The sequence below is a fragment of the Ylistrum balloti genome, unplaced genomic scaffold (genome assembly GCF_031769215.1).
Source record: "Ylistrum balloti isolate Yb309-2 unplaced genomic scaffold, AGI_CSIRO_Ybal_v1 Utg369570, whole genome shotgun sequence".
Taxonomy (NCBI): Eukaryota; Metazoa; Mollusca; class Bivalvia; order Pectinida; family Pectinidae; genus Ylistrum; species Ylistrum balloti.
The window spans coordinates 191,424-466,957 of NW_026781866.1; the positions used below are offsets into that span (position 1 = coordinate 191,424).

General features: G+C 36.3%; 11 protein-coding genes, 1 long non-coding RNA gene and 2 pseudogenes across 12 annotated transcripts; 9 read left to right on the forward strand and 5 right to left on the reverse strand.

The window, feature by feature from the left end:
• The first annotated feature begins 6,025 nt into the window (after window positions 1-6,025).
• Window positions 6,026-7,024, forward strand: LOC132562914 (alpha-(1,3)-fucosyltransferase C-like). The gene has a single exon (XM_060227725.1). The coding sequence runs from the start codon at window positions 6,026-6,028 to the stop codon at window positions 7,022-7,024; it is 999 nt and encodes a 332-aa protein (XP_060083708.1).
• A 7,878-nt stretch (window positions 7,025-14,902) lies between these two features.
• Window positions 14,903-15,901, forward strand: LOC132563026 (alpha-(1,3)-fucosyltransferase C-like). The gene has a single exon (XM_060227821.1). The coding sequence runs from the start codon at window positions 14,903-14,905 to the stop codon at window positions 15,899-15,901; it is 999 nt and encodes a 332-aa protein (XP_060083804.1).
• A 14,500-nt stretch (window positions 15,902-30,401) lies between these two features.
• LOC132563328 (uncharacterized) lies at window positions 30,402-31,087 on the forward strand (annotated as a pseudogene).
• A 1,105-nt stretch (window positions 31,088-32,192) lies between these two features.
• LOC132563422 (alpha-(1,3)-fucosyltransferase C-like) lies at window positions 32,193-37,204 on the forward strand. Its single transcript, XM_060228212.1, has 2 exons — window positions 32,193-32,206; window positions 36,037-37,204. Exons 1-2 carry the CDS (start codon window positions 32,193-32,195, stop codon window positions 37,202-37,204), a joined length of 1,182 nt encoding a protein of 393 aa, XP_060084195.1.
• A 1,479-nt stretch (window positions 37,205-38,683) lies between these two features.
• On the reverse strand, window positions 38,684-39,968 carry LOC132563528 (zinc finger protein 862-like; annotated as a pseudogene).
• A 14,695-nt stretch (window positions 39,969-54,663) lies between these two features.
• Window positions 54,664-78,061, forward strand: LOC132565014 (sodium- and chloride-dependent GABA transporter 1-like). Its single transcript, XM_060229622.1, has 13 exons — window positions 54,664-54,781; window positions 58,268-58,399; window positions 60,172-60,466; window positions 62,030-62,162; window positions 62,481-62,615; window positions 62,957-63,060; window positions 65,999-66,123; window positions 73,687-73,799; window positions 74,041-74,172; window positions 74,594-74,693; window positions 75,241-75,341; window positions 76,599-76,766; window positions 77,966-78,061. Exons 1-13 carry the CDS (start codon window positions 54,664-54,666, stop codon window positions 78,059-78,061), a joined length of 1,752 nt encoding a protein of 583 aa, XP_060085605.1.
• A 16,653-nt stretch (window positions 78,062-94,714) lies between these two features.
• Window positions 94,715-99,316, reverse strand: LOC132565055 (myo-inositol 2-dehydrogenase-like). The gene is made up of 7 exons (XM_060229664.1): window positions 99,102-99,316; window positions 97,977-98,047; window positions 97,663-97,771; window positions 95,997-96,213; window positions 95,493-95,611; window positions 95,171-95,337; window positions 94,715-94,824 (listed from the first exon to the last, which is right to left on the reverse strand). Exons 1-7 carry the CDS (start codon window positions 99,314-99,316, stop codon window positions 94,715-94,717), a joined length of 1,008 nt encoding a protein of 335 aa, XP_060085647.1.
• A 9,613-nt stretch (window positions 99,317-108,929) lies between these two features.
• Window positions 108,930-114,181, reverse strand: LOC132564159 (myo-inositol 2-dehydrogenase-like). The gene is made up of 7 exons (XM_060228868.1): window positions 113,967-114,181; window positions 112,998-113,068; window positions 111,893-112,001; window positions 111,106-111,322; window positions 110,496-110,614; window positions 110,149-110,315; window positions 108,930-109,039 (listed from the first exon to the last, which is right to left on the reverse strand). The coding sequence occupies exons 1-7, from the start codon at window positions 114,179-114,181 to the stop codon at window positions 108,930-108,932; spliced, it is 1,008 nt and encodes a 335-aa protein (XP_060084851.1).
• A 9,733-nt stretch (window positions 114,182-123,914) lies between these two features.
• LOC132564995 (xyloside xylosyltransferase 1-like) lies at window positions 123,915-125,751 on the reverse strand. The gene is made up of 2 exons (XM_060229606.1): window positions 125,350-125,751; window positions 123,915-124,685 (listed from the first exon to the last, which is right to left on the reverse strand). The coding sequence occupies exons 1-2, from the start codon at window positions 125,749-125,751 to the stop codon at window positions 123,990-123,992; spliced, it is 1,098 nt and encodes a 365-aa protein (XP_060085589.1). The 3' UTR covers window positions 123,915-123,989.
• Window positions 125,752-126,120: 369 nt separating this feature from the next.
• On the forward strand, window positions 126,121-146,026 carry LOC132564947 (uncharacterized). The gene is made up of 8 exons (XM_060229582.1): window positions 126,121-126,199; window positions 127,828-128,703; window positions 129,304-129,509; window positions 130,422-130,492; window positions 133,147-133,282; window positions 134,133-134,229; window positions 135,040-135,144; window positions 144,407-146,026. Exons 2-8 carry the CDS (start codon window positions 127,846-127,848, stop codon window positions 144,701-144,703), a joined length of 1,770 nt encoding a protein of 589 aa, XP_060085565.1. The 5' UTR covers window positions 126,121-126,199; window positions 127,828-127,845; the 3' UTR covers window positions 144,704-146,026.
• Window positions 146,027-146,981: 955 nt separating this feature from the next.
• Window positions 146,982-167,070, reverse strand: LOC132564466 (exosome component 10-like). The gene is made up of 22 exons (XM_060229154.1): window positions 166,987-167,070; window positions 164,556-164,692; window positions 164,122-164,248; window positions 163,423-163,527; window positions 162,453-162,612; window positions 161,891-161,948; window positions 161,475-161,550; window positions 161,108-161,218; window positions 160,710-160,853; window positions 159,797-159,987; window positions 159,253-159,409; window positions 158,669-158,817; window positions 157,919-158,081; window positions 156,089-156,224; window positions 154,641-154,747; window positions 154,277-154,351; window positions 153,030-153,107; window positions 152,372-152,453; window positions 151,215-151,291; window positions 150,841-151,012; window positions 150,238-150,308; window positions 146,982-149,032 (listed from the first exon to the last, which is right to left on the reverse strand). Exons 1-22 carry the CDS (start codon window positions 167,068-167,070, stop codon window positions 148,952-148,954), a joined length of 2,541 nt encoding a protein of 846 aa, XP_060085137.1. The 3' UTR covers window positions 146,982-148,951.
• Window positions 167,071-173,139: 6,069 nt separating this feature from the next.
• Window positions 173,140-178,739, forward strand: LOC132564573 (uncharacterized). The gene is made up of 3 exons (XM_060229256.1): window positions 173,140-173,328; window positions 177,295-177,504; window positions 177,948-178,739. Exons 2-3 carry the CDS (start codon window positions 177,322-177,324, stop codon window positions 178,341-178,343), a joined length of 579 nt encoding a protein of 192 aa, XP_060085239.1. The 5' UTR covers window positions 173,140-173,328; window positions 177,295-177,321; the 3' UTR covers window positions 178,344-178,739.
• A 5,580-nt stretch (window positions 178,740-184,319) lies between these two features.
• LOC132564984 (sushi, nidogen and EGF-like domain-containing protein 1) lies at window positions 184,320-188,586 on the forward strand. The gene is made up of 4 exons (XM_060229594.1): window positions 184,320-184,838; window positions 186,548-186,841; window positions 187,181-187,291; window positions 187,786-188,586. Exons 1-4 carry the CDS (start codon window positions 184,665-184,667, stop codon window positions 187,993-187,995), a joined length of 789 nt encoding a protein of 262 aa, XP_060085577.1. The 5' UTR covers window positions 184,320-184,664; the 3' UTR covers window positions 187,996-188,586.
• Window positions 188,587-189,391: 805 nt separating this feature from the next.
• Window positions 189,392-192,393, forward strand: LOC132565006 (uncharacterized). The gene is made up of 3 exons (XR_009554915.1): window positions 189,392-189,651; window positions 190,416-190,472; window positions 190,946-192,393. It is a non-coding gene; the product is annotated as an uncharacterized LOC132565006 (long non-coding RNA).
• Window positions 192,394-275,534: the final 83,141 nt, after the last annotated feature.

The following is a 275,534-nucleotide window of genomic DNA, read 5'->3' on the forward strand; positions in this document are numbered from 1 at the left end:
GAAATATTGATAATTACGTGCCAGCTGAAATGCTTATACCCACTAACTCTAGTTAATAACAATAAATCTTATTCATTTATTGCAAGACGATATCGATTTCATACATTCTGCTATTGCTTAATATTTTCCATTACAATTATTCACAAAGTTTTACATCGTGATAAATTTTATTCCTTGCTACCTATCACACACTAGCATTCAAAATTAGGATCATAGCACTGTGTTCAAATAATTGTATAGTCTATGTCTTGTATTGTGTTACAATCTGTATTACTAAAATGTACAATGATGTTGTATAAAAATATGAAAAGAACCTGACACCCGGCTAACCACCTGTATCTGTGGTAACATCTATGATATGAAGAATACTCCGACACTCCGAGTGAACACGCCTTCCTCAGACAGCGCCTCGCTTCACTTGATGCGCATAATACAAGGTTTCTTCACAAACAAACATTCAGATACCGAAAAGGTAAACAACAACTGGCCGACTCTACCAGTTGTAGGTTTTAATACAGAGATGGCGGTATCTCGTTACTTAAGGTAAGGCTTGCTTTTTTTTAAAATATGGCAATATATATCGGAGACGGATAATATATTCTAAGCAATAATGACAACCATTTAGGAGTTCTTGGGTCTAGAAACTTTATGTATTGATCTGACAGTATTTCATCATTAAGGTCGACAACCCAACAGTACATTTCCAGTTTTTGTTGCAATCTAAATAAATATGACACTCGTCCAAGGATGTAGTATCAAAGGACTTTCACGGAAAATGACAGCCTCTTGGCTAATTAACTAGGATTAGTACATGAATGAAACTTGATATTGATTGTAATTAAATATTTCCAACGAGATTGATCTAATGTCATAAAGGACGCATCACGTCCTGTTAAAATCCTGTTTAGAAAATTTGTTACATGAAGTGATGGAATCAGATTTCAGGTGTAGGTTTTAAAGGATGTAGTGACCACCAGCAAGTTAAAAGGGTGGTGTACTGGCAGGTTAGACATCATAACAGCAGATTCCTCTGTGTGTCTGATCAATTATCAACAGTCACTGTGTCCACCAATCTGCATTTATACACGTTCTATATATTATCCATTACTCATGAACGAAATGATTGTCGTAACATACTTTCCTGAAAACAAACTTCACATGTATAAATACGTACAAGTGGTGACGTTTTAATGCTAATGAAAGAATCAATCATTGATTTGGTTTTAATGATCTTACTGATATGACATTTCCTCATTATCGATTATTGCTGTCGACGTTTTACAAACTGTCTTTACTCAAATCAATGTGCATATGTGCACGTTATATTAATTACCCATTCCTTTCATGAAAAAAATAGTAACATATTTACCTGTAAACTTACACGACGTCACATGTTCATAGAGCTAATGACGTTCATTTATTTTGAATAATCGCAATGAAGTTAAGTTTTTCATTATCCAATATAATTGACCTCGTTTATTAACTGTCACTGTCTATATCAACGTGCATTTGTACACGTTCTATACATTACACAAAAAATAACAGTATTTGTCATTGATTTATTTTTAGTAATTTCAATGATATGGCATTTTTCCTATCGACTATTGCTTTCATTATTTTCCGTAATCTTTGATACATGGGCAGCTACGTTTCGGATGTGTATATATGTAAGATGGTGCTTGTATATAGTGCATGCTGATGTTTTTGGACAACTGATGATGTGTTTATCTTGAATGTAGCTAGTAGTAAATAAATGTGTGCATTCGCTACCGGCACTTGTGTAGCCGAGTGCAATAGTTTTTGAAGGGTGAGTGCATTATATGGGATTTGTTTGTGTATGGTGTATGGTGGATTCTATTTGTGTTTGGGATTTAATTTAACAATACAGTTTGTAGTTTATAAACATGGTTGTATGTTGTGTAAATAGCAGGCCAAATTTACTAGCATTTCCCATCAAAAGCAAATTATTCCCCTGGGTTATATAAAATTTTCAATATCAGTTTGAAAATTTTGTTTCATTTCATGTTTTTGTAACATGGTGACTCATGACACTTCCTAAGTATATTGGTAAAGTAATTGTACTACTAAACCCTGTCTACTTCCTAACTTAGTACTTTCAACACGTGGACCTCGTCTCTTGCAAACTGATTATGTTTGGACGCGAAAATATGCTTAGTATGCATATCGTATTACATAAGGCTTGTTAGATTTACTTATTGTATCAGCAACCAGTTTATTTGTGGTTTATAAAATCAATGCAATTCCTATCATGGTATTTCTTTATATCCTTATAAAAGATAAACCTCCTTTAAACTTGTGTAATGTAAATAAGTCGGATGAATATTCTGATACTCTACATGCAAATTCTATTTTAAAGAATACTTTATCCTTTGTCATAGCTACTCCATCTATCGTTCTGGGCCGTACCCAAACTTGAACTTTGTAAGTGTTATTGGCAGTTGGTCGACTGGTATGGCTATTGTATATCTAATAACTTTTCAACATTCCGAGTCCTGGTAGTTTATCCGTTTCTAATTTAGAAGCAATTCTTAACCAAGTCTTTTTATCAATATTGCAATACAATGTTCATAGCTTATTCCCTTAAATGGTCTTAAGTTTAAGTGAACTACAATATCAACTATCAAAATGATATTTTATCATTTACTGAAACTTGGTTATCACCTATTACAGAAAAGTCAGGCAAACATTTTCTTTCTAAATTTCATGGCCAATTTGTAAAAAAAATCTCGGTCAGATAGGATTGATGGGGGTATTACCGTGTATATTAATAAAAATATTACTACCATCCGCCGTTCGGAATTTGAAATAAATAATCTGGAATGCCTTTGGGTAGAACTGCGGCTTCACAATACCATTATTATGTTAGGTACGTTTTATAGACCTCCAAACTCTGGAATTTTGCATTTAATTGATCTTTCTGTCGACGTGGTTGCTAAACCATAAATCGGATAGTATATTGATAACTGGTGACTTCAATGAAAATCAATTAGCTACTAACTCTCATCATATTATTGATTTAATGAATCCATATAATTTTATTCAATTTTTTTTTGTTGACGAACCCACTCATTTTACAGAGAACTCCTCGCGTTTTAGATATATTTATGACAAATAAGATAAGGGTTATTAAGGAAGTTGTTGTGGGGGAATCTTTTTTTACCTGCTGAGACTAGATATTACTGTCCTATTTATATATTATTAGATGCTGGTGGTAATATTTTTAATATGAGTATTCAAAGGCATATATGGTTATATACAAACGGTGACTATAACATTTTTATGGTATATTGAATATTGACTGGATTAGTCCATTTAAAAATTTACCAATTGATGAAATTGATTTTTTTTTTAATTCCACAAATTTAAACACTGCTAAAATATAAATTCCTAATAAAACCATAATATAAGGAATACTGAACGACTACAGATGCATATTGAGGCGAGAAAATTAATAATAGATCGACAAAATTACATTGAAAATTTAGACGGGCAAGAAATAAATGCATTGTTGCCATTTGAAAAGCAAAAACGAATATATCCTTAAGTTAACTGGTAAGATAAAATTAATGTCTCCATCGACACAAGACTGATTGAAGATGATTAATACTTTTACAAATGTTTCAAACAAAACATCTCATACTATGGTGATAAAATAAACAAAACGCAGATCTTTTCAATAATTATTTTATTTGTCAGTCTACTATCGACGACTTTAATGTAACACTTCCACCTAATGTAACTACTCTCAATAATAAACTCGAAAATATTTATGTTGCTGAACCAGTTGTTGAAGATACAATAAATATGTTGGATATATCTAAAGTTTCAGGTTCAGATAATTTGAGTCCAAGAATTATTAAGGAATCAAAGACATGGTATGTTATTTCAATCCTTTCTAAATTGTTAATTAAATCTATTGACTGTGGTATATATTCTACAATATGGAAAGTCGCTAATGTTACCCCATTTAATTTCAGTAATAATTACCATAACTGCAGTATGAAAATTATGTTACCTACACCAATCTTTGTATCCCAAAAACAAAAGATTCAGAATCCCTGCCTTTTCTACGATCTATGAGCCATCACGGCAGAAATATAGAGTGATCTCCCTTCCTCTTTTCTTTATTGCTGCCGACGAGTGTGGACGGTTCTAAGCTGAGTGCTTTCACTTCCTTCTCGTTGTACTTCCATTTATTATTTGAGTATTATTGCTACTCATTTAGAAGTGTTTAACCCATCTCCCAATCTATTTTGTCGTTTTAAGACTTGTCAAGCCCCCCCCCCTTCCCCCTGCCTGTCGGCGAAATTCCAACCGGAAGAGGGGTTCTTCATCTTCTTCCGGTAGGCCTTGTAGGTCCTCGGCCTCCGGTTCTGCCGGGAATGCTCTCGTTCCTCCGAGCTAATCCCTCGAGCAGGGGAGAGCAGTCTGACCCTGACTCGGCGCAGTCCAGGGTCGAATTGACCGGGAGCTTCCGTTTGCCGGCGGTTTTACCGTCGGGTAGGGACTTCCGGCCGCCGGTCACTGATTTGTTCTTTTGGCTCTGAAGTCCTTCCGGGGGATCCTGCAGTGCAGTGATTTGTGTGGCTACAGACACTTCTATAGTTGTCGCGTATCCAAACAGACAGCGGGGCGCCAGGTCTCACGTCCTGTGTGCTCTCGTCATCCGCATTTTTCTTCTCTGCCAGGAGATGCAGTTGACCATCGCGGTCAAGCACCTTCCTGGCAGGCTGAACGTGTTGTCGTACTGGGACGGGATGTATGCATATGCATCCCCACTCCTTCAACCTGGTGGGCAGGGTGCTACAGAAGTTCACTGCATCACTGCTTCCTACATCTGAAAGCCCATCTGTGTCCGAGGCAACCTTGATAGCTTTTGATAGGGTTTGGCACACAAAAAGAAAAATTCCGGCATTTCAGGCAAATATTTTGGTGCAAAAATCATTTAACTTACAGAGGTCAAAGGGATGTTATACATGGACTTTTTCTGAGACTTAAAATATCAAAGTACGTGTAACTCAAGGTTCAACATTAAATGCTCTCTTCTTTTTAGTATATATTGATGTCAAACCTAATTCCAAGTATAAGGTATCCATAGGCATATTACTAGAAATTCAAATCACTTTCTGTTTATTAATTACATGCCTCAGTTTTATGAAACATCATTTTTAAATTCTTCAGTATATTTATGAAAATCGTTACCAATCAATATTCGCGAAAATCCGTCTGACAGGAAATTTAAAGGCTTTTTACATAAAGGCAATGTAATGATTCCTCAATATTTTAATATTGGAAGTAGAAACTTTTTACATACAAGATTGAGACTCAAATGTAGTAATCTTAACAACATTTATACTTAAAGAATCTGGAGGAAAGTCCATTATGTTCATGCGTGTTAAATATGTTCATGCGGGTTAGTAGAAAGTATCCACTATTTTTTATTGTCTTTTGTTTCCCAAAACACTTTGCGCAGATGTCTTTTTGGTGTGTGTGTGTGGGTGTGCGTGCGTGTGTTCGTACATGCGTTCGTGTGTGTGTGTGTGTGTGTGTGTGTATGTGACAGATAGAGAGTCAGGTAGAGACAGACATACAGAGAGGTATTTCTTTGAAACAGCTATGAGATTTTCATATGTAATTTCATATAAGGAGTCACCCAGGTCACAGTACACTATAGTCTCTTTTACCAGACTGAATGCGTGTATAAATTTAACTGTTCAGTTGACTTTAGAATAACACCCATACCAAAACTCAGCATTATGTTAGTGTGACAAACGTCAACCCCATGTAAAAACCGTATTAAACAGGTACAACATGCATGAGTTTAAGGGATATAACGGTACAATAAAAATTCCACAAGAAAAATAAAGTTCTGTTATATTTATTTGAGAATTCTTTTTTTCTTTCCGACAGGTCTCGATCAAAGTTGGTGATGACAGTATTTGTTCTGATAATCATCTTCATATTCATAAATCGATTCTACCAAGATCGTCACGAAATTAGCGTAATGCAGCCAATGACAAAGGTCGTGATGCAGCCGAAACAAGAAATTTCACAACACCAAGAGAACATAGAAGTTCATTATTATAATAAACCCCCGTCAGTTTCTCTACAGGCATTCAGTAGGTGTCCGGATCGCTGTAGCATGACTTCCGGCGAGAAGGAGTATATCAATAAGAAAATAGTAATTTTTCATGGACCAGATTTGCGTGGAAAACCACCAATGAAATATCGAGGACAACTTTGGATCATGCAATCTATGGAGCCACCAACAATTTATGCAGACTATTTAAAGCAATGGCATCGAGTATTTAATTGGACTCTCGTACACAGAAGAGATTCAGATATATTCTCACCCTACGGATCGTTCGCACCAAACCGTTCAGTTCCTGTCAATGATATCCAACCAATTGCCTGGACTAAAAAAGATAAGACAGCAGCTTGGTTTGTATCCAACTGTAAAGCACAAAGCAGAAGACTAGAGTACGTCCAATACCTACAACGGTACGTCGACATTCATATTTATGGGAAATGTGGCAATATGAGTTGTCCCCGTTCTATGCACAACAACTGTCTGACTAAACTACAGGATCAGTACAAATTTTATTTGGCTTTTGAAAACAGTCTGTGCGCAGATTACATTACGGAGAAAACAACTCGACTTTTCCAAGAAGGCCTTGACGTCATACCGATCGTCAGGGGAACAGGTGAATTGTACAGGATGCACCTTCCTCCGAACTCTTTTATCAATGCACATGACTTTACCGTTAAAGAATTGGCACAAAAAATGAAATCCATCTCCAATAACAAAGCCGAATTCATGAAATATTTTTCCTGGAGAAAAAATTACTACGCTGAAGAAATAGATTTGTTCTATTGCGATCTTTGTAAGAAATTACACAACGCTGACAAATACAAGCGTTTGTATGAATCGGTCTCACATTGGATTAATGACCATCCAGACCATAGGAATTGCCAGGAACCCACAGATGTACATGACAGTTGAAATATAAAGTGAACCATATTGAAGTATACAGCATCGCGCGGGTTGCCTTCCGCCCCAAGAGAATGTTTTACTATATATTATTCAGCAGTATTTAAGCAAAAAACACATTATTATCATTGCAATCTTTACGGCCCGTCAACACAGAAAAGGTCAATTACCATCATCAACCGGTGAAAGGCTCAACGATCTGAAAGGAAATAACATGCAGATATGATTTAAGTACGATATCATCTTTTATACAGAAATCAATCTGAGTAAATATCAGCAAAAATACACTCGAAAGTTTTGTTGTTGATCATCTCACATCTGTAAACGAATGTACAAAATACACATAAGTGCATATCATTTGAATAGAAGTTTAAGGAAGAATCAGGCGATTTTTTTCAATAATTTGATATTTAAACGGCAAATTATTCTTGGTGTCTACATATTTCCCTCAACAAAACAATGGTATTACTTACAGTAGATTTTCTTTGGTTTATTCTTTCAACAGCAGCATGACCTCCGGATGTATGCGGATTAATGTATCTGTGTGTGCATGTGTTTTTGGCGTGGTACACGAAAAGACGAAACCCTACCAAAGCGAAATAATGAAATGACGCCAAACCTAGGTAAAAAGACGCCAAAGAGTAGAGTTAAAATGGCGTATTTTTACATCAGCTAGGCGTCGTCTCGTTTATCCAATTTAGCTGGTTTTCGTCTTTTTTCGCCTGTCGTCTTTCCACGGGCAGCGCAACTAATAGCCGAAATGTTTCAGCTACCATACCATGTTTATTCAAGGGGACAGAACGAGGAAACCTTTCCTCACAGGTGTGAACGGTTCTGCTTTTATGGAGGCAAAAAGTGTATAATTGTCAAGGGAGATATTATGGAAATTATCAAATTAGAAAAGATAGAAAATCAGACTTTTTTAATATCATCCGATCTTTTCCTAAAACGAATCCTAACAAGGACAGTTTTCCATCTCTTGTGCATTTTCCGTTTCTGAATCCTGCATCCCCTGTCCTATGGTGTTTGCTGCTTATAACCTCGTGATGTTTGTTTTACATGTCAGAAACTGACAAACAGTGCAAGGATTTAAGAACTACTGGCTGTTTGGCATAAAACATCTGGTAGGTATGTCTTGAGATTACATTGTTTAGGAAATCTGTCATTACTTACTTTCATTGGTGTCGTAGATGAAGAGAAGACACTTATCCTTTCATGATACGTTTTGTTCCCTCACTGTGCTAAGGAAGATGAAATCGACAAAAGCAAAATTTCATGTTTATATTTCAATTAAGACGGTTTGTATTCAATATTTGGAACAAATCCAAAGTCTGCAGTCTCTGGAACTTGTGCAAGTCTAATGGATTACGTTAAAAATATAGTCCAATATATAAATCAGATGATGAAACAGTACTACTCCATATTACGATTATGCGACACACTAAGGTTTTAACAAAGTTTACCCCTTCGATCTTGAATATTGGTCAGGGTAATATCTTTTTGAAAACGTTAGCAGGATACCTTTAAGGAACCACCAAGTCGACTGTTTGACGTTTGGTCATTTGTTTGTAGCGAAGTTTTTTAAAGTTGATAACGGACTGACGACGGAACGTCAATAACAGTACACCTAGCATCAGCAGGACAATTCGTTTAGCCACCACTTCTTTCTGATCTAAATCATATTACGGAAGAGAAATATTGATAATTACGTGCCAGCTGAAATGCTAATACCTACTAACTCTAGGGCGGATACTTGTGAATAAGAAGAAAGCTGTTAAGAGAAATATTGATAATTACGTGCCAGCTGAAATGCTTATACCCACTAACTCTAGTTAATAACAATAAATCTTATTCATTTATTGCAAGACGATATCGATTTCATACATTCTGCTATTGCTTAATATTTTCCATTACAATTATTCACAAAGTTTTACATCGTGATAAATTTTATTCCTTGCTACCTATCACACACTAGCATTCAAAATTAGGATCATAGCACTGTGTTCAAATAATTGTATAGTCTATGTCTTGTATTGTGTTACAATCTGTATTACTAAAATGTACAATGATGTTGTATAAAAATATGAAAAGAACCTGACACCCGGCTAACCACCTGTATCTGTGGTAACATCTATGATATGAAGAATACTCCGACACTCCGAGTGAACACGCCTTCCTCAGACAGCGCCTCGCTTCACTTGATGCGCATAATACAAGGTTTCTTCACAAACAAACATTCAGATACCGAAAAGGTAAACAACAGCTGACCGACTCTACCAGTTGTAGGTTTTAATACAGAGATGGCGGTATCTCGTTACTTAAGGTAAGGCTTGCTTTTTTTTAAAATATGGCAATATATATCGGAGACGGATAATATATTCTAAGCAATAATGACAACCATTTAGGAGTTCTTGGGTCTAGAAACTTTATGTATTGATCTGACAGTATTTCATCATTAAGGTCGACAACCCAACAGTACATTTCCAGTTTTTGTTGCAATCTAAATAAATATGACACTCGTCCAAGGATGTAGTATCAAAGGACTTTCACGGAAAATGACAGCCTCTTGGCTAATTAACTAGGATTAGTACATGAATGAAACTTGATATTGATTGTAATTAAATATTTCCAACGAGATTGATCTAATGTCATAAAGGACGCATCACGTCCTGTTAAAATCCTGTTTAGAAAATTTGTTACATGAAGTGATGGAATCAGATTTCAGGTGTAGGTTTTAAAGGATGTAGTGACCACCAGCAAGTTAAAAGGGTGGTGTACTGGCAGGTTAGACATCATAACAGCAGATTCCTCTGTGTGTCTGATCAATTATCAACAGTCACTGTGTCCACCAATCTGCATTTATACACGTTCTATATATTATCCATTACTCATGAACGAAATGATTGTCGTAACATACTTTCCTGAAAACAAACTTCACATGTATAAATACGTACAAGTGGTGACGTTTTAATGCTAATGAAAGAATCAATCATTGATTTGGTTTTAATGATCTTACTGATATGACATTTCCTCATTATCGATTATTGCTGTCGACGTTTTACAAACTGTCTTTACTCAAATCAATGTGCATATGTGCACGTTATATTAATTACCCATTCCTTTCATGAAAAAAATAGTAACATATTTACCTGTAAACTTACACGACGTCACATGTTCATAGAGCTAATGACGTTCATTTATTTTGAATAATCGCAATGAAGTTAAGTTTTTCATTATCCAATATAATTGACCTCGTTTATTAACTGTCACTGTCTATATCAACGTGCATTTGTACACGTTCTATACATTACACAAAAAATAACAGTATTTGTCATTGATTTATTTTTAGTAATTTCAATGATATGGCATTTTTCCTATCGACTATTGCTTTCATTATTTTCCGTAATCTTTGATACATGGGCAGCTACGTTTCGGATGTGTATATATGTAAGATGGTGCTTGTATATAGTGCATGCTGATGTTTTTGGACAACTGATGATGTGTTTATCTTGAATGTAGCTAGTAGTAAATAAATGTGTGCATTCGCTACGGGCACTTGTGTAGCCGAGTACAATAGTTTTTGAGGGGTGAGTGCATTATATGGGATTTGTTTGTGTATGGTGGATTCTATTTGTGTTTGGGATTTAATTTAACAATACAGTTTGTAGTTTATAAACATGGTTGTATGTTGTGTAAATAGCAGGCCAAATTTACTAGCATTTCCCATCAAAAGCAAATTACTTCCCTGGGTTATATAAAATTTTCCATTTTAGTTTTAAAATTTTGTTTCATTTCATGTTTTTGTAACATGGTGACTCATGACACTTCCTAAGTATATTGGTAAAGTAATTGTACTACTAAACCCTGTCTACTTCCTAACTTAGTACTTTCAACACGTGGACCTCGTCTCTTGCAAACTGATTATGTTTGGACGCGGAAATATGCTTAGTATGCATATCGTAAGGCTTGTTAGATTTACTTATTGTATCAGCAACCAGTTTATTTGTGGTTTATAAAATCAATGCAATTTCTATCATGGTATTTCTTTATATCCATATAAAAGATAAACCTCCTTTAAACTTGTGTAATGTAAATAAGTCGGATGAATATTCTGATACTCTACACGCAAATTCTATTTTAAAGAATACTTTATGCTATGTGTTATTCCTTTGTCATAGCTACTCCATCTATCGTTCTGGGCCGTACCCAAACTTGAACTTTGTAAGTGTTATTGGCAGTTGGTCGACTGGTATGGCTATTGTATATCTAATAACTTTTCAACATTCCGAGTCCTGGTAGTTTATCCGTTTCTAATTTATCAATTCTTAACCAAGTCTTTTTATCAATATTGCAATACAATGTTCATAGCTTATTCCCTTAAATGGTCTTAAGTTTAAGTGAACTACAATATCAACTATCAAAATGATATTTTATCATTTACTGAAACTTGGTTATCACCTATTACAGAAAAGTCAGGCAAACATTTTCTTTCTAAATTTCATGGCCAATTTGTAAAAAAAATCTCGGTCAGATAGGATTGATGGGGGTATTACCGTGTATATTAATAAAAATATTACTACCATCCGCCGTTCGGAATTTGAAATAAATAATCTGGAATGCCTTTGGGTAGAACTGCGGCTTCACAATACCATTATTATGTTAGGTACGTTTTATAGACCTCCAAACTCTGGAATTTTGCATTTAATTGATCTTTCTGTCGACGTGGTTGCTAAACCATAAATCGGATAGTATATTGATAACTGGTGACTTCAATGAAAATCAATTAGCTACTAACTCTCATCATATTATTGATTTAATGAATCCATATAATTTTATTCAATTTTTTTTGTTGACGAACCCACTCATTTTACAGAGAACTCCTCGCGTTTTAGATATATTTATGACAAATAAGATAAGGGTTATTAAGGAAGTTGTTGTGGGGGAATCTTTTTTTACCTGCTGAGACTAGATATTACTGTCCTATTTATATATTATTAGATGCTGGTGGTAATATTTTTAATATGAGTATTCAAAGGCATATATGGTTATATACAAACGGTGACTATAACATTTTTATGGTATATTGAATATTGACTGGATTAGTCCATTTAAAAATTTACCAATTGATGAAATTGATATTTTTTTTTAATTCCACAAATTTAAACACTGCTAAAATATAAATTCCTAATAAAACCATAATATAAGGAATACTGAACGACTACAGATGCATATTGAGGCGAGAAAATTAATAATAGATCGACAAAATTACATCGAAAATTTAGACGGGCAAGAAATAAATGCATTGTTGCCATTTGAAAAGCAAAAACGAATATATCCTTAAGTTAACTGGTAAGATAAAATTAATGTCTCCATCGACACAAGACTGATTGAAGATGATTAATACTTTTACAAATGTTTCAAACAAAACATCTCATACTATGGTGATAAAATAAACAAAACGCAGATCTTTTCAATAATTATTTTATTTGTCAGTCTACTATCGACGACTTTAATGTAACACTTCCACCTAATGTAACTACTCTCAATAATAAACTCGAAAATATTTATGTTGCTGAACCAGTTGTTGAAGATACAATAAATATGTTGGATATATCTAAAGTTTCAGGTTCAGATAATTTGAGTCCAAGAATTATTAAGGAATCAAAGACATGGTATGTTATTTCAATCCTTTCTAAATTGTTAATTAAATCTATTGACTGTGGTATATATTCTACAATATGGAAAGTCGCTAATGTTACCCCATTTAATTTCAGTAATAATTACCATAACTGCAGTATGAAAATTATGTTACCTACACCAATCTTTGTATCCCAAAAACAAAAGATTCAGAATTCCTGCCTTTTCTACGATCTATGAGCCATCACGGCAGAAATATAGAGTGATCTCCCTTCCTCTTTTCTTTATTGCTGCCGACGAGTGTGGACGGTTCTAAGCTGAGTGCTTTCACTTCCTTCTCGTTGTACTTCCATTTATTATTTGAGTATTATTGCTACTCATTTAGAAGTGTTTAACCCATCTCCCAATCTATTTTGTCGTTTTAAGACTTGTCAAGCCCCCCCCCCCCCTTCCCCCTGCCTGTCGGCGAAATTCCAACCGGAAGAGGGGTTCTTCATCTTCTTCCGGTAGGCCTTGTAGGTCCTCGGCCTCCGGTTCTGCCGGGAATGCTCTCGTTCCTCCGAGCTAATCCCTCGAGCAGGGGAGAGCAGTCTGACCCTGACTCGGCGCAGTCCAGGGTCGAATTGACCGGGAGCTTCCGTTTGCCGGCGGTTTTACCGTCGGGTAGGGACTTCCGGCCGCCGGTCACTGATTTGTTCTTTTGGCTCTGAAGTCCTTCCGGGGGATCCTGCAGTGCAGTGATTTGTGTGGCTACAGACACTTCTATAGTTGTCGCGTATCCAAACAGACAGCGGGGCGCCAGGTCTCACGTCCTGTGTGCTCTCGTCATCCGCATTTTTCTTCTCTGCCAGGAGATGCAGTTGACCATCACGGTCAAGCACCTTCCTGGCAGGCTGAACGTGTTGTCGTACTGGGACGGGATGTATGCATATGCATCCCCACTCCTTCAACCTGGTGGGCAGGGTGCTACAGAAGTTCACTGCATCACTGCTTCCTACAACTGAAAGCCCATCTGTGTCCGAGGCAACCTTGATAGCTTTTGATAGGGTTTGGCACACAAAAAGAAAAATTCCGGCATTTCAGGCAAATATTTTGGTGCAAAAATCATTTAACTTACAGAGGTCAAAGGGATGTTATACATGGACTTTTTCTGAGACTTAAAATATCAAAGTACGTGTAACTCAAGGTTCAACATTAAATGCTCTCTTCTTTTTAGTATATATTGATGTCAAACCTAATTCCAAGTATAAGGTATCCATAGGCATATTACTAGAAATTCAAATCACTTTCTTTTAATTAATTACATGCCTCAGTTTTATGAAACATCATTTTTAAATTCTTCAGTATATTTATGAAAATCGTTACCAATCAATATTCGCGAAAATCCGTCTGACAGGGAATTTAAAGGCTTTTTACATAAAGGCAATGTAATGATTCCTCAATATTTTAATATTGGAAGTAGAAACTTTTTACATACAAGATTGAGACTCAAATGTAGTAATCTTAACAACATTTATACTTAAAGAATCTGGAGGAAAGTCCATTATGTTCATGCGTTTTAAATATGTTCATGCGGGTTAGTAGAAAGTATCCACTATTTTTCATTGTCTTTTGTTTCCCAAAACACTTTGCGCAGATGTCTTTTTGGTGTGTGTGTGTGTGTGCGTGCGTGTGTTCGTACATGCGTTCGTGTGTGTGTGTGTGTGTGTGTGTATGTGACAGATAGAGAGTCAGGTAGAGACAGACATACAGAGAGGTATTTCTTTGAAGCAGCTATGAGATTTTCATATGTAATTTCATATAAGGAGTCACCCAGGTCACAGTACACTATAGTCTCTTTTACCAGACTGAATGCGTGTTTAAATTTAACTGTTCAGTTATCAACAACAAACTGATACATGTACATGTAGGCCTATGATTTACATGGTTAATATTAGGAGACCAAGAGGTATCGCACCGCTAGACCGTTGACTTTAGAATAACACCCATACCAAAACTCAGCATTATGTTAGTGTGACAAACGTCAACCCCATGTAAAAACCGTATTAAACAGGTACAACATGCATGAGTTTAAGGAATATAACGGTACAATAAAAATTCCACAAGAAAAATAAAGTTCTGTTATATTTATTTGAGAATTCTTTTTTTCTTTCCGACAGGTCTCGATCAAAGTTGGTGATGACAGTATTTGTTCTGATAATCATCTTCATATTCATAAATCGATTCTACCAAGATCGTCACGAAATTGGCGTAATGCAGCCAATGACAAAGGTCGTGATGCAGCCGAAACAAGAAATTTCACAACACCAAGAGAACATAGAAGTTCATTATTATAATAAACCCCCGTCAGTTTCTCTACAGGCATTCAGTAGGTGTCCGGATCGCTGTAGCATGACTTCCGGCGAGAAGGAGTATATCAATAAGAAAATAGTAATTTTTCATGGACCAGATTTGCGTGGAAAACCACCAATGAAATATCGAGGACAACTTTGGATCATGCAATCTATGGAGCCACCAACAATTTATGCAGACTATTTAAAGCAATGGCATCGAGTATTTAATTGGACTCTCGTACACAGAAGAGATTCAGATATATTCTCACCCTACGGATCGTTCGCACCAAACCGTTCAGTTCCTGTCAATGATATCCAACCAATTGCCTGGACTAAAAAAGATAAGACAGCAGCTTGGTTTGTATCCAACTGTAAAGCACAAAGCAGAAGACTAGAGTACGTCCAATACCTACAACGGTACGTCGACATTCATATTTATGGGAAATGTGGCAATATGAGTTGTCCCCGTTCTATGCACAACAACTGTCTGACTAAACTACAGGATCAGTACAAATTTTATTTGGCTTTTGAAAACAGTCTGTGCGCAGATTACATTACGGAGAAAACAACTCGACTTTTCCAAGAAGGCCTTGACGTCATACCGATCGTCAGGGGAACAGGTGAATTGTACAGGATGCACCTTCCTCCGAACTCTTTTATCAATGCACATGACTTTACCGTTAAAGAATTGGCACAAAAAATGAAATCCATCTCCAATAACAAAGCCGAATTCATGAAATATTTTTCCTGGAGAAAAAATTACTACGCTGAAGAAATAGATTTGTTCTATTGCGATCTTTGTAAGAAATTACACAACGCTGACAAATACAAGCGTTTGTATGAATCGGTCTCACATTGGATTAATGACCATCCAGACCATAGGAATTGCCAGGAACCCACAGATGTACATGACAGTTGAAATATAAAGTGAACCATATTGAAGTATACAGCATCGCGCGGGTTGCCTTCCGCCCCAAGAGAATGTTTTACTATATATTATTCAGCAGTATTTAAGCAAAAAACACATTATTATCATTGCAATCTTTACGGCCCGTCAACACAGAAAAGGTCAATTATCATCATCAACCGGTGAAAGGCTCAACGATCTGAAAGGAAATAACATGCAGATATGATTTAAGTACGATATCATCTTTTATACAGAAATCAATCTGAGTAAATATCAGCAAAAATACACTCGAAAGTTTTGTTGTTGATCATCTCACATCTGTAAACGAATGTACAAAATACACATAAGTGCATATCATTTGAATAGAAGTTTAAGGAAGAATCAGGCGATTTTTTTCAATAATTTGATATTTAAATGGCAAATTATTCTTGGTGTCTACATATTTCCCTCAACAAAACAATGGTATTACTTACAGTAGGTTTTCTTTGGTTTATTCTTTCAACAGCAGCATGACCTCCGGATGTATGCGGATTAATGTATCTGTGTGTGCATGTGTTTTTGGCGTGGTACACGAAAAGACGAAACCCCACCAAAGCGAAATAATGAAATGACGCCAAACCTAGGTAAAAAGACGCCAAAGAGTAGAGTTAAAATGGCGTATTTTTACATCAGCTAGGCGTCGTCTCGTTTATCCAATTTAGCTGGTTTTCGTCTTTTTTCGCCTGTCGTCTTTCCACGGGCAGCGCAACTAATAGCCGAAATGTTTCAGCTACCATACCATGTTTATTCAAGGGGACAGAACGAGGAAACCTTTCCTCACAGGTGTGAACGGTTCTGCTTTTATGGAGGCAAAAAGTGTATAATTTTCAAGGGAGATATTATGGAAATTATCAAATTAGAAAAGAAAGAAAATCAGACTTTTTTAATATCATCCGATCTTTTCCTAAAACGAATCCTAACAAGGACAGTTTTCCATCTATTGTGCATTTTCCATTTCTGAATCCTGCATCCCCTGTCCTATGGTGTTTGCTGCTTATAACCTCGTGATGTTTGTTTTACATGTCAGAAACTGACAAACAGTGCAAGGATTTAAGAACTACTGGCTGTTTGGCATAAAACATCTGGTAGGTATGTCTTGAGATTACATTGTTTAGGAAATCTGTCATTACTTACTTTCATTGGTGTCGTAGATGAAGAGAAGACACTTATCCTTTCATGATACGTTTTGTTCCCTCACTGTGCTAAGGAAGATGATTCGAGATATACTACCTTACTATCAATGACTTATTGCAAATAACAATAACAAAAACCAGACAGTGCATTTTCCTATGACATTAAAAATAGAGCAGGTCATACTAATAAAGACGGATATTTCCCTTTTAATTAAAAATGAAACGGTAAAACTATTGTTATCTGCACGAATTAACCACTACAGCCTTTTATGGTGAAATGTGTATTTTAATGATACTGTTTGTAGTCTTTGTTTTTAAGATTCCTAAACACGGTCAGTAAGTATCATTTCATCAGACACGCTGCTCACAATTACTAGTGTCACTGATATTATAAACAACATGGTCGAATGTAGTCATTCCTTTTCCAAACGACTCTGAAATTCACAACATTTCCTAGATATTTTAATGCCTAACAAGTGCGTGAAGTTTTGAAGACAATCCTTATAAAGTCACTAGAGCATGGGTGAATTGTTAAAAATACTGAACCCCCCCCCCCCATCGAAGCCAAGAGTTTTTCAACATGATGTAAGTAATTTTGATTGTTTTTTGTAATCTTTTCTTTGATTTTCGAAACAGTTTTTAATAGACTGCTTTCATAGTACTTTCCACAGTGTTTTTTTAGTTAAAAAAACTTGTCACTTTTTTTTGTTCCTTTTCTTTTCCGACCTCATCACAAGCTGTCAGTTTTTTTTTTCAGTTTGTCAGCCTTTCTCTTTCTGATTTCTAGTATTGCAGTTTTCACTTTTTCTTCCTGCTTGATTCTTTTCTATTCTTTTTTCTGTTTTAAAAAAGTAATTGTAGAAAGTGTAAGCGTTGATACACGATCTCTTCATTTTTTCGCTCACTGGTAAAGATAATGCAGTGTGGTTTCTCCGTTTCAGTCCAGTCTTTACAATGGCTACTGCTTCATAATTTTCAACAGTCATTCTACTACGGTCTTTCCCTACAATATCATCCATAATATTACATGTAGCTTCTATTAAGGGGCCACTGAAAACACTGAGCAAAGCACACACAAGTTTTCTCATAACTGCATAGCGCAATCCATCTCTTGATTTCAATTGAAAGATTTTAGACCAAAAGTCAACATCAATCCTTTTCTCTGTTTCTGGTTTATTATCATATTCGTGAGAAAGTGTCAAAACATCCGAGTCCACCTGGTACCTTATCACTTCTGTTGACAAGGCTCCTGTTTCTTCCTCCGAGACCACATTTGGCAACACCGTGTGTGTTACATAATCACAAACAATTCCAAATGACGACTCACTCACATGTTTATTCATGATCACGTAGATGCTTAACAATACAAGGAAAACAAACGTTCAGCTGACTAAGACTACATAACATCCTTCCCTTCATATAAAATTGAAAATACAGATATTTATGTATTACGACTTTTCTGTATGAATGTAGATTATTGTATGTATAATGCAATTATGGTATTACTTAAAATTATCACCATTATCGTTATTATATTAAAACACTTGTGATCAATCATTGGCTGAGTTTCAACTTTTTATATTAACAAACAAACCCTAGTAATAACTCATGCATGTTATTACGTGAAGTTAAATCAAAATCATAGTAAAAACTCTTCTAGTAAATTTATGACTACACAGTTATTTGACTAGAAATCAAATCTCTATAAATGTATTTACCATATAATCAATTTGACTAGAAATCATATAGCAATATACTTCATATCAGGATTGTCTTTCATTTTGACAGTCATTATTCAAAATTAAACACATTAACTATTTTCATTTAACACTGTTCCACAAAATGTTTCTATATACAGTTTCTGAAGCACAATTCACATTTACATGTCTGGTCTCTTTGGAGGTTTCACAGTTCTACCAGATTTGGTAACCAGTGGTGTCGGATTGGTCACCACAGTCTTATCGCGATTGGGTGGAACCACATGTGGTTCCACTTCCGGTCTTTCATTTTCACTAAGACACATTTCGTGGGGTGGCGGTAACTGGATCAAAGGTTCGTCACAAGCAAACTGTTGCTCATTACCGTTGAATTTTGCGCGAGTTGGTCTGAGATGTCTGCGGTTCCTCCGGTATGTCTTACCGTTGGGGGTAACCACAATGTATGATCTCGGATTCGCGTGTAGATTCTGAATTTGACCTGGAACCCACTTGGAATCTGTCTCCATGAGAACGGATTGTCCGCGACGAAGAGGTTCCAACTCAGAACCTGCCGTGCGATCGTAGTAATGTTTAGCACGAGCTTGTCTATTGCGTAATCGATACTTCAGTTCTTTCGAATTGGATCAGATGGTTGTAACAACGGTGCCGTAACTGGTACGCTTGTTTTCAGCCGTCGCTGTAGAAACATCTGAGCTGGGAATTCTCCCAAATCATCCATGACGGTATTACGATAGTCTAATAGCGCCCTGTATGGGTCACTGGCTTTCTTTAACAAGTTTTTTACCGTCTGAACTGTTCGTTCGGCTTGTCCATTTGCCTGGGGGAATCACACGTAAGCTAGAGTACCATAAGCGTTCAAAGAATAACATTTTGACCAACCAACCCTCCGACTTTCACGTAGGGGATTAAGACGTGATGATATCTGGGTAAAAATCTGCACGTACCACATTATGTGAAAATGTTCAGAAAACTATTATTATTTATGACATTCTTAATGGCCCTTCAGCACAGAAAATGTCATTAGGGCCATCAACCGGTGAAAAACACAGCGATTCTAAAGGAAATAACGATAAAAAAAATTATCGGGAAGACAGGTCTATGCATTTCAATAAAAATGTTTAACGGTGAATAGCTTATTACATGCTCTGGACTGATCTTTATAAAAGTATACCTTTCTGTGGTAATATATGGATAACAATATACGCATGTCCTATGCAAAACAAATATTCAGAATTAATTGAAATATATATCCCAACAAGATAAAAATGTTGAAAAAGGTAAGGCCAATAACCCCTTTAAAATATCAAGATGACAATATAATTAAGGTTTAAGGCAATTTCCTGTAATGGCGAGTGAGCCTACACAGTTTGAAGGAAACAGGTTGAAAACTAAGAGAAATCTCAAGACAAGAAAAACATATTGAAATAACAAGGAACAGTAAATCTTCCCAGGACAAGGGGAAGTTACTCCTCCAAATACAGTCAAATGAAAACAGGAAAACATTTCATGCCATGTTGTTTCAGCTTAGCAAGTTTGAAAAATATCAATTGAAAATTATGGGAGATGTCCGGATGACTAAATGTTTGACTGACTGACGGATGGATTCTAAAAGCCCCGCTATAATACATTCCGTCAATGTTTTAATAGCTTGCTTCTGCGTCGCCGAGTTGATCGCTCAGCATGGTGCGGGAGACATCTTACAAAAATAACCTATTTAAGTTACAGCAATTGCGAGACAAGTTATCAGCTTGTATTGATCACTTTTGTTGGCCCGAATCGAAGCGCGAAAGGTTTCTTACTTACGAAAATCGAAGTACCAGGAGTAGCTAAATGTTCGAACAAATGAGCCTTTACTTTTATATGTCAGCTAAGGAAATCAAACTCCGGACTTCTAGTTGAAAAACAATAGCATTACCACTGATCTACCAGACGTTTTCTAAACCCCTCGGAATTTGCGTGCTATGATGTGATGCTATGCATGTGATTTCGTAAAGCGTTTAGGATAGTGGATATTTGGGCGCACATTCCCGTCGTACATTGTCCAGTCAACACTTTATATCAGCAGCTGTCATGTTTTATCCACACACTGCACCATGTTTTATCGTTAGATATGGAAACACATGTTTCAAGACTCATCACTGAAATGCACACTTGTATCGTCAGCTGTCAACAGCATTTGATACGAGTCACATATCAAATAATTGTTTGCGAAGCAATCACACTCACAAAACAGGACTTGGCTCGTGTTGTGAGATTTGACTATATTCTTTGCGTTTTTCTATGGTTTGCTTACAACAAGAGGTCCCTGATAGCGTCGAGGCAGTCTATAAGGTATCAGAATTATCAGCTGCACACAACAGCTCCTCATATAATACACACACATTTAGTACGTTTTATACATACCTAAGGACTAGTTTTTGATTATGTATCAATATGTTATATTAAATTATATCAAGTATACAAATGGTAAAGCACTTTTTATTTTTCACTTATTTTCCACATCAACTTTTAGAGTCTATCTATTATCTTCACACGTTTAACACGTTTTTCAGCAAATGTTTATGAACCTCATCTAGGCAACAATAGCAACATTGTTAAATCATTGTGTCTGTCATGTGTTGTCAGAGTTCTGTTACGTCGCCGCCATGTTTGTTTACTAGTGATATTCCAGTTTGGGGATTCCCTTGCACTTTTATTATTTAGACGGCTCTGATTGGTTAATATTTTAGGCACTTATCACTACACCTGTACATTACTATACCTACTCAGGTGACAGGTCTCACGTGTAATTCGTGGCATATTATTAAATTTAGCTATATAGCAGAGTGTTCGGGTGGTAATAGTCTGGCAGTAGCTTTTATGTAGCTGGTCAGCTCTCTTTCTCCCTAGAAAGGTATGTAGGACTCTTTCGGCCTTAGACCTCTAAATTACTCTGGGTTGGGTGGTATTTTCCCCTAGCAGGCAGTTTTTAGTGGTTTATAACACTATGTATGATTTTTGACAGTATTTTATACCTCGGGTTGGATGGTATTTTCCCTTAGCAGGCAGTTGCTTAAAGTTATTATTATGTTCTGTTAGGGTTTTCGGCAATGTTACATATCCCAGGGTTGGGCAACTGCAAGGGGTCCAACCTAAACCGTAGGTCACGGCCTAACTATCCCCGGTCACAACCAAAACGGCGGCGACCATCCGCTTCACGACACAGCGGTGAGTAAAATAAGTGTTTTGTCTGCTTACTGAGAACGTTCCTTATCACATCAATATTGCGTTTCGGATCTAGAGGAATTTATCTTTATATTCGTGCAACGAATTCACAATATAACCCAGTCCTGTAAAAATAAACGTGAAAACCTCAGTGTTTTGACAGTCAAAACTGGTATCGAGGTCGGTTTTCCTACTTATTTGACCAATATATTACATATCAAACATTTGTATGGTGTAACGATAACAGCATAGACAATGCTGCCGGTCTCATATTCCTAGTTTTAATTTTTCTGATGTAGCTAGTACAGATACCAGTAAAATAAAACATAGGAAACAAAAAGAATCCCAGACTTTTTATGGTACCACAGATTTCAAGGAATACACCATTAACTTTGAGCAAGTAGCTGAATGGAATAATTGGTCTTCTGAGGAAAAAGCTCAACAATTAATAATGTCCTTAAGGAGGTCAGCTCAAAGGGTATTATCCGATTTAACACTTGGACACTCTAAAGACTATGAAAAAGTGAAATCTTTTCTCAGTGGGAGATTTGATCCCCCGGGTAGAGAAATTGCCTATAGGTGTCAATTAAAGTGTAGGAGTCGGAGAGATACTGAATCGCTGGTAGACTATGGACAGGAACTTCGCAGGCTAGCAGCTTTAGCTTTTCCTGATTTGGTTGGTAGTGCCAGAGAAATTACTGTTATTAAATTAGGAAACCTCCAAGGGCTAAACCTATAGTGGTGCATGTAGATCACCTTAAACCGTATCAGGGTAATGTCACACCGGAAGCCCGGGTAGAGCTAGAGAATCCCCCAGGAACAGACTCTGGTAGCTTATCTGGTGAGGAATACCCCTCAGTTACCCCTCCCTTACAACCAAGCAGTAGTCCAGGGGAGATAACTCCTAAATTCACAAGGACGGGTAGAAGGATAGTGCCCCCAAGGATATATAGCCCTTAGCTTGGGAAGGTATGATGTTGGAGGTGAAAAAAAAAGTGTCACATTTTTCTTTTTCTGGTTTGGTCGCAAGCATTTTACAATGCTTCGTAATCAGACAGATACAGCCACTATGTCAGACTTTCTGGACATCGGGGTAGAGGAGGCAGAGATGGCCATTTTGGGAAGGTATGATGTTGGAGGTGAAAAAAAAAACTGATTTGGTTGGTAGTGCCAGAGAAATTACTGTTATTGACCAATTCATTATGGGACTAGGCAGTTTTGAGCTAAGGAAACGTACAATTTAAACACCCTACAACTTTTGAAGCGGCAATCACAGCAGCTATTGAATTTGAAGCCTTTGAAAATGAACAAGTTACCATACGCAAACCTAAGACATATAGAAACAGAGCAGGCCCATGTACATGCATTTAGGGATAGTGAGCCCCAGGGTTCCCATGAGCATGAAAGAGATTTAGCCTCTCTGTTGCTGGAGGGATTTGAAAAGCTAGGCAAACAAGTAGCTGAAACAAGGGGAGGTAACCCAAGATACAAAAGGTGTTACAAATGTGGAGAGATAGGACACATAAAGAGAAATTGTCAAAAAGAGGTAGAGCCTAACTCAACTGTTCCAAAAAACATGTAGAGGTCAAGCGTGGGCGCGACCGTTTGACAGATTGTACGGGAATCAATGACGAGTCAGAACATAATTTCCATAAAGGGCCTAAAACTAAGATTAGCATAAATTCTATTGTCTCCGGTTGCCTTTTTCTAGATGGTTCTGTAATGGGTAGAAATTCCAGATATTTAATAGATTCTGGGTCTTCAGTTACAATCTTTGCTACTGAAATGTATTTTTCACTTCCTGAAGACAGACGGCCAAAATCAAATCCTGTTAATATCATGTTGTTCTCTGCTTCTGGTAATGAGCTACAAGTACAGGGTAAAGCAGTGTTTAAAATCAAAATCGGTCGTTTAGTTTATGAGCAGGCGGCCATTGTAGCTAAGTTGGATAAATTAAATGGCATCCTTGGTATATATTTCCTCTCTAAGCATGGTGGTGAGATTAATTTCTTAGACAAAACCATTAAATTGGCGGGACAGAAAGTGGATTTAGCCACTGACGGTTATACTGGTTGTGCTCGCATAAGAGTTAAAGATTCAGTAAAAATACCCCCAAATTCTGAGTTCCTACTCAAGGCCTATGTAGATGGAGTTCTACAGGATTCAGGTGTAAGAGAAACCCAGGGTTTGGTAGAGCCCACAGCTTACGTAATCAACCAGGGATTGTTAATGGCTAAGACCCTTTTGGACCCTTGTAACCAAGAGATAACTCTCTTTGTACTCAACTTGGGTCAAAAAGGGGTTGGTCTCAGTGAAAACACAATTGTAGGAAAATTAAACTCCGTAGGTGCAGTTCATACCATTGGCAGTAGGGCAGACACTAATCAGCAGCTCCCAGAACACTTGGTCAACTTGGTAGAAAATGTTTCACCTAAACTCTCTATATACCAAAAACAAAATGTCAGAAATTTAGTTTCAGAATACCAGGACATTTTTATGAGCCCCGATGGGAAGTTAGGTCAGACAAGTGTAGTTGAACATGAAATAGACACAGGTGGTCAAATACCTATCAAACTACCAGCTAGGCGCTTGTCTCCCGCACAAAAAGAAACTGTTGAGATAGAGTTAGACAAAATGTTAAAAGATAACATAATACAACCTAGCTCTAGTCCATTGGCAGCTCCAGTTGTACTTGTCACAAGAAAAGATGGGACAGTGAGATTTTGCATAGATTACCGGAAATTAAATTCTGTCACTAAGAAGGATGCATATCCCCTTCCAAGAATGGATGATGCACTAGACACCTTATCAGGGGCCCAATGGTTTTCAACACTTGACTAAGCTAGTGGGTATTGGCAGTGTAAAATGTCAGATAAAGACAGGGAGAAAACAGCATTCTGTACACATAAGAGACTCTATGAGTTCAATGTCATGCCCTTCGGTCTATGTAATGCCCCAGCAACATTCTCAAGGTTTGTGCAGTTGACATTAGGTCAGCTTAATTGGGTCAAATGCCTCTGCTATATAGATGACGTCATTGTTTATGGGGACACATTTGAAGTAGCTCTAAACAACCTTAGGGAGGTATTCCAGTGCTTTAGAGAAGCAAACCTTAAACTAAAACCTAAGAAATGTTCCTTATTTCAAACTGAAGTTTCCTACTTAGGCCATGTTGTCTCGGACACCGGAATAACCGGTGACCCCAACAAGGTCAAGGCTGTATGTGAATGGCCTCGACCTTGCAACATCACTGAGGTCAGAAGTTTCCCAGGCATAGCGGGTAATTACCGTAGGTTCATACCCAACTTCTCCTCTATAGCATCTCCATTGACAAAGTTAACAAGGAAAAACAAGTATTTTGTGTGGGATGGTGAGTGTGAGCAATCATTTGCTGAGCTCAAAAGGCTACTCACAACTGCCCCTGTTCTGAGTTACCCTGATAGTACTGGTCATTTTATTCTAGACACAGATGCCAGTTTGACTGGATTAGGAGCCGTTCTATCTCAAGTTCTGGGTGGGCAGGAAAAAGTTATAGCCTATGCTAGTAGGACCCTAAGCCGTTCCCAGCAAAATTATTGTGCAACATATAGAGAATTGCTAGCTGTTGTGACTTTTGTCAATTTTTTCAAGCACTTTCTCTGGGGTAGACCTTTCATAGTACGAACAGATCATCCATCACTAGTCTGGTTGAGAAATTTCAAAGAAATAGAGGGAATGTTAGCCCGCTGGCTTAGTGTCCTTGATATGTTTGATATGAAGATAGAACATAGGCCTGGTAGTCAACACATGAATGCAGACAGTCTATCCAGAATTTCTCAACACAAATGTAAACACGAGACATGTCCGTCCTGTTATCCTAGGCAGCAGAATCCTCACCAAGACTTAGGCAAGTCTGCAGAGGTCAAAGTTCATAGCAAGGTTGAAGTTCACCAAGTCTATCAAGAGACTGCTGAGGATTCTCTTAACACCTGGTTGGATACATGGGGTAACAAAACCCTTGTAGAATGGCAGCAAAATGATCCAGCTATAGGGCCGATAGTGAAGCTTAAATCAGAGTTTTCTCAAAAACCCCCTAAATCTGAGATACCTATATTTCCACCTGAGGTTGTCTCCCTTTACCATATGTGGGAATTTCTTAGTATTGGAGAAGATGGTGTCCTATACAGAATCAAACCCTCATCACATCCAGGGAAAGGGAACAAACAAATCGTGGCACCAGCTTGTGTTAGAAATGAAATTTTGCAACATTTACACAACACAATAGTGTCAGGTCACCTAGGAAGGGACAAAACTCTTGATGCTGTTCAGAGGCGCTTTTATTGGCCTGGCCTTACAGATGATGTCATCAACTGGTGTAGGACATGTGACTTGTGCGCAGAAAGAAAGTCAAATCCCCATTTAGGTAGAGTATCTTTACATCCTCCAGAGGCAGTGTCTGGTCCCTTAAACAGAATAGCAATAGATATCTTGGGTGGGCTACCCACTACAGCAAACGGCAATAACTATATCATAGTTGTTAGTGATTATTGTTCAAAATGGACTGAAGCATATCCAGTGCCTAATCATACAGCTTTGACAGTTGCTGACAAGTTAGTTACTGAGTTCATTTGTCGGTTTGGAACCCCTCAGATAATACATACAGACCAGGCTAAAGAATTTGACTCTGATTTGTTTCAAGCCATTTGTGATAAACTTGGTGTAAGGAAAACGAGGACCACTCCGTATAGACCACAATCAGACGGCCAAGTAGAAAGATTCAATAGGACCCTGATTCAGATGCTGGCTTCCTTTGCAAACAAACAAATGGATGATTGGGATGACCACTTACCCTTTGTTATGATGGCCTACAGGTCCAGTACAAATAGCAGTACAGAGTGCACCCCTAATTTAATCATGCTAGGCAGAGAGACTTCTTGTCCCTTAGATATGATGGTTGGGTTACCCCCAGGTTCTGAAGAAATATGTACAATTCAGTATGTAGACTGGGTACAGGAAGCTATGAGAGCAGCTCATAAGTTTGTATTTGGGAAACTGGGAGAAGCCGCCAAACGTCAGAAAACCTATTATGATAGGGATGTATGGGACAGACAGTTTTGTCTGGAGATGGTATCCACCCGCTATCCAAAATAAATTAGGGCAGGGATGGACAGGACCTTATAAGGTGATTAGGAAGTTGTCAGATGTCAACTATGAAATTAAGAAAACTCCAAGGGCTAAACCTATAGTGGTGCATGTAGATAACCTTAAACCGTATCAGGGTAATGTCACACCTGAAGCTTGGGTAGAGATAGAGAATCCCCCAGGAACAGACTCTGGTAGCTTATCTGGTGAGGAATACCCCTCAGTTACCCCTCCCTTACAACCAAGCAGTAGTCCAGGGGAGATAACTCCTAAATTCACAAGGACGGGTAGAAGGATAGTTCCCCCAAGGATATATAGCCCTTAGCTTGGGAAGGTATGATATTGGAGGTGAGAAAAAAAAAAAAAAAAAAGAAAAAAGTGTCACATTTTTCTTTATCTTCTGGTTTGGTCGCAAGCATTTTACAATGCTGGCCATGGTAAAAGCAAGAATTTCAAAGCAGTCTGGGGGAAAAAAAAGCATCATGGGCATGCTGACACTATACGTTTCGTAATCAGACAGATACAACCACTATGTCAGACTTTCTGGACATCGGGGTTGAGGAGGCAGAGATGGCCATTTTGGATGGTGATCTCGAGGTCAGACCTGTGTGGGCCAATGAGGGGATGGGGTGCCCTGTTGCCGCATGTGGGGATAGAATTTATCATCGCTATAACCAGCTAGCGAGACACTGGGCCTTAACCCATCTGAGGCACACCGACCTTTTCCACTGCCCCTTGTGCTCCTTCACGAACACAAAGAGGAATCAGATCAGGAGGCATCTGATCAATAGGCACCACAGGACACCTGCAGAGGCCATGTCTCTGTTTGGCCAGCACCAGGCGGGAGTGACCCAGGAGAACTCCCGGTATGTCAGCCCTGGTTCCCAGCGTATGCCACGTCGGGGAGTCACTTCTACCCAGGAAGATAGGAGGAGGGCAGCACAGGAAGCCAGGGAGGCATTAGTCAGTGCCACCGCTCCGTCCGAGTGCCCTGGAGCCAGGCACATCACGGTAGCCAGGGATCAGGAGGTGACGGAGGGAGGAATTCTACGTGACAGCCATCGTTGGCACAGGAACAGAAGTGCCGGAAATCCTTACCGGCCAGGACCAGACGTGGATTTTTCTATTTTTGAGGAGGATTAGAGACAGTGCTGTGTTGTTCAAATGAACCTTTTTTTTCAATTATACTTTGGTTTAGAGGGGGGTGGACTTATTATCACTTCTTAATTGTATATATTCATTGTAAATTTTTCCATGTACATGTATTTTTGTTTTTTTTCCCATTTATATTGATTTAAGGAGTCCATGTCTGTGCATGTCATCGATTACAGATTGTATTCTTGAGCTGGGGAGTGCTGAATATTTTGTTCGGAATCAGGTGATTTCGGATAGGTGTTGTTTCTCATGAGGTGTTACTTTAGTGTAAGCAGCCTAATACTTAAGTATTTGGGGCTGAACACAGTTCACCTGCTGTGTTTAACATCACATGTGATTCAATGTCAGGGTAGATCCGATGAGTATTCCTTTAAATGTTCACATATAGGTTTTTAGGCCTAGGGTATTGTGGGGCATTCTGGTTCCTGGATACAGATCTGAAAATGATAACATAACATTGCATTGGTTTTGCTATAATTTTGAAATTTGAGGTTTATTTCAGGTTGAATTGTAACCTTTTATTGGTTTGTAACTGTTTTTTTGTTTTTCTAATTGTTGGTTTGTAACCATTGCATATCATAAGATGATTGGTAATTGTCCTTTTTAACACCTAGTCATCTTGTTGGGGTTGTTATTAAATACTTTTGAATATAGATGTAAAGGCCTTGGTTTATCATGGACGCATGGTTTAAAACTTTGTCACCTTTTCGATTTGTGTTCTTATTCATTACACCATTGTTCAATCTCGATGTTTGTTTTAGTCCAAATGAGGACATTTGTCTTTTTAAGGGAGAGCGAGTGTAAAAGTAGTGAGTTCATTGTACTTAAGTCCTGTTAAATCATTGTGTCTGTCATGTGTTGTCAGAGTTCTGTTACGTCGCCGCCATGTTTGTTTACTAGGGATATTCCAGTTTGGGTTAATTGGTTAATATTTTAGGCACTTGTCACCACACCTGTACATTACTATACCTACTCAGGTGACAGGTCTCACGTGTAATTCGTGGCATATTATTAAATTTAGCTATATAGCAGAGTGTTCGGGTGGTATTAGTCAGTCTGGCAGTAGCTTTCATGTAGCTGGTCAGCTCTCTTTCTCCCTAGAAAGGTATGTACTCTTTCGGCCTTAGACCTCTAAATTACTCTGGGTTGGGTGGTATTTTCCCCTAGTAGGCAGTTTTTAGTGGTTTATAACACTATGTATGATATATGACAGTATTTTATACCTCGGGTTGGATGGTATTTTCCCTTAGCAGGCAGTTGCTAAAAGTTATTATTATGTTCTGTTAGGGTTTACGGTAGTGTTACATATGCCAGGGTTGGGCAACTGGGTGGCAGTTGTTTTATGATAGTAAGAATTTACTGGTAGTGTAACCAAGTAAAGTCATAGCCGTCGTCGGAGCCGGTGTATCTTGTTCATCATTGTAAATATCTCCATGTTTATTTGTCTGTTGTAACTAATAAACTCGGTTAACTTTTATTCCTGTCTTGAGTTATTGGTCTGTAGCCATGGAATAATAAGACAGAACCACAGAGAAGATGAACTAGAAAATATTCCACTATACGATCACTCTGTCAGAAGTACCTGTGTACTGTGACGAATTTAATACTTTTACACTTGCAATAAACGTATTCAATCTGCTGGTATAACTAGCTTTACATTTCAATATCTTATGTAAGGAATCCGACGGATTCTTTCCTATGACATGTGGTCAGTATTTTTTCAGGGAAGTTCGTGGTTACTAGAAATAAGCGGCATAAGGCTGGTAATGCTCACAACTGTCATCCAACATAATTATCTGGCACTCATGTTTTTACATGGCGTGTGTTAACATCGCTCCTGTAAAATTCTTATATTTTACCATTGTCTGTGATACCCTATAAGCTGTATTTGACATGTGTAGTTAGGAAGGTATTGCTATTCACATACCTACATTATTTGTGCCACCTATACTGGGAAAAGTGACTTTGGAGCGTTTCTGATATGACCATAGAGTAGCACTACAGGTAGTGACCACCACTCACGACCACATTTGATTGTACACCTATAGCTATACACTTGGGACACTTCGCCAGTGTTTTATATCGACACACGGAGAATTTGTATACCTATTCATATTCTTTCACTATTAGACTTTTGACAATATGGGGCCCAAGAAGTCTGCGCCGATGTCCATATCTGACAAACTGGAAGAATTGTCACAGAAACTGGAGAACTCTGTTACGAAGGAGTATATTGATATGGTCGTCGGGAAGTTGAAAGAAGATTTGCAGATCGAGATTTGCAAAGAAAACGAAGAGCTTGTGAATTCCCTAAAGTGAAGGATAAGCACTTTAGAGTCTGAGAATGAAGTATTGATGACGAAGGTCAGTGTATTAGAACAAAGAGAGACCGACTCTTAAGCTTTGATAAACGACCTTGAGAACCAGCTCAATGACCTTGAGCAGCATGGCTGGAAGAATTCTGTAAGGATAACCGGTCTGCCTGACCCGTCAGTGAAGGAATCAGTGGAAGAATGTGTTAAGAAAGTGGTTGACTTTTCTAACACACAGTTGAAAGTTCCCCTACGGACGGAGGACATGGACATCGCCCACCGATTGGGAAGATTCGACAACGCCAGGAAAAGAACTGTTATTGTCGGGAAAAACACGACATCATCAGGGTTCGGAAGATACTGAAAGGATCAGGTCTCACAGTTTCGGAGGACTTGACGAAGGCCAACTAACAGAGACTGTCGGAAGCCCAAGATGTAATAAACATAGATGAGTTAAAAGTTTGCCAAAAGGATTTAGAAGCTATAAGAAAGCATAATCTTAAAGGAATATTTTAAGGTCAAAAACCCACAAGATATTTTTTTTCAATCTGGAAAACAGGAACTTTGTTACTAAAATCATACCAGTTATAGAAAAAGATAATATAGAAATATTTAGAAATCTAGGGAAAATCTTAAATGAAGTAAAACAATTTTTTGAAAAAACTGTATTCAGAAGACTATGAATTACATAACATTAACTGGAATGACAATCTTAGTAACAGTAATATAGAAAAGTTTAATTTTATAGAAAAAAAAATCTGACACTCATTTCCCCAACAACTTTATTTTTTAGCATATTTACAACGGCCGCCGTTGTGTAGATGTCTCTAGACCGCGGCTGGTAATCTATCATTGTTGCCAATAAGAGACAAGTGGGTAATTTTTGTAATTTACATATTGATGAATTACCGACGAATGCATTTCTTTTTTCCAATGCACCGTATCTATCTTACTAGAAGGCGCGTCGTCACAAAAGAAAAATCCATAGTAAAACAGGTAACAAATCTATGTTTCTAATAATTAGAAACCATTCCTCTACTTGAATACCTTCGTCATAAAACATTTTTTGAAAGTCAGCTTTGATAGGTGTAAACACGTTCCGTATATTGACAAAAACGCACGCCTAAAGCAAATAATTCACTTAATACGAGAACGCACTCGCGATTCATATATTGTTGTATGGATCACTGAATTGTAAACGATAAAATGACCCCTTGAAAGGAAATCCAATCCCGACCGACTTAGATGTGGATATTCGATAGCGATGTGTCGTTGTAATTTACTGACTTATTAATGAGACCACCGTAAACAATCAATAAATTGATGTTTTCTGACATTCTTTTATGTTATTACATGGCATACAAATCGTGTTCTTTATTTAACCTTTTCAGTATAGTTCCATGATTCTCTCTACCTGTAAATGCATTGCTTGTGATTGATCTATATATTAATCCTTATCAATGTACCAGTTTGTTGCCCCAGTAGGTTAATATATAGAACCGGTTCCCAACAACAACGTTAAAAATAGACTGAGGGTCGACAACCATGTTTTAAAGTATTGAACAGTGAGATGTAGTCGGAACAACGGCAGTGTACCTATCCAGATATTAAAGTAGACGTGATGAGGAAATTCAGGTAAGATCTTTTTTTATTTTTTAAAAATAAGTTTTCCTCTTTGAAACATATTTTAAACAATCGTTGTGAAGACCGTGTCTTTATTGAGGAACAATGAATCCCTTCCTGTTGGAATGACAAGGAGTTAGAGAGCAAATGACGATCATCGATCGTTACTTGTGTTGTCATCTTAGTAAAGATATAATGAAGGCGTGTCCTCTATATTTGACAACTTCATATTGACACATAGAAACACACATTGAGTCCCTACATATCGACATGGAATATAACGCAACCTCGATACATAATCACATCGTATTAGTGCATTCAACGTTTCATGGTCGTCAAAGCGTTCGAACAGAATTATTATTATGACATTCGTATCTGCTCGTCAACACATACCAGGTCAAGGCCATCAAACGTTGAAACACACAGCGATCCAATAAATAGTGGACAGGTCAATGTAGTACAATAACAATGTTTAACGGTGAATGGTTTATCACACCGACGATTATATTCGCCTTTCAACATATACGAATGCGTAAGGTATGTATGGCCCATCCGAAGACGGGCAAGAACATCGACTCGGTGGTTGACTCTTTAGCATGGAGACCATTCATCGAAGAAAGGTTTTACGGAGTGCAATTAATTTTTGATTCTATCTGAGCTGTTAAAATTGTTTGATAAATGGTTTAAAATCAGTCAAATTGATTTTATAAAACAACAGGTGTAAGCAGTTAAGTATGATATGTTCAGTATTAGTTTTATTTCAAACCAGCGAATAAGTTAAAGTCAAAATGTTTTAGTCGCTATTTTATATCCTCACAATAGCACATCAGAAAGGATACTTTGTCTACATGTTAAACTAGCAATTTCAATTTGTACTCGCGTTACACAGAATCGGGAAAAGATATCTGTTACAGTGTTGTTGGAAATATATGTTCTGTAATAAGTTTAATTTCAAACATGCCTCCTATAGGTTTCTGTCAAAATGACTTTTTTGATTGCTATCATATATCCTCACAATATTACATCAGAAATGATACTTTGAACATATGTACACGGAATCGGGAAAATTAATGTGTTAAAGTGTAGTTTGAAATATGGAGGATGCAAAATAATTTGAAATTTATGATTTGATAAACAATACACGTTCACATTGATGAATAACTAAAATCATCAATGATTAGAAGGAAATGATTTTGGATAAAAGTGACTTATTGCGATCGTTCATGCGTTAACATTGTTCTTGTGAACACAGTAACTTGAATAAATATGCACGGATTTTAAGGAAACTTGATATGCAGTCTTTTTCAATTAGATCTCGAATAAGCTTAATAATGGGACTGATTTGATTGATACATACAACGAAATATCCCTTTGCAGTGTTGTTGCCATTGTCCTTGTGAACATGATAAAATAAAAAAAAATATCAATAGAAAGTACGGTAACTAGCTATTCAGCCTTATATCATTAAGATCTCTGATAAGTTTGACAATGAAATAGACACAATTATAACGTACAGAGTTATGACCTTTGCAGGTTTTCTACCATTGAACGTTGTGAAACAAAAACAAAAAATCGGTAAATATGAACAGATTGTGATGAAACTTGGTATGTAGCCTAATATAATTTAGATATATGGTTCGGTAGAGAATACGACCAATACGATTGTAGCTTACTGAGTTATGACCCTTTTCGGTTTTGTGTTTTTGTTTGTTTTCATTTTTTGTTTTTATGGACAAGCTAACGTGAGAGAATATGAATGGACTTTAAACTGGTAAACAGCCTATATCGATCAGAGCTCAGAAGAGTTGAAAACGGAACTGATTCAAGTGCAACGTACACAGATATGTTACGTTGCACTTTGTATTACTATTGAACCTTTGAACACGATAACTTAAATAAATATTAACAAATTTGAATGAAACTTGGTGTGCAGTCTTATGTCATTTAGATTTCAAAGGAGGTAAATATTGCGACCAATTGATCGTCTGCAGCCTTATATAACTTTCAGACATCAGTTTGACATGTTACAAAGTTATAGCATTGGAAATTGTAAACACACATTAGCAAATTGAAATGTATTTTTCTGCAACTTTAGTAAATATGACAGGTTTTTGATGATACGATATCAGGAGATTTCGACAATAGGACCGATGAAATTGTAACTAACAGCTATGACAGGGTTATTACAATTTGACCTTGTGAACAGGATCATTTGAGTTAACATGAACTGATTCTGATAAAACATTATTACATTCTTAACGGCCCGTCAACACATAAAAGGTCATTAGGGCCATCAAACAGTAAAACACACAGCGATTCAAAAGGAAATAACATTAAACAAATGGTAAAAGACAAATGTTAAAAATCTTAAATGGGTATGTTAACACAAAAGATTTAAATAGTACGTTATAGTCTTTTACATAGACCAATATCTCTCAGGCAATGTAGAATTTTACGAATGTCTACAGTTTCAAAAAGGGATTTTAGACGTAATGTTACGATAAAAACATTCTCGGGTAGACAGAAGGTCACTGCAGTCCAATCAAAAATGCTTAACGGTGAATGGCTCATCACATCCTATGCACCAAGGGTTGTCTTCGCCTTTCAACATATATGAATGTGTAAGGTATTATGACCCATCCAAAGACGGGCAAGGAAAACTTCGTCGCGGTGGTTGTCTTTATAGTCTGGAGACCATTCACCGATAACAAGTTATCTTTGAGATTGGTCAGGTGACTGTTTAGACATATTGGCCCCCTGTTATATCAATTAAACGATAGTATTTTCCCAATATGATTTAAAATTCATTCTGATATCAATTTTTTTGACAGTGATGCTAAAGAAATGAAGTTTGTAGGTATCATATGTTTCGGCATGCACAAATGTTCTCTCTACGTCATAGTCAGCACTCTAAAAACAAGTATCTTGACAAAATTTCAAGACGCTTGATACATGGATTATTAAACGTGGCAAAGTTTCTAACAGTGTAGCGTTTTGAAACTGACGTTCTCTTATTTATAGAGTCAATTTCACCTAAATTACTTTTATTAGTTTATTTCTCAGCGGAATTTTACGAAACGTCATACAAGAGTTAACTGTTGCAATGTCTCAGACAACTTCTCTTATTTCCAAACTTATTGATCATATTTTATTTCACTCGACAGAATATCACATAATTTCATATCAGAGCTTACCGTTGCAATATCGAGGTCAAGTTTGCGTTTCATGGCCTGTTAACTCCCATATTATCAGAGTTGTTATCTTAAGTTAATTTCACTCATTTTTATGTCAGTGCTTTCATAAGGATTTTTCTTTACTGAATTTCGTTCATGAATACTTTTTCATTTTCTAACATTCATTTTCAGCTCTCTCAAGAATGCATTTCTCGATGGAAATCTCAAATCTTCAAAAAAGGATTAATCATTGCAATATCCCTGACGATATAGTGTTTTGTAACCCGCGGTCTTTGCTTATAATAGTTTATTTCACTCATATGTGTGGGGCTGGACCAGTTGGTCTCGCCTTTCTTTTCGGCGATTTTGAGTTCTATTAATATAATTAGGGGTTTATTTACGACAATATTACTCTGTCACCAACAGTTGGTATTACAACATATACATACATGCCATTTATGACGCTAAATAGCTTTGTAATTTCGAAATGTCTTATCTGTTTATTATCCGGTTTCTTCGGTGGTCTCTAGTCATTTTTCTGTAATATTCATTCCTGTTTGCATCGGGTTTGAGTCTATTGATTGACATTCGGTTAACTTTTTGAGGATGTATTTTGAAAAATGTCGGTATCTTTATACTGAATCTTATGCGAAATTTTCGTTTTGACAGGTTGATCCGAAAGAAAGCTCTAACAGTATTAGTGTTCTCGACCATATGTTTGTCTGCCTACATTTTGAAAGGTCGAAACTATAAGGGTCATGACCCGACCGTGGTGATTTGGGATAAGCCGAAGATTTCACAAGACCAAGAGAACATAGAAGTTCATTACTATAATAAACCCCCGTCAGTTTCTCTACAGGCATTCAGTAGGTGTCCGGATCGCTGTAGCATGACTTTCGGCGAGAAGGAGTATATCAATAAGAAAATAGTAATTTTTCATGGACCAGATTTGCGTGGAAAACCACCAATGAAATATCGAGGACAACTTTGGATCATGCAATCTATGGAGCCACCAACACTTTATAAAGACAATTTAAAGCAATGGCATCGAGTATTTAATTGGACTCTCGTACACAGAAGAGATTCAGATATATTCTCACCCTACGGATCGTTCGCACCAATCCGATCAGTTCCAGTCAATGATATCCAACCAATTGCCTGGACTAAAAAAGATAAGACAGCAGCTTGGTTTGTATCCAACTGTAAAGCACAAAGCAGAAGACTAGATTACGTCCAATACCTACAACGATACGTCGACATTCATATTTATGGGAAATGTGGCAATATGAGTTGTCCCCGTTCTATACACAACAACTGTCTGACTAAACTACAGGATCAGTTCAAATTTTATTTGGCTTTTGAAAACAGTCTGTGCGCAGATTACATTACGGAGAAAACAACTCGAATTTTACAAGAAGGCCTTGACGTCATACCGATCGTCAGGGGAACAGGTGAATTGTACAGGATGCACCTTCCTCCGAACTCTTTTATCAATGCACATGACTATACCGTTAAAGGATTGGCACAAAAAATGAAATCCATCTCCAATAGCAAACAAGAATTCATGAAATATTTTGCCTGGAGGAAACATTATTACGCTGAAGAAATAGATTTATTCTATTGTGAACTTTGCAAGAAATTACACAACGCTGACAAATACAAGCGCTTGTATCGATCAATTAGTGATTGGGTAAATGACCATCCAGATCATCCCAACTGCCGAGAACCTATCGATGTTCCTGGCAAATTTGTATCCACTTCAAATGAAAAGGGACATACTTCATTAGAAGTGGTTGTTGTTGGCCTCATTTTGTGCAATCTCTTCCGTCCAATATGACTTTTGTACAATGCTGTTTAGTAAAGAAGTTTGGGGGAACATAAAACATTATTATTATTACATTCTTAACAGCAAATCAACTTATAAAACGTCATTAGAGCCATCAAACGGTAAAACACACAGCGATCAAAATAGAAATAACATTAAACAAACCAAAAGGAAAAAGACAAATATCAAAAATCTTAAATTGGTATGTTAACACAAAAGATTAAAATGGTACGTCATAGTCTATTATATAGACCAACATCTTTCAAGTAATATAAAATTTTACAAATGTCGACAGTTTCAAAAATTTTAGACATGAAATGTTACGATAAATACATTCTCGAGTAGACAGAAGGTCACTACAGTCCAATAAAAAATGTTTAACGATGAATGGCTCATCACATCCTATGCACAAAGATTATTTTCGCCTTTCAACATATATGAATGTGTAAGGTATGTATGTCCCATCCGAAGACGGGCAAGAACAACTTCGTCTTGGTGGTTGTCTCTATAGCCTGGAGACCATTCACCGATAACAGGTTTAACAGAGTGCAATTTGTTATTGGTATATGTATTCCATGCCTCCTGCCACTGAGCTTTTAAAAATCAGAGGTTGACATTAACATTTTGAAGGCAGTAGCCGGAAGGGCTACCAATTACTTGAAAAGAGGAGTAACAGCACAGACTTTTTTTTATTGAAACACCTGATGCCACTGTATTTGAACATATAATTAAATAATTTCATAATTCCATCTAATGACTATGATACTGCAAGTATAATACTATTCAAATGAATAAATGTTAGAAAAGAACAAATTAGTAATATTAGTAATTCACCAATGTTATTTTTTTAAAATCAGTATCTTCCTTTTTACTAAATCAGTTTGACCAACTTTTTAAAAAAAAATATTTCTAATCTTGTGTCTTCTTCAAATCACCAAGAATAACAAGAATTGTACCTTCAGTTCATCTTTATAGAAAGGTCTTCGTGCTCGCTGCCCACACGAAAACCAGTGCTGGATAACTGCACGGGGATCGAAGCTTCTAACTTCAGGTGTTTTAAGGGTCACAATAGTCAAGTCACTTAGGTTTTCCTCCCCCAACCTAGACCTCCAGTCATTCTTGACAATTTTCATGCTGTAATGGAACATGATCATTAATCTAAAAAAAGTTGATTTAATCAAATTTCTGACATACGATAGATGAATAGAATTGATTGAATAAGGAATATGATTACTTCATTTTTAATCAGTTATTTCTAGATGCATTGCAGCTTCACATTTAATTTGAATTTGCCGATGTAAGAGGCAAAATATTATGATTACTAATTATTATATATAATTATTGTAGAATTTTTTATCAAAGTTTAGATAATGATTCATGGAGTGTATGATATGCCATAACAGGTCTGAAAGCTATTAACATGTATATATACAACTGCAGCACACAATCATATCAACGTGTATCATTTCTAAAAATGATTCTTTTCACAAGTTACCTTGTTTTGTATTTATCAATAATGATTATTTTATGGTATACATCTGATATTGTACTGTCTTTTTGCTGGATTGCCTGTGACAAATAGCTAAAGGTTTGAACCACATTATCAGGTGGAACCAGAAGATAATGGTTTCATCCTTCAACAGTTTAAGAAAGTTCCGTGTCTTGTTGCTAGATTCCTTGGATTGATTCTGTTGCATTTGCAATGTACATACTAATTACAACTGTTACCAGGTCACGATCTTCTCATGTATCTTACAGGAACTGATACAACCATATGCACTAGTACTCTAGTGTATATATTTTTAAATATTGTTGATATTAACCTGCTCAAGATGAAGGATTATGCTTCCTAACCCCTCCTTCAGGTTCATCAGGGCTCGTTTTGTGTGGGGTAACCATCTGGTTCCTACTGTGCGTGATGGTACAAAGACTTTTTCCCAATTGTATCCGCTGCCAATTTTAAATTAGCTCTGTTAAATGGGCTGTACCTGCAGTAAAAAGTATAACATGTCAGAATGGGCAATTTTCAAACTGGACATACGATTAAGAGTATTTACAAAATGTACATGTAGCTTAAAGTTCAATTGTGAACTACTACATGGTATTGTTCAACGCTAATCAGTAATATTTTGGATACTGGATACCTTGATTGAGTGGAGTTTTACTTCTGAGAAACAATTGTAGAATAAAGTGAGAAATGAAATGAATGATTTATTTGTTAGATTATTAGCCTATGCTTATCTAGATGATTTGGATATTTTCACTGCATGACGTGTATTTGGAATTTGTCTTTATCTTACACTAACACTACAGTGTAACTGTTACATCAATTACAAACATGTACTTAAAAATTGAATTACTTACTTGTAGAATAAATACATATTTGTTAGCAGCAGTTCTCACTTCTAGTGTATAGGTATGCTTTTAGTTGCATCTTGTAGGCAAGTTCCAACCTGAAATTATAAAAATTGAAAAAAATAATTCATGCATTGGCACATCATGTTACAGAGATCAATTTCATTATATATAGTATAGGTCACAATATTCATTATTTCCTCCTACATGATGTATAAGTATTACTTAGTGAATATCCACATCACTTACATTGATTGACGCTTTCATGCATGGTACCTGTGTGCAGAGCAGTGAATGGCCTTCATAAAAGGCGTATTGGTTTCCTCTGCCATTTTTTTTTATCAACCCCGCTCTTCTTGCAAAGCATTACGGATGCTCCATGTTTCCATGGCAATAACTTTTCCCCTCCAACTATGGCCATGGTTATGTGTGATGCATCAACTTTCCCGACATGTTTAAGACCAACAAGCAAAGTTGAGACCTTTGGAAGACAGATGATATCATTTATTCAGAAAAAATACTCTACAAATAGGTTAACATGAAATTGAGATTTAAAAATAAAATCAGATATCCATTTATTGTACATGCTGAACAATAAAAATAGGTCTATATTTTATTTGATCAAAACATTTGCATTGAGAACTGAAGTGTCTGTGGTAGGAATTTTAAAGCAGTATTATGCAATGTTATGAAAGTTTCACAGTGACACTGGCAAGTTTAAAGTTACAATTCTTTATTTGAATGAGGAAAAAAAAGAAATTATTTTTCTGTGTTTGAGCATTCGATTAAGACATCTGAGCAGTTTCTTCGGGTTAAATTTTGAGCATACCTTGCACTTCAGGGATAACCATATATACACTATTTCAGTGTCCTTGGAAGCAGTATCAGTGGAACCATCCGAGATAATGCTAAGAAATGGCGATGATTATATGTTTTTTTGGGGTTTTTTTTGCACTTTACATGCATCAGCTATTGTAGCAATGGATATATGGTCAAGCGAAGGAGAGCGGTGTTTCTCGTTTTTACAATATCTGCATTTATAGGACATATTTTGCTTAAAGTATCGGTGTCGTTCATTTACAAGGGCCCAAGAAATACGAACTTCATTTACATTCTTGATTATTTTCGTGTTTTGTGGCAAAATCAGACATTTTGCATATGAGTGTTGTTACATTGTGTGTATACCTGTATTCTAGATATAGCCTGCCCAACCGCTACGTACATACTGTACATACTATGGCCTCTCACTCAGGTACGTGCAAGGTTAACTCTATCGATACTTCATCTATAACTTCCCAAGAAGCTATGTTTTTCAGCAACCCGTTAAGGACATCAGCTGACACTTTAAATTCCAAGAGACTTTTAGCAGTCTAATCTCTCCCACCGATCAGTCAGGAAATAAAAGACCCCCCCACGTCCGTAACCACACCTGATCATACAAACTTTTATCAACCCGATACAACCACGTCTATTATTTTCTCGCCTGATTTTCTCAACAAATTCGCAGAAACCCTTTTCCCCTACCCTCGCGACAATGGTTTCAAACCTCTTAATTGACTCGATGAAGCCAGCCATTGACACCGCGGTCGCTCAGGCCCTTTCTGACAGTTCTGTTCTCAATGCAGCAGTAAAAAGTAAAGTTGACGAGGCTTTGATTTCTCTACGTAATGTCATTCACAAACAAGACTCTCAAATTCGGTATCTGACTGAAACTGCTGATAAACTATTGGTCGAATGTGACGTTCAGCAGCAATGTTCAAGGTGGACTATTCTGAGATTCCACAATGTCCCCATATCAGGTCCTATTCGGGAGTTCGACACTAACCGGGCTATTCTCGATACATGTAAGGACATTGGGGTGTTTTTATCAGAGAGGGACCTTTCCAGAAGCCATACCCTCGGTAAGGTTAGAAACAACAAAGTTACTATACATGTTCGCTTCTTGAGGTGTACTGACAGCCAGAGGTTTATAAGGCCAAGTCGAATCTGAAGAAAAATAGGAGTTGAATATTCATAACGGAGAGCCTTACTCAGTACCGCCAGAGTATAGTCAATAGACTTAGTGAGCTATGGAAAGGCAAGTCTATACACTCCCACTGGACATTAGATGGCCAGTCTAGAGCGGAGTCACCTAAACATCTTATAACGTCTCATGCCTGTGTAGATCGTCTTTGTGACTCCATTACGCAATCTCAGTGACCCAATCCGTCTGGTCCGTCACCAAAGTCGCCCTCCCAGGCACCCAGACCACTAGAGTCCTTCAATTCCTCGAAGCACCGATTCGTCGCAAGCATCCCAACGTTCTGTATCATTCGTGCCATCTCAGCCTCTGGACCAGTCCCATGGAACATTGTCCCAGTGTGTAGGCCCGAGCCAATCGAGTAACGGTTACGCGATCGCGAGTGTATCAGCCAGCACACACATGTAGTGAGTGACCTTTAGGTCCACATGTGTTGCCACTTGTGTTGACATTTAATCCTGTTTTGACATTTAAGCAAAATCACACACTAACACTTTGATTTTTTTTTCAAACTATCAGTTACGCTTAATGTTATACATGATGTACCGGTTTGTATTTGTAAATCATCAATTGATAACGTACCGATGTTTGTTCAAATGTATGATACAATACATGTACGTTCGAGTGATAAGTTGGATAACAAAACACCCAACAACCGCTTTCATTTGCTTCAAATATGTATGTCATCTGGTTATTTTTACTTTTTTGTACCATATTAATATATATTTAAGTCATGTACAGTTGTATAACAATGTACAATGACAACATCAATATGCTTGCTATGTATATGGTTCATAAGTGTTTCTTTGCGTACTAATTTTCTTCTCCTACTGATAATTTATACATTCCGTACCATTATATGCAGGAGTTCTATGAGAAATCTTATGTTACCCGTGCCATTTTGTGTATGGGGTACGGGTGGATTCGATCTTCATTTCAGTTCCCACCACTTATACTACGAAAATATGTCTGTGAGAGTCGCTTATACATTTTAACACTCCCACCCCCCACCATTTCTAACCCCTGATCTTTTTTTTTCATAATTGTAATGTACCAATCAGGATTACGTGTACATTTTGTATATACAAATATTAAATGACCGAATGTAACTAACATGTAATGAATTCAGATATGAAAGCATCGCCTGATTTCTACATGTATTATATACACAAATTTATCTTTTTGTATACATATTTATTAAATTTTTTTTGTAAATAAATCCAGAACTACTTATTGTCGTACATTCAATGGGTGTGAGGTGTTGAAATACAGGTTAACTTATGGACATGCAAGTATTCTTATTCACATTTAGTACATTATGTGTATCTATGTATACACAATTTTTGAGGATGTGTGTGTGAGGGAATAAGGTGTGTGGTGTGCAACTGACGGTAAGGGTGTGTGTGTGTGAGATGGAGTGAGGGTATGCGAGGGGGTGTGTATGCATGCGTGTGCTGGTATGTGAGCGCGGATATGTGATAGTTTAAGGGTGTGTATGTATGCGTGTACATTTATATATGTAAATTGTATGTGTTGTATATAGTGTGTATGTAGGACGTGTGTTTATGTATTTTAATATGGACATACAAATTCGTGTATGTTGTCTGTGTCAAGTCTACTTACCAAACTTTGTATGCATCATGTTTGTATTATTTTGTCAGTTTTGTTTTCATTATAATGGTAAATAATAGGTATATGTGCTAGGGTTCCCCAACCTAAATGGCAAGGTGACCAGTCTTTCATGAATGATATTGGACAGCCAGGAGAACGACTACCAAGGCACGGGAGTGATATGAACATTTGATCAGTTGATGGATTATGAGTGCGTGTATCGTATTTCTACCTATGCCTTCCGGGTTGGGGAACACTAGTTTTAACGGTGACATCGAGATATAAGTATATCTACCTTTTTTCATTCTTCCTACAACTTAAGTATGTTATGTACTGTATATAATTTATGAATCAATAGTATCAGTGATCTAATATAATGTCGTGAATGAAATATGAATCATGTATAATAAGTATCATCCATTGAACGCCTTATAATCCATATTTATCATAATTTATGTCGAATCTATTTATAGTCATCACACGACCAATACTGTGACAATATGTTACCGTTTTCATTCATGTTGATCTCGTTAACAATTCACGTGATCTCGCTCTTTTCAGTCTTTTTCGACAGTACAATCTTTTTTGTGTACAAGACATGTCCTGTTTGTTCGCTGAATTATGTCGTGATAAGTTTAGTCAATTTCTATTGCTGGTTTGCACATTGTAATTTATTTATGATATTAGTGGTACCGATTCGCTGTTCTACATCTTGTCTGTGTTACATACTTGACAATTCTTTTATGTGTCATAGAATAGCGATCGGTATTTTTTATTCTAAGGTCTACGGAAGATGTTTGATGAAATCATTTATCACTTTCTGTTTTGGTGTAAGTTATTGGTTAAAATTACTCCATCGTTTGTACAGTTACCTTTGGTGGTTAATTATTCAGTTAAATATTGTATTAAATATTTCCGAAACTTCCGAGTTTTCGGTGGTTTTGTTGATGCTCCTACTACAGTATATGGACATTGAGTCCAATCCTGGTACGAGACTTGGCGAGCTTTCTATTTTTCATTTAAACGTTAGGTGTTAGACATAAATTAGAGTACATTGAGGACATAGTTAACGAATATGATGTTGTGTGTTTAACAGAAACTCATTTAGATGATCAGGTTACTACTACTGATTTATGTATTGAAGGGTTTCATTCTCCATTTCGTTATGACAAATTTTGCAGGTGGTGGTATTTTAGTTTATATAAATAATCTCGTGAAAGTTTATCGTTTACCGGAATTAGAATATCCTGGTGATGAGATACTATGGTGTAAAATTAGCTTACCCAACTCGACTTATATTATAGGAACGGCTTATAGACCAGAAAACTCTACAATACCGTCTTGGGAAAATTTAAGGTTATCTATAAATAACGCTCTGGATATGTCTCCTAATGTTATTGTTACTGGGGATTTAAATGTTGACTTCTATTAACAAATTTGAATTTCAGCGAAACAAAGTAAATGATATGAAAAAAACATGCACGTGCTACTTTTTATGAAAATGTTTTTGATATCATTGACGGGTTCTCTTCTTCAGATCCAAAATCTTATTGGAAATTGATTAAAAGGTTAATCAAAACGTCTGATACTTCACAACCTATTCCTTCCTTAATTGATCCTGTTAATAATGATACAGTTACTAGTGACGAAGACAAGGCTGAATTATTAAATAAATATTTTTGTAGTATTACCAGAGTTGAAGACAACAACACTGACGTTCCTATTATTGAGCCTGCAACAGACAAACGCTTTAGTTCAATTAGATTAAATTTAACTGAAATACGTGATGTTCTACAGATATTGAAGCTCGGCAAGGCCTCGGGTGGGGATGGAATCAGTCACCATACGCTTAAAAATACAGCTCTCACGGTTTGTGTTCCGCTCGAAATATTATTTAATATGTCCTTATCAATAGGGGTCTACCCAAATAAATGTAAATTAGCTAATATTTTGCCATTGTTAAAAAAAGGTGACAGACATTCTCCTTCTTATTATAGACCAATTTCCCTTCTGTCTACTGTTGGTAAAGTTTTTGAAAGAGCGGTTTTTAAACATTTGCACAACTACTTTATAGATAACTCATTGTTTTACAAGTTTCAGTCTGGTTTTATGCATGGACATTCCACTGTGTATCAACTTATTGATATTTATCACCAAATTTGTATTGCCCTTGAAGAAAAAAAACATACATGTATTGTATTCTGTGACATATCGAAAGCTTTTGATAGGGTTTGACACAGGGGTCTGGTGGAGAAGTTAAAAACGTATGAAATTTCAGGTGAATTACTTATATGGCGAAAAAAATAATTATCAGGTAGATATCAGACGGTATTTCTTAACAGCACATATTCTTCTCAGGGTCTTATTGAGGCAGGGGTTCCACAAGGCTCCATTTTTGGGCCGCTCTTATTTCTTACTTTTATTAATGATGTAGCAGATGTTTTCGAATCGACGTCCCGTCTCTTTGCGGATGATACAGCCTTGCTCAAGTCATCTTCTTCTTGTCAAGAAATTCAAGTAACTCTAAATAGAGACTTGGAGATTTTAAATACTTGGTCGAAAACTTGGTTGGTTAATTTTAATCCTGATAAAACAGATGTTTTATTTATTTCAAATTCCACTGATATCGAAGAGGACAGATTTAGAATTTGATGGGAAGGTTTTAAATCTTACAGATTGTCAAACATTTAGGGGTAACATTTAATTCTAATGCAAAGTGGGGGGATCATGGTAATGGAATTTACTCTTCGGTCATGAAAAAAAATAATGTATTACGAAAACTGAAACATTTGTTAAGTAGGGATGTTCTTTCAAAAATGTATAAGACTTTTATCTTACCTATTTTGGAATATGCTTGTGAGTTGTGGGATGGTTGCAATGTTATTGAATCGGAAAAATTAGAAAAGGCCCAACGTGAGGCCATCCGTATTATTTTAGGGCTGCCTTCTTATACACCTATTAATTCCTTATACTTTGAATCTGGTCTTGAAACTTTATCTTCTCGCAGGAAAAGAAAAAAAACTTCAGCTATTGTATAAGATGCATAATAACTTAACTCCTGAATTCCTAAATAATCTTCTTTCACCGTTACTTGGTGAAAATAATCGTTATAATTTACGTAACAATAACAACTATAGGATTCTTCTTTTCAGACTCTCTCTTATTAACTCTTCTTTTCTTCCTTCTACTCTCAACTGTTGGAACAACTTAGAAAATACTGTTCGATCCCCACCCTCGCTTAATTCATTCAAATCATGTTTAAAATCTAATACTCAGTCTAGTCCTCCAACCTACTTTAAGATTGGAAATCGTAAACTTAATATTTTGCATACTAAGCTCCGACACAAGTGTAGTTCCCTTAACTATGACCTATTTAGAGTTAATGTAGTTGATAATGCATCCTGTAATTTTGGTCATCCTTTTGAGAATGTCTATCACTATTTTATTGAATGTCCCCTGTTCTCAATTGAAAGGCGTATTTTGGTACATAATCTAAATATTTTGAATGTTCCGTTTGATATTGAACATCTTTTATATTGTAATTGTAATTTTTCTGTGGACCTTAATTCAACCATTTTTAGACATGTGAAAAATTTTATTAAAACCAGCAACAGATTTTGAGTTAATATAATATCAATACTTGTATTATCAGCATTGTATTGTACTGTCAGTATTGTACTATATTGTCATATTGCTTTGTATTGTCATATGTAATGTATGTTTGGAGAAGGCGTTGATAAGTTGTAATAACTTGTGCCTAATCCACTGTCTGTATTTGACAATAAATATGTTTAAACCTAAATGGTCAGCTTATTAACTGATGCTTTACTCATCAGCAGTGTTTTGAACCAGGTGTTGACTGACTTGCCTTGTCCCTTAAAATGAACTTCCTATGAGTTTTTGAAATTTCATGCTTTCTTATTGGGTCTTGTCTAAACTTAATTGAACCCTTGATGAATGTCCCCTCACCACCACTATCATACTGCCTGAAATTTCACAGTGCATTTCTTCATTCTCAAAACATAGCCACGAGAATGATTTCAGCCAACTGCTTTGGAACTTCCGTTCGCATCTATTGTGCTCATATTCCTTCTGCGCAGCCTTTTTTCTGTTGTTTTCAGCTTTTACGAGGAGGGACTGGCTTGTCCAGTCACTTCAATAACATCGACATTTTGATTTAAATTACGCTTGAATTGTTCATGTACCTTTCGTAATGGATTTCAAACGCACCAAAGACGTAATCTTTATAACGCTTGATTAATAGGGAATGACATTACACAACAAACGTTCAAGTGATTGTGCAACCGGAAATGAAAATTCGACCAATATTGTCTTGTTTACGACAGTTGAATTACGTAAAACGGAATGAACTTCAGATTACAATCGCAAAATATTGAAGTAGCCAGACGGACTACTGATTTTGAAACTATTCAGTAGCCACGGGCTACCGTTAGTGTCGATCCCTGAATGGTTTCAAATCGGTAAAATGAAGAACCAACAGGTGGTATCGATAAAGCTTCCACGATCACCTTTTTAATTGCCTGGTATTCTCATGTGCCCAGGAACCCAGCAAAAAGCAAGTAAAAGAAAGTAAAAGGTAAGTTCATGATATAGTATTAAGGTATTACGAATAAAAATATTTTCGATATTGCTATTGCTAAGACTTTGTAGAACAGAAAGAGAGTCTGAATGGATAACAGCTCCCATTACTTTATTTCTTTGAATATATTCAAGGGTGAGGTAGTTAGCTTGCGCTTCTGCCGAGAATATTGAGGCGTTGTCCGGAAGCCGGCATCCATAGGTTTCATCTTGTGTAACCATGGCCGCAGAAACCTTATCATAATCTTTAGAACCATCAGTATATAAATGTAGAAATGTTTCATATTTAACTGCAGTTTCGAGAAGAATGAACGAAATGTGTAACTCTCTGTGTCTGATTTAACCATTTCATGAAGTGAAAAGCCAACTTTAGGTGAAATCATGAGACAGGATGGAATTTATATCGTTCCAAATGACTGAATTTGGTTAACATCAATATTTGTGTTTTGTAAAAGAGCAGAAATTCGAATACCAAATGATGGAATAGTTTTCTTTTTTTTTTGGTTTGCCTGAAACAAGGTTTTATATTTTGGATCAAATACAGGAGAAAAAGCAGGATTTGAAGGATTTGACCTTAGTTGAATGGTGTATTGCAAAGCCAATTTATTTCGACGACTATATAGTGATGGTTCATTAGCCTCTACGTAGAGACTTGCTGTAGGTCTTAAAAGCTCCGAGAGCGAGCCTGAAACCTTGTTCAGAACAGTGTCTAATAATTGTAAATATGAAGGTCTAGAAGATCCATACACGATGGAACCGTAGTCCAATTTTGATCTAATAATGGCTCTATAGAGTCTTCGCAAATTTTTTCTATCAGCTCCCAAATCAGTGTGGGACACAACCTTCAGAATATTCAGTGCCTAAAGGCATTTAGCTTTAAGGCATTTTATATGTGGAAGGAACGACAAATTCCTGTTGAATATTACACCTAAGACATTCGTTTGTTCAACAACCGGAATGGATGCACCACAGAGAGACAGATTTGGATTGTCGTGTTATTTCCGAATTTGACAAAAATGCATACAAACTGTTTTTGATTGTGAAAATTTAAAACCATTTTCATCTGCCCAAATTTGTAGTCGATTCAAACATTGTTGAAGTTGTATTTCGATGGTATTCATATGCTTATGATAGCATATGATGTTGTCATCGACATAAAGAGCGCCCTCCATTGAAGGGGGATTATGTTTTGACAAAACTTAATTTTAAGCCGAAAAAGTGTAACCGAAAGAATGCTACCTTGTGGTACACCCATTTCCTGCCGATGGACATGGGAAAGGGTCGTTCCATTCCGGACTTGAAATACTTTATCTGATAGAAAATTTGAAATAAAAATTGGTAGATTACCTTTAATACATATATCGTGCAGATCTTTCCACGTTGTGTCGTAAGCCTTTTCCAAATGGAAGAAAACAACCACCAAGTGTTCCTTCTTTAGAAAAGCCTCACGCACAAAGGTTTCAAGTCTGACCAAATAATCGTTGGTACCACGCTTACATCTAAAAACGCTTTGTAGGGGTGATACTATGCGATTGGATTCCAGATATGAAATTAATCTTGAATTTATCATCCGCTCTAGAGTTTTACAAACGCAGCTCGTCAGTGATATTGGTCGGTAACTATTGAATCTTTACCCTGTGTGGGGATAGGAATCACAGTTGCCATTTTCCATGACTTTGGGACATTTCCCGATCTAAAAATATAGCTAAAGATATCTAGAAGTTTTTTCTAATGGAGACTCTGGTAAATGTTTTTAGGAACTGATAGTGAGTATCCTGTTGCAGTTCTAACATTGAGAAAGGTTGATTGTAAGTTTCATTGTTTTCGGAAGAGAATTTCAATTTAGTTTTTTCACGCATGGTCTTAAATTTTTGAAATTTTTTGGAATGATTATTTGCAGACGATTTTATGGAAAAAGCAGATCCTAAAGCATTTGCAATATCAAATTTCGATGTGGCTAATTTTCCATTAGTTTTCAGATGTCCCATTGTTTTGAATTATGTTTACCACTGATCCGTTTAATCATATCCCAGACCTTTCTAGTGGATGTATCAGAATTTAATTTGGACACATAAGATCTCCAAGACAGTATTTTGTGTAAGCGTACAGCACGACGGGCTTTCGACCGAATAATTTTGTAGTTGTTTAAGCTATCGCTTGTGGGGTTGTTTTTGAATTGCCTCAAAGCGGTTTTCCTATTACGAATAGCTTTATCACAATCTTCATTAATCAAAGTTTTTTTTATTTTCTTTTGGACTTTGGTATACATTCTTCGGTTATCTCAAGAAGTTCGGTAGTAAAGGATTATATTGGGTCTTCTAAAATGGTATTCAGATGTTCAAATTTACTCCGATCTGCTTTATATAATTTCCTATGGGGTACATGATCGCTCTTGGTGGTCCACCATTCCTTAGAAATATTGGGAAGTGGTCGCTGCCACAGAGATCGTCATGAAACGTACATTCGAAATCGAGTAACAAAGATGGCTGACATAAAGTGAAAACCAAGGTGCGAGAATGTTCCGGAAGAGGGATGCCAATAAGTTGGAGATTTATTATTGTAAAGACAAAGGTTATTTTCCAATATGAATTTTTCAATTTTGTTTCCTCGATCATTAGTGTCGGGTGAACCCAAAAGGTTGTTATGATCATAAATGTCAAACAGAAAGCTTGTCGCACGCCATGTCAGTCTGTGTAGCTGCATAACATGTCTGTGTAACAGCATCACGGGTCTCCACGGTCGTAATACAAACCTTTGCACGACTGACATAGGATGGACCCGACACAGGTATTTCGACAATCTTTCTTACTTCGGGGAAAGTAATGCTTGTGTACTTGACGCGAAGGATCTCTTTTTCCTTGCGCCAAGCAGGACAATCTCTTGAATATGCTGGATGCCTTCCACCAAAGTTCTCAGTGAACTCGACCATCACAAGCACCATCTGCCGACCCATCTTCTTGGCCTACAACTCCACACTTTGCACAATCTTTCTGTTTCTTGCAGTTATCGGAATGATGACCAAATTTCTGGCAACCAAAGCATCGCAGTGGAGTTGGGATGTAAACATCAACACCAACACTTTCGGAGCCAACCTTTACACGTTTTGGTAAAATTCGGGTGTTTAAAGTAACAACGAAAGTGTTGGTGTGTCATGGATGCTGCCATCTCGCTTCACCCTGATCCGTTTAACATGGTTGATTTCTGTTGTTTTTCCTTGAAATAACTGAGGATGTTCTCCTCGCTCTCTCCCTGAAGAGATGGACAGCGTATAACGCCTTTTGATGTGTTCAGGGAGGAATGAGGGACAACCTGCACAACTATCTCAAAAAACTTTGTCATTCCCAAGAGGTTCTTAGCCTGTTGCTGGCGACTTCTTGAAGGAGTTCGCCAGATCGCAGTTTTTTGACACTCTTTGGAGTACCACATGTTGACAGGATAGTCTTTTCTATTACGAATGGTGAAACGGATGACATTGGTTTATCCTTTTCCAACGATCGTATTACGATGAATTGGTTGAAATCTTGGTCATCTTCTGAGTCTGATGATGAAAGACAAGGTCATTTATTTAGATTTTTTTGTTCCCATAGTTAGGTGTATAGATTTTCATAACCCGTGCTCCTCACCCACCTCGGAGGCATACAAGGGGACACTACTAACGGTACGGATCCCCGGTACATGAGTGCCAAGGTTGCACAGGTAGTATATTCGAAAGAATAGAACGCTCTCGATTGATCATTAAGCCACTGCCTTCTGGGATACAACTGTAAAATAAAAGCTACAAAAATCGATGGGTATACGTTTGAGTGAAATAAAAAGAAAAAAGGAAACATAACCAGCCGATTGATTATTGAGGACCACAATTATCACCCGTCTTGCTGAGATAGAGGCCAAAGTGATGTATTGGGGGAAGGCAATGCGAGATTGCTTGAGAATGAAGCGCAAACCACATAACTGCCCCTCAACCACCAGGATCCTTTTTCCCAATACTAACCGGACGCAACCCAGACAAACAGGTTGCCCCTTTTAGTGGACTTTTACCACAAGCAGTAGGACACAGCGGATATATTCTAAGCCCTATCCGCAGTGAAGACATAAAACATAATTTCGTCATCAACAGGACACCGGAAATAGGTCACCGTGATAATCGACTAAAAGGTCAACACTCACATTGATTATTATGTACATAATGACTGCAAATACTGTGTAATGTAGGACTGGCCATATATTTTAACATGACCGAATGTCATTTATATCAGTGTTTGTTTTTTTTTTTGCACTATTGTTGTAACTGTTTAATTTTCAATAAGCCCATGTGAGGAAAGCTATGAGTGCTGTCCCCTGGCCAAGACATAACAACCTTTATTACGGTACCAACTACCTTCATAATACAACATTGTGGTGTCCCTGTTGTCAGTATGATGTAACCGTATTTGGTGTCTTGTCGAGTTATTTTTGAAGTATAGTATAAGTCAATGTATAGCACTATAAAGTGGTCAACATCTCAGCACCATCAAAAGGCTACTGGTACGAATATATCTCAACCTCTCACTAACACACACTGAACACATGTAATAACCTTGCAAACCTATGGATGTCATTCTCAAATGATCAATGAAACATCTCCAAACTGAAACAGTCATTTACCCAGCAACAAATAGCGATGCAAATGTTCTTTTTCGGAGGTCCAAAGTAGCCGCCTATCAGCTATTATTTATTGCTTTCAATATTGAGGGCATAACACTACGTATTTTAATAGGATCAACCACTTTTTAATCAATCTAAAACAGTAGTCACAGACAAAGTAGGTAATTTGGCACAATGTACAGACGATATAATTTCATGGAGCACAAAAACATAACAGAGATGATAGTTGCAACATCAGGAACACTAAACATAATTGAAATTCGAGTGTACTAGTGTGGTTTTAAAATCTCGAAAAGTAGTTCCGTTAATATCCTCTAGAATGAGTTTGGACCCTACAAACTCCTGGAAGCCACATACTGGACATGAAGCAGAAATATGCAAAATATCAATAACCTCACTAACGTATCGGGCAACAATCACTGATTGGCCAACAATATAGCACTTACGATACCGGCTGTCGACTATTTTTAACACTAATCGGTCTCAAAATGCAGTTTGGGAAATTGTATATTTGTGATCAAGATGTCCGACAGCATATCTGGTGTAGTATTGAAAGAGTGTGATGATGTGTTGTGTGAACCATTTTCGACATTGAACGATATCTTTCCATGTACTCTCAAAAGGAGCAAATCTAATACTATCTGTTACTATTTGCGTCCTACTTTAAAGTCTTTTGAAAAGTTTGTAAATTCATTTATATGCGATAAGCAACACGGGTTTTATTCTAAAATGTCTTTTCAAACCTTGCATACTTCACCGATCGGTTTTTCAAAACATTTCACGATTTATACTGATTTTCGAAGCTTTGTGACAAATTAAACCACCGATTATTATTGCACAAGTTAAAATAGTACGGTATAGAAGGTAGCATGTTAGATTGAATTACTACTTACTTGACAGACCGCTTCCAGCGTGTTACTCTTACCTGGGCAACATCGAGTTGGTGTAAGGTAATTTCCCGTGTGCCCCAAGGCTCGATACCTGAGCCTAAATTTTCCGTTGTCTTTTTATCAATGATCTGCCATCGGTCGTAAATTCCTATGTCTGCCCCCGACAGAATTTTTTAAGTGCATGAAGACTGTCAGAATGTGAGCCGCTCCAACGCCACATAAATAAAAATGAAAGTGAATCTAAATAGGTGTTATCAGATGATTTTTAACGAACAAGAAGACATGTTTCGAGTTTAGTCACAGTATGAATGGCTAGAACCTGAAGAATGAAACGTGTGTGAAAGACCTTCATGTCTGGCTGACCACAACAAAGCATGTACAAGTTTTACACAAACTTTTGTAAAGGTATTTTCACAAAAGTCTTGTCTTGTAAGGCGTCAGTTAGAATACTGTTGTCAGATCAGGTCTCCAAACCAAATATCCTTAATTCGCTAAGTGGAAATTGTCTAGTAAAAATTATGGAGATTTTTATGTTTAAAGGCACACATCTATTTAAGTTCCATGTCTTACGCTGACACTTTCAGACATTTTCCTTTTTCCTAGCCCCGATCTCAGGCGGGCATTTAAGACTATGTATTTCTTTTCAAATGTTTAAATAGTGCTTTTCACTGCCTATATATAATCAATCAAATGTGGTTTTAGTCCCTGGTCGTAATCTGCGGTCAATTAATTTAAATCGGTTTTACTGCCAGAAAAGACGAACTGACGTTAGAAAGTTCAATGGTTTAAACAGAATTCAATCCAATTTGATTTTGCACTAGACTGGGAAGATTTTTTTAATCTCTGCCAGAGAACAAGGTACACGTAAAGAGTATTTTTCATCACTAGTTCTATTTGCATTACTCAAGTGTATCTTTAGTCTGTTTTTATCTATTCTGTAAGTGGACCCTTGGGTCTGTAGAATTGGGAGTAAATAAATTCGTTGCGTTACGGATCAGTGTGTGTGTATCCTATGATGGTCTTTGCTTCTTATCTCAGTAACATGTATGATAAAACTTATCATAGAAAAGTGATGAGCAAATATTGCTACCCTATATAACCTACGTCGGTTGGTTTCCACCGAAAGATATCATAATAATATACAAAAGTAATAACGCGTGAAGTGGAAGGTCGTGGGGAAAGGGGTAGAAATAGTAATACAGATATGTCACATCGTCACATTTGTCTAGAGAAGCGTGAGGAGCAGAGTAATCCTACCGCATCATCAATATCATAGGGCTTGAGGACAAGTAACATCGGTGTTTCTCTTTTAACTACATCTGTAAAATAAATCGATAGAAGTAGCTACCATCATGAAGGACAGAGAGACATGGAAGAATGGTCTGGAGTTTTTGTTTTCCTGTATTGGTGTGAGTGTCGGGCTAGGAAACATCTGGAGATTTCCCTACATATGTTACAAGAATGGTGGAGGCAAGTACAACTTTAAGAAATCAACATTATATCAATTTCAGTATAACACGTTACATAATTAGATATTCCTGGATTCCTAGAGTTGCATACTGACTTGACTGATTTGAGTCGCAAAGTTTGACCACGAAACATAATAGAAATTATATGAAAATACCTAGCGGAGCGTAAACTAATCACAACAGGCTATATCTAGACTGGAATGGATCTACACGTAAACTGCTAGTACATTAGCGTTCAGACAAGTTTGTGAGAAATCCCCGATGTGACCAGAATAGGAACTGTAAGCACCTGATTATTTAAAATTTTTAACAATATTCTTATGGTAAGATATTTTTCCAAAGATCAGGCGATGGGATTACCTTTACATAAATTTGTGATAAAAGTCATGTTTACAATTATAGAGGTATTAATGCTATTAGGTATGTAGCAAGCTTCTCTTTTGAATAAGCGATTATTGTTGTTTTGTTGAAAATGCTTTAATAACTAAATCTTAACAACGTGTGTCGATCATCGAAAGGTATTTGGTAGCATCTCGCATAAAAAGCTATGGCTTAAATCATAGAAAGTAAGGGGTCGTTTGTTGGATGTCATCAAATTTATATATGATAATGTTAAACCTTGTGTTAAATGAAATGGTAAGTTATCTGCAATGTACGTCATCCATGTCGGTTTTTTCAATAGGACTATTTGTCCCCAATGTTACTTTCTTCAGTTTTTAACTACAATGGCAAATTCACTGATGATTTAAATATCTTTGTTGCTCAAGGCAGGGAACTTTGCTTCCTGCTAAACGGGAAATAAACATGTTAAACTGCGAAGTTAATTTGTCACAATTTGTAACATTTGTTAGTTGTATAATTGTATGTGTAAAGTTTAGGGAATTAGTCCTGCAACTCACTTAGAGGGGTATTTTTGTTGTTTTTAAAAATGTGCTTGGAGTTAGAAAGTCGATGAATTCGTCTATGATCTACTCTGAGCTGGGTAGCTTTCCTTTACTATTTAGACGTCCGATTGCCATTATAAAATATTGTCTTATATTGTTGGAAACTGATAATTGCATTTTTAAATCGTGTTATAATGAACTTGTAGAGCTGAGTGTAAACAAACCTAGTTGCAAGATATGTTTTATATATAGTCAAACAGGAGCTAAGTAGTTAAGGGTGTTAAGATGCGTGGTCGTCTAAGTATATCCCTAACGAAAAATATTTTGTCTTTATATACTAAACGGATACATGTTTCATCCACGAGATGAGAAACAGTTTTGAAAACTCGTAAAAAAGTGTATGCTATATAAACACATTGTTGATATATTTATACTGCAGTCTTTGACTACTAATTTAAGTGTCGCGACTGGTAGATACCAAGGTGTACCTATGCCCTGCCTACTCAGATATAAGCTTATATGTATTAATTAAGCCATGCCGGCGCCTCTCTGTATACAAGTTGAATGAATTATTTGCAAATGAAAATGTAAAAACTTTAAGAAATTTTAGTAAAAGAATATCGCTACTAAATGTTTGAAATTATATCACTTATTAGTGTCTTGATCAAAATAAATGTATCAGTATGCATCAGAATTGCTGCGGTTGTGTTACTCGCCTTCTTGTCGATATACATGTTATCATATTGCTATTTATCTTTTTAATCTTATATGCTATGCAGCATTTTGAATTGAATTGAATATTCAATGGTAACCAGGTGTTGCAGTCCACGGAAGATTAGCTGGTTATCCCTGTACAGATGTAGAGACATCGTACTTGTTGGGACAGCTGTTCTATTTACTAATCTATCGCAGAAATGTTTTAAAAACATTATTTAAAATGTGGGAAATTAGTTATGTATAGCTGGGCATGCATGTTTTTATATTGCTATTCCCAGTAAAGTGAAACCTTATGTTTCATTATAATTAGACGTGCATTGGTATAATTTTCTTTTATTGTCAGCCTATGGATGATATTGTATGCTCTTTATTCCTTACATATCCCTTGACAGTTGTCTCAAATACAGTGGCTGACTTATTACCCATTGCCTTCAAGAAAAGATTGGAGCATTCTAAAACCAAGAAAGTACTAACATGTCAAAATAACCAATGACATACGTGTATGTACATCACACATTTAGATCACTTTTTTAATTTCCAAGGCTAACAGTTGTGTGAATTTGAAAACGGACGGACTTCCTAATTATAAAGGTTTAATATATTTGGTAACAAGCTATGAGTAAGCTGGACATAACAAAACAAAATGTATTTCATGTTCGATGTCATTTCTATTACAAACAACACATCGCCGTTTTACCTTTTTTTCTATACTTAGCGTTGGAACTTTATTAACCTATATTTAATGAGGATGTTTTGGTGACTAACCACAACCCCTACGTATTTGTTGTGGTCAGTATACATTGGGCTATTCAGGTGTAGAACCATGACCACTTCATTCAGGCCATTATTAATTTTACCTGTAGCAGTTCCCCTAGGTTATATATTGTAGTGGTCTAGGTTTAAGTTACTAACAGAAACATTAGCTTAAACATTAAATATCAACTTTACATTACTTCAAAGCCGACATATCTAAATTTTCAAATCTTTGAATTGATTACTTGTGCTATGATTTCATACAAATGTTTATAACAACAATACACATCTTATTTCAGATTTCTGTCATTCATTAATGTTTTAATTTGAATATTTCAAATATTTAGATATATTCTTACAGTTTTAATGTATAACATACAATACATGATACAGTTAAGTAGACAGATCAGTAGAAATAAGTTTCAATGTCCATGACATGTTTGAGAAGTTTAATTTACGATGCAATATGTTATGATCTTGTATCAAACCAAACGAATAACTTTTTACTTTAATTAATTTCCTTAACAATGTGCGATAGCTTCATTTCATATAGGACTTTCATAGAATTTCACTAGGTATATCCATAAAGTACATTGATCACCTTCTATGTAAACATTTTAATTAATTGTCCGTAGACTATATACGTAAAATAGTGTTTCACCAATCTGTACAATGCATTATCTTATGAATGACATCATACATCAGACAATTAGTCGGTCGGGAAATTCAAAACCACAGAAAGAAAACAGTGCAAATCCAAATTCACAAGTTAAGTACTGCCTACATTCATGATTCTCACAATGTTATTTGTATAAATGATTTGTGTGACGATAAACGACAGATATCAGTTCATTCTGGGAAATCTTTACATTGTATACATGGTATATACTCAGATCAGTTGCTGTGCTTGATCACTGAAAAATAGGATTTTTATCTAAATACTTATCTAATTTAACTATTTATTTGAATATGTGCACTTTAATAATGGAACAAAATCCCAGATTTTTAATCCATTTCACTAATGTACCTGTTTAAATTGTGTATTTGGAATATAATGATGTTTTATAAATGAAACAATTGTGTTAATCGCTTTGTTCTAAACATTTAAATAATTGTAATTGTTTTCCTTTTAGGTGCCTTCCTTGTGCCCTATTTCCTCTTTCTAACCATGATAGGAATTCCTCAGCTCCTTCTACAATTTTCCTATCCCCAGTACTCCAGTAGCGGACCAGCTGCGGCTTGGGCGTGTTGTCCGCTCTTCAAAGGTAAAGGGCCATAGTGTATACCTAGAACTTATATTTATAACTAATAGAATTATAAACCACAATACACGGACTTGAATTAATCATCCATTACGTATCTAAAATGAGGGACATAATTCTGATGACGATCTGGAGATGTTTTAAAAAGTTTAGACTATGATAACTTGTTCATGTAAAAACGAAAGTGTACTTAATCCACTACTGAATAAAATCGGGTTCACTTGCCATTATCAATGTGTAAGAAAAGTAACTGCTTATAATGAAACAAAGGTGGCTGTAGGTATCGGATAATTGCATTCGCCGTCCTTGGAAAATTAAAGGAATATGGTGCACCGATCACAGCGCTAGTTAGAGCATATATGATCTATACTTCCTGCTTTCCTGACATCTCGTTTATGCCTCACGTGTTCCTATTTTTGCTTTTGCTGCGTGTGTGGTCCAGTGACCGATACAAACTCTTTAGAACCCAAAATGTTACTTACTGTTTAATCATTAGTTTTAAATGCAAAAGCGATACTTTTGTGACACCAGTTGCAATTTTTTTATGGAACAACATCCCTAATCCCTAAAAATAATATGACTAACCGTGTCAATAATTGAGTCAAGTATTCAAAATGTATAATATGTAAATATAACACCTCACTGACAACACTCGTCACATAAAATATAATAAAGGGCCAAGCGGACATACCTGACTTTACACATCACATTAAATATTCAAGCTACATCTAAGGCACACAAGGTCGTCATTGTGTAGCACAAAGAACCGTGACAGTACTCCTGTTTGTAACCGTCACATATATAACGTGTAACCTACATCCCCGACCGTACCTGTCAGATTAAACATTAAGTGATCTAAATACATGTCTGTTTCCATCCTATTAAACATGTCAAGGTCCTAGATAATTACCTGATGATCTTGTCATCTTTTGAAATGATTCTTAGGCAGACGCTTGCTTGAATAAACACTATAGCTTTGCAGGTAGGGGGTAAAAATTGTACGTGCTCTGCCTGTATCACATGAACGTAAGAGGCGACTAAATTCTCTCTTCTCTTAAGATCTTTCCTCCGAATGTCTCACGTTCGCTATGCGAGGAAAGCATTGGGTACTGTCTCCTGACCGAAAAGCTACTTACCATTCGTAACGTTCTGCATGCCTTTGTCAATACATTGTGACCGTGTGGGTGTGCTGGTAGTGCAACATGCACAGTTGTCGGCACATCTCTCGTCCGTCACAAGTATACTCCGGGATATGCTATGCACAAAAGTGGTAGCGGATATGAACAGAACACTAATCCGTAACATAAACAATGGAGTTGAAGTATTTTCAGTCCTAATCCAAACGTTTCCACCTGTGAAATCGCTATATTATCACAGTTTTATATTCGCTTATCTCCAAAATTGGCTGTTCGGAAGCCACTATTTCACCTGGACGCCTAATATCTACAAATAATATCACACTCCTTTCCCTTGTGCAAATCTTAAATATTAAATCTGCCGCTTCTTGCGAAATTCATAATAATACTACAAGATTTTGTTGAATGCAAGTGCGTTTTTTTTTTCAGGCACTTTATGATTTCAGTCTATAACCCAGCTTGTTAGTATCCGATCATTGTTAAAGTATTGCGTTTAGCTATCATAATCAAACCTGAAATATACTTTCATTTACTAGCATGCCTATCCAAAACCCAGCTGTTGCGGGGACATTGAACCGCGTAACAGGAAAACAATTGTAAGATGGCTATGTGATGCAAGGCTATTTTTTAATTGAGCAGGTATTGGATACGCAATGATCGTGACCAATTCGGTTATTTCCCTTTATTATAACGTTATCATCGCTTGGACCTTGTACTACCTTGTCAACAGTTTTTCAATACATTTACCCTGGACTACATGTAACAACACATGGAACACCGGGAATTGCTACACTCGGACATATGAATTGGAAGCAATGACTAGAAACACGAGTAATTTGTTGTACAACATGTCCGTCTCTGAAGAATGGAAGCTTGAGACGAAAGTAACGGAGATGTCGGGAGACAGAAAAACTGCCACCGAAGAATTCTGGGCGTAAGCATACATTTACTGTTTTTATATTCCCTTAAATACCCAAAAAATACCTTTTACCTTCTCTTTGTTTGGAAAAATGCAGGAAACAGTTCATTTGCATTTTTTCTGAAATTATTGGCCATGTACGAGATATACAGATATAACGGATTGGTTATGAAAGATATAGACTACACAAACATATATATATATATTTATAAACTACATTACAATTACATTAATAGTAGAGAACTTAACATTTCCTCCGATTTCTGACATATAATTGCCATGGTTACCAACTTCAAAAATCATGAACATGCAAAATAAAAAAAATGCTAATATTTAACCTAACACTACAACTTTATAGAAGAAATTTGTTTCTGAACATCTGTTTTGAAATCAATAACATTTTTGTCATAATATAAAACTTTCACCTTCAAAACATGACGACGTCTAAACACTATGAAAATTTCACATCCTATGTAACTGGGTTTTGGTGTGAAGACATTCGAGACTGCCCGAATAGTAAACTCTACCAACATGCAAATATATTGTGGAAAGTGTGAAGCCTCACATTGTCCACTTAAATATAACAAGATCAATTTAAGCAAGGATCTACTTTGTTTAAATTTAATTATAACCTTTATAATGGGTGATATTGTGAACAATAATATCAACTGTGCTGCTCCCTTATACAGCCCAATATGCATATATCTGAATTTCATTTTAATCCCTCTGAGTGCCAATAAATTGAAAAGACGAACAAATCGATGTATTGCAATACTGTGTATCTCCAATAGCCATCGAGTAATATAGATTTTCCCGTATGGTGTATTTTTACCAATTCTGCTGCTCTCAAATTGGGAATAAATGGAGGTAATTTGAAAAAAAAATACTCTTGAATAAAGTTGCAATTGAAACTGAATAGAATATTTTGTGCTTCCGTGAGTGTAAAGAACAGAAACCTATTGATACTACGAATGTATGGTCTTAGTCATGACATCATATTTACTGTCAACAGCAATATGACATCAATTGCTATTGATGACGTCACCAATGCAATGTGATATTACTATGAAAGCTAGAAGTCCCACAAAAATTGCAAATTAGCATCTGAAACAATTCTCAGAAGTTATGAACAGTGATATGACATCACAAACGCCTGTGCTTACTGATCCTATCCTCCTTCAACTATGATCATCATACCGGATTCGTATCTTGCTTAAAGAATATTTTACTGCTGCAACTATGTAAATGTCATTCATTGACTAGACTGGCATGGTTGTATGCTCAATCTATGAGAAAAACATTCGTATTACTTCTGAGAGGAAGCTCAACATATTGTGGTTAACCTACTGCTTAGTATAATGAATCCGGTTATAGTGTCCTGCTAGATGCCTTCCGACAATATTTTCCAATTTTGAAGTACTGTTATCCCTGCATCAGTTCCGTACTATCGTTCAAACTTATCGTAATTTGTAAAGCACGCACTTTAACCTCGCATACATACGCGTCCAAAAATGTCCAATAGAGTTGTTCATTGGTGTTAATTATGCGTACAGCGTGATAAACCTGTTTTTTTTTTAGGTACAATGTACTCGAGTTAAGTGATGGTGTAGAGACAATGGGGCAAATTCGCTGGCAGTTGCTTCTTTGTAACTTTTCAGTATGCTTGCTGCTTTACCTCTGTGTCTTCAAAGGAATTAAATTATCAGGGAAGGTAAGTAGGAATTATGCAAAGGAAGTAAATGCATTACGATTAGTGATATAATCGGCACTTTAAACATAAAATTAAAGATGTAGACATTGTTACTGTTTGTCCCATAGCGAACATATTTTCACGGTTATTTCATTTATGTATTGACTAAATTGAAGGCAGAAGTTTCTGCTCAGACGTATTCATGATGTTTGTCATTATGCGTGTTTAACACCGCAAATGAAAGCGTAGTTGATCAAATCATAAAAAAAACAGATGTTGGTCTACTGATTAAAAGCGAAAGGTAAAAAACAGTTATCGGTTATGTTATATATTTTTCAGATAATGTATGTGGCCGCTACAGTACCTTACATATTTTTGACTGTTCTGTTGGTGCGTGGTCTTATGTTAAATGGAGCATGGCTTGGTCTTAAGTATTATTTTGTTCCAAGATGGGAAGAGTTGCTGCGTCCTTCGGTAAATTCATGATTTTAAGACGACTTGAATTTCGATTCAATCCTATATATGGACATGCTGTAATATGATGTGACATTTAGTGCTATGCGTCAGCTTTGCACAATAGCCAGTTGTTGATATGTGGGATGACACAATAAAATGATTCTGTAGTAGAACATTCATATTTTGATACCGCCTTTAAATATCTGACTGTTATGGCGACATAAACCACATCCGCTTTCCATTATAGAGAACGTAAATGTATTTGCAAGAATCTTTGATCTCATGGAGGAATAATGTTTACATTTATGAAATATAAATTGTGTTATTTGTGTAAAACGTCTTTATCCGACTTTTGGCAGGTTTGGTTCGATGCTGCTGCACAAGTGATATTCTCGCTGGGTTTTGGCACTGCTGATCATATAATACTGGCCAGTCACAACAAGTTTCATCATAATATATACAGGTAGACGCATATTTGTCCTATTAAATAATAGTATTAATTTCGAAATATTGCATGTTCTGCTCTCGGTATAAATACAATTTTTTGTATAGTTTACCACCATACTATGAAACCGCCATTAACATTTTGTGGAAACGAAACCACACGTCAAGGGATTGAAGGCGTTCTTTCAGTCTAGCATTGGGTATGGTAGTTTACAGAGCTGGAAAATCGCATATTCTTGAAGAAATATATTTAGAAAAAGGTGAAGATTGGTCATAAGCTCTTTGGAGTTTTTAAAATCCACCAATTAATTTTACTTCTTGAGCAACAGTATCACAATAAGGTTGTAACCCGGATTTCATAGTTCTAAGAATGTGACAAAAGTTTTGTTTAACAGCTAGACTGAGCTAAAGACCATTACACAAATACCAGTGAATAATGGCCTGGTTACGATGGCAACCTAAATTACTTTTATGAAAAATCTGCAAATTTTATGTGTTTACATCGTTTATACAATGTAACAAATAAACACATATTTGTTTCTTCTGATATGGAATATGCCTCCTGGAATACATTCAGAAATATATTAGAACAGGCATCCATAGAAAGCCTAAATATATTGAAAGAAGGGTCAGAATATAAATATAAGGAATAACTGAATGGTGATCAAACTGCACAAGAACGAAAACGTTCCCAAGAAAAACCACAGTATTTAACCATGAAATAAAATAGAAAATTAAAATGAAGATAAAGACAATCTAGGAAGAAATCCAGTCCAACAGGTTTTTTGTAATGACAGTTTTTGTGGTTTTTTTGTGTTTTTCGTTCAGATAAAAACAAGATTTAAGATATATTGTTCTATATTTAACGTCCAATCAGCTGCTATGCTCATCTAGAAAATGGCTTCCTTATCTGAGTGAGCCAAGTGATAGTGGTTGGAGGCTTATTGATGTGATCGTACGGAATTGAAACAGACTTTACAGTGCTACCATACTGAAGTACACAGCCGATGGCCTCTCCATCTGTTAATACTATACTAATAACGAGAGAACCAATTGTTACACTTTTGTTAGGCTTATAGTAGGAAGCAGTAACTACCATTTGCATAGACTCTGGTGTGTCTCGGCCAAGGAACAGAATCTAAAACGTTGAAGCTCAACTGAATTATCCAGGGAGACATTGGGAAAATTGTTGGCCTAAATGCAGGGTTAAAGCACGTTTTAATTAAATATCTAACAAAACCAAGACAGCTAATAACGTGATAGTTTGTCTTTGGAAATGTTCTTATTGACATTTAACCTAAATAGATACCATCAATTGCATTTAGTATTTCTAAATGGCAAGTTTAGTGTATGCCAGTTTGCTTGACATATCTAGTTCTTAGACAGGAATGGTTGAGAATTTGACAGTTCATTGTCGTTGTTTCCATCATGCTCTTGAGGGGTACTTTCTTTACGTTAAAGTACTATGAAATTATATGTCTTTGATCTTTTTTCATACCACGTAAATTTGTTATAAATTTGGATCTCATTTGAGGCCATACTAAGATAACGTTAATTGACTAAGATTTACATATAAAGATGTAATAAGAATTAATACTTTATGAAGTATGTCGTATTTTATCATTGCATAGTGTATGTAAAATATATAACAATTTGTCAAAATAGTTCGTTCACAAATTTATTCGTTAGCGACTTCTCTTTACAACAAGATTGGACTTTATAATGAACAAGCATGTAACACATGAATCGATATTAATTAAGTAAGCTGAGTAGAGTCATATGCATAATAACCTGATTGTCAAATTTATCGGCTCTCCTGTGAAACCTGTTAAATAAATCAATAGTCATTTTTATAGATTGGAATGTTGTTACTTCTGATCTTTACAAAGACGGATGTTTGTTTGTTTAATGAAAAAATGCATGATCGACAGCTGAACCTTGCTGGTTTATAATTACAACACAAAATACCATACAGCGCTCGCTGAGCTCGCGAATAAAAGGTGGTCCCACTAGTCGATGTTACACAAACTTCGGAAACCCCTTACACAAAAAAAATGTTAATAACACACATTAAGTAGGCTTGTTTACATGTACATATATTGCATTATCTCAAGTGCTACATGTTTTTTCTGACGTCATATCAAAGGAAGAATGAGGTGTATAATCATTCGAGAATTTGCTGTGAAGTCTGAATATGACATACTTTATATTGTAAATGTGTCATCTCACTGGAACGTCTACAGGATTTTCCGACTTTCATTCGGCAACGACCGTTACTGGAGACGAATATATAACCGCGTTATCAATATATGTGCACGATGTACTTGCATAAGATATTGGATATTAAATATGAACATATATAAGGAATGCAAACCGAAGATATTTAAGTCCGCCATGCACACGGCGTCATTAATCCAAGGTGTTCGGAAAAATGTTGCCTTGTATTTTCAACTCGCAAAAAGCGTAAGAAGTATTTAGCAAATCAAAATTTACTACGTCAAAAGTTGTTCAGCATTTTCTCCAAATTTATGAAAGATAATCAGTAGATAAATGCCTCCACAAATAATGAAGATATGACAGTTTTCCCAACACTGACGTCACAATGTGTAAAAATGCATATATTGATAACGCGGTTATATTTTCGTCTCCAGTAACGGTCGTTGCCGATGTTGAGTGGTTAAATGAACCTGGCTGTTGATTGACGGTTTAACAATCTAAACCAGACCAATGTATAAAACGTACAATTGCATTATTAAAATTTCCTAATTTTTTTATAAGTACGTCAATGCAGATTATATTATATAAAATGTATACGCAGATCTAATGCTTGATCAAATCAGACTGAGCCGAATCACCACATAAACTATAACGGCAAAGCTTTCGCATCAAGCCTCATTAATATTTTATATATTGTAAATATTTTAATAATGCTTTTAATAATTTTCTTGTTTATTCAGAGACGCCATGATAGTTCCCATTGTTGACGCTGTCACGAGCCTCTTCTCTGGGTGTGTCATTTTCGTTACTCTTGGATATATGTCGTCAACTTTTAATTTGGATATACAAAAGGTGGTATCTGATGGTATGTATTCCTATTACACCATATTTACACTTAATTTAATCAAATGCCATTAGATTCTGTACCTCTCTCCTGAGGTTTGCCATTAGGCTTCGTATCATGTCTAAATTCGAAGAAATAGCGCACTAATTCAGAATACATGTAAAGGTGTGTGAGAGACTGCTGTGTTAATAAATCTTCATGATGCTTAATAAATTGCCTAGATAAAATGTCAATGACGTAATAAGAAAAGTGATTATGTAACGTCATAATTGAACGGGAGATCATAACGTAGTTGATATGATTCGTAAACAATACTGTTTAGTTTAAAAGTTCTAATAAAAATAATTTCCTTTTCTCTTCTTTCAATGGGATTATCCGAATAAAGTTTGTAAAAAGGAAAAGTTTTAAATGTTTTCTTTCCGCAAATGTCTAAATGATCACTTAGTTTAGTTTTTCTGTATTCTGGAGATTTGATGTGCTGTTTGTGGACTCGCACGCGTGCCTGTAGTTCCTCCGATATCATATTCGTCGCAACCGGGGCTTGCAGTATATTAGGTTTTTAGATGAGCATGATATATTCGCATTCGCTGAGAATTTTATTCCTCTGAAATGGTGTGTCTCAAGTACCGCACCGTTGGTCTCCACATTTTGTTACACAATACCCGATCTGTTTATAGTTTGAACAAAACTTGGATTTTTTAAGTCTTTTGCTGTTGATAAATTTGGTTTCTTCAAAAACTTCTTTCATTGTTTCATCCTGTTTTAATAGTTCCTGCATTTGATACCTGTAGTTGAAATGTCTTTTTTTCCTGATATTATGAGTTGTGACGAAGGTTATTATAGTTTCATTGATATCTTCCTTTTCATGTATTTCTACGTGTTGTTTTAAGTTATTCTAATATATATTGTAATGCCGAGTGTAAAAAAAATAATGTAAGACGTGGTAGCGTCAATTGAGGTATTTAATACATGTAATATTAATTATGAACAATTAAAACATAGGCTTCAGCTGCACACAACTCATCACAGTATCACTTCTTACAAAAACAACATAAGCTGGAGTACCTGTGTACGTGTACGTCCGTCTAGTTCTCGGGTCCCAGCTAGAGAGGGAGAGAGTCCCTACCAATCACCTGTACACGTGTTCTCTCGTCACGCCCTAGCACACACGGCTAAGTCTAACCGCCACTGAGTGGGACATGTACCGCCTACTAAATCAGTTAATGAGCTAATGTTTAAAGCATTGCACTATTCCCCCCTCTTAAAAGAATTCGTCCCGAATTTTCTCTTAAAAAATAACTTAACATTTAACAAGAAATGAAGGAAGTTGAAACGTTCTTATAATTTAATTTCTGGATTAAACTGCCAGGTATCCACTGTCTTTGATTTGATCGTCCTTCCATCTCTCCTATACGTTGCGTGTTCCCTCGTCAAGGATATTCGGAACTTAGACACATCAATAGGGATGATAGGGCCCGCGAGTGTATATGGTATCTGGGGATTCACCGGCTTTCCATCTTTTCGTCGCGACCAATTCGCTCCTTAGACCCTGGACGAACAGACAGCCTATCCGGGGCAGGAACCATATCTCGTTACCGTTCGCTTTCCGCCGAAGATTTATCCTTGGGCGGCGAGGAACTTTTCCCGTGCTCCCTGCCGATATGCCGCAGGAGATCGTCGGAACGAGAAAAGCTCTTGTCTTGTTCCTAGACCCCTCTTTCTGGTCTTTGGTCCGCTCGTGCCGTTTGAGGTTGGACATCGTAGAGAACCCTTCACCACATTCTCTGCACCTTACCCTATCCAAACTCCTCCTCTTCACTAGCTTCACAGGGGACCTTGATCGAGACCTACCCATCCTGCAAGCAAGATGTGCCGGTCTTTGACGAGGACGGCCTTTCCTGCCCGCATCCAACAGAGATTCAAATGTTTTCGCCGAAACGTTAACACTATCATTGACATCGACATGGTCATGATTGTTCGCGTCGGTCACCAGGACCCCATTCCGATCAGGGAGACGATCTGAATTTCGGCTGGATGTGTGCTGACAGGCTTCGGGAGGGAAAGGCTTAAGCCGATTGAAATGGACGACTTTGGGCTTTCCAGGACCTGGATCTGCCCTCACGCGATAAGTGACTTCAGACAAACGATTCAAGACAACATGGGGTTTCCAAAACTTCTGAAACTTTGGGCATATGCCTTTTTTCTTATTCGGAGTGAAAAGATAAACACGATCCCCGGGTTGGAATGGTTTATTTATTGTGTTTTGATCATGGTGTCTCTTCTGGATGGAAGATGATCTACGAAGAAACTCCCTTGCAAACTCGAACGCTTCGTTGAACCTTGATTGGATTCTCCTAGCAAATTCGGTCGTTGTCTGAGCCTTAGAGGGAGGCGGAAACATTACGTCGACAGACAGGTAAATTTCCCTTCCCTAGGTGAGAAAATTGGTGTAAAACCATAACTTTCCTGAACGCTTGACCTGTACGCCATCAACACATAGGGTAAGTATTCATCCCAAGCATCTTGATTGTGGTTCTCAATATACGCACTCAGCATCTGCACCAGAGTCCTATTAAACCTCTCCTCGAGACCATCTGACTCGGGGTGAAAAGGCGTCGTCCTCGTCTTTGCGATACCCAAAACACCGCAAACCTCCTTCATGACATTAGTCGAAGTTTCTTTCCTGGTCAGAATGAAACTCGAGCGGCAAACCAAAACGACAAAAGAACTTCTCCACCAAAACACTGGCTACTGTATTTCCTTCCTGATTTTGGATGGGGAACGCTTCAACCCACTTCGTGAAACAATCCGTGACTACCAGTATGTATCGACTTCCTGTTGCTGTAAACGGCAATGGGCCCAGAATATCTGCTGCGACTCTTTCCATCGGTCCTTCGCTCAGGTAGATATGCATAGGGGCTTTCCTCTTGGGAATAGGGTTTTTTCTTGGAAGTGCAAACAGGGCATGATGCAATCTACTTTGCGACGTAGGAGGCGAGGCCTCTCCAGAAGAATCGATCCCTCACTTTACGGACGGTCTTCTTGTAACCCAGATGTCCCGCGGTTTTCGCGTCATGCAGTTCCTGGAGAACTGTTCGCAAGAGTGTACTAGGGACCAAATAAAGATCTTAATAATCGGAACCGGATTCATTCTCCCATCTCCTGCAAAGTACCCCGTCTATCACGCGCAGTTGCTCCCACTGGGCAATATAGCTTTTCAGGTACGTGGACGCCGCTGGGAAATCTTCAGATGATGGTTTCCTATCGTTTGTTTTGTGTTCCAGGAGAAAACTTAGCTCATGATCTTCTGATTGAGCTTTCCTGATATCGCCTTCTATGATGTTATTCAACACTGCTCTACAATCTGGCTCTGACGTCATATCGCTCCCCAAAACTTCGTTGTAGTTGCTTTTCTCCAGCCCGCACTGCTTGCATGGACGTCCTGACAACGCATCTGCATTAGCGTGCCTCTTTCCAGGTCTATGTTCTATTGAAAACTGATATGTGTCCAAAGTCTCAATCCAACGGGCTATTTGGCCCTCAGGTTCACGAGTCGAGAGCAGCCATCTAAGAGCGGCATGGTCAACGCGAAGCTTGAACTTTCGTCCATAGAAATAATGGCGAAAATGCTTTATGAAAAAAACCACCACAAGCATCTCTCTTCTCGTCACGCAATATCTTTCAGTTTTAGTGAGTGTTCTACTGGCGTACGCTAAAGGGCGTTCGACGGGAGCGCCATCTTGAATCTGGACTTGTGACAGAACGGCTCCAATTCCGGTATTACTCGCGTCGGTATCCAAAATAAATGTGCGCTCCGGATCTGGATAACCAAGAACCTCTGAATCTGTCAGTTTTTGTTTCAATGTCAAAAAGGCCTCATCGTGTTCATCCCTCCATATGAACGATCGATTTTTCTCTGTCAGTTCGAACAGTGGTCGGGCCATAGTCGAAAACCCCTTGACAAACCGCCGATAGTACGAACAGAACCCGAGGAAACTGCGCAGTTCTTTGACCGTTGTTGGCGTAGGCCATTCCGATATCGCTTTTGTCTTGTCGAGATCAGTGCTAACGCCGGCTTCGGACACCACGTGACCTAAATAATTGACGGAATTCGACAGCAGGTTGCATTTTTTCGGTTTCAATTTAAGATTTGCTCCTCGGAGTCAATTGAATACCTGCCGGAGCCGGTGGATGTGGTCCTAAAATGTTTTACCGAAAATGATAACATCATCCAAATACACTAGGCATATTTCCCAGTGTAAACCTGCGAGTACTCTTTCCATTAGTCTCTCAAAGGTGCTACCGCTATTGGACAAACCGAACGGCATCACGTTAAAATGAAAAAGGCCCTTTCTGGTTACAAAAGTGGTTTTATTTTTATCTGCTTCCTCCATCTGCACCTGCCAATATCCGCTTGTAAGGTCGAGAGTTGAAAACCATTTAGCTGCGGAGAGGCTATCCAGAATTTGATCAATTCTTGGCAATGGGTATGCGTCTTTAATAGTAGCGGCATTTAGCTTTATCGGATTCTGGTTACCAGTTTCAATACGATGTTTGACAACCCCGGTCTTACCTATATCTGTGTTAGATTTCGAGAACACGTCGTCGTACTCACTCAAGAATTTCTTAACCTCTGTTAACTGGTCTGCGGACAGCTTATTTCTGCAACCTTTTATCATTGGTTCTAAGTGCGGGGATATCGGAATACCAGCCGAAGTACTAGCTACCGATGCTACCAAATCCGGTTCGCGTTTCAGCTTCGCGGTCTCGGCGTTCCAAACATCTACGATAGGTTCTGCTTCGGCCCCAACAGTCCCTTTCCGAATCAGTTTGGACTCGGAGCCAAGATTCATAACTCTCAGCGGACTTCGTTCCGACGTTCCGTCAATGATAACCTTACAAACCATAAGATTATGTTTCTGGACGAAATTGTTTATCGGTTCAACAATCATTGATTGCCTCGACGGCTCCTCAGGCTGAACAGGTAGTATCATCTCGTGACCTGGTTGAACCAGAAGGTCTTCAATGACCCTGACTTTGACCTTTCGGGTTTCCATATCTATCCTTGTCTCCGGGTAATTGGGATCCTCCCTACACCTATTGGATTCAGGTAGTAGACGCAAAACGGAAGAATGAACATCAACAGTGCATCTATGGGATTTGAGGAAATTAAAGCCCAGCAATCCGTCGTAATTGATCTTAGCAACTAAGAATGGATGTGTATAGCTGTTTCCGCCCATGGTGATTTCTAGATTGACGATTCCTTCCGTTCTAAGTTTATGCCCCATGACTCCCTTCGTATTCCACGTAACACTCCCCGGATTGGGAATCTTATGACGGATCCGCTCGTAAATCTTTTAGACAAGATATACACACTAGCTCCCGTGTCCACTAAGAAATCCACTCCCATACCGTGAACCGTACATGGAATAAACATCCGTCGTAATACCCTTCACACAAATTGGGTCCTAAATAAGGTGCGATTGGTTGACCCTTCCCGATCACACCTAGAAGTTTTCCGATTCTTTCTTCTGTTTACGTTCCCTTCGTTCTTCCTTACAATCTCTGCTGATATGCCCTCTTTTATTACAATCAAAGCATCTCCTCCCGGCAAACTTAGGCTTGTCCTCAAGTCGCTCCCTTAACAACGTCTTTAGTTCCTGGAATTGAGTCCGAAGCTCTTAAACTTCTTCCTCTAAACGCGGATCTACGTGACCTCCTTGCGGCCCGGTTCTCGACTCAACATCCAAATCTGCAGGTCGAATTACTCTATCAGTCTTTGAAGAACTTCGCTGGGTTTCTGCCTTTTTGATAGAATCAAATTGTATTGCTCTTTGAGTGACATCGTCTAGACTCTTGCAATCAGCTTGCAAAACGTAAAGGCGAATGCTAGGATCCGTTAGCGCGTCAATGAAATGATCTCTTGCTAGGACGTCGCGAATGTTGTGATCTATTCCCGGATAAGCCTCTAATGCCAATCTCTTTATGGACTGACTCAGCTCCATTACCGATTTTCCCTCTGTCTGTCTTCTCGCCTTGAGCTGAGCTCTGTATAACTCACTCCTTTTCTGCGGATGAAATCTCCTGTTCAGTGCTGCGACGACTTTCTCATAGTTTTGCATCTCCTCTGCAGACAAGATTCCAATTGTCTGTTGCGCTTGTCCTCGGAGACTGACGCACAAATATTCCGCCTTCTGTAAATTGCTCCATTCGTTAATACGAGAACACATCTAAAAATATTTCCGTAGTGTAAAATCCGTTAATACAATCGTCGGCGGATTCGTGATTGACGTCCTCACCTTCCTCAACCATTCCACTTCCGCCCTGATCCGTAAGTTGATCTGTTATCCAGCTGTGCATATCCGGATTGTGCCGGCGTAAATCCTCGTGCGCCCTTTGTGTTTCCGTGGCTAGCTCTTCCCGGAGTTTACGGATCTCCTCGCTTATACGGCTTTGGACACCAGTCATTGATTCTGATAACGACATGTTCAAAACGGTACGTCGTTCCTGGGCCAGTGTAGGTCCCACACGTTGCCCCTCTGTAGATTTAAACTATCGGTCATTATCTGGGTACGAGTGTAGTTTTTTTTTTCCGCTGTGTTACGTTTGCATCATCCATTACACAGCGTGATATATAAGAAAATACAACGAGCGTACCGATATAGATTGATATAAGTCAAAATACCGCTGCCACCAATGTAATGCCGAGTGTAGTGTAAAAAAAATAATATAAGACGTGGTAGCGTCAATTGAGGTATTTAATACATGTAATACTAATTATGAACAATTAAAGCATAGGCTTCCGATGCACACAACTCCTTACAGTATCACTTATTACAAAACAAACAACATAAGCTGGAGTACCTGTGTACGTATACGTCCGTCTAGTTCTCGGGTCCCAGCTTGAGAGAGTCCCTACCAATCACCTGTACACATGTTCTCTCGTCACGCCCTAGCACACACGGCTAAGTCTAACCGCTACTGAGTGGGACATGTACCGCCTACTAAATCAGTTAATGAGCTAATGTTCCAAGCATTACAATATATATTAACATAGTTAGTTTTTTATAAGACAAACCTATGGACATATAGATTAAGGCAATTTGTGACCTGCAATTAATTCAATTTGGAGAACAGCATTTGCCTTACTCAATACACCACTAAGTAATCGTTCACAATATTCATATTCGAAATTTAGGTGAATTATTTGCAGTTTCTTTCTTTACACCCGACGTCCGTGGTCGATCGTGCGTCGGTATAAAAACAATGCGTGTCAAACTTCTTACGTAAGTACCCCTGAGGACCTAGTGGTGCCCATGCAAATTTTGGGTAAAGCCAAGAAAACAAATCGGTCGACAGGAGTCGTTCTTGGATTTTGACAGATGAAGTTTGTCATCGCTATTTCTTGGGAAGGACTGATTTCGAGAGGAGTCTTTAAGTAAATCCAATAACAATCATTCAATGACGAGCACCAATATCCCAATGGAATATTTGTTTTGCAAGATATTTCATTTAAAGAAGATAAAATCGTCTAAATTAATTATAAGTTTTTACAATGTACGGAATATTTCGTATGTTTTGCAGGTCCTGGTATTGCATTTATGGTTTTTCCTGAAGCACTTTCAACACTTCCCTTGCCTCAAATATGGTCGGTTCTTTTCTTTCTCACTTTGCTCCTAGTTGGAATGGATAGTCGGGTATGTTTCTATTTATAATCCAGAAATGTTTATACTTTAAATGAGTAACTATTTTATTTTTTCCCTCGAAATTTTATTTCATTGGCGCATGCCATACAAAAAGCCCCGAAGTAAAATCTGAATGAAGCGTCATTGTAGAATCGAGGGATTTGGTCTTAATGGTCATACAATGCGAAAAAATCATCTTTTGACATAGAGGTAAACGTGAAAACAGTCATCAGAGAAATCTTTCTGTAGATAGGTAGTCATGGTTCAAGTGCTGACAGGATCACTAGCCGACCTTAAGCCGGAACTTTTCCGCTCCAGAGTTTCATTGACGTCTGCTGTTGTTTGCCTGTTGACGTTTGTGTTTGGCATACCTTTTATACATCAGGTTTGTCTTGGAATACGAATTTTTTTATACTTATTTATCATATCTTATTCGATGAATTGTTCTTGATATATAAAGAGGTTGGCTTTAGGGGGGTGCCTCAGGGCATAATCATCATGTTTATTTGGTTAACGCAAGATCTCCCTCAGATTTTAACATATTATCAGAGCCGATAGTATAATTTTCCTCTTGACAATTTTTGGGAGGATTGCTGCCTTTTGCTTGCTCTTCCAAATTTCAAATCAATATTCAAATTTAATCAATTCGATTATGATGACGTGAATTGGCTATTGTCATTCTTCAATACAGTACATGTATATGTTTTTATATTGTTCCATTTCGCGGTACCCTTGTCTGTTAAAATATAACCAATCATGATGAAAAAATATCAATTGACAAGTAAGCACCGTCGATTTGTTTGCAGGGCGGAATGTACGTGTTGCAGCTGGTGGACTGGTACATTGCTAGCGTGGCATTGCTACTTATAGTCTTTCTTGAGTCGTCTGTCCTCTCCTGGATATATGGTAAGAATTCAAAATAGACAGTCAAAATTTTATTGCAGCTGAAGACGCTGTGTAAAATGCAACGTTCTTTGATATGATCTTATGGTGGCCGTTTGTATAAGGTCAAAGAGAGAGTTCCGAATATCTCTTTAAATGTCAGTACCTGCATGTATACCAACATCTACCAAAAAATATAAAAAACATTATATATTGACTTGAACGGAAATGTCCTGCATAACTTTTGATGGTTAAACCCCTGGCTATGCTATGTTTTCATTCAGCTGTCTGACTCGTGGTGGGTCAGGCTGTATCTGTAGCCAGTTTGTCCTGTGGGATGTCATAACAAATCACGTGATTTTCTAGTTTCATCATTCTAGATATTTAGAAAACTGATAATTGCTTTTAAAGTTTGAATAAGTGATTATGTAATTATTTACCTCTTACTGAGCTATTAATATTCAGAATTATAACAGTATATGTGACATTTGCTTGAACGTTCTGATGAATAAAAATATAATGTTTCAAGTAATGATATTCATTTCTGGAATTTTATTTGGCTATTGAATAGGATCCCAGAGATTACATGAGGATATAGCTGTAATGATCGGATATCATATACCGAAGTTATGGCAAGTTTTCTGGAAATTTGTTACACCAATCTGCATTCTGGTATGTATAGTAAAATGTGTTCACTTGTTCTGTATAACCTAACCGAAATGAGATATGTTGAATGAGATTTCTTCAGACTGTAGTTCGCCCTGTTCGGTGAGATACGAGCTACAAACTGGAAGTCGTATTGCAAAAGCAGCTGAATCTTAATGGGCCTTTTAAATAATGTTTGTAACTGTATTAGATTGTACAAAAGAGAAACTTTTTTCTTCAAATTCAGAAACAGTCAAACAGTGCTTTAAACATCATACGGCTGTATCGCCCTTCTAGGGAAAGGTATGGGATATGATTAAACTATTCAGCGGTAAAACATCATTCAAAACAATGGGACATCTCAAAACAAATGGAAATTAGCAACATCGAAATTTGATCTTGCAAATGCTTTAGGATGTTCGTTTTACACAAATTCGTCTGCAATTATTTTAGACCAGACCACCACCGAGACGAAGTTGTCCTTGCCCGTCTTCGGATGGGCCATACATACCTTACGCTTTCATGTATGTTCAAAGGCGAAGATAAGCATTGGTGCATAGGATGTGATAAACCTTTCACCACCAAACATTTTTTTTATTGAACTGCATTGACCTTCTGTCTAATCGTGATTTTTTATCGTAATATTAATATTAGTACTAAAGACTCTTTTTGAAACTGTTGACTTTAATAAAATTCTGTGTTATCTGAAATATGTTTGTCTGTATTATAGACTATGACTTATAATCTTTTGTTTAATATCATTATTTCAACTTTTAAGCAATTGTATTTTACCTTTTAGTTTGTTTGATGTTATGTCATTGTTTGTTTTACCGGTTAATGTCCCTAATGACCTTTTGTTGAAGGGCCGTTAAGAATGTCATAAGAATATTCTTTGAGGCTTAACTTCAGAGACCTAATTTCTTGTTTCTCGTGGGGCAGCAATTAAAGAGATAAAAAGTGAATGTTGCCTTCATTGCAACAGATATTTTCTGTTCGTTTTTTTATATATTGGTGTCCTGCATCCCCGTCTATCCGGATGTTGTGATGATCTGATATCAAATAGATCTCGTACAAAAAACATCCACAAAATTTTAGGTCAAACTAAGCATGTAAGAGAGATTCCGTCATCACAATCCATCTTTCTATTTAATTACAGTCAGTAAATAAAAAATGCATCACTGAAAAGAATCAAGTTAATTCCAATTCTCTTTTGTTAACGGTTTTTTATTCTTGGGCTTTCCATTAATAGACTAATTGGATGCTTTGTCTATATTATACATTTAGATTATATGGATAATGAGCCTTGTCAAACATCGTCCTGTTACGTATGGTGGCAAGACATATCCCTCCTGGTCTATTGGTGTAGGATGGGTTATCGCCCTTGTGCCATTGCTACCATTAGTTGGGAATATCATATTTATTCCTCTTCAACATGAAGGAAACCTGAAACAGGTAACTGATTTTATCCAAAATGTTTTTATTTAGCTAGGAACATTTTGGTAGTCCTATTGTTCAATTCACTCGTCATTATTACATGTATATATATTACTGTTTTGCGAGTAGGTTTTTTAACGACGAAAAGAATTATACTAATATACAGATCTTTCGTGATTTTTCATGTGAAGGTCGTTTTTGTTTTATTTTGAGACTCTCTAAAATATTAGATTACCATCGAGAATTTTGAAAGGTAAATATTTTTTCTAGATAAAATGGAAAAGACTACCCTGAAATTTCTGGGCGAATTACATTTCCTTCAGTTTAAGAATAACAAAACAAAACAAAATAGCTGGAATATGGCTTTTGACATCTAAAATTTGATTTTGTTACTTGGCCCTGAGTTGTGCCTGTTTTCATAATAAAAGATAACCAACATGCCACAATAATCATAGTCCAAGCTCTTATTTGATTAAACAATACCAGAAAATACCAGTGTTTCATCGACGACATCCTCTTTGTAAGCATTGATCAATTCAAGTAAGAAATATCACGTTCTCAAATGAGAACAACATATACAACGGAACCAGCATCAAACGAGCATCACTTAAGTCAAGCTAAATATCGCATAAAGAAAAAGAAATATTTCTGAATGAGAACACTATGACGACTTTAAAACCTCCCCATAATTTTCATCAATCTTCTTTATTTGAAATCTTGTGTTACGAGTTTATTCGTCAGTTGACGTAACTCATGATAATTGGAGCAAATAACTAGTGCGTTTTATATGATAGAAGGTACCAAGATACAAAGAAAAGATGTGGATAAATTTATTATATCTATATATAGGGGTAATTTAGAAATACGTTTTGCATCAGTTATATATGTTAAGAATAGTATATTACATACGTCGAAATTTCCCATTGTTCTGATTATATAAGACATTGTCTCGTCAGATCCACAAATCTTGTTGAGTTCATATTTCCAAATTTTGAACGGCCAATGCATATAGACCCAGAATATGACATACGTGTCTTTGAGGATGCTTTGCGATATTCGAAATCTATTTTTTTACAAAAATAAACACTCTTAAACCACCGGTACATATGCATTATACAGTAATAAGGACATTTGGTTCGGTCCATATATGTCCACAATATATGTAAATTAATATTTTCTGTTTCACTTACCACTTTACATAATTGTTGTTGTTTCAGAGACTGCAGAAATCGGTTAAACCCTTACCTGAATGGAGAAAGAATGACCGGTTACATCTAAGTTCAAGTCAAAATGGCGACATTTTATTGAATTAGACCAGTCTTTATTTCTTGAAGTTACAATGTAATGTATATCATATATATTTAGTGGTGGCGTTGTAGTTGTTTTGAGATGTTTTTTCTCTAAACTGAAAGGTTTCCTTGTATGTCCTCGGTGGACTTTTAAAAGTAGGTTTATGGATCTGCTAGACCTTCATATCTCAAGTTATAAGAGACTGTTCATCACCAAGGTCTCAGACTAGCTCTCGGAGCTTTTAAGACCGCACCAACAGTAAAACCTCTATGTAGAGGCTGATGAACCATCGTTATATAGCCGTCGAAATAAATTGGCTTTGCAATATACCATTCAGCTAAAGTCAAATCCTTCAAATCCTGTTTTTTCATTTGTACTTGATCCAAAATACAAAATCTTGTTTCAAAACAAACCGAACACCATTCCACTATTCGGTATTCGAATATTCGCTCTTTAACAAAACACAAATAATAATATTTACCGAATTTCGTCATTTGGAACGATCGAAATACCATCCTGGCTCATGAATTCACCGGAAGATGACTGTTCATTTCATGAAATGGTTAAATCAGACACTGACAGTTACACCTTTTGTTCATCTTTCTCAAAAGTGCATTAAGAAATATAAAAACTTTCTACATTTATATACTGATGGTTTAAAAGGTTGCCGCGGATATGATTACACAAGATGAAGCCTATGGAGCTGGCTACCCAACAACGCCTCAATATTATCGCGCGCTTTTGAACATATTCAAACAAAGTAATGAGAGCTGTTTTCTATTCAGAGTCTCTTTCTGTACTACGAAGTCATAGCACTAGAAACATCGAAAATATTTCTTAATACATTAATAACATATCAGGAACGTGCCTTTAACTTCCGTACTGCTTTTTGCTGTGTTCCCGGGCACATGAGAGTACCAGGCAATGAAAAAGCATATCGTGCCTCAGAGGAAGCTTTATCGCTACCACCTGTTTTTTTTTAAACTTCACTTCACTGATTTTAAATTATTTATCAAAACATTTTTAACAGCCCAGTGGCAGAAGGAATAAATCAATATACTAACAAAAAAATGCACTCCGCTTTTGAGACAAACTCCGAGACGAAGTTGTCCTCACCTGTCTTCGGAAGGGCCATACATGCCATACCTTACACATTCATATATGTCGAAAAGCGAAGATAACCCTCGGTGCATAGGCTATGATGAGCTATTCACCGTTAAACATTTTTTATTGGATTGCAGTGTCTACTCGAGAATGATTTTATTGTAACATTACATGTCTTAAATCTCTTTTTGAAACGGTCGAGATTTGTTAAATTCTACATTACCTGAAAGATGTTGGTCTATATGATGGACTATGATGAGCCATTCACCGTTAAACATTTATCGGACTGCATTGACATGTCTATTCGAGTTTTTTTTTATCGTAACGTTACAAGTCTAAAGACCCTTTCTGAAACTGTTGAGATAATACAATGCAAAGTTATCTGAAAGTGTTCGTCTATATTATAGACTGTGACTGGCCATTTTTATCTTTCGTGGTAATATAACCATTTAAGATTTTTAACTTTTTGTTTGTTTCATGTTATATCCTTTTTGGATTTTTCGCTTTGTGTTTTAGCAGTTGATGGCCCTAAAGTATTGATGTGTTGGCAGGCCGTTAAAATGTAATGATAATAATAAGAATATTCTAGTAAGTCGTGGTAATAATTGGGCCACTAAGTGTCACTATGTTATAGTGAAGAAGTTAAATACTGCTTTCATTGATGTCTGCTTGAAGGTGAATTGAAGTGGGTACAAAGTGACAGCGTCAGTTAGGCGGTGTCGTTTAGGATATTACTTCATTGCGGTTATTACGGAAAAACGGTTTTCATTTTTAATCAAATGAATACACTCGGAAAAAAATATATAGAGTAAATTGCAGTCAATTAACTAACATAGTAACAAATATTCAATAAAACTACAAACCAATGAAATATCTACCAGTTATGGACAACGAAAGATAGATACGCCGGTCGTTGCAAAATTACAAACTTAAAACACAGGGTATTCATGAAGGAAAAACATCCTCCGCTTCACTAAGGACACCAATTATGTATACCTTGGTAAATTCCGGTAGCTAATATCACGTTCGTAAATTGAGTACCATCAAGAATAACAAGAAGAATAGAACACATCTAACATCATATAAACACATCAGTGGAATTGACTGCATCGAGACTGGAATTTAGTCCTGATCACAATCATGATTAATCTGGGTGGCATAAATTATTTTTTAAATGTTCTTGAAAAGCACATTTTTAATTTCTTTATAGCTGAAACGTTTTTAATCAGCTGCAACTTGGTTTGATTTGTTTTGGAAATAATGTCCACAAAATTTTGCCTTTAGGAGTGGCGATGCGATTAATGTGGTGGCTGGAACTGTGATATTGTAACAGCCAAGTGGTATAACTCAACCACTAATCCTCGTAGCGCAGTTGACTGCTACGAAGAAGTTTGAATAATCATTCTGATTGATACCAGTTCCTTAAATAAAACTCTTTGACTTTGTTAAATAAATGTTACTCTATAAATGAATGTGTCTTTCTTCATCTTGGATCCTTTCTTCATCCGTCTAGAGTCCGCAACATTGACTTATGCTTGTATTTCTGATAATGACCTTTGCCGAGAACTCAGTTCCATACAACTGAGGGATAATTCATACCCAGAACTGAACTCCAAAGAGTTGTCTGCCCTTTGACCATTAATAATAATAATATATACTGGACGCAGGCTTATTAAGCCTATATATTCAGACCAGAATTAAAAAGAATTAGCATCCCGGATATGGATCAGTGTGTTATTGTCCAGTTCATGATTATAAATACATTCAGTTTGCCCCCAATGTTTATCCAATCGGGATTCGAAAGTTTCGATTGTTGGTGACGTTACAACGGCATTAGGAAGTGAATTCCAGTGGTTCTCAGTAAGAATACTTCCTCAGATTAAGTCTTTTTAATAGTTGAAGACTGTGCCCTCTTGTTATCTTGTTATTGTTTTGAACCAGGAAATCCTCCGCGACAGCCCCATCATATTCTCCATGTGTTAGTTTTTATAGTTGAATCATATCTCCTCTCAATCTTCTGTGCCTCAGTGTCGGTAATTTAAGAATCCTTAGCCTGCTCTCATAGCTTAGATCTTTCATTCCCGGAATTTGTTTCGTTGCTCTTCTCTGTACATTTTCCATTTCATTTATGTCTTTTTGCAGATAGGGATTCAACACGCAGGCCCCATATTCCATGTGCGGACGTACAAGAGCTTTATATAAAAGAAAGAACGACTTTTTGTCTAAGTACGTGTTTGTTCTTCGGATGGTTCCCTGTATTCTATTGGCTTTATTGACTGCATCATGAATATGTTCGTTGAAATTTAGGTTGTTGTCTGTTATAATTCCAAGGTCCTTTTCTTTTGTTGCCTGATCTAATGTAACCTCGACTCTTCCATTTTCCTCGTCTCCATATAAGTGTAACGGTGTATTATCGGTTATCTTTCCTATGTGCATAACTTTGCATTTGTTCGGGTGAAATTTCAAGAGCCATGTATCAGACCGTTGTTGAAGCATATCTAAATCGTTTTGGAGATTCAAGTTATCGGTATGACTGTAAATATTTGTATCATCTGCAAATAAATATGTACTTGCATTAATAGTTTTCGGAAGATCATTGATGTAAACTATAAAAAGGGATGGACCTAAAACGCTTCCTTGTAGGATCGCACTTGTTACCGCCCTCCAGTCTGACATTTCTCCATTAACTGATACGTGCTGTTTTTGCCAGTTAAGAAACTTTGAACCCATTTGATAATTTCTGGTGATAATCCGTATGCCTTTAGTTTGCCTCGGAGCCGTTGATGTGGGAAGCTGTCGAATGCTTTCATAAAGTCTAAATAAACTGCTCTGATTGATCCCCCCTAATCGATAACCTTTGTCCAATGATCAATAACTTTTAACATCTGTAAAACAGTTGACCTTCCGTTGACGAATCCAAATTGGCGATTACTTAGGAGATTGTTATTTGATCCCCTAGACATACGCGTTTCACACCTCACCTCTTCATCCTGTCACACTACTCCCCCCTTAAAATACGTTCATGTCCCTATGAATAATATACACTGGTATACTTTTCAATATAACATATTTGAATATAAATTATATGAAGAGGTTCATAATAAAGTTGTTGTTTTAACAACGATGAATTTATAAGATGCTGAATAAGAATGTAACTGTCACTTGGAATATTAAATGTAATTCATGGGAACCAAGTCAATGATTAGCACACATTTTCCTTAAGGGTTCTTCTCTTCTTGGAAGTTGGCTGGAATAACAAGAGGTCCAATTTCTCAATTCTTTTCTGTCCTTGTTTCAGGTTGTTAACCACCCTGGATATTTCAATGAGAAGTTTGGTAATGTTTTCCTCAATGTTTGTCCTTTGCTCTAAAATTTCTATTACAGATTCAATCCCAGAAATCTTGGTAGATGGTGAAAGTACTGGAGATGGCGATGCTTGATTAATAACATTCTTTTGGTCTTCTGATGTCTCTGGAAGGTCGAAGAGAGCGAGATCAATGTCCTCCTGAGTAGGCATTGGTAGCTCACATGACGGTTCTAATAAAGCCTCAGGAAGTTCTGTCAGGGCATTAGCTTCCTGTGCAGCATCTGTTGGTTTTCTGTTCTTCCAAATTGATTCACTCTCTAGTTTAGACATTCTCTTGAGATGAACATCCTCTTTTAGAAAGACTGGTGAACTGGATTGCTTGAGGCAATCCAGTCCTTCTAATGGGGCCTCTTGCCGGAGTTCCAATTTCACGTTATGGTCTGGGTAACTAGAGACATGGCGATCCAGATCGTGCTTCCTGGTGGCCCGGAATAAACAAAGTGTACAATAAAACGGTGATGACTCCAAGGCTAAATGGTGCTTATAAATTTGGCTGACGACACGCCTCCTTTCGTCCTTAAACTCACATGACATGCAGGAATATACACGGCCTCGTTTATTAGTATTGGAGTCCATGATGTCTGGAAGTACAAGGGAAGTAGTCAACGGATGTTTGGTGGTACCAAAATAATCCCAAGATTTGCCCAGACTGGATGTTCTGGATCTAGAGTCTATGGTTTTCTATATCTAGTAGACCTCATTACAAATCTTCCATCATAAATGAGTGTATAGTATTAAAATAACAACAGCAATTTAAGATTATTTAAGTACAGACTTCATGCAATCAGGATTGTCTCCTAGATACATCTTAAGTTTATCATGGTGCAGGATTCTTGTTTTTTTTTTTTTTTTTTTTATTATTATCATTTTTTATTTTCTGTGAGCTTCTCTGTAATAATACCAGGTCCATTGTAAGCGACTTGTAGTTTTGGAGATACACCAATCTTACGTTTTTCGTTTAAACACCATACAGGGTCTCTTACATTATACAAGATGTGGCTCAGATTTTTGTCATAAATATCTTTCCTGCGCTGGAAATTGGACCTGAGGTGGTTCCTAGCTACCTCATGAGCTAATTGCATTCTGGATTTCAGTTGTTCTACATATTCTCCGTAAATTGTGACATTTTGGTTAGAAAAAGTCCTACTACCAAATACTAGTTCTACCGGAAGTCGTACTCCTCTGCCCATCATCAGTAGATTAGGACTAAGCCCAGTTGATTCGTGAGGAGTTGCACGATATACCGCTGCAAGGCAACCTAAATTCTTATCCCAGTCGGTTTGCTGTCCTATAAGATACGCTTTAATCATGCAGACTAATGTACGGTTAAAACCTTCTACTTGGCCATTACGTTGTGGGTGTCAGGCTGAGGTTCTTGTCTTTTTAATTTCTAATAATTGGCATAACTCTCTAAATATGGAACTCTCATAGTTACGGCCTTGGTCGGAGTGTATTGACAATTGAGTACCAAATCGACTGACAACTTCATCAAGTATTTTCTCTGCACATGTTGTTGCTGTTTTGTGTGGGACAGGTAAGATGGAGAAGTAATCTGTGACCAGTAAAATGTATCTATTTCCTCGAGGTGTAAGTGGAAGAGGTCCAAGGATATCAGTTGCCATCCTTTCAAGTGGTACTCCTATAGACATATCACCCAAATGAACCTTTGGTTTCGTCATCGGTGGTTTTGTTTGTCCACATGTAACGCATTTCATTATCCATAATTTGATGTCTCCTCTAATGTCATACCAGTAGAACCGTTGAAGTGTATTCTCCTGAGTCTTCTTTTTTACCAAGGTGACCACCCAACTTGTTGTTCTGCAGGTGAGTCATGACTTCATCTCTCATTGTAGCAGGGACTAGTAGTTGTAGATAATGACCTGTACCATCACGGCGGTTAAAATTTCTGCAAGCTATGCTATTCCTTCATCTGGAATAACCATAATAATGCCCTGTGGTCTGTACGAACCAGGAACTTACGTCCTAGTAGAAGATACTGTCTGTAATAATGTACGAAATACTTCACTGCTAACAGTTCCTTGTCAGTCACGCTGTAGTTCCTTTCTGTTCTGTTGAGTGTTCGACTACCATAGGAGATAACCTTGGCATCACCATCAGAACGCTGAGTACCGCACCAATATCATACTTGCTGGCGTCGGTGTTCAGGATATATTACTCCATCATCCTTTGGGTCAGCCATGATTTCAGGACTCATTAGCCTGGATTTGAGGGTTTGGAACCATCTGTCCATAGAAATTTCTTGTCTTTCCTTTGTAAGTTGAATAAGTGGTCTGGCAAGATCAAAAAAGTTTTTGATGAAGCGTCTGTAGTAACTGGCCATACCAAGAAATTGACGAACTTCCTTCACAGTTGTAGGAGTGTGCCATTCTTGTATTTTCTTAACATTATCTGGGTTTGGGCACATACCTCCTTCTGATACCACATGGCCCAGAAAAGTAACTTCGTGTTGTAATAATGAACACTTTTATGGTTTAAGCTTCATACCGTCAGTATGTAGTCTATCAATTACTTCTTCCACTCTTCTGATATGTTCATCAAATGTAGAGCTGAATATGATTATGTCATCAAGGTAGACTGAGCATGTGAGTCATTGTAGTCCACTAAAAGCGATTTCTATGAAGCGCTGAAAAGTTGCCGGAGAGTTACACAAACCAAAAGGCATGGTTTTAAACTCAAACAAACCATATTTGGTGATGAAAGCTGTCTTTAGTATATCCTCCTCCTTAACTGGTATCTGGTGATATCTTGAAGTCAGATCAAAAGTAGAAAAGTATTTTGCGCCTTCTATAGAGTCTAGACAGTCTTGTTTTCTCGGTAGAGGAAATGCATCTTTTATTGTGACCTTGTTGACTTTCCTGTAATCGACACAAGGTCGTACTTTCCCGTTTTTCTTCCGAATTAGTACAATCGGAGAGCTCCATGGTAAAGATGATTTATGAATGACATCCTGTTTCTTCAATTGGTCAATTGCCTTCTTGTCTTCCCCCGCAAATGCTAAAGGTACTTTTCTTGCACGTTACATTATAGGTCTAGAATCGCCTGTATTTATTTCATGTTGCACCAGATGTGTTACTCCCAAGTCTTTATCATCTCTGGAGAAAGAATCTGAGTACTTTGTTTCGTTGATTTTTGTCAAGTTGTTGGGGTATCCCCTCATATATAACTCTTCAAATGTGGTGGAACAATGTTGCTTATGTCATTTTCCACAGTAGATGTAGTATTGCCATCATCTGTAAAGTCATTATTTGTCTTTATTCTACGTATGGAGCTATAATTAGAAGTTTCAGTTACATCCTCACTTCTTGCAAGTGGAATAACATGTTCATATTGCTCTGCAGTACCCAATACTGTATCTTGATTGATGGAAACATCAGTTGGAAGTGGATTCATGACTCTGACTTTGGCAGTTGTTGATTAGCTAATATCAACAATGCATGGTGCTAGTAGCAGGGAGTACTTCGATATCATGATGTCTGTAGGTTTAATGATGAAAAGATTTAGGTCATTTGTTTTTCCAATGTAAGTATCAATAAGGCATTCAGAAAGGGCTGATACGACATAATGGTCTGCAGCGGTGACTTTCCGTTTTATTTTCCTTCCAACTTGGGTACAGAAAATAGTGTGTCCTCCTAAGGTAATAATACCTTTACTAAGTAATATGTCTGCATAGCCTAAAGGACTGTTCTGTAGAATATCAATCCCTAAGAGAGCGTCATCGGAGATATCTGCAACTATTACTTCATGCTGTATCTTCAAGGCTCCTAGTTGGATTTCGAATTCAGCTTTACCGTACTCTTCAAGAGGTGTATCATTGGCACTTCGAAGCGGGATTGCTGGCATAAGATTAGGTCGGTTTGGTTTTGGTAATTTCTCAAATAGTCTTTTGGAGAGAATTGTTCTGGTAGCACCGTTATCGGTTGTGAATACGGTCTTGATTCCTTGTACTGTTTCCCTCAATGTACAAACCATTAGCTATAACAGTTTTACGTCTTATTGGTAGATTTGTTTCTGATGTAGATTCATCTTTTCACGACCATTTGTTACAGGTACTTTGGCGTCATTCCGGTCACTAGAATTAGCCTCTAACAGTTTAAGCATTGCTATAGTTGTCATTGATGTACCGTTGCATGTTGCCAGACTGAGTTGTCGCTTCGATAACCATTACCCTGATACTGTGAAGCAGGTTGATATTGACTTTGGTGAACTTGACCTTTTGCGTCATAGTGATTGTTGCCTTGTTTTTATTGCTAGCGTTGTGGACATGTATGGGATATGTGACCAGGCTGGCAATAAGTAAAACAAATGATATTCTTGTGTTGGTTACTGCTGTGACGTGATCTTAAGTTTGCGATGGTATTATTAATGTCCTCTGTTGACTTCTCTAGGGAGTGTAAGACATCGTCGGTATTACTAGTAGAGGATGGTTTGTTTGTGGCTTTGTTTACCCTTTTTGGTTTACTTCTGACGGCTTCTACATTTCCTACGTAATTGGTTTCCTCATCTGCCTCGTCGTCTTGTATCAGTAGTAGTTGTAGCAGCTTTAGTTAGCCTGAGAGAACCTTCCTTGTCAGTCTTTTGTGACCTCTTTGTTTCCACATAGCTGACAACAAAATAGACAGCCTCATCTACATCTTTCGGGGGTTTATGATTTTCCACTTCAAAACTTGCTTTTTGATTCTGTAGACCATCAAAGAACTTGCGAAGAACATCTTCTGATCTTTTATTTGTGTCTCTCTCTTTGTGTGCTTTGTCATATAACCTCTCAAGTTCTGCTGCATTCTCTTCTACCGTTTCTCCAGGTTTTTGCTGCCTTTTGCTGAACTAGGCTGAAAATGTCTTTGAAGTCTCTACTACTCTGTATCTGTTGTGTAATTCTTTGATCAGGGCTTTGTAGTTGTTTCGAACTTTCCTTGTCAGTTGTACAAATACGAATTCTTCAGCCTTGCCTTGCAGTCTAGGTAATAACTGATCCAGTCGTTGACCATTATCCCAGTTGTTCCTGTCGGCGACGGTCTCAAATCTGTTAAACCAAGTTTCTTTGTCTGTAAAAGGAGGAAGCTTTGTTGTTAGGCTCTGTGATTTATAAGCGACGCCTACAGAGGCAGCTGTAATGTTATCATCACTGTCTCCTTCTTCAGACATGTGTTCCGAACTGGAGTCTGTATTATCAAATTGATGAGACCAACGGTTGGCTGGTCCAAAATTCATGCATACCGGTCCAGCGTTGTCACTGGTGTCTCTGGTGGAGTTTAAATGTCTGTTGTGAGATAAAATGGATTGAAAAGCTGTCTGCATCATCTCTATGATGTTGGCTATCTTGTCCATTCTGTTTGTAACATCATCAAGTTGTTTTTTTCATATGATCCCCTTGATTGTTTTTCCAAGTGACCTTCAGAAGTAGATTCTTGACCTTCACCCTCAGATGTCGGTTGTGACCTCAAAACATCAAAAGTGTTACTTGTCTTCTTTCCACCCTTCCTACTTTTGGTCTGGTCCCTTTGAATAGGTTGGTTCATAATTAATTTAACATTAGAATCTTGATCTGGATCTACTTGGCATCTTCTTAAGCTCTTTCTACTGGCCATCTTCTGGACAAGTTTATTTAAGGTTGCAGGATTTACTGGAATTGTTTGTTAGCCAGCTTTACTGATCTCTCTACCGTGTAGTAGCGTATTTACTTAGACCCTTACAGGAAACCCTGAATTTGTCTGGAATGATTGGAGCCACTTAACAGCGGAACAGCACACTGTATGGTGGAATAGTATGGGCCATAGTATGGAGAACACTAGACATATACGAAAACGAAAAAGAAACGCAGTGTAACCTAAAAAGATTCTTTTAAATGATGTAATTTAATGTTACATTATTTCATTCATTTTTGTATACAATTTCATCTGTTTGGAACCATTTGTTGAAGGTTCTATTGATTATCAATGCTAATTATGCCAAAAATATCCCCCTTTTAACGATGACCCTACCTGTATTGCGCAACACGGCCGGACATTTCAGTATCTTGTGTGTTCTCCATGCGCAGCTGTCGCAGCCCTGTTTCTTCTATGCATGGAATTCATCAGGGTGTTAACCCTTGCAATGGGAATGTTATTCCATTCTTTATGCAAGGCACGTGTGAGCTGGACCAGATTAGTGGGGGCATTTGGACGTCTCCTAACTCTCCTATCCAATTCGTCCCACAAATGCTCAACTGGAGACAAATCTAGACTGAATGCTGGCCAATCGATTGGGATTACGTTATTGTTGGCAAGAAATTGCTGACAAACTCTAGCGACATGGGGCCGGGCATTGTCTTGCTGGAATATCAGGTTCCGTGCTTGCACGCATGGCACGGCAACTGGGCGAAGGATTTCGTCTCTATACCTTACGTCGGTTAAATTACCGTCAATCACGATCAGGGGTGATTTAAACCCATAGGAGATACAGCCCCAAACACATACTGAACCACCGCCAAACCTATCCCGCTCAGAGACGCACGCGTCGGTGTAACGTTCCCCTCGACGTCGATATACACGACGTCGCCCGTCCGAACGGTAGAGAGTGAACCGGGATTCGTCTCCGTTGCCTCATAGGAAAATTTCTGGGCGAGTGTGCTTGTAACCAAGCCAATCGGCGTTGGCGACGCGCAGGAGTAAGGTGCAGACCAACATAGGGACGTCGGGCTCTTAGGCCATTAACGCGAAATCGGTTTCGAACCGTATCAGGATGAATATGGCGGTTATGACTGCCTAAAGTGTTATTTGCAGTTTCGGTAGCTGTGAGATGGCGATTACGTAAGTGAGAAAGTCTTATAAACCGATCCTGATGTGGCGTCGTGACGCACACGTTGGACAAGACGTTGAATTGTCTGAATATGCACACCAAAATGTGCAGCAACCTGAAGTTGGCCCTGACCCTGCAAAAGCATTCCTATAGCCTGTCCCCGCTGGACTTTCGTCAATCGTGGCATGGATGTTAAATGCTTAATTCGAATCAAACTTTGAAAAATCAATCCGAATACTTGAACAGTATCAAACAGACTGACAATTTTCATTGGCGAACTCAATGACCTTCCCTTGCACGGGATTCTTGTATTTTAGCACGTGCCTCGCACGGAGCGCGAAGGTCAGGTATTGTGTGATTTTAAACACGTGTACCTAGTGACCGCGAACAACACATCAACCTGACCGAGTGTCATTATTCTAGGCCAAGCAGTAAATCATTTGTAGTATATTTAGTGTACCCGGCGTTTCTTTTTCGTGTTAATATATATCGGAACACCGGATTGTTATCTGGATAGTTACATACACTAGGATGATCCAAATTCCCCAAAAGTTCCAATCGACCAGCGTTAGGCATGTTACATGAAAAATTAAAAAGGGCCTGGTTTCTTGAATTTCAGTAATCAGTCAAGTAAGGGAAGATTGAAAATCCTCTAAAATGTAAATATACAAGTTTTGCCATCTATGTTCAGTATTATTTTTAGGAACAACATTTACTGTAATATTAGGTAAAATAAAAAGTAACACTGCTTAAGACCCACATCTGGATCATCACATAATAGTTTCACCATCTTAGTCCAATCATACAATTTTCCCACAAAATATTCAACACAATAACTGTACACCTACAGTATATTAGACAATAAAAAACCCTTGACTACCACCAGGTCTTGTTCAACATATACCTGTATATGATTTCCCAAAGTTCCACATTGAGTCCACTCAATGAGTCCAAGTACAACCATAACATAATTCCGTTAATTCTATAGCTAAAAAAACTATCCCCCATACGCATCCATGTATGTCTCACTAAGGGAAAAAAACAATATCACCACAGTGATATTCCACAAAGTCACCAATTCCGTTAGGTGCCCTGAAAAACAGTTCCGTTAGGCGTCCAGGTTACTACCTCTCCATACCCTGGTTAACCTTCTATAAAGATATGTCTCACACGAAAAGTAGCTACCTACAAGACTTTACCCACTGGTGGTAGTTCACATAACTAGACAACAACTCAGTACACAGAATCCGTGAGTTGTGTCCCCTTATAGTATTAAGCCTGATCAACTATGTGTTACAAAAAACAATGAAGTCTGCATCAAAATAATCTATCAAGAACCTAACCTCATCGGCTCTCTCTAGCTACTTGAACATATTAGCTTGTGGTGAATTCAGTATGTGGGCCTCAATAACATACCAGAATCATATTATTTAGTGTTCCATCAAAATAGATTATTCGACAAAGTGTGATCACTACACTTTCAAAAATATAGGTACCTCAAATCTATACATGAGAAATAATTGCCCATATAAACAACTGTCTTATCACAAAACACTAGCATACACACTAGTTACACAACATTTTCCAAAATATCGGTTCCTCAAGTCTATACATGAAAAATAATTGTCCATATAAACACACGTCTTCAACACACTAGCACACACACTGGTTACACACACAGAAGATTAATAAAAATTATGTGCATTATACAATATATATAGAAAAAAAATCATCTGATAACCAAGTTTCCGCTGCCACCAAAACTATGTAACAGCCAAGTGGTATAACTCAACCACTAATCTTGGTAGCGCAGCTGACTGCTGCAAAGAAGTTTGAATAATTACTCTGATTTATACCAGTTTCTTACATAAAACTCTTTGACTTTGTTATATAAATGTTACTCTATAATTGAATGGGTCTTTCTTCATCTTGGATCCTTTCTTCATCCGTCTAGAGTCCACAACATTGACTTATACTTAAGGATTGTTTCTTATATTTACACTTGGTCACTTCGAAATTAAAAAAAAAATAATTTAAAAATCACCTAATACACATTGTTCGAACAGCCGCCTGCTTTATAGAACAGCCAAGTAAATCCGAAAACACTAGGTGCCGTTGACAAGTACAGTAAACAAAACAGTTCTCAAAGATAAGAGTACAATCAACATGTTTTATAATATTTATTAAAGTATTTAGACATTCTTTTATTTTTAAGAATCAATATTTCATCATTTACACAATATTCCTCTATCATAGTACACAAATTCATTATTTAACACCGCGCAGCTATATATCTATAAATACGTGATGAGGACGCCCGATCAGTTGATCGAAAGAGCGGGAAAACGATGAACATGACACGCCATTTTCTCCACGTTGATAATGCTAGTGCGTGTTGTTGAATGTGAACGTGCATCCATGGAAGGATGACTTAGATAGAAACCCTGATGACATGTTTGACTGAAAGGCTGTAGCAGAATAATTCGTACTGAGGTTAGGTTGTGTTTTTTCTGAGGGCATCGGTACATCCTGGCGACATTCGGTTGGGACATTACAAATAGCACGTGTTTCAGCCACAGGTTTTTTCAACATTTATACCGGCTGCGATCACGGAGAGTGAGATGGACATACTTTTCTGTTGTGTATCTGAACAGGATCGATTGTAAGATTGCAACGACATTTCATTTCTGTGTCCAGACAGAAACGTTATGGATCTGGATTCATATCCGAGATATTCAATACAGGTAGCCCGTAGGCAGTGAGCAGTGTATTTTTTAGGAAGGCCTGCAGCCTTGCACAAGTCCGCCATCATATTAGCGTAAGTGCGATTCGCCAAAGTGTTGTTTGTGTACCATATAGGTGATGACGATGGAACGTCGCGAATGTAATGGTTAAACATCATTTCTGCGCTGGTTGAGTTTTGCTTAGAAACAATTTAAGAAGTTTACCGGGGCAAAAATCTGCACCAATGCTGTACATTCTCTTGCCCGAAGGTGCTTCAAATTGTGTTAACATCCCCCCCTCCCCTGGAATTTTTTCTGTTGTGTTTCGTGATTGATAACAACGAATTCAACGCCATTCTTGTCAGTGGAGAAATCGAAAGAGTTTATACGTAATTGTTTATTGAATTCCAGTCCCCGGCTTACGTAGTGGATCGCCAGATTATACCACACAGTCTGTCTCAAAATTACATGAGAGGATTTATATCCATGCTCAAGGTAAGAACTTATTTTACTAAGGTCACCTTTTGTGATTATTTCCTTGTGTGCTGTAGGTCTACATAACCCCGTCCTCATTCGATCTTTTAAAAGACCATTTAATATTCTATTAACTTTCTTAAAACTACTATCCCTGACAATGTAAACGTTTCTTCCAATATACTGCAAATGTCTATTTATAGCAGCGCGCATGTTTTTCAAAGTGTTCTTCTGGTACTCCTGCAATGCTGGTGCCCCGGCTCTCTGGTCAGTTGGTTTAGGGCGAGCCTCGCAATAATATTTGGCCATTGTTTTTGCCAGGCTTTCAGAGTTCACTGCATTGAAGTCCATTGTGATGTTATACACTTCCTGGTGCCAATCTAAAACGTGATAATTGAGGAGGCTTAGCTGTGTCGAACACTAAGTGTATTACTTTGTGCAATATTAAAATGGATCTGAATATTGTTTACAAGTAAACTGCAATGACCGATTTATATTGATTTGCATTTTATCAACGCATACTATTGCACAATGTTTCAATCATCACGACCTAAACATGTCTAACCTTGAAAGGTTCTAATTACCCAGGCGGTGTTTTCTTTGGTATATCAGACTTGCGCTGATTGGCCTCCTCGTACTGTTTGATCTTTTCGGCAGTTACATTGTTGAACCTTTTCCCTGTGTCAGGTTTGATCTCTAGCTCTTTGCTAGCTTCGGTTACACCATTGTCAACATGGATGTGGGTGACATCTGACAGTTGTGTCCCCACTGTGGTAATCTCAGTAACGTTTGTGTCGGACAAATGTGACGTTTCTAGGCTCTTTTCTTTTACAGTATTAGAATTTATATCTGTACATGTTTTTCCCTCTCCTCCGAGTTCACTAGCAAGATTTAGTAACTCTGCCAAGTTGTTGTCGGGGCAAAATGTTGTCATAGTCGGAGTCTCCGGAGGTGGTAGGCCCAAGCCTAAGTCATCCGACTCTAAAATGGCCTTTTCTATATTTTGCCACTCTAGCAAGCTTAGTTCTGTTGAAGCTTGAATAGTTCCGGAGTTTCCGGTAATATAGTCCAAGTTTTTGGGTAACTTGAGTTCAAAAAGCCCACAATCCATCGCCCCTCGTCATCGGACATAGCGCCACCTTCAGTCATGATGACGGTGTGTTGCAGACGACAAAATTCCTATCTCGAGCGCTTAATTCAAACAAGATCGATTTAGGTTTACTGATTGATTTTATTTCTTATTAATGCCATATATTTTAAAGTTATTTTTGTAAGGATTGACATTTTTCTTTACTTTTCCGAACGACATAAACTATAAACTCATTAGAGTTCGTAGAGTTCGCAACTTGGACAAGTAGTTCTTACATTTTATTAGATATATATGCGCAAGCCTAAGCACCGTACGTAAATATCGAAAATTATTAACACTGGGTTAGGCTTACTTCATCTACAGAGAATGCAACGCAAGCGTAAATAGTTGTATTTCTGATAATGACCTTTGCCGAGAACTCAGTTTCATACAACTGAGGTATAATTCATACCCAGAACTGAACTCAAAAGAGTTGTCTGCCCTTTGTCCATTAATAATGACTTGAGACCAGAATGGCATTTAACAAGTATTTAGATAATCAAAGCCACAATCACTATCCCCGGGACAGCGATTCTACTCAAATACAACCAAGAGTAATATAGAGTTCAATAATTTAATTAGGGATTCTTATTTCATATGACAATGACAATAAATTATACCTAACCTAGCACTCTCAGGGTACCTATTTTTTATAGTAAATTTGTAACTTAATCCCACTGTTGAAACTTGAGAAATTTGAAATAAGTGTTGCACATGAAAACCATTATTACGCAAGCATGTTACAAAATGGCCTGCCTGGCTGCCGTGTCAAAGTTTTGAAAAGGTCGAAAATTAAGATTTTGTTGGCTACATTTTTTTAACATTCCCACCAATTTTAGCTCAAGGATGCCAGTGGAACTTGAGACGTTTAAAGTATGTTTTTCAAGATGGCAGACATTTTGTATTTTAGACCGACCTGAAAAATAGCACCACTTGGTCAGGCTATCTCAGGATCGACAACGGACGAAGCGCAATGACTATCGGTTCATGAAAAAATAGACGTGAGATTCATTTAATAGGTATCGTCATGTTATGAGCTGTTGTTTTGCAGATGCCACGTTCTTTCTCTGTGTTAAACATATGTTCATTTCTTCAATGTGATCACTTGTCCAGTTTTGTACGACTCTTTTACAGCGTCTATAACTTTAGCAGCCCTCTCAGGAAAAACACGCGTCACCTCGAGTTCCGCCTTCCCTGTACACAGAAACATAAGTTATTTCATAAATTAGCACCGCATATCGTCGCATTATATGATAGATAATACTACAATGTATTTGATTTACAGATGTATTGATAAGCAACAGGAAATAAAATAATTGATAGAATTCAATATATAAATCAAATGACAAAATTATGTAACGTAGACCATGATATGAGGACAGATGTGCAAAGTATCGCAATGGGGTCAACAGATCAGTGATGGTCTATTCTACGTCCTGATGCCAAGGAACAAGAACGAAAACGATATTGTAGTATGCTCACTTAAGCCGAGGCATATAATCATACTGTAGATTATTCGAAATATGCTATCATTACAAACCTTGTATGACATCAAGAAAATGTTCTTGTTCAGATGTGTAAGCTTGAAGGAACCTGTCCGGGAACGAAGCATAAATCTGACCTGTACTTTGGCCACTTTGTGTGTAAGTCTTTACTAATGAAACTGGTTTGGCATTAGTTATCTCCATTCCTTCTGAACCTGACACTCTGCGATTGACGAAAATATTACATTTAAAAAACGAAATTCCAATACGTCATACCGTAGCTAATAAATTGACAAGCGGCTAGGAATTCAAGCTTTTAACTTTAAACTGAGTAACATTGATATTTTACATAACCTTCTTAGTAACGATGGGTCTTACTCTAATCTGACGTCATATCCGTAAGGAGAATATTTACAGAAATCCAGAATACCAAGCATTCCACATGGGAACCTCATCAAAATTCCAACCGTGTCAACGTCACATTTTCCTGCAACTTCCTGCGTGAGATAGATATGTTTTGTTCTAATGGCTATGATATTAATTAAATAGATCTTTAAAGTCAATATAACAGAATAATGACAATAATGATAACAATTACGAGTTTTCGTACCTTAAAATCATTGGAAAGCAACTAGCAACACATCAATTAATATCTGAGAAAATTAAATGTACACGAAATTGATTCAAAATATTGGATCCCGAAAGACCCTTGTAAACCAGGAGAATTATAAAACATATAATAACTGCGAATTGGCACTGAAGGGAAAAAATATTTCAGTTTTTAATCGACCCTACTTCATAGCAGTACATACACATACTCCAGTCGCTGGACATGACAGTCTCATTTGAGTGATTACATGAGTGTAAACAATTACTACTCGCCTTAATATTAGCAGTAGCTTGTACTACGACAGTGTCAGGAAGAGCACCAGCGAACCAGCAAAGCAGGTCTACGTCGTGACTGAGAAAAGTCTGAGAAAGGGATGGATCCCCCATCCACAATGGAGTGTCACGAAATGTTGTTTTGACCATGTAAATCTTCCCTAGGCCGCCCGATCGGGCTTTCTCGTACATACTCCGGATTCCAAAGTCAAAATGTCTTTGTTGAAGACAAAAGCATAAAAATTATAAAAAAGGTTGTCAATAAGAATGTCATATCAAGTCAAAGCTGCAAATCCAGATATTAATAAAAATAACAAGAAAATGCTAGCATGTAAAAAAATAACCCATCATAATCCAAACTCAAGTTCAATTAAACCATGGCAAGTAACAAAGCCAAATTTTTGCGGCGCCTCTTGAAAAAGTACAAGGAGAATAAGATTAGATGTTCCATAAGACTAAGCCTGTTCTGCTTCATTGACGACACCTGCCATGTAAACCTCGGTCAATAAAAGAAGGTGTTGTCAAGGACTACAACAATTCTGAATTTTAGAACACAGCAGGGATTGCCGTACATGTGTCAAAGCATGGAAACATGTTATAAATTATCAACATTAATATGGGTTCTCATTTAAATAATTCAATAAGTATCGGTGATCACTTCATAGAAAAACTGAGAAGTTCATCAAACATCAAAAGTATTATCATAATTATGATTACATGTCCCGTCAACACACAAAAGGTCATTAGAGCCATCAACTGGTGAAACACAAAGATTGAAATGGTACGTCATAGTCTATAAAACAGGTTAACATCTTTCAGATAACATATAATTTTATTTATCTCAACAGTTTCAAGAACATGTCTTTAACGTTGCGATAAAAATATTTTTATGTTAACAGAACGTCACTGCAGTTCAATAAAAAAACCTGTGAATGGCTCATCACATCCTATGCACCAAGGATTATCTTTGCCTTTCAACGTATATGAATGTGTAAGGTAAGTATGGTCCATCTGAAGACTGGCAAGGACAACTTCGTCTCGGTGGTTGTCTCTATAGCATGGAGTCTATTCACCGATAATAGAAACAGTTTTTGCTAGCGCAGTAGTAGGGGAAGAATAAAATCAGTAAAAAGTGAATTTTAAAGACAACAGGTGGTAGCGATAAAGATTCCCTTGCGGCTGTGCTGACATATCTCTGGTAACAACACTGAACTGATCTTAACCAATTTAATGATACAAGCGATCTTAAACACCCCTATGTTGTATCATTTACGTCCCTTAAGCCTATGACGTGTGAACTTGCCATCCGTGATTTGGCGCGCCATATTCGAACTGTTAATCAGCCAAGCATTCAAATATCGTCAGCATTATAATTGAATAATCGATTGAATGAATATCCATATCATTACTAACTATTAATGACATTTATTGTCATTGTATTTCAAATACGCATACTACATTGCCTAGATAGAGTTATTCCTCTGGTGTTCTGACAAGATAACAGACAAGTCAGCTTCTATTCCTTGCAAAATATTTGCTTATGCATATTTATAACAACTATCGGGTGATAATGGCGAGAGCTTTATGGTGTATATGGGGACACTGATTTGATTTCAGAGGCAGAAGGATCGACAAAAGACAGAAGCGTATTTAGATACAATATTACCTGTTAAATGCACAGAACAACATTCCCGCATACTTTTCTGCGTCGTTATAACATGCTTCAATATCTGCTAATTCCTCTGACAGTGGTTTTTCGCAGAAAACAGCTTTCCCTTTTTGAAACAAAAGAAATATTGTTCCATTTTAGACAGATCTGTATCTTGCAATGATTTTTTTAAAACTTTTATCGGGAATTTGATTCCAGTTTTCTTTCAGGTTTCCTCAATGGATTTTACCAGCAATAAAACAAAACATGCTTATTCAGATGATACGGGTGAATTTTACAGGAAACAGAGCCAAATATCCATTAGTACTCACGTGCGGCCAGAGCTTTCCTAACGAGAATCGTATGTGTGTCCGTTGGTGTACATATGAAGATTCCTTGCACTCTGCCATTAATCATGCAACACCATAATTAAACATTATAATGGTGTTTTCAATTTAGAAAATAGAAAAATGTCTCTGAAGAGGAAGCATACCATCCAGCAGAATTGGTATTTACATGCACGAAATATGTTTTAATGAATACTTTGGAATAAAACTAATAAATAACAAAGAGTTATATGTTAATGTTGTATGTTAATTTGCTTAATTAGCATCATCCAGTCTTTCTTTTTGAACATTAATCTTAAGCCAAAAAATTACATAAAACAACATATACCATTGATGAAATAGGTGCCATAGAAGTACTGGGTTCTATCTTCTTAATCACATCACCAACATAATAACTTAATCATAATCCAGACTTGAATTCAATAGAACCAGGGCAAAATATGAACAAACGAAAGATTTACACAGAGCTCCTAAAAATGTTCAGGGACACTACGATCAGATGTGCCAAAAGAGTAAGCGTCTTCTGCTTCTTCAACGACTTCCACCATGTAAGCTACGTCCTCTAATGATTTGTTTATAACAATGATTTAGTGATCAAAATTTCAAAATGACAGTTTCGCCTTTCATTTAATAAATATGGTTAACTGTGAAAAAATCAGAAAACATGCTTCGAAAAATAAACTTTGGTCGTCAAATAGGAGAATACTGCCTGATAGCAAAACAAAACAACGTTTAGCCAAGATCAATCCGAACTGACCCCGAAAAAGTGATAAAAATACTGTGTGACCCTATTATCTACAGACCGCCTTCATGCCGATTTCGCTGTTGCTAGATTATGCAATCAGTTTTGATCAACCATTGCATATCGGTAAACAAGATGGTCGTAGCAGCTGTCGTCTTAACTGAAGATGGACAAAAATACAGACCACGGGAAATTTCCAGGTATTTGTGGAATGTCAGTTAGATTTTGATACAGCTTTCTGATTATGATTTATTACACACTTTCAAATTAAGGGTAAATGCAATGAAGGAAGTACACAAAAACATAAGGCAGATTTGGGGAAGTGATGAATGTGGACTGATATGATAAAAGCATAACGATATACTTACGAGGGGTCAAGTAAAATGTCATCAAACTGGTCACTTGACGCTACTCTTATCTTTCCCAACATTTTATGCTTCTTCATTACCATCTCGGCAATTTTTGTATTCTCCTCCATCACCCACAACAAGTTGGTGCGTTCGCTTGAAAGAATGATCTTCAGATGTACCTGCCCAATCCGTCCAAGACCTAATAAAGCCAGCCCGACTTTGGTAGATGTCATTGTTATGCTGTCTGAGTAGCCTTAACCTTAAAATGAGGCCACTGAAACATATGCGTTTATTGTCACTGATAAGCCAATTTATTCTGTTTTATATAGTTCGTCACTAATTGTTGGAACTGGTCAACTGTTGTTATATCCTTACACTAATACGTTCATCTTGTTTGTTACTAATAGATGTCTTTCGTAACTGATTGACGTTGTGGTCACAGGGTAATTTATCTCGTCAAATATTACAACGCATGCTCTATTTTGTAGACCTAATGGTTATAATATAAGTCGACAACTATTAGAACGTGATATTACGAAAACATCATGAGATTGGTAGGTTTTAGAAAATTATTATGAACGTGTCAAAAACAGGTTTTTTAAGTTAAAATAACGGTTCACGGAAAATAAACTTTAAGTGTGTAATGTTGTTTTGATAAAGGAACCGATAGCTGCATGTTTTCTCTGTTACATTATCGTAACCATACATCAGCATAGAAAGAACATGTACATCACCCTAGAAACAATGGGAATGGTCAGTCTATGTAGCAGCTAACGAACCATCACTATATAGCCGTCGAAATAAATTGGCTTTGCAATATACCATTCAGCTAAAGTCAAATCCTTCAAATCCTGCTTTTTCCCTTGTATTTGATCCAAAATATAAAATCTTGTTTTAAAACAAAACCAATCCAACATTTGGTATTCGAATTTCCTCTCTTTTAACAAACAAAAATATTGATATTGTCCAAATTCAGTCATTTGGAGCGATAGAAATTCCACCCTTGCTCTTGAATTTGTCTGAAGTTGACTTTTCACTTCATGAAATGGTTAAAACAGATACCTTTCGTCCACCCTTCTCAAAATTACAGTCAAAATATAAACCATTTCTACATTTATATATTAATGGTTCAAAAGATAATGATAAGGATGCCGGCTACCGCACAACGCCTCAATATTCTCGGCAGGAGCACGAGCTATCTACCACGCCTTTGAGTATATTCAAAGAAACAAAGTAATGAGAGCTGTTATCCATTCAGACTCTCTTTCTGTTCTACAAAGTCTTAGCAATAGAAATATCGAAAATATTTTCATTCTTAATACCTTAATACTATATCATAAAACTTGCTTGTAACTTTCATATTGCTTTTTGCTGGGTTCCTGGGCACATGGGAATACCAGGCAATGAAAAAGCAGATCGTGCCGCAATGGAAGCTTTATTGCTACCACCTGTTGTTTTTAAGCTTCCTTTTACCGATTTTAAACAATTTATTAAACAAATTTTAAAAGCTCAGTGCATGAGTAATGGAATATATATACCAACAAATTGCACTCCGTTAAACCTGTTATCGGTGAGAGGTCTCCAGACTATAGAGACAACCACCGTCTTCGGATGGGTCATACATACCATACACATTCATATCTGTTGAAAAGCGAAGATAACTCTTGGTGCAAAGGTTGTGATGAGCCATTCACTGTTAAACTTTTTTTTTGGACTGCATTGACCTTCTGTCTACTCGACAATGTTTTTATCGTAACATTACATGTCTAAAATCCCTTTTTGAAACTGTTGAGATTTGTAAAATTCTACATTACCTGAAAGATGTTGGTCTATATAATAGACTGTTGCGTAGCATTTTAATCTTTTGTGTTAACATACCCATTTAAGATTTTTAATATTTGTCGTTTACCTTTTGATTTGTTTAATGTTATTTCTCTTTGGATCGCTGTGTGTTTTACCGTTTGTTGGCCCTAATGACCTTTTATGTGTTGACGGACCGTTACGAATGTAATAATGATAATTGAAACAACAGTTGCATAACCAGAGAATACAGGTACATTACCCTAAAGACATCTTTATAGACACAATATGTATATAACCCTAAAATACCTTGTGTATCACCCTTAAAAGCAGGTATGTCATTACAGAGGAGATAGATAATCTTTCTTAGCAATAGCAACAACATCACTCTAGAAACAGTTGCTGCACTACCCTTGAGACATCACCTACATCATGATAATGATGGCACCCCAAAAAGTAAATTACCATTGAAATAACATCTACGTCACTATTGAAATAATAGATTCATCAATGCAGCGACAACAGATAGAACATCGTAGAAAAACAGGTACAACACCTTACAAAAAGGCACATCGAAGAACGGGTACCCAAGCAACAACATCTATACATCTAAACTTTGATAGGGTAAAGGACGGTTATTGTATATAGTTTACATGTATGATTTATCTAAATCCATGCAAAAAATCAACTCTACGACATCTATATCGAAACTTTTAACAAGTCTTCATCATAATTAGCCATCAATCTGTTTTTCCTATATAAACTCTAGTAAAAAATTTCCCCTCCCCACGGGAAAATGTGAGATCTAGGGGCCATGAATTTCATAACTTTGGTAAAACACCTCAATATGCTTCCATTTATGGAGAACGTTTAATTCTACCATATCTGGCAATTGAAAGATTTTTTTTTAATCCTGAGTCAATTTCACCCTTTTGGCCCTGCACCTTATGCTCCTATGGGATGCGTACCAAATAATTATTTGTTTTGGTCCATCTTAGGCCAGGAAAGGTCTCTGAAAAAAAATCATTGAAATCGGTTCAGGGTTTTTAAGAAGTCTAACATGTTAAATTGTTTAAGGCCACACGAAGCCGGACAAAGGTGATGGCAATAGGTCGCCATGAGAATTTGTCTCAGGTGACCTGAAAACAGGTACATCGCCCTACTTCACCCCGGAAAAACAGGTACATTAGCCATGAGACAACAGGTAATCATCATAAAAACACCACTCTTGAGACAAGGTGCACCCGCTACTTTATATTGCTACCAGCAAACTCATATCACCATAGATACAACCAGTAAATCACCATCAACATTAAAATAACCCCAGAAACAACAGGAACCTAATTATGAATGCAACTTGACCATCAACCTAGAAACAACAGGTACACCTCCTTAGAAAAAAGTAAGCACCCTAGAATCTGTTACAAAACTACCATGCTCACAATTTAACTCGAGTCAAACTGGATATTAACTCAGTACCATATTATCTACCATACAAATATATACTCAATGGATGAAAAAACGTAATATAACATACTGTAATATCTTGCGAACGTGTTGTTCAGAAACAATGAAAATCGGTCAAGCAACTCTGTAGGTTACAATGCACATGATCCCCTATCGAATACTGCATTATTGTATTGCATGACGGTGTCTTCCGGGGAAACAGGAAATTTTTTGTGCACAGCAGTGTTGTGACATTGAGTTACACTGCTCGTCATACTATAAGGTTGTCTTCATAGAGACATATTTTGATTAATTTCCAACAGCATTAAACCACGGCTGATGGAAGTTCAGAGTGTCAAGGTATGACAGTTCTTTTATATAGTTATATACCGGTTTATTTAAAGTGTGATATATTTCTTAAAAGTACAAACATATATAGTAATGTATTGTTAACGGCGTTTGAATTGTGCCGCTTGTTATGCGGTCCTGTTGTACAAAGTGGGTATCAGTAGCTGGGGGGTATACTAGTACGACGCCGGATGGGAATTTTAGCCCATCAGAATTAAGATTTCCGAGCAGACAGAAACATTTACCTGGGCGGTAGATGGGTTTTAATGCTACTTCTGGCTGGTTTTTGGCCATAGTCCGTACCAATTGTATTTTGCTTCCATTATTCTGAACAATAAAGTGTTTCTGAGTGTCCTTAGCGAGTGAAGCGAAGCCTGGACTAGTCGCTTGAGCACATGTACTATATAAAGTATTAGGCAATTTCACAGAATTGTACAGTAGTGCTATTACGTTAAAGGTTTCATTAAATGTTTATAAAGGAAAGATAGTTGATAATAATCCGCTGTCATTGGGTTATTTCGTAATATTTGGCATTTTTCCTATGTGAAATGCAACTTGTGAGGTCAAGTTTGTAACTTTTACTTCCGGCACTAACCGGAAACCTTTCGGAAATATAAACAAATATGCGACTAGATGGTAAACAAATAGTTTCGGTCTGGCAGGCTCCGTCGTGATTGTGTGATGGGGTAGACAACAGAATGGGGACCTGACGAGGACGTCTGGGCATGACTGCTGCAGCCCTCACACCAGTTCAACGTACAGAACATGGGCGAACGACCTGAACTTTATCAGTCACCTGAGTGTATGTCTATTAGCCCTCTACAGCTCAAGCGGCACATCAACGTAGATGGCGATACATCCGAGGTTTACGTACCGGGACTGTCTCATTTGGGAATGGTGGTAAAGATTCAGATTCCAATATGTGGCAATCGTGGTATTTGAACTGTGAACTGTTATGGAACATTCAGCGTTATTATAGCCTGTATAATGAAATACTCACAGTGAATATGATAGAATAGTAGGGAGGCATTTAGTAATACTTATCCTATCTTTGTTGAATAGATGCGATGTAACGGAGGTAATGAAACAGTTATGTTAGATATCTTATGAAAGTTATCCTTCTAGTCATATTTCAGTTGTTGAGTAACATCCGTTGCCAGTATTGTTATTTTTAAGCTGACTTGACGCGAGATGGGATCTTAGAACAAAGATTGAATACTCTGTAAAACTATATATTTTTTTCTTGTTGTATATTTGTATATAAATTTGCTATTCACAATTTATATTCTGGTTTGCGTGTTCCTTTCACTTAGCACCAGTCCTTCGGATTAACTCTACAAAGAGGGGTCAGGCCATTGGGATGATTTTGCAGTCAAAGGCAAATACTGCCAGACATCTCCATGTCCATATTTGCAGTATAGAATTTTTTTAGACGTCTCAGGGAAACTGGGCAGGTAGCTGACAGACCTAGATCTGGGCGTCCGTGCGTGTCGTCACGTCAGGACATTTGTATTCGTTCCGCGCATTTGCGCAATCGGCACCTTACTGCCACTAAATCTGCCCTTCATACCATACCCTTCTACACACGTTTGTAGGTCTTCCCCTTACCGCTACTTGTTGTATGGCTTGGTTAGCACATGCTCCAAGATTATTCCCATCGAGGCAGTGGAGGCGGATCATGCTTACTGATGAGCCCCGGTTCATCCTGTTTCGAGCCGTGTATACCAACGTGTTGGAAACCGTTTTGTTGACTGCTGCGTAGTAGAGACGGAAAGGTTTGGGGTGGATCGGTTATGGTGTTGGGAGTATTCTCAAATGGGGGTTAATCACCACTGGTTGTGAAAGCGAGTAATTAACTGCCACTAGGTATACAGATGAGATCCTCTGACCTCATGTTGTCCCATAGTTGCAGGAAAACAACCTCTCATTCCAGCGGGAAAATGCTCGGCCCCACGTAGTGAGGATTTGTCTCGACTTTCTCACTAACAACAATATCCGTTGATTTCGCAGTGTATTCTGTATGGATTAATCGTCATTCTTACTTAAAATATTGAAAGTTATGCTCGATGTCTTGCCTAGAATCATCTTCAAAGTTTACTCTGCGTTTCTGTATCTATATATAAAAACCTTTTCAGTTGTCAGAATATTAGAGTGCACCAATTATTAGTGATGGCAAGTGTCCTAAAATAGCCGTATAAGTCAGATACACATCACCTTGATTAATCAGAGTATCTTACCTTGAGGGCAGGGATAAATAGAGTTGATGCAGTCCCAATATGTCAGCTGTCCCATTAAATATTATGTATGTATATAGAGTGAGATTCCAGACTTCGATGTCACTTAAAGTGAACACTTGTAAGACGAAACTTCAAGGTGAAATAACTACCAGGTACAGGTGATATCTGTTTGACGCTAGGAATTACATTTTTTCTTTGAAGAATACAATATATTTAGTACTATGGCGTATTCAAACACGTAAAAACACTTTCCTGTATATATATATAATACATATATATAATTCAGGAAAAATCCCAGATTGAGACCACCGGGCCTTCCAAAAGCTTGATGCAAGTGAAAGCTTGTATATTGTTCACTGTTGATGATATTATAGTGAAAACCGGTGGGTGTCACCACTAACGCAAGGAGACTTGGGCATCGCGAGATCTCATTTAGCTCCTGTAACAGTTTGACGCGAACCCGACGACTAATAGAATATTTCACCCCCTTTGGGGTGAGACAGGGGGATCTCAACCCGAGGGGGGAATTATTAAGTTGTCAAACACGAGGCCGAGTGTTTGACAGCTTAATAATCCCTCGAGGGTTGAGATTCCCCTGTCTCACCCCAAAGGATGTGAATGATTATTTTTCTCTTACCCCGTTTTTACCGTCAGGTGTATATTATACTATATACATTTATAAACAAATACACGCGGACGGCGTATGAATATAGTGTCAAGGGCGTCTGAGCCGCATTACGCAAATCAATGCACATGTAATAGTTCCCATATATAGGACAGTTAAACATCACATAACATGTTATTCGTGAATTACAATTATCTTTAATTTTCAGGATAGAAACAAAATATGTTTAATGATATAATATAAACAAGATATCAACAAATGTTACAAAAAAAATGTTACGTCACATAGATGTCAATTCTACATTCCACACATGTGTGCACCACGAGGTAAAAAGACTTAGTCGCTATCAGTATCACTGTCGGAAACAATGACACGCGGATGGGACGTTTTACATCTTTTTTCTTTGTGTAGCTGTATTTTAATGTTAAATGAGCCTCCCAGAATGTTGCATTCTCTGAATATTGTGGGTAGCAATGCATTTGTGTCACACAAGGAGCAATTGTGTTTTGTTTTTTGACGATTCTGTTACAAGGTGAGTGCTGAACTTTGCGAGAGCGTGGCAGTCGTAGTAAAGGTTGTAAGTTTGTGGTTATAAGCCAAAATTGCCGACATGTTTTGTTTTTTAATGTTGCTTAGAATTCGGTAGTTGTTTAGAGACTGTGAGTTTTTGTGCCCGGTGATATGTACAGCCCGAGTGTCAGGAACCCCTGTTTCCATTAGCTTCTGACAAAGGTGCTTTCTCACACTGGTGTTTGTCAGTCGCTTTGTTCTAAGCCAGACAGTTTTGCTTTAGATGCCATGTTCTTTAACAGGTGAGCGAGTTTATTCTTTCCAATAGAACCTCTCAGGAACCACTGATCATTTTCTCATGGGTTTGTAGTTTATTTGAAAACACTTTGTAGGCACGTATCGAGCATCTTTCAGGATCATTAGGTGTGGCGTACACTGTTGGTTTGTTGTCACGTATGTTAGTAACGTCAATTCCAGTTCTGGTTTTTGTTGGTCTTTCATTGTACGAAAGGTATTCCATGTTGAGTTCATTGTCGAATCTCAATTCGATATCGCCCCAACACAAGGCCCTGTGCTCTCTCCCCCTTTGTCTGACACAAACAACAAATTTTGACAACATTTTATCTAACTCATTTTCAGGAATTTTATGGATTTCTCGACGTTCGCCTAGGACATTCAGAAATTTTCTTAATAAATTGATGTGAGACAACGTTTCACGCAAAGTGTTTTTGTTCTTATTTTCTGTGATGAAAACTATCATGTCATCGTCATTCATAGAAAGCAACCTTTTCTCATTAGCACTAGGCATAGTAATAGTTGTACTGGTACAAGTGGTCGGTGTACAGGTAGATGCACATGACGCGACTTCTGCACATGTGTTATTGTTTACATTGCCAGCGGCATTCATCACACACGAGTTCACTGACATAACATTGTTTTAATGTTGTCAGGAAGGGGTTGCAATGGGGGAGGAGCTAGACTAGATGACCCACACTCCATATTTGAACTAAATAAGAATTCAAAGTCAAACTGGTCATCCGCCAAACCCTGTACAAGTTGATGTTTACTTGCGCTAACAGCTTCTCCTGTTTCAAATAACGAACTTTAAACAAAATGTAAGTTTCGATTGGTTTAAAAGTACTCTGGATTACTCCCTGCTTTCCATTTGACCCAACGGTAACCATGTCTCCTATCTTGAACATATTTAAACGCATTTGGAAATATTTAGATGTATCTGCATATAACGATAGGCTAGCAGACGAACGTGTGTGACACAGATAGTAAAACTAGTTCTATTACATCCAGGTCATGACGTCATGCCACGAGCGGAGATCGAGAGCGCGTGTAGCTTGCCTCAACCCTAGGGTGAGATAGAAAAATCTCACACCGGTAAAACTGTGGATATCCCTGTCCGGGGTAAGAGAAAACGTTCTCTTGACACTTGACTACTAAAGCAAACAGACGTGTGAATAAACCTCGCTGTATAACTTGTTAGTAAGGAACTGGGAACAACCCTAGAAGGTTGTGTGAACATTTCTGGATAGCAATAAACCTGCATCTCCAATCTGTGGTATTTTCATGTCACAGTCGATATTTAAGGGCCTGCAATCTTGACATGTGTGATGGTCATTAGTTTGCCTGTTGGTTCCGGGTTGTAAACCCTGTTTTCATATGTGGACATGACATTATGTATTTGGATTTACCTAGCGGGTGTCGTCGAATAAGCAGAAGACGTCTTCGTAGAATCTTTCTTTTGTTCATATTTTGTCCTAGTTTTTAGAGTTTGGTTTATGATTATACTGCCATGTTGGTATTTTCTTGGTGTTTTTTTTTACCAAGTCGATCGAAAATCCTCTATGAACGAATGAGAGTCATTTGAGATTCAAAATGTTGGCTTGATGTTAGACGTTTGACGCGTCTTCAACCGGTGTTTGCCCAGGCCTATCGACTTATACCAATTGAATTCAAAAGGTAAACATGTGCCTTGCCACTATTTCATAAGATAAACAGTCTGCCATGACTTTTATGAAAATATACATATCGGATAACAACTTACTTGACGTAAGTAAAGGCTGACACTGGAAAATGTGTAAATAAAGGCTGACACTGTAAAATATGCAGCTGAGTCAAACATGCTTAGTCCGTCGTGGGTTACTATATTAAACGAGCAGTAACAGTAACAAAACTTCTCTTAGACTCCAAACCAATAAAACCGGGGCCTAATAGGGACAAACGGAAAATCGATGACCGTGCTAAAGTACAAACTTTATACATGTATTACCGAGTGTTCCGGAAAGAAAAAGATACTTTATCAACGGCACACATTTTAACTTGGTTCACTTCAGGTAAAAGCACATTCTTAAATGAGAACCAGTTTACCAAACCGAAACCATGAGATATGATGAGAGTCAACACATCTAACGTCATATCAAACACCGGATTAGGATCTTCTCGCGTACCATTAGCTGGATTAACTGCACTATAAATGGAATGATACTTTTTCGGCTTAAACGGTGATATTCAGTTGTTTGGGAAATAATATCGTTAAAGTTTTTTGTACTTCTGCGTGGTAATGTGATCGATGCAGATGCTATAACGAAGATTTTGTAACACGCTTGAGAAAATTATGGTTTTCGTACACAATACATTTTCACATAAAACAGCAAATTTGAAGTTGTCTCTGGTGGTATTCGTAACGTTATTTACTGTTTAACAATAATGAAAATATGAATAAATCACATGCAACAACTCATATTCAAAAATAGAAATCTGATTTATTCGATTGGTAGCACAGATATAAATTATATGTAATTTGCGTAAAGTGGCTAAAATTAGGGGATAGTGTGTAATGAAGATGGCACTTTCTCTGTGTTAAAATGTTCATTTCTTCAGTGTAATCACCTGTCCAGTTTTGTACGACTCTTTTATAGCGTCTATTACTTTAGCAGCTCTCTCAGAAAAAACACGCTTCACCTCTAGTTCCGCCTTTCCTGTGCACAGAAACAAGTTTCATCAATTAGCACCGCATTATATGATAATACTACCATATTTTTTATATACATAGGTATTGATCAGCAACAGGAAATAAAATGACTGAGATTCATGACTGAGACTTTAAATTTTAAAACAAATGACAAAATTACTTAATGAAGACCAATGGAGGTAAATTTGTCTATCAGTGATTTTCACACAATTTTAAAAAAATGGACAGTTTATGCAATATCAAACTAACATCTTGAATACCAGTCGCATGAATATGAAATTACTTGATGAATTATTTCAGTATCTGCTGTATGGATAAGAGATAACTCAATCTATTGCTGTTACGAGTACAAAGTGTTTGATGTACAATTAAGGAAAGTGGACAGTCCTTCCAATATTAAATGGGTGATGGGAAGAGGTGTGGAAAATTACCTTAAGAGTGTAAAATAAAGCGGTGACAGGAAGGAAAATCGATATCAAGACCTCAAAAGCTACCTAATAAAACCAACCATAATCCATACTCAAATTCAAAAGTACCAGTTCAACAAGTCCAGAGTGAATGTACTCTGCTTCACCGACGAAACCTGCCATGTAAATGCAAATAAGTAATGCAACGTTCTCAAATAAGAACATGGTATACAGCTATGGAACCAACTGACAAACTAACCATCATCAAACACGTCCAGATTCATATAAAAATAAAAACACTTTACATCAGCCTACATCGCTTGAAACCATGTGTTATATATTTGACTGTCTATTGGTGACCTCTTGCATGAAAAACATAATATTGGAATTAGGCCCTTGAATATCGAATCTACTGCGACATATAAACACCATAAGTTGGAGATGCCGGGATGCTGCTATCCAGAAATAAAACCTCACAACAGCAAAGTTGAAATCACGCTTATACAGCTTAGTGGTGAAAAGCTGTCCATGTTGGTTTCGTTGCAAGAAAGGATCAAACGTAATCATTGAAGCGGGTTTGTTTCTCCTCAACGTTTCATTGGTAAAAGACACGCAAGAAAACTCCAGTTATCCAGAGTGTCCACTAAACTCGCCTCGTGCGATCATGCAGTGCATTACAACAGACATGATTCGAAATATAAGTACAAACCTTGTATAACATCAAGGAAATGCTCTTGTTCGGATGTGTAAGCTTGGTGGAACCTTTCCGGGAACGTTGCATGTATTTGCGCCGCACCCTGGTAACTTGGCGTGTAAGTCTTTACTAACGAAAGTGGTTTTGCATCAGTTACTTCCATTCCTGCAGAACCTGACACCCTGCAATTTGTTATATTTCAAATGGGGAAAATTATATTACATTTAACAAACGACTTTCTAACAAGTTTAACGTAGCCATTAGAGAAAAAGACGTTAACAAATCGGTTAAAAATATTTTTGTTACTTTAAATGAAGTCATTTTTAAATATTCATTAAATGCCATGTAACAATTGGTCTTACTCTAGTCTGACATCATAACCGTAAGGAGAATATCTACAGAAATCCAGAATACCAAGCATTCCACATGGGAACCTCATCAAAATTCCAACCGTATCAACGTCACATTTTTCTGCAGCTTCCTGTATAAGAATGATATGTCTTATGAAGATGACAGAAAACAACTTGGTATTTTAGTGTGCACATCTTAGAAAAACATGGGAAAGCACTACTATATAAGGATTTATGACACAAGGAACCAAACGTACAAGAAACTGATATTAATGTTGAACCCTGAAAAAAGGAAGCAAAGAATGGAATAATCCAGATAAATATCACATACTGAAGGAAATGAAAATTTGATGATAGATTTTCCATTCATGTTTATAACATTAGCAAAAAAAATGCATTAACTATTTTATCCGTGTACATATTTTGACCATAATGATATTAGACTATTATGTTTGTGTTGTTGACTTATTTAATGTAAATAAATCGTTATTCATTGCATCAAATCTCGGTTTTATTCTGGATTATTTTGATTTATTCATTTTTGCAGGTAGAATTACGCAGTGAGAATAAATTTGAAAATTTCAAATGAATGACTTCCAGAGTGTAAACAAATGATACTCACTTTAATGTTAGCAGTAGCTTGTACTACAACAGTGTCAGGAAGAGCATCAGCGAACCAGCAAAGCAGGTCTACGTCGTGTATGAGAAAAGTCTGAGAAAGTGATGGAGCCCCCATCCACAATGGAGTGTCATGGAATGTTGTTTTGACCATGTAAATCTTTCCTAGGCCGCCCGATCGGGCCTTCTCGTACATACTCCGGATTCCAAAGTCAAAATGTCTTTGTTGCATAAAAATGTATAACAAGAATGAATTGGTTTGTCAATTTGCCAATAGAAATATCATATTAAAAATCAAAGCTGAAAAGCAAATTATTAATGCATTATAGAACACTTTAGGGATAGCAGTACCATGTTTCAGAGCAAAGAAACATGGTGTCTATATATGACCATTAATGAGTCGGTAACAGTTATGAATATTCGTATATATAAGTAACTATTATATTCATGTCTATAGTTTTATATCAATACTTTTCGATGGTATGCATATCGCATCGAAATACATATATTTAGTTTTTAAAAACTGCGTATTCGAGTTGTCCAAGAAGCATCATCATTGACATCAACGGTGTATCCCATGTTCTTCTATGTGCAGAGGTTTAAAAAAAAGGGGTATATTTTCAACGTCGAGGCGAACGTCGTTACAGTTGTGGGCTAAACAAAGTAGGTTTTGTAATAGTTTTTAAAGTCCATGATAACAGTAACTATAGCTTAATGATTTACATGAGAGCCATTAGTTAGTCTGACGGTTCGAATGAGGGCAGATTAGGAATAACATAACACACAATTACCTGTTGAATGCACAAAACAATGTAGCTCCATACTTTTCTGCATCGTCATAACATGCTTGAATATCTGCTAATTCCTCTGACAGCGGCTTTTCACAGAAAACAGCTTTCCCTTTATGAAACAAATGATATTCCCTATATTTTACATATCAGTAGTAACTACTTTGCCATAAAAGTAAACCGAGTATTCAAATGATTTCTATGAAACGAAAAATGTGAAATATCGCGTCCCGCTGTTTTCATCTTTGTAAAATTTAGCAAAGGAAGATTTATCGCTACCACCTGTTGCTTTTAAACTTCATTTTACCGATTTTCAACACATTTTAGAAGCTCAGTGGCAGGAGGATTGGAATACCTATACCAATAAAAAAAATTGCACTCTGTTAAACCTGTTATCGGTGAATGGTCTCCAGGCTATAGAGACAACCACCGAGACGAAGTTGTCCTTGCCCGTCTTCGGATGGGTCATATATACTTTACACATCCATATATGTTGAAAGGCGAAGATAATCCTTGATGCATAGGATGTGATGAGGCATTCACCGTTAAACATTTGGAATGCATTGACCATCTGCCTACTCGAGAATGTTAAAATTCTACATTACCTGAAATATATTGGCCTATATAATAGACTATGACGTACCATTTTAATTTGTTGTGTTAACATACCCATTTAAGATTTTTAACATTTATCTTTTACCTTTTGGTTTGTTTAATCTTATTTCCTTTCGGATCGCTATGTGTTTTACCATTTGATGGTCCTAATGACCTTCTGTCTACTCGAGAACGTTTTTATCGTAACATTACATGTCTAAAAACCCTTTTTGAAACTGTTAAGATTTGTAAAATTCTACATTACCTGAAAGATGTTGGTCTATATAATAGACTATGACATGCTATTTTATTCTTTTGTGTTAATATACCCATTTAAGATTTTTAGCATTTGTCTTTTACCTTTTGCTTTGTTTAATGGTATTTCTGTATTGATCGCTATGTGTTTTACCGTTTGATGGCCCTAATGACTTTTTATGTGTTGACGGCCTTTAAAAATAATAATTATAAAAAGTTGTAACGGAGCTGAATATGTGATTGAAAGATGTATACTCACGTGCGGTCAACGCCTTCCTAACAAGAGCTGTATGCGTGTCCGTCGGTGTACATACGAATATTCCTTGCACTCTGCCAAAACACAGAACGTATAACGTAATAATTAAAAATACATTTACTATTTATCGTATAGTAAGTATATGTAAAGGTGCAGCATGCATGAAAGATTCTTTTCGTATGTTATTTTTCAGAAAACAAAAATAGATCTCGTTTAAATACCAACAACCATTGTGATCGTTTCCGTGTATTTTTAAAACTTTAGTCAATACAGATTAAAATACACACGAAACATATACACTGTTAAAGAAATTCTTGCTAGCGTATTTTTTTTATTTTATCTACGTAATATAAATTCTGTCCGTTATTACGATGTTGTAAAATTCCAAAGTGCTGCAGTTGACAGTGACAGGTTATAAGACTAAGGTAGAAATACGAACATAAAAATCATTTTTACAAATTTTACATTCTCAAACATTGACTAGGTTGGTCAGATTCACGAAATCTACATAATTATCATTTTCTATAATGAAACATTAATCAAGCTTACGGCCGATGTCAATCAAGAAGACATCCGCCAAAAAACTGTTTCTCAGATAGTGATAAAACTACACGTTGCTTCATTGCGTAAACACTATAAAAAGCACCATTGATTGATTTACTCATCTGCAGACACCGTCTTTGTATGCATTATCGATAAATTTAATGTTGTTAACAATGTTGCGCTCTTGGTATGATACTCTTCTTTAAATCAGTTTTCTAAATTGAAGATGGGCGCAAATGCGGATTGATGGAAACCTACATGTGAATTTCGGTATTATTTGTGATACAAACTTTTAGATCTGACGTATCAATTAAGCACTTTTAAATTATGATAACACCAAATGAAGGAATGACACAGAATCAAAAGGTCGATTTGAGCAGTTGATTAATATGGACAGAGTTTTAAAAACTCGACATTATTTATACTTACGAGGTGTCAAGTAAAATGTCATCAAACTGGTCACTTGACGCTACTCTTATCTTTCCCAGCATTTTATGCTCCTTCATTACCATCTCGGCAATTTTTATATTCTCCTCCATCACCCACAACAAGTTGGCTTGCTCGCTTGAAAGAATGATCTTCAGATGTACCTGACCAATCCGTCCAAGACCTAATAAAGCCAACCCGACTTTGTTCGACGTCATTGTTATGCTGAGTAACTCTAACCTTAGAATGACGTCACTGAAGTATAAATGTATCTCTGATTGATATGTTTACTCTCTGAGTTATGTATTTTATCCCCAAGCGGTGAATCTCGTTTCCGATTGTAAATTCTTGCACTAGTTTATCTTGCTCATCACTAATTGCTGTATTTGGTAATTGATTTACGTTCTGGTCACAGGGAAAGTGATTTCTTCATCCCTGAAAATTATATAGGAAATCATTTGTTAGGCGTGTGGGATACATCAGAGTTTTTAACTAGGTTACGTGTAACTTTATGGTTAATTATTACTAGTTTTCCATCCTGGCTCATGAATTCACCCGAAGTTGACTTTTCATTGCATGAAATGGTTAAATCAGACACAGACAGTTACACCTTTCATTCATCCTTCTCGAAATATTGCAGTTAACATATAAACCATTTCTACATTTATATACGGATGATTCAAAAGATAACGATAATGTTGCTGCGGTCATGGTTACACAAGATGAAACATATGGATGCCGGCTACCGAACAACGCCTCAATATTCTAGGCGGAAGCACGAGCTATCTACCTCGCCCTTGAATATATTCAAATGAGAGCTGATATCCATTCAGACTCTTTCTGTTCTACAGAGTCTTAGCAATAGAAATATCGAAAATATTTTCATTCGTAATACATTAATACTATATCATGAACTTGCCTTTAACTTTCATTTGCTTTTTGCTGGGTTTCTGGGCACATGGGAATACCAGGCAATGAAAAAGCAGATCGTGCCCCAAGGAATCTTTATCATAGCTTTAACATTTTTATTGGACTACATTGACCTGTCTACTCATTATTTTTTATCGCAACGTTACAAGTCTAAAGACCCTTTCTGAAACTGTTGAGATTTATAAAACAAATTAGCTTAACTGAAAGATGTTGGTCTATTTTAAAGATTATGACTTACCATTTTAATTATTTGTGATAATTTAACCATTTGAGATTTTCAGCATTTGTCTTTTACCTTTTAGTTTGTATGATGTTGTTTCCTTTTGGATCATTGTGTCTTTCACCGGTTGATGGTCCTAATGACCATTTATGTGTTTACGGGCCGTTAAGATAGTACTACTAATTATTATTATCTTCATATTTTCAAATGAAATGTCTGCGTAAATTCTCTATCATTGATGCACAAACTAAAATATAACTATTTTCTGTCACCGCGGAATACAGCAAAATAATGTATCCCGACAACAGCAGCGCAATTGCAGGACCAATAGAGAATACATGGTTAGTTCCTAAAATATAAGCTGTGTGTTGGCGAGTTTGAAGAGCCACTTTTATCTTTCTGTCCAGCGTCCATAACGGACGCCAGAGTTCTTGTTCTGCGTGGAAATATGGTAACAAACTCCAAACTTTATGGCTTTTTTGAAGATCTACATGTTAATTACAACATGTAAAATCGCTTATTTCAACAACTATTTAGATTTCTAAACGTAATATGCTAAGTAAATTCAGAGAGTAATTCTGTCGAATTACCGAACGTGTTAAAATACCGATGTTTCCGTCACTAAATATAATGATATAAATATACATACCTTCAAGTGTCAGCTGTGTACATTGTTAATGACTTTGGTGTTATGGATTTAACTTTTTTGTACCCTGGGTTGTCCTCGGTGTAGTATCGTCCTTTGTCAAAAGCTACTAAGTAGGTCTCTACCATCACCTACCTGATAACATCTTCATATACGCTTTCTTATTACGAAACCAGGGCAGTAGGTTACATCAGATATCTTCATGTTAACAATTGATACCCTCGAATTTATCTGTACTGAAGAAAGACGTGCATGAGTAATACATGAATGTAAGAGATCAAACTCCGAACTGCAAGCATTGCTAAATTGCAGAAGAACAATTGGGTCGTATGAAATTGGAGAATATTTTCAATTTCTCGTTATAACGAGTTTTGAAAGCGGGCATTATGATAAAATTGTATTTAATAAAGTTTTCAAAGTCGTTCTTATGAAAACAAGTCGCTCTTACGAGAAATTATGTATATTATAATCTAAGAATAATACGAGTTTTAAAACGAGAAAATGATGCTTTTGATTTAGTTTATATTGTTTAACGTCCTTTCAACACCCAAGGTCATTTAAGGACGGACTCCAGTTGTATGTAATTTACTTAATCAACATCCTGTAATGGTAACATTGATTGGTTTGTTGGAAAGGTACAGTATTCCATTCCCCACCAGTGTCATTCCGACCACCTAATTAATATCTGTATCAATGCTCTTTTCATATAAGTCATCCCAATCAGAAAGTATCATTCCTAATGTGTATTCATACTTTACGACGATAAACACATGAACAACATCATATATACTGTTAATTTTATAAGGCCAGAGAGGGTAAAGGCTTTGCCAGTACCTAGATCTATATTGTTTCAATATCTGTGAAATAAAATATCATAAATGAAAAAGCAGTAAACAATTGAATGTAATACATTGAATGTGTATTCTAACAGTAAGTCTACCGTGTCCACCTGTCTAATATGTACAGGTCTCGCGAAGTAAAGTAATCGCAGAATACAATATGCTAGCATAACTAGATGGATAGGCTATGTATAGGGAATAAGTGGTAAGTGTTTTAAAACAAAAGCTGAATTTTGTCGAGGACAAAGAAAGAAAGAAAAAAGTGGCGAGCCACTAATGTCTTTCTGTCTCGAGAATAAATGTATTCTATGTATTTTGTTTACTTGTCCTGCAATACTTACTCCAAATTCATACTATCGAAACTTCAACAGTTTGTTAGGTTTGTTTACCTTTTTATTGGACTGCACTGACCTTCTGTCAACTCGATACTTTTTAATGTAACGTTGCAAGTCTAAAGAACTTTCTTGAAACTGTGGAGAGGATTAAATTCTATGTTATCTGAAAGAAGTTGGCCTGTATTATAGGCAATGACTTACCACTTTATCATTTTTTTGTGATGAGATAATTATTCAAGATTTCTAGCATTTGTCTTTTATTACCTTTTAATTTGATGTAATTTCCTTTCGGATCGTTGCCCTTCACCAGTTGATGCCCCCCTCCCCCTGCGGATAGGAGTTAGAATATATCCGCTGTATCCTAGTATCCAACTGCATGTGGTAAAAGTCCACTAAAAGGGGCAACCTGTCTGCCGTGGGTTACGTCCCGTTAGTACTGGGAGAAAGGATCCTGGTGGTTGAGGGGCGGTGATGCGGTTTGCGCTGTATTCTCAAGTAATCTCGCATGACTTTCCCCCAATACATCACTTTGGCCTCTATCCCAGTAAGATGGGTGGTCATTGTGGTCCTCATTGATCAATCGGCTGGTCATGCTAAGCCCTGGGTCGACTTTATGTCCTACGTGTCAAGTTTTTTTTTTTTTTTTTTTTCCTTTTTATTTCACTCAACCGTACACCCATCTATTTCTGTAGCCTTTATTTTACAGTTGTATCCCAGAAGGCGGTGGCTTAAGAGTCAATCGAGAGAGTTCTATTCTTTCGAGTATACTACCTGTGTATCCTTGGCACTCGTGTACCGGAGATCCGTACTGTTAGCAGTGTCTCCTTCTTGGGCTCCGAGGTGGGTGAGGTGCACGGGTAATGTAAACCTTAACACCTAACTATCGGCACGAAAAACCAAAATAAACGACCTTGTCCTTCATCATCAGTCTCAGAAGATGACCATGATTTCAACCAATTCATCGTAATACGATCGTTGGAAAAGGATAAACCAATGTCATCCGTTTCATCTTTTGTTATAGAAGAAACAATTCTATCAACATGCGGTACTCCAAAGAATGTTTAAAAAAAACTGCGGTCTGGCGAACTCCTTGTGGAAGAGAGACAAAGTTCAAAGAGAAACAACAAGAAGGTCAACCATGTTAAACGGATTAGGGTGAAGCGATATGGCAGCATCCGTGACACCAATACTTTCGTTCTTACTTTTAACACCCCAATCTTACCAAAACGTGTAAAGGTTGCCTTCGAAAGTGTTGGTGTGGATGTTTACATCCCCAACCACTGCGATGCTTTGGTTGCCAGAAATTTGGTCATCATTCTGATAACTGTAAAAAACAGAAAGTTGTGCTAAATGTGGAGTTGTGGGCCACGAAGATGGGTCGGCAGATGGTGCTTGTGATGGTCGAGCTCATTGCGTGAAATGTGGTGGAAGGCAGCCAGTATATTCAAAAGATTGCTCTGCTTGGGACAGGGAAAAAACCCTTCGCGTTAAGTATACAAACAATATTACTTTCTAGATATTAAATAGGGAAATGTCCCAAAGTCATGGAAAATGGCAACTGTGATTTCTATCCCTAAACAGGGTAAAGATACAACAGATCCCTCCAGTTACCGCCCAATATCACTTACGAGTTGCGTTTTTAAAACTATAGCACGGATGATAAATTCAAGATTAATTTGGTATCTGGAATCCAATCGCATGATATCACTCCTACAAAGCGGTTTCAGATCTAAGCGAGGTACCCGGAATGGAACGACCCTTTCAGATGTTCATCACCAGGAAATGGGTGTACTAAAAGGCAGCATTCTTTCGGTTACACTTTTTGGACTTAGAATTAACAGTATTGTCAAAAACATTATCCCCTTCAGTGGTGGGCGCTCTTTATGTCGATGACTTCATCATATGCTATCGATCTAACCATATGAATACCATCGAAAGACAACTTCAACAATGTTTGAATCGACCACAAATTTGGGCAGATGAAAATAGTTTTAAATGTTAACAATCAAAAACAGTTTGTATGCATTTTTGTCAAATTCGGAAACGAACCAAATCTGTCTCTCTGTGGTGTACCCATTCCAATTGTCGAGCAAACGAAATTCTTAGGTGTAAAATTCGACAGGAAATTGTTCCTTCCACATATAAAATACCTTAAAGTCAAATGTCTTTAGGCACTGAATATTCTAAAGGTTGTGTCCCACACAGATTGGAGTTAGCTTAGACTCTATAGAACCATTATTAGATCAAAATTGGACTATGATTCCATCGTGTATGGATCTGATAAACTTTCATATCTCAAATTATTAGAATCTGTTCATCACCAAGGTCTCGGACTCGCTCTCGGAGCTTTTAAGACCGCACCTACTATGTAGAGGCTAACAAACCATCACTATATAATCATCAAAATAAATTGGCTTTGCAATACACCATTCAGCTAAAGTCAATTCCTTCAAATCCTGCTTTTCACTTGTATTTGATCCAAAATATAAAACCTTGTTTCAAAACGAATCCAAAACCATTCCATCAGTCAGCATTCGAATTTCCGCCCTTTTACACAACACAAATATTGATATTGACAAAATTCAGTCATTTGAAACAATAGAAATTTCACCCTGGCTCTTGAATTCACCTGAAGTTGACTTTTCACTTCATGGAATGATTTAATCCGACACAGACAGTTACACATTTCGTTCATCCTTCTCGAAATCACAGTTAAAACATATAAAATATTTCTACATTTATATCCCGATGGTTCGAAAGATGATAAGGTTGACGCAGCCATGCTTTCACAAGATGAAACCTATGGATGTCGGATACCGAACAACGCCTAATATTCTCGGCGGAAGCGCGAGCTATCTACCTCGCCTTAAATATATTCAAAGCAACAAAGTTATGAGAGCTGTTATCCTATCAGACTCTCCTTCTGTTCTACAAAGTCGATAGTATGCCCTGTAACTTTACCACACTTACTACACCACTGATAGTATGCCATTGTTACTTTACCACACTTACTACACCACTGATAGTATGCCACTGTTACTTTACCACAGTTACTACACCACAGACAGTATGCCACTGTTACTTTACCACACTTACTACACCACTGATAGTATGCCACTGATACTACACCACTGATAGTATGCCACTGTTACTTTACCACACTTACTAAACCACTGATAGTATGCCACTGTTACTTTACCACACTTACTAAACCACTGATAGTATGCCACTGTTACTTTACAACACTTACAACACCACTGATATTATGTCACTGTTACTTTATCTCACTTACTACAACACTGACAGTATACCACTGTTACTTTACCACTGATAGTATGCCACTGTTACTACACCAATGATAGTATGCCACTGTTACTTTACCACACTTACTACACCACTGATAGTATACCACTGTTACTTTACAACACTTACAACACCACTGATAGAATACCACTGTCACTTTACCACATCTACTACACCACTGATGGTATGCCACTGTTACTTTACCACACTTAGTACATCACTGTAAAAATACCAGTTCCTATATCATGGTTTTCTGTTCCACTGTTGCTATAGAAATTTTACTACATGTATGCCGTTGTATGTGTACAATTTGTAACTTTACCTCTGTTATCATACCTTTGTTGGTATACCACATTTACTATAAAACTGTTGTTATACCACTGTTATTGTCTCACAATTAATGTAAGTTATGCTGCTGTACCACAGTTACTATAAAACTGTTATTGATGTGTCCTTTACTAAATAGACATGTATTTCACAAAACTAGGTTAGCTCATATCATGGACTGCTGGTAACTGCCCCATCAAGATACAATAAAGCACCTTTACAAACATTCACAATTTGATGTAAACATCTCTTTCATAGTACTGTATGTCTTTCTTTATTTTTTACTATCATTATGTCAATATTTTCAGCTACAACAATTATATTCTTCTATCGATACATCTACCAACTAGTACCACTCACAGAATGTTGGACTCCTTCACCTCTTTTTATTTTCCAACATGCAGTTTTATTAAGATGTACTAAGAACTTTTTTCTCTTTATTGATAATCCACCATCAACATCTATTGTTTAGTTAGGAATTACAAATATGACTATGATCTCTTTCAGATGGTGTTGATTTGTACGTACACTGTATTTAAACAATATGGAGCTGACAATTCAAAATATAAAATAAAATTATACAAAATGTACTGAAATCAACACCATAATCAGACATATGCACATGAAAATCACTAAAAAAAGACAGACACACATGTAACATTTTCACTCCACCACGGGAGCTCTTCAGAATGTTTATTTGGACCTTATAGAGATGTCATAGGGATGATGATGTAAGAGAACAACGAATGACACCTCAGCATATCAGTAACAATTATGAAATTTAAAGGTGCACAGATGGAAATGGTAACAAAAACTAGCATTCTACACTATTCAAATGGGGTTATAATTGGCTAATAAATTCTTATTGTTTTGTCTCCAGGTCATGTGATCTGAAGCATTCATATTTTATGAAGGAAAAACTCTGAGGTAATCACGTCTACAATCATAAATGTGTCAATTACGATTTCAGGGTCTAGACTACGAGATCAAATTTGCTGGTGATGAACCATCCTTCTAGTTCTCAATATTTTACCAGTATGGCCAACATATAATTCATAACAATAGTAACAGCATTTATAATGCTGCAGATCTTAAAATCGGTGGTTCTCTTAATGATGAAAGTAACATCATATCTAAAATTGAAGGCACTTTTGTATTATGTAAATTTAGGATGTCAGAATGGAACAAGATACAGTTCATATGTTGTAGAAAATTATTTGTAAATGTTAATCAATACTTCTATGCCTTTCTCATCAAGACGTTAGATCAAATTTGAGCGTAACACAAAATCTTACTGAGATCAATACCAAAGCACAGCATCTAAATATAACCATGCAAGGTCTTTAAAGTTGAAATATAGGTCACCTTTACCTTTATGTTATCAAATCTATCACCATAAGGTCCAGTTTAATGAATGCTACACTTTCAGAAATCAGAAAATAAATGGTAGAAGTTACATATCAACACACAGTCAGAAGACATATCTTCAGGGGAAACTGAAAACATTATCTCAATATTCTTTGTGGCGAAAATATAAACAAGAGATCCCAGAGGGATCTTGGCACCAACCATTGTTTGATCTTTATATGCTCTTTGAAAGTTGGATCTTTTCCTTTCTTTTCTCTACTCTTCTTTGTTTTTGCTCTTAATTATAAGACTAATAACATTCCTTTGCAGTGATAGCAATGATAATCTTTACCTGCCAAATACAAAATAGCCGTCTAAAAGACATTTTGTTTCTTCTGATAAGTCCCAAAATCAAAGAAGAACAAGGAGAGAACAAAGGGTACATATGTGTGAAATATGAGAGGCATCCATGCAGTATTTCTTAAGAAACAGCAATAACAATCTTTAATAGGCAAAATCCAAGATGGCTGCCTGTCAGCCATTTCGTTTTTCTTATCTGTCTAAAACTCAAACAGGCACAACTAGGGACCTAAAGGAACCTATACATGAAATTTGAGAAAGAGCTATAGAGTAGTTCTCAAGAAATAGTGAGAACAAACTTTCAATGTCAAAATTCAAGATGTCTGCCTTTTCATCAGTTTGTTTTTATGATCAGACCCAAAAAATCAAATGGGCACAACTTGGGACAAAGAGGAACCTACATAAGATATCTAAGAAAGATCCATCAACTACTTCAAGAGAGAGCAATAATAAATTTGAAAGGCAAAATCCAAGATGGCCACCTGTTGGCCATCTTGTTATTCTAATCAGACCCAAAATCAAATGGGCATAGCTAGGGATCTAAGGGGATCCTAAATATGCGATTTCAGAAAGATCCATCCTGTTCTTCTTAATAAATACTGATAACAAACTTGCAAAGTCAAAATCCAAGATGGCCACCTTTCAGCCATTTTTCTTTCTGATCAGTCTCAAAATTACATGGGCACAACTAGAGACCAAAGGAAACCTACAATTGAAATTTGAGAGATCCATTTATTCCTTTTCAAGAAATAGTGATAGCAAATTTCATTGAAAAATTCCAAGATGGATGCCTGTCAAAATTTCTGTTTTATTTATCAGTCCCAAAATTAAACAGGCACAACCAGGGACCAAGGGGAACCTACATATGCAATTTGAGAAAGATCCATCCAGTACTTCTCAAAAAATAGCCATAATAAAAATTGTTGACGGACAGACGACGAATGGACCACGGACGCAGGGTGATTTGAAGAGCCCACCATCTGATGATGGTGGGCCAGAAATATTGTTAAATGAGGTTTTTGTTTTGTTTGGCCGGTTAGTTGACTGGTTACAAGTCAGTGTTCTGTGGATGTGTGGATATTTTGCAACAAGTACAAGTATATTAACATGTAATATACAATGATATAGAAATTCTTGTTAAAAATTGTATAAATCATAAATCTGTGGTCCCTCACTGCATAACAAACAATAAACTAAAATCTTTCTATTGTAAGTATAAAAATATTCGATAAAGATCAATAAAGACTTATAATATATCTTAATCTTGTATCACACAATATTTTGGTTAGAACACGTACCTGAATTTAGACACACAATTTTGGTGAAAATAAACAAAGGGCTGCAACTCTTACCATACAGGTAGCAGCCGCACAAGGCCCTTTGTCTTTTTCACTAAGTGCAGTTTACAACAGTTCTAACAATGAGAGATTGAAAATGATAATAAAATTTTTTATATGAATTAACTGCTTTCCTATAATGATATTTAGAGCAGATCGCTTTAAACATGATGAACTGATTCATGAAGTGAGTCTGAACCAATATCTTGGAAACCACAGGGACTTGACACAAATTCCAAACCCACAGTCAATATATATGTCACTATGTAACATACATATGGACTATGGGATAGGAATTTGTGCCAAGTCCCTGTGTTGAGAAACACTAGTGTAATGGAATTTAGTATGATATATTTGTATCTGTCCACTATAATTACACGTACTATGTCACCTTTTCCCAGTCTAATACAGGGATAGCTGTATTACAGTTCCCATGAAATATATTGATTTTACCTTCACATTTGAAATAAAGATCAAACACATCCTGGTAACCTTTGTCTCTCCACCACTCACACAACTGTCTATTCCATGTACATGGTAAAATGTAAAACAAGTTCTCATGTTCCATGGAAACCAGGGAGAAAAAATCCTGATCACCCAGGTGACCTTGGAATGAGAATTTAGTGGTTAGAGACTTCACTGAAGCTGCAGTCAGTAGGGAGTTATACTGCTCTGAATTTCTCATCTTCTCCAGGTCTAGTAGCAGCACGCCACTATTGAAGCCTGTCAGACCACTTGGGGGTGGGTCTCCAATACGAGTACCAGGGTGTTTTGATCTATATAGTGAAAAAGTGTGGCGATATACTGGCTGGTTCTCACGGGCAATGCCCATAACATTGGCATCTGAAAATTTGTAAAACTCTTCATACAGTTCTGCTATATCAGCATTGAATTTAAGGTCTGCATCCAACATGATAACATTGGTAACTGTCAGTGGTAAGACTTTATGAAGTGCCATAGAGAGGAAGAAAAGGGCATCGCTATAGTAGGCACCTGGTTTGTAACTGAAATAAGGCTGCATCTCCTTCACAATCTCATGTAACTCCTTTGCTAAGTGCTCCACGTCCAAAGATACCATCTGCAAAAATACAGCAATTCTGTACAGTACATTGAGTTAATCATTTTTCTTCTTATACACAATACATACCTTGAAGGTATAGATATAAATTTCATCATGAGAGTATTAGGATGTCAGCTGAGTAACATATGAATAGAGAATGCATGATCAGTGTCTTAAAATGTAAGTTGTATATTGGCAAGGGTGAAGAAAGGAAAAGTGGTGAGCCACTTTTATCTTCCCGTCAAGAGTAAAAATGCAGTTTATTTTAAGACAGTGACTGTGTATTCTATTTATTCTGCAACACTAATTGAAAATCAGTCCATAAAAACTTCCACAGCTTTGTTGTTCAATCTTTGTTTCCCTGATGTATATATGTAAGTAATGTGTAGCATATTTATAATATAAGCTACAGGTCTGTATATATTATATCTAATATTTATTTTGTATTCATATTACATAACAAGTATAAACTGCCAGTAACAGGATGTCACTGTAAATATATATGTGTATAAGGTGAGTTTTATTTATCATGTATTGTAATAAGTCATTCTATTCTTTCAGGGATCTTCACTGTTAAATATGATGAAATGACTTCCACTAGTTGATTGTTGATTGGATGCCCAAACCCTTGCTGTGTAACAGTAAGGTAGATATAAGAGATGATTTCACATTTCCGTATTACCGTATACTTTGCGTTGTATTTACTTGCTGCTTCTTCTATGATGCGATCAGCAAGACCTTTGCTCTCATCATCTCCAATGATATATAGTGATAGAGGTACAGTGGCCCATTTGAATATGGAGGATACCGTTACTTCAAAATTTCGTTGTAGTCCTCTATTATCTTTAGCCTTGCTAAAGGTTATAATGACATCAATGTTGTAAAGTTTCTTCCGCACAACGTCCCGCTTTGTTGTAGTCTTCGGCCTATCTTTTGTGGTCTTCTCCTTGTCATTGTGTCTGTAGTAAACCCGATTGTTCGTCGTAAAAGTTGTTGATGACCACGGCCAAAAGTTAAAAAGAATGTATACGAAGATGCATCCAACAATTAATATTAGAATCTGAGATTTCTTAAAGTAGATCATCTCTATAATTCCGAAGCCTACATATCTACGCCCAAGTTCAAGACAACGTGCAGTTCCCTAGACAAACATTTCAATGACATTGATCTACTTTCATTTTCACTGTTATTTACGATGGAATATACATGTTACTGTACAAATTTTCCTGATTACTGTCGACGATTTTTATCTAGCACTGTACATTTTAAAAGACGGGAATGTCGATAAATACCACATTTTACCAATTACCCAAATTATCAACATATATGGATATTTATGCATTGTTGTCGAACACACCGAAAAAATATCCATCGAATGCGCTGATAATTTGACCAATGATAGTAGGGGAAAAAATCATGTGACCTGTTTCAATCTACGCGGCCAAAATGGAGGACATGTCTGTAATTGTCTTTTGATGCATAGTCGAAATTGTAATAATTGCAGTATTTGAAAAGGAGAGCTAACATTTCAGGTATTATTTCCACATGGATGGTATTTATGCACCATTTTACAATGAAAATTCTTTACTCCATCAGTTATTTTTTACGTTACTAATAACGCTTACTTAATGAAACTTGTGTGTGCATGTTCAGCCGAGTCGAGATTCAGATTAGAGACCTTTAGGCCTATTGTAGTGTTCTGATGCATCAAGTGCACGGCATGGACACTTTAGGGAATTTGAATGTGTGTAACTGATTAATTGTGATCGGGAACGATAGAAAATTCATTTAGTGATATTAACAATCTGGCAGGCAGGACGGACAGACAAGTTACGAATAAAATAAAGTGAAATATTGTTTTGATACAAGGTAAGTTTAAAGCTAAACGACAGTGAACATGGAATAAGATTCCAACTGAAAATGACGTTCATGCATACATGTCTCAGTCGTTATGTAACGTCTGTGTGAAGCAAACCGAAATGGAACCTTTTTTTTTTGGCATTATTGATGCTGTTATTGCAGTTTCAATTTTCCAATACAAGTGTGTAGTGACTATTTCAAATTGATAATAGAACATGTGCTAGTCCATGGTAATGCATATTATTGTATCAATGTCATAAAGAAATGTACTCCAACAATGTTAGCAGTTCGACACAGCGAGAAACTTATGACGGGCACCTTGTAACGGAATCTGTCAATGCAATCAGGTAGACTTTTACCTCTTATATGTAAAGGACAAATAGTAGCATAGGTATCAATGTAAAAAGTTCATTGACACACTCAAGTCTACAAATTTATAAAGATGTTAGTATTTGACATTGATTCATCAGAGATTTATGTGTATACCTAAGCCTGGTGTACTCCTGATACATGCCTACAGGATTATGTAGTTATAATTCAAGCCACCATTGATATGGTTTCTAGAATCTGTCATTGTTTTACTATTTCACTGAACACCTAATTAAGGATTTCAGTTTTTATGCTCTTCAAGAATTTTTGGTATATTTAACATGTATTTTGATACAATTTTGTGTCTCGAGCAAAATTTAAAATTGCTTGTATTTTAACTAGGATAATGAAACATGGATGATACATTGATCATACTAAGAAAATGTGAACTCTACCAAATTCAGGGTCCCTTTACCCTAGAGTTATTGCCCTTTGTTAAAAAATTCTTGTTCACAGCATAACTTTGCCTGCAGTTAAGGTAGGATAATGAATCTCTGTGTATACATGGATTAAACAAAGACAATGTGCAGTGTACCAATATTAGGGCCATCAACCCCATTAATTACAGAATTATTGCCCTTTGTCAAAATTTTGTGTCTGAAGGAATAGTACTTTGCCTGCTTTTAAACTAGGATTTTGAAAGGTGATGTATTCATCAGTCATACAAAAGCAAGATGCAGTGTAGCAAACCACTCAGAGTTATTGTTCTTGTTAAATGGTTGTGCCATGAAAATAGCTTTATTTGCATTAAGACTAGGATGATGAAACTTGGTGCATACATTAGTCATATTAAGAGAATTTGCTAATACCAAATTCATTGCTGTCGACCCCTTAATTATAGAACTATTGTCCTTTGGTAAAATATTGTGTTTTATAAAGTCATTTTTTGTGTGGAGTTTCATAGATCCACCAATATTCTTGTATTATTCAGGTGTAGGCAGCCAAAGAGATGGATATTGATGAACAGCTACGAGCTCAGAGCAAAGTGCTTTTGCAGCGTTTGAAGGCAAGACAAGGCAAACTTCAGAATGTAGTCAACTACCAATCTGATGAAGACACTAATTTAAAGGGAAAAATCACACATAAAAATATCAAAAACATCAATACAGAAAAGTCTGGAGGAAAGAAATGTTCCTCGAGGGAAGCAGAGTTAGATGTCTCCACAATTGTAGAAAAGAGAACAATTAATGAACAACCTCGAGCTCGACAGCAGCTCGCTAGAGCCAGGCAAAATAGCAGAAAAAAGTCAAATGGGGAAAAAACAAACAAATTATGTAATGGTGTGCTTACAGACTCAAATAATCTCAATACCCAAAACCGAAAACAAGATGTTGGTGACAAAGAATTAGATCTTAAAGAGAGTGAAAACAGTCTCACTGCTCCAAAAGTAGTTGATGCTGATGACAGGCTATGTAAACAGTTGTCAAATTTGAGATCAGAGGTTGACAGGTCGTGTGATGCTGACAGAGATACAGAAGTGAAGATACGCAGGAAAATAATCGACAAAAATGTAAAAGTTGATTCAAAGTTTAATGACAGTGAGTTATGTAGGGAGGATGATGAATCAAGATTAAATTTTAGTTACTCCAAATTTGATGAAAGTGATATCAACTACCTGAGATCAAAGTTTGGTGACCACCCAGAAGATACTGATATAGGTAAAGTAGAGTCTAACAACAATGCTGCTGACCATGAAAGGATGTTACAGTCAGCTGGGAATGACAGGAAGGTGGCCAACTTCATCAGAGACACCATGAGCAAACCAAAATCAATTCTCCTGACAACTGGACCAAAGGATCTGAAAAGGGTATGAAAGAGTTAAAACCAAACAACAAACCACATTGATATTTCAGTAACCCCATGCTTGGTAATAAGACACTGATATGACACATTTACTGTAGTATCATATGATGTAATCTTTGATTTAGAGGTAATGTTTTGGTTCCCGATATATTTTGAGATATGCTGATAATAAATTATGAAATGCACTGTACATGTCTCTCAGCCATTTCAGTTTTCAAATTTAAAATTGATTACATGAATTAAATGTCAGTAAATGTAATTAAAGTGCCAATTTGAATAATATGAAATACTTACATATCGTAATTCTAATATGTTCTACAATTTATTGCAAGATGCTTGTGTAATGATATATTCTAGGTACATTGTAGAGAAATTCTGTTATTAAACTACAAAATGTCGGTCATATAGATTGAATGCAGAACATAATTCAAGGAGCTAACAAAAATGGCTTAGTCTTTATAAGTAGTGACATAAAATTTCATTAGTGAATGAAACTAAAGAATGTTGATATGATCTACAAGATAGTTAGTAATTAATAAATATTGTTTAATATATTATTTAAATCTTGAATCAAATAGCATTTATCATTTTTTTTCTTCTTTAGTCCCTCAATAAAGTGAGCTTTCTTTCATCACGGGATGGAAGTGTGAGCGTGCCTGATATGGATCGCCATCTTCTTGGTTATGACTGGATTGCAGCTTTGCTTGACAATGACCGTGGAGCGATGGACCATTCCGAAGACTACTTTGAGGAACTGAGAGAGTTCCGACGTATAAACAGGGATGAATGTGTTAACAACTTTTACATGGAGTGAGTGACTGCTTTTCAACACACATTTTCTTTCTTTCGTTTTTCTTAAAGTCATTCAGTTCCTTTAAAATCTCTAAATGTTTATCAAGAAATAAGTCATCCTCCTGCAGAAATACCAGAGGGGACTACTGTTGGTTAAAATTACCAAATTAACATGTCATTATATATATTGAATATTGAGAACAGTTCATATGTTTGATATTATATTTAACATACATAAACTGAAGATGATTAATAACACAAGATCTGTTAGTTCACACAAAAAATTATTTTCACTAATACAGTATCAGTTAACACTTTTATTAGGCAAGTGTTTTATCTCTTATTCTTTCTTTTATCTGAGTATTGACCTTGAATTAATTCTATGTGCAAATAAGAAATTTTGCCTGGACTTCAACATTCATTTGGGAAGCATGGTTTGTCATTTAATTGATTTGACTTTTTACTCTTCCAGTTTTTGACTGATTTCTTTGAAATTAGATAGGCTTTATTATCATCACACATGTTTTCTTGACAAGAAAAATTAGTATTTTCTTATTGAATTGCAAAGCTGTTTGTAACGCAAATATAATGTGTTTATAGAGATAGAAGTTAAATACTGTGAAATTAAAGTTCAAAATTTATCTTTGTTGTTTAATTTGTTTTCTTATAACTGATTTTGTTTTGATTGATAACATTGTAATATAAGCAGTTAGAAATATTTGTTTGAAACTGGTTTTAATTTCAAATTCAGGTACATTTTATACACAAAACAGGGTATTGATATTATTTTTCTAATGTCAAACAATGATTTACAATATAAGAAAACATTAAACAAGAAAATTTTAAAAAATCACAAATTGAATTGACCACATGTTTTGATGTGCATGTTTTGATTACTGTCTCTACAGCAAAAAACATTTCTTTTTTCAGTGGTGTTGATGATCTATTAGCCAGCAGAGACCGTGAACCATCTCCTGTAGCTGAGGCCTTGGAGGAAACGAGTAAGTGTGATGCAGTGACATATTTGTATTTAGACATATGTACATGTAGTTGAAACTCTTTCCTCCTAATGTTGGTATTAGTTTTTGCTTTATTTTAAATTGATGGAATTGCTGTGTATGTACCACTATAAAGTATCTTACATGAGTTTCCGTCTCATTTGTTCCATCTTGTATGAAATAAATGTGAGTAATTTTCCTTTTTGACAACATTTTAAAAGTTAAATTGCAAAAATTTTGACAAAGTTCATGAATTGCATACCATGATCAATTATTTTTGGGAAATTTTCATTTTGATTTAAGCAGAAAAACATTTATTTTTGAAAATTTTGATTTTTTGCTGAAAAATGCTCTTCTACCATGTCAAACATAAGTCAGTGTGAATCTATAGTAATATTATATCGATGATACATTGTATTTATGGTCTCATTTGTGACACGCAATATAATCTGCCAGTGTTTGATATCATTTAGTTTTATTTATTCAATATGGGTTCATACACAGAAATATAACATGGGTATATTTATGGAACAATATAGCAATCATATGATAAATATATGTTATTTATTCATCTATTTATTTAATGGGCTTAACATGTGTTATCTTACAACAGATGAGAAATGTATATATTATATGCTGTGTAGATACAGTTTCCTGCTTATTTGACACTTATGATATATAAATCAGTTTACAAAACAAACTTTTTCGGGGAATGCTAGAAAACTGAATTGATATCACTTAGTTTTCTGATATAAAAGTAAAACTAGCATTATTACTTTTCAGAAAGATTTCAAACTATCAGCCATGTCTTCATACCTATCATTCTGTTTACATCTTAATTGAGGCTTTTATTTGAATTTTATATTTGTTTATTTTTTTTAAAAGAAGTGTCGTTTTGTTTGTACTGATCCTTTACTCTTTGTGTAAACATCTAGACTTCAACTGTATTGTTGTGTTACAAGGGTCCACCATTTCAAATAAACATGGCTCTACCTTGAATTTTTCTCTGATATAAAGGAATGTTTGTATTTGTTTCTTAGGAGAAAGGCGCAGAACTGGTCCTAGTAAGTGGATACATTAAAAAAATAATGTTATCTCATAACTACTTTGCATTTTTATTGCAACTGTCCAAATTCTTTTGAGTTCAGGTGTCCTTAAAGTTTTATTATATGGGTCTCAAGTTCAGTTATTTATCAATGCCAGATTGATATAAGGAAAGTTGGTCTAGAATTACCAGGTCAAGGAGTGTCGGATCATTTATCAGTGTTGTTACCCATATTTGATTAGAACTCCTGAAAACAATTCCATCGGTCAACATTATCATTATGATTCCACAAGACAAGACGTGATATCATAGTTAACAACTCATATGCCGTGATAAAAATCTGGTATCATGTCTTTCCAACGAAATACAAAATTTCTCTGTTAATTGAATATTACATGAGTTAAGGGTTTTCCAGTAACAATAAGGCTGTTTATTTAGTTTATCTGCATTAAACTTAAAATGAAAGAAGTTCAAACGATGAGTCTTTTATCTTTTAAAATTAAGATTGATTTTATCGAGATAAGAGTTTGATAATCACGTTAACTACACCTCCTTGGGGTACTTAGATTTACTGACAATAATGTTAGTATTTGCATGCTTTATAAAGCTACTTACATGTTCATGTTTGAGGTTTAGACTGCTGGTGTTGATAGTAGTCTATGAACAAATGATACACTGTTGGATTTCATTAAGTATTGTCGTTTTTGATTATTGTTTGTTGAACAATTCACTGTTAATAATGACTTTATGATATCAATTTCAGATTGCAAGGATTTTTTGTATTGTCATTTTTCTGAATATTCATGAAGTTACATCTTTCTGGCATGGTTTCCAGTATCTACAATAACATATAACTATTGAAAAAGATTATTGTTTTAGAGACATAAAAATTGCTGTCCAGTCCACACAATCTCTTTTTCATTTGAAATGGCCAAGTCACATGCATGCCAGAAATGTTAGTTAAAGTGCTTACATAATGTTATATAATCAACATGAACAAATATAGCCAAACAAATAAACCATCAATATGTTTCTAACAGTCAGGTCTTCACAGAAAATAAATATTTAACTGTGATAATGATTATTGATTAAATATATACTTATTCATAATTTCTTACTTTCTCACAATATCTGTTTTATTTATTAATCTCTGACAATTTCTTACATGTACCTACAGAAACTTTTGGTGGCTACAAAATGTTGTGACATATACATACAGAAACTTTCAGTTTTGCCAGCAGTATGATGTACATGTAGATTGGAATCCAAATACAAAACTTATCAGTATCTGTTAGGAATACACTACTGTTATTGGAGAAGTGGATAGTTAAAAGATGTTACATTCTACCTGTAGGTAATTGAAGATCAAATGAAATGTTACAGTAGATATTAATTGATTTTCTGGATGGATGAAGGTAATTCGAAACAGATTGAATTATGCATGGTAGAAATGTCAGTTATGTGTTTGATATACACAATTATCAATGAATGTTAGGAATCATTTTGGATTGAAGTTTGTAAAAAATAAAATATTGTTTCTTTTATTTCAATAAAAAAAACCCATGTTGTACATGAGTATAATGCTAACACAAGGTAACCATGTATTTTTCAGAGGTGAAGCCATACACTGTTAACGACCGACTGTTTACTGAGCCACTGAAGCAGGGGGTATTCAACTACTCAGACAGCGAGGATAAAGAAACGAAGAAAAGTAAACCCCCTACATTTGAGGAGCCCAGATTTGTCAGGTACTAGGGTACATTATACTGTTTTGTTGTAGAACTGTCATCTTATTATGGCCTCTTCTAATCTAACCTGAAGACCTGTTTTGAAATTGTTGAGATTGATAAAATTCTAGGTTATCTGAAAGATGTCTATATTATAGATTATTACTTAACATTTCAATCTTTTTTGATAATATAACCATTTAAGACTTTTAGCATATGTCTTTTACCTTTTAGTTTGTTTGATGTTATTTCCGTTTTGGATCACTGTGTGGTTTACATGTTGATGGCCCTAATGACCTTTCATGTGTTGACTGGTCGTTAAGATTGTAATAACAATCATAATAGTATGTTGAAAAGAATTCAACTATGATGTATGTTATGTCATTTGTTTTTCTTTCAGAATTATACTTTAAAAAACTTGACATCTTTGTTAATAAATATGTAAAATAAAATTGATCAAACTTGATTAATTTGATGTGTAACTTGCTAAACTTATTTTCTGTGAAACTCATAAGGGAGTGTTTGATAAATTCAATTATTTCTTCAAACTTTACTTGTGGTATATAGGTTTGATAAAAAAAAGTGAAATTATTTTTGGAAAAAAATGTGATGCCAAGACGATGAGACACAATGAATTCTAGGTCATACAGGTGTTGTCTGTACCTTACTTATTTATACCTATATTATTGTATGGTATACTTGTACAGACAGTAGGATAAGGAACCTTTAAAGGCGATACCCTGGTAGCTGTAACAAATATTGACAGACCTTCACACTGTCAATAGGTTTTGATTTATATTTCATGTATGCTGTAGACAGAAATAAATAATAAATCATAGAAAATTGTTGATCAGTATACAATGATTTACAGGGTGAGCATTCCAAGGTCTACCTTGTTGTCTCCTCACCGGGTTAAACCGCATCGCAGAAAGAGTATTGATGACACAGATTCATTTTCTTTATCGAGGGTAAGTACTGTTACTGCACTGTAGGAAAATAATTAGCAAAACACTTTTGAAGGCTGTTAAAATGTAGTGAACTGTAGTCTTTTATAATGAATGGAGGTTGTTAAAATCTTTCCTTGGTTATATCCAGACTGATTTTAAAGACCATACATACATTGTCGTCAATGAACTGAATTTTTTTTCATTTAATGTCTTGATGAAAAAAGCAGATGTACTTGACAAGAATTCCACAAATAATGTTCATATCAAATAAATTCAATTTCATTCTGATTTAGAAAAAACATGAAATATGAATGGTCAATGAAAACAATTCACAGCAATACATGTACAATTGTATTGTGCCGTCGCATATTTCTCATTTGTATGTTTAGCCTGGAGAAAATGATCATCAGTAATGACTAAATGACCTAAACACTTTGTTAAAGTGATATCAGGAACAATTGTTGGACAATGTTCGACAAAAAGTTAAAATGTTATTTCTTTTGACTGTGAATATTACTGGCCCCAAGAAACCTGAACCAATTAACTCTGAACTCAGATTTCTGAAATTTTATTTTCAAATTTAAATGACACAATATTTTGAGCATTCTATATCATGGTTATACTGTGACTTGCAAATTAAGGTTTACTGCCAATTTATAGCTGACTGTATTCCTAGCTTATTGCTATGTAGCTGATCCTGAAAGCTATCAGATTGATAAACAATGTGACTACAGACAGTTAGAAGATGGGTAAGTGCTGATGGTGCTTTACCACTTGATTCTGAAACTAGTACAATTACAACATAAATTCTCTTTCCTTGATTGTTTACAGCATTGTGTGAAAGGCTATGAGAATGCTGTGCCATCCATGGTGCCGGCTGCCTCCAATGTAGGCCTGCGAGATGCTACGCATGGTACTAAATCCATGATACAAACGGTGAGAACTGGGATAGCCACTTTGTTTTTGTAATTGGTTAAGTCCTGTATACTGAGAGATCAGCTTCTGTATGATTTATCCTGATCTTAATGTCTCATTTTCTTGACATATGAGAAAATAGGAAAAGAATTTGGATTGTGAAACTGCTGTAAATTTTCAATACTTAGTGACACGTCTTTTCTAAGATTATATGAAGTTTGTTTTCCTCCTTTTGATTAGAAACATGTTAAAAACTTTCTAGGAATTTGGATGAATTAGAGGTACTCCGTGATATTAGATGCAGAATGTGATCTTGACTCCCTAATTGTAAGACTAGCAAATTGTCCCATGTTCTCGTTATAGACAGTTTGATAAATGATGGTATTAATTACTGTGATCTTTTCATAACTTTAGAAGTTGTAACGTGATTTAGGGTAAAATAAATCTGATGAACATAGGACACCATTATTGGAATATTTAGATCACATTACAAATTACTTTCATGGAAGTCAACACACAATAGATTGAAGTTTTTTCAACATTCAGTATTCAATGTGGCAAGATTGGTCCAACATTTTTTACTGTAAAATAACACCAGGTGTGAAATAAACGTGATCAGGAGTAAAGTGAACTTGATGGATGGAGTAAATTGTGATAAAATCTCGGAAATAATAGATTATATACTATCTTTTATCTTTTGTTTATTGAGACAGTGGATGAAGTAATATTTCTTTATATTTATTAGCCTGTTATCACGATTAACAATAAAACATGGAAAAAAGCACAACATAGATGAGAAAGTGGCATGTTTAGATAAGTTACCACCTAGAGTTTGTCCTGATTCTGTGTACCTGGTAATTACTGCAGCAGTGTAAAGAAAAAGACAAAATATTACAGATTGATTTGTTGTGCTTTTAAATCAAATTGCTAGACTGAATGTATTTGTTACCATAGATACATTTATTGTCTGGTTTGTAGTGGAACAGAACTGGTTCATCAAGATCAGCTGATAGAATTAACCAGTGGACAAGCAGACAGGTCAATTTGATACAAAACAATCAGTATAATTTAATTTGGTGAAAGGCAGACTGCTTTTACTTATATGACATTGTATATTATATTGCTGTGATTGGTTCTCAAAGGGACTAACCTTAATATCTTAGGCAGCAACAGGTTTATAGTAAAGTGTAAAAGGATTAGGTGGGTGTGGCTTGTACATAGTGTTAAATACAGGCTCTGTTACTCAGCAGATCAAGCAGGCCTCTTTAGCTTAGTTTGTAGAGCCATTTGATTACCATGCTGAAGACTCTAGTTCTGTTCCTGGCTGAGGCCCTCAACAGGAATGTGTATTTTATCTATTCTTTCACACAAGTAAACAATTTTCTGTTTGCTTACTTGTAGAAACTTTCTCGTAATAAAGTAAACTTAATTTTACATTCTAACCACTTAGGAGATTGGTTTTGATTTTTTTGTGTTTTATCAAAGTTATGAATATTTTTTAAATGGTATATTTAGAGGGTATTTAAGGATATAAGTATTTTTGTCGGGAATTAAAGATGGTAAGCCTGCTGTAAATTTATATAAATGTAGAGGCAATTGAGATGGGAGCTTGTGAGAGGCAACTAATGTGGGAGCTTGTCAGAGGCTACTAATATCTGAGCTTGTGAGAGGTGACTTATGAGGGAAACCTTTCAGAATTTGAGATTTGCTTTCTTTCTTAATGTGTGGGTACAGGGAAGACATGATTTAAGTTTCCAAACTCCTCTTTTGGCATTTGTGTATGATTCTCTCCATCATTGGGTTTAGAGTCTGCACAAGTGAGGAAATTTATTGATTCTGTCCCAAAACTGAGACAAACTCAAGTCATTTAAATTGGAATTAATTGGTAAATTACTGTTTTCATTTAGATGTTCAGCTTTAATGAGTCAGCAAGCGGGTCAGATAAGCCAGATCAGTGGTTAAACATAGTCTGATTAGACAGAGTGTCATAGTATTATATCTAGGCTATGACAAACAAAACTTATCAGTGTGATATGTGCTTCATCACTCATAGACACCATATTTATCTGTAGTAGGCAAGTGAAACCATTGACTAACAAAAAGATGGAGTCAGCCATTCTTCTCTGTCCATTTCTTGTTTATTGAATTGTGTGTGCCAGAAACAGTATCAAGGGGTATGTCAATTTTTACACTCACTTCTACAAATCTTTGGATTCATTTACATCAGGCTGTGTGGCCTAGTTGTTTGTTGTTTGGAATTTCAATTGTAGAATATTTCCTGTTGCCTACAGTGGCGCCGGGGGATATCGCAGCAATGTTATGTGTGGGATAATGCTACAATGTTGTGTGGGGGATAATGCTACAATGTTGTGTGGGGGATAATGCTACAATGTTGTGTGTGGGATAATGTTACAATGTTGTGTGGGGGATAATGCTACAATGTTGTGTGGGGGATAATGTTACAATGTTGTGTGGGGGATAATGCTACAATGTTGTGTGGGGTATAATGCTACAATGTTGTGTGGGGGATAATGCTACAATGTTGTATGGGGGATAATGCTACGATGTTGTGTGAGGGATAATGCTACAATGTTGTGTGAGGGATAATGCTACAATGTTGTGTGGGGGGATAATGCTACAATGTTGTGTGGGGGATAATGCTACAATGTTGTGTGGGGGATAATGTTACAATGTTGTGTGGGGGATAATGCTACAATGTTGTGTGTGGGATAATGTTACAATGTTGTGTGGGGGATAATGTTACAATGTTGTGTGGGGGATAATGCTACAATGTTGTGTGGGGGATAATGTTACAATGTTGTGTGGGGGATAATGTTACAATGTTGTGTGGGGGATAATGCTACAATGTTGTATGGGGGATAATGTTACAATGTTGTGTGGGGGATAATGCTACAATGTTGTGTGGGGGATAATACTACAATGTTGTGTGGGGGATAATACTACAATGTTGTGTGGGGGATAATGCTACAATGTTGTGTGGGGGATAATGCTACAATGTTGTGTGTGGGATAATGTTACAATGTTGTGTGGGGGATAATGTTACAATGTTGTGTGGGGGGATAATACTACAATGTTGTGTGGGGGATAATGCTACAATGTTGTGTGAGGGATAATGCTAGAGTGTTGTGTGAGGGATAATACTACAATGTTGTGTGGGGGATAATGCTACAATGATGTGTGGGGGATAATACTACAATGTTGTGTGTGGGATAATGCTACAGTGTTGTGTGGGGGATAATGCTAGAGTGTTGTGTGGGGGATAATACTATGATGTTGTGTGAGGGATAATATGTGTGTGGGATAATGCTACAATGTTGTGTGGGGGATAATGCTACAATGTTGTGTGGGGGATAATGCTACAATGTTGTGTGGGGGATAATGCTACAATGTTGTGTGTGGGATAATGCTACAATGTTGTGTGGGGGATAATGCTACAATGTTGTGTGGGGGATAATGTTACAATGTTGTGTGTGGGATAATACTACAATGTTGTGTTGGGGATAATGCTACAATGTTGTGTGGGGGATAATGCGACAATGTTGTGTGTGGGATAATGCTACAATGTTGTGTGTGGGATAATGCTACAGTGTTGTGTGTGGGATAATGCTACAATGTGTGGGGGATAATGCTACAATGTTGTGTGGGGGATAATGCTACAATGTTGTGTGTGGGATAATGCTACAATGTTGTGTGGGGGATAATGCTACAATGTTGTGTGGGGGATAATGCTACAATGTTGTGTGGGGGATAATGCTACAATGTTGTGTGGGGGATAATGTTACAATGTTGTGTGTGGGATAATGCTACAATGTTGTGTTGGGGATAATGCTACAATGTTGTGTGGGGGATAATGCGACAATGTTGTGTGTGGGATAATGCTACAATGTTGTGTGTGGGATAATGCTACAGTGTTGTGTGTGGGATAATGCTACAATGTTGTGTGGGGGATAATGCTACAATGTTGAGTGGGGGATAATGTTACAATGTTGTGTGTGGGATAATACTACAATGTTGTGTTGGGGATAATGCTACAATGTTGTGTGTGGGATAATGCTACAATGTTGTGTGGGGGATAATGTTACAATGTTGTGTGGGGGATAATGCTACAATGTTGTGTGGGGGATAATGTTACAATGTTGTGTGGGGGATAATGCTACAATGTTGTGTGTGGGATAATGCTACAATGTTGTGTGGGGGATAATGCTACAATGTTGTGTGGGGGATAATGTTACAATCTTGTGTGTGGGATAATACTACAATGTTGTGTTGGGGATAATGTTACAATGTTGTGTGGGGGATAATGCTACAATGTTGTGTGGGGGATAATGCTACAATGTTGTGTGTGGGATAATGCTACAATGTTGTATGGGGGATAATGTTACAATGTTGTGTGTGGGATAATGCTACAATGTTGTGTGTGGGATAATGTTACAATGTTGTGTGGGGGATAATGCTACAATGTTGTGTGGGGGATAATGTTACAATGTTGTGTGGGGGATAATGTTACAATGTTGTGTGTGGGATAATGCTACAATGTTGTGTGGGGGATAATGCTACAATGTTGTGTGTGGGATAATGTTACAATGTTGTGTGGGGGATAATGCTACAATGTTGTGTGTGGGATAATGCTACAATGTTGTGTGTGGGATAATGTTACAATGTTGTGTGGGGGATAATGCTACAATGTTGTGTGGGGGATAATGCTACAATGTTGTGTGTGGGATAATGTTACAATGTTGTGTGGGGGATAATGCTACAATGTTGTGGGGGGGGGATAATGCTACAATGTTGTGTGTGGGATAATGCTACAATGTTGTGTGGGGGATAATGCTACAATGTTGTGTGGGGGATAATGTTACAATGTTGTGTGGGGGATAATGCTACAGTGTTGTGTGTGGGATAATGCTACAGTGTTGTGTGTGGGATAATGCTACAATGTTGTGTGGGGGATAATGCTACAATGTTGAGTGGGGGATAATGTTACAATGTTGTGTGTGGGATAATACTACAATGTTGTGTTGGGGATAATGCTACAATGTTGTGTGTGGGATAATGCTACAATGTTGTGTGGGGGATAATGTTACAATGTTGTGTGGGGGATAATGCTACAATGTTGTGTGGGGGATAATGTTACAATGTTGTGTGGGGGATAATGCTACAATGTTGTGTGTGGGATAATGCTACAATGTTGTGTGGGGGATAATGCTACAATGTTGTGTGGGGGATAATGTTACAATCTTGTGTGTGGGATAATACTACAATGTTGTGTTGGGGATAATGTTACAATGTTGTGTGGGGGATAATGCTACAATGTTGTGTGGGGGATAATGCTACAATGTTGTGTGTGGGATAATGCTACAATGTTGTATGGGGGATAATGTTACAATGTTGTGTGTGGGATAATGCTACAATGTTGTGTGTGGGATAATGTTACAATGTTGTGTGGGGGATAATGCTACAATGTTGTGTGGGGGATAATGTTACAATGTTGTGTGGGGGATAATGTTACAATGTTGTGTGTGGGATAATGCTACAATGTTGTGTGGGGGATAATGCTACAATGTTGTGTGTGGGATAATGTTACAATGTTGTGTGGGGGATAATGCTACAATGTTGTGTGTGGGATAATGCTACAATGTTGTGTGTGGGATAATGTTACAATGTTGTGTGGGGGATAATGCTACAATGTTGTGTGGGGGATAATGCTACAATGTTGTGTGTGGGATAATGTTACAATGTTGTGTGGGGGATAATGCTACAATGTTGTGGGGGGGGGGGGATAATGCTACAATGTTGTGTGGGGGATAATGCTACAATGTTGTGTGGGGGATAATGTTACAATGTTGTGTGGGGGATAATGCTACAATGTTGTATGGGGGATAATGTTACAATGTTGTGTGAGGGATAATGCTACAATGTTGTATGGGGGATAATGCGACAATGTTGTATGGGGGATAATGCTACGATGTTGTGTGTGGGATAATGTTAAAATGTTGTGTGGGGGATAATGCTACAATGTTGTGTGGGGGATAATGTTACAATGTTGTGTGGGGGATAATGTTACAATGTTGTGTGTGGGATAATGCTACAATGTTGTGTGTGGGATAATGCTACAATGTTGTGTGGGGGATAATGTTACAATGTTGTGTGGGGGATAATGCTACAATGTTGTGTGGGGGATAATGCTACAATGTTGTGTGGGGGATAATGCTACAATGTTGTGTGTGGGATAATGCTACAATGTTGTGTGGGGGATAATGCTACAATGTTGTGTGTGGGATAATGCTACAATGTTGTGGGGGGATAATGCGACAATGTTGTGTGGGGGATAATGCTACAATGTTGTGTGGGGGATAATGTTACAGTGTTGTGTGGGGGATAATGCTACAATGTTGTGTGGGGGATAATGCTACAATGTTGTGTGTGGGGATAATGTTGTGTGGGGGATAATGCTACAATGTTGTGTGGGGGATAATGTTACAATGTTGTGTGGGGGATAATGTTACAATGTTGTGTGTGGGATAATGCTACAATGTTGTGTGTGGGATAATGCTACAATGTTGTGTGGGGGATAATGTTACAATGTTGTGTGGGGGATAATGCTACAATGTTGTGTGGGGGATAATGCTACAATGTTGTGTGTGGGATAATGCTACAATGTTGTGTGGGGGATAATGCTACAATGTTGTGTGTGGGATAATGCTACAATGTTGTGTGGGGGATAATGCTACAATGTTGTGTGTGGGATAATGCTACAATGTTGTGGGGGGATAATGCGACAATGTTGTGTGGGGGATAATGCTACAATGTTGTGTGGGGGATAATGTTACAGTGTTGTGTGGGGGATAATGCTACAATGTTGTGTGGGGGATAATGTTGTGTGGGGGATAATGTTACAATGTTGTGTGGGGGATAATGCTACAATGTTGTGTGTGGGATAATGCTACAATGTTGTGTGGGGGATAATGCTACAATGTTGTGTGGGGGATAATGTTACAATGTTGTGTGTGGGATAATACTACAATGATGTGTTGGGGATAATGCTACAATGTTGTGTGGGGGATAATGCGACAATGTTGTGTGTGGGATAATGCTACAATGTTGTGTGTGGGATAATGCTACAGTGTTGTGTGTGGGATAATGCTACAATGTTGTGTGGGGGATAATGTTACAATGTTGTGTGTGGGATAATACTACAATGTTGTGTTGGGGATAATGCTACAATGTTGTGTGTGGGATAATGCTACAATGTTGTGTGTGGGATAATGTTACAATGTTGTGTGGGGGATAATGCTACAATGTTGTGTGGGGGATAATGTTACAATGTTGTGTGGGGGATAATGTTACAATGTTGTGTGTGGGATAATGCTACAATGTTGTGTGGGGGATAATGCTACAATGTTGTGTGGGGGATAATGTTACAATGTTGTGTGGGGGATAATGCTACAATGTTGTGTGGGGGATAATGCTACAATGTTGTGTGGGGGATAATGCTACAATGTTGTGTGTGGGATAATGCTACAATGTTGTGTGGGGGATAATGCGACAATGTTGTGTGGGGGATAATGCTACAATGTTGTGTGTGGGATAATGTTACAATGTTGTGTGGGGGATAATGCTACAATGTTGTATGGGGGATAATGTTACAATGTTGTGTGGGGGATAATGTTACAATGTTGTGTGTGGGATAATGCTACAATGTTGTGTGGGGGATAATGCTACAATGTTGTGTGGGGGATAATGTTACAATGTTGTGTGGGGGATAATGCTACAATGTTGTGTGGGGGATAATGCTACAATGTTGTGTGGGGGATAATGCTACAATGTTGTGTGTGGGATAATGCTACAATGTTGTGTGTGGGATAATGCTACAATGTTGTGTGGGGGATAATGCTACAATGTTGTGTGTGGGATAATGCTACAATGTTGTGTGGGGGATAATGCGACAATGTTGTGTGGGGGATAATGCTACAATGTTGTGTGTGGGATAATGCTACAATGTTGTGTGGGGGATAATGTTACAGTGTTATGTGGGGGATAATGCTACAATGTTGTGTGGGGGATAATGCTACAATGTTGTGTGTGGGGATAATGCTACAATGTTGTGTGGGGGATAATGCTACAATGTTGTGTGGGGGATAATGCTACAATGTTGTGTGGGGGATAATGCTACAATGTTGTGTGTGGGATGATGTTACAATGTTGTGTGGGGGATAATGCTACAATGTTGTGGGGGGGATAATGCTACAATGTTGTGTGGGGGATAATACTACAATGTTGTGTGGGGGATAATGCTACAATGTTGTGTGGGGGATAATACTACAATGTTGTGTGTGGGATAATGCTACAATGTTGTATGGGGGATAATGCGACAATGTTGTATGGGGGATAATGCTACAATGTTGTGTGTGGGATAATACTACAATGTTGTGTGGGGGATAATGCTAGAGTGTTGTGTGGGGGATAATACTACGATGTTGTGTGGGGGATAATACTACGATGAATTCATTGCCTTTGTTGTGTTTTGTTACTTTTACAACTAACATGAGAGAAGACTTGATGAAGTTTTTTCTTTGTTTTTTTTTTCATTTCAGTATTTATCCCATTTGTTACATTGTCAATATCATTATATCCATGTGATATCTATGAATTTATATATTTTGTACCTAGCTCCTGACTGTATGTTATCTGGTCTCACAACTGACTGACACGCTTCAATTTTTTCCACACCAAGAGTTTGTTGTAATTGAATATTAATTAGTTCCAGGATTTTTTCCCATTTGAACAGGAATACATTTCAAAAATCAAACAAGATACCAGTTTAAAACTATAACTAGTTAACAGTTTCAGATCTTCTAGTGGTTCTAGACGTCATGCTAGGGACTACACTGTAACAATACATAATGAATTGCTTAGCTTTTAAGAATAATCCTGGTTGTAATATACTCTGGTCAGTAGGAAAAATTAATGCACAAAATTTTACAAAATATCAGTTTGACAGCAGTTGAGTGTGGTGCTTCTGGTATGCTTTTCTTTTGATCATTGTACATTCACAATTCATTTTATTTATATTCAAATATCAATAATTTATGTGAGCTTGTGCTTGAAAAATAGTGTGTAATGTCATAATGAATTTTCTGTTAAACTGAAAAACAGATGAGAAGAAAGAAAATTCTGAATATTTTACCAAATGCATTTTGCTTGTTCTCCTTTGGTGAAATAACTTCTGTCCACTCATCTGTATGTGTATTTTATATTCCAGACATTGGCTGATGCTGAGAAAGTTGCAGCTAGTTTTCCATATCCTTGGACATCGTCTGCCCCGGATAGAATCCGCCAGCCTCGTTCTGACCATGCTGACCTATATAAGTCTTACCAGGATATGACCTTGCCCTCACGTCTTCAGGCCAGCACAGCAGGAGCAGGGGAGGAATCAGTGGCTCTTAAGCAGGCAACAGAAGACTTGCTTAACTCAACCTACTCACTTATGTTTGAGATGGAAAAGATCAAGAAACAGCGAGACATACACAGCACACGCCACATAGGAAATGTGGCATAGTAGTCCCTATTGTGTAGAGCTGCGTCTGATTTCTGGTGGTTTTACTGTGATATGTCAAGGACAGTGGACTTCCTCTAAACTTCAAACTCCTAAAATTATCGGCCGTGAAAGATATGACAAAAGTAATACCTTTTCACTCTTTGGGACTATTGGAGCCAGTATTGAGAGTTGCACTTGGTGTTTCATACATGGAGTCCTTCTATACAGCTTGAATAGAAACCCTGACAATTTCTCTGGTCTCTTTGAATTTCTGTTTCAAAAGGTTATAAAGATGACTTCAATACTAACTGATTAATATTGAATCTCATTTCATAGTCAGTGATATTCAGTAAATACAGTGATAATTTCTATGTTTTGCTAGATTGATTTTTTGAAAATGATTTAATATAAAAGGATGAAAATTGAAATTTTGATTTACGTAATACTTACAGAAGAAAATAAAATGTTAAAAACTGAACAAAATGCTACTCAAAGTGCACTGTATTACAGCCAATGCCGAATTCAAGATTATAACTTTGTACTGTTCATAACAATTTGCGAAAAAGAGAAAACTTTTGATAACATATTATTCATGCAGCCAGTTTATGATCAAGATGTGCATTATTACAAAACTGCATCTAGTGTACAAGACAAGAGTAATCACAATCCTTCTGCTTAGTTGAGACTTCACATTTCCTATTGATTTTTCTCTCAACGTCTACCTTGTCCTCAAAATTGTGTTGCATTTTAAACTCTCCAGAAGTTTTTGTAAGATCAACGTTCTAAGTTGTTTGTATATTGTTAACTTAATAACAAAACCATTTTCAGTTGGTAATGGTAAACTTGTCTTTGATATGGTGTCTGTGATAAAAATGTGCGTAGTAATTTAATGTTTACATATTATGTACAGTCAATTTGATAATTTATTAATTTTTTAAACCATAATGTATTTTGAAATTAATATATTGGGGTTTTTGTATAAAATATAGTAATGCCACTTGAACATGCCAGGTAGATTCTATATACCGAGCAAGTAAGATGCACATACATACATATGTATTTTATATTTTAAATATTAGGAAAAGGTCATGTCCTACAAAATACCTACCAGTTTAAAACATTCCATTGATAGTATTGGCCTATACGTTTATATACAGTGTATCACGATTGTGAAAATCAGTAGAATAAAGAACACGGTTATCTTAAGTATGCCTCATAGTGTAGAGATTGTTATTTAATTTTGAAATAAAATATAAAATGAATACTGCATGTATAGTGGGTTTTTTTAATCCCTTAGGTACATTTATAGTATATTAAAAGCTTATCATTCAGCAAAAGCCAAGTCTAATTTTAGTATAATTGTGTACAATGTTCTGATGAATAAATTGGCATCATGTATAATTGAAATAATTTTGTTGATTTGTCTATTAAATTGTAAATATTTCCCAGCAACTGATCAATGATAAACATAAAAAATATCTGATTGGAGAGCTCTTTTGGTGAGAAGATAAACATAACTGTTATACAGCCTCAGTGTAGATATATATTACATGTATTTTGAACAAGGTCCTACTTTTGTTTTATTTGGTTGTAAATGTATATGTGCAACTATCAAGTTTAAAGAGAGAAGCACAAAATCTGCTTGAATATATGCCTTCCTGTACCATGCCCTTCCAAGTCCAAAGATTACTCAGCATTACTGGTGTACATACAAAATGTGTGACATCATTATACCCTGACAGAGTCTCATTGCAAAATTGATGGCTCACTGCTTGCTGAAGGTGGGGAGGGGAGGGGGTGGCAACATTTTGCTTGAAAAGGTTAAAATAACTTATACATTGTACTGTAGTTCATATGACCTAAATCAAAACCTGAAGAGATGATACTGACTTAGCCAATCCAACTTAAATATATCAAACAGATCCCAGAGGGCTTGGCTCCAACCATTGTATGTTCTTTATTTTTTCATTATCAGTTAGATCTTTCCTATTCTCTTTCAAATTGATCCCAGCATCAAATACATTGTATTCAGTACATAAGCCAAAGTTGAACTAGCTTTATTGGCAAAAAATTGAATTATTGATATCTAATGAATACAAATTCCAGGAAGTGTAATGTATATCCAAAACATGCATGTCTTTGTTGATCTTTGGATCAAAGCAGTTTTCTATAGAAGAACGGATATGCGAGTTGTCCTTAAATAATTCTTATGCATATTTGACAAGGTGCAGGAATGAATGGGTGACTGCTAGGAACATGTTACATGCTCATATCATAAAACTTAAGAACTAACACATAGTTTTATCACTGTCTTTTAATTTCAATATACATGTAATATACGTTAACAAGTCTCTCTCCTTCACCTGAAATCTCAACCTTAATACTTCCATCCATCTGTCACTCATTTGACTAAAACTCCCAAATTAAAACTTCTGAATTCCAAAATTAAAGATGTGTTACGCTGTAAGGACCTTATAGATTGATTGTTACATCAAGTTATAATACTTTGGTCCCTGATCAGGAATCTAATCACATACATGATTGTATTTTTAATGTCTTATCCAAGTAGATTGGCAGTAGATTAAAAGTTCTCAGAACACAACTAGTAGATGATTTGAGTGTGATATTTCGATGACTATAAGGTCACCTTCATCAGACAAATAATCAGTGTTGCACATACTAGCACTGATATATGTTGTGTACAAGATGGTAAGGAATGGACCAACTTTTTCCGCTGCACTATAATCTTATGTACACCAAGGTTAACGATAGCCTGACAAGATGGTACACTTCATATGTCAGTGCTAGTACATTCTAAACTAATCTGTTGTCTGATGAAAGTGACAGTGTAGTCATCGAAACGTCACACTCTAATCATCTACTGGTTGTTTAATAAGAACTTTTGGTCTACTGACATAACTGACCTGAAGTAAACGTTCAGAAATAGACATTAATGGTTCATTTTCTACTAGCTGAGAACTACATGTACATGTATATACTGACCATATTTGCATTGTGTACTACAAGTAATATCAGAATACTGAAATGGAACATTCCAAAGTCACTTAAACAATATGAACTGATCCAGCATTACTGATATGTACATTGTATATACCTAACAGCTTGATATGCCATTATCTGATATATGATGTATCAATATTAAGTATCCTATTCAATTTCTTTGATGAATAGCTTTTCAAAGGGAGGTAACTTTTCAAGGTTGAAAAAGCATTTATTTTGATGAAGCTTTAATTTATAGATCAAATTCCTCGTGAGAATTTAAAAAAAATGGATTTTTCTTGAAAAATAGGCATTAGCACCATGTAATACATGTAGTAAAAATCAGCATGGGAGAAACTAAGGGCGCTTTGCAGAAGCAGTTGAAACGGTTAGAGCGGTTGAAACTGCCAGAAAAACGCCATGTACAGATCGGGACTGTAGCTGGACTGTGGAATATTTGGCACGTGCAGTTTGAGGGGTCCAGTCGTACATGTCCAAAACTAATTTGCTGACTATCATTAGTTTTCAGAATTTCAGCATAAAAATTAAGGTTGGTGCACTCACATATTTCTGGCAACATTGTGATTTAAAGTATGAATGAAGGGTATCTTAAGTTAATTGATTTCTGCTTGACAGGAAAGTTCGAAACTGCTTTTTTTTACTTTAAATATGTCTGGTTCAATAGCGTTCACATATAGGGGAATGATTCCAGACCACCTGAACCGTTTCAACTGGGTTACACAAATGCAGCTTAAATCACTATTGGGTAAGTGAATGCCCCACTTTGTGCCCAGGTACAGGACAGTAAATCACAGGTCAATGTTACAAATATTTTACCTCCTTTGACCTCCAGAATTTATTAAACCCTAAATTGCCATCGTGGGGTACATCCTTATTGTATCAAAATTCCAGATATTTTCATTCTTGATTCTAAGAAATCTGTCTGAATGGACTGACACTATATTTATCATAGTGCACCTGCAGATACAAAGTTCTAACTAACTTACAGCCAAAATACCAATCACATCCATACGTTTCCATCAACAGAATTACATACTAGACTGTTTCCAAAGCAGTATCTGTTGAACTGAAAACATCTGCTGTACAAAAGTATGGCAATAGAGGGATGTGAAAGTGCTGATGAAAACCCATTGACCAACCAGAAACTATGGATTGTTAGAGCCACTTGTAGGTCAAAATCTGGTGTAAAATCCTGTTTTACTAAACAAGGATCATGTGAATTTGTATATCTTGTAGTAGATATGATGATCACTTCTTGTGCCGTGGTTTCTTGTCCTTATAGCTGTAACTTTTGTTGGATTTGAATGTGGACAGCTTGGGTTTTGGTGCCTGGTCAAAAAAGAGTAATAGTAAAACTTTAGTAGTAATATGATATTTGCTGTTAAAATCTTGCTATGATATTGTTCTTCACCTTATAAGCTGTAGGAATCAAATTAGCAATTTCCTATCTATAATGCTGCATTATATAATGCTCTATGTGAATCCATATACTGTTCTGTTCTAAATATACAAAATGTAACTATTGTCCTTCTCAAAATGAAAACAGCGCATTTCTCATTCAATTAAATGGCTTTTGTTAAAAGACCTGGGAATATTTATCAATGGAATTATTGGTAAGACACTGTCAGTGACACATTTCTCACTGGGAGCGCTAATGTTCTTCAATCTTCTTTTTACAGCAACAATAATAAGTCTACTCTGGATGCTAAGATACCAACATAAATGTTTGATTAAAAAACTGAAATCAGAAACAGATTAGAAACTTGTTTTTATAAACACAACAGAAATTGTTTCTTTTTAGTTAAGAACATAGTGATCTAACTAACAGAAAATGATATTCATTATTCAAACAGCATTTGAAATTGTTAACCAGTTATATTGTAAGAGAATGAATATTGGCCTGAACTTTGACATATGACCTTTCTCTCTGATCAACTTTGCTTCATACTGTCTTAGAAAAATGTATTCACCATTGAAATATTTAATATCTGGCAATGAACTCTGACCTAGCCAGTGACCCTTACTTTTGACCCAATGACCCTGGCTTTTGGCTCCATGACTTTGAATTTCAGTCAAGTGATCTTATCCAATACTGATCAACTATGCTTCGTAACATTAAAATATATACCAGCAAAGGATTTATCATTTGAACTTGACCTCTGTCTTGGTGAACTTGACCTTTAGTCAGGTGACTTACAAATGGATTTCAGTTAATTCTGCCTTATAATGTCAATGAAAATATTCATAAAATTTCTATCTAAGGAATAGAAACTGTTAGGTAAAAGTAACACTGACCTACTTTCTGGGCAAAGATCTGCAAGTATCATACATATTTGTATATCAAGTTTCTGCATGTTGTTATCTCAGCTGGGTAAAAGATAACAATGGAAAAATATTGAAACGACAATAGTCTTCTTATCTGACATTTGACCTTGACATTGGTAATAACAGTGCTAAATTCCTACAGGGTTAAGATTTATACTAAAAATGTTTTGATAAAACATCATTGCTCTATTTGTTCACTTCAAACTTACCTTGTTACCTTTGTCCTTTGACCCATAGTATCTGTTGGGGTTATATGCGTCTGATTTACTAGTAGTACCACCTAAAAAATAATTGATTCCCTTACTTAATATGAATTGCAAATCATTTTCATGTTGTTCAGCATTTTGTTACCAAACTTATCAACATGAATAAGTACCATACATAAAATTATTATTTTAGATGAATTAAAATTTTTGCTATTTTTGTGAATAGAATAAAACACAAATTAATAAAGAGAGCCATAATCAGTCTCATGAAAAGTAGATTACAAGTGTAAAACTGTTAAAATCTGTACAATAGAAATAAACAAATTTTACACAATACAATAAACTTCCATCTGCATTTACAATACAACCCTGCTAAACCAAACTCCATGGGATCACGTTAATAGTTTGAGAAACACAAGATTGAGTTATCAGTGGCTGATCAAAGACTGTAAGGTACATGCAGCGATCACTCAAGCAGTGCGGGTTCAACGAAGAAGGGTTTTACTGCATTTTAATTGTACCTGTTTAAAAGACAAGAAATAAAACACTACATTACATGGACATCCACACACACAGATCTGACAGTAACATCCTAACAAAAATTACCCTGAAACATGCTGCTGTCTGCCTTGCTGTAGTCGTAAGGTTGGAAACTGTCCTCGAGGTCAGCCATACTTTTAGTTTTTTTCTTCTTTTTCTTCTCGTCTGCTTCAGTCAAGTCCTTGGTAACACCAATCTTTTCGACCTTCTGCAACTTACTGTACTTTGCCTTCAATATCTGTAATGATATATTAATATGGTTTCAGAAACAAATGAGACTTATCCTAGAAAAATCAAACTCAAAATCTCTAACATTTAGAAAGCAACTGAATTCAATACTAGAGTTTCAGGAATGTCACAAATTTATGAAACGGCTACAAAATGAACAGACCTTGAGATGACATCAGTAATTTGATTTTGGATCTGAAAACATAACTGACCTGAGACAAAGTTTTGCGAGGAGTTTGTTCTTCCTCCTCGTCATTTTCTTCCTTCTTCTGACGCTTGGTAGGAGGATCTACCAAGGGAAAATGTAATCCTTAAATCAATGTTAAAAAATGAAAACATCTTAAGGGAGTATCTCACTTTATGGGGACAAGCACCTTTTGTTGTAGAGAGTTCCATAATGAGCACGTTCGAAAAGTACTTGAAGCTGATGGTAAATTTTACAGGTACACATAAAATGGTGACAAATTTGACAGATGACAGAAATCTTTTTTTTTTCTAAGGCTTTTTACAGCACTAAAAACTGATGTAACAAGAGTACCTTGTACAATAAATGAAGCAAAGATTAATGGTAATTATGAGTCAGAAATTTAAGAGGAAAACAGTATTATATATTCTAAATGATAAAGAGATGGGGTTGAGGGGACTGACAGAAATCTCTGGATAAGATTAAAACGCTGAAAAAAACAAAGGGCAAAACCTATTGAAATGTAGTCTAATCAACTGGCTGTTTTTGAGAAAACATAATCTCATATAACAGTTTTAAAACCTACCAAATCTCAAAGAAATCATTTAAAAACTGAGAAGGACGATACTAGTCAAGATTAACATTATGAATGATGACATATTGATGCCTTATGAAACTGATAATATGATGGTATTGATGATGATGGGATGTTTGTGGCTAGCTTATGATGAATGAATGAATAAATGAATGAATGAATGAAGTGCATACAAATGTACTTGTAAAGGATGATGATGATGATGATGATGATGATGATGACCTAAGATAAGGTGATATGACAAGGGGAAGTAACTCTTCTATGAAAATACAGAAGGGCATTACATTTTCAAATACAGACAATTCAAACTGCCATTCAGAAAAACACAATTTCATGTCTAGTAGATTTTATTTTAAGTCTCATCGAAATTTTTGACAGGTGTATAAGACTAGAAAGAAAAGACAGAATCAAACAATAATTTTCTACTGACTATTTGGTATTCTAAAGCATTTCCTCAGAAAATTAAAAAACATTATCATCCTAATTTCAATATACTCTTATAAAATGAAAATTCACATTTTTCTATTTTACACAGAATGAATTCTTGATAAACAAATTTTGATGTCTTGATGAACTTCATTTCTTCCTACCTGGAGCTGGAGACGATGAGGCTGTTTCTTCTGGTATTTTTCTTTTAACTGTATTCTTCACTAATTTCCAGTTCACATCAATCTATAAAATAATAACTTTAAATGTAACTCTTTTGTTAAATCAAGCACATGACACAGTATAGTATACATGTACAAACATTGTATTTCTGATTTATTCATAGACAAGTAATAATATTGATGCTTTCTGAGATTCCAGTTTTCATGGGTTAACTGAAAGTAAAAAGCTCTTATCTTTTCTTATATGTTATGGCATGGACAACAATTCCTCTTCATATGTGTCGATTAATTGTACCTTATTTTATTTTATTCCAGAAAAGAACAAATAAATATGAAAGTAGATTTTTTGTGACCACCTTCCCAACATTCACTGTTGTCAAGTTCCCATAACAACATTGTTTGTTATTTATTGTGGAATATAACAATGTTGTAGTCAGTTATCAGTTGTCATGATAAATTGGACCTTATCAAAGAAGGTTAACAACAGAAATAAGCAGTAGTGAGCAATTATAGGTAATTATATTATAATTATAATTATATAATTAAAATCAAATTGCTGTGTTCAAACTTAAAGTCTGATTGGATAGGAAAATCAATGTATATTTTTTTCACTTATAGTGGATAGGAATATACCCCTCACCAGCTGTATGCCCTCAGACGATTTTGAATTCATGTTGGATGTTTTCTTCACTGGTGACATCTCTGTGACTGGTAAATACTGCAAATAAACAGGTATGTATATTGCAATATCCTGTGATACAGGGAAGTACATTGTAATTTATACACTAAAGGGATATACATCTTTATATATTGTGATCAGTATCAATATCAAATCTTTCTTACATAATGAATCTGACATCAACCAAAAATTATAGAAGGTATGAAGTTATAACTTTCCTTATTCTTTTTGAGAAGACAAAAACACAGTACTTTCAATGCAATATGCCTAACCCCTAAACCCTGCCATCCAAGAGAAGTTGTTGATTCTACAATGAGCCTAATAGAGAAAATGTCATTTTCAGCCAGTCTGATCACTTTTCCCCCACTCTTATGGGCTCTGTGATACAGGCATTTTTTTAAAAGTACAACTTTGCTTATATTTGACCCTGGATGGTTCTTGCAAAAGTTTACAAAAAAATTGTAAGTTTTAAGGTATAAAATTTCAATTGTAGACAAAAGTTAGAAAGTGTTTACAGTATGCTAGGAAATGTTCTGGTGTTAAATAGCATTCCTTATTCCATGACACTATTATATGGTATCAATGGTATCATTTGGATACTCCTATGTAGGCCAAATCAAACTTTCACAAGTCTATCAATTTGAGACATATTCTAATGATAACTTATTTCTTTAAGCAGACGTTAGAAACATTGTCTTTCCAGACTATTGATTGTGGACAAATAAACATTCCATTACCATTAATAAGAAGAATATCCTTGAAATTAAACTGAGTAAATTTATGTTTTGCATAAATGCCTGTGGTATTCATCTGATATAAATCATAGTGCCCAATAGTAAAATCATAATTTATTTGTCTTTATATGGAAAACATTGGGTCATTTCAAAGCATTTCTAACTTTAGTGCTCAGTTCAAATAAGTATATGTTCGTAATGATCAAGTTGTTGGCAGAACTAAACATTTGGTCCCTTTCATTGTTTTGATATTTTAGAGATAAACATTATTTCCCCAGTTTTATCTTATACAAAAAACAAAAAAAAAGGTTTTTGAATATCAGGAATTTTTTTTCTTTTCTAGATTTTTTGTTAATAACTTGTATGATTGATAAGGAAAATGCTGCTTACAAATGATAATATAAAACACTCTACAAAGGGTATTGATGGTATACTCTATCAATGTGATGGTACACAACACTTAATAATAATTACCTTTTCAAATGGACTAACAAAAAGGTCTCGTATCTTAGCAGCAACCATCATCGCTCGAGATTCTTCTGTTGGGTTCTGAAGTAAAGACAAACTTTATACAAATTCAAAACAGATGTCAGGTATTTCAAAATTATGTTAGAAAGGGACAATACAAAGACGTTTAACACTTAAGACTATGAACCTTATTTTGTCTGCACAATTCTACAAGCCAAGATATGAAGATAAAAGACGTCTGGCTCCGTTAAATTCTCATATGGATAATAATAGTGTACTATTACAATAATTCAAAATGGTTTGTACAACATTTAGATACAGTCAGTACAAATCTGATTTGTTATCATGTTGATATATCCTGCCTACTCACTTGACGAGAACCAAAGGCACTAAGATTTGGAATGGTCTTCAGCGTGATGCTTGGGTGAAGATCACAGGAGCGTGACAAGGAGCAGCTTTCTGTCAGGTTCCTTGGGTCTGGTTAAATAATACACACTGGTATAGCACATCATTTTATACTTCACAATCCACAATTAAGGATTAAACTAGATATATTTAACAATTATAGACACTTGACACTGGTGAATTTGGATGGAAAATTTGTGATACCTCTAAGTTTATCTTATTCTCATTAATGTATTTTCATTACCACAGAGAAAAAAATACATTTACCAGAAAGAAGATTTAATCACCTAATCAAAACTACCTAAAACCATGGACGACAGTATGACACATTCTTCACAGGTGCATACATTACAATGATGTGTAAGCAGCATTTGTTCCGAAACATCCACACACAACTGGTATATGTAAGCATGGCTAAAGTGAATTATGTGACCTGGTCAAGCATGACTGTAGTGATTTTGTGACCTTGTCAAGCATGGCTATTGAGATTCTGTGACCTGGTCAAGCATGGCTATTGTGATTTCTGTGACCCTGTCTCCTCAATCATGACTGTAGTGATTTCTGTGACCTTGTCAAGCAAGACTGTAGGGATATTGTGACCTTGTCAAGCATGACTGTAGTGATATTGTGACCTTGTCTTGTCAAGCATGACTGTAATGATATTGTGACATTGTCTTGTCAAGCATGACTGTAGTGATTTTGTGATCTTGTCAAGCATGACTGTAGTGATTTCTGTGACCTTGTCAAGCACGACTATAGTAATTTCTGTGATCTTGTCAAGCATGACTGTAGTGATTTCTGTGACCTTGTCAAGCATGGCTGTAGTGATTTTGTGACCTTGTCAAGCATGGCTATTGTGATTTCTGTGAAGTTGTCTTGTCAAGCATGACTGTAGTGATTACTGTGACCTTGTCAAGCATGACTGTAGTGATTTCTGTGACCTTGTCAAGCATGACTATAGTAATTTCTGTGATCTTGTCAAGCATGACTATAGTAATTTCTGTGATCTTGTCAAGCATGACTGTAGTGATTTCTGTGAAGTTGTCTTGTCAAGCATGACTGTAGTGATTACTGTGACCTTGTCTTGTCAAGCATGACGGTAGTGATTTCTGTGACCTTGTCAAGCATGACTGTAGCGATTTCTGTGACCTTGTCTTGTCAAGCATGACTAGTAATTTCTGTGACCTTGTCAAGCATGACTGTAGTGATTACTGTGACCTTGTCTTGTCAAGCATGACTCTAGTGATTTCTGTGACCTTGTCAAACATGACTGTAGCGATTTCTGTGACCTTGTCTTGTCAAGCATGACTAGTGATTTCTGTGACCTTGTCAAGCATGACTGTAGTGATTACTGTGACCTTGACTTGTCAAGCATGACTCTAGTGATTTCTGTGACCCTGTTATTGTGATTACCTGGTAACAACACCGACTCCTCTCTTGGTTTCTGTGACAACTGATGTGACAGATCATGTGGACACAATAACAAACTCTCACCATCATACTTTGGATGCTGCTGGTAAGATGGTCTGTTCACCTTTCTCTTTTTTACCTGTCAACATCAATAACTATTTAAATATATTATCTATTTTGAAACTGAATACTTATACAATTGATCAAATATGATATATATATTTCTCTCATTTCCACCTGTGTCAGATAGGCCTGTCCAGGGCAATAAACATGGTCATGATAGACGTTTATTACACAGGCGCCTGTGTAATAAAGCCTCGCGCGCGGAGTAATTCATAGTTTTTTCCCGCGCACTCATCGACTATGTCCTCGTCATCCGCTTCATCCACAAACACGCATAGTCGATTGGAGTCATTGTTTGCAGGCTCGTATTAACAAAACTGTTTTATAAATATCAACATCACCAACCCTGGGACTCGGCCTTTCCGCCGTCGTCCACCTGTGATTGAAAGTGACAATGACTAACTTTCCTCCTGTCGGTGTGGCGCGAAATGTGTGACGTAAGTGACGTCATCTCACAAGCAAAGCAAGAATTCCATTCATAAATGTGTAAGATTTGTAAGATTACTATTGACAGTGAAGTAGTATTAATAACTTGACCAACATGTTCAAAGATGTAAAAAGTGTTTATGATATATTATACATTGAGCAATAGTAAATATTAAAAAGAAAAGTGTTGTTTTATTGCGTGTTTTAAGGCACTATATTTGAACGCGTACGCATGTCTCTGGGTGATGTATTTGACAGGGTATTTGACCCAGCCCGCTTGAAGAAAAAACAGTTAAACACTGACGTTGGATGTTTACATTCAAAGTCCATATTATGTTTTCGACCGCAAACATAGTTTGCAAAATTCGGGGATGGAGAATCTATTTCAGCATATTTTTTATGTATATGGCCCAAGGAAAAAAATAGAAATCTGAAAAATGGCGGCGTCCAGTGATGGCTACCGCGAGGTGAGTGCAAATATTTGATAATATGAGATTAGAAATGAGAGAAAAAAACTCTTTTCTATATGGGTATGTAGGATAGGGATATTCCACCTTCGGGATCACAAAATATGGTAAAAACCCTCGGCAAGCCTCGGGTTTTACCACATTTTGTGACCCCTCGGGTGGAATATCCCTATCCTACATACCCATATAGAAAAGAGTCTTATATTCTTCTATCCTTTCTACATCTATATCTCTGAGTCTAAACTTCTTTTGTAACTACAAAACTGATCGAGGATCTCAAAATATAAGATAATTATACTCAGAGGCTGTAAAACGATAATACTACATGTGGCCCTATGGTACATATACTTGATGTAGGCAGCTCAGTTACTTGTCTTAATCTAGCAAACGCCTGACCTATACACAATTAGCAATGATCTAATAAGAATTGATTAGAGATTTACTTCTCATGTTCAGCTATGAAAAAATCTTTGATCACTTGTCCTCTGATCAAGAAAAATAAGAATATAAATAAAAACAATGAAATAATGAGACACTTGTGTACTAGATACCTTTTTACATCCAGGAGATTGTGAAATTTTAATCAGTTAAGATATAACACGAGTGTTTGAAATGGTAATGGAGAAAATTTTGGACCTTAAAAATAAAAGCATTGCTTGTCACATTCCCACATAAATGCATAAAATTACATATCATCATTTTTGCAAAATGTTAATTTCTTATGTGCTGTAGGATAACCAGCTGTTTACTTAAATCTGCAATCACAAATTTGTCCAAATAATGATGACAGATATGAATACAGACATAAGATACTGACCTTTTCCAGGGGTTTCTCCCTGGCCTCTGTGATAATGCTGTGAACTTCTGGGAGGTACTGCCTCACCAGTGGTGGGATTGGATTACAGCAGGCCAGCACTCCCTGTCTTTCTCGGGGCAGGATCTCTACAACCTGGAGCAGCATGTGGTTTGGCAACACATACCTATGTTAAAGTATAAAGACCTGCTGTGAAAATATGTATCAATGCTTTTTAAAAATTATTTTGTATTCCTGCAATAAATCACAATTCTAAAGAGAGATTCCTTTTTTGACACACATTTCTTGTTACACAATGCAGCCATAGAAGAATGACATGTAAAACTGTAAGATGCTGTGCAGAATTTTGTTTTTTGGTGTAGGGCATTTACGCACAGCAATTTTAAATATCCATAAGGCATATAGTTGTTTGTTTTCTATGCTTGTTAGTTGGGTTAACAGTCAGGGTCATTTTGAGGTGGAATCTCTATGTGGTAATTGATGATGTTTTCTATGCTTGTTAGTTGGGTTAACAGTTACGGTCATTTTGAGGTGGAATCTCTGTGTGGTAACTAATGGTGTTTTCTATGCTTGTGTGACCTTAACATTTATATTACATTGGCAGATCATATGACAGTCTCCCTCAACACTTACTAATCCAAAATAGTAATTCTGTATGCTGACCCAAGACTCTCATCCTCATCATTAAATACATATCATATGACAGTCTCCCTCAACACTCACTAATCCAAAATAGTTATTCCGTATACTGACCCAAGACTCTCATCCTCCCTTCGTCCGGTTTGGTCCCTCCACATATATAGATTCTTGAGTGCATGGAGTTGCTGTGAATTGAACACTTTTTTGCTTTTATGGTACAGTTCTAGATAGTCATCTTCCTTAAATATGTACTTCCTATATACCTGGAAAATGTAAAACAGTTATTAGTGAAGGTAATTTTTCTGGGTTTCTTTATGTCCTTAAATTTGACACTTTCACCTCTTTGCTTATCTACACCTAAATTGGTGTTAACTGACCCATGATATTGCGTCAGAGAAGAATTCCTGTAATGTTGTATAGGACATAGTATTCAATATAGGTCTATTTGACAAACAGACCCAATATAATATTTACAAGTAATAAACAGAATCTTACATTTATTTCTTTTTTATATCAGCTTCATGAAATTTGTCACGAAGTTCTCATTTTACCTGATCACAGACTTAACAAAACGAGAAATTTTAACACTTGTTTTAGTAAATCTCATTTGGATGGAAATTCATGTACAATACTCCTTCCCATATATATATAACTCAGACTTGAGAAAATTGTTGAAACATCAAACAATTCAGTGATACCTTAGAACAAATTTCCTTGCTCCTGTTGAAGACAGAGATGAGTAAGTTGTTCTGTTCATTGCCTCGCTCTATCAGCTCATTTTTCAGCCTGTCATAAACATACAGCAAGTGATGTGTGTCTTCCCGGGCATATGCTATCAGTTCTTTTGGTAAGGGACTGAAATACACAAAGAAAATACCATTAATTCTTTACAAACGTTTGCATGTCAGGCTATCAAAATTATAACATGTATTTTGTTAAGACTGTAAAATGCACAAAACATTTTTCAATTTGCAGTTTTTCATAAATCTTTTATGAACAGCAACTTTTTTATCTCTGCAATCAACGAGCAGCTTCTCTGTAATTTTTAATTTTGATTTTATGAAGAATATCTCAAAATACATTTTGGTAATACAGATCAATGCCTTTGTGGTGTTCAGCATTTCCACCTATACACTGACTTAAATTCACTAGGTGTAGGGCAAAATTTCTTATAGTGTGTATCATTCTGATGAACAGCAATTAGTCTCTGACCCACACATTGTAGCATGATTTAATTTTTACCGAATTCTCCAGTCAGCTAGTTGGTACTGTTTGTCTGCTTCCACCCCACAATACTGTTTGAGAACATGGGCTAGAGAAAACCTTGCCAAGTTGAGTACCCTGGCAGCTTGGCCTGTGTCAAACATATTCACTAGGTATAGACTAAGATCCCTCTGAAGCCAGTCCACATCAGAGTCTGCACCATGGAGTACCTAAAACATAATGTCAGGTCCTGTAATTACTGCTGTAGTATTTACAAGGGTGTTGGTCCTCTAGTAATAACAAGAGTTCCTCGGAACTGTATGTGTCGCCTGCATAAAGTGTCATGGTAACCCAGAAATCGAACTGGATGTGCAACGTTCAACCATAAAGTTGTCATACCAAATTTCATTTCTATAACTCAAAGCAAAAGGGAAAACTGCGCAAAGCAATATTCCTGAGAAATTTTCTAAGTTCAAAGGGACATATCACTGCCAAGAAGGGTTACAGACTGCCAAGAATCAAAACCAATCTGTACCCTTCCAACAAGAAGCCATATACCAAAATTCATTTCTATAACTCAAAGCATAATCAAAGAAAGTCCAGAAAACAATATTCCTAGAGAACTTTCTAAGTTCAAAGGGGCATAATTCTGCCAAGAAGGGTTACAGACAGCCAGGAATCAAACTTAATATGTACCCTTCCAACAAGAAGCCATAGATTAAATTTCATTTCAATAACTCAAACGTTAACCCAAAAAAGCGCAGAAAACTTTCGTATGGATGCAGCCGACGCGTGACAACGGACAAAGACATCCCTAAGTGTTCGCCAGCTCTGCAGGCGACACAATAACAGTCTACCACTCCAGTTGTATTTATAAAATATACCACTTCAGCAGTATCTACAATGCATACCACTCCATTAGTACCTACAAGGTATATCAGACTTGACCCACCTTGACAATCGCAGGGTCTGTAAACACACTATTGAGCATATGCAGGTCACTACGAAGTTCCAATGTGTCTACAATAAAGTCCTCGTCTCTAGTTGATATCTGCATGAGACATGTGATTCCCTGGAACGTTCGGTATGAGTGGTGCTGGAAAAAATAGGGAAGACTTTTATCTGATATAGATTATAACAACACTGATTAATTCATCATTTGTACAGGTCATTTTGATTTTCTGTATCATGTTTAATGTAACATCAATTATGATGTTTGAGAATAAACCTGAAAAGAAATTTGAAGGCAAAAGTTGATACATGAAATCAATTATTATTTTCCTTGTATTTCCTACATTTTACAAACCCATGTGGAATTATTGTATGTTTTTTCCATGTGCAGACTTATACCTCAAGGTCCACTGCCACAGCCTTGCATGACTTAAGCTTGTCACACAATGCCACTAGCTCCGACACTTTGGTTACCATGGTGAGAGGGGTATCATCTATTGGTCTTGGGGCCTGGAAAATAATTCAAAACCATATGCTGACATTTAAGTTGCTATTTTCATGTTTATCATATACATACACACTTGCTGCTGAATAATCATAGAAGGGCTCACTGAAGCGAAGTTACTATAGTTTTGTTAACTAGACACATTAATAAAGAACATTTGTTGTTTTATGAAAAGATTAAAGATATTCAATTGGTCATTTAGTTAGTATTTACTCAGTCATAACAAGGAAAGATTGAACAGTATCATTACATTTCACTTACTATTGGTTCTACCGAGGTCAGCGTATTTGGGTCTGGTTTCCAACGGTCCAATTCATACTGGTATGGGTGTGGGTATCTGTTAATAAATGTCAAACCTTGTCTTACCAACATTTTACTCATTATCATTATAATTATATAAAAAAACAGTTTAAGTAAAAAAAAGTTTTCTCTCTAAATCAATATTCCACATAAACATTTTGACATTAAACAGTTGACAAGTTAATTGCCTTTGGATATAATACCAGTACATGTAGTTTGCTGGTTATGCCTAGCATATCTGTAAATTTTAATGAAGTCGTAAAAATGACATATACATTTGGGGAACAGGGTCTGACAAAAATGGATTGATTAAGCTCAGTTCTTCAGTATTTTATGTAAAGAAATGCTTCATGATAATTTCAAAGAATAAGACTTACAAAAATTCTGGACTTTCTGCAATATCTGCTGTTATATCCTCCGGTAATCGCATACTGTCTATGAATGAAAGATATCAATTATTATACTCACAATGTCACACAACAGCATACTGAACATGGTTCAGGATAGTATAATTTATCAGAGGATGAAGGCAGTCAAAATTAGAGGAATGCATTACATGATTTTGTGTTTTAAAAATATTTTACAAACATTATCCGTCAGATGTTAATGTCTGTAGCGGGGTATGCTTCCCATACCTCAGCTTTTAGTTCCAGATACTTGTCCACACTAACACCAAGTACAATATATTTGTGTTCCAGAAATATGAATATCTTTTCTTCCAAATATAGAGAATAAAGCCAACACATGAGATTTATGTAGAGAAGACAAAGTTCTGTTTCAAAATTTTGACGTTGACATAAGATTCACTGCCTGAAATTTTTTCAAGGTCATCATTTGAAGTTTTTGTTAAAAGAAAAAAAAAAGAGGCCATAATAAAACAGATGATATATCAAGATACAAGCTGCAAATAATTCAATGTTATAAAGTGAGTACAAATACCTTCTAGTGACTTTAAGGCGTTTGGTTTCTCTTTCAGCTGTGGAACAAATGGTTGGTTTCCATTGTTCACTTTGTCTTTGAAGCGTAATTGTGGACGTAAGATATTTTTAGCAGACATGAGATGGTAGCTGATGGCAGTCTTTGTAGCAGAGGTGCTTTTCTACAATATATACAGAAATAACGTTGATTTCTTAACCGATATCTGTCAACAACTACTGAATAAAGCCAAATGTTTGATCTGATGCAGATAGCTCATAACACTTCCTTTATCCGTTGCCATTACTCTGGATGTATTGCTTGTTGGAAAAGCAAGCTACAGGCCCAATATCAAGACCCTTGGCCCTTTGGTTATTAAAAAGAAGCATTTTAACACATTTGAAACCTGTGACCTTGAAATTGGGTTAATGTCATTCATATTTACAAAGTTGGTAGTCCTCATGCTAAAAGACTAATATCATCATCCTGGGACTTTCGGTTATTGAGAGGAAGTTGCTTAAGCATTTCAACACACTTGATCCCTGTAATCTTTCAAGTGGATCAAGGCAATGAACTAAGGGTTGAATCAACCTTCTGAATTTAAGAAATGATTCCCCATTCTCAATGGTGTTTTAGACTTAATTTGGTTGAAACCCATTCAAATATTAAGAAAAAGTAGCATTTTGAAGCAAAATCTTGTCTAACTTCCCCTTTTGGGGCCCCGCCAAATGATGCATCAGACTAAATCTGGCTGAAATTCATCAAGGTATGTAAGAGGAGTAGGGTTTTAAAATTCAAGTTTAAGCACGATGCACATCGCACGATGATGGACTAAGCACGATGACTAAAGGTCATCTGACCTGAAAGATCAAGATGACCTAAAACAAGTATGCAACAATTCCATTCAATAAATTACGAAATTTCTTAATTGATAAATATGAATTGTTTGTATTATGTAGTTGAATGATATATGATCAACCTTCAACAGACCGACCTTTTTGTTCCAGCTTGTGGAAGCCTGCTGTTTGGGTGTGGCTGTTGCAATAACAAGAGTGTTATCTTTCTTTTTGATTCCTGATGCTTCATCCAACCAGCTTCCCTGGGAGAAATGATAGGTAACAAATCTACACTGTAACTACCACTGGGAAGGAGATAACAACATCAACTACAGATACATAATTATGATAATAACTATTAATGATACATCTTAATTTTCACTTAAAACTCTTTAAATACCATATACATTACAAAATATCTATATATTTTATTATGAAATATACAATCATAAAGAATATAATTTATTCCAGCTTTGAAAGAAAATAACAAAAAAATCTGTCAAATATAGGTCAGAAACAGTATTGTAATTTTTGTTCCATAATGACATCACACTTTTCAGAAGCATTTTGAATTTGATGTTACAAGTTAGCATCACAGTGTGTAGTGTTTAAAACATTGATTTAAACAAACTTTGCAGTGTGCAAAGATCTGACACAGAAATGACTTGATCGATCTTTCCTTCATTAGCATATGTATGTACACATACAGTATAAGTTTAATAAAAAGGAGCCGTTGGAACAATAGCATGGCCTGGATATTGAACAAGGAGTTCAATGCATCAAATAAAAGCACCTTTCTGATTGGTCAATACTATAATAGTTATATCATCAGACCATATATATTTCAATATACTTACCACTCTCTCAAGTATTTGGTCATTTGCATCAGTCAAGACATCAAATTTGTCTTCCAGGTCAAGGACATCAGAACTACCGTGGGAGAGCTTTCCACGGACATTCTGATGCTGCATCACATTCTGTACACTACAACACAAGACAAGACGTGTCAGGACTACTATACACAACACTGTTCAATAGATATAGAAGTGAAGAACATCATTTGATGCATATTCAAACAAAGAATTAAACTGAAGTTATCTTTAGCTGAATAAATCTGATGTGAATATTCAAGTTTCATAGGAAAAAAATCAATAGCCAAGAATTTCTATCCATCCAACATGTTCACATTTCTGAATTCAGAAAAATCTTGAGTCTCTCTCTCTAAAATAAAGAGCCCAGGCAGGTATATACACTCTAGTTAATGTACAATGTAATATTTAAATCTATATACATGTGAAGTATTCTTTTCCCTTCTACGTCAAGTATGTCCCTGAAGCCTTGGAAACTAGAGTAATAATCAAAATCATCCCCTGCAGCTGGCAGATCATTTGAAGATTTTGTAGCTTGTAGTACAGCACGCAGGGTTTTCTGAAACATACAAATTACAACAAACAAAATGAAAATATCTGCCACAATGAAAACTAATTAGACAATGAAAACCAACAAGAGTTCCAATGTAAGCCTGCTTCATACCAAAGCAATATTCATAATTTATTGCATGAGAAAAGAATGCAATTTTGACATTAGTAGTAATGATTCAAAATGTCAAGAGAAAAAAACATGTTATATGTTTTAATGACAAATTGAAGCATATCGTTTTATACATAGAAAGAAATCTCAAGATTTAAATACTGCAAAGAACAAAGAGCAATATATTTTTTTAAACATTGTTGAATCAAAATGCTGCTCGATCACTAGAACACAATTTCATAAATGGTAAAGCCTACAAAGTCTATAAGAAATTGAAATTGGTTGGAAACATGACAGACAATATTACATGTTACATTAGAAAACAATAAGGGGCAGTAACTCTTCCAAATACAGTCAAATCAAACTGCTGAATAAAAGACATAATAGCATATCATAGTTATTAAACCTACAAAATCTGAAAGAAAATGATGAAAACTGAGAGATATTTGCAGACAAGATGAACATTATGAAAACAACAAAGGACAGCAATTTTTTCAAATACATTAAAATCAAATGTGTCCAAAAAACACAATTTCATGTCATGGTTATTTTAGCTTATAATTACCAAGTTTGAAAGAGATCAGTTCAAAACTGGGAGGAGATCTCTGGACAAATGAAATTTACATCAGAGAGATGGACAAAACCATTACTTAATAATTACATCCTGTTCAATTTTTATGCCCCTGTAGAAAAAGATTGGAGGTGTATTGTTTTTGTGCTGATGGTTTGTCTGTTGTCAATATTAACTTAGCCAAAAACTATTGCATTGAATGAGTTAGGACTGTCATATCTATAATGTGTGTTTCTTGTGACAAGACCTTTCTAGTGGTACAAAAATGTTTTGACCGTGTGATCTTTACCATGACCTTTGACTTACATTTGAAAGTAAAAAAAAATCATCACCACAATGAACACGTAAGTGTTTCACAAAGTGTATGTAATTAACACATGCCTTAAACAGTACAGTTTTGATATCTCATTTATTTTGTTGCAATCAGGGTAAAGTGTTTCATAAAACACATCTTGTTTGGCATTCAATGTTCCCATCCCATCTGCTTTGTTGACATCCTATTCCATAAAGAGTATTTGACTATGTGGATGTTGGATCTGACTGGAAGAAAAATGTATGTAAGTCTAGAGATGTCAGTTTATTGATGTGTATGAGATTGTTTCTGTTTCTTACGAAATAATTTAGTATAAGATCAAAAGACAGTTTGTTGTGATGACTAAATTTACAGTAAATTTTACATGTTCTCGGACAAAGGTTACAAAGAGAGGCCCCTACTGGTCAAATTATGATACTGATGCATTATCAGATGCGAAATAGGAATGGCAGATCAGAAGAAACATGTTCTTTCTCTTCCTGGATGACAAGTCCCAGGACATGATATGTCTGTGAAAAATTCTTCTCTGAATGAAAGGCATGAAGCGTAGGTGTTCTGCTCTTTTCCTGTAGTTAATGTTAACCAAAAAAATGTTGACAGCAAATTTCTTTTATTTGTTTGGTTTAATTTTAATTTTTACAAAACATTAAAGATGATTGTAATGAAATTGGAATGGATAAAAATTTGTCCATGAACATGACGTATTAAGCCAACCAATAACATAAACTCACAACATATACACAAGTACACAAAACATCAATGTAACATTAATTTCACGATCAATCACTGGCTGCAGTGAGCCAAATGTTCTTTATTTCTTGAAGCACTACCTGTTAACCAAAATTTATCGATGTTTTTCCCTGATACTTTCAACTGAGAGTCATTGCGTCATGTAACTTTGTTCTTTCCAGGCACTGCCTGACTCATCTTAGTCATCTCACTGTTTGAAATACAACAGTTTTAAGATGCAATTTCTGTTTGATTCGGGTTTCAGAAAAAACAATTCTGTACACTTCAGAATTTCAAAACAAAACATAGTTTATCTACTTCATCAGAGATAGATGCAGGTATGTGTTACATACGTCTCTGACTCCATAAATAATAGTTCCTTGCATAATCATAAATGTCACACACACCAGTATACAATCAACTGCATCAGTGCACGGCGATCATACTCGCGATCAGCTACCAAATATGACACGTGCACGTGCGCGACTGAGCAGCAGTAAAAGAAAACAATATATCGACTTTGATCTTGTCAATATTACAAAACTTGAACAATGGACACACTTATTAAGATGACTGTACCTGTGTGAACTCTGTAACATCCTTTATTCCTGGTAGAAATTCCTCTGATGTTTTGTTCGCAGATGACTCCATGGGCGTCGCCATCTTGGATGGTTGACGTAAAGCTAGTTCTAGATTGTATGTCTAGTTTCGATTTTTTCTAGGCGGGTAATTTAAAAATCTATATCGTTGATACTGTTTATTAAAGTAGACAACTACACCGCGTTATGCTTCGTAAAAGTTTACTTTTTGGCAAAAAACATTTCGATTCACAGCTTTAGAGTTATAAAACGGACATTTTTTATATAACTTGTTTTCTATCTATAAAAATCATTTTCCGTCGACGTACAATAATATCAGAGCATACTTCCAATCAAAACATAACAAGATCATGAGAATGATCACAAAGAATTACGAACACTCTCTCCAAATAGAATCACTTAAGATTTGGATATGAAGCAACATCCTCACCCCTCGCTCACCGTTCTTAACTTATATCTGGTTTAACCTATTTCATCAACCCTCTCGCAGTTTATTAGCTGCAACTTAAATCTAAATCTGCGTCACTTTCGCTCGATTGTTTGAGTGTCAGAGATCAAGGGTTCGAATCCTAGGCCACATCGGAACAATAACCCCTACTACAATGACACTAGCACAAGGACATAATACGTATATATTGGTAACTGTGCATTTTATCTGTCTTATTAATAGCTTGATAGAGATTCACATGATGTTTTATATATATACATGTATGTATCAATTTACCAAATGCTCTTGGTTAAATCGATTTTCAGTTTATCGTAAGTCAGAAGATATGGCTGGGTTTTGATTTTTTTTTTTTTTTTTTTACTTTACTCTATCCATTTTATTACAGTTATTTTTGTTCGTATGTGTGTAAAGTATATGTATTTTATGTATAAATATGTGACACTTTAATGATGTATCTGAATGTGAATCTGGTAATGTTTCGCTATAAACGTATATGAACAATTTACCAAAGTGCCACAATGTCCTCAATGTCCTTAGCGAATTTAAACATGAATTAGCCTCTCAGACTGGAACGCATCTAATTTGTGTTGCTGTTCCATACATCTATACTTATCTTCATACAAAAAAAATACAAATTTTCCTATTATGGACAATATGTTTATGCTATAGTTCTGAGTGATGAATCTCACGTATTAGCATAATAACAGACCCTGAATCCTTAATCAAAGATAAAAATCACATGTTCCGTTAAATATTCTTAAAATTGGCCTACTAATATCATACCTAAAATGAAAACTAATCTTGGACTATCAACAATTCATTGTAGGAAGTCTTGTCTCCATGCCATCTTGAAGTAGAGATAACAATATTTAGCTAATGTCACACATGCTGCCATCTTGAATGCAGCACAGGTCAGATGTTTGTTTAGGACTTTCCGCAATACGTGAATCATTATTGAAGATCCTGGCTCAGTAAGTTACATTGTGATCCAATCTGGAGAAGAAAGGATTTTAAAGATGATGGTAAAAGTGAATAAAGCAAAGATCTAAACAGGTTGTTTTTTCTTAAGGTTGGTAATGTCAAATACAAAAATCTTATTACACAACCAGTAGAAGATTTGATTGTGACGTTTCGGTGACTATACAGTCATGGTCATGGCGAAAGAACACCAATCTCCGTATCCAAGACATCGTGGATTTACTAGAATTTGTGCTTACAACAGCGTACGTTGCCATCCAAGATACATCTATCATCAACGATTTGGCACAGCATTATACAGTTCATTGTCTCTGACTGTGGCCGACTTATTCCTGGAACACTTGGAGGAAGAGGCTATAGTTACGATCCCCGTAGAATGTAAGTCCAGTTCATGGAAGTGGTATGTTGATGGCATATTGGAAATAGTAAAAAAAAAGTCACAGAAGGATTTGACTGAGCATATCAATACCATAAATATCACAAATAACCTCAAATTCACACTTGAAAGAAAGAAATCGACGACACTATGACTCACTGCTAAAAAGAAAGATGACGATACTGTATTGTTCAATAGGAAAAAGACCTGCACAGACCAATACCTCATCTTCCGATCGCACTATCACGTACACAAGGAGTTGGGCGTAATCCGAACATTGCTTCTCAATAGATGTGAAACGATTGTTAACGAAGAACAAGACAAGATGCAAGACCGAAACCTCATCCATAGCGCCATGAAAACATTATTAGGCAATCCCGAAAGTTAACAACGAATTCGATGTAAGCAAAAAGGGTCGGAACACCAAGGAAAAGAACAAATTGAAAGAAATTTTAGTAATCCCTTACATCAAAATCCTGTCAAACACCATACACTGGATTTACAATGGTCATGCTATTGTAACAGGTATAAAACCTCGCAAGACCTTACGGAATGTCCTACCCCATCCCAAGGAAACACCCAAAGAGAACGTCGCAGAATTTGTATGCAAAAAACGGATACAAGGACTATGGCACAAAGTATATCAGAGGAACGGACGAGAGACTCTGGATCTGACTTTATAAACATCAGAAAGACGCAGAATCCCATGAAGGCAAAACATTCACAAGAGCAGAGTGAAATCATTCTCAGCCCAAGATAAATAAATCGGTTCCTACAGATCATTCCTTTTCAGCAAAATCACAACACTGACTTGGATAATTCAAAATAGTCGACAGGAAAAACAACTTTTTTCATGCGGCAGACCAAGGAGGAGAACTTCATACGCCACAGCGGGCCAATACTAAACAGGGACGAGGGGGCCACAGAATATCGCTCATCTAAATGTTAAACAAGGTGTGGCCGAATCGACGACCTTGCAATGTTTCCTCTTGAACATGTTTTTATATATCAGTTTACCATCTCGTCTCACTATTTTCGACTTTTGTGCATACGGTTTTAGAACAGCTGGATAAGTAGGGCAATTCTTTGTCGTCTCACACACTATGTATGCCAGTACTAGTACACTACACACTGGTCATTTATCTCACGAAGATGACCATTTAGTCATCAACACGTCATACAATTTTATATCTGGTTGTGTTATAAGAACTTTTGTTTCAAAGATCTTAACAATAGGTAGACCATGCTCAACTCATCTTACTAGATACATCTTTCCGTTCAAGGAGATAAAAAGAATTCAAGATGATTAAAAACATCTAATTAGAACCATATATTGCCCGTACACAATTCATTAGTTGAAGTCCGTCTCTATCTGTTTAGGAAAGCGACGGCTAGATCTTCAGATGACGGCCATGGTTTCCTATATGGATACGAATTACATACTTAGTACCGTCTGTGGATTATATACAAATCATCAGTATAAGTACTGTCTCAATACAACGTTTTTCCAGGAGCAGCAACGATTACAATTTTTTTTTCAGCACGACTGCTAGAACGATCATCCTGGCAATGGCGCAAGATTGACTTTCATTAACGACCATCTGTGAACCACAAGCCACTCCGCATTAGAGGTCCCGTGTAGCATATCGACACTTTAACAGCATCTTAATTCAATCCAAAACTCTATGAAACAAGAACAAAATATGACCAAAAGAAAGATTTATACGGAGAACAATGAAAAGTACAGGACAAAGTGTACAGAATATTCTGCTTCATCGACGACACCAGCCTGTAAATTTTTCCTAATCCAAGGAAGTGATGTCAGATTCCCGAATGAGATCGGTATGGCGACCATAAAACTTCGTCATAGTCTTCGTCACCCTGCGTCTAACGAAACACTGTCTTATAACTTTTACTGTCAGCTGTCAATATCTTTATCGAAACTGTGATATTAAGAACAAGACATTGAATATCGAATTAACGGCGACATTTGTACATGATAGTTTGGGAAAGCAGTGCTGTTACTATGTACAAGTTGAAAATTCACATAAGGGACATTTAAATCATATTATGATAAAGGTTGGTGGAAAAGTATCCCTGTTGATATCGTTGTATGAACAAATCGTGGTAAGCGGCGGATTGAGAATGGCTTGTAGTATTTCGTCCTTGATTTTCGATTCCAATGGATACTTAAAGACAAGACGTTATAAACATTGTCTAAACGGGAATCGGGAGACCAGGTAAGGTTTTATGATCGGCTTTAATAAGCCCTGTGATAAATTCTTATTCCAAAAAACACAATAGAAGGTAGCAAAGACAGTGACAGAGTTTGATCCAATGACTAAATCAACTGTCAGGTTGGAGATATTACCACCGAATTCACAGATATCTCCACCCAGTAGGTTGATAGATTCTCACGACATCAATCTCGATATCAGAAAACGCTCCACTATACCTGTAGTCCACAACATATACTGTATTTCTACCGCTGTTCACTTTTTTAAAACAAGAAAATAATAGGCCACTCGTTCAAAGTTGTCCAAAAATCCCCATTAATTTCACTTCTCGAATTAACAGTACCACAATCGGACCGAATCCCTGATTAGACGTACTTAGAATGGTACAAAATAAGGTTTGGTGGAGATAGAAATGAAAGGTTATTTCTATGAACTTTTGTGAGTTCAAGAATCCAATGCAAACAAGGAAGGTCCTCACCCTTATCTGAATGATCGTAATACTGAAGCAAGATTAAATAGAGTTTCATCATTGAAAAGATTGGGTACTGTGTCTGTGGTATTTCCTTTGTTTATCGAGCAAGTTTAGTTTTCTTTCTAGCAGGAGATGTAAAACTATATTCAGAGAAGGTTCGACTTAAGAAATGCCGTATCTGCAGATAATATCACATATTTGTCGTTTTTCGCGACATCGTCACATTATTACTCAAAATAATGTGATAATACTGCCACTGTCAAGGAATGTATTATCTATATGTCTTTATGCTGCGACTTTCATTGTTTCTCGGACAGAAGTATTTTGAAAAAAATAATGATCATAACTGAGATATAGTTACTGATGTGAATTCAAACGTTCTCTTTGGTAACTACATACAGAAGAATATTCTACAATAAATGATATACTGGATCCATTTTCTGGAATCATGATTTCAACTACGTCTCCAAATCCATGACTTTTAGAACGCCAACACACAACACAATAAGGAACAGATTCATCTATTTAAATTCGAATTTGGTGGTTGTAAGTAAAGCAGCGCTCGTCGGAATCTACAACAACTATACACCATAGAGTTGTTAAATGATCTTATTGTTCTGATCAGTGAAATGCCCAGCTCTCTCTCTCTCTCGCCCGTCTCTCGCCCGTCTCTCGCTCTCTCTCTCTCTCTCTCTCTCTCTCTCTCTCTCTCTCTCTCTCGTCTCTCTCTCTCTCTCTCTCTCTCTCTCTCTCTCTCTCTCTCTCTCTCTCTCTCTCTCTCTCTCTCTCTCTCTGTGTGTGTGTGAACAGCGAAGAAGCAGTACACGTTGAATGCCAGGCACGCTTACAAACTTCCACGCCCTCTAAGTGATTTTATCATTTTTAGTGACTACATGATATACATTAACATGTATGTACAGTTGAACCTCGTTATTTTTTAATTGTTTTACGGCCAATCTATTACACGGGTCATTGAGGACCAAACAACCCCAGAACGGGTGCACTCATACCAATGTATATATGGAAATTTCCGAAGACACCAAGTCTGTTAATGGTCATGCTGTTTATATATAAAGTGTATTCATAATGTTTTTGTTGTAAATTTAGTACATCTCAAGGGTATTCATAAACAGCTGGGGAGCCAGATTAATAAAGTCATGTCATAAGGCCAATCATCTGACATATTTAACTTGTATACTTTGTAAATATAATTTATTTTACATTGTCTACAATACGCCAATTAACTCGAGAATCGTCAGTGTCCTGTCTATCACTACTGCTGGACGTTCACACTTGAGTTTCCCTCATTTCATACAGATGGTATTGGTTACCTTCCACCGAGGAATGACTTTACGATATAATGTATTCAACTGTAAATACTAAATTAAAAGTTCTATGAGACTCTCCATCATTTAGAATTAACTGAATATCTATTAATAAGCTAATCAATGTCTGTGTTTACATTACTGTCAAAGAAGAATTAACATGCACACCCGATCCTGTATTCAGTGTCATATTACATAATGGTCACATCTGAAACCGCATAAATGAAAGGTACGCGAAAACAGTCGCGGTTGCAGTATATACTTTCATCAAGACGTAATAAACACTGCATGCAAGTACTGATTAAAGATTTGATACACAAACATACCAAGTATCAAAAGACATTGTATGTGGATTGTAACAGGAAGTTTGTACTTCGGTGAGGGAAGTAGTGAGTTTAATGTACAGTGGCTTGCCTGTGGTGATCGTGGACACGCTCGCTTATAACCGTCTGTTAGAAAATAGAAATGGAGAACAACAGCTCTAAGGTAAGACTGCATGCACGGGACGACGGGCGGAGCTGGGGATTCTTTCTGGGCGATGTGAGCGCACGTGCGTAGTAGCTTGATATCGAGGATTCCGATATATGGTTGTAGAGAATCGATACAGGTTGATGGAGATAAAATCATGTGGATTGTATATATATATAGATGAATGCTGTTGATGATTACAACAGTATTGTTAAGTTTCATGTATCAGAACTCTGTCAACTTAAATGACAAGTCCTAACAGACGATCAGACGGATCAATCTTGTGGTGGGAATGTGAATGGTTCAGTAATGAAAAGCGATGACAAACCGTAGATTGAAGATAAGAAATTGACATTCAGATAGATGAACCGAGATGAAAGGTTGGTCTCAGCATATGCATTTCGACGGAAATGTTGTGGGTTTTTTTGTTTGCCCGCCATGGAAGTAGTACACGCACCTCAACATATATTGTATATATGTACAGTCTGACTTGGACGGTGTAACTGTTTATACAGCTTATGTAAACCAAACCTAGGGGTACAATGTAAGCTGTGCTATTCATCACTGTCGTACACACTTCCTATTAAACTGATGCTGTAGACGATCGTTATACAGTTTCCTCTGCACAAGGAAGAGATTACGAAATTATTTTGACAGAGCGCACCCAGAATATCGAGTGTGGAGGGACAGACAACTGCAGATCGACAAAGATACCACAGTCACATACAGTTTTAATATTTAATTTAATTAGGTCAAGATTATAACATGTATAAAACATTTCCTACAAAAGCTAACAATGCTAGCACAACAGCCCCATGTATCCCCACCCCACTAGCAGTTGATATAACATATTGTTTACATCATAACAGACACAGTATGTACATGTGGTCGCGTCGCTCTAGTTCTTACTCTCCAGTGTCATTAACTCGTGTTTATTGCACATGTATACATTGACGGACATTTTGTTTCTGTTTTTCCAGAATTACTCAGGAAGTATTTAATTTTCTATGTATACGCGACACCAGATAAAAGTAAGGCAACATTTCAAATTCAAATATGACATAACAGTCACGGTAGATAACCATGCTTTTCAGAAGACTCTAAATGACAGAAATAGACAACCAGAACAAAACATACGTCTTGTATATTGCCCGTGCACCGTACATTGCACGTGTGTTCTTTATAGTAGAGCTGATAGATGAAACTTTCACAATTGTGTATTAAAATGACATGTTTCCGCCATATTATGGTATACCTTCATTATCGTCTCTCGTACAATCGTTAATGTATCCGAGATATACACGGTCTAGCCATACATGTTTTTTATACACTTAGAGACTGCAGGTAGTCAATTTACACAATGCTGTCACGTTAATGTAATGTAGATCTTCACAATATAGGACAAAAAGCTATAGTATAGAGAATGGCGTAACTTTTATATGTAATTTATAATCTTAATCATGTCATATTTCGTTGATGATATAGCTGTTTTGTGTAAAGAAAACAGGTGGTACGACAGACAAAATATTACCCAATCTTAATCTGTCGTTTATATATGTAAATACTAGGCGTCTACGTGTTTTGTTCTGTCTGTGTACGCTTGATATGGCGTACTACGGGGAATGTTGTTGTGCAAACCTGTCGTTACATGGATCATATTTGTCGGATCCCTGTGAACTGTGCGTCAATTAATATGAAATACTATGCAGGAAGCTTTGAGGGATGGTACTCATATCCACTTTCTGGCTTTTGTGTCGTCAATGCCCATAAAGAAATCTTATCTTTATCCGTTAGCGTGCCAGCTCGTCAACAAAACTATCCAATTACTAAAATGTAACGAATTATGGCAATGTCTTTTATTATGGATATTTGTAGTAAACAGTCAAAATCGGTTATACATGAAATTTAAACATCGTCTCAAATAATAATAATAATAATAATATACAACATTTATATAGCGCACTATCTATTTTGAATAAAATACTCTTAATGCGCTTCACAATTACATCATAATCTTACTACATAATTTATAGAACATGTATAACACAGTAATCAACATATGTAAGACAGTAACCAAATCAAGTAAGTAGTGGTGATAGTATGTATATACAGGACGTCTGCGTGAGAGTCTAAAATGCAGACGTAAACAGGTGGGTTTTGATATCCTCTTGAATTTGGCCAGGGATTTTGACTTTCTGGTAGAAGATGGTAAGCTATTCCACAAAGTGGCCGCTACCTTTCCAAAGCACCGGTTACCATAAGTCACAGTCCGAGAGTTTGGAAAGCACAACAATGATTCTGTCTCCGATCGTAGTGATCGTGACGGCTGATAAACGGTGACAAGCTCCTGCAAATATTCAGGAGCTGTTCCATTTATTGCCTTGTGTGTATGCATCAAAATCTTGTACTGTGACCGGAATCGCACGGGCAGCCAATGCAATAAGTAAAGGACTCGTGTGATGTGGTCCCTCTTTCGAGTACGGGTAACTAGGCGTGCTGCGGTGTTCTGTACCCGATCATGATCATGATCACTTGCTCTACCGCTACACACTTTAAAATCACAAATCTCACAGATGTACACTCCAGTGGGATGGCATTGTATGACAGTTAGTCCAGTGACAGTGGCGACATGATTTGAATAAATATGGAAAAGATATATTGAGTATAGTCTACGTTATATTACATCTGTGTTATTAACTACAAGAAAAAGACATCAAGTAAACACCAACGTATCAACATTATCATATACTCAGATTCCATAGAACTAGGGCAAAATACAAACAAATGAAAGATTTACACAGAGAATCTTGAAACAGTGCAAGATTTAATACCATTTGTCAAACAAACACAATTTAAAAATAATTATCATGATACTAGTTCACACTACAATATGCGTGTGCCATCATTTGGACATCTGGCTTATTTTTTTGGAACGATTGAACGTACATAAAGAAGACACGGTCAGTGTCTGAAAATGCAAGCTGTACTTTGGCGACGGTGAAGAAAGACAAAAGTGGCGAGCCTCTATTTAAAAACACTGACCATGTATTCAAGTTATTCTACAACATTGATTGAAAATCAGATTATTGAAACTAAACCAGTTTTGTTGTTCAATCTGTTTACCTGATGTTGCCTTACGCTGAATTTTGCCTGTAGGCGGACGCCAAAATAACTGCTCCGCACGGTATATAGTCCCAAATTGCATCGGAGATACCAGCGGTTTTATTAATTTCATTGATCAACATGCTCATCACAACATGTAAAAACTATTTATATTTCTAAACGTAATATTTAAGTAAATTCAGAGAGCAATTCTGTCGAATTACCGCACGTGCTGAAAGACAGCTGTTTTCCGTCAGCGCCAAATACAGATAGAATATATGTGATAGGTGTATTACGACATCGGCAGTGCCAGTTGCAAGATAAGATAAAATATTATGCGTTAAATGTGGGAGGATAAATTTTATTGAGATATAAGTGTTGATTAAGACTGTTTTCGTTATACATACCTGTAAATTGTTGTCGGTTTTGTTACCCTAGTTATACAAGGTAATACTGTCGTAAGCAACTCGACTTTCGGAACAGACGGGCTTACTTGTAATGCTGATGTATATTTAAGAGGGGTTGGTGTTATTTTTTATCATCTTGCTTTCCGTCACCGAATTTTAGAAAGAAAATGAATTTCGTATTTCCCTTTATCAGTATGATGGTGTGTGACAGTATTACAATAAGTAAAACTTAAACTGAAGTGATTCAATTTAAAATCATCACTCTGTGCCATCAAACTCCAACACTACAGATGAAACAACAAACAGCGTGTGTTTTGTTTTTGACAAATATATTGTATGTTAAAATGGGTAAGATATCATCGGTCAGATACCTGTTTAATAGACGAATGTAACATGGATGCGATTGTCTTATTTTTCGCTAATACAAGAAATTTCATAGCTTATTTTTTAATCTATTGATTTGGTTTTATATAAGATTTTTGGAGCCTGAGGACATTCTGGTATGGATTCATTAGAAGAGGCGACGTTGAGTATGGCTGCAAATGCTGTCTTGTCTCGTCGCCACAACAGCAGCCACCGGAAGCGTGCCATGGGACGTCATGTAACAGTAGATAATACTGGTACTGACTTCATCACAGACCGACACTGGTCCTCGCCTTTGATGGTAGACAAGTCAACTCAAGTGGTAATATTTAAATCAGTGTTGACATTTTACAAAAATAAAATCTAGAAAAATGGAGCCACATTTTGTCTGTAACGAAATTGGTTTGACTTCTGAGGTCACGATTAAGGACAGCTTGTGGCATGAAGAAGCCTTTTGGCACGTATAGAAACGATTTGGTTCATTTTTGTTGTTTTGCCCTTGACCTTCAGTTTTATGAGATAATCCTCTGTTGTTGATATGAAACAAGTAATACAGTCAAGATATGTGTACAAAAATGCACAGCAGTAGAACAATATAACTTTTCCACACAACATATTTTTAAAAATTTTATTATGAACACATTGTGATACCTAAATCTGCTTAACTAGTATCAAACCTTGTATTCTTTTTTATAATCTGATCATTCTATTCTTAAAAAGTACCAGTGTATTGTGTATTACAGCACAGTCATTATATAATTACAGGATTCCCGACGACAGGAGGTCGAAGCGGAATACACTAAGAAGAAAACAATTTTACAGGGTCTTCTCCTCTTGGTGCTACTGGTGCATACTACCACCAATCTTCGCATGTTACAAGCGACTGTGACCCCGCCCCCTTTCTATAACCTCATCCTGGTCATCACCGTTCTGGCATTGGTCTGCCAAATCGTCTCGGGGGGACTCATGCTAGTAATAGCATTCATGGAAAGAAAGGAAAAACATGATTTGGAGATAATTAAGAAGATTAATGACTTCACTATTAATTTAGTTTTTGTCGTATTGTTATTATGTGTGTTTTTATCGTCTTTGGTTCCAAATGTAAAGAAAGATACAAATACTCATATATATGACCCTAAACCTGGAATAGTGATCGAGTAACCCAATAGAACTGCCAATATATCGTCGTAGGTTCGGATACTTAAGTTGTGTAGATACAACCATACCCTCGCTGTTCTTGTGATGTAATCTTCTTACTGCCATCTAGTATAGTGCAGACACTACATTACAGTTTTTTCTGCAAGTCCGCCCAACATCAAAAATGTTCTTCAGGCTGTATACTTGCATCTCGGGCATCTGGACTCTTTCATACAGTGTAATGCAAATGTAGACAAATGAAAGAAACACTGAAGTCCGTTAGTCACCACTGGCCCATACGATGTGTCGTCATTATTGCGTGCAAGTATCATTGTCAGAGAGCATCGATATATTCAAGCGACATTCCGAATACAGGACAGACAGATCCAAAATAAAGCGGAAATGAAATTGAATTACATATTTTCTGTATTCGAATTGTTATTTTCTTCTTTATGTGCATTGTACACTGTCGTATGTTTCTTAATTTGAAAGTGTTGCTGAAATGGAGATGAAGCTGTAGAACATGATGTATTCAATCAGCTTTATCTTTAATTTGTTTCTATGTTTTATTTGTTGTTGTTATGTGGATTGGGGCAAGTTATCTTAAACAGGATTTCACATACTCACAACAGACAGGGTCTGATGGCGTAGAGGTAACGTACACACCTTTCACCTGGCCGCCCGGGATTCGATTCCTGAAACGGAAGTAAAAGGTTACGGGGTCACCTGCCTGACAACGTGGGTTTTCCCCAGATACTCCGGTTTTTCATCCAACACAAAGACATGATAGAAAAATATAGTAATAATACACACGGTTTTAAGTACCGGTTTTGATTTCAAAGTTTAACGATATTCACACGAATAAACATTATCTAACTACTCGTACCCCTGTCTAGCGTTACCGATTACACATTACGAATCGAAAGATATATACATATGTCAAGCAAACACATATGACACAACCAACGTTGTATCACGTAAACCGAGCAGGTCATATAAAGTCTGGTTCAAAGTTTTTATATCGTTTTAAGGGGGGCGGAAGATATATGCCTGTTGTATATCTCTGTGTGTCGTATGAGGTAACTTAATGTAAGGCAGACTCGGCAGAATCAGAGCTTTCAATCTTTACCTTCTTTCAAGTGGTCATTGTCCCACCCCATCGCAACTTTGGATGCTATATTTTCCTTACTTTCTTTCAATATTCTATATTTTTCTTTTATTTTTTTCTATTGGTGTTTTATGACCCTTGCCATAGGTGTCTCCCTGGACACCTGTTCTCATACGACCCTTGCTGTTGGTGTCTCTCTGGACACTTGATCTCATACGACCCTTTCTGTTGGTGTCTCTCTGGACACTTGTTCTCATACGACCATTGTTGTTGGTGTCTCTCTGGACACTTGTTCTCATACGACCCTTGCCGTTAGTGTCTCTCTGGACACCTGTTCTCATACTACCCTTGCTGTTGGTGTCTTTCTGGACACCTGTTCTCATACGACCCTTGCTGTTGGTGTCTCTCTGGACACCTGTTCTCATACGACCCTTGCTGTTGGTGTCTCTCTGGACACTTGTTCTCATAAGACCCTTGCCCTTAGTGTCTCCCTGGACACCTATTCTCATAGGACTCTTGCTGTTTTGTCTCCTTGGACACCTATTCTCACACGACCCTTGCCGTTAGTGTCTCCCTGGACACCTGTTCTAATACTACCCTTGCCGTTAGTGACTCCCTGGACACCTGTTCTCATACGATCCTTGCTGTTGGTGTCTCTCTGGACACTTGTTCTCATACTACCCTTGCCATTAATGTCTCCCTGTTGGTGTCTCTCTGGACACTTGTTCTCATACTACCCTTGCCGTTAGTGTCACCCTGGACATCTGCTCTCATACGACCCTAGCTGTTGGTGTCTCTCTGGACACCTGTTCTCATACGACCCTTGCCGTTAGTGTCTCTCTGGACACCTGTTCTAATACTACCCTTGCCGTTAGTGACTCCCTGGACACCTGTTCTCATAGGACTCTTACTGTTGTGTCTCCTTGGACACCTATTCTCACACGACCCTTGCCGTTAGTGTCTCCCTGGACACCTGTTCTAATACTACCCTTGCCGTTAGTGACTCCCTGGACACCTGTTCTCATACGATCCTTGCTGTTGGTGTCTCTCTGGACACTTGTTCTCATACTACCCTTGCCATTAATGTCTCCCTGTTGGTGTCTCTCTGGACACTTGTTCTCATACTACCCTTGCTGTTAGTGTCACCCTGGACATCTGCTCTCATACGACCCTAGCTGTTGGTGTCTCTCTGGACACCTTTTCTCATACGACCCTTGCCGTTAGTGTCTCCCTGGACACCAGTTCTCATACTACCCTTGCCGTTAATGACTCCCTGGACACCTGTTCTCATACGATCCTTTCTGTTGGTGTCTCTCTGGACACTTGTTCTCATACTACCCTTGCCGTTTGTGTCTCCCTGGACACCTGTTCTCATACGACCCAAGCTGTTAGTGCCTCTCTGGTCACATGATCTAATACTACCCTTTGCCGTTAGTGTCTCCCTGGACACCTGTTCTCATACGACCCAAGCTGTTAGTGCCTCTCTGGACACCTGTTCTCATACGACCCTTGCCGTTAGTGTCTCCCTGGACACCTGTTCTCATACTACCCTTGCCGTTGGTGTTTTACTGGACACCCGTTCTCATACGAGCCTTGGCGTTGGTGTCTCTCTTGACATCTGTTATCATACAACACTTGCCGTTGGTGTCCCCTAGCCACCCGTTCTCATAAGAGCCTTGCCGTTGGTGTCCCCAAGTCACCCGTTCTCATACGGCCCTTGCCGTTGGTGTTTCCCAGGACACCCGTTCTCATACGACCCTTGGCATTGGTGTTTCCCTGGACACCTGTTCTCATACGACCCTTGCCGTTAGTGTCTCCCTGGACACCAGTTCTCATACTACCCTTGCCGTTAATGACTCCCTGGACACCTGTTCTTATACGATCCTTGCTGTTGGTGTCTCTCTGGACACTTGTTCTCATACTACCCTTGCCGTTAGTGTCTCCCTGGACACCTGTTCTCATACGACCCAAGCTGTTAGTGCCTCTCTGGTCACCTGATCTAATACTACCCTTACCGTTAGTGTCTCCCTGGACACCTGTTCTCATACGACCCAAGCTGTTAGTGCCTCTCTGGACACCTGATCTAATACTACCCTTGCCGTTAGTGTCTCTCTGGAAACCTGTTCTCATACGATCCTTGCTGTTGGTGTCTCCCTGGACACCTGTTCTCATACGACCCTTGCCGTTAGTGTCTCCCTGGACACCTGTTCTCATACTACCCTTGCCGTTGGTGTTTTACTGGACACCCGTTCTCATACGAGCCTTGGCGTTGGTGTCTCCCTTGACATCTGTTATCATACAACACTTGCCGTTGGTGTCCCCTAGCCACCCGTTCTCATAAGAGCCTTGCCGTTGGTGTCCCCAAGTCACCCGTTCTCATACGGCCCTTGCCGTTGGTGTTTCCCAGGACACCCGTTCTCATACGACCCTTGGCATTGGTGTTTCCCTGGACTCTCGTTCTCATACGAGCTTTGCCGTTGATGTCTCCAAGCCAACCGTTCTCATACGGCCCTTGTCGTTGGTGTCGCCTAGCCACCCGTTCTCATACGACCCTTGCCGTTGGTGTTTCCCTGGACACCTGTTCTCATACGACCCTTGCCGTTGGTGTTTACCTGGACACCCGTTCTCATGCGACCCTTGCCGTTGGTGTTTTACTGGACACCCGTTCTCATACGAGCCTTGCCGTTGGTGTTTCCCTGGACTCCCGTTCTCATACGACCCTTGCCGTTAGTGTTTCCCTAGCCACCTGTTCTCATACGACCCTTGCCGTTGGTGTTTACCTGGACACCCGTTCTCATACGACCCTTGCCGTTGGTGTTTTACTGGACACCCGTTCTCATACGAGCCTTGCCGTTGGTGTTTTACTGGACACCCGTTCTCATGCGACCCTTGCCGTTGGTGTTTCCCTGGACTCCCGTTCTCATACGACCCTTGCCGTTAGTGTTTCCCTAGCCACCTGTTCTCATACGACCCTTGCCGTTGGTGTCCCCTAGCCACCCGCTCTCATACGACCCTTGGCGTTGGTGTTTCTCTGGACACCTGTTCTCATACGACCTTTGCCGTTGGTGTCCACTAGCCACTCGTTCTCATACGACCCTCGCCGTTGGTGTCACCTAGCCACCCGTTCTCATACGAGCATTGCCGTTGGTGTCTCTCTGGACACCCGTTCTCATACGACCCTTGGCGTTGGTGTTTCCCTATACACACGTTCTTATAAGACCCTTGCCGCTGATGTCCCCTAGCCACATGTTCTCATACGACCCTTGCCGTTGGTGTTTCCCTGGACACACGTTCTTATACGACCCTTGCCGTTGGTGTGCCCTAGCCATCCGTTCTCATACGACCCTTATCGTTGGTGTTTCCCTGGACGCACGTTATTATACGAGCCTTGCCGTTGGTGTGCCCTAGCCACCCGTTCTCATACGACCCTTACCGTTGGTGTTTCCCTGGATACCCGTTCTCATTCGACCCTTGCCGTTGGTGTTTCCCTGGACTCCCGTTCTCGTTCGAGCTTTGCCGTTGGTGTCCCCAAGCCAACTGTTTTCATAAGGCCCTTGCTGTTGGTGTCGCCTAGCCACCCGTTCTCATACGAGCCTTGCCGTTGGTGTTTCCCTGGACACCTGTTCTCATACGTACTTTGCCGTTGGTGTCTCCTAGCCACTCGTTCTCATACGAGCCTTGCCGTTGGTGTCTCCCTGGACACCCGTTCTCATACGACCCTTGCCGTTGGTGTCCCCTAGCCACGTATCCTCTTTAAAAATGAAGCACTCAACTTTCATAGAACGATAAATAATATTCCTATTTCCAACATTTATAAGTTCTCTCATAGCTGTACACACAGATTACGAAAAGAGCATTGGGTGAAACCACATATACACCAAGAAAAGAACATTGACATCGCAGTGTTGGCGATTTTAAAAAGCGACCACTACCAACCAAAAGGAAAACTCTGGATTATTCGCCTGTCTTTGGATACACTTGCAATCAGTTTACGTACCTGTTGTTTCATGTTGTATCAACTTGAAGTGTCAATCCTAATTGCTTTACATCTTAATCACCCAATGACAAAATCTCTGGATTAACATGCATATATTATTCCGATGTTTTTTATGACTGCTTTCAGTTTATATACAAAATTCAAAGTATATGATGATTAGACACAAGGTGGAATTGCTTTTGAAGTGTAGATATTATTTCTTCATTTATGTTTATATGACGAAGAAATGAAAGAGGTGCTTTCATCAGTTGTTAAGGGACCGTACAATAGTAGAAATCCTCAGCGAATTATCAATGACGTTGCCGTACAAAATATAATTGTATTCACGGAGGTAAAATATTACGTCGTACTTCATTCAACAATGTTTATAGATAGACGTAAAACATCCTATGCTACAGACAAACTCGCGACACAAGGTTTCGAGGGATGCAGGTTGATGAGGTTTATGGGTAAGTTAAGTTCTACTGTCGTCATAATGATCTCTCTCTCTCTCTCTCTCTCTCTCTCTCTCTCTCTCTCTCTCTCTCTCTCTCTCTCTCTCTCTCTCTCTCTCTCTCTCTCTCTCTCTTCTTTGGAACATGGCAACGCGTACATAAATGGACGTCGGTTCAAGTGACCACTGTTGTAAATTAAGCATGTGTACTCTTCCGAAAAAAAACTGGGCCTCTACTGGTCCTTTTTCTGGCGTCTTCGTATAAATAATTTTATTCGTCATATTTTGTCTTGGTTTCACGGAATATGTGTTTGAATTAAGATTACATTAGCATGTCGATGTTTTGGTACATGGACATAGACACTCAATCGATCAGACAAGAAAGCTGACAGAACACACTAAACAATATATATATTAAGATATTTTAGCTTCACAGAAAATGTGTCATATTTCAATAACGGATGATGTATTACAGTATACATGAAATGTTGAAGTCAAGATATTGAAGTTTTTTTTCTGTATGCGCTTGAACTCTTCGTTTTTTGTATTGAAATGCCTTTAATGTTGTGTTTACATTATAGCCTTCCTGGTGAACGAAACGTCACCTATTTCAAACAGCCAATCAGACGGTAGGAATTGCCTTCCTGGTTTACCCTGCACATTTGTGCAACCATGCGATGATAAACGAGTTGAAAATAACACGCCTATAAACACGTATGGTTACGTTCCCAAATGTTATTACAGTAATGTCTGGCGAGAGTGGAGAAGTATACAATGTAACTCGTGTATAATATTTGTACAGGTATCATGGCAGTTTTCATACTAATCGTGAGTTTGAAGCTGATGTCTGCAGTTAGTGGTATTGACTTCGAGGACATGTACCCTTCTGACGATCAGCTGATGGGTCCCACACTAGATGGAAGTTCTCCAGTTATTTTTTTCAATTTTCCCTTTTTCAACAACTTCTATGACACGATTTACGTAAGTATTCCTTATAAGAAGGTGTAGTCTGCTAATATCAGCTTCACTTGCCATTCTGTCAGTTTATGGATATCACATAGAATCGAAACATCTAACAGATAACCAATACATTTGCCACTTTATTTGATTTTGTTGACATGTTGATATTTTTTTCTTTTTTCTTATTAACCATCTTATAAGTGTCATCAACTTTATTGATAGTAAAATGTTCGAAACACCATATATTCTTACACTGATCGATCAGAACAATACTCACCTGTCCACGTCTACTATGGTAGAGTGTCGTTGTATTTAACATTGCGGGTTTTCTATTTTTAAGTCATCTAACTTGAAATCTTATTTCCTTGGCATACATGTGTATATATTGATATTTATTTATATATATCAACATGTACATATATTTAATTATGGTTGGTGCCAACACTGTTGAAGAGCTCTACGTCCAGCTCTCAAGCAACAAGTTGTTCGCACTCAGGATAGTTTTCTTTATGATGTATCATTACTTTCATTAATACATCACATCCTTAATAACGCTTTGTCTGAATGCCACGTGGAAGTTACTATTATCATGCTAGTTTTAGTTTTGAAGATTATTCGACTGCAAAGAGAAAACCTATCAGGTTTGATCTTTGATCCCAGGTAATCGTCAATGCCCAAATGTCTAAAAGTAATAACAGTGACATAAGCATTGTCCGTAGAAACCTTATATTAGAACTTGTCAGCTATATAATTGTGTTTTATAAGTATATGAAGTTTGATTAAATTCCCAGGGCCGAAAGAATGCTGACAAGGATGGCGTTGCGTTGCGTACGAACAGCCCTATATCCCCCTCAGGTATTCTTTGAGAGGTGATAATGAAAACGTTGATATACTGTTTAATGCACAATATCCCCGTATCTAAGACTATCTAAAGTCTAAGGTTCAAAGATACTGTATAAAAATATTCGGACACCCAATTAATTGTATCAATAGAGGAAGTGAAGATGTACAGCAAAGGATCTTTAACAACGATACACTACAACCTGCAAACTATGGTAGAACAAAACTGTTATATTTCACTAAAAACGTATACTTATTACCATACTACCTGGAACATGAAGCGGCGAAAAATGTCAGAATAGGGAACATTTTACGTTTTTCCGACATAATACATTTGATGCAAACATGTATTCACCATATTCTTTATTGTATTTTTCTTTTAATATGTTTCTTTGCCATTTACAAATAATAATTTTCATATAGCTTATGTTTGTGTTTGAACAATTCAGCTTGTGATTTTACTGTTGATCGCTTGTCAAGGCAAACGAGTTCATGTGGTCTGTCTCATATTACGACAAATATTTTATAAATTTTTTACCCTTCCACTGACTTCTGTATTCACTTTTTGGCCTTGGCAGTGAGTTTTTTCCGTGATAAAGAAGACTGTGAATTCTTGACCCTTGAGGCCTTGACATGCTGTTGACTGTGCGACACTCCGTACTGACATAAATGTACAAGTAAACTTGAATGACCTATTCCAAGTGAGATACCTTGCCGATGTACTTGCAATAAGATATATCAGTGAAATGGCACTTTTCAGAGGTCCTTTGGTGCAAAATGAAAATAATAAAATGGACGGTGTTTAAGACTGCAGTAAGTATGTAAAATCTGATCAGTTTGTTACTTGCTTTTTACAACGTTCCCCTGTAGTGTTGCATGCTGTGTTTCAGGTAAATAACAACGGACATCTTACTTTCAACAGTCAATACTGGCAGTATATTCCTCAGTCGCTTCCACTTTCCGATAACACTCCATTAATAGCAGTATTTTGGATGGATGTGGATACGCGATCAACGGGGCAGGTTTGGTACAAGCTCTCAAATGACTCTGCTCTTCTCAGTCGCGCTAAAGCGGATATCACAGCCTATTTTGACCTTCAAACTTCATTTCAGCCAACCAGTGTTTTTACAGCTACTTGGCTAGACGTTCCTTACTGGCAAGCAGCTGGTGATGACCGGACAAAGGTAAAATGAATCTATTCATGCTAAAATTGACGTTCACATGAGATATCAGTTCATTGATTGCGGCAGAGCGTGTATAAATGAATCATCTGAGGTCAGAGGTTAAAGACAATTTGTGATAATAATTTCATAAAATATGCGTGTACATGTGTACTGCATCAATGGAATTAAATTTACCACGTGGTCTGTTGTATATGTATTTTATATAGAAAGTTTTGCCATATATGTAAACATAAGTCAATGCCTGTCAAAGTGACGCATAAATATCTGTAATTTCCTACGTCAAAGAAATGTAACTATCTAGTTATTTAATTAATATATCAATATTAAAATCTATTTTAGAGAAACACTTTTCAAGTCGTTCTTGTGACCGATGGTAGCACTTCCTTTGCAATGTTCCATTATCAGAAAATCGAATGGGCCGGATATGCTAATAATATCACCAAAGCTGTAGTAAGTACAATGACATGCCACTGAAAGGTTTTCATATAGGCGAAAAATTGTAATAAAGATCTGTAAAAGACTCCTGAAGCATAATATACCTTATTAGACCCAATTTTATTAAAGTACAGCTCTTGATTCACTCTCCGCATACGTAGGATCTGCCAACATCCAATGAGATGTTATGTTCTTGTAAAACTTTACATCAGACAATAAATCTTGAAGGTGAATAAAGGTGGGCGAAATATCTTGCATAATCCGATTTGTCCATTTAGCAATTTCATCAACAAAGACTATCGCAGATTTATCAATGTAACGATGTATAGAGTACAGAGGGAAGAAAAGTCACCTCTTGTGGGAGTTATGACACCCGTTATGTAACGGAATAAGAATAAGGATTTGTTTGAATATGAGTATATTCACTGCTGGAAAACCTGACAATGATTCAGGGTTTTTAAATGTAAATAAAAAAGAATCGAGAACATGATTTTTTTTGTCCTCGTTAGGTTGGATTCAATGCCGGAGACACTTTAAATAGCTTTACAGTAAACAATTCTGACTATACTGACGTGATCAACCTTGAGCAGAGATCTAACACAGGAGTGCCTGGCAAATTTATCTTCCGTGTCGACGGGACCACAATAGAAGCAGCCAGTGGAAGTGAGTTGACTAAACAGTATTGTTGTCATGATCAATGCTCTAGATTTCTCAAATAGATAAATCTATTAATTGATAGAGTAAAAGTTCAGTAGTGTCACGACAGTTGAAATGTTTCGCATTAACATTTTTTACGATCAGATGTTAGGTGTAGTACTTGCTTCATATCCATTTCAGGATGTTGAAGTTTTTTTATACTACACGTTGAGTTATGATATCTAAACGGTTACATAGTATGTATTTATTCTGTATGTTCAAACACGTTTTTTCAGCTGAAAACACCAGGCCCCGGTTGTTCAAAGGCCGGTTAGAGATAAGCAGTGATTAGTGAAAATTTTCAAACATGAACTTAACAAACATATGAAGATCCTTTATCCTTTTACAGCTGTATATTTGATGAGACAAGTTAGATTGAGATGTTTTGATATTTTATTGGCTTTGAACGATCTTTTTGTATTTTCAGGAGCAACAATTAAACATTTTCTTTAATCGCTGGTTAACTTTAACGAAACTTTGAGCAACCAGGGCCTGATGTAAAGTCCAACATGAAGTCATTACATGTGCGATATTGTTTACATACTGTGTTTTTCTAATATCCTTAGTTCTTTCTATCCAATGAATACTCTATAAATTGATCATTTTTTCCTTGCTACTTGTCACATTTTACATTCCATATTTTATTGATGAAATGTCTGGCAATTTGTTCAATTCATAACTTGATTATATCTCATTATTCAGCTATTTATTTGTATACCTTTAATCCGAACCCTAACTTTCGCTTACAACGCTTACATACCTTTGCTTGCTAAAAGTGTAATGTTTCTTATATTTCACTTGATATGTATGACTAATTGTGTACGGTGTCATCTTTTTTTGGTAAAAATAAATCAAACATGATGCTACGTTTTCGCAGTACAAAGGTAAGTTTTAATTTTCAATATCATTATGTTGCAATTTTGCCTCTTCAATATTTTGTTTTATTTATCTTCGTAATATATTCATTTTTTTGTGTTTATACCAATGTAACATTTTAACTAGATTAGTTTCATTTCTAGAAATATTCATTTATAGTACGATTTGAGAGTGTAATAGAATTTCATTGTACCATTATCTATCTCTTTGTATAACTTCCATGAGTACTGTTGAACACTTCATCATTTATTACCTTTACGTATTATAATACAGTAAATCGGTATGTTCACACTGATAAATATTAATTCAGAATAATTTTATCTATAAGGATATAGGGATGTTCATAATGTTCAGAGGAGAGTTTACAGAAATCGTTGACATGAATGGCACTGCATTCTTACCAGACCGCAGTGAATACCAGATATGATAGTTTCATATTCTTTATATCGAAATTGTGTGGTAATTTTTTCGACGTTGAAGTGACCTAATCATGTCAGAAAGAATCATCAGTTAATCAAATTTTATAAAAAAAAAAAAAAAAAAAAAAAGAACTTGTTTTACTTTGTGTTTTAAGATGTAATTATTTTATCCGAAATGAGATATGACACAATGAATGCAATAAAAAACCGCTAGTGTGCTGAACCATTTATCTACATATATTGGATAAGCGGAACATTGACAATAATATATTATTTCACTTTTTATGCAGTTCTCTAATTTGTTGAAAAGAAATACACTTAAGCTGAGCGCTGTGTGACAAAGAAAAACATCTTCAGTACCTCCCATATTCCATACGACTGCAGGTGCGTTTTATTGTTTTTAATTACCGTTTGTCAAGCGAGTTTAATGAAGTGTAATGATATCAATTTCTTCACCATGATTGATCAGTGCAGGAAAATGGTAGGACAAAAAGTATTCTCGTAACTGATATATGATCTTAATTGCAATGCAGACTAATAGTGACACTGGTTGTAATGTTACTAGTATATTTTGAATCTTCATACAATTGCACAATGATATTTCTTTAATATAAAATATGTCAAATATGCACTACACAGATCATTTGCAGAAGGTCTAACATTGACAAGAAATTAGTGTTAGACAGTAAACTATTAAATTACACCCGTGTTAGTTCTACAACATCTTAATAGGTCATTGGTCAACGTCACACTTCACGACTTTAAACGAAAGATTTATGCACTACATATCTCATACATTTTCGACAACTTTAGTACGTACATGTATGCACATCCATACATTTAGTTCATGTTCACATCATAGCGTGGCAATATCAAGTTCTTAACCCAGTTAGATTGGAGGTCGTCGGAGACAATTAAAGGGTCAAAGGTCACACTTGTGTCTGCGTAAAGAAACAAGAGTAGTAGTAATCTCTAGGTTCCTCAGCAAATGTGGTTTTTATTCCCATCCTAGCATTACGCTATAAGTTTAACGTTGCACTTTCTTTGTTATTTCTGTACATTTGATTAGAATTTGGTGGTCATCTGTCAAAGCTAAAGGGTCAAAAGTAAACTAGGTACATTAGAAACAAAGTTGTTCCTCTTTACAGATGTTCTGTGACGAATGATAGAAGTACAGCATAAGAGGCGCATTCAAAAATGATATGGTAAGGATCATATTTATCATGTATAATCAGATAAAATAATGGCAGTATGCTTTAAAATTGAAGAGAAACGTGAAAACGACTACTAAACAGAAGATTTTACTCTTGAATTCTTGGTATTTTCTGTAGTCTTAATTAAGGAATTTGTAACTGAAACGTAAATCAGTGTAAATAATGAAAATTGAAACAATATTTATCGTTAAATCGTTATTGTTTGTTATGTATACATGATTCTCAACACATTCTCTGATTCATGGTACAGAATATGTTCAAAGTTGGTGACGGCCTCTATTTATTTGGTATCGAATTGATCCGCCACGTTTATTCTGTGTCGTAATAAATATTTATTGAACATGATTTTATGTACAACCCACATCACACGATAGATATGCATTTACTCATTGTGTGTTTTATTCAGTACTAAATGAATTAGTGCTCTAACAATTTACAATTATATTCTTTTTATATTCGTACAGTTATACATCTTGGATATCAAAATCGGCAATTGTTAAACACTGAATTGTCAAGCTGGAACCTACAGCGATCAGGTCATCATATAATATCCTATCGAGATACTCTCCATACACCATACCAGAATCTACAGATTTACTTTCCAGGATATCATACCAGAACATACACTGGTACCATTAGGACACCATACCAGAACCTACAGAGTTACTCACCAGGACATCATACCAAAAACCTACAGAGTTACTCTCCAGGATATCTTACCAGAACCTACAGAGTTACTCTCCATGACATCATACCAGAACCTACACTGGTACCATTAGGACAACTTACCAGAACCTACAGAGTTACTCTCCAGGACATCTTACAAAAACCTACAGAGTTAATCTCCAGGACATCATACCAGAACATTCAGAGTTTCTCTCCAGGATATCATACCAGAACCTACAGAGTTACTCACCAGGACATCTTACAAAAACCTACAGAGTTGCTCTCCAGGACATCTTACAAAAACCTACAGAGTTACTCTCCAGGACATCATACAAGAACCTACAGAGTTACTCACTAGGACATCATACCTGATTATATATCAAACAAATACGACAGTAAACAAATGTAATGTTGAATAATGAAAGTGTTTCTCCTTGTACGCTATTTGTCTTACTCTTAAACGATATATAAGTCCGCTAAAATTGACATAAAATATCAAAATATTCGTAATAATAATTCTTAAAACGTACGTTGAAGCGAGTTCCATTGTCTTGATATCATCTGTAGACTCGCTCTAGCAACGGTGTAATTATGAGGCAACGCAAAGGGTACAAATCCATGGCGGTTCAACCCTCCTTAACCGAGTACGTAAAGTTTTATTGAAATACCCCTAGAAATTATTTCAGCACTGAAAAAGATTTTTTAGAAGAAAAATAGTCACTGTAACATTTGTTCTTTCAATCATGAATTTCGCATTTATGGTCGTTTATAAATATGTGAAGTGTAGCCAAAATCCCTTAGGAAACAATATCATTGGAGCGCTGAAAATGCTTGTCAGAAAATTTACAGTGGATTAATAAGCAGAGAAAAAAAGCGGACAGATCAAGATCCTCAATAAACGACAGAGCTAACAAATGCATGTGATACCCATATTCGACCTTCGGCAACAAAACTGTATCTCCAATTAGTTTCATTCGCGAGGGAATAAAGACAGAAATACTCAGAAGCACATGTTGAGCGGGTAACCTAAGGCTGCTGTAGTAATTAGTCGCCAATGGAAACAAAAACTTAATTGGAAACATTTTTTTCTGTAACCCATCACATAAATCCACGTTAACACCGTTCATTGTTTAGTCCTTTCAAGCGTTAAATCCCAACTTTTAGCTACAATTTTAATTACATTATAAGCAAGGTTAGTCTCATTTTTATATTGTTTACTCGAGAAATGGAATTTGAAGTAAATTGATTTTAGAGAGGCAATAATAAAGTTTTCTTATCATCAGCCTAAATGTTTAGTTCTTCAAGCATATTATTAACATATCTATGGGAAGAAACTGACAGTATTTTGCCTTTTTATTTGTTTTAGTACAAGGCTTTTTTTTCTCTCTCTTTTTTCGAAATCCTTCATTTCAGTCATAAGATATAATGATGATGTCTTGAAATGAGAGCGACCAAAACCCGTTGACATGCCAAATTGCATATTTCCGGTAGTTGACACGCCAAATTGTTTTTCATTAGTACACCACAGACGATTGAACATCAGCCGTTTACCTCAATCTTTACATGCAACGAAAGCAGCAGCGACAACTTTCCATGAGAAGGTTTCATGATTATAATGCTTTTGATTTCTTTGTTGCAAATTTTGCATTTCTAAATCTGTGCTCATTGCAAGATCTTCAATAAAAATTGAATGTACTATTTCCTGTGAACTCCCAACTACACTGGCTATAACTCTCTCTGTAACGCGCCTATAACGATATCATCGATTTTATTGACAATTTCTGGGGTTGGAACAGTGACAGACCTTCCAGGCTCTGCCTTCCACGCTTAAATTCTGCCACCACCTTTTCACTGTAGCAAGTGATGGGACATAATTCCCTAGTGTTGCCACCATATCAATATGGATATTCTTAGAATGACCTTTCTTGTGCAAATATTGAATCACTGCTCTTTTATCTATTTTACAAAACTGTTTGCCTTTTTTCACGTTAGAGCGCTACATCGTCGACATAAGAAGACACCGATGACACCAGTCTTCGGTCAAGGAATAGTAGAGCTGAAAAAGGATATCCCTTCTTCAATACACGATTGAAGAATATCAATCAGCCGTCATATATATAATTTACCTAACAAAAATACACGTTATACATATATTACATTAATATGATGAAATGACCTAGCGCATTAATTTTGTATAATATTTTTTAATTTATATTGCTTTTATCCAGAGAGAAAATGTGTCACACATGAATTAGGAGCTTAAAAACATTTAATGAAATCTTTACAAAATGTAAGAGAAAGTCCCCTGATCATTTTCATGAATTTCATGCTTATAACTACAACGAAACCAACAAGAACAACGTTCTACCTAGCAACTATCAACAACCCTGAACACTAACTTGAAGCATTTCAAGGACCTGTTCTCATTATTACAGGTTTCGTTCAAAAAGTAGTCATTTGACGGACAACCTCGTAACACATGGTTTCAAAAGATGCAAGCTGATGAAAATGATGGGAATGTTTCACGTTCGCTGGAGTAATCTAATTGAGAAATATTTCTTTGTGTGATACGAAACCACTGGCGTTTAATGTTTGAGTTTGGTTTATAATTATGTTATAATTTTCATGTTTTTTCAACATTCATGCAAGAAAATGACATTATGGAAATTCATTTCATTACCCAAATAGTGTACACAAAACACATACGAACAATGTAGCCTTTAATGACCGTTTTCTAGATTCATATCGGTTGCTATATCAAGTCTTAGCTACAATGACATCGAATTGAAAGACATCAATTAAAGTAGCGTCGTTATCACAAATGCCAATAATTGCACAAATGCCAGCTATTTTTGAAGTGCCATCATATTGTAATGATATTATGAAAAAAACTTGATAATTAAAGTTAGAATTACGGAGTTAAAAAAAGACAATCCGTCTAACTTAATGTTAATTTATTTATATAATTTAATTTGAAATAACTGAAACGGTGTATTTCCGTGAGTACGTCGACAAACCATGGGAACTGAACACTGCGCCATCGTAGATTAACATCAAGCAATTTTACAACATGTTAAAAATGACGAAGGCGTATGTCTTTTATTTATTTCTAAATAGCTCATGTTATTAGTTTGACTGATTCTGTTTCATTTGATGGTGGACTTGGAGTTATCTCTCTTTCGTTACATTCTCTTCCCGGTGAAACATCCTGGTGAAAACATATCAATATTGAATTAGACCCACCCAACCCTTATCTCTCAGATACTGCTGTTGTTGCTTTGTTTTACTAATCTATTTAATCTTTAAACTGGCGTGAGGTTCCATAGGCGAAAGTTTATTTGTCAGATGTAATATTCCTTGTATGCCCCGATAAACACAAAATGAAACGTAGTAATTGGTTTCAGTCAATATTTTCATAATATAGGTTTATTTCTCGTTAGTTTGTTGGTTTCGTTGATGTATATCTTGCTCTCTTTGGGGAACGTGACATTACTTACTTGGATTGCCCAAGGTCTACATGGCGGGTATTGTCGATGAAGCAGAAGACACTTACCAATCTGAAATACCTGGGTCTTATTCTCCTTGCACTTTTTCGGGAGTCTCCTTGTAAGTCTTTTTTTTGGTTCATACTTTGCACTAGTTGTATGGGATTAGAGTTTTGATTATGATTATGTTGACATGTTGGTATCTTCTACATGTTTTTTGTTGATTCGCAATAACACCACGTCGTCTGTGAGACCATTAATTTTTCAGTGTTTTTAACAGTTTGTTAATGGCTTTAATTGACTTTGATAGCTTCAAATTGCATTATGCTTTAAATATTTATCGAATTAAATGACTTTAAATGTGGAAATACTCTTCTACATCAACCGCCTGTTTCGTTATCACGATTTTGGTGCAAGAAGTCGTCAACTAATTGTCAAATTCATAACCCACGGTTTCAAAAGATACAGGTTGGTGGAAATTATGGGGAATTTTATGGTCGCCATATTGATCTCATTGAGAAATATTCTTTTTCTTTGTGCGATAATGTTAACGCAGTTGCTGCTACATTTCGAGCAATACTGGTATCAGAATGCCCCATTTAACGATGTGAAAATGCTCTTTTAGGCCCTAAAGTTGGTAATTGAGAACTTTTGTATAACATATTAATGGTGTTTAAATACACAGCCCGACACTTTTGTTGGACGCTGTATCTAGAACAGGAACTAAAGGATGTACTAGTCGTGATGAAAACGGAACTATCTTTATCGTTTAAAATGCACCACAGTGGCGTGTTATCTTAACCAAATGTTGATCCTACCATCCAACAAAACCTTTCAAACAGACCCTGATATGTCCATTATTAGTTATGTAGTTTGCTAGTGAACCCCTATATTCCTGTAGGGGGTCACTAGCAAACTACATAACGAATTTATTGCACCAAGGACCCTTTTAAATATATATATAATACGTCCCATCACATTTCCTGGTATCCATGTAAAAATGGCCAAGACATTCGTCCAGTCGGACTACATCGTAATCTTCAAAATCTGGGTTTTGCTGCTTTTCCACCAAATAATCTTTGAACACTTTAGCGGCCAACTTATTAGCTTTTAACGTCTTATCAGCGTTAAGTGCCAGGCGTTTTTTTTCCTTGTCTGCAGCTGTCGCCTGCCCGAACCGCCCAGCCATTTTCGATCCGAGTCAAATAGGTGCTTCGTGTAGGGGAAACAACTCATACTAGATAATAGCAACTTCTAGGATTCACTCTAGCCAATATTCCGACACGGAACAGAATGTGAATATCGCCAATCTGTGATTTGAAATTACGAAGTGACGCCTTTCAGAGATAATGGATGGCGGCCATTGCCCCCTATATATTCAGCTGCCCCCTATAGATTTATAGGGGGCAAGCAACGTACAATCAGATCAATGCATTCTAGTCAGAGGTGCAATAAGAACATTTAAGATGTGCAAAAAGTCTATGGTGCCGTACGTGGCGTCTAGCATAGTTATGACGGAAATGCTATTCACATATATTCAACCATACTCTCATTTGAAACAAGCACTACCACCCCACAGTCTACCCACTCTTATGCAAACAAGTTTTACTGTTAATAGTAAAACGATAAAACATGACCTTGGCATTGGAATACTAAAATATAACTCATCCAAAATACAGGTATAATTTGTCTTCGTAAGAATATATTTTGTTGTTTTTCAAACCTTTTTAAGAGACGAAGTCATTAAAGCGATAAAACAGATTAGGTAAGACACCCGGCGTTAACTACTTAAGAAAGTAAAAACAATGAATGCATTAAAACAGACTTGCAGGAGAAGGGAAGTTTTGAGTTCATGTGAAAACAAAAACAACAAAGAAAAGATAGTGACCTTTTAATGTAAAGTAAAAGTAAAGTTGTTCAGTCAGTTGCCATGGAATATCTTATTATAATTCGGAAACGTAATAATGGGAACAGCCTCTTAATTAACGAATAAATTGCGACTTGTAAACATCATAGTTTGGTACATTAGGGATCACTGATGACATTCATGGTAGGGATATTAACCACTTAAAAGGAGAAATATGAGGTAAGCGGTTGATGCAGAGGAGTCTGTTGTGGCCTTGATTTCCAATCCTTGTGGATCTATACGGTGACATTAAAAAAAAATGTTTTGTAAAGATAATAACATTATATTTACAACATACCCGTACCAGTTTTGATAAATTCTCATAAGAAGCAAATCTCAAAAAATTTATTTGGACCGTCAACCAAACATTTACTCAATCTCGAGATTCAGTCAATAAATATAAGTACGTCTTTGTATTGCAATTCTCTGTAACAAAACCTTAAATTACAAGAGAACGTAAGTGTCCCTTTTGTTTGCACTAGAGTACTATAGTTCAGCAAGGTTGAGCAAAAAATATTTTGAGTTCTTAAAACATTAATCATTTGAACTTGTGAAGGAGGCAATAGCACAGTACTGAAAACAGTAGCAGAAATCTTGGTTAAGGGTTAGGAAAACGAGCTAAGCCACATATATTCTGTTGATTTTTTACGAACATTTTTGTGAAGATAAGGAATCCGATATAAACGAGGAACGCATGTATTCTATATGATTTCATACCTGAGAACATTGTCAGTAGAGCCTCACTGAATATCGATCGACCAAACCAAGGTCTCCTTGTAAGCAGGAGGTGCAATGACGTATAAAAAATAAAAGGGTATTAAGCTATCTTTTCTTCGAGCAAAATGACATTGTTTATTGTAAATCGTTAAATGTGGTACTGTGGAAAAATAAAGATATGTCATGCTTTCATTTTGTATAATTTGATTAGTATATTCCCTGTTTCAAATGATTAAACCCTTTAAGGAAGCGATCTGCTAATTTCTTAGGGTTGGAGAGCAATTGAGAATAATCCCGTTGGCTATCTTGAACATTAGTTGAAACTGACAATCTACAGTGTCCCTGTTTCCAAGTTGGTGATAATGAGTGATTGGTATGATAAAAACAATCCTTACATTGTTTATGGTCTTCATTTACTCAATGCCTAAGTTATTAGGACAACGAACGACGTCTTACATGGTAGATAAGTAACCATTTCTGCGATGGTCAGTAATGTACCACTTAGCCGCATGAAACGGGCTCATTTACACTAAACCATAAAAAGGTTGCCGATGCTATAATTCTCTGTATTTATCGTCCGCGTTAAAGCCTATGTCGCAACTGAAAAAATGCTGAGATTTTATCGATGAGGACGAGCTTATCTGTGTGTAAAGACCTCAACTGTCCGTAAACAAATACTAATGTATCTTTCTAGTTGTAGTTATTTTGATTACGGACCTTTTTATTTGACGAGAATGATATAACCACCAGCTTGTCCAACTCTTCATGCTACTTACCGTCAATCAGGCACCAGATCTTGTTTCGTCTGTGTATGTATATTTGTTGATCCTTGAGAAGTCTTAGTCCTTGGCCACATGTATACAGGTGCATTAAAAAGCAAAGTGTCAGAAAAAATGTACCATCATTTCAGTGAATTTAAAGAAAACATTTAGGACTAACTTTTTGAAAGCCACATATCATTCTCTACTGGGTAATGTAGATACTGAAAATGGGTAGAGAACGATTGGTGAATGTGCTCGTTGGTCTCATTGCATGTTACTGAACCTGGGTAACAGTTTCGATGTATTTATGTGATTGTTCCACTCTGAAGTCTTTTATCATGTTTTCAGTACAATAAGGTTGAGAGATTGAATAGGAGTCGTTATAATCGCAGACAGACCGTAGGTCAGTCATGTAAATCGTGTCGGACACGCTTGAGGGAAAGCCCAAATTAGCCACATGCAGACAACTCACCGGAAATCACAGTTATGTAGTTCACCAACACATTTTCCCAACCCAAGTTGTTAAGGTTTCTTCTGTACATTAACTCCTTTATCCGTTATTCTGTAATGGTCCATAAATGGTCATGATCAACAAGATATGAAAACGGGTCTGGAAATAACATGCGAGTGTTCCCATGCATAAAAGGGATTTAGCGAGTCTCGGAGTAACCAACATGGTTTTACGGACACAAAATCGGAGACTCTGAAACTTTTACAGTTATTGAAATCTGGCAATAACCTGTGTTTTGTCACTTTATGTGAATATTCCTTGACCTTGTCACGTTGTCTAAAATTAACAGCGCGGTATGTTTATGCCCGTCTACTCTGCCAGCTATGTGCGGATTATGTCGAATATATAAACGTAAATCAAGCAGGACGAAGCAGACTTCAACCACAAAATCTCACTAGAGGAGATCCTGAAGCATTCAGTATGACGTTATTAAAAACCTTTCTTCTTATTCGGTTGCCTTTTTTCATAGTCATGGAACGTTTGTCATGGCCGACATCATGTTTCGCATGGTTGACTTGCCACCAATCTTAGCTAAGCTGATTTTTATTCATTGATAAAATATATGACAAGCATTAAACATGGCGTCGTGTCGTCATACATGATAGACGTGGCGTTACATATACTTAGGGTAACGTCAACCATTATTCACGACTGCATTTTTAACAGTCTTTCATAAGTAGCAAGTTTGAGAAAGTGAAATCTACTTCGGAGATGAAAGCCTCAATTTTGCATTAAAAATATATGCCAAAAGGAAAGTAATGTCCGAAATTTCATAAATGTATGTGTGTACTTGTAACAGATCTCAACATAAGTAGTAGTTATCCTAATAATCAATGCTGATGCTTTTAGATAGCAGATTGCGATTCCATGAATAATGCATGCTATTTACAAGACTTATTTCACGAAGGTCACTAAACTGATTATTTTTCACTATTAATTGTGTTCACATGAATATGGAAAAACTTGAGTGCCCCCTCCAAACACCAACTTATTTATTCATTCGTTCTTTCGAGAAAAGCTGATCATTACGACATCAAATTATCTTATTTCACACACGATGACTTGTCATTGTGACAACTGTGCCATATTGTTGATTCTAGATTCAAGTGTTTCAGGAAACGTACCAGGTGGAGACGAGTCCACAAACGTCAATTTCCTTATACGAAAATAGCAAAGCAAACCTTTACAGAAAATTACACATGTATTGTCTCCTGAAAATGAATTTTTCTATCCACCTTAAAAAATTAAATTTGGGATAGAAAACATTAACAAAAGATGATATACAGTTAAAGGAAATTAGCCATGGTTTGAATTTGTTAATTGCTAAAAGACGAGACGGTGTGAATATCTTGCAGGGAAAGTTGAATGTCTTGTTTGCAATGTAGTTCAATTCATATTGTTCAGCATCGTATCAATAGCCAAAGTCAAAGTTAAGGACTGTCTCCAGAAGTATGCGAGGTGTGTGTGTATGTGTTACTTACTAAAGAAATATAAGTCGCGGTTTATATTCATGTATGTAAGGTTTAACCTCATCCTAATAGTTATTCATATAAGAGTAGGTGTCAAGCGCAAACAATAGAGGTAAATATCGCAAAGAAACAAAAGCTTACAGGAAAGAAAGCAAAATATTCAGACCCTATATCTACAATGGGGGCATCTGCTCTATTGTATTCTTTTTCCAAATTCCTCTGAGAATGATAGAAAATCCTCGATTGTACAGGGCTCATTTAAGTCGCTTCCAACACTCTATAACGTTCGGTGGAATACAGAAGAATATAATGGGCTCGCTATATTCTCTTAATTGATTACACCGGAGAAAGTATTCCCAATCTGCAAAAGGATACCTCACAATCAGTCGTCTCTATTGGCGACATGTTGCAATATATAGCAGTTATATTCTGTCTTCGTCAGTGAATAATATCCGTGCACAAAATTCATTAGAAACTTTTTATTACACACATGTCACAAAAGAAATTACTAAACTATAGTAATGCTCTTCATAACGAGGTTAGATAACCCTTAATCAAATAATTGTTAAAAACATGGAGGAAAACACATATGAGTATAATATCAGCGGATTCGGCTTTTTAACGTTCATGGCGTAGAAAAAAAACAAGAGAATTTTTTTTTCGCAGAAAACTGATGAAATAAGAAGTTAGAGTCCTGAGATTTTTCACATATTTGCTTAAGAATTAAATTTTCTGTTACCGTTTAAATGTGTAATGGTTAAGATGATGTATTGATTCATCAATATCATCGAAAATTGTATAATTACAACCTATTCCATGGTAGTTCAAGTCTGCAGAATTTAAGAGGTTGACATTGCAGAAACAAATGTGAGAGTTTGATCCTCTGTAAATCATGCAGTCATTCTGTGGAAATCTACCAACGATGGAGATAACGCATAGAAGCAATTCATGACAATCGACACTTAATAGCGTAAAATAAAAAACCCTGGAAAAAAATGCAATAGATATTTTTGAGTTTCAAATGACGTACTTTTAAAGATATTAATTCACATTGCTAACAAGTTTTCTTAGGTAGAGTGACCCTTACGATTAGATTTCTCATCTATATATGTACTTATACCAAACGTTTTGAACTCACAAGTGGGGTTGATAAAAACATATTATATCTATTGCCTTTCAAGATATCGTCAACAATATGCACTTCAACGTTCAAAATATATTTGTTATCGTAAAAGTGGTCGCGTGATGCATCCTGTCTCTTTGACTTTGTACATTAATAGGTATTTAAAAGTGCTGAGTGCTTTCAAAATGCCACATAAGCGTTTAACCATCACATGTCAATTGCAATTATGAAGATAATAAAATAAAATTGAATTAAAACATATGCTCACGTTGTAAACAGTAGCACATGTATGCTATGCATACTAACCGTTTGACGACCTTCAAATGTCTGACAAAAGCATGCAAATAGTAATTTCCATCAAGCTGCATCTATTGAAATCCTGTGTAACGCGTTTGTCAGACAGGGGATAATGGGATAGGGCCCTTGAATATCGAATCAACTGCGACATGTTAACCATAGGTTGGAAATGCAGGAAAGCACAACTCAATTTTTCATTTCTTACGACAAATTTTATTTATTTCACTCTCACTTGGTGAGGAGGATTGTAGTAACCACTACTTCTGGGCATCTGTTTCTTCGGTAGAGTCCTGAAAATATAAATATGTTAAAAATAATAGGTAATGAATCGTCTACGTGTCCAAAAGAATTGTCAAATTTGATTTGTATTTAACAGAAAACATATTATACACGTTTATATTCCTTGTAGCTCACTGACTTCTATTACATTACAGCGGTTCGAGTGAATTAAAATGTGCCCGGGGAATAAAAGACAACCAACAATGTCTTTCACTTGGATGCTCGAAGATTATACAAAAGACACACACTTGTGCCTGTTTTAGGTTTCCTTCCTTTGCTATATTTAGTAACAGAGCCGGAATAGAAACTGATTATTTCTACACGGTTATAGATTTTAAACGATAACCGTAATGTTTCTCCTTTTCATTTTAAGGTGCGAAGAAATATGGCGACAGGGAACACCCGATACCAACATTTCAGTACAACAATGTGTTACAGTGAGACAGTATTAGTAATTTTGTGAGTAACTTGACCTACTATCCGAAATATTGATAAATTCGGAGTAATATGTTACAGATATCTATCATCATTATTATTCTGCAAAAATACATTTAAAGCAATGCAGGACATCGTGGACAAGCTACGTATATATTTCAATAATTGCTAACATTGTACAATGCTCGAAGACAAAAATGATACATGAACATTTATAGACGTATCAAGTATTGGTGTCTGAGTTCGAACAGCTAGGTTTTAGAAATAAAAAATTACTAATTAGGACGGAGACTCACTTTGTTAAGATATTCATCTTTACAGTCTCTTTATTCAGGCCATTAGCAATTTTACCTGTAGCAGAGCCATCTGCTTATAAAATGAAGTCGTTTTCGTCTGCAGCTCTACCGTTATACATGAATATGAACTACATTCCAAATAATAGAAGTAAAACACTTTTACATAACATTTTGTAGTCACAGATCAAGTTGCTGGATGCTCAATTGCTGAAAAAACGTGTGATTTCTATGACCATTAAATCATCTGCACGTCATTCTGCTACAGTTAACTCCTCTTGACTCAACTAGTGTCCGCTTGCGCGTTATTCTGTTGGAAAATTGCGTATAAGAACGGTACATCCCAACATCTATTCTACGATCACAATGCAACAGACCGATGATTTTGATCTACGCTTTTTCTTTTCACTGAAATAAGGTATTCGCCACGGAAATATGGCAATGTCTTCTGTTCTGTTGAGTACTGTTATTCACAATATAAATTCATATTTATCATTGGCAAAAGTTGCAAAATGTTTGAAGGGGTTAAAATTCTTTCCATGTCCAGTTACTGAACGAAAACAGGCGATAATCTAGTGACTGGCTGTCTGATTCGTGCATCCTTTTGAAGACTTTCGTTTTGGAATTGGCTTGTACTTCTGATAAGGTAATATTAATTAAAGTAAAGTTGAAGGTCGTATTAACGGAAAAAAGGTATCCCTCTAGATGGGAATGAATATGTATATGGCTTAGTACGTGTAGTAGTGGTTTACAGTATAAAATATCTTACTTAGTACATGTAGTAGTGGTTTACAGTATAAGTTATCTGACTAAGTACATGAAGTAGCGGTTTACAGTATAAGTTATCTGACTTAGTACATGTATTAGTGGTTTACAGTATAAGTTATCTGACTTAGTACGTGTAGTAGTGGTTGACAGTATAAGTTATCTGACTTAGTACATGTATTAATGGTTTACAGTATAAGTTATCTGACTTAGTACATGTAGTAGTGGTTTACAGTATAAGTTATCTGACTTAGTACATGTAGTAGTGGTTTACAGTATAAGTTATCTGACTTAGTACATGTATTAGTGGTTGACAGTATAAGTTATCTGACTAAGTACGTGTATTAGTGGTTTACAGTATAAGTTATCTGACTTAGTACGTGTAGTAGTGGTTCACAGTATAAGTTATCTGACTAAGTACGTGTAGTAGTGGTTTACAGTATAAGTTATCTGACTTAGTACATGAAGTAAAGGTTTACAGTATAAATTATCTGGCTTAGTACATGAAGTAAAGGTTTACAGTATAAATTATCTGGCTTTAAATCATCTGACTTAGTACATGTAGTAGTGGTTTACAGTATAAGTTATCTGACTTAGTACATGTATTAGTGGTTTACAGTATAAGTTATCTGACTTAGTACATGTAGTAGTGGTTTGCAGTATAAGTTGTCTGACTTAGTACATGTAGTAGTGGTTTACAGTATAAGTTATCTGACTTAGTACATGAAGTAGTGGTTTACAGTATAAGTTATCTGACTTAGTACATGTATTAGTGGTTTACAGTATAAGTTATCTGACTTAGTACATGTAGTAGTGGTTTGCAGTATAAGTTGTCTGACTTAGTACATGTAGTAGTGGTTTACAGTATAAGTTATCTGACTTAGTACATGAAGTAAAGGTTTACAGTATAAATTATCTGGCTTAGTACATGAAGTAAAGGTTTACAGTATAAATTATCTGGCTTTAAATCATCTGACTTAGTACATGTAGTAGTGGTTTACAGTATAAGTTATCTGACTTAGTACGTGTAGTAATGGTTTACAGTATAAGTTATCTGACTTAGTACATGAAGTAACGGTTTACAGTATAAATTATCTGGCTTTAAATCATCTGACTTAGTACATGTAGTAGTGGTTTACAGTATAAGTTATCTGACTTAGTACATGTAGTAGTGGTTTGCAGTATAAGTTATCTGACTTAGTACATGTAGTAGTGGTTTACAGTATAAGTTATCTGACTTAGTACATGTAGTAATGGTTTACAGTATAAGTTATCTGACTTAGTACATGTAGTAGTGGTTTACAGTATAAGTTATCTGACTTAGTACATGTAGTAGTGGTTTACAGTATAAGTTATCTGACTTAGTACATGTAGTAGTGGTTTACAGTATAAGTTATCTGACTTAGTACGTGTAGTAATGGTTTACAGTATAAGTTATCTGACTAAGTACATGTAGTAGTGGTTTACAGTATAAGTTTACATTACACATATGGCTTCTCCATTCCTTCACTAGATGATACCATTGATACCATGGCCCGTTATTTGACCAATCTGGTTTGGAGGTCCTCCATTTTAACGTTTCACTGTTCTGTCACTTAAGCCACTCTCCGATGTTCGCGTTAAGTATGCACTTAAAAACTCATAAAGGAGAGGGGGGATCCGACCAATGCGAATCAGTGATTCCGGAAATGACCTCTAGCTATAAAACAGCAAACTAGTTCACGACATGCGTTTGTTTGTAAGGTGCGCGACTGTCTTAGCAGGTCAGCTCGATTTGTTTCTTGTTATCTTATCCTTTGTTCATTGACTTTCGGTGACGGTTGCCTTTCTCTCACGTTGTTTTCTATCATATGAAGAAAAGACAGTATATCGGCCGAGCTGTGTGCCTCTACGTTGTCATTCCTTTACAGAGACACAGATTCTTATATGTGTTGCAAATAATTGGTTTTCTATCGGAAATTGCGAATTTCGGACACGGAATCAGCTGGTGTGACAGGCGACAGGTCTGCTAAGGCCGCTTATGTACGGAAAATGTCTCCTTTAGTGTCGCCGAACATTGCTCGTCCGAAGTATAAATATTTTAATAAAGGCCGGTATTAAGAAACTTTTGTCCAGTGAGTTGTTTTAAGGAAATGATAGGAAAATAACAGAGGTTATGGGAAATTAGTAAATGGTCGACAGAGAAAAGGGTGATATAAGGAAATTTAATAGGCGTCATGTTCAGGTGCTGTTTGATTCCTCTGGATCTATCTTCAGGCGCAGCATGTCTGTCTAAAAAAAACTTTTCACAATATGGATAACTGATATTATCAGATCGCCCGCCATTTTACCTTTGGCAATGATATACTCGTCAGAAACGAGGTGGTCTTGAAATCAAGGTTTTGACACTGAAGTCACGTGACCAATGTCGAAACATTTGATTGTGTAAGCGTGTAGGGGGGAACTCGAGAGATATTTATCAAATTCAAAATGTAAGATCTCCTTCATCCCTAGTCGTGATGGTTTTATTTTGCTAATGATCTGAAATACCAAATGGCTGATAGGCGGCCCTCTGGGGTTTTGATTAAGTTTATTTCTGTATGCTTGGAACTCTTCGCCCTGTTCTTCCATGAACATGGATGGTTAATTAAAGAGTATTAAGAAAAATTGTTACACTTATCAAACCATTTTAGTTAATCATCGGACCCCAATAGCATGAGGCGAATGAGTGTATTATGGTACAAAAGCGATAGTATCATTACTTCCTGAGAGATACTGGACGGATCTTCAAATTTCATACATAAGGTAACTCCCTATGTGTGCCTTTTGTACTTTTAGACTGATTAGGAAACAAAACAAAAGGGTCAAGTCTACCATCTTGGATTTGATAGTTAAACGTTGTTATCGATCTTTCATCGAGGAAATTTCAAACGCAATATGATTTAAAACAAATAAAGGAAGGGAAGAAGGAAAATATCACACTTTTAAAGAACAAATAAAGATAAATATTAAATACCTTATCTGATTGTTGGTCTGTATTTCTTTGTTTGCATGTACTTGTCAACGGAATCATAACAGGACAGGTTTATTCCCTGAAAACGTGGAAAAATTTTGTTTCCCGTTAACATGACTGAAGTAGGTTAAACTGATGCTTTGTCATTGTCATGGACAAATTAGATTTTTTTTCTATCGCACTACCGCTTTTGTATTCCAACTTATTTGAAACCAATCATGGCTACCAGTATTATTAAGTGTTGTTTCCTGTGAGGCAGCTTCTCATCTCTGATGATGCCGCCCATTTAATGCAATGCACATGTTTATTTAAACACTTTGCAATGCTTGTTTGATGATATCAGCACATTTCAACAGCAAAACAGTAAAGTTGAAAACAACAGAGTTGTTTTGGTGTTCTAATTAAGATCGATTGTATCGCTTCCTCGCAAGTCATATATCACCTCACTAACACATCTCACTTGTTTCAGGAAATCCAACTGTTTAAATGTCTGTTTTAGGTAATTCATGCTTAATGGATATTTTGTTTGCCACACAACGTGTTGTCAGATATGCGATATTCTGATGTATTGAAGCTGTAATAAAACTATTAATTTTATGATCCGTGAAAAACGAGAGGTTGTGTCATTTAAATGACATAAAGAGACCATCATATATCGCACAAAGTAGTAAAGTATATTTTTGTGGACTTGCTATTTGGCAATATGTTTGGCACATGCTTTTCTTCTTTTCGGTTCGTTCTTAAAACTATTCGATGTTCTAATCTACGAAAGAAAGTCAGTATAGTCCTAATCCAATCTCAAATGAAATAAAACTACTGCAAATTATAGACAAAAGACAGATTTACACAGAAAAATCTGAAAAGCTACACAAGGAAAATAAGATAAGGTATTTTGCTGATTCATCGACGACGATCGCCATGTAAACCTTGGTCAATCCAAGCAAGTAATGTCATGTTCTCAAATGGAACTAGGTATAAAACAACGGACCCAACAAGCAAACTAGCGCGCATCAATACGCTTCATATCGCAAAATAATGATTAAAAAAAAAATTGTTATGATGTCCATGAAAACACACCAATTTGCATAGCGTTTGATAAAACAACGAAATTTCGAACCATCGACGGAAACAACATTCAAATTACGTCAAGTAATTGACACCTATATTAAATATATTGTGGTATGGTATTCGTATTTTGTACAGAAATGTATGTCAGATTCTGACGTGCTTTTGTCAGCCACATTAAAAAGTCCTGTATTCGGAAATTGCACGGAACGTAAATCGAGATATTAATACATGTTAAACAACGACATGCTTTTCTCATGTTTAATTTCCGCTCGAAGACGGTTTGCAGAGATGGTAAGCAAGTAAGAAAACTAGCACGTTTTAAGACAAGAAAGGCTTTATTATTGTTTTACTGTTAGTTTTTGCCAAATAAAATATCAATTGCATATTGACTATTAATGCCGGAACTTGAAAACTACAATGATTGAAATGATTATTTATAAAATTGAAAATATGAAACTATGTAATGATTTTTTCACTAATGGAAGGTATAACCTTTGACCTACATGCAAATCGTACAATGTTTGTTTTCTTGGATACATTTAATGTTTTCCGTTGAAACTTTTAAGATACCACAGATACACAAAGAGAGACAGCACCCTACAATAAATAGGACCTGACCTAAATATTGAACTAATGCCAAGTGGTATGAGGAGTAATTCTCATGGAACAAAGGCAAGTAGCAGAGAAGCAGGGAGTGTACCAAAGTGAGGCCAAACAGAGAAATCGATGCTTGGCTGCCTTTTATTTTCAGGTCTTGTATCTATACACGCTGTACGTAGGGAGCACATTGTGCACTGGCAGTGATTAGGATATATCGAGCCCTACCTCTGCAACCATTGGGACAGTGTCGCCGGCGGGATACAGTACAGCATCCTACCAGGTATGTCGCTTTGTTAACTGGTTAAAATTGAATACAATTATCACCAAGCTTTAGTCAGAATCAGATGCAAGATATTTAAAAGTATTTGAACAAATCGCAATGGAGAGGACACGTTGTTAGAAAACATCCATCAACGTTTTAACGCTTGTGTATTATTTTCAACAACAACTGCTCTGTCCTAATATTAACAACGTTCGTTTTCTCACATTTATATATAGTTAGGTGTACGAATATTTGTTTTATTTAACATACAGATATCTATTTTACTTTTTTTTTCAGTTACTATAAATATGCTTTTATCAGCAAATAAGTCCACTGTTAGGGAGTATCAATTTAGCAGTTCTAGTACATAAACAACTGTATGATAATGGTATGATTTCGGATAAAACTTCTCAAACATACAGTCAAACGAAACCAGACGGTAAGAACATAACAGTCCATTTGTGCATGCTCAATTTATATCATGGAGGCAAAATTGCGCTTTAACATGTTTATCTGCGATATCAAACTTTTAAAAAAAAAAGTGCGTTTTCACGCAGGTACAATGTATACAGTGATTAGCATCCTTGTCGTACGTAATGTGTAACTATCAACAAATTAATCACTTTGAAGAATCTTTATATGATGTTTCAATGATTTATGACATGATCAATCAACGGCATATATATATACAAAGATGAAAATCTGATTAGTAATAGTGATAGTAATTGTAAATTACTTTTGTTGTCTCTAATAACACTGAAAACCATTTTACATTGATCAATATTCCTTTTAATAGGACTTCGTAAGTCATTATAAACACTGAAACAGATATCTTAAATCTTCTCAAAAATACACTGAAATACGGGAAATGGTGTCTAGAAAGCGCCGAAAATGTTCCCTTGCTACTAACTACTTGTTTTTGTGTTTTATAAATCACCACAACATTTTCAAATTGATACATGTTGGTGATATTGTCTTTGTGATCTTAGATCATACCGAATGTACAATTAATTTGATATTACTTCAACACCATTAATGAAATTTAATCAATATTTCCTGCAACACTGATTTCAATACATTACATTAATCATATAAATTAAAGAGACAAGGCTTCCGCTCAATGCTCATTTGGACCGTATTGAAATACTTAACGATGATCTTACTGTAAATACCGGAAGCATCATACCAAACAATTATATGGAAAGAGACCTACAAATAATCTTTTAACAATTTAACGATGGCAATTAATCTGGGCTCGTTCTGCCGATCGATTCTGAGCCTGTTTATTTCGTCAGTTTCCGATATTATCAGTCCAGTTATTTGTAGTGAGATAGCAGTGTGTGAATGACTATCTATATATGGTATGATGAATATCTTCATAATCTTTACATACAAGTGGATAAATTGTCTTGAAAAGAGCTTGGCATGTTTGAACATATTTCTTTATTTAAGCTATCACTCTACATGATTCTGCACACTACTAATATAGTTAGACCTTTTAGTGATGTTCGTTGTCTGCCTCGATAAAACGCAGATTTAAAATCTATCACATAGATTTTAGGAGAACAATATAATCACGCAAAAGCAAATTCGCCGAAGCACTTCTCTGCCACCCACAAAATAAGCAATAACCGCACAATTTACATATTCTTATTGTTTTCTTTTTCTGTATGACAAATATACATTACAGTATCCTTGACATTCAAGGACTTGTTTCCAGTGTCACGATTATCTTGACAGATATGGACACCTGACAGATAAACTCACACAGGGTTTCGAGAAACAGCTGCTATAGAATCACTGATCTAAATTCATGTGGACTAAATTATATGATCTGACCACATCAAAATATTTTACAAGGCTTAAAAACATACGCTGTTAAAATTCAAACCGTGTGCTCGACGTCCCGTCCGACATGTTTCCGGGATCGCATGCGCGTTTCAAAGATTCAGTACAGAGAAGCTTTTAAACGACACGGGGGTTCCAATATATGGTTCTCTATTGAAACTGTTGTTTCCTTAAGTAGCCGTCTACATACCGGACTATCTTTAGGTTTTCTGCTTATATGCTGTGAATCAAACAGTCGATAACATCACGGTGCCGTAGATGTATACATTCAAACAAAAAAACCGCGCCACTGCTCTGGATCTTGTCAACAATGTAAACCTGTGGACGTCGGCAGTCTTAAGACTATTTAAGAATTAGACACATCATAGTATGAATATATATTAAGCGTGTGGAAAATGAATAAATACAATTTATATATATTTCCGGAGAATGTAATAAAAAAAATGTTCAAAATAAATTCGATTGTATTCTAACTGGTATACTTGCAGGATATCTGATTGTTTATCAAACGAAAATTCAGAATTTTTTTCGTTGGAAGATATGTGATATGTATACATCAAACTTAGAAGTCATTAATTATTTTACTGGCTTAAATACCCCTTTTTTATCCCCAGAAACAACTTATCAGAACTTATGAACTGTCTATCGCAATAACATGCAAACATCAAGAATTGCCTTTACCAAATGCTGCAGATTTAATAATACAACAGTTGAAAGGGCTGTCTATAATCATTTATAAAAAACATCCAATATGGAACTGCCCCCAAAGGACTGGATATTAATTTGTTAATTAAATCAAAACCTAACGTTTTGGTATTGGTCTAACAAACAACCAATCAAAACTCGCCGTACATACGGATTATAACATATTAACAAACAACCAATCAAAACTGGCCGTACATACGGATTGTAACACATCAACAAACATCAATCAAAAGATGCCCTATGGACATCCATCAGATTTTGTATATTAAACTTAACTGACTATAGTCTAGGTTAATAATAAATGTAATGTAATGTGTCAGTCGTTATTGACGGCTGTGATGAATGTAACCCAGTCTGATCAGTAGATTCTAGCAATATAACCTGTTAGAACTAGAAGTTGATGACGGCTGTGATGAATGTAACCCAGTCTGATCAGTAGATTCTAGAAATATAACCTGTTGGAACCAGAAGTTGATGACGGCTGTGATGAATGTAACCCAGTCTGATCAGTAGATTCTAGCAATTTAATCTGTTGGAACCAGAAGTTGATGACGGCTGTGATGATGTGATGAATGTAACCCAGTCTGATCAGTAGATTCTAGAAATATAACCTGTTGGAACCAGAAGTTGATGACGGCTGTGATGAATGTAACCCAGTCTGATCAGTAGATTCTAGCAATTTAATCTGTTGGAACCAGAAGTTGATGACGGCTGTGATGATGTGATGAATGTAACCCAGTCTGATCAGTAGATTCTAGCAATATAACCTGTTAGAACTAGAAGTTGATGACGGCTGTGATGAATGTAACCCAGTCTGATCAGTAGATTCTAGCAATATAACCTGTTAGAACTAGAAGTTGATGACGGCTGTGATGAATGTAACCCAGTCTGATCAGTAGATTCTAGCAATATAATCTGTTGGAACCAGAAGTTGATGACGGCTGTGATGAATGTAACCCAGTCTGATCAGTAGATTCTAGCAATATAATCTGTTAGAACTAGAAGTTGATGACGGCTGTGATGAATGTAACCCAGTCTGATCAGTAGATTCTAGCAATATAACCTGTTAGAACTAGAAGTTGATGACGGCTGTGATGAATGTAACCCAGTCTGATCAGTAGATTCTAGCAATATAATCTGTTGGAACCAGAAGTTGATGACGGCTGTGATGAATGTATCCCAATGACGTTGTAGTCCGTGACAGCATTTATGAATGTAACACAATGCGACAGATATTATTGACTCCAGTGACTTCAGCGCTTTCTGGCAACAATAAGGGAATACTATGCTTGTTTTTATTCATATATGTACACCCTGTACACCAACATTCCCATTCTAAACTGACGGAACGCCTTCATTCTCTTGTTTTGAGAGATGAACGGCGGTATAAATACATGGTGGTAAACTGCACTGAAGCAAGCGTATTTCGTAAAAATTGCGTCCGAATCAACGGGGAATATACGGCGGATGAAATCATCAAAATTATCGAGTTTCTGTCCGATAACATCTTCGTCGAGTTTGGTGGTAAAACCTTCCAACAGACCATTTACATACCTATGGGAACTAGTTGCGCTCCGCTGTTAGCTGACTTCTTATTATTTTTATACGTGGTTGAATTTATTGAAGAACTTATAAAAAACAGGTCAAAGACCTTCCAAAGTCGTTTAATTTCACCTTCAAATATAAATGAAAAAGAATTAACCACATCCATCTTATATACCCACCAGACTAGGAAATCAAAGACACGACAGACAGTCAAATTCCCTATTTTGAATTTATTTTCATGATTGTAATATCCCTGTATCCGCAACCTATGGTGTTTACATCTCACAGATGACTCTATATGCAAGGGCCATTATCACGATTTTCATGTGCAAGAAGTCGTAAACTAGCGAACAAAATGATGATATTATGGGGTAGTTTTATGGTCGCCATAGAATGTTCTAATTCTGTGTGCGATATGACGCTGGGCGTGCTTAATGCTCATTAGTTTGCTTGTTAGTTCCGTTTTTGTACACCGTGTTTTCAGTTGAGAACGTGACATTACTTACTTGAGTTGACCAATGTTAACATGACGGGTATTGTCGATGAAAAAGAAAACGTTTACTCTTCCGGAACACCTTGCCTTATTCTCCATGCACTTTTTTATTGAGTCTCCATGTAAATCTTTCTTTTGTTTAGAATTTGCCCTATGTTTGGAAATTGAGTTTGAATTATTAATCTGTTGGCATGTTGATATTTCTCGCTGTGTTTTTAACCTACAAGTGATGTAAATATCGTAAAATCAACGAAATTCAACAAAAATCACAATTTTGTCGATAGATATTGATATTGATTCCTAGTGTACAATCACAAAATTCGTCATATCTATCTAAGAATGGTAAAGGTAATTTTATTCACTGATGAAAAAAAAAACAAAAAAAAAAAACCCCAAAAAAACAAAAAAACAAAAAAACAAAAAACAAAAAAAAACAAAAACAAAACAAAAAAAAAACAACTAACAAATAAACAAACAAGCAAGCACTGTGGAGAGATCGTGGTGGGAGACTGAGTTGTCAGTGCGTATCTTCCAAATGGAGATTGAGATTAATGTATCATTCGCTATAGAATTATCCAGCTAAGGTAGGAGAAAATACCATAAACTATGATTTCATTTAGCTGTAATAATATCAACTAATCCCTGGATTAAAAATATTACTTAACGGTTATTGTCTTTATCGGCTTTCTGAAATTGACGACAAACTCACATGAATCAGAGGAAAGACGGATCGGAATATGTCAGAAAGATTATCATGATCGTATGCTTCACTTTACATGATGACACGTTTTGGCATTTTAGTTATAAAGAAATTCCAGACCGAAAATCTTCATCAACCGGAAAAAATAGCAGCCATTTTTGGGCTGACGTCAGAATTCACGAGTATATTGGGAATTATATCACGAATATTATCCAATAGGAAATTGCGTTACAGAACCATTTTTTTAGAATGACGAATTATCGATAAATTCTAGCGGTCATGATAAATGAAACCCAGGTATACAAGTAATGTCAGGATTAATAAATAATTACAACTGAGAGAGTGAAGAGGTTTCTGGTGGCAGTGATGTAAGTAACCGAGTGAGATAAGTAGTTTTCTGGTGGCAGTGATGTAAGTAACCCAGTGAGATAAGTAGTTTTCTGGTGGCAGTGATGTAAGTAACCCAGTGAGATGAGTAGTTTTCTGGTGGCAGTGATGTAAGTAACCCAGTGAGATAAGTAGTTTTCTGGTGGCAATGATGTAAGTAACCCAGTGAGATGATTAGTTTTCTGGTGGCAGTGATGTAAGTAACCCAGTGAGATAAGTAGTTTTCTGGTGGCAGTGATGTAAGTAACACAGTGAGATAAGTAGTTTTCTGGTGGCAGTGATGTAAGTAACACAGTGAGATAAGTAGTTTTCTGGTGGCAGTGATGTAAGTAACCCAGTGAGATAAGTAGTTTTCTGGTGGCAGTGATGTAAGTAACCCTGTGAGATAAGTAGTTTTCTGGTGGCAGTGATGTAAGTAACCCAGTGAGATAAGTAGTTTTCTGGTGACAGTGATGTAAGTAACCCTGTGAGATAAGTAGTTTTCTGGTGGCAGTGATGTAAGTAACCCAGTGAGATAAGTAGTTTTCTGGTGACAGTGATGTAAGTAACCCAGTGAGATAAGTAGTTTTCTGGTGGCAGTGATGTAAGTAACACAGTGAGATAAGTAGTTTTCTGGTGGCAGTGATGTAAGTAACCAAGTGAGATAAGTAGTTTTCTGGTGGCAGTGATGTAAGTAACACAGTGAGATAAGTAGTTTTCTGGTGGCAGTGATGTAAGTAACCCTGTGAAATAAGTAGTTTTCTGGTGGCAGTGATGTAAGTAACCAAGTGAGATAAGTAGTTTTCTGGTGGCAGTGATGTAAGTAACACAGTGAGATAAGTAGTTTTCTGGTGGCAGTGATGTAAGTAACCCTGTGAAATAAGTAGTTTTCTGGTGGCAGTGATGTAAGTAACCCTGTGAGATAAGTAGTTTTCTGGTGGCAGTGATGTAAGTAACACAGTGAGATAAGTAGTTTTCTGGTGGCAGTGATGTAAGTAACACAGTGAGATAAGTAGTTTTCTGGTGGCAGTGATGTAAGTAACCCAATGGGATCAGTTTTTTTCTGTTGGTATTGATAAATGTAATCCAGTGAGATGAGTAGTTTTCTAACATTTAAAGACGATGTATCAGTGTGTGTTAAAAAGTGTAAATTGTATTACTAAATAAAGACAATGTTTTGGACAAATTAATTTATTGTTTAGCTAATGAATTTAGACACACCTTCCGAGAGGTAATACACTGAAGTCAGTAATCACACAGAGAGGCACCACAACGAAAACGTTGGCCTCCGCGGAATGTACACTTGTCAATGAGTGGTAGCAAACACAGAATTCTAGATTCCATTGCCACGGCGTAGATGATTATCAAACTAACTTCATAAGTAAGTAAGGTACACGATATAGTGTTTACACAAAGATATGAAATTGTAACTTAGTTCCTAAACGAAGACGCCGTGCCTCTCACCCCTGGAATATTTGCTTATTACAGAAGTAATCTTAAACACATAAGCACTAATTATACTTCAAAACAGAACTTGTTGGCGTCGTATCCTGGTGCTAACACCAGGCTTAGTTAACAGTTTTGCACTTAAGCTGCAACAGTTTCAATTTAGTTAAATATGACTGCTTGTTATTGTATCCATGTACAAATTGCATACTCATTACACTTTTTATGAAAATGTTAAAATTCAATTTAGAAAGAAGGATAGAATATAGTAAATCATATGTTGATTTGACGTTATCGTAATATTTATCATGGGGTTAGAATGAATTAGCACTACTTTTCAAACTGAACTTTGCACCGGAAAGATTAACCTGTATTGATCTGGTGTTAATGGTGACTGAATGTGTCGCTTTTATTTTGTAATCATCACGTCACAATGCAATCGTGACCGCGATCCTGAGTGAATAGAGCATTGTGATCCCATCAGAATGCCATGTGTCATCAATCTAGTATGTGCATCACACATGTCGTAATACATTAGTAAATCTGGATGTATATGATTCAAATTGCTGGGATTCTGACTGCAAACAAATGCAGAAAAGGACAGATAATGGCTCTTATTTGATTTGGGCACATATATACTGAAACATGGCGTTGATATATCGTGATCAGCCGATGTACTGTGCATCTCAACTATTACTCCTTGTATACAGATATTGACATGTTACTCGTAGCAGTAATGGATTACAGCGATTGTGATGTATATCATGTATGTTTTGTCTTTCTATGGCGATGCTTAGTATATTCTTGCCTAATTGACGAACCATACATGATGTTACTTAAATGTTGACATTCTTGTTTATAAATCATACATCATGTGTATCAATCATAGACATATGTATAAAGTACAACATTGTATTTCGGAGATGTACATTCTGGATTATTTATCAAACATGTCTATATAATATTTATAGGGTATCATAGGATACAAGACAAAATCTTTAATGATTACCATGGAGATTAACACATTATTCAGATCGAGAAGAAACCCAAATATTCCAGAAAGGTGAACATTTTCTGTTTCATAAAAAATCGGCCATATATTTCACGTTGTCAAACGAGAAACGCCAGTGCATGGAGAAAGCGAGTAAAACATCCTCAAGGCATTGACGATAGTTTAACATGTACAAATTCCTTGGAATTTTTCATTAGCCTGCAAGAAGCCCTTGAAGATCGAATGTTTGGGTAGATAGACTGTCTGGATATTCTTTATTTGGTTAAATTGAAAATAGTTTATACTTCTTCTGAACAATTTCGGCGCGAACACTGAATAACTAGCTATAATAGATAAGAAGTAATCTTATTTTAAGATATCAAAAACACAATCTTTTATTGTCCATATCAGTCGTATAACCATGTTCATATACATGTGCATCTAAACAGTGCAGGTTAACGGCTTAATTGATACCATGAAGTATTTGTTTCATGGGAGGTGGGGTGTTCTTCGGGTTGGTAATGTCAATAGTAGAATGGACGTTCTTAATACACACCAAGTAGAAGATTAGAATTTGAGAGTGTGACGATTCGATGTCACAACGGTCACCTCCATCAAATAAATGACCAGTTTCGAGCGTACTAGCATTGACGTACGAAATGTAGTGTTATCAAAATCTAATCCTCTACTAGTTGTGTTGTAATGATTTTTATTAAATTTAACAAAATATCAGCGTCTAAGCTTTCTTCCTCATTGCTTACTGTAATTCCGTTGTACACAAATGAGTGATTCTCCAGTAAAAGAAAACTTGTTTCTTAATGCTTTTTACGATGGTAGTTATAGACTGTGGAAAGTCATCTGTTGTAACAGTGTGCTGTCCTACATGTAGTAAGTATGATTGGTAGCTTATAGTCGTGGTGAAAGGACGTTTGGATATAATTGTTTTGTTTAGCATAGTGTTCACAAATTCCATCATTTCCTCTACAATCCAGTAGGGTGTAGACTTGCTGAAAACACAGCGCATCAGCATCATATCTTAAGGCATCAACTGGTGTCTCATCTTGCACTGCCATACACCATTCTGTCGAATGTCGTTAATTCGAATGTTTCAAAAAATCGATTGGAATTAGCAGGGCCAATATGAAGGCAGCATTACAATACTGACGAAGAAGGCTCCTTTTGTAAACTGGTGGTATGGTGACACTCTATTCGCGAACTTGGATCTATCAAATATCTTATGTGATATGCAAAGGTTTTATCACCAAGGATCACATTATTGCCTTTCAGTGGATATACCCATGTCATTTTTTGTGCATTAAGTCATTGAATTTTGATATTAATTTTTTTAACATGTTGATATATTTTTAAAATGTTTTTTTACTAAATCATGATTACGGTATGTTTATGTCTAAAGGCACTGGAATCAACTTCTGATCTTGAAACAAAGCAGGACAATCCGGTATTCTCAACTTGTTTAGATATTGCCTCTTCTGTTCACAGATCAACAATACATACGGTGCCTTTGAATAAAATACATTAACATCTTTTTCATTTTATGTAACATTACTTACTCCGATTACTAAGGTTTACATGTTATTCAAAATGTAGAATTGTAGCTTAACATTGAGAGTAATACAGACTTTTAAAAAAGCACTTACGAAGCTTGGTAAGATAGATATCATGTGAATATGAAATATTTTTTATATATTATTAAATAAGATCAATTAAATAATGCTTTTACCGACGATACCATTCCTTCGTCAAACTCTTTTTTTCATTTTGATGTCCGTCTTTTTTGGTTTCGAAATAAACGACCTTACTCGACTTTACCTTTTCATAATGAATTGTAACGACGAATTGTACGGAGAATCCACAATCCTGTTATTCTGTATTCTGTTTTGTCACATAAGTACAATGTATGGAAACAATGACTTCAACTGCACATTAAAAACTGGCTCCAATAGTATTGGTCAGTAATGCTAGGGGACTAAAGAATGAAGGTAGAACAATAAAAATACATCGAAAAAAGGTATAGTTATGAAAATTGTCCCATTATATTTAAATTAATTAAAATGCGGGATTTCGGGGAACTTAGATATTTTCGGATGCAGTATTGTCGCTCGACGTCGGAACAAATCGGAAAGACGAAATGTCAGATATAGGCAAACACGAGTGATGGATTTTTTTCTTTACCATTTATATCTATATATAAATTGAGGAAATATGAGTACTTTATGTCGATTTCAATTTAACTTCTGACGAAGATTGATGTTGGCGCTTTCAATTACCGAGTAGAACTTTACTGATACTGTATAATGAATAGAACACGTTATTACTTACACAACACACGATGTTGGACATTGCGTCGTGTTCCTGTGCATATTACATAAAGATGTCCTGCAGGACAGAGCTTCTGAGAAGTGTTTAAAAACATCTTCTATCAACAAGTTAAATACATGGATCAAAACCAATACATTAGAAAGAATCACCGGAATGTTGTCCGATTTAGAGCATGAAAGAAGTAAATTAGATTTTTTCCTGGAAATGTACTTTTGTAATTGAGAAATGATGATTGTGTTATCGAGATTAAACTTGCTCTTGGCACAATTATCACTCCTCGGGTGTTTGTAGCGTGTTTATTTATTTGTATTTCACACAATGAATTTCAAGGTTTGTAAGATATTATCGCTTCTTAATGTATTAGTCACATTTTCATTTGATACCTCAGTGATATAAACAACGTTAAATCACACGCTTATCACGGTTTCTTTGGCCATCTCGCCATTTGGGCTATAATGATGTGTTATAATTAATGCTCTGATTTCTGTTGTTCTCGGTAGATACTATTTTCATTGTCAAAATCTACAACCTTGAACAAATCCTACTGTTAGTACAGGTGTATATTTCGTGGATAGGGATATTTCAATTTGAGTGTATGTGTTTTGCCGGTCATCACGCAACTTCGGTCAAAAGACGTCAAATCAAAGTTTAAATTAATGTGTACTGGATCGGAAGTCACAAAACTATATGTAAATTGTAACCAATTTAATTGTTAGCTTAAGCGATATCAAAATTACTTCCATTCCAATTAAAGCCTGAACTAACAAATAGATGCATTATTTGATTACATGAAATATCTATTTTTGAAACTCGAAGAAAATTTATGATTGTCCAATCTTGGCAAAGTCTTGGGTTTAACATTTAAGAATATCCTCCCCGAGGTGGGATATCTCTGTCCTTCTTACGATGAATAAGTTATCCCTAACAGCTATATACCTGAGTCAATCTTGTTTCGAAAGGTTTTTTTTTCAAATCCTATTTCCTTGTTATTTTTATCCTGTTTGTAGCGTAAATGGCCTTTATATCGTTTTTAGAGAAACTGCAAACAACACTTTCTCACTGTCTTTCTCGTATGAATTTAAACTTGTAGCTTTAACTTGTAGTTAACGTTACCAGGTAGCTTTAACTTGTAGCTTTAACTTGCAGCTTTAACTTGTGGCTTTAACTTGTAGTTAACTTTAACTTGCAGCTTTAACTTGCAGCTTTAACTTGTAGCTTTAACTTGTAGTTAACTTTAACCTGTAGCTAACTAATATAAAACTTATACTGGAACGACATTGTAGCTGATTGTCTGACAAATTGTAATAATTGTTATAGTAGTTCATGTAATTTCTTTCAGTTTCGTATGTAACGAGAAGTACTTGTATTGAGCTTGAGTGTATATTTCACAATGTACCAACATTTTATCATAAGGTATGGGAATCTCCCTGAAATGAAAATGTACTTCTAATTATCAAATTTAGGGATATTGTGTGGTATTATTTTGCACTCTTATATTTCATATCTTAAATCATGAAAAGCTAGCATCCAGTCTTTCCTAGTGGTGCGATGTATTCTACAACAAAGGTTGGTGTAGAGTTGTCGGAAGAAGCGCGGTACACAATGCTGCCGCCAATGTCTAGTGATATAGAGATTGTTGTGGTGTTACACTTATTATCTATGAAGTCCATCACTAGTGTCTAATGTTCAAAGAAATGGTTAGAACATGATTTCCCAAACACTTCACACATTCCAACTTTTCTCTACGCTAAAGATAATCAATTCACAAATACAGAACACAATGAGAATGAGTGTTAGAGATAAATCACCTTTGTGTAGACAGGGACAACCCTTCCTGTACAATGTATTCTTGCTTTTTATTTTCTTGCAATCTGCAAGGCTTCGTGCACAGCTTGAAAATCTAATAATCGGTTTGAGATATCTTATGAAGTGGTCATTGTTGATATATGATGTGTAACATTGACATTATATTGAAATCAATACATCTATCAACATCTAGAAATCAGTGCCAGGATTACGTTTATGTTTGCGTTCTTGATTACCATTTGTATGTAGTATACACGTGCACAAAACTAGCAGGTCAAAACATGCTCAAACGAATGAAATACACGCTGTGGAGTAAGATCTGTCGGTCATCAGTATTACTCACTTTATCTCTTTACAATAAGTAAACCTTTAAATGTGTTTTACTTAAGGTTTACCAGATGTTGGATTCGCAGGACTGTACAATATAATGAAAGCTAGTTAATGAAAAAACAATTGACATGTTTCTTTATTTACATTTTATTTCTAAAATTACGAAAAATATCATTATATCACTGTCACTTTTTCAACATTTAAACAAGTTTAATTCAATATCGATTTCGCTGTGAAAAACAAAATATGCCCGAAAATGCACTTCTGTTTCATATTCTAGAACAGGTTATGAGAGACAAGAGTTATCTTTACGGAACTCAATTTGAGACAATCGGATTAATTCCCGTTTACTTAGCATTTAATGTCGTAAAATCCAGAGTATTTGCCCGAAACTATCTATCAATTCAAATTTTCGTTTATTCTGACAAATAAACTGCATGCCGAACATTGCGTGATTATGGACAAGAGATAATTAACAGACGGCAATGTTATAAGCCGATCTATAATTAAATCTCTGTAAGTGTAGAAAAGGTACAGTTTATTTGTCGATCTCGCGCAGCCGCTCTGCCTATCCCACATAGAAATTGAAAAGCTATTACCAAAAGCTAACATTTACTTTAGAATTTATTTTAAAATAACGAAATATTCTGGCACTTCTGGAAAACAATCAAATGGCCAAATAAATTATGTTGTGAGAGCAACGTGATAAATTAAATAAGGGAGACATATCGGATGTATTTTGTCGTGTCAGTGATAGTGTCTGGAAATCGTTAGTTTGGTAGTCAGGGAGAGCTTGTGTCTGCAGTCAGAATCATAACATACAATCCATTCTGTACGAAATCTATGATAACTTTTACTGTGTTATTATTGCTTTGTAAAACGTAAATCTACTTGAAATAAATGTTTGTATTGAATACTTGGGACAACATTTAAGATGTCGCAGACATATAAATCAAATCTGTAACTCGACTAAATCGATGCGACGTTGGCAAAATGTGAACAAGAAAAATAATGACCTCAGGGAAAAAACACGGAGAATTAAACCATGTGTTGCTGAAGAATATCTTTTGTATCAATGGTACTCAACATGTAGATATAGGTCAGTCTAATAAAGTATTGTTATATTATAAAATCAGTACATATGAACTTCCTATCACGCCATATATGTAACATTTCTCAATGAAATCGTGACCGCACAACTTTCTCATCGTCATTAATCTGCGTCTCTCGGAACCGGTGTTGAGAGCTCCCTTGTCACCCCTCGGCATTTATCACGGAAATCGTGATATTGTGAAAAGACTCTGTTTATCAAACCAACCGCAAAATGGACAAGACATCGATTATAACATATACGAGGACAATTCACCTTATGTTACTGATATCATTTTTGTATTTATTTGATGGTAATTAAATATTTTTGTAATATTTATAGCGACATAATGACAAAAGCCGAATTCAAACTCGAAATTGGCAGAACGAAGGAATGTATAAACAAGAGAAAAATATACACATAGACTTGTGATGAAAGTATTTTGAGACTAAGTATATTTAAAGGAAAATATAAGTAGGTATTTGATGGAGAGAATACAACTGAGTATATAGATAATATATATATATATATACATATATATAATAAGGCATCTGTAATGGAGAATATAACTAGGTATATTTAATGGAGAATATAACTAGTTATATCTAATGGAGAATATAACTAGGTTTACTTAACGGAGAATATAACTAGGTATATTTAATGGAGAATATAACTAGGCATATTTAATGGAGAATATAACTAGGCATATTTAACGGAGAATATAACTAGGTATATATGATGGAGAATATAACTGGGTATATATACTAAATGATAATCTTTTTTTATTGTTTTCACATCAATTGCGAAACAAGATATTTCATCTTATCGCACTTGTTGGCCCGGATGTAAACAGGCTATGGTCATGTTGTGGAGAAAACCGGAATAGGTGTTCCAAAAGATATGTATATCCTTCTCCATCAACAAAGCTCATCAGGTACATCTTGGTTAACTGAAGAATTTCAACCGTCGACTAATCCCAGGTTTAATCGCGTAAGGAAAGAGAATATTTCTTAACGGTACTTTAACGACCATTAAAACCGACATAATTACCACCAACCTGCAGATTTCGAAACCCTGTGATGTTTAAACATCTTCAATCTGTTGACATTTGGCATGGTAATCGTTATATTACGACTAATGACCTCCGTACCTTTGTAGGTTGGGGATCGGGACAATTACTACCTAAAACGGAAAATTCACACCAGAGAAATCATCACGCGAATCATACGACTTGGTGGCAATTCGTGAAAGATCGAGGTAGTTGGGTGTCTTTGATTTCCAGCTCTTGTGGATATATATGCTTTGTCAACACTTTCCTCGTTGTTCAAGTACAAAACTTCACAACTATTTCTGAAAGTGAAAAATTACGAGCTATATTGAATTATAGGGCTATTGAACTTCGTCGTCTAGATTTGAACATGTCTTTATATACTGTACATTTTCCATTCGCATTCTCAGTATTGAGGCATTTCGTATCACTGAGGAGTCGTAGGAGGACGAAGTATCTCTATGATGCAGTTTCATTATTTAGCACAACTGCATATCATTCTAAATTTGTACTAAAAGGTGCTATTCATATGCGTGCCTTTCATACAATCTAATAGAACTGGCAAGGTCGTTGTGACCTATATTGATGAGAGTTTTGATAAATTTAGTCTCCAACGTGACTGCGCGACAGGGGTACAATTTGTTTCTAAAAATGAACTCGACGGCATGGTCACCTTCATCATACAGGCCATGAAGCGTGATCCTGACGTCAGGGCCAAGAAATACTGACATGTTTTTATTTTTTATTTTAAGCTGCTAACTCTATGGTTTTGACAGACCGAATGGAATTAATCTTCTATGAAAATGAACCTAGTGCAAGACGCTCTCGTCCTACTCAGTATCTTGTAGTTTTCGACGTAATCCATAAGCATATCGAACGTTATCTTAAGACATTATTTGAGACTATTAATCATTTATGATAGAAGAATGTCCTTACCATCAAATTAACCGATAATTGGCAAGATTAGGATACTGAAACATGATTTAGTCTTGGAAATATTGGAAAAAGTGTATGTCACTGGAAGGATTCTGCTGCTGACTGTAATACCGTTTGAAGGGATATATCAAGCTATGAGATGCTTACCGAGACAAAAGCTATGTAATGAATGAGGAGTTAGGTCGTCCAGGAGAATCATCTAAAATATACTGTCAGATAGACAACATAGAATTTAGAAGAGTATGTGTATGACGAGTTTGCTGCTTTCCTTGAATTGAAATCACTGCTATAATACTTTATATGAGAGTTTGACAAACTGAATAAAAATGGCTTAAGCAATGAAGGTCGTTACTAATTAATCTTAATACATTTGTAAGTTATCTGTTGAAAAAATTCCCAGAACTTGTCTACAATAGCAGTAAACACGATTACTGACAATGATAGACAGGAGCAAGATTTGGCCAACCATACGTCATTCATGTGCTGAACCCGTATTTGTCAATCTGACATTTCATAGTTAGGCACAATCACGCGATTGTCACTAAGTACATCGGATGAATCAATTTTTTGAGCTAGCAGTAAAACAATAAACAGAATATTTTTTATGTTTTAATATGTTGCATATATGTATCCTTGTCAAACGAACCCGCATCCAAAACTGAGTATCGCCTATAACGACAGGAGGTTGCTTGTCTACTGACGTACATTACGTGAGTATTAATTACCTTGGTGTCACGGAATTGCATCTGAATCATTTTTGAATGTTTGCTACATGTCTTTTGTTTTTATTTATTTCATATCTTAGTTGAATCTCGATTTTTGTTAATATCGAAAATCTTTCAAATAAACTTCCACATTTTCTTATTTTCAATATCAGAATATCCTGAATCCGTATTTTTCAAGATATCGTATACGTTCATATTGTAATGGTATTCAAATTTTAAAGAAACTTTTCCTTGGACTGAATACATAGCGTATTCTTTATAATGACCTTTTCCAAGACCTACCTTTTGATCAGATATAATTGTACCTAGCGTATGAACACGACTCTTGTTCAAGCAGATCGTTTTAACATCATTAAGTCTAATATCTTATTATTTATAAATAAACGTTTGTTTTAATCAAAATTTATCACTGTCAGGGATGGTCAACTCTTCCGTTGGTTTTGAATTTGAGTTTGAATTATGATCGGTATTTCATCAATTAGCATGTATAAGGGAAAACCATGCATCTTACAAGTAGATACAGTCGACATTGATATGATTGTAGTCTGACGTCTGAGATTTGAATTGGTTTAATTTTAAAATAGGGCATCCGATTTAAGTTTAAGAAAATATAGGCCTTTTAGATAAAAACTTTCGTCTTATTTTGCTCTTATAAGCAGCAGGAAAGAAGATGATCTCAAATGTGTTGTTTCAAATGTTCTTGAACATCACGAAAATATAAATACATTGAAAATGAAGAAATTGCTGCGAATATCACTTTGGTTAAAAGCGAGAAAATTGACATTATCTAGCAAATCAAACAGTATTAACGCTTGTCTATAATCCCGAAAACATACAACACAAATCGTGACAGTAACATGTTTGTCTGGGTGATCAAGGACTTTACTTAAATAAAGGACAGTAACATGTTTGTCTGGGTGATCAAGGACTTTACTTAAATAAAGGACAGTAACATGTTTGTCTGGGTGATCAAGGACTTTACTTAAATAAAGGACAGTAACATGTTTGTCTGGGTGATCAAGGGCTTTACTTAAATAAAGGACAGATACATGTTTATCTGGGTGATCAAGGGCTTTACTTAAATAAAGGACAGTAACATGTTTGTCTGGGTGATCAAGGGCTTTACTTAAATAAAGGACAGTAACATGTTTGTCTGGGTGATCAAGGGCTTTACTTAAATAAAGGACAGTAACATGTTTGTCTGGGTGATCAAGGGCTTTACTTAAATAAAGGACAGTAACATGTTTGTCTGGGTGATCAAGGGCTTTACTTAAATAAAGGACAGTAACATGTTTGTCTGGGTGATCAAGGGCTTTACTTAAATAAAGGACAGTAACATGTTTGTCTGGGTGATCAAGAACTTTACTTAAATAAAGGACAGTAACATGTTTGTCTGGGTGATCAAGGGCTTTACTTAAATAAAGGACAGTAACATGTTTGTCTGGGTGATCAAGGGCTTTACTTAAATAAAGGACAGTAACATGTTTGTCTGGGTGATCAAGGGCTTTACTTAAATAAAGGACAGTAACATGTTTGTCTGGGTGATCAAGGACTTTACTTAAATAAAGGACAGTAACATGTTTGTCTGGGTGATCAAGGACTTTACTTAAATAAAGGACAGTAACATGTTTGTCTGGGTGATCAAGGGCTTTACTTAAATAAAGGACAGTAACATGTTTGTCTGGGTGATCAAGGACTTTACTTAAATAAAGGACAGTAAAATAAAAGGTGATTCAAGCCAAAGGCAATATGCCACAAACACATACAATGATACAGGCCGACGGATAGATGCCACAGACACACACAGTGATACAGGCGAACGGAGAGATGCCACAGACACACGCAGTGAAACAGGCGAAGGGAGAGATGCCACAGACACACACAGTGATACAGGCGAAAGGAGAGATGCCACAGACACACACAGTGATATAAACGAACGGAGAGATATGCCACAAACACACACGGTGATACAAGCGAAGGGAGAGGTGCCACAGACACACTCAGTGATACAGGCGAACGGAGAGATGCCACAGACACACACAGTGATACAGGCGAAGGGAGAGATGCCACAGACACACACTGTGATACAAGCGATACATGCATCATGATAAACGCGAAAGGATATATGTCATTTACAAGAACATGAACAGTGAGGGACAAGAAAACCTTCCCAGCGTATACAAAGTGAGCGCAGTTGTCATATATAAATAGTGGATATTTGATAGATTCTTCTGTAATAATAAATATATTAAACAAGTGTATCTAATATAATAGTATCTTTCAGGAGTTTGTAGTACGAATGAAAAATACAACACATGTTAGACACGCGAGTGAAATCTATTTGATTTTACTGAAGACTCTATTAAATATCCTGTATTTATTACATTTTCACAAGCAAAGTAGCCGAACTACTTGCATATTTAGAACAGATATCAAACGAGGAAGCTGCCTAGTCTTTCCACGGACACTAATTACTCATTTTGTTGTACAATTGCGACAAAATATAGTCCGTTTTTAAAATCATTAAAATCACGTAAACACAAAAATAAATTTCAATGTTTATTTAGTTCAATTGTCACATATGATGGCAACCTCCAGATGTCGCCGTCGAGGACACCACTCCCTTTGAAATGCCTAATGTGTTAGCTCCACATTCAAGACGTTCAGTTGGGGATTGAATTTCATAAAAACGACAGTTTCTCATGGAATTGAAGGTCGTGTTACTAGTAAAAAACCGATTTTTTTTTTTTTTTTTTTTGTGCCGGGGGTTATAATAAGTCAATTTTATAAGATGACTTATGTTCTCTCTTTTCATTGGTGTAAGTCTGAAAATTTTATTTTTCTAAGGAAAGATCTTTTTTTTAAATCCATCAATGAGATATTTCACTGACAAGAATGCAATAAAGACGTCTACTCGTTCTTATTTTTGTCGCACGTAAAGCCGTAGGGATGAAAATGTGAAAAATACATACTGGCGAGCTGACGCATATTAATGCTGGAACAATGCCGCTTTGTTCACAATATTTCTATATGCTGTTCATATACCAAAACCAAATCAAATAATACGTCCCACTGCCTCAATATCAAATTCTAAGACAGGGGAATTTACTGTACAATTCAAACAATATCCAGATGCCAATTATTGCACCAATCATTTTGCGGGATACATGTAACTTAATTGTAAACAAATCGCTGCTCAGCTAATGAAATCTTCTCGTCTACATCTTCGACGAGTATGTGTTGCTTTTAACCATGGGATCTATTTATCAAAGCTAATAAAGAAGTCGACTATTTCATAACACCATACTGCAGACTCGGTTTTCACGATACAAGGATACACCATTGAGAACGTTTTAGGAGAATAATATTGTTAATTCCCCATCAACACAGAAATAATCATTAGGGCCAACAAAGTTTTAAAAAACAAATCGAAAAACGACAAACAAAAGACAAATTAAAAAGAAAAATAGATAAATTGAAAAAAGGGGGATTTGCGTCAAAAAAGTTCTATAAAGCTTCAGAAAGTGGTCGTAGTAAGTCAGATCTTGGTAAACTGACCAACGGCTGTCAGATAATCTAAAATGTTTAGCATGTTTACTGTTTATAAAGAGGTCTGAGATTTGCCATGCTAGAAAATATCTCTGGTAGTTTGTAAGTCAATGCAGTTCAATAAAATGTATTTTACTGTAAATGGTTCGTTGCTTAATACCCACGGTGGCATCCGAATGTATAAGTATGATCCATTCGAAGATGGGCAAGGGTGACTTCGTCTCTGTGCCTGTCTTTGTAGAAAGGAGACCGTTCACGTATTGTCTGTTTAATACACTATTATTCAAAGTCTTGTGCCTCTGAGTTACACGATTTTCCCTGCTTCACCAACGGTATCCGCGATATACACATCAATCATTCATAAGAAACGCCATGTTTTCAAAATGAGACTTCGTCAACCCGCAATATGTTCATGTCTGACTTCATCGTGGGTAATGTTACGTTTTAAAGCTGATGATCAATGTTTTAATGCTTATTTACAAATCAAATGATGATGACCACCAAATCTTCATCGGTAAAATTCGCATATCATTACTTATAATGATTTTGACATTTTCCTCATTATGACGACAAAACACATTTCATCAGCTCGTTTTAAAGTCCATTTTCGTATGTAATCACTGAGACCGGGTCAAATTACTAGAACAACATACAGCAATTATACGGAGGCGACGTGTGTATTTATAAAGGACAACCTTTCACGTCTGGTCAAATGAAATTAGAGAAGTAATTTTAACATCCACCTGACTAGTCAATAAGTAAACGAGGATAATGTTTATTCACTCAATTGGATTTCCTATAGGGTATTCTTAAAGTGGGCGATAAACATACAAGGAAGACGTTCAGACAACGGGAACCGTGTCAATTTAGATCTGTTTTAATGAAGGAACAACGTTGCCATTTGCTCACTTACACAAGGCATGTTTTGAAGAAAAAAAATCGGACACTAAAAAAGGATATAATCAACACCGTGTCATCATATCACTAAACAAAATACAGAATATAATCTAACAAATCTTTCATATTTTTATATATTTATTCACCCATTACACATTTATTCAATTTATCCTACATTCTAATCCATCTTCCCTCTTGTCTACAAATATATCGTAATTTCATTCATGTATTATATAAGATATTTTTCATTGTTTTGCATTCCGGCTTCTCTTTCCGTCTGTTCTGTCATTAATCTTTCATCTCTATATCTGTTATTTGTTATCTTTCCCTGTTCAGCCCCTTCGGTAATGTCCCTTTTAACACCTATACCGATACAGTTGTCACGATAATGCGATTGAAGGGTGTACCCTGCTTGCTATGTGTATGCTGGCGTTTTCCTCATGCTTTGTATCGCCCTTGAAAAGAGTTTTAACTAATCTAGGCGTGTTTGTCCTTGCTGGTGTTTCTTTATGGTGTTTTTAAGGCTGACGCGACATTGCTGGTGATTCTTTCGTGTTGTTTAGGCCTGTGTGTCTGTACAAATATTTCCTTATGGAATCGTTTGGCGTATTTTCACTACTGCTTCCGATTTTCTGTTGTTCATTACCTTTTGTCTGTGCTAGTGTTCCCTTTACAGTGTTATCTATTCTTGTTATTTTTAAAAACACACACACACAAATGACCAAATTTTAAAAATCAGAAACATGCAGCTGAGCCAAATTATGCACTGAACTGCATCGCGCAACTGTTTCGTCCTGGAAGGACTTGTCAGTGAGGGTAAGGGCCTACATTGTGAACCCTACGGGGCGACTGAGGAAAATTATAGACAAAAAACTGAATATGTACATTAGCCCCATAATTAAGTAAATTTGGTGATCTCCGTATAAATCCTTTTTTTCAGAAGAATGTCAAGTGTACATGCCGGTGTTTCCTTCATATTGTTTGCAATTATCTGAGGGAAAAATAATATGTATTTTTGTGATATGGAGTTTAATGTGTTCGTTAGGATGACTGGTTAATGTGTCGCTCTTACTCGGGAACATTGTATTTCTATCTTGGAATCACCAGGCTTTACATGAAAGGAACAGTAAATGGAGTAGAAGGAGCTTGACTTTGTGGAAACCTCATTTTATTCTCTGTATAACATTTCAAGGTTGTGACCGTATTTCCTTTACTTTTTCCGATTTATTCCTTTTTTCGTTGGGTTTTAAGAATAAAAAAAACGCGACATTAGTTTCTTCTCAATTGAAGTTTGTAAATGTGACGTAGTTTGTAGGGACATAATCAATATTTGTGGGATACCATTAGATTTGGTGCGAACTTGATATAAAATGACAAAGATGTACTGGTGATTTGAGCAGACAACGATGACAAAACAGGCAATGATAAATTTTCATCATCAGCACCACCGAGAATATCGTACGACTAATTTGTTCAATGTTGGCTCCCTTCATAGTAATATGTAATGGAAATTCACATAAAATGTAATCTTATCAAAGATTTTTCATTACAATCATGTCTCAAGTCTCACCTCCATTTTTGGGATGTCATCGTGGCGGATTGATTCTAAGCTTGCTGTTAGATGGCGTGGTGCAAACTATTCGTAAATTATATCTATGCCACAGCAAATACATTAGTGTGACCAGTATTGATACAGTTCTGTGATACCTCGCCATGTTCGGGTCTCGTCTTCTTCATTAAAAGGAAGGGACGGTTTTCCAGTAACTTTGAATCTCAATTTTTATGCAACTGGAACCAGATCTTTGACAATAAATTGTGAAAACGCCGTATCATATCAGGAAACTCGTACAGAACGATGAGATTTTGACAGAAATAGATATTTTATCACGTTGAAGCTAGGTCGGTAAGTATAAGTAGATTTCCTCACATACAGTAATGAAATGGTGTTTTTTAATAACTGCGTTGCGTACTAGTCAGGGGCGTAACTTGACAGAGTTGCTGATCAATGGAAGGACGTACTGCATCACATACGTATACAACATATACCACATGTTCTATACTTAATTATTATGTCTTGGCATGAACGGAAATTCTTATTCACTCTGGTTGATAGTTGCTATTTTCCCGGAATGAATCAATCAACTTTACTAAGTCAAATGTACGAAATTGTCAATGAAACGAATGGTTTTTTTTATGCTGCTAACCTTTTCTTTATTTCCTCAGTTTTCGATTATGTATTGGGTATTGTCTTAAACCTTGACTAATATGTCCAATGTTCCTAAACGAATGAATGAGCTAGATAACTATCTCCATTCATGATATTCGTTATTTATTTTTTTATCAAAGATGTCAGATTCCTTTAATTAGTTAATTTCTCCCAAAAGAGAAATGTATTGCTGTCCTTCAAAAGAAAAAGCCTTCAGAAACACCTGATACATTGGTCCCTGAGAAAATCTTTCGTGTGTCATTTTTGTCATCGTATACATTTCTATTGTTGATTTATTTTTTCTTTCTTTCTGCCCAGCAAAATAAATTGATACATAAGCAAACATTAAAGATGAGGTGCACTGTTATTGATTAATAGTGGTCAGATAAACACGACATAAACGGTATATCTTCACCTCTGGAAAGGCCTTTGCACTTTCAATGTATTTGAATAGAATAGGTTGTTGATTCCGTGTGATTTATCCCACCACACAGCCAGCTACCTAAATCTGGTGTTCAAATACCTATATTTTCTGTCCATTTTGTTACTTGTATTAATCATAACGAAACAACACACTCCTGAAAGATACTAATAAATTACACACACTTGTTTAATATTTTTATTATTGCAGAGGACTCTATCAAATATCCACTATTTTTGTATGACAACTGGGCTCACTTTGTGTACACAAGGAGGCTTTTCTAGCCCCTCACTGTTCATGTTCCTGTATATGACATAAATCCTTTCGCGTTTATCATGATGCATGTATCGCTTTTATAACTGTGTGTGTTTGTGGCATCTCTCCTTTCGCCTGTATCGCTGTGTGTGTTTGTGGCATCTCTCCCTTCGCCTGTATCTCTGTGTGTGTATGTAGCATCTCTCCCTTCGCCTGTATCACTGTGTGTGTCTATGGCATCTCTCCGTTCGCTTGTATCACTGTGTGTATCTGTGGCATCTCTCCCTTCGCCTGTATCGCTGTGTGTGTTTGTGGCATATCTCCCGTCGCTAGTATCTCTGTGTGTGTCTGTGGCATCTCTTCCGTCGCCTATATCGCTGTGTGTTTGTGGCAACTCTCCCTTCGCCTGTATCACTGTGTGTGTCTGTGGCACCTCTCCCTTCGCCTGTATCACTGTGTGTGTCTGTGACAGCTCTCCTTTCGCCTGTTTCACTGTATGTGTATGTGGCATCTCCCTTCGCCTGTATCACTGTATGTGTATGTGGCATCTCTTCTTTCGTTTGTATCACTGTATGTGTATGTGGCATCTCTTCTTTCGTTTGTATCACTGTGTGTATATATGGCATCTCTTCGTTCGCCTGTACCACTGTATGTGTCTGTGGCATCTCTCCGTTCGCTTGTATCACTGTATGTGTCTGTAACATCTCTCCTTTCGCCTATATCACTGTATGTGTATGTGGCATCTCCCTTCGCCTGTATCACTGTATGTGTATGTGGCATCTCTTCTTTCGTTTGTATCACTGTGTGTATATATGGCATCTCTCCCTTCGCCTGTATCACTGTATGTGTTTGTGGCATCTCTCCTTTCGCCTGTTTCACTGTATGTGTATGTGGCATCTCCCTTCGCCTGTTTCACTGTATGTGTATGTGGCATCTCCCTTCGCCTGTATCACTGTATATGTATGTGGCATCTCTTCTTTCGTTTGTATCACTGTATGTGTATGTGGCATCTCTTCTTTCGTTTGTATCACTGTGTGTATATATGGCATCTCTTCGTTCGCCTGTACCACTGTATGTGTCTGTGGCATCTCTCCGTTCGCTTGTATCATTGTATGTGTCTGTAACATCTCTCCTTTCGCCTATATCACTGTGTGTGTTTGTGGCATCTCTCCTTTCGCCTGTTTCACTGTATGTGTATGTGGCATCTCCCTTCGCCTGTATCACTGTATGTGTATGTGGTATCTCTTCTTTCGTTTGTATCACTGTGTGTATATATGGCATCTCTCCCTTCGCCTGTATCACTGTATGTGTTTGTGGCATCTCTCCTTTCGCCTGTTTCACTGTATGTGCATGTGGCATCTCCCTTCGCCTGTATCACTGTATATGTATGTGGCATCTCTTCTTTCGTTTGTATCACTGTGTGTATATATGGCATCTCTCCGTTTGCCTGTATCACTGTATGTGTCTGTGGCATCTCTCCATTCGCTTGTATTACTCTGTGTGAATGTAGCATATCTGCTTTCGCCTGTATAACTATGTGCGTTTTAGCATATCTCCGTTGGCTTGTATCGCTGTTGTTGTTGTGACATTTACCCCTTGGTTTGTATCACTGGACATGTGGCATCTCTCCCTTCGCTGTATCACTGCATGTGTGTGTGGCATATCTACCTTCGCCGGTATCAAGCATGTATCACCGTTTCTAAAGTTTTTGTCCTCTCATTCTTTAGAATCTGAACAGAAAGGGAAACAAAGCATTGTAACTCGATGAATTATGATATTTAAGTTGTTTCATGATCCTTTTTATATTTTACCTCATTTGAATTTCGTCACGGCTATCAAGCTGAAATGGGAATGTTCAGATAAAAAGTTCCTAGGCAGGGACCGTATGGTACTTACACTATGCTTATGCGAAATATATTGGTATAGGCGTTGAAAACAGGAACGAAGATTCACAGAGGTAGCAACATCTTGGCTTCCTTACCATTGACTTACATGAGCTGGGTTTATCTCTCCATTAACAGCCGCAGTAGATGAAGAAATAAAAATCTTTAGAAATCGCGTACATCTCATTCTTTATATGACCTTATCGAAACATTTTAGTTGTTGAATTTGCTTCTAAATAAAATTTCTAAAACCTTTCAAACTTTGATAATTTTAGACTAATTCGCCATAGAAATTCATTTCGTGTCTACTAAGAGATCTATTTTCCATGATACTTCATACATACATTCAATTACGTACCATAAATGTAATCTCGTGGACGTGGAATCCGGTATATCCCACATATGTATTTATGTTATGCGGGAAGGTCTGATCAATCCAGTACCCTTGCTACTACATCAGGAAAACCCCGGGACAATGTGACGCAGCAGACGGACTTATTGATACAACCCTAATTTAGTTTGTAACATATAGAACGTCGCTTTGGTCCAGTAGTTATGTAAACGACAGACAGTCGTTCATACAAGCATCAGGTTAATGAAACACGGGAAAGACAACAATATCTAATCGTGCACGGACACAAATCGTGAAGAGTGTCTTAATGAGTCGTTATTTCATACAAGCCTTAGAAGATACTTTTAATTCAAAGAATTTATTTTTCACTCTATTCAGTCTACATTTTCTAGCAAGAAATCCATTTAAACCCGGCTTCCGTTCACGACCGGCTTATTTAAAGAGTATAGGGTATCTTAACAAATAGCTGGAAAGACAGCATGATACAACGAGTTTGATGAAGGGTCAACATGACCTATTGCTATCGTGCGTCATCAGCCGTCCGTAGACTATTCCTTTGAAACACTAAGTCTTGGTGGAGTTTAACTATATATGGTCTGAAACATCAGTTGGCAAACATTTCATAAATTAAAAAGTTCATTAGAGCCCAGAGACCTGTGGGCAGGGTCCCAAAAACGATATTTAAGTCAATATTTTGCTTCAAAATGCTACTCTCCCTTAATGCTTGAATTGATTTAATTCAACTTTTGTCTGTAACATCAGGTGGACAATTAGTTCTTAAATGTAAAAAGTTTATTCTATCCCTATGGAATGGGGGCGGGGCCCAAAAAATGGGCAAGAACAATACGTTTCAATGAAAATTATCATCACAGTGAATTGCTAAAACATTTTGTATAACTAGGCTTGCAGATGAAAATTAAATGCCAACTAAATTCCTATAATACAATCATACTATATATAATGGCCTTCGAAACGCTTTACATGGCATTCAAATCGGCAACTAATTTCCGATTTATAAGCAATTTCACACTCTCTGAATACAGAAATCAATTAGCCATGCCCTTGATTTACGGTTGAGACCAAACGTAAGTTAAATACTAGGTACCCCACATCAATATGTTTCTGTTTAATTCATTTATATACTTATTTCGTACTGATTTCGGGAGAAGAATTTGGCACAACTGAACTACTTTCATTCACACCATTGAGAAAACTATTTGAAGTTTAATTTGTTGGGGGAAAAGAAACAGATGAAAGGTTGCTATTTTTTGCAGCAGAGTCAAAACTTCAAGATTGGACTATATTTCATAAACAGATTACCACTCTCTTCGAGTTTCTTGATTCTTTCTAAGAATCTATGAAATTTGAATCCACTTGTTTTGTTACATGATCATTAGCAAAATTTGTGGTCTGTCTATCCCTCAGATGGCCGTTATAGGAAATGACATTCTTGTCATATTTTCTCACACCGCCTAAAAGTGATAATACATGACACAGGCTTTCATAAAATCAAACATCCGGAATCAGAAACAAAGCAAAAGAATAAAAACAACTGGCATCGAAAAAATGGAAAAAACAAACAGTCATCCACAACCGAAGAGAACACGCCATCGAAATAAAAAAACAGGATATACAAACAGCTGTCATCACAATTAACCGGAATCGGGAACAGCAGAAAACAAATCGCTTCATCATTAACAGAGAATACAAACAAACGGCATTAAAATCAGGATAAAACAGACAAGGTGTGCTACAATATCTAGGCGCTAAAGAGCCAGTAAAGTACACTGTTACATAGAGATTTCTGTTAATTATTAAAAAGCGTGCCGTTGTTGGCGACCTCATTAACTATCCGTAGTTATCGCTCTATGAACTGCAGCAACTAATCTAACAACGGTTGTGTAGACAACTCGCCAACTGCGGCATGTTTTTCCCTTATAACGACCTCCCAAGCTGCTGAAGTCGCTGTTTAGTAGTTTTTATTTCTTGATTACTGAATTCTGGTCTTATTGAGATGCAAGAGATAGAAGATATCAATTAAATATTAAATAGTTTGACTTTAGTAATTTTTTCCTCTTTTTCATTCGCTCATAATGTGTATCATGTTGTTTTAGCCCCCATCCCCAATTATTATGTCAAAATGTATATGAAAATTGCCAATTTTACAGATGATATTTAATATTCAATAATAATTTAGTTTTAGCAAGTCGGTTTACATCATAGCATATACACTGTACTGACAAAACACAATTCTGTGACAATATAGTACATATTCATTTCGTTGAATCATATCGTTGAAATATTTTAATCTTCATAATATGGAAAGTTTCATTTGACCTTATCGAACAAAGAAACTATGTGAAATCAGTCATCTGATGTGAACTTTTCAAATATCCTCTCGCGGTTCTCATTGTTAAAAAATCATTTGCAACATCAACTAAATTAATAGATGCAGTCGCCTCTTTGTGGACATGAAGTAGTAAGCAGTTGTTCAGACGTTGCTGTGTCATTGTTGATCGCAGATAGGTTTTGATTCTGCGCAATGCTGATGCTGACTGTTCACTCACAGCATTGGTTGCTGGTATCAAAAGTAACAATTTCAGAAGTTTTACAACTTCGCAAACAATCTCTCGTTGATTTGGCGTCATTTTAGGTGTCATTTCTAAGATACCCTTCCACGAAATTACTTTTTGAGTATTTCCATGGCATTCCATTAGCTGCACTCTTCCGTAAGAGAGTTGAACTTTCAAGAGAGTAGAGTCAATGTTATCTGAGTATGCTGACTCCATGCTTAACAGCTCTTTGTCGAAGGACTTGTCATTGGCAGCATTGGCCACAAGTAATTCCATGTCCGATAGAATTCCATAATCGGTTTGATCAAACCTATCTCTGATACCTGTTATTGCACAGTCAAAGGATTCATTCCAAATTCTGTGGTAGTAATCCTCAAGAGATGACGGAATTTCAGGTTCGGCTCTACCTGTCTCAAAGCGTGCCGGGGTTCGTCTTCTTCTCGGTAGACAAGGTTTCAGTAAAGACAGTTTCTCTGTCTCCCGACAAAGAAGAATTCCAAAACAAACTTGATTCGTTTCCGGACCTCATGTTTTCAAGTGTTTGAAAGTACCACGCGCACTTCCTGGCCTTCAGAAGCGGACGTATGCGAATGTTGAAGAATGCGGGACAAATTGTCTGTCATTTTCAATATAATGCACGCCAATTTCATTCCATAGAAGTCAAAGGTTTCCATTTCTGCTTTAACTCAGCTTCTAAATTTGTTTTATCCAAACATTCGGCCCACGTTAGGAGGAGCACGTTGTAATTGCCAATGTCACTTTGAAGAGAATTTCAACGAACTGTTCATCTAGTGGGACATAAAACACGAAAACCTGGTGTTTCAGGTGTCATCTCTGTCTTGATCTTGTCAAACATGGCGTTTAAACCATCTGATGATTTCTTCGTCTGTTTCACCTTTCATTTTTATTGTTTCAAGGAAATTACCACCTTCATCATCTCCACGTAGAGGAAGGCCTTGCTTGGCTAAAAAGCGTATGCACCTCAGAATTTCAAGAAACGTTTTTCTGTTCATTTGTTTTTTCTGCTTGGTATTGATGGGACAGTGATTCGGCGACATCAAAACACGTTTTTGAGGAACAGTTTCTTGTGCAGCAATTTTGTGGCAGGAGGAAGTTTCATGGTCTTGAAACTTACACAGAGCTTTCTTCTACTTACTGAAACCTTTACTTACAAGCGTTTCTTTCCTTTTCGTACTTCCCAGTAAGGGGGCCTTCATACATAAATAGCACAAACACTATCAGAACCTTCACAATAGTGAAGCCAAGAGAATTTCTCAAACCATACAGCCTGAAAAGCACGTTTCTGTTTTCCAAATTGTCGATGAGGAATTGTTATACGTCTTGGTTGATTTATGGAACCAGAAAAGAATTCGGGTGGTAGTTTTCCAACAGTAACGTTGATTTATTCTAAGTTCAATGATATGGTTGGACTGCTATCGCTTTTGGTTTGACATCTGTCCAAATTAGGACATGGTTCTTTTGATGTACATGTAGTGACAGGTTTTTTCTGGAAGTTGCTTGTCATGACTTGGTCGTTGAGGCAATAGAAATTTCTCCATAGACGCCTGTGTGGCTGACTGTCACTTTGTGGACCAGCTAATGATCTTTTCTTGTCTGAACCTCCTGGAAAATAAAAAGCCATGTCAATATTCTCCTGTATAAGTTTCATAAGAAAATTTAGCTTTTATCATTTTCTAAAACGTAATATACATTTAGTTACATCGGAAACAAAAATCACTAGTGTTGACATGTATCTATTTTTAGTGATTTTGAAATTTATGCAAAGCATTGCTGCAAAAGTTGTTGAAGTTTTGTAATCTGAAAAAATTGACAATACAAACATGCGAATGTACAAAAAAATTATTCAATGTACGTACCTTCTGCCATGCTGTCAAATGCATTCAAAACACATGGATGTACTTGTCCATAAAATGAGTTTTCATTCTGCACAATAATCTTACGGAATCACTCACGCCTACAATGGCCAAGTTTCGTTTGTTAGGTATACGGAACAACACCCAGTTGATTATGAAATAATGGGTTTATAGGCCTACATTAAAGGCTTGTATTTTGGAATAGTTTGCTATTTGGGGGTACCATACAATGTTAATTCTTCTCAGGATTTCCCCAAATATTTCATCACTTATCTGATAACGAGCTTGCTGCTGGGACTGGTTACTCCCTGTTATACAACATGTTTATATGTGTAACACAATTAGTCTTGATGAAATGACCCACTGTTAGGTAAGCTCCTTATTTTAAAACACAACAGAAAATTTCTTTCAAAAACAAATGATATCAGTTCAACATAAGAAATTTTCAGCATGACTTAAAAAACATTTCAAGACAAATGTATATATTATCATGCCTAGTAATGATTTGCAGTTTACTTTTACTATTGTCATCATCACAATTTGAGGAATTTTACAAAAACAAAAAAAAACAAAAAAAAAACCTGGTTGAAAACAAAGTTTTTTGGTGCATTTTAGCTTTTAAATTTGCAACCAAACAATGTTAAAATCCACCAGCTTAAGGGGGCTTCGCCCCCTTGTCCTCCACCAGACCTTTGTTGTAAGGACACCACTGATTCGTCTATTTTTTGAAACCTAGGCGTTGATTGGTTTAGTAGAGTACAGAGTACACTAGCTGCTATAGGAGTACGACATGGTGTATAATTCCCGTGATTAATATACCGTTTCAATATCATGAGATTTTGTTTATACTTTACTGTTAAACTGCTTCATTGTATAGTTCTTAACTCGACAGGATGATAACATACCTGATAATGTTCATGTACGATCTTCAATATATACTCAGATAGTAAGGTTATACGTTTGACAAGATATGGCGCAAATGATTAAAAAATAATTCAGTTATGTGTTGTGTGAAAGCAGATTAAATTGTAAATGTTTATCTACCAGCCATCAACGACACTACAGCTCTATAGATTTACGTGCATATTTTAACAACCTCAACCTCCCGCCAAATATTGAATATGTATTTGATGAAATCGGCAGGAGACCATTCACCAGTTGACCGGCCTGTTACAAAATATATAAACTGAGAGCATTCTATTGACAGGCTTTTTGCATATTTTATATAAACAGTTTAACTACCTACTCGTTGATTGATCAAATTCTTTCTATTGATCAATCTAATACAACCAAAAAAAGAATTCCTTTCCCAAAAAGTATTTCCAGAACCTGAATACGAAAATCTGGACTAGTGAGTACAGTTAACAACATGGAAATCCATTACCTAACATTTCCGGATTGTGAGTTTTCCGGATTATCGGGTCCATTATATTTTATAATAATAATATTTTTTTGCTTTGTTCTATTCAGAACAGTTTTATGGTATACATATACATTTTGTAAAATGTCGTGATATTTTATGACTTACGATGTGAACTATTATTATATACAGAATTCACCAATCAAAGATGACATGAAGTATGATCACACTAACTTGGTTTTGACGTTCTGGGAGGAAGTTAATTACCATTACTTGTCTCGACCTTATTGTACAGGGAACATCTACAATTAAGTGGGTCAATAACGGAGTTTGCGATGGGCGAACTGTCACTGTGTTTACACCAGAATATATTGATTTGTATACGGAGTGTGTTTCGCATATTTATAGCTATTGTCTAGAAAACCTTAACGAATTTACTATCTGTAATTATTCATAAAAGGAAATCCTAGTCCGATATTGACTGAACATTGGAGGAAGGCCTAGTGCGAGGGCGTTAAAAACTGGTAGATATTGTTTGGGGAAGGGCGTTTACCGCTAGAAGATTTAGTCTGAATATGAGAGGAACGTCCACTGCTAGCGCCGTATCTTATGGTAGATATTTTTGAATGTTGCATGAAAGCTTAGTGCGAAGGCGATAAACAATAGAAGGCCTTGCCAGAAAATTAGAGGAAGGCTTAATGTCATGGCTTTAATTCCTGGTAAATATAAGTTACTTTTTAGAGGAAGGTATTTTCTGAACGTCTGACCATAAGAGGAACACCTAGGATGAGAACATTACTCACTGGTAGATATTGATGAACACTAATATGAAGACCTGTTGCGAGGGTGTTAATATCTGGTATATAATGTATGAAGACCAGAGGACGACCTGGTGGGCGCTAACTTCGGAAGGTATTCCCCTACATTAGCGGAAGGTCAGTTGCAAGGGTATTAACTACATCATAGGATTTGAGGATCAGGTGGGAGGATATTAACCTCTGGTAGAAATTGCCTTTATATCCTTCAGTGTCTTCATCCAAACTATGAACTATGTTCTTGTTGGCCCATCAATTGGACCTTTTCGTAGAAAAATAATTAGGCACAATACTAACAAAACCTCAACATCAAGAATAAGATTTTTAAAAAATTGAAGAAATTTTGCTGTTTGACTACTTTTGAACGGCGTAGTTGACAGCGTGATTCGGTTTAAAACGTCAACGATTTTAACGGTTTCTGGTTCCTGAGGTATTTTTCTTTGGTATAGTTTTGGAAATCTTGGATGTATTTCAACTAAATTTTCACCACAAATAACAGACTTCAAATTCGTTAATCCTGACTTGGTGACCACTTTTCCGGATTTTCATGACTCGAAAACTGATAATTCAGCTTGTTTCGTTGATATTGGAAAAAAACGTGCTATATGGGTGAAAATTGCAAATATTAAAGCACAGTCACACTTTTCTTTAATCATGAAAAGTATCATAGCAAATTTCTCTTATCCAAACACAAAGTTTAAAAATATTCTAGGAGATGGTCAAAGGATTTAGGTTATTTTGGAACTTTTTCAATCTCAGGATGCTTTGTAGTTTAAAGCTAGTTACATTAAACGAAAACTTGTTTGCTGATATCCAATTTATTTTAAAATGGTTGCCACGAAAATAACAGAGACTATCTGTTATTCAAGCAAGAATAAGAACACTATGTGAAAACATGTTGATATTTACCTTTTAATCTACTCTATAAATTCTAACCTTTCTTTAAAAAATCCCTAGAATAAGAGTTCAATACTGGATTTTTTTACTCCTCAGAAGTGCATCCTTTCATGAGGTCATGATGGCGACCATACCACTTCCACGTAGTCTCCATCATCACCATTTCTGGATATTGTTTCTAATAAACATATGCGTGCAGCAGTCCTGGTGAGAGGGGAATATTTTTGAGAACATATCCAATATTGTTATTGAATCAGCAGGAAATTGTCTCCCAAAAAATAACAAAATTTTGTTACTTCAGTTGATTGAATAAAAATCAGTTTATAACAACTTGAGATGTTGAGATAATACAGGGATATCTGTACATGTTCTATCAAGTAATTCTGTTACAAAGTGAGGGAACGTGCTGTTGTACAGTGGTGATAGAGTATGTGTGGACAAGGTTATAAGGCCGTGTATAATCCAATAAATCAAATGTGTGATATATGGTTCTCTTACAGGCCTTAGGCGGTCATCACTGAGATTCGGCTGGTCTAACGTAAGCCTGATGAGGCTAGTGCTGAATTAATTGACATCCCTATTTTGGAATTAAGTCTCGCTACTGGTAAGCACCGCAAATCAGACTTCATATACTTTGCGAGACATCGGCGAGAAAACACAAAAATATGATTTTCGATTTGGGCTTTTCAGTAATTATTCAAGAAGATAGAAACAAGCAAACAAAAACAACGTGTCATAAATAAAAATACCATTGATCGATAAGCTGTATCAATTATTGATAAGAATTCTCAACAATGGTCTTCGTAAACAGTAAACGTTTTCCGGCGTTTTAAATTTCGGCGTTACCATAGAAATGTTTTATGGAAATGTTTTGCACGATCGAGCCCTGTGACAGCTACATCAATCATCTGAAAAATCTGATAAAAACTCAAAGCTACAGACGTCCTGATTATCAATACCGAATTCGTTTTTTTTAACAAAAACAAATAAAACACCGACATGGCAACATATACTTAATTCAAACTCCTATTCGATGAACTTACAGAAAAATGTTAACAAAATAACTACGTACAAACGTACAAAGACAACAGCATAAGACTTCCTGAAGGGTTAGCGTTTTCTGCTTCACGCGACGCCTGCTATGTAACACTTGGTTGATCTGAGTGAGCAATGCCACGTCCGCGAATGAGAACAAAGTACACAACAAATGAACCACCGGGTATGTTTAACAACATGTCGCCTAAGGAAATAGAATATTACCTTATAAGGTAATTATGGTAACCGTGAAACTTTTATATAAATATTTACAACGTGCTTCTTTAACAGTTTGCATTAAGAAAAGTTCATCATATATATATTGATATTGATTCAAGAATATCAAGATCTCAATGTTTGATATGTCTATTCGCAAGATGATTTTAAACATTGGTAGTAATGCTCTTTCCTCAAATAACTTCAGCTTCAAGTACATTTTAAATAAAATTGTTACCGTCGAAAGATATCCCAAGTTTTGTATTTTACACCTGCCGAAAAACAAATTTCAGCAGAAGCTGATTCTTTTCAAAACAATTTTCATTTCAGTGATAGTTGTCATCAATTAACAATTTCGATAGACACAGCGTGACATCTCTTCCTCTTTCTTTCGTGACGCTGGCTGACAGTGGTGGTCAATATGCAAGGTGCGTTGAAAACATCGTTCTTTAGTCATTTGATATTATTATTTTGCCCTTTCCCGCCTTCGCTAATCCAGGTACTGCCGTAATCTTTCTTACCGATCCTGTCTTTATGAATCAGGTTTCCCGCTTGACCTCATTAAGTTTCCTTCACTGACCAGTAGTAGTAGTTTGATCAATTGCTTTGTCCGTCAGGCTTTTTCCACGATAAAACCAAAAAGAGAGGGTTGCTGAATTCGATCATGTCTTCTTTTGCCCATTCAGCAGGATCTTCAGGCTATCTCAACCCAGTTTGGGCGTTGGTAGATATGTCAGGTCATCAAGTTTGGTTATGATCATTCTGATGCTGTGTGCTCATGAGGTCAAGGTCTTCGCTGTGTCAAAGGCTCGTCTCGTTGACTCGCCTTTAAGGATTATATTATGTCAGCTGCCTTTTGGCACGGGCAGACTACATTTACCGATTTTCATCTCCGGATTTGGCGTCTCATTCTGATGGATTATATTTCTTATACAGGAGATGGTTGCCAGGCATCACGTGGTACACCTACTCCTTCATGTGATGAGTTTTCATTTCCGTCCTTTTTGGTACTTTTGGAGGGTTCCGTCAGATTTTTGTCTCTTTACTTTGAGCTTGGCGCTAGGTTGTGCTCTCTCCTGACTTTACAGTATTACCCTTATTCCTCCCCTTCCCTTCTCATCTTGGCTGTCCATTTGGGCGCCAGAAAGTTCTGACGCGGGAACATCATGCTAAACAGAAATACTGACGTTATAATACATATTACATAACAATTGGTTTTACTTAAAAAAAACACACACTCCCTTTGAGGTGCCTGTAGGATATTTTAAGGATAGTTTAGAGGAAAACACTACTTGTTTGTCCCATCGATATATGGTGTTTAACTATTGCACTTTTGTAAATGATATCAAATACTGGTTTGCTACTGACCAATAAACGTGCCAGAAACATAACACAAAACAACTGCATGTAATTGACTGGTTGCTGTTTAATGTTTGATACACATTTAATGCGTGTTTGGCTCTCTGCCAAGTTTATAGATAATCATGGAAATAAAAAGAGATATATCGTTTTATTGAACTTTGGCCTGATCAATCACAGAGGCACGGGATAGGGAACATCCAATGAGATGACTCCTGAAATACACTTCAGCAAAACACTGCGCAATATCCTACAGAGATTTACTTCGGTAACAAATGTTTATGCCTTGAAAACAATGCCGATAAGCCGTTAGAAAGCAGTACGCCTGATTGTAAATGTGATGGTTGCCCCTAAATCAGTCCGACATCACAATTGTCATCGATTTCCGAGATGGATGCCGACAACTGGCTTTAAAATTAAAACGACCCCTGAGATTCGAGAGATGCTAGGTAATGATAACTATGAGAAAATAATATCGTCATAATGTACGCATTATGAAATCGTCTTTGATCGATATTATGTCAAATGATTACGTAATTATGAAGTCTTGTTCTCATTCAAAGAACGAATCATCAATGGCGTCGATGGGAATAGGAATTACACATCATATGTTTTTATGAAGGATGTTTGTCTAGATCGTCATTACCCTTTTTAGTTAACGATGAACTTACAATTTGTTTAAGTGCTTATGCGCTCTTCTTTTTCCGTCATCATAGTTTATATCCTGCATATTTAGACAAAACAAAGAGTTGCTCTTGACTGACTTCTTGATTCTCCCTCCCCCTGCCCCCACCCCTATTTTTTTTTTAACCATGACAGCTTGTAAAGTTCCTTCTTCGTGATGTGAAAATGATGCAGAAAACAGCATGTTTTAATTATGGCATAATTCTATTAAGTTAAATGTGTACAGATGAAAGGTGCATTCTGGCAGGCCACTTCATCCACTAATATCACTCATGTTGCCGTAAATATCACGTCTGGTTCCTATTGCCAATTAACCAGATCAGATCTACCGTCAAATTAAATACGGGTTGCTTGGTGCGTTATGAACTTTCCTTTTAGGTACATATTACACAGGTTGTCGAGAAACAGTAAAACTGCCTAAATTACACCTGATAGATCTTACCTCAAAGTAAAAGTAATAAAAAAACCCCGATGGTAACCCAAACACAGATTCAATAAAACTAGGGCAAAATATGAACCAAAGAAATATCAACACGGAGGCTTCTGCTTCATGTACGATACCCACCCCGCCATGTAAATCATGATCAACGCAAGTAAATAATGTCACGTTCTCAAACAAGAACAATGTAAACAACAACGTAATCAATTGAATAACTAAAATTCGTCAGCTTCACATCGCTCAAATAAATGGAATATTCCTCAATTGGATCAGCTAAAAGTTGTACCATGAAAATGTTGTATCAGTGAAATATAACAACGTGCTTACTATACAAGTTGCGCTGGTAAAGTTTAATATCAGTAAGATATATAGCAACAGGCTTCTTACATCAAGCGTTGTCGTGCAAGTGTTACATCAGTGTAATGTCGCAATTGTGCCTATAAAAACTACAGATAGTCTGAATAGAGGAGATTAACGTGTAAAAAAGCAATATGTTGGAACAGATAACTTGGATGACTTAAACGGACATAAAAGTTCCAGTTTAGCGTATATATACAACACAAGGGTGATATTAAGAAGTTCTGCTGAAAAGAATTTCAAGCAGTGTTTATATGGCTAGTAAAAAAACAACAAGAACACAGTAACAGAGTTGAGAGTCGAATATTATACCGGAAGGGATTCAAAACACGTCGTTAAATATAGCCAAGCCTAGCATGGGATCATTACTTTGGCAAATGAACCAAGAAATGTCACACTTGGGGTTAATTAGTCGCCAAGGTATCAGTTGTTGATTACCACAGTGGGTAGGTCATACTGTCACAGCCCTAAGGCAAACAAGACGGATTGATGTGGCAGTGTTAACACGGTGCGTAGATTTGTCGCTTAATGCTGAACAGAACCCATGAGAGCCATCTGATATGATTTATTTGTTATTTCAAAAGTCATTTTAGATAACATTTCTTACATTTATTCACACATGGACTTCGATATTAAACAACTGAAAAGTAATATTCGGGTTGTTTGTGTTCCTTTCTGTTTGTTAAAAATACACATTTAAAAAAAATTGTATACCCATACAACATCTAGAATTAGACCGCGTGCAGTATTGTATCAGATGTTTGTGTATTAAAACCCAAACGTCACTATGCAGATCAACATAATTATAATCAATAAGTTCAATTCAATTAAACAATGACAAAATGTGAGCAAAAGAGATAGTATATACATTGCAGGCTTGATTAGCCAGTATTTCGTCTTTTGAAAGATTGCATAATGTATAGGTGGGATTTCCGTCGTTATCAAGCAAGCCAAGTTCTTTTTATACAGGAAATGTATTAATTTTTTTCAGACAAGAATGAAGTTATTGGACGCCTTATCTACAGGTACAATAACATACCTGTCATGTAAACACTGCATTTATCCTAGTATCGAGGAAAGCGGAACTGTGGTGTGTTTTATTTACTTTAGGCTGCAAATTGTAAGGATGATGGACCGGCTGGATTTAACCCACTGAGAAAGTGAATCAAACATCAGGTATCGGCAGTTATCTAAATTCAGTCTTATTAAAGGCTGCAGATAAAGCCCAGATTAAACTATACTCCAGGTAACAGATGTTAATGTCTTAGATCGGTAATTCTTGTCAAGTACAGGAATCTTACTCCCGGTAACAATAACAGGTATAAATGTCTTAGATCGGTAATTCTTGTCAGGTACAAATGTCTTAGATCGAGAACTATATTTGTTAAGGACAGAAATATTACTCCAGGACATGTAATGCAGGTATAAATTACTAAAAATTCTTGTCTACCTCAGCAATCTAACGCCAGTAGATCGTATCAAGGACAAATATTTAAAAACTAAGCAATGTCTTGGATGTTTGGTTTGACAAGAACTGATACCTCATTTTCGAGATCATGTGAGATTCACATATGTCAGGTGAAAATCTGTAATTCAAACTAGACAAAGATTTATGAATTATGACATATTACAGCTACTATCCCAGTAAAATATTAGTGATAAGTTTTAGTGTAGACGGAATCTTCGAAAATCTTTCGAAACTAGTTGAGATGTTGATGTCTTTCTTCTTTTCCATTTTTATGTTCTACATTTGGAAACATGTAACTGATACTTAGGGGCACTGTGTGGGCTTAACCGTATATTTGATTGGCTTCCTTCTATATAAACATGGTGACATTAGAAATCAATTACGAAAGAAAATAATATCAAAATTATGTTACGTGACTATTTATACTGTGATTCTTTCAGCTGAAACTGTTTTTGGTCTGCTTGTCATTTTTAATGTAACAAGCACAGACTTGATAAAGACAGCCGTCAGACGCTTTATCTGAATAACTGCTTATACCTTTTTGGTTTTTGTATTCTAGAGTGTATATTTGTATTCAAAGTGTATATTATGAAGACCCATGATCATTTTATCATATGGTGGAAAACGGCTTCTAAAACATTCAAATCAAAGCAAAAAAAAATTATTTTTATATTTCAATTGTAACGTCACATTTATAAAACTCGTGATGACATACAAAATAATGTAATTCTCTTCTTAAATAAAATATTCTGCAGTTTCGTGCTATGATATTTCAGATATATTGTTGTCTTACATGTTACATAGATATATACTAGGATTCATAACGACTAGAATGTCATGTGAAATTGCTTTATATATGGGATTCCGTTGGCAAAACTTTAGGTGCTCCATGAATTTTTCGACAGTCCTCTGTTGTTTAGAAATGTATGTGATTCTAAACCCTTTCTATAACCTGTACCCTGTAGACACACGGTTTGCTATTGCGATTAATCGATTTAATTATAAATATTATTTATCAAACCTCCGAAATTTATTGAATCAGATTTTTATTCTTTTTTTTTTTAGATTTATTTAATTTGATGACTATGTGACCTTCCCCTCGTCCATAAAAAAAACCCTCCAGCATGAATTATTTCTAAACGGAAGGGAATGACGTTAAAAGTTATGATGTGGTATTTTTCTTATCATGCCGTATTCTCTAGGCAAGGATACGTGTAATCATGTTCACTTTGACCATTGAATGGTAGCTTTGTTTCAAGTTAAAACATTTAAATAGATAAAGAAAAATCAATAGACTTGATATGAATGCTACACAGCATGTTATTTGATAAACGCTATAACAAAGACGGGACCATTGCATGATATTTTACAAGGACTTTAACTGCTACATAATTTGATAGCATCTTATGTCTTGCAGATAAACAAATGAGAACCGATATTTAACAGAGGCTACATCAGTCTTTGCTCTGTGAAATCAGTTCGCACAAACGAACACGGTTCATTTGTACTGGAAACATTTAACACTCAATATGACATTAAAATGTGATTGCAATGGTACCCAACATTTATGTAAGTTGAGCCAGATATCTGCGACCAGGTGTCCTTATAAAATCATTATGGTTATAGATGTCTCCGGGCCATCCTTTCTAGTTATGCTGATCTCTAAATAACACAAACAATCGTTACAAGGATCCTTAATTATACCCCAATTTAATAAACATGCCTTTAAATGTCCATTTCTCCTGGACACATTCAAATTGTAATGTTGATCTCATACCGAAGATTTTAATCCAAATCACAATGAAAATTGAAGTATTGATTTCAAAATCATGTTTATGATAGTAACTCTAGTTATAGTTATATCTTTATCACACGACTACACTCTAGTTATAGCTATATCTTAATCACACCAGTACTACACTGTAGTTATATCTTAATCACACCAGTACTACACTCTAGTTATAGCTATATCTTAATCACACTAGTACTACACTCTAGTTATAGCTATATCTTAATCACACCAGAACTACACTGTAGTTATCTTAATCACACCAGTACTACACTCTAGTTACAGCTATATCTTAATCACACTAGTACTACACTTTAGTTATAGCTATATCTTAATCATACAAGGACTGCACTCTAGTTATAGCTATATCTTAATCACAACAGTACTACTCTCTAGTTATAGCTATATCTTAATCACACCAGTACAACACTCTAGTTACAGCTATATCTTAATTACACCAGTACTACACTATAGTTATAACTATATCTTAATCACATCAGTACTACACTGTAGTTATAGCTATATCTTAATCACACCAGTACTGCACTCAAGTTATAGCTATATCTAAATCTCACTAGTACTACACTCTAGTTATAGCCACACCAGTACTACACTGTAGTTATAGCTATATCTTAATCACACCAGTACTGCACTCTAGTTATAGCTATATCTTAATCACACTAGAACTACACTCTAGTTATAGCTATATCTTAATTACACCAGTACAACACTCTAGTTATAGCTATATCTTAATCTCACTAGTACTGCACTCAAGTTATAACTATATCTTAATCACACCAGTACTGCACTCAAGTTATAACTATATCTTAATCACACCAGTACTACTCTCTAGTTATAGCCACACCAGTACTACACTCTAGTTATAGCCACACCAGTACTACACTGTAGTTATACCTATATCTTAATCATACAAGGACTGCACTCTAGTTATAGCCACACCAGTACTACACTCTAGTTATACCTATATCTTAATCACACCAGTACTACACTCTAGTTATAGCCACACCAGTACTACACTGTAGTTATACCTATATCTTAATCATACAAGGACTGCACTCTAGTTATAGCCACACCAGTACTACACTGTAGTTATACCTATATCTTAATCATACAAGGACTGCACTCTAGTTATAGCCACACCAGTACTACACTCTAGTTATACCTATATCTTAATCACACCAGTACTACACTCTAGTTATAGCCACACCAGTACTACACTCTAGTTATAGCTATATCTTAATCACACCAGTACTACATTCTAGTTATAGCTATATCTTAATCATACAAGGTCTGCACTCTAGTTATAGCCACACCAGTACTACACTGTAGTTATACCTATATCTTAATCACACCAGTACTACACTCTAGTTATAGCCACACCAGTACTACACTCTAGTTATACCTATATCTTAATCACACCAGTACTACATTCTAGTTATAGCTATATCTTAATCATACAAGGTCTGCACTCTAGTTATAGCCACACCAGTACTACACTGTAGTTATACCTATATCTTAATCACACCAGTACTACTCTCTAGTTATAGCCACACCAGTACTACACTCTAGTTATACCTATATCTTAATCACACCAGTACTACACTCTAGTTATAGCCACACCAGTACTACACTCTAGTTATAGCCACACCAGTACTACACTCTAGTTATAGCCACACCAGTACTACACTCTAGTTATAGCCACACCAGTACTACACTGTAGTTATACCTATATCTTAATCATACCTGTACCAGTTATATCACCTAATCAGTACCAGTGAATTCTCGCACCTACAACTCTGTGACCACCAAATATCATACGAGGATATTCTGATACATAATGTACACGTTAATGATTAGTGACCAATAACCATCTAGATTGTCTGTCTGTCTGTCTGTCTGTCCACTGTGATCTACAGTTTATTGGTGCTAATCAGTGTTTCAGGTATGTATAATTAAATATTATCTAATACTTATACTCAGAAGTATAGCTGTTCGGGATATCGTAAAACATTTAAGCTTGATTTTAATAAAGAAATTGGCAATACTCACGATTGATGGTTAATGGTTTTTGTCTGCGTGTAATGCTTTTTAACAACGTTCCTGATTATTACTTTCGTACAATTACGGGTCATTTTAGACAGAGCTGTCGTTAAACAAATGTTCGATTATTAACATGAATAATGGAATACTGTTTCATGCTACCAAACAAATCGCTGTCAGTAATCAACGGCAGCATATGACCTTGAAACCTGATTAAAATAGAGATAAAAGACTAATCTATCAGATTTTTGTAGGCGAAAATTGTTATTGAAGATTAAAATGTTCCTTTCCCTGGATTGTTATTTTTCACGAATGAAAAATAACACTTTTACAGACTTATATCAATGAATAGAAAGAACACAAATTATCTTATAATATTGACAAATCATAATGTCCGGTTAAAAAAACCCGACAAAACACTCACAAAAAACCCTGAAGGGGTTGTTTACTTGTGACACGACCTTCATGGTAAACGTTAATTTTATGAAAATAAGCAAACAATGCAAAGCAAATTACCTTATCGGAGATCAAACCCAATCACCAACACCAAAATCTTGAAGTTAACGCGTCAGACATTTCACGAGGATTCCTGTCATCGACAGCTTCAACTGTACATTGCCATCATATTTGCAAACCGCTTAGTAACTTGTCACAGGTTAAACTCTCTGTGAATAAGTAACATTTTCTATGTGAATAAAGAATCAAATTTACATTGAAATGTATTTTTGTGTTTAAGGAATAAAAAAACGGACTTATTTTTTTCACGTACTTCGAAGTTGTTATGAGAGAGTAGTATCGGCGAACAGCCTTGTCAACTTCCTCGTTATATTTTTGTCTTTTTTTGTTTTTGTTTTTACTGTTCTAAATATGACGGTAATTTGACTATTATGCGTGACGCTATAATGACAAAGATGGTAAAGCCTTTTTCTATTTCCCATTCTACAAGCATCAAAAGATGTCAATGAAATTAACAAATACGTGGCCAGTTATTATTGAAATGTATTGGAATATGATTAACAAGCAGTGGTCAAAACCTTTGATCGTTATGTAAGTTTAGTTGTAAATAAGCACGCGTATACACAATTAAACAATGTAATGAAAAAAAACTACCAAGAAAATACCAACATGTCAACATAATCATAATCCAAACTCAAATTAAATCAAACCAGGGAAAATGTGAACAAAAGAAAGAATTACACGTAGACTACTGTAAAAAAGAACAAGGATAATAAGACCAGGTGCTCCGGAAAAGTAAGCATCTTCTACTTCATCGACGACACCTGCAATGTAAACCTTGGACAATCAAAATAACAATTGTCACGTTTGCAAATGTCAAGGGATACAACCAACAACAGGCAAATTAACGAGCATCAGACACACGCAGATTCATATTGAGATCATAAATATATCATTATTGAGACCATAAAACTTTTGAAGCCCTGTTTGTCAGTTGACGATTTCTTGCACGAAAATCGTGATAATGGAAACCCTTTGTGACCTGTAAACACCATAGTTTGGGGATGCAAGGGTGTTGCTATCCAGAAATGGAGAATTGATAAGTGGGAAACTGAAATAATCGCGTTTATCATACAGCTTGTTGGAAAGCTGTCCATGTTGTATGAAAATATCGAGATCAATTTCTGAATATTCAAAGACAAGGCGTCATCGGGTATATTTTAAAGCGAAGTTAAATGACTTTACAAGGTCTTTGTGACCTGTTTTAATAAGCTCTTCAATACATTCCGCCTCGTATGTAAAAATGGATGGAAACGAAATCTAATTATTAATGATTTTAATCATTCTTTATCGTGAAAGAGGCCTTGTGCTTTGCTGGTGGAAAACGGGTTTTAAGTAAAATGTTTACTAATGACAATTTTCTATTTTGGCGAACGCGGCATTTCACAATTCAAGATTTACAGATTCAAGACAATGCAGCATAATGTATTATCAAGAGAAATGTGGCTATTTAATATGTTAGCTGATTACAATAACTTAGGATTGTAGATATTAGAGCTAATTCCTCTTAGAGATAATGCCAGTGAACACGTTCTCACAAGACTTTCACGGAAACACCGAGTAATTATCATATAAAGTGATAGAGATACAAACAGCTTACACCAGGCCAAATACGATGTAAGAACATTACCAATAGACATGTGAGCGTGTGTGCGTGTTGGTGTGTATTGACCTTTTGTTTGATTAAACATAATTACTTACAGTTGATGCAAGGATTAAAGTCATAAATACTATGATAAACTTTACTGATATCAATAGCAGATATACATAACAATAGCTGGGACTATAAGGAAGTAATTATCACATTGAAGAATCAGTGAAAAAAGTGTATGGAAACAATTTTTACATAATGGTTACAAATGTTAAACATATTTTAATGGGCCTAGCCTGTAAAGTGCTTAATAATCAGATCCTCGTTAACATTAATAGTATGACCTTTAACCCAGTAATTTGATTAGAGAACTGGTATACCTGGTCAGCTAGATACTGAGTGCAGGTAAATCTGACACGTATAAATAAACAGTAACTATTATTGAGGTGATTCTGAGATATAACTAGAATGGAGGTGATTCTGAGATATAGCTAGAATGGAGGTGATTCTGAGATATAACTAGTACTGAGGTGATTCTGAGATATAACTAGAATGGAGGTGATTCTGAGATATAACTAGTACTGGGGTGATTCTGAGATATAACTAGAATGGAGGTGATTCTGAGATATAACTAGTACTGAGGTGATTCTGAGATATAACTAGAATGGAGGTGATTCTGAGATATACTAGTACTGAGGTGATTCTGAGATATAACTAGTACTGAGGTGATTCTGAGATATAACTAGAATGGAGGTGATTCTGAGATATAACTAGTACTGAGGTGATTCTGAGATATATCTAGTACTGGGGTGATTCTGAGATATAACTAGTACTGATGTGATTCTGAGATATATCTAGTTCTGAGGTGATTCTGAGATATAACTAGCACTGGGGTGATTCTGAGATATAACTAGTACTGAAGTGATTCTGAGACATATCTAGTACTGGGGTAATTCTGAGATATATCTAGTACTAAGGCGATTCTGACATATAACTAGTACTGGGGTGATTCTGAAATATATCTAGTACTGAGGTGATTCTGAAATATAACTAGTACTGAGGTGATTCTGAGATATGACTAGTACTGGGGTGATTCTGAGATATATCTAGTACTGAGGTGATTCTGAGATATAACTAGTACTAAGGTGATTCTGAGATATAACTAGAATGGAGGTGATTCTCAGATATAACTAGTACTGGGGTGATTCTGAGATATAACTAGTACTGGGGTGATTCTGAGATATATCTAGTACTAGGGTGATTCTGAGATATATCTAGTACTGAAGTGATTCTGAGATATAACTAGTACTAAGGTGATTCTGAGATATAACTAGTACTGGGTTGATTCTAAGATATAACTAGTACTGTGGTGATTCTGAAATATAACTAGTATTAGTGTAGGTTCCGGGATATGCTAGGTAGATGTAGAAGTACCGGAATTTTGTTCTATTTTCAGAGAAATGGGGCCGGTGCATCTCCCCATCTAGATTTGTTTTTTTATTACATTAGATTTGTCTATGTTTCTAGGCTTCAAAATTTATTCCCTTATCAACACTCACGAGTCCTGGAAGGACGGAACAGTGGTATGATTCAGGTTTGCTCTACTGCTGTATCAAACTCGAAGGATGTAGTGAACTGTGCTAATGTATTGTGTGTCTTTTGTACACTCATCTTATACAAGATGGCCAACAGATGGCCAAACAGACGCAAATCTTCACAAGGAATCGTTTGATCACGTGCTGACGTTGTTTCAGACATGATGGCCGGATTTGTTTAGCTCTCGTGATTAGTACATTTCTTATCCATGCGGTATTACTGCCCATGTCAGCTAACTCAAGTATCAGGTAGAGATATGACATCGAAAATAGCCACGGTTTATGTAACCTCGGTAAATATAAAACCATCGTATTGTAATTCAATTGTTTACTTTTTTAAGTTTAAAGAGATTATTGAAAGCAACATACCGGTTTGTACAGTATGTTGTATTATAAAAAAAATAATTGAAAATGTCTTGAACTTTAGGGTAAATGTGTCATTAACATTTTCTCCTCATTTTGATGAAGTCACTTTTGATCAGGAGACAGTAGTTTTATGTTGTCTATGGCAATGTTATGTTTCTTGGACTCGGCCTAGGAAGCATGGTTATTATAACTGATGCATCAGAAAACGGCTTCCATTATGTGTTAACCCCCTTCCATTTTTTCAATAAGTTTACATGTTTTTTTTTTCGTTTGTGCGTCGATAATCATTGTACGTATGTCGTTTGTTTGAAATGTTTCCCTAAACAGCTGACATACCTTCCACAACATGGCGTTACATTTTCTAGCACTACTACAGCAAAGTTATACTGCTATACTGCTTAAAACCAAACTGCGTGGATCCATACTGCACGGAGACACAAATTGAACACAATCACTGACCGCTTGATTGTCTGTTGTTCGTCTCTAGGTGTACCTTTATATTTGTGATACTGCAATAATGAGTAACGTTCCTGAATAAATACTAATTTATATTGAAGTATGAATGATCATCGGAGTATATTGTACATGTACATTGTTGATTTACGTCTTACTAACAGCCAGGGTAATTGAAGGACGTGTTAGGTTTGGATGGTGGAAAAGACCGGAGTTCCCGAAGAAAAAACAACGACCTGAGGCCAGAATCGTGACAAGTGACAAAGGCAGTCAGACGCGTTAACCATTTGGCCACCGCGGCCTCGAGTTTTATGGAACATCTCTGTTAATACTTCAACAGGCTAAATGAAGGACATGGTTTCATTCTATTTCTGGAGTGGTATATATGATTGACATGATTCCTAGAAAATCTGTTTCTTAATGTAATATTACAGCACTGCTTCCTGTCTTACGGGACATTTTTATTTTTCATTGCATTAAAAGGTTACTTTAATATATTGATTATAATGTAGAATTCATATCTATGATAAAGGGTTGTATTTAGTAATCATGTCTTCAGTACCTACGTTCTTATTACCAATATTCAGTAAATATATTTTATGAACATAGTAAGTTCATATTCACACTGAAGTAACACAACGAAATCTGATTATCTTGTGATGGTCAGTGGTCAAGATTCAAGGTTTAAAGGTCACAAATGAAAACTTTGCGAAATAAGAGATAGTGTTCAAAAGATACCATGGACCTTTCACCAGGTTTTTTGTTCATATTCACAACATTGTATCAGAAAGATTAATGTTCGAATTTAAAGGGTCAAGTGTCACATTTGACCACTTTTGAAACAAACATGTTTGCGTACATCTCATGAGACTCACACCATACTTAAGCCGTATTCACGTCATATTATTGCCAAATCAATCTGAAACCTGATTTATTTTAGTGGCTTTGGTCAACGTAGAAGGCCAACCATTAGATAGAAACATCAGGGGTTGGCGGAATATCTGTAAGAACTCCTACGCATTGGTTTGCACTTGTTTATTAATGCATTTTTGTTTGTTGACTTTTTTGTGTTTAACAATAAAATATTCTCTCTGTCGCAGACTGAGCTGGTGAGAGCTGCGGATATAGAATGCACTGACAACTAACATTGCTGGCATTGAAAAAAGTTGGTTTATACACACTTCTGATGGAGAACTCGCGGAACCAAGACCCGAACATCATATCAGAGATATCCCATCAATTCCTTTCCAATTCCATAGAGGATTATACAAGTTTATCAAAGCCTCGAACCTGTTCGTCTCCAGAATCTGTTACGGATATCAATGCCTCATTCCTATCAACAGATGTATTGTCAGAGCAACCACACACTCCCTTAAACTCATCAAATTCCAACTTAAATACCAACGCTGTAATTGAAGATGTTTCGTCATCACAGCGACATTCGTTTCATGAGACGGGGATTCCAATTTCTTTGTCGACAAAAGAAAAACTTTTACATGAAGTAGCAACAAAAATCTTTAATTGTGATGCTGGTTTATCTGAACAGTCTTACGGGCATTATCCAGAAAATGTAAAATTGTTATGTCTAGCTAGTGATGAAGCTGATAAAAGGTTTGATCCCAGTAACAGTTCTCAGCAGAATAGTTATGTTGAGAGAGACCCGGATGTACAGGGGTTTGAATTAGACTCGGAAGATGTGCAATCTCTGGACAAGACCGGAAGTTGTTTAAATTGCGCGATGTATCGTGGTGATATTTGTCAGCAACACTTGTGCAGCGATAACGACCGGGGAAAACTCAAGGATTCCGTTCCAATTAGGAACGAGTCTGACCACGAATGCTCTAGCTGGAATGAGAACGAAACAACAGATATATCTTTAAGCGACCAACAAACCACAACTAATACGAAGTATGGCGTTAATGAAAACAATAAATTGTCCCCGTTTGATGAAAATATATCCGACCAAGACAAAATGGACGTCGGGCAAGCACCAGTTTACTGTGTTAATTTATCTAGCCGGAAACCTGTAACAGAGAATGAGTGTGGCAATACTTCAACTGACCAAAAACCAACAGAATTTACCAAAGTCACACGGACATATGAACAGCCTTATGATAGTGGCAGTTGTAGAAACAATCTGAAGAACGAACATACAAATGAAAATCAAGGACCACAAGGGGAAAACAAAATCAAATTCAATAGTGAGCAACTGTCTGATACGGCTGATCTAAATATTCATCATTCGGATACATCGCATGTCGAGTCTTTGCTGACAAAGGAAGCGCCTGATACCACCATGGATACAGATACAAATCCTGTCTTACAAGAGGTAAGAATACGTACGCAATGCACGTTTCTTATCGTTTGTCATCTGAAAAGCATCAATGTAAAGTTTGTTTTCATCCACCCATGTTAATTCTGTTTTTGGTCCACAATATCAAGTTTTCTTTTATCAACCATTGCTACTTTTGGTTTTATCCACTGATTTCACGGTTGTTTGTTCCACGTTCTTATCAAGGTCCAGACCTGGTATCGATCTTGTATATGGCGAAACAGTTACATCCCCAACAACTTTAATCAGTTGTCTTTTCGTAAGGAACTGGATTACAGATCAGAATTTATAAATAAAATTTGCAGAAACAGGTTCAATGAAGTCCCACTGTTCCTTTTTATCTGGCAATATATTCAGTTTAATTATATCATTCTTAGGGTTTTTTGTCAATGAAATAAAGGTTTCTTTGGTCTCACGTTTTCCAATCGCACAATAATTCTATAAATACAATTGATAAAAGAAAATCATTGTCTGTTTCATGATTTTAAGAATACATGACATCGCGAACGCTTATCTTGAAATGACTTTAACTACGCAAATGACGAGCAATTAGATGCATGAACTCTTTAGGACTCATACATTGGTTACCAACTCATCACAGCTGCCAATCAGATTCGTTTTCGTACAAATAACTGCGATAGATAGAATTCACAATTGACCTTCGTGTATTAGCGCGAAAATTACGATATAACAGCAAAACAATTTTTTCCTTGATTAAGATCGTCATCTGTTATCACATTATGAACTTTTAACACATTGCTACAAAATAATGCACTCGTAATATGACCCAGTTGAACTGTTATTGGCTGAATGTTAATATTGTTATCGTTATGATTTGATTACGTCATGCTTTCATTTGCTTGAAAAAAGTGAGAACATCGCTAACCTCGATTTTTATCAGCAAGATAAAATGTTTTCACGAATGTATGTCTATCTAAGTTATGTGATAATATAATTTTGCATTCGTTTTCATTCCATATGAAATATGTAGCTCAGTAAAATTAATCATTTAGGCTCGTTCCATTTATCTTACTGTAATGAATACACATGTAAGCTCCTTTATTATCACATCGAGAATAGTTTATAACAAGATAAGGATATATATTACTAAACCATTAGCATTAAACAAAAAACAGTTACATTTACATAGCATATAAATGCGGCAAAAAAGCGACTTCATGACAAAGTCTTAATCGAATGTGCTAACAAAACAAACATTATCTTGGTAGGTTTTACATCAATATTTGATAAGGAAAATCATCAAATTGAGGCGAAAGACAATGTATTTCTTCCTTTCGAGTTATTTCCGTCTCCCGTCAAATGCAGGAATGCATTCTACATGCACCCATATGGGTCAAATCCATAAACGGGCTAGTAGGTAGGGCTGGCTACTATACTAAACAAGCATTGATTTAATTCTAAGTAAGGGAAGATGTGGAATGCACTGATGTAATGTCAGAAAACGCGTTACCTCATCTTGGCAAGTGCCATGAATGTCAGATGGTGGATACCATGCTACAATGAAAAGTTTGTGATAACTTAAACTGTTCTGTGTGTTAGCTTATACAATGCGATCACACAATGTAAACTAAGATGAATGCATGATATCTTCTTTATGCTGTTAAAACAATGAGATACCATATTTTGCAATGGTTACTCCCATGAACAACATCAGGTGAATGATATCTAAGTCTATTTCTTGAACGTTGAAACAGCTGTATGGTGCAGTTCAATTCAGAATTTGGCTCAATGTAACAAATTATAAAGTTGAAGTGTAAGATACTATTCACTTTTGTCTCTCAATGACTCCGCTAGGATTCGAACACGGGACCTCCTGCTTAATACCCTGGCGCTTAACCGCTCGAGCTCTCTCTAGCCGAGTGGTATTTTGCGGCTAGTATTTACAGTGTTACATACTCTACCTCCAGATAATGACTCGTCCTCGAGTGTCCAGGGGTTACAAAGATGTCTGTGGGACATTGCTAAGTATTATTCCCGAGTCCAATGGTGACAATGTAACAGAGGTCATTATTTATTTCAATGCCTCAGCTAGGATTTGAACCCGAGACCCCTAGGCTGACTAGTCTAACGCTTAACCGATCAAGTTGAAGAGAAGTTCTTTCTATCCGATGCGGTATTTTGCTGTTGTATTTACCAGGGTTAAATACTGATGGTGGACGCTTTAAGCCCCAATGTTTGCCGTACCCCTTATGACAAGCACGTTTCAATCAATTGTTTCGTACATTCTTGACTGCAAAGGATCAACTCTAAATTTGTTGTTGATATTAAGTCCCCGAAAGTGACCGTGACCTTGCACGCCACGTTCTTATTTGTGTGAAAAGACGTATAATGCATTTATATGCATTTATTGGAATATTATGTATCTAATGTTACATTTATACGACGTAACGCAGTGTTCGGTCCTTCTTATGATCAATCGATGAAGAAATAAATATTGCTACGAGATGAATATAAGTACTTGGAGAGATATACACAACCGATAAAATAGGCTTTACTTATATCCACATTAAGTATTGATTCTAACGTAGCATCAAATCACCATCACTCATCATTACCATAGGACCAGAGACCTGTAGACCAATACATCAACTCTAGGTAAAAGACTTTCCGTGCCACACTTGTCTTATAGAGCATGACTGTTGTCGTCTCCTGGCCCACCGTGCTGACTTTATTCATTGTCAGGATGCACTGTATTAGATTCAGTTTTGGCTTTCACAGTAATGTATGTTAATACAAAGTGTAAGTCAATATATTTACTCTCTCTCATGATACCATACGGTCTAAAATCGTTGTAAGTTACAACCCCAGAATTTATTTTAATGTTTTGTCTTTATGTGGATTATGGAGAGCAGCTGAATATTATAGCAAAAAGAGATCATGGTTAACTCACATTCAAAATAACATGTTTCTTGAATTATTTTATATGTATCTGTATATACCGTTGAGTTCCTAATGCAGTTCAAATTGTACACGTTTAGGCATAGGTATGGTAAGAATAAGCCCGGCGGTGTCTGTAATATTAATTAACATAAATGAGAGACCGGCATAATCATAAAAAACCCGTTTTACTGAAGGTTCACATCATTCTTAGTGTTAAGTTAAATTTTAAAATTAAAAAAGGTAAGTGATAACAGACATATACCACTTAAACTGCATTGTTAGATGATCACCGCAAAAACTTTGATAGATCACTTAATTATGGATGAAACGATTCAAAATATGTATTTGTTTTAAAAACAAAAACCCTTCACCCGTTACGATTCGCGAATGTGGAGGTAAATAGTGCAACATTGCTATATTGTTTAAAATGTAAAGACAAAAGCTCTATTAATATGAATTGACATATTTGTAAAAACTTTTCAGATATTACTGAAAAAGTAAACGGTATTTGCACATTGGACATATTGGTTTGACATCTAGAAAATGATTCTGCACTTACAGTAACTTCGATACGACTTTAGCATAATCTTCCGATTTTGTAATGATTGTCAACGTAGGAACTTTATTCGGGTGATATTATTTAAAATGTAAACCATTCGTGCAGATGTTTGATGCATTTTAGATGTATTGATTGTTTCAATAACGTGAAGTGCTGATGTGCCAAGCGTCTGAATGACTGATCTTTTCTATGGTTTAAATTGTTGATGCTAACTTGTAAATCATGCAATATAATTGTTGTTGATTAAATTTATGTTGATGAAAATGTTTGTTTTTCGAGTAAATAGTATTTGGCAGGTTTTTATGTCAGATAAAACATGTTTTGTTGACGCGACATCTAGCTTTGAACACATTTCTGTTTCTTTCTTTATTGTCAGGCACTGGCGCGACGAGATGCGATGGTGAAGGACCTCAGCGTTGACGGTTCTGGATTAAAGGTCATGTGTTGCCTCCTCGGAGTCATAGTGTTATTCGCAATTGCCATTATCACCATTGTGATAACAGGTTTATGAGTTGCAACAGGCAAAAGAATAAACACAGGAGGATTTATGTAACTACAAGGACGGTTTTTTAATACTTTATGATTAACTTTTTATCATATACAAAATAATTTAACGAAACTCTTGCTTACATCTTATTTACTCTACATCACAAATATTTATTAATTGATACAATGCCAACATAGATATCCACATGTTGTAATTTTCATTTCAACGAATCCTGATAAAAACGAGGTCAAATAAGCAAACATATACCCATAACTACAGGTAAATACCGAAGGTAAGTAAAAAAAAAAAAGGTTACGGACCAATAAAAGGATAGACGGAGAGATTACCAGGTGTCCTGGGAATATAAGATTCTATTTACATCCAAGACAACCGCCGGGTCAAATGTAAGCCAATCAAAATCAGTGAAACTAACAGGCTAATAAACAGGACTATAGCATATTTGAATGATTAATAGGAAGATATTTTCCGATAGGGAAATAATAACAAAAACTTAGATTGAATTTAAATTCATTATAAGTGAATGAATGTGGGCCGAACTATTAACAAACTTTCGAAAGACTATTGAAAAAGGACATGGTTAACAATGAGTTTGTTGGAGATACTGATATTTTGTGGATTTTCCAAAAGTAGAAAGTTTACCGTTGAAAAATTGAAAATCATCATGCTTATTATACAGCTTTGTAGCAAGTCTGTCCTGTTGGTTTCGTTGTGAGAAACAAATCGAGGTAAGTGGCTGATTTAAAGGACTCGTGCTCTTGGTTTCCAGTGAAGAAGGGTTTCTATGATCCACAACGTTAATATATGTATTTGTTTTTTTCTTCTTTTCTTGTGTTTTATTTAAAGACAGCAACTGAAGGAATATGCAATATCTTTGTGACATGTTTAAGTAAGCCCTACGATATTTTTTATCGTCCACCTCGCCACGAGAGGAACATAGTTTGTTCCCGTCTGCATTACAAAAGCCGAAGTGGAAGCCCAAGATATTCACAACCAGAAATACTAAAGATATTTGCGATATTTTCTTCCGTGCATTTTTGCTTTGATCGAGACGCACATGAAGTCATGAAATCCCCTTCAGTTCAGCTTACATCTATACAGCACACATCCATATATTTGTACCGCCGTTGACCTTCCCTTGAAATGAAAGCGCTCATAACAGGAGAATGAAAGCGTTCCTTAAGTTTTGAATGAGATATGGTGGTGGATAGAGAGGAACAAATGCTCTTGTGAAATCGATGTTTTCAGAAGATGGTGATGAACTTTAAAGATTATGCAAAAGACATGCAAATGAATAGAAACTTTTAATACAAATTTAGAGGTAGAGTCAAACAATTACACAAACTGTATCATATCTATGTTTCGTCCTATTAGGACTTGCCAGTGATGTTAAGGATTCAAATCTCAAAGTCAAAGGTCAAAATCTAGATTAGGAGGTGAACACTAGCTCCGTGATTCAACAAATTTCGTAATTATCATATATCGGTTCATTCTAGAAAAACGTCAAGTACATGTGTATATTCTGAACTTTGCCACCATTCGAATGTGGCATGTGGGCAACGGCAAAACGCGAGAACTTAAAGTCCACCAGCAGTGTCTACCACTGGCCATCTCGGAGATTGTACACATCTTTATGGTTTTCCTCAATTAACGCATTTAGAAAATGGGTGTCATTCTGTCATAAACATAATTCAATCTTCTCACAAAGACATAGATATCATGGGTCTTGAATATTATCGCGAATATGAAGAGTCTGGCCGCGAGAAAAAGAAAACAAAACAGAAAAAAATCTATATTGTCTCTTGAAAGATACTACAAATACATAATATTAAGGAATGTCGATGAGCTGTAGTGATCGAGTTTCTTTGCCTAATTTTTAACAATAAAAGTCCTTGCCATTATTGACGAGTCGTAATTCAATAGCCATTAAGTAAATGGGTTGAACAAAGTTAACATGGCAGGTGTTGTCGATGAAGCAAAAACCATTTGCTCTTCCCGAACACTTGTTCTTATGTAAATCTTTCTTTTGTTCATATTTTGCACTAGTTTTATGGAATTTGAGTTCGGATTGTGATTATTTGTTGACATGTTGGTATCTTCTTTATTTTGTTGTTTTTACTGCATCAAAGTATACGTTTGCATGTACGAATGAATTCAAAAGTCTCTGAAATGGAATTCAACGCAACAAGAGATCATTTTACTATAGAAGAAACGTCTTCACAGAATCCAAAACGTATCTTGAAATTAAGCTACTGATAGATGAAAGAGTCAAATATTTAGACCCTTCATGGTAGAATTGCTCGAATATCTGTTAATTTTTTATGAATGATACTCATTCACATAGAAAACGTTCAAATGTTACTGCATAGGTAATAATTATACAGTATTTATATTGAAATATATTAATCTTTGGGATTGCAGTTTATAAACACTGCTGGTGGACTTTCAAACTTTCGATACTTAGCATTACTGACGAACCGCTGTATCTAGTTCATAATTTATATGTAAGGTGATATTCATTTGTTTTTCTTTCGTAGAATTGTATATCAACACTCGGCGACAATTAGTACCAGTTTTATAAACAAAAGGACGAATAACGATACATTTTATTATCTTGGACTTATAGAATAGACGATCTTATAACAAAAACACAATCAGTAGTATAGAATGTGGCGTTTCGATAACTACATGGTCACCTTCATCAGACAAATGACCAATGTGGAGCCTACTAGCACTGACGTACGTAATGTACGAGATGGAACGAAATCGACCAACGTTTTCAACGGGGGGTATGGCTATATCCTCTTTCTACAAGTGTTCCATGAATAGGTTAGCGATAGCTGTGCCAAACCGTTATTGATAGATGTTGTTGTAAGCACAAATTTTAGTAAATCCATGAGGTCTTGGATAGGGTGTTCTTTCGCATTGACCGGTCATTGCTCTAGGTGGCTCCGAATGATAACAAGTACTTTGTCAATGTGCGTGTTGGTAAAAAGAGGCACTACATCGTGTGGAATAAATTCCTGACCACTTTGGATAAGTCCAAAGCGTAGCCGAATTGACTACAGTACATTGTTACCATCTGTGTATTATTTAGTTTATAATATGTTTATCATCTCGTCACACTATTTTCGACCTTAGAGTACCTTGATTATAGTTAAGCCGAAAAAAAAGTTGTTAAATTCCGCACCATCTCGTTCACATTCACATACAAATGGAGACATACGTTTTAAGCACTTAGAGGATTTCAGTTCCGAAAAGAGATTTCTGGGCAATATTGAAAATAATCTCTGGATTGCTGTGATGTTTTAGAATACAATTATATATTAGATCCGAATGAAATCATCAATATCAATAGTTAAAAACAAAAGAAGATGAAAAGTGGTAGATTCCTGGGACAGTAATATAGACAGAAATGCAGTTCCTCCAAACAAAAATATTTAGAACAATAACTGCAGGCATACAAAGAGCAAGTATAGAAGAGAAAACTGGCATACAAAACAGACTGTTATGCGATTACTTTCTGTGTTCTCCTTTCTACTTCTGTGTAATGTATGCAACTAAACAATATGTTGAAGTAAAAATCTTTATCGAAGCATCTGCAGTTATCAATTGTATTGATTGATTTTAGAAAGGCACATTTTTGCAATGCTGGCAGTTTGGTTGCTACTGTTTTTATATCGAACAGCATTGTGTTCAAAACTTCAAATAATATCCCGTGCGTTTGCAATGGTCTTATTCGCATGTGATCTAGATTGTGTGCTCTTTTCCTGCTGTTGAAAAACAAGCTTCAAATTTGTTTGTATGTTGATGGGAAAAGAAATTAAAATAATTAGAAAAAAAATATACCCTTTTCACGTATGAATTCAACGATTATTTTAGAACTAACGTTAATTTTTTTATCTATTGGAAAACAATCGTTTTTGTTACACTTCATTGGTAAACGTATATTTTTTTTCAAGTTTCGAACCTCGCAACGCATACTATCAGAATTCTTTGATTTTGTGTTCATGGGTAGTAATATATTGACTGTGCGAGCAAATCGTTTTCCAGAGAGAATTCTTCAAGAAACATGCCACTTTTGGGCGAAAATGATCGTTTGCATGCTATTGGCATGCTAGAGGCTGGATTATTCCAGAATAATTTGGCGATGCTGTTTTTGGTACACATGAATACGATCATGTGGTAGAATAATGCTTTGTGGAATTTTTTTCAGCAGGCGAACACGAACGGAACCGTCTTGCTATCCTTGGTAACCAAAGCAAGTTACGTCACGTTCGTCTATACGAACAAAGTATATAACAACGGAACCAACAAACAAACTAACAAGAATCAAACACGTCCAGTCTCACAGAGAAATACAATATTTCTCAATGATTTCTCAATGACGATCGCAAAACTTCCCCATAATTTTCATCATCCTTTTGAAGCCCTTTATTACGAGTGTGTCTGTCAGTTGACGAAGTTTTGCACGAAAATCATGACAATGTTTATCATGTTGTAGGAAAATATCGAGATAAGCGGCTGATGAAGAAGAGTCCTTAATTACCGATTCTGGTTTGTATATACGATGACCGTTTTCAATTATATTTCTTGTTATTTAAAGCAAGACCCCAAAAATACATATGAAAAAAAAATAAAACGACGTTTCAAGGTCTTTGTGAACTGTTCTTGTAAACCTTCGATAGATTAAAGCCTCGTATAAAAACGAAAGAAAGTCAGCCAGAAAGGGGCACAGTTAGTTCCCATAAGTCGATAGTCTGTTGGAAGGTCTTACTACCAAACTCGACGAAGATGTAGTCAACCAAAAACTCGATCATTTTTGATGAGTTTTCCTCCGTATATTTCTTCTTTGGTTTCGACTTATTTTTCACGACATATCATTCAGTCTAGATTACAATAATGTGTTTTGTATCATCGTCTACCCTTTTTGGAAAAGAAAAGCTCTCTTAACAAGGAAACAAAAAGCGTTGCTGCCGTTTAGAAAAGGGTTTGGTGTTAAAATCAAAATGTTCTTTATAGAACACATATTTCAGAACAGGGATCTGAAGATTGGTCAAAAGCTCTTATGTACGTGTACTATTAATTCCACTTCTTGAGTAAACAGTTGCACAATAACACTGGTATCTAGATTTGACATTATTTTGAATGGTGGTTAGTAGTTTTGACAAAGGCTTGATTGAACAGCTAGCCGAGTCAGCAGTAAAACGTTGTTTACATGGATTCTCCTTAAGATTGAGAGTTCAGTATTAACAGAGAAGGTCCATATCCTGATTACTAGGAAATCTAAATGGTTGTAATACTGAAATAGGATTAGCCAGTATAACAACATACATGTACATCGAAATCAATTGGACATATTTCTCAGAATCACTTAACCACGACACGTAAATTCCATCTTCAGTTACTCAACGTTCCATTCTGAATACGCCATATTTGCCTATATGTACGGTAGCATCAACTAGAATACTCCCGGTCCATAGCAGCGCCGAGGGTGACAACCCCCGTTGAGCCCCATTGAAGAAACAACTATTTTGTGGGTATTCCCCAGGAAACTTTCGGCAGTATATCTCAGTGTTTCTTCAGTCTAGCACTATCACAAAGAGACGTTCATTAACATATCGCAGTTTTTCAGAAAAATAAACATTCAACAAAGGCAATCTCTTCTCCAACACCGCCAGTCCGTTCTTATATACACTTCTGTTACTAGGACATTGAGCGATATAAACCAATCACATGCTAAGATGTCAAAATATGATGACAATATAAATCGATTTTAAGTAGAAATGATGTTCTAAAATACCAAACATGTTTAGACACGACAATAAACGGCTTAAATTCCAAGTATATACAAGTTCGATTGAGAAATATTTAATTAATATGAGATAATCGTCAAAATGACTCCTTCAATAAATAACACTGCATAGAGAAAAACTGTGTATAACAGTTTAAATAGATCGGTTCTATTGTCAACAGTATTATATTGAACTTGGATTAGATATTCATCAAATTCAACTACTTGAAACTTATTCAGATGGAAGAGAAAATTACTAGAGGTAGTACATTCCTTCATGATTAGCCGCAGTCATGTCGAGTTGGAGTTGTTTTTGTTTTTTTTTCTATTTTTTATAATTGAAAAAATGGAAAATTAATAATATGCTACATGTATATTTGCAGAGAAATGACCAGACCCCGAATGTTAAGCCGGTCAAAACCGGATAACGTACCAGACAAGGTAAGCATCTGTCAGCAAGGATGTTCTACCCACAATGTCAGGGCTGTCAATACATAATAATTAACTGTCCTCATATGGCCACGGAGACCATATACTATTTCACATAAAACGTGAATTAACTACGTTAAATGTGACAGGTCATTGCTCATTCTGCACTGTCGACCGATAAATTCATAATGTCGGAAGGCAAAGTTGTACTACCGGATATTGATATGTAACGCTAGCAACTAAACAATGCTGATATTTTAATAATGGTCACCATATTTCATAAATATAGGGGAGCGAACTTACTTCAGTTTTTTCAGGATTTCTAGATGGATTTTAACACAAGTCATTAACATGATTCGTTGTTTTTTTGGATTTTTTTTTTTTTTTTTTTTTGTAATTCTCAATCAGAGATATTTTACTTTACTTTTTCATCCAATAGAAGTGACCGCTCGTCAGGCTGTATTTCGAGTTCGGGTTTCGAATTCCTTTTCAGACTGTCACGATACTTTACCTACAAACATCAGCTCACTGTCATTTAGACCAAATCACTATAACTTTCCTAACTTTCCATTTAACAGCTTTCTGGCGAGAGGTTATGCGTACCAAACACGTGGCTTGCTATATGATTTATGTATTAAGATTCGTACTTAAGATACGTTTCCTCTGGCAAGAACATTCTGAACACTTGCATGCACCATCTTGTAATATAATTGCATTGAACGTGAATTCTAAATATTGAATAAAACCAGAGAGAGAGAGAGAGAGAGAGAGAGAGAGAGAGAGAGCGAGAGAGAGAGAGAGAGAGAGAGAGAGAGAGAGAGAGAGAGAAATGGACTATATAGTATTGCAGACTGGCTACAGTATTACAACAGTATTAGATCGACAGTTGGTAAACATAATGCATAACTATCTACAATTGTGCATATGTCCCGAATCTTGCACAGGTCAGTCAATAGACACATTAGTGATTAGTCACTTGTAAATTGTTTCGAGTAAACGAAATGGAATGCTCAAATCCCCCCTCCCCTCCAAACCCATTCCAAATCCTGGTTTTCCACTCCTTTGCCCTATAGAATAACTGATTATTAACAGAGAGACAACACAATGCAGCTTTATTGATTTTTCGACAGTTTTTTTTTATTGTATAAAGAAATCAACTGAAGCCCTATAAATCATCGGATACTCGTTGACGTTGGAAAGTATCACATGGTTTATAAAGAAATATATTTTTCTAAATTGACGTTTTGATTGTTGACAAAGTAGTGAAATTTACAATTTATCTTGCTAACACGTAAGATAATATCACATATTGTGGTTACCAGTTCATCCAAGTTCTTATCAAACATGTGCGATCGAATATCCTTTATTTCTACCCTCCTCTTTCTCAGCCGATCTCTCCCAAATTACGTAATACAATAACGTGACGTTATGTATAATCATACTTCCCAATAAAGTTGATAAAACGTGATGTACATGTTATAATCATGATGTGGTCAAAATGTGGCAAAAGAGGCGTAATTCTTCGTTAAAATGTGTTCTTTAATAAACTGAAATCCAGAAATATGTTACTGAAATGAAAATAATAATAAAAGATCAAAAGTATCATTATCCAAACTCAAAATCAATAAAACTAAGGCAAATATAAACGAACGAAATATTTACTCGGAACGAAGGAAATATTTACACGGAGATTCACGAAAAAGTACAAGGAAAATAAGACCAGGTGTTCCGTAAGAGTAAGCGACAGTGACGACACCACCATGTAAATTTTGGTGTATCAAAGTAAGTAATAACATGGTATCAAATGAGGATAAGATATACAATAACGGAACCAACAGGCAAACTAATGAACACCAAATATGTCCACCTTCATAGAAGAAATAGAAAATTTCTCAATGATATCACTATGACAACCATAAAACGTTAGAAATGGAATCGGGGTTTAGACCTTCCCCTTATAACATTGGCAGCATATAAATGTCTTTTTGTCAATACAGATATTTGTTTTAATATATTAATGACTTAGATATATATATATAATAGAATTTAAATACCTGAGTTCGTGCGGATACGTTTATAGAAAGATATTTTTATTCATCAGGTAGCCAAACGTAAACCAGAAAAGAACAACTACTTTATATTTTACCTCACGGAACACTGCAAGGTTGTAGGCATATTATTACATGTAATAATTACTTTAAATGTTATATACAAGTACCAGTAAAACCATTGATGTGGAATATGATAGTGTATTTTTCAAATCTGTGTGTTAAACCTGAGATAATGTACACCGTGCGTCTAAGTTAAGGGGTTGTGAAGGTGTTAGGAATTACAGCTGAGTTATTGTGTACACTGTGCGTCTAAGTTAAGGCGTTGTGAAGGTGTTAGGAATTACAGCTGAGTTATTGTGTACACCGTGCGTCTAAGTTAAGGCGTTGTGAAGGTGTTAGGAATTACAGCTGAGTTATTGTGTACACCGTGCGTATAAGGTAAGGAGTTGTGAACATGTTAGGAATTACAGCTGAGTTATTGTGTACACCGTGCGTCTAAGTTAAGGAGTTGTGAACATGTTAGGAATTACAGCTGAGTTATTGTGTACACCGTTCGTCTAAGTTAAGGCGTTGTGAAGGTGTTAGGATTTACAGCTGAGTTATTGTGTACACCGTGCGTCTAAGTTAAGGAGTTGTGAAGGTGTTAGGAATTACAGCTGAGTTATTGTGTACACCGTGCGTCTAAGTTAAGGCGTTGTGAAGGTGTTAGGAATTACAGCTGAGTTATTGTGTACACCGTGTATCTAAGTTAAGGAGTTGTGAAGGTGTTAGGATTTACAGCTGAGTTATTGTGTACACCGTGCGTCTAAGTTAAGGAGTTGTGAACATGTTAGGAATTACAGCTGAGTTATTGTGTACACCGTTCGTCTAAGTTAAGGCGTTGTGAAGGTGTTAGGATTTACAGCTGAGTTATTGTGTACACCGTGCGTCTAAGTTAAGGAGTTGTGAAGGTGTTAGGAATTACAGCTGAGTTATTGTGTACACCGTGCGTCTAAGTTAAGGCGTTGTGAAGGTGTTAGGAATTACAGCTGAGTTATTGTGTACACCGTGTATCTAAGTTAAGGAGTTGTGAAGGTGTTAGGATTTACAGCTGAGTTATTGTGTACACCGTGCGTCTAAGTTAAGGAGTTGTGAAGGTGTTAGGAATTACAGCTGAGTTATTGTGTACACCGTGCGTCTAAGTTAAGGCGTTGTGAAGGTGTTAGGAATTACAGCTGAGTTATTGTGTACACCGTGTGTCTAAGTTAAGGCGTTGTGAAGGTGTTAGGAATTACAGCTGAGTTATTGTGTACACCGTGCGTCTAAGTTAAGGAGTTGTGAAGGTGTTAGCAAATACAGCTGAGTTATTGTGTATTTGGAAAGACGAACTTGTGTCCTATAGGAAAATACAGAGACGATGGATTATAATTCTATTGATTTTGCGTTGAAATGAGTACTGGTGTTTCATTTTAATCTTGATTGACAGGAAGGCAATACGTTTGAAAGGTATGCAGATACATGTGTGTCATAAACACATTGTTTCCGAATGATATCGATTCCAGTTGTCCTTGAATGGAAATTACAAATATCCGTTGACATGTGGTCTCACATTAAATACTATTGCGATATCGCATGTTTCGACGAAATGTTTAGGTCTGTAAACATGTGTCTATACTGGCGCATTAGGGCGAACATATCCGCTTCACAAGGTATTTAACTGGTAGCCTAGTTCCATATGTTTAGGAGTTTATCATCGATACGAATTTGTGTACAAGTAAGGCGTTGTTTTGTATCTGTGATGTTTTCAAGCTTTCTGGCTGTCATAATGCACCCGGTGTATTTGTTTTAAATCGACGAGTAAATATTTCCCTCATTCATAGTTTGCCTTACATACTCGAGCTTAGAAACAGGGTTAGTTTCCATTCGTGCCCGCTAAACTGGAATATTTTTCAGTGGAAAAAATATATAGACTATATAAGACATATCTTCACTTTGAGACTTTGCTCTCCCCTTTCTTTGGAAGCAGACTTTCCAGTATTCTCCTTTATCCAGATATAACAATTTACTTTAGTTGGCCCGTCCCTTAGTTATCAATGACCTATTTACCGACGAGAGTAGAACAGATACATGACATATCAGAGTTGGCCGTCTTTTCAAAATCTTTCCATATTAAAGATAGTAAAATTTAATGCACGATTCCTTAATATATTTTAACACATTCTTTAGCAAATCGACATTTTCCTGAATCGCTTCATGACATTAATAACGATTTCCAGTAGGATGAAATAGAAAGTATGATGCTGTTTACATAACAATTTAGCTCTAATCAACCTAATTGGTATTGAATGGTGTTGTTTACTTGTTTTTGTTTACTACTATCCATTAAGCATATATAACACTTAGTTTTGCCTCTGAAGAACTATACCCCTGCCACTTAATTTTACTAGGTGTCTGTCATACTACATGCCAATGGCTCATTTGTCTATCATCAGATAGAAGTTTTAAAATTAAAATCAACACACGCCATCTTCAAGGAATTTGTGACGTCATTCGACTGTGACAGTGTGGCTTCACGTAAAACGAAGATGCGACCTACATGTAAGCCAGCTGTTCAATTTTCAGAATAAAGGCTTTTGTGAAGTATTTGTCCAGCGTGTTCGTTTACTCTCTATCCGGTCAAATTATCAGAGGATGAGACGACCGATGAAATTTTATGATTCTGCCTTTTTTGATAACAAAATACCAATGTATTCGTGCATGAAATATTGTGAAAGGATTACATCAGCTTCGAGCTCAGCTACAAACAATTTCATCCCATAGACTCAGATCAATCCGTGGCAGAGCGTATATGACAATGGTGATATCCAGTAGAAAGTGGGACCTGGCATATTGACGGGACAGTTGGAAGATAAATTTATCACTAGCTGTACGAAAAGTACGGTTTTTATAACCAGAATACCAAATGCCTTGAAAATATTTAACTTACTGACCAATCAGATGGTCGTGTAATGACGGAGGGTTTGTCTAATTACAAAAGAGAGTTGCATTTGTATCCAGAAAACTGAAATAGACTCCCGCCACCGGGAAAAATCATGTTCATCCTGACAAGCATCAAGAAGTAAATATTGAGTGAAATGTCAGAATAACGGCCATATACTTGAGAAGGATTACAATCTTTTTTACGGACACAGGACACGATTTTTCATAATTTCATATTTCCCGCCAATATGACTGAATGGTTGATATTATTAACAAGACACTGCTACCCCCAGTGTCTTGGCGACTAACCCACGAGATTAGCCACTCTAACAGTTTTAATATGAACAGAAGCTGAAAGAAGAGTTAGGGGCCTATCTAGATTCGGTTTGTGTTAAAGGTAATTTTAAAGTCCATCTGATGCCTTCAGACAATTGTATAGTCTGAAACTATCCCTAGACCCTTGGACCAGCGTTATCACGCCTACTCTTTTTGGAGAAGCCACAGAGGGATCTTTTGCTTGCGAAATTGGACAATCCTCACACTGGCCTACGTTTAAAGCTTAAAGTGAATGTGCTTATTTAGAAGGGTTATAAGAGGTTTCGACAAGTTTTGTTCGAGTAGAAAGTGTTATCATAGATTATCTAAGAGAGATTGAAGTTGCCGCCAGATAACTGATTATTCGTGTATGCATATTTTGAGGGCAATAACGAAACTGATTCACTTGTGAAGTCACGGGTGACTTCCTGTTGATAGTAAACCAATATAATGCTTGTACATGTAGCCACAGATCAGTCAAAATGCCTGTTTAATTCTATAACTTTCAAACATTAAATAATATTACACTGATCACTTAGCAAAATGTAATTTTTAAAAAAAGATATTGTATTGATCAAATCTTATTATAAAAATAAATAATTTAAAAGTTTACTGGATATTTTTTGTTCTTTTTAGTTTCTGCTGGTAACAGGGAAGTAATGTGTTATTTCACAAAAACAGTTTTAGTGTTGAAGTATATCTTAGGTTCGCATACACTAGTTAATTTGTTTTTAGGAAATTAAACGTTGACAAAGAAATGGATGAACATTTCAAAACTACAAAGTGACATCGTCAGTGTACTTATCCTTACCCATTTAAACCGTTTCGTAAAAGCAACAGGTAAGTCACAGAGATGGACATCAGACACAGATGGACATCAGATTAGAACAGACCATCGAATATCAGTATCAACAATTAAAATAATACTTCATTTATCTTGATATATATCAATATTGAGGACGATCGCGGGGTAAGCTAATATGTATACATTTACAATTCTCGCAGTTGTTCATAAGGACAGAGACCTACAAATCAGATCTTTGCTTTACCCAAACTGGTGTAGTATTCCGTAGTCAAATTACTCGGATGAATCTCGTGTGATCCATGCTCCAATCGCCTCATATTGAAAGAGAATTATGGCTCATATGAATTCACGTCGGCAATTTTCACTTTCATGTGAATAGGTGTTTGAAAACAACTCACTGGCGTGATTGTAGGTAACGAGATATACCTGAAACCGCAAGTACCCGCTTTGCTTTTAAACAACTCCAGGAAACGTTTAATTTGTGCCAGAAAAATGTTCAAACTCGACTTCTATGTCCTGAAACAATATTGTCAAACGTGACTGGGCAAATACACATATATTGTGTCTATTTGTGTGACATATTGACACCTAATTACACTATAGCGTCAATTTCATATATATCTGTTTAAGTCGCCATGGAAAAGAATGGATGAAGTGAAGATTACAGTAATTGGTGTACTAGATACAGAAGTATAATTAAAGTCCACTGGTAAACACGGTATGTAACATACAATAAATCTAGATAAAAAAGATATTCTAAAAATCTCAATCAATAAGAATGGTACACAACAGTACAAGCTTTCTTTGAGTAACAGTTATTTGGTAGCATATTCACAATACAAGATTTTACCATGATCAATAGTTACTTTATGAAAAAAGCGAATGTGCTCGGGTAAGCTCTTTCAAACGTAGATGGAATGTATCTTTTAAAGCACAACATAATTATATATAGAAATTTTGCGGAATTTGTTTTGCTGTCAAATATTGTATCAAAAATACTTCCTTCTGTCTGTTTCGGAACAGGACTGAATGACCCCAGTTTCGGAACTAGAGAAATCTGAGCCGATGGACGGGACATCCTCTGCATCTGTCAAATACTGATTATAATTACTAATCCAGGGTTCCCTACCTTAGTGTCAAGCATTACATTAAATCACGTGATCAACAGGACAAACAACCCATTCTCTATATTTGCAGTCATGGTTCACCTTGATCACTAGAGGCTAGGAACTTTTTACTTCACATACACATTGTATTTCTTGCTGTCAAAATGTCTGGGTTGTATAATTCCTGGGATATCCCTGAAAAATAACTTTTTAAAAAGAAAAATGATAGTTTTTTTATTTTATGCAAAGGAAAACAGACAACACAAATCATCTGATAGAATAAAGAAAT

Excerpts from the sequence above, each read along its gene's own strand:
- LOC132565014 (XM_060229622.1), top strand. The coding sequence starts at position 54,664 with ATGAAGGACAGAGAGACATGGAAGAATGGTCTGGAGTTTTTGTTTTCC. Across the intron at positions 74,694-75,240 it reads TGTCCTCTCCTGGATATATG|GATCCCAGAGATTACATGAG; the intron begins GTAAGAATTCAA and ends GCTATTGAATAG. Across the intron at positions 75,342-76,598 it reads TTACACCAATCTGCATTCTG|ATTATATGGATAATGAGCCT; the intron begins GTATGTATAGTA and ends TTATACATTTAG.
- LOC132564984 (XM_060229594.1), top strand. The coding sequence starts at position 184,665 with ATGGCAGTTTTCATACTAATCGTGAGTTTGAAGCTGATGTCTGCAGTT. Across the intron at positions 186,842-187,180 it reads CTGGTGATGACCGGACAAAG|AGAAACACTTTTCAAGTCGT; the intron begins GTAAAATGAATC and ends AATCTATTTTAG. Across the intron at positions 187,292-187,785 it reads ATAATATCACCAAAGCTGTA|GTTGGATTCAATGCCGGAGA; the intron begins GTAAGTACAATG and ends TGTCCTCGTTAG.
- LOC132564573 (XM_060229256.1), top strand. The coding sequence starts at position 177,322 with ATGGATTCATTAGAAGAGGCGACGTTGAGTATGGCTGCAAATGCTGTC. Across the intron at positions 177,505-177,947 it reads TAGACAAGTCAACTCAAGTG|GATTCCCGACGACAGGAGGT; the intron begins GTAATATTTAAA and ends ATATAATTACAG.
- LOC132564159 (XM_060228868.1), bottom strand. The coding sequence starts at position 114,181 with ATGACGTCGAACAAAGTCGGGTTGGCTTTATTAGGTCTTGGACGGATT. Across the intron at positions 113,069-113,966 it reads GACATTTTACTTGACACCTC|AGTGCAAGGAATATTCGTAT; the intron begins GTAAGTATAAAT and ends GTGTTTTGGCAG. Across the intron at positions 109,040-110,148 it reads TTTCCTTGATGTTATACAAG|GAAAGGCGGAACTAGAGGTG; the intron begins GTTTGTACTTAT and ends TTCTGTGCACAG.
- LOC132562914 (XM_060227725.1), top strand. The coding sequence starts at position 6,026 with ATGCAGCCAATGACAAAGGTCGTGATGCAGCCGAAACAAGAAATTTCA.
- LOC132564995 (XM_060229606.1), bottom strand. The coding sequence starts at position 125,751 with ATGATCTACTTTAAGAAATCTCAGATTCTAATATTAATTGTTGGATGC. Across the intron at positions 124,686-125,349 it reads AATACAACGCAAAGTATACG|ATGGTATCTTTGGACGTGGA; the intron begins GTAATACGGAAA and ends GTATTTTTGCAG.
- LOC132564947 (XM_060229582.1), top strand. The coding sequence starts at position 127,846 with ATGGATATTGATGAACAGCTACGAGCTCAGAGCAAAGTGCTTTTGCAG. Across the intron at positions 134,230-135,039 it reads ATTCATTTTCTTTATCGAGG|CATTGTGTGAAAGGCTATGA; the intron begins GTAAGTACTGTT and ends GATTGTTTACAG. Across the intron at positions 135,145-144,406 it reads CTAAATCCATGATACAAACG|ACATTGGCTGATGCTGAGAA; the intron begins GTGAGAACTGGG and ends TTTATATTCCAG.
- LOC132565055 (XM_060229664.1), bottom strand. The coding sequence starts at position 99,316 with ATGACATCTACCAAAGTCGGGCTGGCTTTATTAGGTCTTGGACGGATT. Across the intron at positions 98,048-99,101 it reads GACATTTTACTTGACCCCTC|AGTGCAAGGAATCTTCATAT; the intron begins GTAAGTATATCG and ends GATTAATGGCAG. Across the intron at positions 94,825-95,170 it reads TTTTCTTGATGTCATACAAG|GGAAGGCGGAACTCGAGGTG; the intron begins GTTTGTAATGAT and ends TTCTGTGTACAG.
- LOC132564466 (XM_060229154.1), bottom strand. The coding sequence starts at position 167,070 with ATGGCGACGCCCATGGAGTCATCTGCGAACAAAACATCAGAGGAATTT. Across the intron at positions 160,854-161,107 it reads CTGTGGCAGTGGACCTTGAG|CACCACTCATACCGAACGTT; the intron begins GTATAAGTCTGC and ends TATTTTTTCCAG. Across the intron at positions 156,225-157,918 it reads GGGAGAAACCCCTGGAAAAG|GTAAAAAAGAGAAAGGTGAA; the intron begins GTCAGTATCTTA and ends TGATGTTGACAG.
- LOC132563026 (XM_060227821.1), top strand. The coding sequence starts at position 14,903 with ATGCAGCCAATGACAAAGGTCGTGATGCAGCCGAAACAAGAAATTTCA.